Source organism: Myodes glareolus, chromosome 10 (assembly GCF_982192425.1).
Source record: "Myodes glareolus chromosome 10, mMyoGla1.1, whole genome shotgun sequence".
NCBI lineage: Eukaryota > Metazoa > Chordata > Mammalia > Rodentia > Cricetidae > Myodes > Myodes glareolus.
Window position 1 is genome coordinate 47438333 of NC_142035.1, and position 284725 is coordinate 47723057.

The following is a 284725-nucleotide window of genomic DNA, read 5'->3' on the forward strand; positions in this document are numbered from 1 at the left end:
CACTCCTGCAATCTGAGCTCTTGGGAGGTGGAGGCCAGGCTGGTCTACATAGTAATATTGTCTCAAAAAAAAAAATGAAGGAGTTGGAGAAAGAGACTTTGTCTCTCAGCTTTCCTTGTTGGTAGTTGTGGCGTTGTGACCAAGGCTGGAGAGCGAGATTTAAATACGTGTTCACGTTAACATCAGGATCCTTCATTGAAACAAATGGAATCTTGGTGGGAGGATTGGAGCTTTACCCTCCCAGTTTGGACTGTGAGTATTGCACACGATAGCAGAGTAATGACTTGAAAGGAAAATGAGCCCTGGGTCACTATCTGTCTTAGTTTGGGTTTCTGTTGCTGTGAAGAGACACCATGGCCACAGCAACTCTTATAAGGAAAATCTTTAATTGAGGGGGCTCACTCACAGTTTCAGAGGTTAAGTCCATTATTATGATGGCGGGTCATGGCGGTGTGCAGGCAGACATTTTCCTGGAGAAGGAACTGAGAGTTCTACATCTTGCTCTTCAGGCAGCAGAAGGAGCTGTGTTCTACACTGGGTGTAGATTGAACATAGGAGACCTCAAAACTTGTCTCCACAGTGACTCACTTCCTCCAACAATGCCACACTTATTCCAACAAAGCCATCCCTCCTGATAATGCCACTGCCTATGGGGACCATTTTCTTTCAAATCACCACATTTCAACCCTGGCCCCCAAAGGCTTGTAGCCATATCATAAAACAAAATGCATTTATTCCAACTTCAAAAGTCCCCACAATCTAAAATAGTTTCAAATTTGTTTAAAAGTTCAAAGTCTCTTCTGAGACTCATGCAGTCTCTTAATTGTAATTCCCTGTAAAATCGAAATGAAAATGCAGATCACATACTTCCAACATACAATGGCACAGAACATACATTACCATGCTAAAAGGGTGAGAGGGAGCATAGCGAGAAAAGACTGAAAACCAGTTGGGCGAACTCTGAACTCTGCATGTCCATGTCTGATGTCCAACTGCTCTTCAGATCTCCAACTTCTTTCAGCTTTGTTGACTGCAACACACTTCTTTCTCTTGGTTTGGTTCCATGTTCCTAGTAGTATGGCCCATCAAGCCCACCTTGAATCATTCTACTGCTTTCCTAATCCAAAGTCCCCCAATCCACATTCCTCCTAACAAAAGTATGGGCAGGCTTATCATAGTAGTGCCCTAGTCCCTGGCCTTAACTTCTGTCTTAGATTCAGCTTCTTTGCTGTAAAGCGACACCGTGACCACAAAAACTCTGATAAAGGAAAACATTTAACTGGGGCAGACTTATAATTTAGAGGCTTAGTCCATCATCAGCATGGCGGGAAGTAGGCAGACATGGTGCTGGACAAGGAGTTGAGAGTTCTACATCTTGATCTGCCGGTAGCAGAAGAAGTCTGTGTACTAGGCCTACTTTGAGCACATGAAGCCTCAAAGCCTGCTCACACAGTGACACACTTATTCCAACAAGGCCACACCTTATAATAGCTCCGCTCCCTATGGGTCTATCATTTTTATTCAAATCACCCACACTATTCCTAAGTCAGCTTTAGGCTAAGTATTTCTAGATTTGAAAACAATGTTTACATTTATCTTTATTTATTTGCGTGGATACATGCACACATGCACCCAGGCGAGCACATGCACCCCTATGCCACAGCATGCATGCAGAAGGCAAAGGACAACTTGTAGGACTAGCTTCTCTCCTTTAATCATTTTATCTCAGCTCTGCAGGCGCAGCAGCAGATACCTTAGTCTGCTGAGCTATCTTGCTGGCCCCAGATACTCTCCCATGGAAGAGTATGTAGCCGAGGATAATCTTAACTCCAGGTCCTCTTGCCTTCATGTTCCAAGTGCTGGGATTGCATGCATGTGCCACCACTGAGCATGCTGCCATACTCCCTGCCATGATGGGAACGGACCGAACCTCTGAAACTATGAGCAAACTACCCCAATTAAATGTCTTATTTCCTTATAAGGGTTGCCATGGTCATGGTGTTTCTTCACAGCAATAAAAACCTTAACTAATACACCCATTAAAGGAAAAATCCACCAACAAGATATTAAACAGTCCTAATCACAGGCATACTCAAATTCATACAAGTACTACTAATCTAAAGCCACAGATTAAACCCAGTACAGTGATAGTTGGTGATTTAATACCCCATACTGACCAATAGGACAGCCAAACAAAAATCAAAGAGAATTATGAGTTAAATGACATAAATCCAATGGACCTAACAGACATCTACAGAAGATTCCACTCAAGTACTAACTAATGCACATTCTCTTTGTAAACCTGTCGATTTTTTTCTAAAACTGATCACATATTAGGGCATAAAGCAAGTCTCAAAATATACAGAAAAATCAATAAACTTAATGATGCACCTGAAGGCCTTGGAGAACCATGAACAAACCAATACCAAACTCCAAAACAATAGATGGGAAAAGACAATTAAAATCAGGACTGCCATTAATTAAATAGAAACAACAATGACAAAAAGAATCGATGAAAGGAGGAGCCCATTCTTTGAAAAGATAAGCGAGATTGGCAAGCTCTTAGCCAAATAAACCAAAATAAACAGAGACCTAAGTTAATGCAATTAGAAGTGAAAAGAGAGATATTACAACAGATACCAATGAAATTCAGAAGATTATTTGGATATATTTAATTGAAAAATCTAATAGAAACAGACAAATTCCTAAGAAGCATACAACACACTGCAATTATCCCAAGATGAAATTATCTAAGCAGACCCATACACAGACATGAGATCGAAGCAGGCATAAAAAGTCTCCCAACTAAAATGGACACAGGACCAGATGGAGTCACTGCAGAATTCTACCAGAACTTGAAAGCACCAACATCAATACTTTTTTTTTTTTAACATCGATACTTTTTAAATGGTTTTCTAAAATACAAAAAGAAGAAGGGCTTCAAAACTCTTTTCTTGAAGCCAGCATTACCTAAGCTAGATAAAGATACAGCAAAAGAAAGAAAATTAAATGTTGATTTCTCAGTGAAATACTGGCAAGTCAAAACCAAGATCATTCTTCATGACCAAGTTGGCTTCATTCTAGATGCAAGAATGATTCTAATAAATGTTACCCACCACACAACGAGTCTCAAAAATCACATGATCATCTTATATTTGAAATGTTGTTTGAAAATATCTGACATTCCCTTATGATAAAATCATGAACAGGCTAGAGATGTCGGGAACATAATAAAGACCACATACTTCAAACCTATAGTCAACATCTTGTTAAGTGAAGAAAACCTCAAAGTGTTCCCACTAAGATCAGATACAAAACAAGGGTGTCCACTCTGTCCACTCTTATTCAATGTAGTGCTTGAAGTCTTAGCTAGAGCAATATGGCAAGAGAAAAAAGTTTAAGAGCCACATGCAGGGGAAAGCTGTCAGAGGGTCCTCTTTTGCAGACACTACAATCCTACCCATATGAGATCCCAAAGAGCCCACCAAAAACTTTGGAGTGACTAGAATATAAATATTTTCAGCAAAGTGGCAGGATACAATTTATCTTTTTAAAATAGTATTTTATTAATTTTTTGATAGCTACATATAATTATTTTGGTCATATTCCACCCACATACTGTCAGGATACAAAACTAACATAAAAATCAGTAGCCTTCTTCCATTCAATGCCAAATATACTGAAGAAGATTGGAGGAAACAATCCCACTCATAACAGTGACAAACACACACACACAACACCTGGGAATAAATCTCACAGAGGAGATGAAAGGCCTCTACAACGAAAACTTTTAAGATACTGAAGAAAGAAAATGAGGAAGACACCAGAAGGTGGAAAATTTTCCCATGCTCATGAATTAGCAGGATTAATATAGTGAAAAATGGCCATTCTACCAAAAGTAATCTCCAGGTTCAATACAGTACCAGCCAAATATCAGACTTTTCTTAACAGATCCAGGAAAAAAAATTCTTAAATTTTGTATGGAGGCACACAAGACAGGATAGCCCAGACAATCCTGCACAAAAGAACACTAATGTAGGTAATCATTCCTGATCTTGTATACTACAGAGCCACAGTAATACAAACAGCATGGCACAAACACAGATGCTTAGATCAGCGGGACAGGATAGAGGACTCAGACACAGCCCCACACCTACAGCTACTTTGACAAAGATGTCAAAAATACACATCAGAGAAAAAAACAGCATCTTCACAAATGGTTCTGGGATTTCAATGTGCAGAAAAAAAATGAAACTAGATTCTTACCTCCGACCTTGCACAAAACTCAACTCTAAATGACTGAAGGACCTCAACCTATGATCTGGTACCCTAAACTGCTGAGGTTAAAGGTAGGGAATACACTTTGAATTCAAGGCAAAGGTAAGAACTTTGTAAATAAATTCTAGTCACTCAGGAGGTAAGAGAAAGAGTTGATAAAGGGGATCTCATGGACTAAGGAAAATAGTCAATTGAGTGAAGAGGCAGGCCACAGAACAGGGACTGGGGGAATCTTAAAACAGAGTGTTAGTGTCTAGAATACACAAAGAACTCAAAAAACTAAATTCCAAAGGGGAAAAAACCTACCCAATTGAAAAATGAACAGTGGAACTGAACAGAAAGTTCTCAAAAGAAGAGATACAAACCTAGTCAACACTTGAACAAAAGCTTTGGACACCCGTAGCCACCAGGGAAACACTGATTAAGACTACATTAAGATCACACCTAAAGAGCTGTCAAGGTGGCTTAGAGGGTAAAGAAAGGCACCTGGTCCCAAGCCTGGTGACTTGAGTTCTAACCCCAGAACCACATAGTAAAGGGAGAGAATTAACTGCCGCAAGTCGTCCACATACATAATATAGTATTCATGCAACCCCGTCAAGAAATAAATAAATGCAAAGAAAGATTCTGTGGCAATGCATTATGGTAAACATATCATATAGTCTAAGAGATTGGAACTTTTGCTGGCCCTCACAGCCAGAGTTATACACTTTGAGGTCCCTTAGGACTTAAAACTGCTGTCCTGCTGTGTACTCAGCCTGTTTGTTTACCTGTGTTTAAGAGAATAACGTGACAACCAGCTTTATTTGTCTTAACTAGGGTTTCTATTGCTGCAACAAAACACCATGACCAAAAAAGCAAGTTGGGGAAGGAAGGGTTTATTTGGGTCACACTTCCACGTTGCTGTTCATTACTGAAGGGAGTCAGGACAAGAACTCAAACAGTACAGGATTCTGGAGGCCGGAGCTGACGCAAAGGCCATGGAGAGGTGCTGCTTACTGGCTTGCCTCCCCTAGCTTGCTCAGCCTGTTTTCTTATAGAACCCAGGACCAACAGCCCAGGAATGGCTGGGCTGAGCCCTCCCCCATTGATCACTAATTGAGAAAATGCTTTACAGCTGGATCTCATGGAGACATTTCCTCAACTGAGGCTCCTTCCTCTTTGATGGTTCTAGTTGTGTCAAGTAGACACAAAACCAGCCAGTACACTTGCTGAGGATTTCCCAGGTAATCAGCTTTTACAACCTAAGCTAATGCATAGCTGCAGTCTTAAATTAGGAGCTCTTCCACGACCCTAGCCAGAACAATACATGTGTATCTTTTGCAGAAAACAGCAAACACAGAGGTTGAAAGCAATCCTCTAAAATGAATATCCACCATAAACGTTGACTGCAGTGCTTAGAGATATTGGTTAATAGACAATGATGCTTGGAAAACTGTTTTCTGGTCAGCTGGGGTCAGTTGGAGTCAGAGATGTAATCACTTATAAGATTCTTTTTAAAGATTTCTATAAAGTATTCCTCATTCTCTCCCCATGTGATAATTTTTGTGCTGGTCAATAAAAAAGTTGTTAGTGACAGACACAGTCACACAACTGACAGACACACACAGGGGCAGATCCACAAGACAGCCTCCAGGCAAGCACAGACTCAGATTCATACAGTAGCCAGAGGATAAAAGGCCGGAGCATGAAGGAGAGAATTCATAACGGGTTTTGTTTTGGTTTAATGGAGCTCGTGAGAAATGCTTTTATTTCTTTCCTTAATGTGACAGAGATGCATTATTGGTGACTTGGAATTAATCACTAATGCATTTAATCCAGGCAAGAGTCCATCTTCCCCTGTCAGAATGGCAATCATCCGAAATATAGATAACAAATGCTGGCGTGGATATGGGGGAAGGGGAATCTTATATACTGCTGATGGGATTATGAACGAGGTGCAGCCAATGTGGAGATTCTCAAAAAACTAGAACCAGATCTGCCATGTGACCCTAATGTACCATTCCTGGACATATACCCCCCAAATTCTGTATTTGCTGTGGAGATATTTGCACATCTGTGCTCCTTGCCACTCTGCTCACAATAGCTAGGAAATATCATTAACTTAGATATTCATCAGCTGATTAGTGATTAATGAAATCATGCATGCAAAGGAATATTACTCAGCTGTAAACAAAAATGTTACATTGAAATTTGAGGTAAATGGATGGATCTGGAAGATTTAAATTGAATGAGATAGCTCAGGCCTAGAAAGACAAACTCTACCTGTTCTTTTTCATATGAGGTAATTTTGTTTTGTGTGTTTAACCTGGGGTACATGAGGAAGATAGGAAACTAGAAATGGGCTATTGGTGGGCAGAGGTGTATTTAGGGAGAGAGATGGTAGAATATGGGCAAAATGAAAGTAGAGAGTAATGCTGGGTGTGGAAGGAACCAAGCAAGATGTGGAGTGATGGGGATGGGGAAGTGAGGGGAGAGAGGAAGACTTAACAAAGGTGTGCATAAAGAAGCTATTTTGGAACTAATGGTTTTGCAATCCAAGTACAAATACATAATAAGAAGGAACAATAAAATGTGATATAAAAGAATGGGTATGTGGCACATGCCTTAAGTCCCAGTACTAAGGAGGCAGAGGTGGGAGAATCTCTGTGACTTTACATTTAAATCTGTGTGTGTCCCTTTAAATTTAATTAAATAATATGTTGTTGGGCCCGGAGGACACTGATGAGCACCTGCAATGGTGGCTCACAACTGTCTGCAACTCTGCCTGCAGGGGAGCCAATGCCCTCTCTGGCCTCTGTAGGTATCTGCACACATATCACACACACACACACACACACACACACACACACACACATTCACACACAGAAGTAAAAATACATCTCTAGAATTTTTTTTTTTTGAAGACAGGGTATCCCTGGGTATCCTGGAACTCACCATATAAATAAGGCTGGCATCCAACTCAGAGATCTGCCCACCTCAGCCTCCCAAGTGCTGGGAATAAAAGTGTGCATCACCATCCTTTAAGCATTTTTATTGTTGGGTGTGTGCAGGATGTATGTGAGGGAGTTCTTGTGCCACAGCATGCACGCACAGGTCAAAGAACAACTTTGGGGAGTTGGTTCTCTTTCTACTTTTACATGGGATCAAACTCAGGTTCCTAAGGTTGCATGGCGAGTGCTTTTATTTGATGAGCCGGCTCATAAGTCATGTTAGAAACTGGGCAGAGTGCCACCATGGCTGACAGCCAGCCAGAGTGTGCCACAGTGACTGACAGCCAGCCAAAGTGTGCCACCATGACTGACAGCCAGCCAGAGTGTGCCACAGTGACTGACAGCCAGCCAGAGTGTGCCACCGTGACTGACAGCCAGCCAGAGTGTGCCACGGTGACTGACAGCCAGCCAGCGTGTGCCACGGTGACTGACAGACAGCCAGCGTGTGCCACGGTGACTGACAGACACTCAGAGTGTGCCACGGTGACTGACAGACAGTCAGAGTGTGCCACGGTGACTGACAGACAGTCAGAGTGTGCCACGGTGACTAATGGACAGTCAAACTTTCACCAGTCTTCTTTTTTCCTTTTTGGTGTTTTGAGACAGGGTTTCTCTGTGTAGCTTTGGCTGTCCTGGAACTCACTCTGTAGACCAGGCTGGCCTCAAACTCAGAGATCCACCTGCCTCTGCCTCCAAAAGGCGTGTGCCACCATTGCCCAGCCTCACCGGTCTTTTAACTACACACATTTGGATCACTTTTACTTCCTGTACATCAGCTGCTGTGAGCTGCGGACTGTGCCTATAGTGTCTGGCACTGCCTGTTGCTCCCACCCCCTTCTTAGGCTTCTTCTCTTTCTAGTCAATGGTAAGACACCATGACCAGAGCTACTTATAAAAGAAAGCGTTTAACTGGGGTTTACAATTTCAGAGGGTTAGAACCCATGACCGTCATGGTGGGGAGTACGGCAGTGGGAAGGCAGGCATGGTGCTGGAGCAGGAGCTGAGAGCTCACATCTTGATCCACAGGCAAGAGGCAGAGAACTGATTGGGAGTGGTGTGGGCTTTGAAAGTTCAAAGCCTCCCCCAACCCAGTGACACACCTTCTTCAACAAGGCTATACCACCTAAGTATTCACTAAAAGTCCCAATATCTGGGAACCTAGTATTCAAATATATGAGCCTATGGGGGCATTATCATTCAACCTACTGCAGCGTGGCTAGGAAGTGTATTCATCCCTCTTTAGAAAAGGCAGAAGTCTGTTTTCCCAGCTTTCCTCAAGGGCAATGGTTCTCAACCTATGGGTCACAACCCCTTGCTGGTTAAGGAACCCTTCCACAGAGATTGCCTAAAACCACTGGAAAGCAGAGATATTTGCATTACAATTCAGAACAGTAACAAAATTACAGTTATGAAGTAATAAAAATAATTTTATGGCTGGGGGTCATTACAACATGAGGAACTGTATTAAAGGGTCGCAGTATTAGGAAGGTTAGGAACCACTGCCTTAGAGTTTGGTGCACGCTAAGCGAATTCCACCGACTGGATGCCCCACAAGACACTGCGTGGTGGTTTGCTAGGTAGGAAAAGGAAATGAGTCCTCTTGTTTGGAATTAAAAGCATTTCCCTGAAATAAGAACAGTTACGTGTATCTTTGCATCTTATGCAAACAAGTGCAAGATAAAATTCTCACAATGAAACAGCTAAATCTATCTCTGTGAGGATTATTTTCTCACTGTTGGCATGTCACAAATCAACCAAAACCTGCGTAGCTTGAAATAATGACCGTCTCTTTCTCTTGACATTATTGGGCAGAACTGAATTGCTTGACTAGGTGATTGTTCTTGCCTGGGGACGTCCAAAGAGGCTTCCTGGGGCAGTCTCATTCACAGGCCCAGGGGGAACCTCGATTCAGACAGCAGGGCTGGAAGGCTTGTGATGGTTTCTGGCTCTAACCTCTGCCAACAGCTGAGCTCAGGCGTGTGCTCCTGGGGGTCTCAGGTTCCAGGGGCAGCAAGGACAAACCCCACTGCTCGGAAGCAGCTGTTTGCGTCCAGCGCTTTTTTTTTTTTTTTTTTGAGAGAGAGAGAGAGAGAAATGGAGATTGTTCGTTTCCTGACTGCCCAGACCAGAATAATCACACAGAAACTATACTGATTACAACATTGCTTGGCTTATTAGACTTCTTATTAACTAACTCTTATATTTTAAATTAATCCATTTCTATTAATCTGTGTATCACCACGAGACTGTGACCTACCCAAAAGGTTCCAGGGCATCTTTCTCCTTCTGCAGCTACATGGCATCTCTGTGACTCTGACTACTGTCTCTCTCTATCTCTGTTCAGATTTCCCGCCCGGCTTTACTCTGCTAAGCCATTGACCGAAACATCTTCTTTATTAACCAATGGTAACAAAACATAGCCACAGCATACAGAGGGGAATCCCATATCAGAGAGGATTTCACTTAAATATCCCAGGCTGGCCTTGATCCTCCAACTTGATTGGTTGCCGAGGATGTCCTGATCTTCCTGCTTCTACCTCCACATCTGACTTAATGCAGTGCTAAGGTTTTGAGCATGCTAGGCAAGTAAACCAACCAAGCCACCCTCCTCAACTCCTTCAAGCAATGTAAATGTTCCATTGGCCAAAGGAGTCAGTCATATGGCCATGCCCAGATTTGAATGCTGGATTCAACACTAGTTCTTGATACTTTTGCTGTGGCCATATTTTTAATTTTTAATTTTGTTGGAACTGAGGGTAGGACTCAGGGCCTTGAATGCTAGGCAAGTAATCTGCCACTGAGATAAATCCCCAGCCCCCTTTGTGGCCATATTTTTAGTCTAACAAAGTCGGCTATGTAACAGGATTTTATTCTTGTTTTTTATTTCTGCACTTTGCCTCAACAAGTTAATTTTTTTGGATGGGGTAGTCGAAGCAGAGTCTGACTGTGCAGTCCTGGCTGGCCTAAAATCTGCAAAGACCTCTTTGACTCTGTCTCCCAAGTGCCTGTGCTACCATAATGAACTGCGCTTGTTTCCTTCCTTCCTTCCTTCCTTCCTTCCTTCCTTCCTTCCTTCCTTCCTTCCTTCCTTCCTTTCTTCCTCCTCTTCCTTCCTTCCTTCCTTCCTTCCTTCCTTCCTTCCTTCCTTCCTTCCTTCCTTCCTTCCTTAAGTGTTGGGAATGAACTTTTTACATGGTAAACATAAGCTCTATCACCAAGATACATTTACATGTGTGTGTGTGTGTGTGTGTGTGTGTGTGTGTGTTCTGGTTTCCTTTATGTTGCTTTGATAAAACATTGTAGGGAGCTGGAGGGGTGGCTCAGTATTTAAGAGCACATTCTGCTCTTCCAGAGGGCCTGAGGTCAAGTCCCAGGACTCACATAAGGTGGCTCACTGCCACTGGTAACTCCAGAGGATCTGACTTCTCTGGTCTCTGAAGTTACCTTTACTCACATACACAGACACATTTTTTTAAAAAAACAATAACAATAATATTTTAAAAACCCACTATAACCAAAAGCAGCTTTAGGAGGAAAGAGTTTATTTCATCTCCTAGACAGAAACCCTGGATGACGCTGATCGCTGGCTCACTGGCTCATGCTCAGCTCCTGTTCTTCATTGCTTTTTCAGTTCTCCCTTTTATTGAAAACAGTCTTTTCTCATACAATACATCCTGATTACAGTGTCCTCGCTACAGTTTCTACTCCTCCCAGTTCCCCCCATCTCCTCTCCCATCTGGATCCACTTCCTTTCTGTCTCTGGCTAAAAAGAACAGGTTTCTAAGGGATAACAACAAAACATGACAAAATAAAATATAAGATAAACCAAAACCCTTCACATCAAGGCTGGACAGGACAAACCAACAGAAGGAAAAGAGCCCAAAAGAAGGGACAAGAATTAGAGACCCACTCATTCACACACGTAGGCGTCTCATAAAAATACTAAATGAAAGCCATAAGATATACAAAGAGGACGTGGTGCAGATGAGCAGACCCTGCGCTTGCTGCTTCAGTCCCTGTGAGCTCAGATGAGCCTTGTTCAGCTGATTCAGAGGGTCTTGTTCTCCTGGTGTCCTTCATTCCCTCCGGCTCTTAGTGTCTTTCCACCTCCTCTTCTGCAGGGTTTCCTGAGCTCTGAGGGGAGGGATTTGATGGAGACCTGCAATTGAACTCTCTCTTAACATGATGTATGGCTGTCAGTCTCTGTATTTGTTCCCATTTGCTGCCAGAGGAAGCCTTTCTGATGGTGACTGGATAAGGTACTGATCTATGAGTATAGCAGGATATCATTAGGAGTCATTTTATTGATTTTTTTTTGACAAGTAGTGGTTGGTTTTACCTAGGTCTCTAGGGTAGTCTCTGGTTCTTGGTCACCTAAGCTAGTTTTGGATATGGGTTCCATCACACGGAGTGGGCCTTATCAGATACTGGTTGGCTCCCCCTGAAAGTTCAGTGCCCCTTCTGTCCTAGCATACCTTGCAGGCAGGACAGATTATAGGTCAAAGGCTTTGTGAGTAGGTTGTTGTATACGTTTTTCTTTTGGCAGCCTATAAAGTACCTTCCTGCACCAAAGACAGTAGAATGTAAGGGTGAAGGTTCCATCAGCTCAACTTCTCCATATTCAATTAATTTCATGGATGCTATCCTCAGCAATGGGGCCTTGCTGTCAGTTTGTGGAGAGCAGCCCATTCTCTTAGCAATAGCTTGGGTTGTTTGGTTATTTCCATGGGATCTCGTTGGCTCAACAACTCAATAGAATGCAACCCAGTCTCACTATTGAAAGCCTTTATTGGTGACAAGAGAGGGCCAGTTGGAATTCATATCCCCCATTGTTAGGAGACCTCATTACGATTGCCTTCATATAGTTTACGGTGTTTCTACTGCACTAAATTTCCACATCATCCTTAATGGCCCCTCAGTTCCTGGCTCCACCCCCAGCACTGGCAACAACTGTGTGCCAGCACACCTAACTTATCCGTAAGTGTGCTGGGGCTCTGCACTTAACCCTCGGAGAGTTTCCAGTTCCCGCACCTTTTCATTCATTCGTTTGTTTGTTTGTTTGTTTATTTATTTATTCCAGACAGATCTTTGTAACAGTCCTGTTGTCCTGGACTCACTCTGTAGACAAGGCTGGCCTTGAACTCACAGAGATCCGCCCGCCTCTGCCTCACAAGTGCCGGGTTTAAAGGTGTGTGCCACCACTGCTGGTTCACCTTTTCTTTTAAAATGGAATGGTTTGATTTTGTTTGATAGCCCTATTTTTTCTTTTTAAAGTATTGGTGATTAAACTGACAGTCTTGCACATTCTAAACAAGCATTTTGCCACTGAGCTATGTGGCCAGTTCCTTCTATTTTGAGTTAGGTTCTCCTTAAGTTTAAGTGTTGAATTCACTGTGTAGCCCAGACTGTAACTTGTGTTTATGATCTTGGTTCCTGTAATTCCCTTAGTCCATTCAACATGCCATGGACCAGTCTTTACTTTTTCAACAGAAAATTAGTAAATCACTATGGTAAATTACTCTCTGAAAGAAATTCAGAAACCTCTCATTAATATCTAAAAGATGAGCAAAATTAGCAACTTTTATTTGTTTACTTTAATATTTTTGATCTCCCAATCTGAAAAAAAATTGCTTACTAATATTTCATACTTCCTATTACTTACCTATTTCTGCTGTTTATTTTATTTATCTATATTTTAGTTATTTTGTGCGGGTGTGGTAGGAAGTATTGTGCCATGGCGATGGCACATGTGTTGGTCGGAGAACAACTTCAGGAGTAGGTTCTCTCTTCCACCATGTGGGCCCTGGGAACTGAACCCTTGTCGTCAAGCTTGGGTGACAAACCTTCGCCTATGAGCCATCTCAACTGTTCTTATCCTTTTTTTCCCCTCAAGACAAAATCTTTGTATTGAAAGCTGGTCTCAAACTTCATATTGAGGATGAACTTGAATTTCTGATCCTTCTGCCTCCACATCTTGAAGCATGTACCCCATGCTCAGATTTCTATGGTGCTGGGGACTGAACCCAGGGTTTCATGCATGCTGGATGGGCACTCTACCAATTAAGTCACATTCTTAGTCTTTATCTTTTTATACTCCATGATTATATTCATCAATTTAAGCCTTATTTCTATATTAAGTAGGTTGTATACTCATTTTCAGTCTTTTAATAACTTATTTATTAAATTATGTCTGTTTTATACATGTTGGAATACTAATTTATTGTTTTTCATTTTTTAAAATTATTCAGCTATTTTATTTTTGTTATTTATCTGTGTGCAGGTTTATGTGTCTCTATGAGGATATATGCACACAAGTATAGGTACCCAAGTAGGCCAGGGGCGTCGGATTTCCCTGGAGCTGGAGTTACAGGGCGTTGTGCGTTATTCTGATATAGGTTCTGGGATTCAAACTCAGGTTCTCTTCAAGAGCAATATAAAGTATCTCCAGTCCTTCACCCTCATTTATGTCTTTATTTTGTTTATTTTTGACAGGGAGCATTGGGATTACAGACCTTTGCTACCACACTCACTGTTATCAGGTGTTTCTACTCAGTGGTTTGGAAGGAACAGGGAGAGAGAGAGAGAGAGAGAGAGAGAGAGAGAGAGAGAGAGAGAGAGAGAGAGATCAATCTTCAGGCAAAGGGCTTATTAGTAAGCTGGTCAGAGTGGTGGATGTGAAGAAAAGGCTTCATCCTGCTTGTTTCTCTACATTGTGTTTTTGAGAAAGGGTTTTGCTATGTAGTCCTTGCTTGCTTGGCTGAGTTATGTTGCCATAACTCGCTATATAAAACCAGGCCTGTTTTGGACTCCCAGAAATTTGCTTTTCTCTGCCTCCCAAATGGTGATATTAAAAGAGTGTGTCACTGGACAGGGTTGGAATTATTTCTTTGTGAGACTGTTGTGGGATAACACTCTTGTATACCGTAAAGATTTGTCACTCGTATTGGTTTAATAAAACACCGAGTAGCCAGTAGCCTGGCAGGAAATATATTCAGGTGGGGCAACCAGACTAGGAGAACTCTGGGAAGAGAAAAGGTGGAGACGCAGTTGCTACCCAGATGCAGAGGAAGCAAGATGAGAAGGCTGCACTGAGAAAAGGTACCTAGTCACATGGCTAAAAATAAACAAGAATTATGGGTTATTTAAGTTATAAGAGCTAGTTAGTAATAAACCTGAAATAATAGGCCAAATAGTTTATAATTAATATAAAACTTCTGTGTTTCTTTGGGACTGAATGGCTGTGTGAGCAAGTGGGACAGAAACTCCCATTTACAAATGGTGATGAAACATTTGGCAAGAATTTTCACATAAAGCCTGAGAAAGATTAAAAAAAAAAGATACTAGACAGATGGGAACAGAGTCAAGTACATCTTTTTGGTAACTGTCTTTACTCTAGTAGTCTCTGCTGGCTGCAAGCTCCTTTAAGAGAGATTTCCTGATTCAGCATTAGCAGCAGAGAAACCCTGTCTTAAAAGACCAAAACTTAAAAAATAAAAATAAAACGAAAGGAGTAAAAATAAATAGTCATGTAAAGATGGAAAACACACAGGGAATCTGAATGCTGTATGCTATTGTGTTGTATTTGAGTTGTTTGACTGCTGAGGAGGGATCAGCAGCTGCCAAAGGACATTTGATTATAAATACTGCTGAAGTAATCTAGCCTATATATTTTGAAAATGCCTTGACTTCAAAATTTAAGTCAAAAGATATATTACTTTGGAGAAGAGGTTTTGCTTTTGTTTCCACAGAAAATGAGAGGCTGTAGATTCATTCTGGGTTAAGAAAAATAAAGTTTGATCAAGGAAGACCCCCCCTGAAAAATCTCCAATGGGAATGGATGTCCCAGATGATCCATGTTTTAGAGCATCTCTGCTGCAGTTTCCTCTGAGTTCTGCATCCAGAACTGCCTCAAGACTGCTGGCTGAGATGATCAAACTTCACAAAATACTCAGGTCAGGACTAAATTTTCTTTGATTTCCCACAGGATTATCAGTGCTCCCAATCAATAGCCTAGAAAACTATGCCCACATTCCCAAAAAAAATGAATTATGGATGTTTGTCTTTGTTTAGAGTGTTGGATGTAAGTTGTTATGGATAATGATCAGGAAAAAAGCTAAACAAAGGAGATTAGATTCAGAGTTCTTGTTTTGAATAGGAAAAAAGGGGAAATGCTGTGGGATAATACTCTTGTACACTGTAAAGATTTGTCACTTGTATTGGGTTAATAAAACACTGATTGACCAGTAGCCAGGCAGGAAGTATAAGTGGGGCAGCCAGACAAAGAAAATTCTGGAAAAAGGAAAGGCCAGATGCAGTCATTATCCAGAAGCAGAGGAAGCAAGACGAGAATGCTGCACTGAGAAAAGGTACCAAGCCATGTGGCTAAACATAGACAGAAATTACGGATTAAGTTGTAAGAGCTAGTTAATAATAAACCTGAGCTAATAGGCCAAGCAGTTTATAACTAGTATAATCCTCTGTGTGTTTCTTTGGGACTGAATGGCCATGGGACCAGACAGGACAGAAACTTTCCTTTACAGAGAGACAGCACAAGGGTGAGGATGGAGGTGGGAGTAGGGGTGGGTGGGGTGGTGGTAAGTGTTAATGACCTCACCCAATTAGACTCAGAGACATTCTATTTGCTTTTTTTCCCTCAAGATAGGGTCTCACTATGTCGCCCTGGGTGTCCTGGAACTCACTGTGTAGATCAGGCTGGCCATTGTCTACTGAGTGCTGGGACTAAAGGTGTGTACCATGTGCATAACTCCATTATATTTTCTAGTATTTCTGGCTGGAGTAGGTGTTTAAAAGGTCCCAAGGGCTTTTCTGGATATGGGGCATCTGGGAGAACAATAGACCTTGATAGGACTCAATGAGACAGCTCTGTCTTCTCTATTTTGAGTTTATTATCTGAAAATGCAGGTTCGGGGGGGGGGGGAGCATGAGGGCACTTGAGTCGCTAATAGCTGTGAAAGGAGGAAGCCTTTAGAAGCTTGCCTGGGTCTGAGGCTCTTCACAGTTGCCTTCCCCCCAACCTCACCTCTTTTCCTTCTCCTCTTTTCTTTGAAGTATTTGGGATTGAACCCAAGCATTGAAAAGATATGGACCCTATTCTCACAGAGTTGAATGAAGCCTGTCTTCCATAATCTACTTTATCTTGCTCCGTGCCCTTTTAGGAATTCATACAAATCAGAGTCATGGGGTACTTACTGTATACACCACAGGCTGATGTGTTCCACAAACCAAACCTGTGTAAAGCCTGTCTCAGTCTGGTGGGGAGGGAAATCACTACAGTTCACTTCCACACCACATCGTGGGCTGGAGGTGGTCTTACGTGTCTACCTGTGCTCCATGTAGCAGCTCAGGGGCTCCACACACACGGTGACAGCACCATTGGAGAAGTAGGACTTGACATTTGGGTCTGGGTGAGTCTGCAGGGCCTGGACAACATCAATGACATCTGTGTAACTAAAGGGAGAAAGCACATAGTTAGCTTCCTGGCTATGGATACAGACTAGGAGAAGAGGGGAGCGCTGAGTGCCTGACTGCCAAGGGCTGAAGACCCAAAGTAGAAGGCAGTCACAGAATTCCTTGGTGATACCCACTTTATGATCCACAACATGGTAGAATCCACAACATGCTGCTTCATTCCCAATTTCTCTCTCTCTCTCTCTCTCTCTCTCTCTCTCTCTCTCTTCTTTCTTTCTTTCTTTCTTTCTTTCTTTCTGTTTTTTTTGAGACAGGGTTTCTCTGTAACTTTGAAGCCTGTCCTGGAACTAGCTCTTGTAGACCAGGCTGGCCTCGAACTCACAGAGATCCGCCTGCCTCTGCTTCCCGAGTGCTGGGACTAAAGGTGTGAGCCACTACTGCCCGGTCTTCATTCCCAATTTCTTTTGATTCCTCTAAAGAGTGGGTGGAAGAGCCAGCTTAAGCTGGAGATAAGAAGCAAGCAACTGGGCTCTGCGGGTGGGACTGTGTTTTCTAGTCACAACTCTGGAGTCCTGCCAGACAGTGTTTTCTTTAGTTCCGTCCCCTCCCCTCATTTCATGAGGTCATCAGATCTGTCAAATACCATTTCTAGTCTCATCTTCTGCCTGGAACTCCCTCCAATCTGATGGCTTCACTTAGGAGCCAATGTTTGTAGTCCAAACTCTCAAGCTGGTTCCTCCCAGGTTCCTGTTATTCTAAGCCCAGGGGACTTTACTCTTTCAGATGCTTGGCCAAAAGATCTGTGCCCTCTTTGATTCCACATTTTATTAGTCTTCAGCATATACCCAGAGGAGATCACTGCTCACGCTCCCACTGGGTCCAGACTGCCACAGTATTTTACCTAGGCCACCCCAATGGCCTCCCAGCTGCCCCCTACTTTTGTCCTGCCTCACTGCAAATTTCTCAACACAGAAGCCAGAGGGATATGCTAGGCCCTTTGACAGATCACATCACTGCTCTGCTCAAAATCCTCGAGTAGTTTTCATCTCAGTGCAGAAGCCGAGCCCCTTACCCTGGGCCAGGCAGCCTGTGCCATCTGACCACTCGCAGCACAGGGGACGCCATTGCTTATCCCATCCCTTCCCCTAATCCAACCCTCTGGCCTCCTGGGTCTTCTGAGCACGCCAGGCATACTACATTTGTACGCTGCTCCCTCAGGCTGGAATGCTCTTTTCCTCTGGCATCTGCATGCCTGCCTGGCTTCCTTCAGGTCTCTGCTCAAGTGGTGCTCAGTTGGTTTTTGTGGTGCTGGGGATCGAACTTACAGAGTGTTGCATGTGCTAGCTGAATGCTCCACCACCGAGCTATGTCAAGTGGCACCTTATGGAGACATCTTGGGCCTTTGCACACTGCAATGATGGTAATGCTCCTTGGGGTGCCTTGTATGCCTCCTCCCCAGTTTTCCTGCAAAGCACTGACTGTCAGGTACAGTCCCCTTGTTACTCTGTTTTCCTACAAAGCACTGACTGTCAGCTACAGTCCCCTTGTTACTCAATTCTCTTTGTGCGCATCTTCGGTCCCACCTTCACTCATTTGTCTGCTCACTGTCTCTGCAGTAACGGAGCTGTTTGGTGTTACAGTCTCTGAAGCCTAAAGCACCACAGGTCAATAAACTGGACATTCGACCTCCTGCAGAACTTGGGCCTACTCTAAGGGGCCTCTTCACCTCACAGAGGACAGCATTGCTTCAAGGGACCTAGACTATTATCAAAGGTCTGAGTCTGTGAGGGAAGTCAGACCTGGTGACAGTCTGGCAGATCAGAGGGACCTGTGTCTGTGAGGGCCTTTGGGAGAACAGAGGGAGGTGGGGGAGTGGGCGCAGCCGCCAGGGCCATGTCCTGAGTTCCTAGTCACAGCTCACCAGCTAAAAGGAACTCGGCTTTATCCCAGATTAGAGCATCATCCTCGGTCCTGCCCAACCATCAGAGTCATGGGGATGTTAGGGTGTGGGTGCCAGGCTGCTCCAGGGGTGTTTACTTATTTTTCATTTTATATAGACTCTCACTTTGTATTTATAGGTATATTGGGACTTGCTATGTAGATCAAGTTGACCTCAAACTTGTGGGATCCTGCTTTAGACTCCCAAGTGCTAGGATTACACTCTGCCTGGCTCGCTTGAGAGACTGATGAGTGAGTCTTAGGCTCTGCTCCCTGGCTTCTCTCCCAGGCATGTGTGTGTGTCTATTTCCAGCACAGTGCTTGGGTGGGTCCCTGTGCAGGACAGTGCCACATACTTGCTAAGTGGCCTGATGCTCACACACTGTCCTGAAGCTCTCTGTGGAAACATTAATCAGATTTACCATTTCTGGGTAAATGCCCAGACTTGCTCCTCAGCACTAACATTTCCCCTCTCTGAGAAGAAGGGCTTATTGCACTGCTTCTGTGGCTCAGATGGCTGAGTGCTTGTCTAGCATGCCCAAAACCATGGGCTGGATCCCCAACACCGCATAAGCTGGGCACTATGTCACAAGAGCATCATCTCAGCATAATCATCGTGCCACTGTAAGGAGAGGAACTCATTCTTGGCATTCGGGAAAACATTTAAAATGCATGAAAATGACTTTTGGAGAGCTAGAATGGATCCCCGTCATCACTTTGTCACAATGCCTCTGATTCTGGTCCGCTTAGGGAATAGCTTTAGTAACTGTGATATAGCTTGTATGGACCCTCACCAGCCTAAGCCACGAAGACACAGGCGGGCACTATAGAGACCTGGGCAGGTGTTGTATTAGGACTCTGCGAATGTTTGGTTCCAGAAACCCGGCCTTGCAGCTGCCTGGACCTTCCCCTCTGCTCTCACTGCCTGCTGCATTCACCTGCTACTGCAGATTGCCTCCTTAACAGACACTTTAGTTTTTTTGATATTTATTCATTCATTTTGAGTCAGGTCTCACCATGTAGCTCTGCCTGGCCTGGGACTCACTATTTAGACTAGGCTGGCCTCAAACTTACAGAGGTCTGCCTGCCTCTGCCTCCCCAGTGCTGAGATTAAAGATCCATCACCCCTGGCTAGAAATACTTAATTTTCAAAACAGCTTTAAGTTTTTGAAGTTGCTGAGCAGCTAGGAGTTCCTTTATACCACCCCTGCCCACACAGTTTGTCCTATTAGTCATGTCTTATTAATATAACACATTTGTTAAAATTAATGAACCAATATTGGTATATTTATTAAAGTCTATAATTTACATTACAGTTCAATATTTTTCTTTTTGAGAGCAGGTCTCTTATAATTTAGTCTGGTTTTAACTCACTGTGTACCTAAAGGTGACCACAACACTGGATTTGAAGTGCTGAGGATCAAACCAAGAGTCTCTGCCATGCCAGGCAAGCATTCTTCCGCCTGAGCTACATCCCAGGCTGCCTCCCTGCCCCCACGGTTCTCACTATGCTGCACAGGTTGTCCTCAGACTTCTGGACTGAGACAAAACCTCTTTCCCAGCCCAAGTGTCTGGGTTTTAGTTGTGGGCCACTACGTCTCTGTGGCATTTTCTCGCTGTGTTATGTTTTCTATGATCCATAACGTTATGGACATCACAGCATCGTGTAGACTAGCTGATGGCCTTAGAGTCCCTCTGCTCCATCTGCCACCTTTCCCTGTCCGCCAGCTCTTGGTGACCACTGACCTCTTTATAGTCTTTATAGTTTTGCCTCTTCCCAGTGTCAGCTAGCTGTGATTAGACGCCTTTCACACCCGATACCCGTCTTCTTTCTCTCAGTGATATGCACAGGAGTCTGTGGGTCTGTAAAGAGACCAGAGCCTGTGAGTTCCAGGCTAGCCCAGGCTACAAAGAGAGAGTCTCTCTCAAAATCTCAAAAAAAAAAAGAAAGAAAGAAAGAAAAAAAAACCCAAGCAACCAGCCAAGCAAAACAAAACAAAATCATTTAAAAAATTCTTGTCAAACTGTTTTCCTAAGTGAGTCTCCTTTTACATCCCCTCCAGGACACGCTGCTTCCCTGTGCTCCACGTGATTGACAACCTGTGGTGCTGCCAGGTGCCAGGACTTGGCCTTTCTTGGTCAGTGCTCTACCACTCACGTGCCTCCCCACTCTAGACCCTGGGCATGCTAGTCGAGGCTTAGTGTTTCCCCATTAAACTTAGCAATTCTCTAAGTGACATAGGATGTCAACTGTCCCTCTTCCTTCTCTTCCTTCTCCTTTTCTTCTCTCTCCCTTCCCATCTTCCTTCTTCTGCTCTTCCATTTATCTTTATTTTTGATTTTTTTTTAAAAAAAATTACCTGAGTATATGTGTGTGCATGTGTGAGTGCATGTGTGTCTGCGTGTGGTTACGTGCAGGTGAGATCAGGCACCCACCGAGTCCAGAAGACATCAGATCCCCCAGAGTTGGAGTTACAGGCAGTAGTGAGCCACCTGGCATGGGTGCTAGGAACCAAACTCAGGTCCTCTACAAGAGCAGTGTGTGCTCCTCTTAGCTGCTAAGCCATCTTTCCTTCCTTTGTTTTTGTTTTTGTTTTTGTTTTTGTTTTTGTTTTTTTTTTACAGACCTGGTCTTGTCTTGAACTTGTGATAATTCTGCTTCATTCCTGAAGTGCTGGGATTATAGGCATGGAGTCTCTCTCTGCCACTTACCGGCTACATGAATCTCCTTGGTGAGATATCTGGCCATGTCTCTAGCCCACTTTTAATGGGATTTCCTTTTCTACTTATTGTTGTTGAGTTTAAGAGTTCTTTGTTTATTTTGAGTAACAGTTCTTTGTTTTGTAAATATATTTTTTAATATAATGTAAAGATACGTGTTTTGTAAATATATTCCAGACTGCAGTTTGACTTTTCAGTTTCTCTGTTTGTCTGTCTGCCTCTCTCTCTCTCTCTCTCTCTCTCTCTCTCTCTCTCTCTCTCACACACACACACACACACACACACACACACACACACACACACACACACAGTCTCGCTGTATGTCCCTAGCTGGTTTGAAATTCACAGAGATCTGCCTGCTTCTGCCTCTTTGGTGCTGGGATTAAAGTGTGAACATTTAGTTATGACTGGATGGTTTGTTGTCATGAGGTATCAAGAAGAAAGTCTGGAAAACAAGCCCACTTTTAGCCTCTGCAGTTTAGAAAAAAATACTAGGAGGTGTGGGAATAGTGCTGAGAACCAGCCCTACACATCAGCCCACAAGGAGAGCCTTTAGATAGGTGTGGTGATATTATATCCAATATATAAGTGTAAAAAAAAGTCCAACCAGTCCAAAATGGGATGAAATGCAAGTAGAGCTTCCTTCCTCCTCACTTGAGTGAAGGCAGTGGCCGAGGCCAGAGGAGTCAGATATCTCTGGACCTGGACATCATTCTTTCTGGTGCAATCAAACAGCAAGAAGCATAGGAGTGAGCCTGCAATCCCAGGGATGAGGTCGATGGGCTGTGCCTGACCCAAGGGTGGGCCATGGTGTATGCAAATGAGGGAAGCCCTGACTGGTTGGCATTAGGTTCTGGATGGGAGCTCTTCAGTATTGGTAGTGACTAATTTTGATTGGCAGTGCCATTTCAAGTTCTTCTGTTTGCAGTCTGAGTGCAGTAGGGGCTGGGCTTTTTGTTTGTTTGTTTGTGGAAGCCTTTTTTTTTCATTTCTTCTTTTGTTTGATTGTTTCAGACTCATTACGTAACTACGGCTGGCCTTGGACTCACAGAGATACACTGCACTTGCCTCCCAGATTAAAGGCTAGGGATGCTTTCCGAGCCAGGCTTGTAGTAGAGACTATTCCCTCTCTGGTCTTTTGGTCATTGCCTTCCCTCTACATTCCCCCAACAGAGCAAAGGGTCCAGTCTTGGGAAGATGGTTGGAAGTCCTCAAGTGGCTTCTTCAAGCTGATGGGGTTGTGCTGGCTCCTGTTGTCTGTAACATGGAGTCCCAGGGAAGTGCCATGGAAAGAGAGCCATAGTTAGGGGCGGCCTTGGTCGGGTCCTCTGTGTTGCCCGGTCCGGGGCTTGGGGCAGGGCTTCTGATGGGGTTCACAAATTGTTGAATCCCGTATGATGTCACAGGGAGGCTTTCAGATGAATGTGTCAGTCTCAGGAGGGCTGGGTAGAAGAGAGAAAGAAATCCACAAATACTGGGAGCAGGGGTTGAGCAGAGAAAGAGGCCAGGCAAATGATTGCACATGCCTTCAGTTCCAGCACTCACGAGGCAGAGGCAGGAAGATCTCTGTGAGTTCAAGGCCAGCCTGGCCTACATAGTGAGCTCCAAGATTGTAAATACTACAAAGAGAGATCCCGTCTCAATAAATAAATGAGTTAATAATAATAAAAAGAAACACCATCACAACAAAAAGATAACAGTGATTTCTCCTTCATTTGAGCTGAAGATGCTAGGTCTGTCACCCCTGGGGGCCATAGTAAGGAGCCCTTTAGATCTCACCAGAGAGCTGCTAGGCCAGACCCAGGGCAGACAGAGGAAATCCCTAGGATGGATCACTCATCACTCAGGGAACACTATGGCTAGAGAGAGCTGATCAGGGAGGCCTTGTGACCCCACAAGGGGCACCCCAATCAGAGACTTTCTGATGACTTCTGGCACACACAATGCAACTGTCCAGGGTCTCTAGTTGGAGAAAAGAAGAAAGGTGCAATTTGGTGGGTTGGTCAAGAATTTGTTCTTTGTACTAGAGTAGAAAGAGAACAAGTCGGGGTTTTTTTTTTTTTTGGTAACTTCAGAGAGAGTAGTGAGCATGACCATAGTTTCTATTTTCTTTCTTTCCTTCTGTCTCTCTCTCTCTCTCCTTCCTTCCTTCCTTCCTTCTTTCCTCTTTCTCTCTCTTTCTTTCTTTTTTATGACTTTTAAAAAAAATTATTTATTTATTTATTTATTTGTTTCAAGACAGGGTTTCTCTATAGTTTTGGTGCTTGTCCAGGAACTAGCTCTTGTAGACCAGGCTGGCCTTGAACTCACAGAGATCCGCCTGCCTCTGTGTCCCAAGTGCTGGGATTAAAGGCGTGCGTTACCATGCCTGGATTTGTTTCTAGCTTTCTTTTTTTTTTAATGTTTATTTATTATGTATACAATATTCTGTCTGTGTGTATGTCTGCAGGCCAGAAGAGGGCACCAGACCTCATGACAGATGGCTGTGAGCCACCTTGTGGTTGCTGGGAACTGAACTCAGGACCTTTGGAAGAGCAGGCAATGCTCTTAACCACTGAGCCATCTCTCCAGCCCGTTTCTAGTTTTCTGATTGTCTTTTTTTTTTTTTAAATTTCTTCCTGAGATAAAAAGCGGTCATCACGTCACACACCACCGGGGAGCCTGCTTGCTGTGTGCTCATTCTCCAGTCTGGGTCCACGTCAGTGAGAGGAGATGCACCGCTGCGAGGGGTTCACACGTCATTCCTCCCTCCCTCCTTGGTCTCCAGTCTCTCCCCACCCTTCTCCCTCCTTCCCGCCTTTGCTTTCTCTCCTTTTGGGGTCTGGGATGTAGCCAGGGTCTGTGGACATCAGCAGACACGCTAGCACTGGACTGCCCCCCACCCCCGTCCTGGCACCTTTCTTTGATGAACTGCTTTCCCCGAGGCAACTATGTGATCTCTGTTTAGGGAAATTTAGAAATTTCTGTGATTTCTCCTTAGAGATGAGATTGCAACCACATCCTGGCAGCTCCCCTCTATGGTGGCTCATCTGAGGGCTGACAGAAACAAAGATGACAATTGGATAATTAACAGGAGAGCTTGTAGCTTTCAGCTTTAGGTCAGGCTTGATCCAGGGGTCAAGGGATATATTTAAGGACCCAGGGTCATGGTGTCCCTCTTCTGTTCTCAGTCTTGTCTAGTGACCCAGGTTTATTGTACCCATCCACTAGGGAATACAGGAATTGGATTTTGTGTGTGTGTGTGTGTGTGTTTTGAAACAGGCTTTCCTGGAGCCTAGACTAACTTGGAACTTGGTATGAGAGGTTGATGGCTTTGAACTCCTGATCCTCCTGCCACGGGGCTTATAGTGGCACATCTGGCTTTAGTTGAAATCAAGGTATTCTGCCCCCGTACTCACATCAAAGAAAGAAGTGTGAAAGGCTGGTGACAGGGCTCATCGGTGAAGCCTTCGCTGCATGCGAGGGTGAACCCCTTAAAGACAGAAGGAGTGAACTGATTCCACAAAGATGTTAAGACGTTCTTGTAATTCACGGACACCCACACACGCATGCACGTAGACACACACACACACACACACACATGCACGTACACACTTGCGCACATGTGCTAATAATAAATTAAAATTAGAAAAAGGAAGAGTGGATTAATTTTGGAAACCCTAACCACAGAGTTTCATATTCATTTCTATTTAAATTTCCTCTTATTTTAGCTATGCTGTTTAGAAGTTCCACTTGTTTGTGCTCTTTCTTTCACGGCTGCTTTGTTGTTTATGAATATAATAACATTCAAACTTCCCTTTTTCATAAACTCCATTTGCAGTTTGCATTATCCGTCTGAGTCACACTGCTCACCTTTGTTTACACGTTCTTTCAGAAGGCAGTGTAGCTGGTCGTTCAGAGCTGGGTGCCGGAAGTGGCTGCCTGTGTCCACATTCCATCCCCGCCTGGCTGCTGCACAAACCTCCGGAGATGATAGTACAAGGCTCGTTGTCCTCCATGCACATTGCTTGAAATGCTGCCAGGACCACACCAGGCTCTATTCAGCCCCCGCCCCCTGCCGGTGTGTGTGTGTGTGTGTGTGTGTGTGTGTGTGTTTCTGGGGGTCAAACTTAGAACTTGTGCATTCTAAGTCCTGAATACACACCCCTAGCCCTTGATTCATTCTCTCTCTCTCTCTCTCTCTCTCTCTCTCTCTCTCTCTCCTTTCTCTCTCTTGTCTCGTAGAACAGGCTGGTCTCAAAATCTCAATTTTTCCTGCCTCAGCCTCCCAAGTGCGAGTATTTTAGGCAGGAACTATCATGCTTGCTTGTTTATTTTGAGATATGGTCTCATGTACGGTCCTGAACTCCCAATCCTCCTGTCTCCACCCTGAGTGTTGGCTGGGGTTACAGGCATGCACATCTACACCCAGCTCATCTTTCATTCACTTCAGAATCCTTCTCTCTCTGCTCTTTCTCCTTCACTGTCTAGTATTGATCTGGTGATCAGCACACCTTTCTGCAAAATAGTCAGGGCCAACCGCCCAAGGTGCCTGTCCTGCTCCAGGGTAGCTTTCTTTAAGGGCCTGTTTGGCTCTGGTTTTCTCTACTTCTGATTGTATGTCATTGTGTTGGCCTGAATGACATGACCCCCACAAGTCTCTGGTATTTGAATACTTGGTCCCCAGTTAAGGGTTGTTTGGAGAGGATTTGGCCTAACTGGAGAAGGTGTGCTATTGGGGGCTGGATTTGAGGTTCCTAAAGACTCATGTGGTTTTGAGTTAGTTTTATCTGTCTTCTGCTTTGGACCCAGATGTGAGAGAGAGCTCAGCTATCACTCCAGAGCTCAGCCTTCAACAAAAATCTAAACGACAAAGAACCCCACACCTCTTATGCACCCTCCCTCCCCACAAGAATCTGAAGGTTGAGGAAGCAGAGGGCTCTGGCACCCTCTGGAGGAGGTTGGAGGCTCTGCACAAACACTGGCAAATTGGTGCCCTCGCGGGAAGAAGCCCAGAATCTGGGTAGGGGAAATGAACCTGCTCAGTAATGAATCTCCAAGATTTCCCCGGGCACATTCTCTATTAGAACAATTGCATAAGACCTTGTGACTAACTTCTAGTTAGTTTGACATAAAAAAGCATGAAGCATGCAGTTTACGGAAATGTCACAAAGCTGGGCTTGGGTTGCACTGACCCTTCTTCTGTGAGTAGAGGCATTCCATTGAAGACAGCTGCCTGAAAACGAAGGGGTCCTGCTTCACAATGATCAAGTTGCCAGATGGACGTGGTAGCACACAGGCATTTAGAAGCTGCAGCAAGAAAATCACAAGTTCAAGGCCAACCATGACTACATAATAATAAGACCCTACTTCAACCCATTCACACACAGAAATAAATTGTATGCCAATGCTAGCTTGAGACAAGGGAGACATATCCTGTTTTATTTATACTATTGCTATTTGGAGGTTAGGTTTTTGTAACCAACTTTTCCCTTTTTTTGAAAACAGATTCTTTTCTCGTACAACATAGTTTTACTTCCCTCTTCCCATCCAGGTTCCTCCCTGCATCCCCTCTCATCCAGATCCGCTCCCTTTCTGTCTCTCATTAGAAAAGAATGAGTTATCTAAGAGACAACAACAAAATATAACAAAATAAAACAAGATTTAAAAAAATTCACACCGAGCCTGGACCAGGCAACCCAACAGAAGGAAAAGAAGCCAGGAGAAGGTACAAGAATCAGAGACCCACTTGTTCATATGCTCAGGAGTTCCATTAAAAAATACTAGACTGAAAGCCATAGTACACCTGTTGAGGACCCGGTGCAGACGCGAGGAGGCCCTGTGCTTGCTGCTTCAGTCTCTGAGTTCATATGATCCTAGCTCAGCTGATTCAGAGAGCCTTGTCCTCCTGGTGTCCTTCAATCCCTCTGTCCATCCTCTCTGACTCTTACTCTCTTTCCATCTCCTCTTCTTTGGGGTTCGCTGAGCTCTGAGGGGAGGGATTTGATGGAGACCTCCCATTTAGAGTTGAGTGTTCCAAGGTCTCTCTCTCTCTCTCTCTTTGCATAATGTCTGGCTGTCAGTCTCTGTATCTGCTGCAGGAGGAAGTTTCTCTGATGATGGCTGAGCAAGGCACTGATTTATGAGTACAGCAGAATATCATTAGGAGTCATTTTATTAATATATAAATATATACACACACACTATATGTATAGTGTGTGTGTGTGTGTGTGTGTGTGTGTGTGTATTTTAAGATGAGTAGTATTTGGTTTTACTCTAGGTCTCTGGGATATCTAGTCTCTGGTTCTAGTCACCCAAGCCCTGCTGGGTATGGGTTCCATCTTGTAGAGTAGGACTTAAGTCAAATCAGACATTGGTTGGTTACTCCCACAGCTTTGTGCCACTATTGTCCTAGCATATTTCGCAGGCAGGAAAGAGTGTAGATCAAAGGTTTTGTGGCTGAGTTGGTGTACATGTTTCTCTTTTGGTAGCCTGCAGAGTACCTTCCTGAAGCAAAGACTCTAGAATGTAGGGGGTGACAGTTCTACATAGACACCAGCTCGATCTTTCCATGTTCAATGAGCTGTGTGGGTTTTGTCTTCAGCAGTGGGGCCTTGCTGTCAGTTTATAGAGAGTCACCCACTGTCTTGGCAACCTGGGTTGTTTGGGGACTTCCATTGGACACTTTGGCCAATAACTCAATTGAATGTAACCCAGTCCCAGTCCTGGAAGCTTTGTTTGATGACAAGAGATGAGTTGGGACTCTGTGTCTCCCATTATTTGGAGATTCATTAGGATCACCTCATATTTTAGGAAGTCTTCACTACACTGTTTCCATACCACTGCAAATGTGCCTCAATCTTGCTATCTCTCCCCCTCCCCAATACCCCACCCTTCCCCATCTGATCCTTCTGCTCCAGTCCTCCTCCCTCCCATCTTTTTTTTTTTTTTAAATCCAAAAGAAAATTCTCTGGGAAATTCCAAAATATCTCCATAGCTTGATTCTTCTGTCTGAAATAAGACCAACTGGCCCCACCTCCCAAGGTGGGTCAGTTCACTTGCAGAATACAGGAGACTTAGAGAGGTCTCCATAGACCCAAGGATAGACCCAAGGATGCAGGAGACTTACTTACAGAGGTCTCCATAGACCAAGGATGCAGGAGACTTACAGAGATCTCCATAGACCCAAAGATGCAGGAGACTTACAGAGGTCTCCGTAGACCCAAGGATAGACCCAAGGATGCAGGAGACTTACAGATGTCTCTGTAGACCCAAGGAAAGGATGAAAAAGATGAGTTGGCTGACTGGGCCAGGTAAGACAGTCCTGACCTCTCTTACACTAAGAACAAGCATGTGGTGTTTCTGAGGACAAAGCCTCCAGGCCTTAGCCTGCCAAGGGAGCCGAATAAGCAAGCACCAAATCCCCATTGCCAGTCACCAATAAGCCCCCAGAGCTTCAAGAAAACTAGGGTGTGGCACCTATAATAACCCCATAGGGTATCAGGGCAACTGGGGTCTGGCTGGTACAGGTTCACAGTTAGACTTTGCTCCAGACTGTCCACATGGGTCTGTCTACCCGTGTGTCTCTTCTAATTGGGACGACATGCTGCCTGTTGCCTGTTCTTTGCAGGCTACGCTGCTAAGGACACTGGCAAGGACACACATGGGAAGGCCACCACAGAAGAACATGTCAAGGCCTTGTTTATGTCATGCCCATTCACATCTATTGGACAAAAAAGTCGCAAAGCCAAGACCTAAGTTAAAAGCTGGAAAATGTACTTCTCCTGTCACGGGGTGGATGAACGCGGTCTTTAAAGTATTGGAGAGCTGACTCCTAGGGACTCTCCCAACGCTAGGAGGCCGGGAGAGACAGGTTTGGTCTTGCTGGAGAATAAGAATACCAGCATCTCCCATTTGCTTGGGAGAAAGCTTCATTGTGGGACCTTCATTCTAGGTCCCACCCACTTAAGCTGCTCAAGTCTCCAGTCCTTGGCCCGGTGGGGGCTGTCCCCTGCTTAGGCCTTTCCTGACCTGAGATTGTGCAAGGCCTTCAGCTGCCCTCTGAGCACACTCTCAGATGGATACAAAGAGGGCTGAGGGTTCAGGAAAGAGGAAACAGCCCCCAGGACAGGATCCTCCTCTCCTGGGAAGCAGAAGCAGAGAACCAGCTGCACTGAGAGTTCTTTGGCCTTCCTTCCTGTTCTCTTCTCTGGCAGGCAGTTCAGCCGTCCCCGCAGCCATTTCCTCCATTCAACAGGCACTTCCATCTGTGGGCCTGCAGAGGAGGCCCGATCAGGGATCAGGGAGCGGGGAGCCAAGTGGGGCTGGGACTTTCTGGGGTAGGGTATGCAGGTGGGTGTGACTCCCGGACTTTCCAAACACGTGTAAACCCTAAGCATGAACTCTAAGCTATGCCCCCATGCTGGGTCCTCTCCAGCCCCGCCCCCTCACCCCAACTCCCACTATAACCCTACTCCCTGCTCCACAGCAGCGGCTCCCATCCCAGGCTCTCCTCACTCGAATGGCCGCTCTAACCACTAACTAAGAGCCTTTCTCCCATAATCCTAGCGCATCATCCCAAACCACTCCCCTCTTTCCTGCCCGGGCCCCATCTTATCCTCGCCTGCAAACATTTCCATCCTAAATTCCAATCTAGACCCCAGCCTACCACCCGACTGAACTGCGCCCATCCCAACCCTAACTTTCTCACTCCAAAGCACCCCTCTCGTTTTTATTCACACTGCTGTTTCACCTGTTGCGGGGTCTTCAGTCAGAGCTGGGCAAAACTAGGTTGTGGAATGAACTGTAGACTTTGTACTGCTTCAGTCAAAGTCAGTGGGTAGCTGCCGGGCCGGTGGCACAGGTTTGTAATCCCAGTTACTTGGTGGACTGGAGCAGGAGGATCATTGACGGAAGGTCAGCCTTGTTACAGAGCAAATTCAAGGGCAGAACATGAAAACCTATTGAAAAGAGGGTTGGTGGCTAGGGATGTAATGCACTGGCAGAGTCCTTGCCTGGCACACGGGAAGCTCTGGGTTCAGTGCCCTGACCACACAAACCAGGTATAGGGATGACATCTGTTACCCTAACATTTGGAAGGGAGAGGCAGGAAACTCAGAAGTTCAAGGTCGTTCTCAGCTACATAGGTGACCTGAGATACACGAGTCCCTGTCTAAAAAAAAAAAACAAAAAAAACCACCTTGGGTTCTGTGACTTACACAATTGGTGGTGCCTTTGTTTGGGGCTCTCCTCTCTTCTGAAAAGAATCTACTCCTAGAGTTGCCCATGACACTCTTACTTCTCCTTATGGGTGTCCTTCAGCTGGCTGCATCTGTATCTTTTTTCTCCAGCTGATAGGGAAGTTGAGGGAAGGCTCTGGGGTACAGGAAACAGAAACTGAATCTTACTCTGGGGAAAGCTACCCCTAGTGACCCTGCCCCTGTCCTTTCTGTGCCTGCTGATCTGGGCGTCTGAGATCAGAGATCGAGGAGTCGGAGCCTCAGCCTGTTTTCCCTAGATGTGCTGGGACACTTGGTCTCACGTGCAGTCAACACAGGGCCTCCCTAATGGCTCTGACATGGCACATGAGGATTGCAGGGTGGGCATCTAAGCCCATTTCTTCCATATGCCCTGCTTGGGCATTCAAGGGTGAACATCAGGAACCTCCATCGAGGACAATACTGTCCAAAAGTCATGTTCACAGGAGGCTTTCTCTCAGGACCACAGGCTTTCTGTGTATTCTTCCGTTTCCCAGGGCCAGAATTTATCTCCAGGGAGTGCTGTGTGCATGACTAGGTTGACCACCCCAATCCGAGCCCATGGCACCTCCTCATCTACACCAGGCTCTCATGCAGATACAGAACTCTTCCTTCTGGGGTTTCCCTCCTCTTTCTTTCTTTCTTTCTTTCTTTCTTTCTTTCTTTCTTTCTTTCTTTCTTTTTTTTTTTTAAGACTGTCCCCTTGGCTTTTGGGGTGAAACAGACTGAGTCAGTATGCTGGACCCCAGTGGGACTGGTCCCTGTGGTACTGGGCCTGGGCCAAATGAGGCAACACTGCCATATCTCACATGCTCCATTATGGTATTTGGATGTCTAAATCCCACCATTCTTCCGCAAGAGTCATCACTGCCATTTCTAGGACCTCAATTATAGGAGACAGGGAGCTGGAGACAGCAAAGACATGGCTTGCTAATGTTCTGGCTGCAGGGTAACTGGCCCTGGTACCACATATGTGGATCTAGGACCTAGGGCTACTACTATCCCAAATGTATTCAAGAGGGTGCCTTTTCTTTTCTTTATTATTGATTTTTATTGACTTCTACATTTTTTTCTGCTTCCCTCCCTGCTTCTCCCCTCGCCCCTTCAACCCTCACCCAAGGTCCCCATGCTCCCAATTTACTCAGGAGATCTTGTTTTTTTCTACTTCCCATGTAGATTAGATGTATGTAAGTCTCTCTTAGTGTCCTCATTGCTGTCTAAGTTCTCTGGGATAGTAGTTTGTAGTCTGGTTTTCTTGCTTTATGTTTAAAAGCCACCTATGAGTGAGTACATGTGATAATTGTCTTTCTGTGTCAAAATAATGTTTTCTAGCTCTATCCATTTTCCTGAAAAATTCAAGATGTCATCATTTTTTTCTGCTGTGTAGTACTCCATTGTGTAAATGTACCACATTTTTCTTATCTATTCTTCGGTCATGGGGTATTTAGATTGCTTCCAGGTTCTGGTTATGACAAACATAGCTGCTTTGAACATAGTTGAGCACATGTCCTTGTGTCACCATTGAGCACCCTTTGGATATATACCCAAAAGTGATATTACTGGGTCTTGAGGAAGGTTGTTTCCTAATTTTCTGAGAAATCGCCACACTGATATCCAAAGTGGTTGTACCAGCTTGCATTCCCATCAGCAATGCAGAAGTGTTCCCTTTTCCCCACAACCTCTCCAGGATAAGTTGTCATCAGTGTTTTTGATTTTGGCCATTCTTACAGGTGTAAGATGAATCTCAGAGTTGTTTTGATTTGCATTAATCTGATGACTAAGAATGTTGAACATTTCCTTAAGTGTCTCTCAGCCATTTTAGATTCCTCTGTTGAGAGTTCTCTGTTTAGGTCTGTACTCCATTTTTTTTTTAATTGGATTATGTGTTCTTTTGGTGACCAATTTCTTGAGTTCTTTGTATATTTTGGAGATCAGACTTCTGTCTGATGTGGGGTTAGTGAAAATCTTTTCCCATTTTGTAGGCTGCTGTTTTGTCTTGTTGACCATGTCCTTTGCTTTACAGAAGCTTTTCAGTTTCAGGAGGTCCCATTTATTGTTTCTCTCAGTGTCTGTACTGCTGGGGTTATATTTAGGAAGTGGTCTCCTGTGCCAATGTGTTCAAGTGTATTTCCCATTTCTCTTCTATAAGGTTCAGTGTGACTGGCTTTATATTGAGGTCTTTGATCAATTTGGACTTGAGTTTTGTGCATGGTGATAGATATGGGTCTATTTTCATTCTTCTACATGTTGATATCCAGTTATATCAACACCACTTGTTAAATATGCTTTCTTTTTTCATTTGATATTTTTTGCTTCTTTGTCAAAAATCAGGTGTTCGAAGATGTGTGGATTGATATCTGGGTCTTCTATTTGGTTCCATTGGTCCTCCTGTCTGTTCTTATGCCAATACCAGGCTGTTTTCAGTACTGTAGCTCTGTAGTAGAGTTTGAAGTCAGGAATTGTGATGCCTCCAGAAGTTCTTTTATTGTACAGGATTGTTTTGGCTATCCTGGGTTTTTTGCTTTTCCATATGAAGTTGAGTACCGTTCTTTCAAGGTCTGTGAAAATTTTGCTGGGATTTTAATGAGCATTGCGTAGAATCTGTAGATGACTTTTGGTAAGATTGTCATTTTTACTATGTTAATTCTGCCTACCCAAGAGCATGGGATATCTTTCCACTTTCTGGTGTCTTCTTCAGTTTCTTTCTTCAAAGATTTAAAGTTCTTGTCATACAAGTCTTCCACTTGTTTGGTTAGAGTTATTCCAAGAGATTTTATGCTATTTGTGGCTACTGTGTAGGGTGTTGTTTCTCTGATTTCTTCCCCAGCCCTTTTATCATCTGTGTAGAGGAGGGCTACTGATTTTTTTTAAGTTAATTTTGTATCCTGCTACATTACTGAAAGTGTTTATGAGTTGTAGAAGTTCCTTGATAGAATTTTTGGGATCGCTTATGTAAACTATCATATCATCAGCAAACAGTGAGAGTTTGACTTCTTCTTTTCCAATTTGTATCCCCTTGATCTCCTTTTGGTGTTTTATTGTTCTAGCTAGGACCTCAAGAACTATATTGAATAGATATGGAGAGAGTGGTGGACAACCTTGTTTTGTTCCTGATTTCAGTGAAATCGCTGGGAGTTTCTCTCCATTTAGTTTGATGTTGGCTGTTGACTTGCTGTATATTGCCTTGATTATGTTTAGGTATCTTTCTTGTATCCCTGCTCTCTCCAAAACTTTTATCATGAATGGATGTTGTATTTTGTCAAAAGCTTTTTCAGCATCTAATGAGATAATCATGTGGTTTTTATTTTTCAGCTTGTTTATATGGTGGATTATGTTGACAGATTTTCATATATTGAACCATCCCTGCATCTGTGGGATGAAGCCCATTTGATCCTGGTGGAAGATGGTTCTGATGTGTTCTTGGATTCAATTTGCCAGTATTTTATTTAGTATTTTTGCACCTATGTCCATGAGTGATATTGATCTGTAATTCTCTTTCTTAGTAATATCTTTCTGTGGTTTGGGTATCAGGGTAATTGTAGCCTCATAAAAAGAGTTTGGCAATGTTTCTTCTGTTTCTATTGTGTGGAATAATTTGAGGAGTATTGGTATTATTTCTTCTTTGAAAGTCTTATAGAATTCTGAGATGAAACCATCTGGTCCTGAACTTTTTTTGGTTGGGAAACTTTTGATGACTGTTTTTATTTCTTCAGCAGTTATAGGTCTGCTTAATTTGTTTATCTGGTCTTGGTAAGTGATATTTATCCAGAAAGTTGTTCATTTCCTTTAAATTTTCCAGTTTTGTGAAGTACAGGTTTTTGAAATATGACCTGATGATTCTCTGTATTCCCTCCGTGTCTGTTGTTATGTCCCCCTTTTCATTTCTGATTTTGTTAATTTGGATATTCTCTCTCTGCCTTTTGGTTAGTTTGGATAAAGGTTTGTCTGTTTTGTTGATTTTCTTGAAGAACCAACTCTTTGTCTCATTGATTCTTTGTATTTTTTCTTTGTTTCTATTTTGTTAATTTCATCTCTCACTTTGATTATTTCCTGCCATCTAGTTCTCTTAGGTGAATTTGCTTCTTTTTGTTGTAAAGTTTTCAAATGTTCTGTTAATTCGCTACTGTGGGATTTTTCCAGCTTCTTTATGTAGGCATTTAGAGCTATGAACTTTCCTCTTAACACTGCTTTTATTGTGTTCTATAAATTTGGGTATGTTGTATGGCATTTTCATTGAATTTTAGGAAGTCTTTAATTTCTCCCTTGACCTATTGATGATTCAGGTGAGCATTGTTTAATTTCCATGTATTTGTAGGTTTTCTGGAATTAGTATTGCTGTTGACTTCTAGTTTTAAACCATGGTGATCTGATAAGGTACATTGGGTTATTCCAAATTTTTTGTATTTGTTGAGGTTTGTTTTGTTACTGAGTATGTGGTCAATTTTTGAGAAGGTTCCATGAGGTGCAGAGAAGAAGGTATATTCTTTTCTGTTTGGATGGAATATTCTATAGATGTCTGTTAAGTCCATTTGAGTCATAACATCTGTTAGTTCTCTTATTTCTCTCTTCATTTTTTTGTCTGATTGACCTGTCCAGTGGTGAGAGGGGAGTGGTGAAGTCTCCCACTATTAGTGTGTGGGGTTTAAAGTATGATTTAAGCTTTAGAAGTGTTTCTTTCACATATGAGGGTGCCCTTGTATTTGGGGCATAGATGTTCAGTATTGAAATTTTCTCTTGATGGATTTTTCCTGTGACTAACATGAAATGACCTCTTTGTCTCTTTTGATTTTAGCTTGAAGCCTATTTTGTTAGCTATTAGGATAGCTACACACACTATTTCTTAGGTTCATTTGATTGGTATATTTTTTCCCCAACCTTTTACTCTGAGACGATATCTGTCTTTGGGGTTGAGATGTGTTTCTTGTATGCAGAAGTAGAATGGATTTGTTTTTGTACCCAATCTGTTAGCCTGTGCCTTTTTATAGGTAAGTTTGATTCCATTTACATTAAGGGATATTAATTACCAGTGATTGCTATCTCCTGTTAATTTAGTTTTCATTGTTGGTGATGTTAATTTGTGCATTTTTCCCTTCTTTGGAATTTGCTGTTATGAGACCATTAATTGTGTTTTTCTTGGTATAGCCAACTTCTTTGGGTTGGAGTTTTCCTTCTAGCATTTTGTGTAGGGCTGGGTTTGTGGGCTAGGTATTGGTGAAATCTAGATTTGTTATGGAATATCTTGTTTTGTCCTTCTATGGCTACTGAAAGTTTTGTTGGTTATAGTAGTCTGGGCTGGCATCCGTGGTCTCTTAATATCTGCATAATGATTGACCACGACCTTCTGGCTTTCATTGTCTCCAATGAGAAGTCAGGTGTAATTCTGATAGGTCTACCTTTATATGTTACCTGGCCTTTTTCCTTTGCACCTCTTAATATTCTTTCTTTACTCTGGATGTTTAGTGTTTTGATTATTACGTGGGGAGAGGACTTTTTATTTGGATCCAGTCTATTTCGTGTTCTGTGAGCTTTTTGTATCTTCATAGGCATATCTTTCTTTTAGGTAGGGAAAGTTTTCTTCTATGATTTTGTTGAATGTATTTTCTGTGCTTTTGAGTTGAACTTCTTCTCCTTCTATACCTATTATTCTTAGATTTGGCCCTTTCATGATGTCTCAAATTTTCTGGATATTTTGGGTTAAGCTTTTGTTAGACTTAATGTTTTCTTTAACTGGTGAGTCTATTTCCTCTATTCTATCTTCAGCGCTTGAGATTTTCTCTTCCATCTCTTGTATTCTGCTGTTCATGCTTGCGGTTATGGTTCCTGATCATTTTCTCATAATTTCTGTTTCTATAATTCCCTCGGCTTGTGTGTTTTTTTTATTGTCTCCGTTTCAGTTTTCAAGTCCTGAATAGTTTCTTTCATAAGTTTGATTTCTTTTTCTTGGTTTTCTTTAAGTGATTTGCTGATGTCTTTTAATTTTTTTGTTTGTCTTTTCCTCCATTTCTTTAAGGAAATTTCTCATTTCCTCTTTAAGAGTTTCAAATATTCTCTGAAGTTATTTTTTAGGTTGAGGTGCTTTTTCTTAAAGTGACAACCTGAGTCAGTTTCTAGAAGCCAAGTATGTCACTCAGATGGTACTGGCAGCGTGGGGCCCCTAGGGAGCAGAATTCTTTCTGGACTGCTTGGGCCTGTTGCCACTGTCCCTGTGAAGACATCTTTTCTGCTTTCTCCATCAGACTAAATGCTGCCTGGGCATCTTGGGAGGGTGCCCTTGCTCAGCCCTCTCCAATCTGGACCCTTGCTCAGCCGTCTCCAGGCTGGACCCTTGCTCAGCTCTCTCCAGGTAGCCAGTGCAGTCGTGGTGGATGGGCTGGGGACTGGGAAGTGTCATGAGTTTCCTGTCCTCACTTCCAGCCTCCCCAGGCCTGTTTGTCACCCTGCTGAGTCAGCAGGCAGCTGGGAGGATTGCAAAGTTGCAACACATGTGTGTGATAGGATATGCATAAGATAAATTTCACTCCTCTGTCTTCAGGAGTACACTTACATTGTTATGTAGCCATCATCACCGTCTATTTCCAGAACTTTCTCATCATCCACCTCAGTTTCTGTACATATTAGATAATAATTCCATGTTCTCGCCTCTCCCAGCCCCTGGCAACTTCATCCCATCTTTTGTCTCTAGAACATTCACTAACCTGAGCAATGTAGTATTTGTCCATTATGTTATAGAGCAAGTGTGTCAGCACTGTATCTGTCTGATTAACGTCCACTCCTCTGTTGATAGGCACAGGGGGCTCTTTCTATCCTCTGGTGACTGAACGCCACTGCTGTGGACGTGATTTAGAAGTGTCTGTTTGGAGCCTTCTTGCCTTCATCCCTATAGGTTATAAACCAGGAGAGGGATTACTGCCCTATTTCTTAGCCCTGCACTGGCTTCTTGAGGAATCCTCAGTCTCCTTCACGGCTCCATTTTATATCCCACTAATGATGCACAGGGCTTGCATCTCACGGGGCTCCCATTTCTGCACACCCTCCTCAACAGTTTTTTGTCCTGTTTTTTCATTAGTAGCCATCATAAAGGTGGGAGCTCAGTGATTGTTCCATGTGTATGCGGTATCGTCACATGTTTGTGGACGCATGTCCAAGAGCAGAACATGGGGACACTGTGTAGTCTCTTCCTTTTGCTTTCCACTTTATTCCCCTGAGACAGGATCCTTTGCAGCTAAACTGGCTGGGCAGCAAATGCCGCCAGTCCTCTGTCTGTCCTCCAGCCAGTGCTGGGACTGGGTGCATGCCCACACCTGGCTCAGGTGCTGTGGTTCCCACCATCTGAGCCATCTCCCCAGCCCTCACTCTGTTTTTTTTTTTTTTTTCCTCACTCTGGTTTTGACTTACATTTTACTAATGGCTTACCAGAGGTTTTTTTGTTTTGTTTTGTTTTTTCACTTGTTTATTGGTCACTAGCATGTCTTTAGTGAAATGTTTCTATTCAAGTCCTTTGCCCATTTTCCTTATTGGATTGTTTTCTTTTGGAGGAGACCATGCTGTTGCAGAATTCTCTACATGTTCTGGATATTAATCCTTTATAAGTGAGTCTCAAATATTTTCTCGCATTCCCTGGTGGTCTTTTCTTCATTTCTTTGCACAGTACTTTTTGGTGCTCACAAAATCAAGTCCATCTGTCTTAATTAGGGTTTCTATTGCTGCAACAAAACACCATGACCAAAAAGCAAGCTGGGGAGAAAGGGATTTATTTGGCTTACACTTTCATGTTGCTGTTCATCACCAAAGGAAGTTAGGATCAAAACTCAAACAGGGCAGGAACCTGGAGGCAAGAGCTGATGCAGAGGCCATGGATGGGTGCTGCTTACTGGCTTGTTCCCCTTGGCTTGCCCAGGACCACCAGCTCAGGGATGGACTACCCACCCTGGCTTGGGCCCTCCCTCATTGATCACTAATTGAGAAAACACCTTCTGCCTTGATCTCATGGAGGCATTTCCTCAGCTGAGGCTCCTTCCTCTCTGATGACTCTAGCTTGTGTCAAGTTGTCCAGTACAGCATCTTTCTATTTTCCCCATTTTCTTTCCGAGACAGGGTCTCACTATCTTGCCCACACTGGCCTCAAACTCGCCATCATACAGAGTGCACCACTGTGCCTAGCTTCTAGTTCAGGAAAGCGCTGCCTGAGGCACAGACATTGTCACCCAGGTCTTCTTCCAGGTCTGCGGCGTTCCTCCCCACTGTGGCACTCTTTGGCACAGGACTTGCTTCTTGTGCATGGTATACAATAGGCACTTAACTCATATTTGTGGGTGTGAACACCCTCAAGGGTGCAGGATCCTTGTGCCACTTAACACGTGAAAGTTTCCTTTCCTCTCTAGCCAGACTCTGAGCTCCAAGGACCACCCACTCCTGTCTCAGTCACTGAGAAGATCCCTTGGGTCTGGGGCTCTACACTGCTGTGGACACATGTCCTCAGGTCTAGGTCTGAAGAAATGGGTGAAGCTAAGAAGAAGGAAAACACAGGGGCATCTCTGCTGTGGCCTCAGGACTCGCTCCAGAGGGAAAGTTAGAGATTTGTGCAGCATCCTGAAGGTTGCGTCAGATTTCTGCAGGCAAAGATCATTTATGATGGGGGTTGAGTTGGGTAGCTAGGGCGCCAGTGAGGAGGCGAGCCTGGGCCCAGAGTCTGTGATGTGCAGGGAAAGGGGGAAGCATGTGTGTCTTTCAACTCTCATGAGTGATGAGGAGCCACAGAGGTCTTTGAGAGGAATGACTTTTCTTTTCTTTTCTCTTCTTTCTTTCTTTGTTTTTTGAGACAGGGTTTCTCTGTAGCTTTGGGGCCTGTCCTGGAACTAGCTCTTGTAGACCAGGCTGGCCTCGGACTCACAGAAATCCACCTTCCTCTGCCTCCTGAGTACTGGGATTAAAGGCGTGCACCACCACCGCCCGGCTTGAGAGGAATGACTTTTCAAAGCCAGTTATCAGGAGGCCAAAGGAGCATTCTGTGAGTCTGAGAGCATCCCGAGCTATGGAGTTGAGAACTTTGTCTACCAACAAGCAAGCAGCCTCAGCATTTTGGGAAGTTCAGGAAGATACATTCTGACCTGTAGCTGGTAAGACTGGAGGTGGGAGACAAATCTCAAGTAAGCCCACTGTGCTTTCTGGGTGCACTGGAATAGTCACTGGGTCTCTGAACTCTTGGTTTGGGTAATAGGGAGGGGCCAGGGAGAAGTAAGGAAAGAGACGCAACTGTTCTCCTGCCTTGAGGCTGAGTCCTCAGGGGTGGAGCCAAGGAACACAGATGACTTTCTGGGACACTCCCATCAAGTGAAGGCATTTCTAGCCACTCTCGGCACCAGGAACTCAGGCTTCTGGCTCCCTGCTGGTGGCTGCCCCAGCAGTCCTTAGGAACCCTGCCTTCCTTGTTGGGTTGGCCAACATAGCAGGTGAGATAAAACCTGCAGGCTCTGGGACCAAAGGGCCCCCAGGGTGTCCCGAAGAGGCTTCTGGGTGCCCGCCCAGCTGGTCACACTGCTCTCTTAGGCACCCGAGTTTAGCTGAGGACTGGTGATGTGTGTCCTGCTCCTACTGCTCCTGCTGGCCTCTGTCTTCTCAACAGGTAAGTTGCACAGACCTAGTGACTCGCACAAAGTCTGGCCTCTGGGGACCCGGCACAGCAGCCAGACTGTGCCTAGGTAAGATATGGCTGAGCACACCCCATTCCTGGGGGACTGAGAGGTCCTTGGTGAGGGTGCACTGTCTGGAGCACCCCTTCTTGGGAAGGTGACAGGGCTCTGAATGTGCTTCAGAGCCCTGTCTCCCCGTCTCTTCTGTCCTTCTCCTACCTGCCTCCAGGCCAGACCACTTGGGGTGTCTCCAGCCCCAAGGATATGCAGGGTCTGAAGGGGTCTTGCCTGCTCATCCCCTGCATCTTCAGCTTCCCGGCCAATGTAGAGGTGCCTGATGGCATCACAGCCATCTGGTACTACGACTACTCCGGCAAGCGGCAGGTGGTGAGCCACTCGAGGGACCCCACCCAGGTGGAGGAGCGCTTCAGGGGCCGCGCTGAGCTAATGGGGAACGTGGATCACAAGGTGTGCAACCTGTTACTCAAAAACCTTCAGCTTGAGGATTCCGGCAGCTACAACTTCCGCTTTGAGATCAGTGACGTCTACCGCTGGTCAGACGTCAGAGGCACCAAGGTCATCGTGACAAGTGAGGAGGCTGAGGACTGACCACTCTCGGGGACTCCCAGGCTACTGTGCCACCCTGGCCTTTGGCTTGGACCTTACCCAGGTCTTCAGCCTCAACTCCTGCTCTGGTCTTGGCCTAACGCTGTTTCCCTCTGTGACACGGGGCGGGGGGTGATCACCAAAAATTCTCCTTCCCTTGAGGTCCCCCTGACCAGGCTCACCCTTTGGTTGGGGTTCTGGGAACAGAGGTTTAAGGGGAGATGAAGCCTAGGCCTGAGAATTCTTGTCTTTGTCCTCAGAGGACCCCAGCGCTCCCACTATCACCGCCCCAAAGGAGCTGCGTGAGGGCAGGGAGGTGAACTTCAACTGTTCTACGCCCTACGTGTGCCTGCAGGAGAAGGCCAGCCTGCGGTGGGAAGGCCAGGACCCTTCTCGTTCCGTGACCTTCAGTCACCAGAGCCTTGAACCCACTGGCGTCAGTCACCGGGAGACCCTGCATATGCCCCTATCCTGGCAGGACCACGGCCGGGCCCTACGCTGTCGGTTCTCACTGGCCAGGCTCAGCAGTCAGAAAGAGGTCTACCTCCAAGTGCAGCGTGAGTGTGTCACAACCCTGTCACGGGACACTTTTTCTGTGGCTCCCTCTGAGTCCTGATAGCCCATGCTTATCATCCCCATACCAGGGAGGTAGAAATGCATGGATCTCTGGGGCTTGCTGGCCAGACAGCCTAGCCTACCTGGCAAGTTCTAGGTCAATGAAAAACTCTGCCTGAAGAAATAAGGTAGACAGCACCAGGAGGGCAGCATTCAAGGTTGATCTCTGGCCTCCATATGTGTGCATGTGTGTACCCCATATCTGTGACCACCCCACACACACACACACACACACACACACACACACACTCATGCACACATGATGGGGGTGGGAGGATTCTTAGCCCCTTGCTTATAAATTTTTCTGAGAACCAATGTTTGCTGTCTCTGACCCCTGAAATGAAGTGGCTCTTCCCTTTCCGATAGCTACTACAAGTCACCAAGGCAAGTAGAGCGCTTATGACCTGATCTATGTCAGTCATCCCCACACAGGATGTGGAGAAAGTTAGAACACATAGGCCATTGATAGCCACACATTGACAGCCATTGATGGCCTCACATAGGCCAAGTCCACTTTCTCAGAGTCTCATTAGAAAAGGAGGGAGGTAGGAATGCGTTAGGAATGGTGTGTGTGTGTGGGGGAACAGATGGCCCTAGGCTTCGGTCTTCCTTAGAGCAGGTATGTGAAAGAGGTGTGCCAAACACCCTGCCGTTCTCACGCACCACATCTGACATCCCATCATGCTTTGCAGATGCCCCCAAAGGTGTGGGGATCCTCCTCAGCTCCTCAGGAAAGAACATCCTTCCAGGGGATCTAGTTACACTTACCTGTCAGGTAAACAGCAGCTACCCTGACGTCAGTTCTGTGTTGTGGACCAAGGATGGAATGAGCCTCCCAGCCGGTGGCCGTGTGCTGCGGCTCCCCTCAGCAGCCTGGAATGATTCCGGGGTCTACACCTGCCAAGCAACAAATGATGTGGGCTCTATGGTTTCACCTCCAGTCAGCCTTCATGTTTTCAGTAAGTTCTGGCTGAGGCTGGATCTAGCGAGAGAGCTGAGGGGACCTGGTGATAGGATAGTATCAGAGGCTTGCATACCCATGACGATGCCTTCTCATAGTGGGCAAGTCAGGAGGGCCCTGGGAATGAGTGTCTCCAGGGGGCACCTCTTGTATGGGGTGGGGGTGGGTGTCAGTATAACCTGTAGAGATTGAAGCTGACTAATATCCAGAACTCTAAGGGTGTGTCCCATGCTGTTCTTGCAGTGGTTGAGGTCAAGATGAGCCCGACAGGGCCCATCTTGGAAAACGAGACAGTGACGTTGGTTTGTACCAGCCCCAAAGAGGCACCCCAGGAGCTCCGCTACAGCTGGTACAAGAACAATATTCTCCTGGAAGATGCCCACTCTCCCACCTTGCACCTGCCTGCCGTCACCAGGGCCAATACTGGCTTCTACTTCTGTGAGGTGCAGAACACCCAAGGCCGTGAGCGCTCCGGCCCCGTGAGTGTGGTGGTCAGATGTAAGTGGCCAACCTGTGAGGCAGCAGACATCATCAGAGGAGGTCCAAAGGGTGGATGGAGTTCCTGCAAGAAACCTGGGGTCCCTGACAGAGTATCATCACCCTTGGCCCAGATGTGGACTAGGCAGCCAAATGGGGATAAGCGTGTGCCCAGCTCTGCATCCCTACACACGGCTGACCTTCCCAGACTCGGTTTCCTCTTATGTTTACAAGTTTTTTATTTAGAAAAAAAGTTCAACCTCATGAAAAGTTGTAGGAAACATTCAAAAACATTCAACATATACCTTTATTCTAGAGTCTCTGCTGGTTGACATCATGTTGCAGGCACTGTAGCCTGTCTCTGCGTGTGCACTTGGGTTATACTGTTTATCCCATACACATACATGTGCACATGTGTGCATATATATAAAATTATCCCTCTGTATACATGCACACATGTTACTTACATACCTTCCTACAGGTGCACTTAGAATTAAGATAGGGTTACACCACAAAGAACTTTTCTTGCACCTTTAACCCCAGAACTCAGGATGCAGAGGCTAGTGGATATCTATGAGTTCTGGGCTAGCCAGGGCTACGTAGTGAGATCCTGTCACAAAAAGAAAAAAAAATCAAAGTTGAAGAGGTATCTGCTACATCCAGTTTCCGAATGCCTGAGTTTGGTTCAGTCAGCGGGAAACATGCGTGCATCAGCCTTATGCTAGCTACATTTGGGTCAAGCCAGTTAACACATGCCTGGCTCACAATTAAGTGCCAAGTAGCCTGTGAAGTCACCGAATTCCTGCATCCGAAGCCTGCTGATAGCACAATATACCAGATAGCCAGTGGCTCTCCTAGGCTTGGCACCGTATATGGCTGATCATCCAGTAGCATGAGAGAGGGTCACATGTAATCCACTAGCCTAGGCAAAGGACAACATTCAAAGCACAGTTTATACTGACATGCACACCATCATAGAGGTGAAAAATCCTGAGCAATAGTAAGTGGACAATCATCTGTATATATGTGCCTGGAGTTGCGTGTGTAAGGTTTGTTTATGCCACCCCTGGTCAGTGCACATTTCCCAAGATTCCCCTGAACATGACCCTCACTCCAGGATCACACCAGGAACTAGGATGCTGGTTCCAGATTTTATGGGCAGTCCTTGACTCTTCCCCGTCCTTCTTGGAGGTTACTTCTCAGTTTGCAATTGCCTGAGATGTGTTTGACTGGGAAGGCCACACATAGGTGTGACTCTGTGTCTGCCTTGGAGCATCTCACTGGGAGACACTCAGGGCCAGTTTGTACTGTGTTGCTGCTAATGGTCCCTTTGATCGCCTGGTGAGAATGCTACCCTCTGCCTGGACTGCTTCAGCTTTCTCATCTTTAAAATGAGACACTGGCCAGGCAGGATAGTACAACACTGTAATCTAGCGCTGGGGAGGCTGCTGAGGCAGAGGGATCACCAGTTTGGGACCAGCCTGGTTACAAAGTGAGAACCTAATTTGAAGCCCTGACCTCCATTTGTAGTGTGGGCATGAGGGTTAACCAGGCTAACAGACTTGCCCATCCAGAAGGTAAAGTATATTCAGAAGTGCTCAAGAGGATCTGAGACCATTCTGTTCCAGGTCTCTGTGGGGCAGAGGGAACGCATAGGCTACAACAGGGGATTCAGGAGGTGACCTGTCTGAGGATGACAAGCCACCTCTGGTTCCCACACAGATCCACCCCTTGCTCCAGTCTTGACTACTTTCCTGGAGACACAGGCTGGGCTTGTAGGCATCTTCCATTGCTCTGTGGTCAGTGAGCCCCTGGCCACGCTGGTGCTCTCACACGGAGGCCTCACGCTGGCCTCCAGCTCCGGAGAAAATGACTTCAATCCTCGCTTCAGCATTTCCTCCGCCCCCAACTCCCTGCGCCTAGAGATCCGAGACTTGCAGCCCGCTGACAGTGGGGACTACACATGTGCAGCCACCAACTCCCTTGGAAGCGCAACTTCCAGCCTGCACTTCCTTGCTAACGGTAATGTGGGCACACACTGAAGGGAGGACCAGTGGAGGGTGTTCAAGGAGGGACCAAACTCTCTGGCTAGGTCCCACGGAAGATCTGGTCTCATATAGTCACATGAGCCTTAGAGATTTCTGGAAGAGAAGGCAAAAAGGGAAACGTAGTTGATCAAATTTTCTCTCCCTTATCTCTGATTCTGTACTTGGAGGGTCTTTTACAGACATCCATTTATTTTTTATTTCTTTAGCTTTGGGGTCAGGATCTTTGTTAGGCATTAGATGTGGGAGACAGAGAAACAGAATCCTCCAGTAGTTGGAGCACACATTGTTGGTTCTTCCTTCCAAGGCCCTGGGAGGCATAGCTAATCCATCAAGCCAGATTTTTGCTGGGTTCTTTTTTTCCCAACCACATCTGGTGTCAGTGTTGGGGACTGAGCCCTGGCCTTCAGCCATGCTAGGCAAGCACTCTGTCACCTGAGATACAGTCCTAGCCCTCAGTTCAGGTGACATAAGCCTGGCTCGAGGTAACCCTGGCTTCAGTACATCTGAACTGATATCTGAGACCACAAAGCCCACCTCAGCATGTGGAGAGAGATGTCCAGAGGGCTTCCTGCAGAGCCGCACAGAGGGTCAGGGCTCTCACAGCTTACCCAAGCCTATTCTCTGCCCCCCTCCTCCAGTGGCCCGGCTCCTCATCAGTCCTTCAGCACAGGTGGTGGAAGGGCAGGCCGTGACTCTGAGCTGCAGGAGTGGCCTGAGCCCGGCATCTGACACTCGCTTCTCCTGGTACCTGAACGGAGCACTACTTCTCCAGGGATCCAGTAGCGACCTTCTGCTTCCTGCAGCCTCCAGCACTGATGCTGGCTCGTACTACTGTGTGGCACAGACTGGCCCCAGCACCAGCGGCCCCTCCCCGCCTGCCGTCCTCACTGTGCTTTGTGAGTGGGCCTGGCCACTGCCCACGATGTGGGATTATCCCATTGGGACCCCAACAGCCACCCCCTTTCATACCCCTTTCATATTCTCCTGACCCTAGGTCCACATCAGAGAGTGTTCATAGGCCATTCCACAATGGACCCTATCAACCTGGCTGGAAGCTGGGGGGGGTGGGACGAGGCAGATCTTAGATCCCTAAGTTCTGACATCCAGACCCAGCCTTAGCTCCTAAATTGTTCCATGGCTCTAGGTCCCAGCTTGTCCCACCATCAGGTATCAGATATCACGTTTTTCAAAAAGATGTGCATGTGTGCCACAGACTGACCAGCTCCTCTGTGCTCCCCAAGATTAATGCTCCATATGAACCCTAGGGTCACACTTGAGGGCCTTTCCCAGTGGGTGCATTCGTGGGTTTTCTAGTACCGGAGTGAGATTATGTGGGAGACTGGTCTGCTAGCTGTCCTTTGGCCAGGTGTTTTGAGAAATCTCTAGAATGGAACCTTTTTTTTTTTTTTTTTTTTTTCACTTGCTCAGCATGTACAAGGCCCTGTGTTCAACTCTAGAATCACTTAGTGACTCCTCTGGCTGCTGCACAAAACAATATGAGCAAGGGAGGGTTTCTTCTGACTTTCATCTTGACCATGGAGTCTAGGCCCTAGGAGGAGGCAGCCAGTCTGCAGTCAGGAAGCAGAGGGAGACAGAGGTTGACGCTCAGTTTACTTTCTCCTTTATTTATTTATTTATTTATTTATTTATTTATTATTTATTTATTTGGCTTTTCGAGACAGTATTTCTCTGTGGCTTTAGAGCCTGTCCTGGAACTAATTCTTGTAGACCAGGCTGGCCTCGAACTCACAGAGATCCGCCTGCCTTCCAAGTGCTGGGACTAAAGGCGTGCGCCACCACCACCCGGCTCACTTTCTCCTTTTTATTCGGGCTGGGACCCTGGATGCCACCCACCTTTAGGGTGGATCATAACACCTCAATTAATTCAACCTAGAAACCCCACAATGTGCCCATAGGTTCATCTTCTAGATGATTCTAGAGCCTTCAAGTTGGCACCTTTCAACATCAAAACTGCCGAAATAGCAGCGAAGCTAGAGAGGCCATCTTAAGTGTTATTTAGTATGTCGAGATCTAGACTGGGGAACAAATGGAGGTGAGATGAACTTTGAGGTATTGTTTAGCGACAGAAGGGGGTGTAGACAGCAGCACTCGTGGGGACTGCCCTGAGGGTATTCTGCTTCAGAGGTAGATGAGACATGCAGGGTGGCTGATAATACACAGATGAACGCCAATGTCGTCTGGGTACCCTTGTGCTGTGCCCACCCTACATAGCTGTTTGTGGCTGCTTGGTGTGCTTCCTGGGGTTCTCACATAGCCATGAAATGAGTGCCGACTGCTCTTCCTCTCCGTAGACCCCCCAAGAAAGCCCACATTCACCACCAGGCTGGATTTGGATACCTCTAGTGTTGGCGCTAGACGGCGTGGCCTCCTCTTGTGCCATGTAGACAGCGACCCTCCAGCGCACCTGCAGCTTCTCCACAAGGGCCATGTTGTGGCCACTTCTCTTCCTTCGAGGTGCAGGAGCTGCTCCTCGCGCACACAGGTCCGCAGAGCCTCCAACTCACTGCGTGTGGAGATCCAGAACCCAGTGTTAGAGGACGAGGGCATGTACCTGTGCGAGGCTAGCAACACACTGGGCAACTCCTCTGCCTCAGCCACCTTCAATGCTAAGGGTAAGGAGTAGAGGAGGAGTGAAAACCTGAGCTCACACTACCCCTGCATTGAGCAAACTGACCGGGCAAAACGACCTCTGTCTACAACGGGAGGAAACAGAGGGAGCCTCAATGTCCCTCCCTCTACATCCTGGGACTTCGAGGCTTGCCTCTGAGAAAGTACCGTGGGGCTGCCTCACCCTCCATCCCTTTTCCGTACCCCTCTACGCTCCCACATCTTACTGGCTTTCCTCTCCATCCTTCCCTACTTAAAGTTGGAAACCGAGCCTGGGTCAGGGTGGGCTTTAAGTGAGGCTAACCCGAGAGAGGCCTGTCTCCAGCGAGTCCCTGCTGCCTGTCCTCCAGCCACCGTCCTGGTCATCTCACCGTCGGACACACTGCGTGAGGGCTCAGAGGCCAACCTAACGTGCAATGTGAGCCTGGAAGTTTCTGTCAGCCCTGCCAACTTCTCCTGGTTCCGGAACGGGGCGCTGTGGACCGAGGGACCACTGGAGACTATAAGGCTGCAGCCCGTGGCCAGAACGGACGCTGCCATCTACGCCTGCCGCCTCCTCACCGAGGACGGGGCTCAGCTCTCAGCTCCTGTGGTCCTAAGTGTGCTGTGTGGGTGATAACTGAGGGCATCACAGCTTGGAGGGCAGTGGGGTCGGGCTGTGTGTTAAAGGGCAAGGACGGTGAAGGGGCCTGAAGGATGGAGGAGCCTAGAGGGCAAACACACCTGAGGGGTGGAAGGACCTGGGGGTTAGGGCTGGGCTTGGGGCCTGAGGAGATAAATGCCAGCTCGGAATGACCAGATGGGCTATGGAGTATGTGCAAGAGGAGGGGGCACAGAGTGGTAGCTAGAATGTAGTGAGATTGGCTGGGGTCACCTGAGTAGCTACCCCTATTCCTGTTCATGCAGACGCCCCAGACCCTCCAAAGCTGTCAGCTCTCCTGGATGTGAGTCAGGGTCACATGGCTGTGTTTATCTGCACTGTGGACAGCCATCCCCTGGCTCGCCTGTCTCTATTCCGTGGGGAGCATCTTCTGGCCACCAACTTGGAACCTCAGCGTCCCTCCCACGGCAGACTCCAGGCCAAGACCACAGCCAACTCCCTGCAGCTAGAGGTTCGAGAACTAGGTATTGAGGACTCTGGAAACTACTACTGCAAGGCCGCAAATGCTCTTGGATCAGCCAACAGCTCACTCTTCTTCCAGGTCAGAGGTGAGTGGCAGCCCTCTGACCTAGGGTGAACCCTGAGAGCCAGAACTGCTCCAGCCGGACACTGCACTGTGAGTTCCAGGCAGACGTGTGCAGGCTGAAGCCTTCACAAGGTCTCCATCGGTGTCCACTGTTCCCACCTGCACTAACTGCAGTGCCTGTAAGGTAACCACGCAGGTGGCTTGTTTCGGCTGGAGCCTGCCCTCCCTCCCTCCTTCCCTCCCTCTTTCCCTCCCTCCCTCCCTCTCTCCTTTTCTGATCTTCTGAGACAGGAAGTCTCTGAACTTACTATGTATCCATGCCAGCCTCAGACACCTGTCTCAGCTTCCTAGGGTCTAAGACTACAGAGGTGAGCTACCATGTCCAGCTGGCTAGAGAATTTTCTAATGCAGCTTATTTTGTAATATAATTTTGCTTCACTTAAAAATTTTCATATAAAATCCAGTACATGCATGTTATACATATGACTGTACATATCCATACAAATAATATATTTATCTTCTTCGTTCACATATGCATAAACACATATGCATATACCATTTATGCACATGTGTGTGATATATTCATTTTTGTTGCATAGATGTATGCACATATGCATATATATTCTCCATAGAAAGTCTCCGACAGTCTCCTAGAACAGGTATCCAAAGTAGCAAATACCTGTAAGTCAGACATTTCAGGAGGCAGAGGCAAGGAGAGAGCAAATTTAAAGTCAGCCTGGGGTGCATATGTCTCAAGAAAACAATACAAACAGTCCATGTAGGGAAATACAGCAGAAAAAAAGGAAAGGTGATAACCACAAGGCCAGGGCCAAGGAGGCACACATCCTTCTCTCAGAATGTGAAACAGTGGCAGTTTGGGACATTTGCTTTGATTCTACCTGTCTTTTCTTTTCTTTTCTCTTTTTTTTAAAGGTGTGTGTCACCGCTGCACAACCTTTTTCTTTTTAAGATTTTATTTATTTGCCATGTACAGTGTTCTGCCCACATGTATGCCTGCACATCAGAAGAGGGCACCGGATCTCATCATAGATGGTTGTGAGCCGCTATGTGGTTGCTGGGAATTGAACTCAGGACCTCTGGAAGGGCAGCCAGTGCTCTTGATCTCTGAGCTACCTCTCCAGCCCCCTAATTTATTCATTCATATGTTAGGCAGAGAGACTGAGGGCCATGGGAGCATCCTGAAATAGCAGCCCTGCTGACCGTGGGCTAGTTTAGTCCTGGCTTGGCTTCCATCTCGGCTCTAGTGTCTCTCCTCCTCCCTGTCTGACCCCTGATTCCTCTATGCCCACTCCCCACTCTCTGGGCTGTTATGGCCTACATCGTGGGTGAAGGACTTGGCCAGAGAAGGGTGGAAAAAACCAGCTCTTGTCAACCTTCCCTTCAAACGCTGGGCTACTCCTGGGGAATGCAGCGAACAGTCAGTTCAGTGGCCCCAGCATGAGCCAAGCCCTCCTCAGGCAGCGCTTTGTGGTCAAAGCATCCTTTCTTAGGGCTGACACATGTAAGGTGCTGGGCCAGGTACTGGTTGTAGAACATATCAACTCCATTCTGTCGAGGCTCACCTGCCACAGGTAAGAATGATCGACAGAACAAAACCCAAAATTCAAATGCGGCATACTGTTAATCCCTGCCCTCAGGAGGCTGAAGCAAAGGTCATCATAAATCCAAACCAGCCTGGGCTACACAGTGAGTTGTAAGTTAGCCTGGTGCTACAGAGAAAGACTCTGTCTAAAAAAACCCAAACCAAAAGACCAACCACTCATACCAAAGAAAAAAACCAAACCAAACCAGAAACCTGTACTTCAGGTGGTAAGAAGTAAGGGCACATTTCAGGCAAGGAGCAGGGAAGACGAAGATCCAGACCTGAGGGAGCCCTCAGCAGCTGTAGACACAGGTTTGGGGTGCTTCACTCTTCTGGAGACACAAACAGAACCAAACAATGGGAGGAGCCGTGGCAAGCCCTCATCTACCCCATTTTCTCCTTGCAGGAGCCTGGGTCCAGGTTTCACCATCACCTGAGCTCCAGGAGGGCCAGGCTGTGGTCCTGAGCTGCCAGGTGCCCACAGGGATCCCCGAGGGGACCTCCTACCAGTGGTATCAGGATGGCCGGCCTCTCCTAGGTTCAACCTCATCTACACTCCGCATTGCGGCCATAAATCTGAGGCAAGCCGGTGCCTACCACTGCCAAGCTCAGGCTCCGGACACAGCTACTGCCAGCCTGGCTGCCCCTGTCATCCTCCATGTATCCTGTAAGGCTGTTTTCCACTCACGTGGGGGAAGGGAGATGTTCCACAACAGACCTTGCATGAGGGGCAACCTAGACACATCCTGACCCTCCTCATCTGATGTAGACACTCCACGCCAGGCCACGCTCAGTGCCCTGCTCGGCACAGGCCCTACACGACTCGGCGTCCTGGTCTGCAATGTCCACAGCGACCCTCCAGCTCAGCTGCGGCTCTTTCACCGGAACCGCCTCGTGGCCTCCACCCAACAAGGCTCAGAGGAACTGGCGAGCAGTGATCCCCGGCTGCGTGTGACTGTGAGCACCAACGAACTACGCCTGGAGATCAACTTCACGGGGCTGGAGGATGATGGCCCCTACACCTGTGAGGCCACCAACACGCTGGGTCAGGCCTCCGCTACAGCCGACTTTGATGCCCAGGGTCAGTGTGGAGAGATGAGGGGATGCTGGAGGTTTTATCCTAGGAACATAAGCCCGAGCCCCAGCCCTGTGCTAATTAAGAGTATGGTTTCTGGACTTGGGGTACATGAAAGGCCTTGTTTAAAAACTGGGTGCCCGGTACATAAAGCTAACCAGAAAAGACATCTCAAGAGACACCATCGCTGTCCAGGGAGCCCTTTCCACCCATTCACCCTTAGCTAGAGACAGGGAGGGGCTTGGGACCGTCTGGACTTTGAAGAACTCTACTCAGGACCCCCAGGTTCAACCTATGGACCCCTTTAGCAGCAGTGTTCCTGGGGAGCCTGAAATGTCTCTCAGTAACAGAGCCGCCTGAGCCATGTGGAGATAATGTCTTGTTTCACACAGCTCTAAGACACTCACTTGTGACTTCCTCCTTCCCCCAGCTGTGCGTGTGCTGACGTGGCCCAATGCCACTGTGCAGGAGGGTCAGCAGGTCAACCTGACCTGCTTGGTGTGGACTGCCAAGCAGGCCCCGCTCAGCTACACATGGTACAAGGGTGGGCAACAACTCCCTGGTGCCCGTTCCATCTCCCTGCCCAATGTCACAGTCATAGATGCCACCTCCTACCGCTGTGGTGTGGGACTCCCTGGCCAGGCACCTCATCTCTCCAGACCTGTCACCCTGGATGTCCTCTGTGAGTCTGGCTGGGTGCGGGCAGTGGTGGAAAGACAGAAACTCAGGAGGCTCAGGGCATGGGAGAGCCCCCTAGTGTGCAGCCTGAGAACTCAGCTACTAGCTAGCTGTGGAGCACGGGACAAGGGACTTTAAGAGTTGTTTAAGGGTTGGGGAAGATGGGGACTGGTCCTCTCCCTAGAAAGGCAGACAGTAGGGAACTCTCCTACTGCTTCTAACTGGCCTTCTCAAGTCTGCTTTTGAACTCTGTACGCCTCCTGGATCTCTACAGATGCACCCCGAAGCCTGCGACTGACCTACCTCCTAGAGTCGCAGGACAGGCAGCTGGCCCTGGTGCTATGTACTGTGGATAGTCGCCCACCCGCCCAGCTAGCTCTCAGCCATGGTGGGCGCCTTCTAACCTCTTCATCTGAAGCCTCTGTCCCCAACACCCTGCGCCTAGAACTTCGGGACCCGAGGCCTAGCGATGAGGGTCTCTATAGCTGCTCTGCCCACAGCCCATTGGGCAAGGCCAACACCTCCCTGGAGCTTCGGCTAGAAGGTGAAACAGGGACCAAGGTTGCAGGGGAGGGAGATACCTGTAACGTCTACCTGGGCCAAACTGACTCTGGACTTCTTGGTTCAGGTGTCCGAGTGAGGATGGCGCCTGCTGCTACGGTGTCCGAGGGGGAGCCTGTCACAGTGACCTGCGAGGACCCTGCGGCCCTCCCACCCACCCTCTATGCCTGGTTTCACAATGGCCGTTGGCTTCAGGAAGGGCCAGCTCCCTCACTTCAGCTTCTGGCGACCACGCGGGCTCACGCCGGCGCCTACTTTTGCCAGGTGCATGACACTCAGGGCATACGTGGCTCCCGACCTGCCACCCTGCAAGTTCTCTGTAAGCAGGGGTTCCTTGGCTGGGACTTACAAGGATGAAGGTGGCAGAGAGTGCTCCCAGCACTGGCTTAGGGTGGGCATGGCACTACAGAGGGTCTAGAAATGGACACGTGGAGAAAAGAGGGCATTGACAGTGAAGACGGAGCTATCACGGCCCTAGGAACCCTGCAAAAAGGGCTCTGCCCACAGGCGTTTGATAAGGCATAGTTTTTAGGAGGGGGACATTTGTCTGGAAACTAGCTTCACCAACACTGGGCAGATGAGCAGGGCCCCCCTCTGTGTTCTGCCCTACCTCTAGATGCCCCTCGGGATGCTGTCCTGTCTTCCTTTCGGGACTCGAGGACCAGGCTCATGGTCGTGATACAGTGCACTGTGGACAGCGAACCACCTGCTGAGCTGGTCCTATCCCACAACGGCAAGGTGCTAGCTGCCAGCCATGAGCTTCCCAGCTCTGCATCAGGGACAGGCCACATCCAGGTGGCCCGAAATGCTCTTCGACTGCAGGTGCCAGGCGTGACCGGAGGCGATGACAGTGTCTATGTCTGTACAGCCCGAAATGCACTGGGCTCCATCAGTACCACACAGAAGGTCCCGGGGGAGACTGGTGAGTGGGACAGGGTGAGGAGGGGGCTAGGGTTTGGGATTCTGGTGTTGTGGGGCTGGATCCCATGTGAGGGCGTGCCACCCTGAAGGCGTATAAATGAACTATTTCCTCCCTGAGAAGTCTGATCTGCTGGAGGAGGCTTGGCCCTTGGGGAAGGGGTAGACCAGGCTGAGGGGATGATGCAGCCCTATCGTCGAAGTAAGGATGGGTATTAATGTCTTATGGAAGGAGTGGGAGGAGACATAGCCTGACCTCACATGCCCTTCACTGGGGAAGCCTGGGGTGGGAGCAAGACAGATGCCCACCTTTGAGAATTCCAGGCTGAGGGCAAGATGCAGCCTCCCACTTCAGATGGCCTTTTCTGATGCTGGAGGCTCAGCCCTGTCATGAGAACCTCAAAAAGAAGATGCGATCATGTTGTTTTTAGCCCCACCGTGGAGGGCCTTGAGCCCAAGATAAATTGAGATCACCCCACAATGTACAGGTCCCTGACCAGTTTACCTGTCCTTCTACCACAGACATACATGTGGCAGCTGAGCCAGGCTTGGACGTGCCAGAGGGCATAGCCCTAAACCTAAGCTGCAACCTCCCTGGTGGCGCCAAGCCCACGGATAACTCTACCATCACATGGTTCTGGAATCGCCATCCGCTCCGTACACAGCCTATGCCCACACTCTCCTTCAGCCATGTGTCCCGAACTCAGGCTGGGCTGTACCACTGCAGGGCTGAACTGCCCACCGGGGTCACTACCTCTGCTCCTGTCATGCTCCGTGTCCTCTGTGAGTATGAACCCATCTCTGCCTTGTCTCTCTACATCTCATCTGTGTCTATCAGGTCTTTCCCTCTGTACAGAGTAAGAGTTTTGAAGATAGGTATGGGATCTTAGAACACTGGCATTCCCGCTGACTGTGTATCTATGCTTTCGCCCCCCACCTTTGAAATAGAGGGCACATTCATCCTATCCTCTTGGGATGAATACAGAAGATAAAACAGATTGAATGCCTGGTGCACAGGAGACCATCATTAGCCTTGGGTTTCTCAGGCCATTCTTCATCTGAGCTCGAGCTGTATCAATCAGTCACTGCTTGGTAACGAGTTATCCCAAATTCACAATTCTGTGAGTTAGAAATCTGGACAGGGCTCAGCTTGGCAGTTCTGGTCTCCTGACTGCAGTTGACTAATGGCTCTGCTGAGACGGAACAGTCTAAGATGGCTTCACCTGTGACTGCAGGCTGGCCTGAGCTTTGCGAAACAAGGTTGTTTCAGGAAGCGGAAGAGAAGCTGTAAGACATCTTGAGATCCAGTTCCAAAGTCCCACCATGCCATTTAAAAATGTGTGTGCATATTCTCTGTGTATGTGCGCGTCCGTGAGCGTGTACCCGTTTGTGCACGCGTACATGGCGGGTAACAGCCACTATCTTTATTACTCTCCACCCCATCTTTTGAGACCAGGTCCCTCACAGAATCAATTCAGCACGTTTGGATGTCCACGGCGCTCCAGGGATCCTCCTATCTCTGATTGAAACCTCCTATCTCTGATTTCACAGCGCTAGGATTCTAGGTTTTTACATGAGCGCTAGGGATCAAACTCAGATCACCCTCATGCCTATGTAGCAACTACTTTACTGACCAAGACACCCTTTCTTTCCCTTAATGTCACTTTTGTCTCAGGAGTGAGGAAATGATCTTCACTGTCTCCTGGAAGGACAGCAAGGCCACAGCTGCGGGAGGGATTTTGGGCGGTGTCTACAGTCACTATATTCTTCTTCCCCACAGATCCTCCCAAGACGCCCACTCTGACAGTGTTTGAGGAGTCTCAGGGTGGCCTCCAGGGCATCCTCGACTGTCGAGTGGACAGTGAGCCCCCGGCCAGCCTCACCCTCCACCTGGGCAGTCAACTCATAGCCTCCAACCAGCCTCAGGGTGTTCTCACCAAACCCCACATTCATTTTGCCTCCCCGAATGCCTTGAGACTGGACATAGAGGAACTCGGAGCCAGCACTCAGGGGGAGTACGTGTGCACTGCCTCGAATGTCCTGGGCTCTGCCTCAGCCTCAGCCTCCTTTGGGACCAGAGGTGAGGAGAATGGCGCTACCAACTGCTGGAATCACTCTGCCCAAGATCCTCATGTCCTTCTCAGACTTCTGCCACTAGACAACTTGTCTGTCTAGTCTAAACAGATTGCGTGGGGGGCTCTCTTGCACAGGGCTTGGAGGTGCAGTGAAAGTTAAAGTCAGTTCTACTATGGTGGGGTCACCTCAGGAGGGAGTGATGGGGGCCTGGAGCCCAGAGCGCTCGTCAGCTTCCTCTTATATTGCAGCGCTGCACCGGCTGCAGCTGTTCCGGCGGCTGCTCTGGGTCCTGGGATTTCTGGCAGGCTTCCTGTGCCTGCTGCTGGGCCTGGGAGCCTGGCACACCTGGAGGTGGGTCCAGAGCTGGGTGGGGGACTGGGATACTTCTTCATTCTGCTCACCCCATTCTCTCCATTGTCCCCCAAACCTTTGAAGGGAAATTCTCAGCCCTCAAATTTCCCTTCCCACCCTCTCCAAATTTGGGGATCCCCTCCTAAATCACCTCTCCAGTTTATCTTGCAGTAGCTTTCCTTTGCTTGTGTCTACTCTGTGCTGAAGAAGGAGCTGGGGCGGGGGGAAGCAAATGAGGTGTCCCACACTGCGCAGTGCTATTGCCTTCTGCAGTGGGGGAGGCTGGCAAGCTGCGGGGAGGGACTCTGAGTCTGCTCTTGCCCATGCAGAAGGAGGCATTCTCATAAGATGAACGTGAATGAGAACTCAGCAGAGATGACCACCCATAAAGACACTCTGCAGGTATATCCATATGTGGGCATGCGTAGGTGTGGCAGTGCCCCTCTGGCATCTGGACAGCGTTCCCATTCCTAAGACAGCACTGGGACCAGGGGCGGTTGAGAGAGGCACACAGGAGCCTGGGTTTCTTTGGGGAAGGGGGAGAGCTTTTCTGACTGAGGCTCAGAGCAGCTATGTGTTTGCTGGGTGCATGACTCGGTGGCATGGGTAGCCTTATCAAGGCATTTCCTGTGCCTCCACCTCTGTTTTGAAGTCTTTCTTCCTCAAGTCTGATAGGTGATAGGCAGGAGAGAAAGGCCTTCTTCCCTCCCCTAGCATATTCCTCTTCTGCAGATGACCTTTTCCTAGGACCACAGTCAGTGTTGGACCTCCTGTGACTCAGGTTTTCTTTATGGGAAGCTCCTAGGACTGGACGCAGCCACACATGAGACATCATCTTGTGTCACGCCCCTGAGCTGATGGATGACTTACCTGCCCTCAGGAGGAGGTGGTTGATGCTGTCTGACAACTCAGGTGTTGTGATCAAGGTCCTGCCTACGTCTGCACCAGCTGCATGGTAGCATCTGACTTTCCCAGACCTGCTTCCAAGAAAAACTATCCAGAGGGGGAATGGAGGCCAACTGGCTGCCTCCAGGGCTCTGAGACTGTCAGCCATGTTGCCCACATCTTTCTGTGAAGCTTTCCTCTGTGTCTCTTGTCATCTTTCTTTTCAAAGGCCACCATGGACTTTCTTGATTGGTTAGAACAGCATCCGGTCACCTTGAACTTTCTTGATTGGTTAGAATGACACCTGGGTCCTCAGAGACTTTCTAAAATACTCTGTACCAGACAGAATATAAGTCAGGCTGTTTTAACAATCCAGTGACTTCTGCGTGACAGAATTTTATTTTTCTCTCCTGTACTGGTTATGCTATGGAAGAATAAGATATTGGGGCTTAGAATCCTTCTCTCTTGCTTTTTCTCCATCACCCAAATGTTGCCTTTGACTATGAGGTTCAGGTGACTGCAGTGAGCTTGGTCCTACAGTGAGAAGGAAGAGAGGAGCGAAGGGCACGCCTGTCCCCACGGTCTGTGGAACTGGAAAGTATGGTTGTCAATTCTCCCCACTCCTCAGCAGCTAGAACTTGGTCACACAGACACACGGTGCTGTGAGGGAGACTGGGAAATGTCCTCTTTATTCTGAATCTTGACTACATTTGGAACCTGTATTTCTGAAAGATCCCAACTGTGGACTCAGCCCTAGGACTTTTGATATTTAAGAGACTGCCTTCCTCACACTTGGCTCTGACTCAGTGTCCTTGGCCATTCTGGTTCTGGGCTTCCTGGAAGGCTCTCCCTCCTGTATGATAAAACAGAAGAAACCAAGACCGGGTGGTCCCTAGGTGTCTTAGTTACTGTTCTTTTGCTGCAAAGAGACACCATGACCAAGATAACGCTTATAAAAGAAAATACTTAGCTGGGACCTTGCTTACAGTTTTAGAGGGTTAACTCATGACCATCATGGTGGGAAGCAGACAGTTGTGGCACCAGAGTAATAGCTGAGAGATTTCTGTCCCAGGCAGCAGGGGAGAGAGAGAGAGAGAGAGAGAGAGAGAGAGAGAGAGAGAGAGAGAGAGACAGCCCCTGGCTGGTGTGGACTTTCGGAGCCCACCCCCAGAGACACTCCTACTCCAACAAGGCCACGCCTCCTAATCCTTCCCAAACAGCTCATCAACCAGGGACAAAGCGTTCAAACACCTGGGCTTATGGGGGCCATTCTCATTCAAGCCATCACACTCAGTAGGGCAAGGGCATGCCAGGCAGACATCTCCATACAGGGTGTTGTCCCTCCCAACTCTACAGCTGTACCAGCTCTTTCAAGAACAAGGAGCAGACAGGGGTGTTACCTGTTCAAATATGAACAAGCATCCCTCTCCATGGCAGAGTGAACAATTGTTCATTTCCTGGATGCCCATGCTCCAGAGTCTGTTAAAACAAATGATTATCACTAAGAAGGAATGAAGTGTCCTGGGAGGTCAGGGAATAGGAGGAACTGGGCCTGCAGTGGGTTGGCCACTCCTGCCGCAGCCTGGTAGTAGATGGTGCCAGGAACAAAGGGCCTGGAGCTGAGAACCTGGACAGTGGTGGGGCCAGAATAGGGCTAGAAGGTTGGGAATGAATCAGGAAAGGAGTAACTGTGTAGCCAAGATGGTGCTATTGCTTGTTCCTCCCCCGCCTCCAACAAGGTCTAGCGTAGCTCAAACTGACTTCAATCTCGTAAGTGGCTGAGAACGGATGACCTTGAACTTCCGATCCTCCTCAGGCCCCTTTTGTTTTTGTGCCTGAATACCATATTTTCTCCAGGAGCCTGTCTAGCGTGTTCCTCCAATAAACTTCCATTCCAAGATACAATCGGAGTCAGTTTTCTTCTTGCAACCAAAACGCCTAGGTGAGAATTCACAGAATTCAATTAGTAGTCCAGTGTCTCAGACGCCGTCTGTGGGCAGGTGGCCAGGGAGTGCAAATCACAGGATGCTCACCTCACACTGTCTGCTGGAGTCACCTGTGTCCCTTCCTACTCCTCATAGCTCCTGTGATGGGCTGCTCACTCCTAAGGACCAGTACAGGTTCGGCATATGTCTTGTGACATTGTTTCTTCGACAATTTTGTTGAGTAGGACAGAAAACCAGCCTTAACCCAGAGGCAGGGAAAGGAGAGAACAGACCTAGGGCAGCAAGATGTTCCAGGCTATCAGGGATGACCAAAGGGTGATGGGCACTGTGGGTTTGGGAACATGTGACTTGGGTCTTTGTTGACTCGCATGTCCTCCCAAGGGGGTGTGTTGAAGAATGTTCAGAGAGGCTAGTTGGCTCAGTCCTTAGTGGTCTGAAGCCCTTAGACTTCTGAAATAAACCTGAAATCCAAACATAATCACATGGTAAGTGTGTCAGCTCAATGGCGTTTCCAAATGGAACACATCCATGTAATCCACATCAGATCAAGAAGTAGAAACACCAACACCCCAGAATACTTCACACCGAACCCCCACAAAGTGTAGCTACTAGACTGACTTCTAATGCCATAGATTTGGTTTTCCCTGTGATCTTTATAAAATGGCATCATACTTTATTTTTTAATTTTTATTTTTGGCATCATACTTTAAACACGAGAACTTTGTGAAATGATTTGCCAATGTCCATTATGGGTAAAATATTCTTCCCTTGACCCTGACATTCTATTCTTGGGCATTTATTTACTCAGGAAAAGTAAGGGCTTATGTCACCCTGAGATCTGTACTAGAATGTTCATAACAATGTTATCTGTCATAGCCAGAAACTGAAATACTAAATACACAACATCAGTGGGATGGCTCAGCAGATTGTACCGCGTCCACACAGACATGAGATATGAGGGGCTGCACCTGCAGGTGACAGACTGTGCCACATCCACACAGACATGAGGAGCTGTGCCTGCTCTCAAATGTCCGTGGGCAGGGCTGGCAGCTAGGACCAGGCTGTCTAGAGCAGTTCCTTTTCTCACTGCTGCATCCAAGCATCAGACAAAAGCCACCTAAGGAAGGAAAGATTTTCTTTCTTGGTTCACAGGAAGTACAGTCTCACCTTCGTGGGGAAGGGGGCAGGAGCAAGGCTCTAGCTGTGGGGGGCAGGAGCAGGAGGCAGCTGGTCACAGTGTGTCAGGAAGGAAGGAGAGCGAGACCAGTGACGGTCCCATTGGCTCCCTACCCTGTCTAGGACACCAGCCCATCAGTTTCTGCTACCCACATTCGGGGTGGGTCTTCCGGTCTGGAAACATTCTGACTGACGTGCCCTGAGGTGTATCTCTTAGGTGACTCTAAACCTAATCAAGCTCACAACGAAGACAGAGAACAGGTAGAGCTAAGCAACGGGATAGAAGCCGATACAATGGCTACTGATAGGCGAAAGGGATTGGCAGGAGCCACCACGGAGCTTCTGGAGTAGGTTAAATGAGTGAGTTCATTTTTGTGAAGATTTGCTGAGCTGCTCATTTTCTGAATATATATTTGGGCAAGAAAGTTTATTTTTAAAAAAAATCTGCCACTATTCCTGGGTGTTGTGTTGTGAACCTGCAGCCTCAGCCTTTCTAGGCTGAGCTGGGAGGATCCCTTGAACCCATGAGACTGAGATCAGTGTGGGCAACACAGCAAGACCTCATCTCTTAAAAGCAGAACAGATCGGGTGTGGAGGTGCATGCCTTTAATCCCAGCACTCACCAGGCAGAGGCAGGCCAGACTGGTCTACATGAGACCTGTCTCAACATCAACAACAAAAATAATAAGTAAAGAATAGAAAGGAAGGAAAGAGAAAAAAAATCCCTCCTTTTATACTGAATATCTGGAACCCTGAGCTGCTTGTCCAAATTCTGACTCATTTCTTGGGTTTCTAAGCACTCGGTTCACCCTGCCAAAGAACAAATTCTTTTTGGGTGTTCTGGGCTGTCAGGGATGAAGCCTCGACCATGACTTTGAGGACTTCTATGCATTCCCATCACTGTTTCTGAAGTACCTGAGACACCATGCTCTGGGCTATCACAGGCTAAGACTCGTTTGGAGGTGGTGAGAGGTGCCCACTCTGAGCACTGTCACAGTTTTCAGGACACTCCCTGCTGCACTTTTGAGAACGATACCAACAAATATTTGATAAATTGTTTTTCCATGATGTTTCCAGGCATGATCCATGGTGTTCTGGGCTCCACCTCCCTCAGCTTTGATCCATTGTTCCCCTTCCAACTGCAACCGCAAAGTGTAAGTTTATGGTTGTTTAGAGAGTTTGGCACAAATGACCCTGGCATGTCTGGAAATTTCTCTGGGTTTAGGAGACACAGCGTTACAAGAATAAATGATCTCCGCATGGCTCAGAGGCTACAGCCCTCTTGTTTATTTTTGAGATAGGGCCTCGCTATGTAGCCCTAGCTAATCTGAAACTCTCTGTAGACCAAACTGACTTAAATTCACAGAGACCCATCTGCCTCTGCCTCCCAAGGGCTGGCATTAAAGGTGTGCACCACCACACATGGTCAGTTTTACTTCATATTTTTATTCTACTTTATTTTGAGTCTCTTTGACAATTTTACATGCACAACGTATCTTGATCATCCTCATTCCTAAGTGTCCCCTCCCAGCCCCCCACCAGATACCCTCCAATATATCCCCCTCCCATCTTCATGTCCGCTCAGTTATTTATTATTTACTTTTATAACCCGGAGTCCAGTTAGTGCTGCCTGTTGGAATGTGACTGCACTTGCTGGCTTGGTCTTGTGCAGCCAGCCACCGCTGCTATGCATTCCTGAATGCAATGGCCATGTCAAGTGCAGGACACAGCAGTTTATAGAAATCCTCCCCGTCCTCCAGCACCTATATTCCCCCTGCCCCCCTTCCCCGATGTCCCCTGAGCCTTTGGAGAATTGATACAGACGTCCTACTTTGGGCTGAGCACTCAACAGTCAGTTATTCTCAGCTCTTTGACCCTCTGCAGTAATGGCTGCCCACTGCAGCTCTCTGGCCAAGGATGAAAGCAGCACTGACCTATGGGTATAGACAAATGTTTCGAAAACTGTTCGACCTGTCCCATGTAGCAGAACAACAGTAATAAGCTCCCTTCCAGGGTCTATGACCTCCGGAGCCATGGGCTTTTGACCTGATTTACAGCACCAGACAGAGATTCTCTCCTGTGGAGCAGGCCTCAGAGCTAATCAGAAAGGGGTTGGTTCCTCCCATAACCTTCATATCACCTTTGGGCACATCTTACCTGTCAGCTCATTCTTGTAGCATTCATGGTTCACCACTGGGCAATACCATTGATGACCTTTCTTCCCCCCCTCCCCCCCCGGAACCTGCATAGCGCCTTCTGGCACTGTGAAAGTCAGCCATGAGGTCAGTTCCAGCTTGATTCATGAATGTGCTGTAACCAGTGTGTTGTCTATTCAGCAAAAGACTCTCACCATCTAGCTGTGAGGCAACCAAGAGCAATGTCAATAGCCTCCCTCGTCTTGTTAATTCCAACTGGGCCAGGTCCCATACCAGGATGTACAGTAAATGAATTCCCAGCCACCATGATGCTTTTGGTCTGGTGAAAGAGGAAACCGGCAACTAGGAAGCCATGTGAAACATGCCGCAGTAAGAGGTACCATGCAGGAATAATTACCTGGCTTTGGTAATCAGGGACAGCTTCCGAATGAGACAGCAAAGGCACACTCTGCAGTCCAAGTGGCTTTCCCTTTGATTGTAGGCGCCATAGTGCTCTTTGAAGGGCCTGCCTTCTTCTCGGCCCCTCTGCATTTGCTTACTTCAGGCTACGTGTAGAGGACTCTCCAAGGGTCTACACTGGGGCTTTGCTCCACTTCCCTACCCTCAGCTTGTTTTAGGCTGAAGCTACCGAAAAGTCATCAACCCACTCTGTCAGATGGCACCTGCCTAGGGAATGGTACCACCCACAGTGGACAGGTATTCTCACGTCAATCAAACAATCAAGATAATTCTCCACAGGCTAGCAAAGAAACTTCTCTCTCAGGTGACCCTAGATTCTGTCATTAACAACTAATGCTAACTTTCTCAAATCCTTCCAGCATGAGGGACGAGGCATCCGAGCGAATCTGGATATGACAGATGCCTCAATCGTATCCCCCCACCCCCGCCCCCACTCAACCTGCAGAAGGAACAGGGGATTCAGTGGAAGAACAGCCTCTGCCAGCATCAGTATTTCTGGTGACCCCTCTTACTCATTCACGGGGAAAGGATGTGCAGCCTCTCCACCTGGAGCCCTGGAGCTCCCAACATGACCAAAGCCATATTGTTACCCAAGGCGAGAATTCACAGACAAATGACTTCCTAAGGATGTGTTCCCAGGCAGACGGATAAGAACGGGAACTGGCCAGGGAGGATGCCAAGGACACGTGCACACAAACGCCCTTGTAATCTTTTTGTTACAGTCTCAAATTCAAACCTACGGACTGTCCGGTGGCAGCAGAATTCATGAAAATGTGATACAGTTGAAAGCTACTCGTCTCCAAGAATAAATGAAGTAAAGACATAGGTAATAAGCTGGGTAAAACTCATGGGCTGGGAAAATGCAATCCATACTCCAGGCAAAGGCGAATTCTCCATACATAGAGGTCTCTCAAATTGTTAAAAGGAGGACTAGCCATTCGCTAGAAAAATGGGCTGCAAATGTGAATGACTATGATGTCTGTCTGTCTAAAAGAATTTATGTAAGAAATCAGTACCAGTGGCTTCCTGTAGAAAATGAAAATTGAAAGGATGAAGACTGAAGAGATAGGAATTCTTTCCTAAGCATTTCATACTTTTGGGTTTGGTTTCTGAGGCAGGTCTTGCTGTGTAGCTCAAGCTGCCTCTGGAGTGTTGGCATTACAGGCGTGAATCATGGTTCGCTTATCTTTCAGTCTTCCCTCACCTTTATATGTCTGTGCATGTATTTGTGTAGGGGGTACATTAACCTGTGTGTGCATGTGTGGATGCTTACCTTTGTATGTAAGTGCATGTATCTCTGTAGGGGGTGCATTAACCTGTGCATGTGTGTGTGGACGCTCACCTTTGTATGTATGCGTATGTATCTGTGTAGGGGGTACAATCATCCTGTACGTGCATGTGTGGGTGACTTTGGGTATCTCCCTATGTTACTCTCCATCATAATTTTGAGATGGGGGTCTCTTACCGAACCTGGAGCTCAACGATTTGCCTGTCTCTGTCGTGTCCAGCACTTGTCTTAAAGGCATGTGCCCTGTTCTGGCTTTCTGCAGCTGGTGGAGACCTGAATTCAAATAGGAAAGCAGGGCCCTTTGCTCACTAAGCCATCTTCCTGGTGACAGAGCCCACCCTCTCCAGTTCAGGCTGATCTCACTCAGTTTTCTATAGCAGAGGGTGATTTTGAACTTGTCCTCTGCCTCCACCTGTTGGGATTACAGGTGTGTGCTGCCACGCCCAATTTATGTGGTGTTGGAGTCTTCCTCCCCCCTCCCTCTCTCCCTCCTTCTCTCTCTCTCCTCTCCCCCTTCCCTTTCTCTTCCAGGAGATCTCTATTGCCCAGGCTGGCAGTCTTGAGAGTCCTGTCTTGATCCAGGAGGGCCCCATTGCCTGATACTGTTTGATGTTTGAATCCTGCACATGTAGTTTTCTCTGTCGTCAGAACTTATACATTCCAAATTCTCACAGCCAAACCATTAACCAGTTTATTTCAAAGATAAATCTTTTGCTATCCAAATGCATCGCGAAGTGTACTTTACAACACGAAAGCAATGTCCCCTAAAATTTGGTGAAGGATTCCTCACGCCTGGGGATCTGTGGCACTGTACAATTCTGCTCTGGCCATCGCTGCCAGTCCCCTGCACCCACCACCATTGCCTTTTCCAGAGACCACAACCTCCAGCGCCGCGGCCTCCACAAGGCTCCTAGGTACTCACGTGCGCCTGGGCGGCAGGGGACAGCTACATCCGAATGATTCACTGCTGTGGCGACACTAAGAACGGGTAGACAGAACCCTGGAGGAATCCTCGCGCAGGGCAGGTAGAAAGGCAGGTCCAGAGGTCACTCGGGAGACCAGGACCGGAGACGCGCCCTGGGCGGACCTGACAGCTGCTGCGGGGGGGGGGGGGGGGGGGGGTTCTGCAGCCAGTGCCTCTGTTCAACACCCGGAGAGGTTCTCTAAGAACTTTCCGCGCTCCCTTCCCTCTGCAAGCCTAGGTACGAGTGTTACCGCTGCCGCCAGTGAGGGTCGTCCGGGCTCCCACAGCTCGAGCTCAAGTCCCGTGGACCACGGTAGCGACTGGGTCCTGCGAGGTGGCGCGAGGCAGGCTGAGAACGGGAGGAGGCGGGCCCCCCTGCAGCCGGGGTGGAGCCAACAGCCGAGCCAGAGAGGGAGGCAAAGGCACTCACAGCCATGGGCCCGGAGTGCGGGAGGTCCGGGGGGTCTCCCGTGCTGCTGTTGTTGCAGCTGTTGCTTCCAGCGTGTACCCTGAGGAGCGCCTTGATGTTTCCAGGTGAGGGTGAGGGCCGGGAGCGCCTCTAGGGCAGGTGAAGTGGTGGTGGTCATGGGTTCCAGAGCAACTAGTGGAACAGAGAGTTCGAGACCCTGTGCTACCTGGCCAGGAAAGGACATGGGAAGGGGATTCTGGACTGGCCCTATCCCCCCACCCCCCATTCATTGCTGCCCAGCTCCTAGCTCTGCTCCGAGGCTTCAGCATCTCCAGACTATTTTAGGTCAGAGAGTCTTCCTCTTCCAGAAAGGACTGATCCTCTGGGGTCCTCGGCGTTGTGCCCTATCCATGGACTTAGCTGTTCATCAGGCTCATTCTCCCCTCGTCTTGGGTTTAGGCAACTGTATGGTGTTTTTGCCCGTGCCTTATGTGGCTGCTCTTCAAACGGGGTGTGTGCCTAGCCGTGCCTGGGGACTGCCGCTCTCTCTTCCTACTGTAACCTCTCCTCACTCTGATATGGCAAGGCTCTTAGTCTCCAAACTCCACACAACAAGCACATGACTGACCCGAAGGCGGAGGAGGCATCAGGAAGGAGCTGGGAAGGACTGTGAACTGGTTGATGGGCAACCTGGAGGCAACCCTATACCTAGGGACTCCTGCTCCGTTACAGTTCTGAAAGGGATGAATGAGAGCTTACTGCCTTTAGCCAGGGGATAGGTAATGATGGAACTCACACGGGGAAACAGCCTCTGTGTTCCCCAACCCAGACTGGCGTCCTCAGATTCCACTTTAATCCACTCAGACTCCTAACTCCGTCCTTGCCTGCTTCCTGAAGGTGTCCCTGCAGGACTGCACAGAGAACCCATCTTCTGCACCCTTGGTGACCTGAGCCAGCAGGACGTGGTTCTCCATACCCAGTTGAGCCTTCTCTCGACTAAGAGCTCTTTTACCTCCAAGAAGGCATCTCTGTCCTTCCCTCTCCTCCCCTCCCTTCTTCAGCCTCCATTCCAAAGCCACACCCTCTTCCCCATGATGGCTCATTAATTAAGAAGCACATGTGGCTTCAAGGAGGGGGTTCCTGGAGCTGCTGCTATTCCAGAGTTTTTAAATGTGTACACGTATTTTCCCTGCATGTGCATCTATTTGTGTACCATGGAGGTACCAGGTATACCTGGGGGCTGGGAGAGAAGGACAGAGTGCTGGACCTGGAGTTGCAGGTGGTCCGTTGTGAGCAGCTGCTGGGTGCTGAGAACTGAAGCCTGTTCTCTGGAAAGGCAGCCTTAACCACCGAACCACCTCTCCAGCTCTGTTCCAGACTTTTCAGAGGAGATGGGAGAGGAAAAAGAGTTGGGATAATTCAGGAAGAGCAGAGTCAATCTCAGAGATAGTTCTCAGCCTGGGCAGGGCAGGGGTCAGAGCTGGTGGTGGGTGGGGTTCTTTTGGGCTTTGTTTTTCTGTGAGCTGGGCTTGCCAAGGGAAGAGTAGGCTCCCTGCTGGCTCTGGCTGCCTGAGCCTGGCTCTGCAGGATAGGCCCTGTGAGAGTGTCTGGGACCAGATAGGAGAGGGGAGGTAGGAACATTCCTGAAGAACATTCCAGCACCCTCTGAGTAATGCTTGGCTCTGGTAATCCTCCTGGAGCCCCCTTGGAAAAGCCTGGCCTAGGAGCACTGAGGCTCTGAACTCCAACTCCTCCCTTTCCCCTCATAAAAGCAGGGGATTCTGGGCCAGGTCCCTCAGAATCCTGCCATCAGCATCAACCCCAACAGGAGCACTGAGCAAGACATCTGGTGGTTTCTTACTCAGATGGCAGAGGAGACAGACAGCCTCTGGCTACACATCCTTCACCCTGAAGGCATCTGCTGTCCATTCTAAAAATACCCGAGGCTGCCGCCTCCTTCCCACCCCTTCTTCGCTGGGCTCTGGGCTTCTTCTCATGCTCTCTGACTCCGAGCCAGCTCCCCAAGGTCTGACCACTCTCAAATCCCCCACTGGGGATGTTTCTTGGTGCCTTAGTTTCTCTTTTGCCACCTCCTTGGCTGCTGCTCCATTCTAGAAATGCCCTATGAACGCCAAGCCCGGGAGTGCTGCAAATGGAGCCTGAATTTCAGGGCTTCACCTTCCCTGCTAGCTTCCTGCTCCTACCTGCTCTGATTCTAGTCTCTGTCTTCACACCAGGAAATGTCCCGGGAGAGCCAGTTACTCCCCACTGGATCCTGGATGGAGGACTCTGGCTCAAAGTCACCCTGGAGGAGCCGGTCAGTATCTATAACCCCGGGTCTCAGTCCCTTTGTCTTTCTCCAAAATGCAGTGTGACAGTTTTTCTGGGATTCTCAGAACCAAACCACTATACCCTTAAGCCACTCCCTGTCAGGGTGGGTGGGACAGGGAGATATCTAGATAGCGTGAGCCTGCACACATGGAAGTCATTTTAGGCTTCCTCCCTCCTACCCCTTCTATTCCTGGCCCTAACCCTCTCCTCCACTGGGGAACATCCAAGCTCTCCCCACTCAACTAGGCAGACATGAGTTCAGAGTTTGGGGCCAGAAGCCTTTCAGGAGCTGCTTTGTGTGTGTGTTCTGTTCTATTCTGTTTTGCTTGGTTTGAGACAGGGTCTCACTGCGTAGCTCTGGTGGGCTTCAAGTTGTGAGAGCCATCATGGCAACTTCAGAAGCTTTTAAAGGAAGGACACAAAATATCCTCCTTTGGCCACGTCTGTGGGGAACGTGTGGCTCTGGGAACACATTGCTGTCCTATAAGCTCAGCTTCCGTGGCTGGAATCCACCTGTGGCAAAGAAGCAGTGGTCCATTTTCCTGGTATCTCCAGATGAAAGCCCACTCCATTTTGCTTTTCCAGGACACTGCCCAGCCTCCTCTCTACTCCTGCCCATCACATTCTCCCCGGTATAGTCACGCCCCAGCTGTGTGCGCCATTGCAGCTACCTGCAAACTGAGAGGCCAGGACTAGTGTTCCTGCCTTACAGAGAGGCACACTGAGCTCCAGACGGCTTGTGAAATTGCTCATGTTCTAATAGCTCATTGGCTCCAGAAGTCTGAGGCCTCCTACGATCTAAACGACTTCAGACAATTGGCTACCTTCCCCTTCCTCCCTACAACTACTTAAGCTAGGGAGTTTGATTCTGTATTTCTAGGCAAGAGAGGCCAACCCCACTGTCCAAACCCACAAGAGTATTGCTACAATGTCTATGGGTTCCCAGAAGTTCAAACCTTCCAACTTAGGGCCTTCCCTGGGATCTCCCAGACCTCTGGGATTTCTCTCAAGTAGCCAAACAAAGCTGACTTGTGGAAGAGAGGACTGCATGCACACCAGAGTCACCCTGACTGTGGCCTCTCTTCTTGCCTGGCTTGGTCTGTGACTGAGTGGAGAATCCCAGAGGGCTCTGCTTTGCATTAGGAAGCCTGTGAGGGCAGGAGGAATGCCAGCAGTGTGTCTGCTTCACAAACAGGATCACACTGCAGGGGGGGACTGGGGCGCAGAAGAGGGGGTGGACACTGGAACAGAACTGAAGGCGGCAAGGGCTGCCGAGGGACAGGGACCTCCCATCTGGGCTACTCCCTTTCTCCCAGAGCAAATGTTTGCTTATAAATCAAGAGGCATTCCAACCATATAAGCTTATGTTTGGACCCTTGAGGGGCCTATGACCGGGGAAGTGAGGGCCATGCACTCTACACCTGCTGGGGAAAGGCTCCCCTGCATGACTCTTGGCCAGGGTCCCAGCCCAGTGCATTTTGGGATAGAAGGGGAGAGCCAACAAGGGTGGAGAAGACATTTTTAAAAAAGTACAGCAGCCTCTTCCCTGGAATCTCCTGGGCTAGTTCCAGTTCTGGCTTCTAGCCTGGCTGAGTGGACAGCAGGAAAGAGGCAAAGTCAGAGAGAGAGGAGAGGTGGCTTAGAGGGCCAAGGCCAGCTCTTCTGACACCTAGCTGAGAGAGTCAACACTTTTGAGGGGGCCTAAGTTGGGGTTCATATTTACTTTCTGAGCTTAGTTGTGAGACCAGCCTGGAGTCCACATGGAATTTTAGAGAACCAGGCAGTGTGCCTGAATTGGAGGTGGAGAAAAAAAGTCTGGGTTCTATCAGGAAGGAGGGGAAGGCAGCAAGATAAATAACAAGGGAGCTGGAAACAAAGCTCAGAGCTTGGCTCTTGTGTAGCATACGCAAGACCCTGGGTTTGAACTGCAGCCCCCAAAGCAAACCGGCAAGCAAACAGAGCAAGCCCTCAGGCAGGCAGTACCTGGCATGGCTGAAGCCGCAGCCCACCCAGTCATGATACCTTTAGAGCTCACTGTTTTTCAAACCCTTTCCAGGAACAAAAGAAGAGAGCCCACCAAGGGAAAGGCCCAGGAGCCCCTGGCAGGCTGTTCCTGCATCTGTAAGGGGCCATTGTCACAACCACAAGCGCTGGGAACATCTTTGAGTTACCACCCCCACACCGGCTCACTCTTTACAAAGCAGGGACCTGTCTGTTCCTATGAGCTTCCTCTCTCGCCAGCTCTAGAACATCCTTCCTGTTCCCTGGCAGGCAGGTGGCCTAGAGGCCTAGTGTGTCACTGCATTCCTTCTTGGTCAGATCTTGAAGCCAGATGTGGTGCTGGTGGCTTTAGAAGCTGAAGGCCAGGATCTCCTGCTTGAACTGGAGAAGAACCAGTGAGTATCAGCCTGGGGTTTGGCTGAAGCCCAGAACAGACCCTCTCTGGTGAGGATCAATGCTTTCTGAGGGAGGCTTGGTGGGCAGAGGCGTTAGCCACAGGGACAGTGGCTAATGAGGTTAAAGTGGGCTGAACCCAGCTGTAGGTACGTACACACCATCTCAAGTCCTGGAGCAGCTTGGTGGCTCCCTGCTGCAGATCAGCGAGTACCATCTAGTGGACATTTCTTGATACGTTCATTCAAAAAGGAATCCTAGACAGACTTCCACAGATGAGATGGCAGGGACAGAAGGGTGTAGCTCCAAAGGTCAGTATCCAATGATGACAGTTCAGTTCGTCTGGCTGACTTGGAATGTTTCCATTTGGAAGAGAGAAGGGAGGGAAGGACTTAGGGAGTCCCAAGTCCCAGTAGGACCAGATTGCAGAAGGCATTTTAGTGCTAAATATCCTGGATTGAAGAGTCAGAGATTTTGAAGTGGTAAATGAGAAACGCGTCTCTTAGGCTGGTGCCCTGGGTGTATGGGTGAACAAGATGGAATGGAGATTATAGACTCTGTCACCAACAGTATCGGTTGCTCTGCGTCTCTTTTCCTGTGACACTGCAGAAAGTACGCTATCCACTTTCTCTTTCCCCATGGAGTCGGACAAACTGGGAACAAACTGTAACCCCATTCCAAACCAGAGCTCCTGGGAGTTCCACATCCTTACCCACTAAACTGTCTTGTGTGTTTGTGCACACATTGAGTATTTTCACATACGAGCACAGCCAGCAAAGAAGCAAAATAGAAGTGGGTGTAAGGACGACGGGATGTACAACACAGGATGTTGGCGGGTAATCTGGAGGACAAGGTGAAGATGCAGTCGGGTTTTCTGTAAGAAGAACAACTGAAGCCAGGCCTGTGATTTCTGCTCTGTAGGAAACTGGGCAGGAGGAGCACAGGGTCAAATTAAGGCCTGCCTGGGTTATAGAGTGAGTTCAAGACTGGCCGGCAATTTAGCAAAACCCTGTCTCAAAATATAGAGAAGAGAGGGAGGAGGGGGAGGGGGGAGAGAAAGAGGAGGAAAAGAACATGGAGGAAGAGGGGAAGGAGAAGAAGAAGGAGGAAGAGAAGGGGAAGGAGAAAAAGGAGAGAGAAGAGAAGGAGGAGGAGGAGGAGAGGAAGAGAAAGAGGAGGATGAGGAAGAAGAAGGAGGAGGAGGAGAAGAAGGAGGAGGAAGAAGTTGTTATTTGGTGGGGTCAGGGAAGGGAAGGAGCCTGAAGATGGAGTCTTTATTAAGTAGAGTCGAGCTCCAAGTAAAGGGACCCTTGCCCAGGTGGGCACAACAGGAGAAGATGCAGGCAGGTAGGACTTTGTTTTTTCTGGAAGTTGGGGATAAACACCAGTGAGGGTCAGATGGACACATGGGATCCAGCAGTCTGAGAAGAACTGAAGGGCCCGGGATCTCCCCAACAGATGCCCAGCAGGGCAAGAGTGTGCAGAGCTCATGGCCCTGGCCCCACGGGGCATCTCTGCAATAGTGTCCTCTGACTCCTTCCTCATCTACCTGCTGCAGGCTCCACAGCACCAAAGGTCCCTGCCTGCTCCTCCCAGGGGTTTCCCATATTCCCATCCCCATGTCTAAGCAGCCCAGAGCTCACCCAAAGCCTTTAACTTCTTTTATTCTGAGGGTTTCCTTCTAGAAACAGTGCACAGCCTTTCCAGTCCTTTCTTTCAGACACACTGCAGGTGTCATTCAAAGCAGTTCAGTTGGCCTGAAGGCAAGCTGCTGGAGACAGGTTTAAATTCAGTGACTCCTAAAACATACCTGCTTTCCTGCAGGCTCCTGGCCCCAGGATACACAGAAACCCACTACAGCCCAGATGGGCAGCCCGTGGTACTGTTCCCCAACCACACGGTGAGATTCTTTCATGAACTCTGAGGACAGCCTGAGGGATGCTGGGAATGCACCCCCTAAATGCCTACCCTATCCCTTTTTGCATTCCTAAGGAGACTGCAGCCAGCCTGCAGGCCTGCCTTCCTCCTTATCCCTCCAACTTGAGACCCCACTGAGACTGGGGTTTGAGTTCTTTTCTCTCTAGGATCATTGCCACTATCGTGGGCATGTGAGGGGCTTCCTGGAATCCTGGGTAGTCCTCAGCACCTGCTCTGGGATGAGGTAAGGAGTTAGGTGAAAGGGCCTGACCCTGGTGCAGAGGTGAGAGCTCGTTCTCACGCGCCCCTGCATTTTTCTGCATTCTAGTGGCCTGATTGTTCTCAACCGCAATATCAGCTACTATCTGCACCCCTGGGCTTCTGGAGAGGACAGGGACTTCTCAACCCACAAGATCTTCCGAATGGAGCAGTTGTTCACCCGGAGAGAGAACTCCAAATACAATACAGGAATGGGCAGCCTTCCTCATGTCCTCCAGAACAGGGTAAGGGGCACAGACTAGAGTGGGCATGGTCCTTCAGACAAGAAGAGACAGGAATGCAGATCCTGGCTGGGGTCTCCCCGTTTTGAATTCGGAGGCTGAAGAATAAAGTTTGAACAAAAGTTTTAACTGTTCTTTCTGAGAAATGTGGGTGGCGGCCAGGACTCAAGGCAAGCAGCCTGACCCTCCCCATTTGCCCTTCCCAGGAGAGGCGAGAGGTCCGCAGGAGCCCCAGGTACCTGGAACTCTACATAGTGGCTGACCACGCCCTGGTGAGAAGAGAGAGACCTGAGAGGTCTGACTAGGCTGAGTCAGAGCCGGCTCAGCCCCTTATGACCCAGGGATGTCTGCCTTCGTAGTTCTTAGTGCAGCACCAGAACCTGAATCACACAAGACAGCGCCTCCTGGAAGTTGCCAATTGCGTGGACCAGGTAGGGTGGTTAGGCTGATGGGAGTGAGATGAGGTAATTGAGAAGCTCTGGCTCGGCACAGTGGGTGGCTAATTCTGGCCTCAAATGGTCCCTTCCTCAGATTCTCAGGTCTTTGGAAATTCAGGTGGTACTGACCGGCCTGGAAGTGTGGACGGAACACGATCGCAGCCGCATCACGCAGGACGCCAACGCAACCCTCTGGGCTTTCCTGCAGTGGCGTCGTGGGCTGTGGTCTAGGCGTCCACACGACTCCACGCAATTGCTCACGTGGGTGTCCTTTTGACACACGCGGGTTGCGGGGTGGTCCTTACTCCCAGCTCCACCCAGTCATGTCCTGCTCTGCCACCCCCAGGGGCCGCACCTTCCAGGGCACCACAGTGGGCCTGGCGCCTGTGGAGGGCATGTGCAGCGCAGAGAGCTCCGGGGGTGTGAGCACAGTAAGCTCCGCGGGGGACCTTGGAGGGGAGGGGCTTGGGCAGGGCTTGTGGTCATCAGCGAAGCCCGGCTCTTCAGGACCATTCGGAACTCCCCATCGGCACAGCAGCCACCATGGCCCACGAGATAGGCCACAGCCTGGGCCTCCGCCATGACCCCGACGGCTGCTGCATGGAGGCAGATGCAGAGCAGGGAGGCTGCGTCATGGAGGCAGCCACAGGGTACGTACAGAATGTCGTGCCCCCGGACCTGGATGCGTCACCTGCGTTTCTCTGGTTACCCCTCAGTTCCCTCTTCTGTAAAGTGAGGGTGATAACAGCCTGTTTATGGGGCCTCAGCGGGAGAAATGCTAAGAAGTCTCAGCATGACTTTCGGACTAGGATTAGGGTACTCCACTCCTGACTTTTGGTCCCCTTAGGGCTTGGGCTGCCAAATCTTGACACACAACCTCCTGAGTGTCAACCTCCCGTGTCATAGGTTTCTTGTGTGATTACGCGAGACCTTTCCTTTCTCTAGACCTCTCATCTCTGGACCTCTCCTCTCTAGACCACTCGCTTAGCTCAGAAGGTAACCGCACATCTTGTCCGCTGTGTGGCTAAGCCCAGCGCCCAGAGTGCAATAGCAGCCAGAGCTTAGGAGGTGGGTCCCACAGGCCAGATGGTCCCCACACCGTCGATGTCCGCTTCCTCCCACAGGCACCCATTCCCGCGCGTCTTCAGCGCCTGCAGCCGTCGCCAGCTGCGCACCTTCTTCCGCAAAGGGGGTGGCGCGTGCCTCTCCAACACCCCGGGCCCGGGGCTCCTGGTGCTGCCCACCCGCTGCGGCAATGGCTTCGTGGAAGCAGGAGAAGAGTGTGACTGCAGTTCTGACCAGGTTAGGTTAGCATCTCGGTCCCTGGGGTCCAAAGTTGACCCCTGCTCCCAGCCTCTCCCAGGTCTGTCTTGTTGCGCCATCACATGTTCTGTTCTCTCCTTTCTGACTCCAGTGCCCAGACTCCTGCTGCGTTGCCCACAACTGCTCCCTGCGTGCAGGGGCGCAATGCGCCCACGGCGATTGCTGTGCACAGTGCCTGGTGAGAGACAGGGACACTGGGGAGCGACCTGTTGGTACCTGAGCTGGTACCTTCTAGTTCTTCTAGTCCTCCTGAGCTTGACCCTGTGGGTGGGTCCACTTGATGCTCCCTCAGGCTCTGGCAAAGATGTCAGTCTCTCCATTGTCTCTTTGCCCTTCCCGATGGTCACTGGTGTAGCTAAAGCCCGCAGGAACGCCTTGTCGTCCCGCTGCCAGTGACTGCGACCTCCCTGAGTTCTGCACGGGTGCCTCCCCGCATTGTCCCGCAGACATTTACCTACTGGATGGCTCGCCCTGCGCCAAGGGCCGTGGCTATTGCTTAGACGGTTGGTGTCCTACGCTGGAGCAGCAGTGCCAGCAGCTCTGGGGGCCTGGTAAGACCACATGATCGCCCTGATGCCCTGACCGCTTCTGGGACCTTCTGTTTTCTGCTGTAGGCAAGCTCCACCCGTGGAACCCGAGCTGCCCAGCTTCTTCTATTCTCATTCTTCCACCAGGATCCCAGCCTGCTCCTGAGCCCTGTTTCCAGGAGATGAACTCCATGGGGAATTCGCAGGGGAACTGTGGCCAGGACAGCAAGGGCAGCTTCCTTCCTTGTGCACAGAGGTGAGGTGTGCAGCTGAAGAGCTACCCTTAAGGAATAGGGCAGGGCACGTGGATCACGTTACCACCTTCCATTTCCTCCCCAGGGATGCTCAGTGTGGGAAGCTACTGTGCCAGGGCGGGGAGCAAATCCCATTTGTGCTGCGGCGTGTAGTAACTACGGATCCCACAGCTCTCCTCGAGGGTCATGGGGTGGCTTGCCGGGGAGTATTTATCCTCCCTGATACTCAACTGGACCAGCCTGACTTGGGCCTGGTGGAGCCAGGTACCCGCTGTGGACCTAAAATGGTGAGCCTTGCCTACCCAACCCCTCCTGGTCATTGAATCTGCCATGCCAAAGTGTCCTCCTCATTGCCCAGTGGGCACAATGCCCATAGGTGTGCCAGGATAGGCACTGCCAGAATGCTACCTCCCAGGAGTTGGAACGTTGTTTGACTGCCTGCAATAACCGTGGGGTGAGTGTCCTAAGGGGTCAGGGTAACCCTGGAGGTCCTTGATCCTGTGTGACTGACTTTCCTATCCTCTTTTTAGGTTTGCAATAGCAATCATAACTGCCACTGTGCTCCAGGCTGGGACCCACCCTTCTGTGACAAGCCAGGCTTCGGCGGTAGCTTGGATAGTGGCCCTGCACAGCCTGCAAGTATGCCAGCGGTGTGGGATCAGGCAGACACCACCGAGGTGCCTGCTCGGGACTCAGCAGCCCTGTCCTCCACAGACCGAGACGCCTTCCCACTGCCCATGCTCCTCAGCTTCCTGCTGCCTCTGCTCCCTGGGGCGGGCCTCGCCTGGTGCTACTACCGGCTGCCAACACTCTGCCAGCGACCCTGGAAGTGTTGCAGGAGAGACTCTGTTTGCAACAGGTAGGCTCAGTGCCAACCTCTGAGGGCTCAGGTCTCTCTTTCTGAGTCTGCCCCTGTGGTTCCTGCTTTTCAGAACTCATCAGGGCATTTGGGAGTGGGAGCTACAGGGAGCTGGGGCTGTAGGAAGTGGCTGGAATTTGGTCTCCGCTCTAGGTATAGTGCAGCCCATAGGCATTAGGAAGAAGTCCACGCGTGTGTTGTGTCGCGGCCCTGACCAGCACTCATTGCTGCTGCTCTTTGCTCCTTCCCACACGGCAGCTCCCCTGGCTTTCTTCTGTGTCTCCCAAGGGTCTATGGCCTCACCTTCATTTCACTGTTTTTGTTTGTTTCATTTTAAAGAAATTCTAAATGGTCTGTGCTCTGCTGTGTCCCCGGGCTCCCTTCCACTGGCCAGCTATGGTGCTGACTGCTCTTGTGCTGGGACTCAGTGCCCCTGCCCTCCATAGACCATGATGCTGCAAACCCAGTTCTCTGACTGGCAGGCATGCTACATGATAACAAGCATGGCCCACCTCGGGCTGCCCTTCACTGGACCCCTGGCAAGTCCCGCGCACTATGTCCAAGTCTGGCAGTCCGAATCTGGAAGTGTTCCAGGCCCACTGAGGGAAAGGGGAGAGTTTGGGCTGGAGTTGTGTACAGAGCATTACAGGCAGGGAATGGCACCAGCAGGCCCCAGGAGCCAGGGAGGAGACCTCAAAAGGGCCAGGTGATGATTGGGGGTCTGCAGGCAGAGAAACAAGGTGGCATGGCAGCTGGCAAGGGCACTGCAGGGGAGTAGCAGCTGCACACCACCTTTAGGATGGGGTCTAGAGGGCAGCGGGGACTATCTGAACGAAACAACAAAACAGCAAGGCCTTGTGGGAAAGGCACTGGCAGCCAAGGATGGCTCCGAGTACCCAGCTGAAAGGAGACAGCACAACTCCCACCCCCAGGGTGCAGCTCCCTACTCAGCTCTAGATGGGACCTAAGCAAGCCCTACATCTAGAGTGAGTGGAGGATGGAGTGGAGTCAGCCTGGGAGAAACAGTAGGTTTGGAGAGAGAAGATGGCCACAGCCTTGGAGGTTCTAGGTCTTGAGTGGCGTCTGGACACTTCAAGAATGGAACAGGAAGGTGGGATCTGAAGCCTGAGTGTGGAAAAATCAGTCATTACAGCGCTGGGACTGTGTGCCATGCTTTGGGGAAGCAATTTCCTTTGCCTTGCTTAAGTCAATTTCTGACCTCCTGAACTCTTCTCTGCTGCATAGGACCAGCAATGGGCCCTGCAGGGACCACCCGCTGGGCATTGTTCACTCCATGGAGTTTGGCTCCATCACCACTGGAGAGTCCTCACTCCTGGGTGAGTGTGGCACTTGGGACAGAGAAAGACATGAGGGGTGGAACTTGCTGTCTGCCTTGTTCCTTTTTTTTTTTCTTTCCATTGAGTCAGAGTTTCTCTGTGTAACAGCCCTAACTGTCCTGGAGACCAGCTTGGTCTCGAACTCACAAAGATCCGCCTGTTGGGGCTGGAGAGATGGCTCAGTGGTTAAGAGCATTGCCTGCTCTTCCAAAGGTTCTGAGTTCAACTCCCAGCAACCACATGGTGGCTCACAACCATCTGTAGTGAGGTCTGGTGCCCTCTTCTGGCCTTCAAGCATACACGCAGACAGAACATTGTATACATAATAAATAAAAATAAATAAATAAATATTAAAACAAACAAACAAAAAAACCAAAGATCCGCTGCCTCTGCCTCCCGAGTGGTGATATTAAAATCATGTGCCACCACCACCAGGCTTGCCATCTGCCTTCTTCCAGACTCCCCCACCTTCACACCTTGGCTCAGCCCCAGGCACCTCTTGCCAACAGTGTTTGTACCCTTCATTGTTGCTGTTGTTTTCAGAGCCAGAGAACTCTGTACTTACCTAAGAACTACCCTAAGAAGCTTGCGCCACGCATACCTGCCTGATTCCCAGGTAGGTGAGGGATCCTGATACCTCCCCCTCCCCCCTCTGCCCAGTCACCAACCTCTTTCTCAGCTTGTTGCTTACTACTCAGATTCATGGGTTTATATCAATAAGAAAATGAGATGCAACCTTCTAGGGAAGCTTTGTCAAGGAGACCTGGATGCTGGAAGCCCCTAGGGGCGGGGAAGGGAGAGCCATGTTTTTTTCTCAGGCCCTAGCCCTTAGTGAATGACCCCTCTTTCTACTATTTCATTCTTAGCACAAGTCCAGAAGCTAAGATCCTGTCTCTGGAAAAGGGGGCTTCCTGAGGTGAGGAGACAGACAGGTGACCACTGCCACTCCAGGAGCCTGGGCCCCAAGGGCATGGCCAGCAACTGAATTCTTGTACTACTGATGGGCTGATGTGAAGCCCGGGATCCCCAGAGCTACCCCAGGCCTGAGAGCTGTGCTAGTCTGAAATGCCAGAATGTTTCTAAGCAATAAATTCACGAGCTCTATCAGTGCTGTTGGCTGCCATTTGCTGAAAGAGTTTGAGGGGTTTTCTAAAGAGACACTGAGGTATCCACTGTGAAATAAAAACCTAAGTAACCACCTCTGGGTGTTGTGGTACACACCTTTATCTCAGCCCTCAGGAGGCAGAGGTAGACAGATCTCTGAATTCAAGTCAGCTTGGTGTATGAGTCAAGTTCAAGAACAACCAAGGCTACAAAGAGAAATTCTGACTTGAAAATAAACAAACAAACAAAACCAAAGCAAAATTAGTAAAGCCATGTTATAGACAAGGAAAACAACGTGCTGGGGGCTCCTAGGAGAGTTTGGGGTCCAGCCAGAGACAATATGGCAGAGCCTCAAACCCAATGTGGCAGAAGTGGGGCTATTACTCTTTTCTGAAGATAGGGAAGGTTTTATGACATAAACCCGAAGCAGGTGTGGGACAAGCAGGGGAATCCCTCAGTCTGATGAGGGATCTTAGCTCCAGGATGTCTTAGCTGGGGACTCAGTAGGTGTCTGTCAGCATCTGCGAGCGAGAGAAGGCTGCTGTAGACATTATGGCCTGGGCAGCATCTGGATTCGAACTCATTTTAGCGCCAGGCTCTCTCCCCTGTGTAGGGGACTTGCTGTTGCCTTTCCAGCAGCTATGAGACTGCTGCAAGTGAGTATGGCCTAAACAGCCCACTACCCCAAATATAGCACCAGGCCATCTTGATTTCCCTTGATATCTAGCCATTGGCAAACATAGGTTCTTTATTTATTTTAACTACTAATATTAGCTAATAATGTGTATATAATACACATCATATACTAATGTATGCATGTATGTATGTAGGTTACAGAATGACAACAAAATGGTTAAAGACATCGAAGCATGAGGAAATGGAGAGATGGCTGTTAAGAGCACATATTACTCTTCCAGAGGACCAGGGTTCAACTCCTAGCAAACATGTCAGATGGCTCACAATCACTTGTAACTCCAGCTTCAGGAGGTCCAATACCTCCACAGGCACCCACACACATGTGGAGTGCACAGTTAAAAACAAAATAAATTTAAAATAGCAGAAGTTGAAGCATGAGCTGAATTGGGAATGTGCTTGCCAAGTGTACACAAAGTCAAAGTCCTGGGTTTGGTCCCTAGCCTGTTAGAAATATTCTCAGTATCACACAAAGGACACCCAAACGAGTTCCTCAGTGAGATAAAACTGCACCCCTGGATCAAGAGGGTGTACTCCGAAGAGCAAGCATACCAGTGGGAAGTGTACACTTGAATCTTTTCTAATGAAGGTGGTAACTGTTCTTTTCAACATTGGTGGTCCGACCTCACGCTCATTGAAAGACTCAGCACAGCCAGACGGCGGTGGTGCATGCCTTTGATCACAGCACTCTGGAGGCAGAAGCAGAATGATCTCTGTGAGTTTGAGGATAGCCTGGTCTACAAAGCAAGTTCCAGGATGGCCAGGATTGCTACACAGAGAAACCCAGTCTTGAAAAACCAACCAAACAAAGATGACTCAGTGTGAAGGGAATGAAGGAACGTGAGCAGGTGCAGGAAAGCAGGTTAGGTCCTAAGTGGTCTCACGGTATGTTGGCCTGACTGTGAGGTCCAGCAAAAGCTCAGTCTCTCTTGAACAAAGGAGATGTTTTTATAAAATTCCATCATGGCACACAATAGCTAAAGGCCTGCATGGAAAAGAACCAACCGTGGTGAGCGGGCTAAGCCCAGCCTACTCGCTGCCTTTGCCCAGGAGAGCCGGCTGCAGTGGAGAGACCAAATCCAGGCTACTTGCTTTTTCTAGGCCTCTTCTTTAAGAATTGTATTTACATTTTAAATAGCTTTAAAAACAGAAAACCACGAATGTGAAAATTAGCATAAACTTTAGTGTTGGTAAATAGAATTTTGCTGGAACCCAGTCGTGCTTTTTCTTGCGTTGTGTGTGGGTGGTCTGTGCTATAGGAACTAGCTTGGGAAGCTGCAAACACAAACTTCTAGCCCTTTCTGTAAACAGTGTGTCCCACAGTGCACTGCAGCATCTCTGGGGCAGTTTTTTTTTTCTGCTCAGCAAGCTCATGTGGAACACTGTCACCCTGCATTGGCTCATAATGATGTCACTGTGCCCAGTGTTGGAAGGAAAATCATCCTTAGGCTCAATGCTATATAACAAAGCAAACGGCTATTTTAGGTTTTATTGGGTAGAATAAAACACGTGGTGAACATTTTCTTCTAACCCCAATCCGTCTCTACCTGGCAGGACTCCAACATATTCTGGTCTGCTTGCACTGACTCCAGACTGGGCTGGCTGACTGTTAGCTCAGCATATGCCGCCCTCCTTGACTGGGTGCACTGCCAGCCCCAAGCCTGGTCCCAGGTCAGTGCATGGAGGCAATCCTACCCTGGGCTTTCCAGCAGCTGTCAAGTTCTGCCCTGCCCTGCCCTGCTCTGCCCCGGCCCCTCCGCACCTGCAGAGTTCTTCCAGAGGCCCAGATTTCAGATCCCAGCAACCAAGTCAGCTGCCCAGTGTTCGGATCCCAGCAGCCAGGGGTCTGACCATATGTCAAAGAATGACTCTACAAAAGTCCAACTTGGCAAATACATGAGTTTATTGGGATTACTTAAAATCCTATGGCGATGGACTACTTACAGGGGCACGGGTGCCACCCAAACACCCACCAGTACATGGGTGATGACTTTTGAAGCTGCCAGCCTAGAGCTCTCTGCATGGCTGGCAGGTAGCCCTGCCTGTCAGGGGTGTCTCCCTTCCACAGGAGCTTCTACAACCTCCAGAAGGGGCGCAGGTATCAAGCCTAGACTTGGGAGGGGTGGCCCCGCTGAACCTAAAGCGGGGGTTCCAGGCATTGCACAGCAGGGGCAGAGTGTTAGGGGCCCCTGGCCACAAAGCACAAGCCATGTTTGAACATCCTTCCCAGCTTTCCCATTAATCACCCACCGTCTTGTCCTCACATATTCCAGCTTTCCCGGACCTGTGAGATTTCAATCTTTAACTTTATAGAGTTTCACGAAGACTCCCCTCTCCCAGGAGCGACTGCTCCTACTAGGAGCCAACTACTTGTGTACAACAGGCAATCCAGTGGTCTGGGGCCATTCAGGCAATTTCAGGTCCCAGTTTAGCGACTTTGGATCCGCCTGAAGTGGCCTGGGGGTGGGGACAAAGGGAGAAGAGCAGGTGTGGCTTCCTCTCAAAAGCCCGGGGCACTACTGTGGGTCCAGACGCCAGGGTACCCGCTGCCCTCCAGGATTAGGAGGTTCTAGAAAGGTGGCACCACCTGTCCAGCCGGGGCTCTGCCAATCATTATGGCCTGCTGCTTGGAGTCTGCCCTGCTGCTACTGCTGCTGCACCTGCTGGGTGAGAGTCTGTCCCTTCCTTGGTCTTGGCCCCTGCCCTCCCTGGCACCGATCCTCAGGGACAAGGTGGGATTGCATGAGGGTGACTAACGAGAGAGCTGGAACGCTGGAAGGGACGTTCAAAAATGGCTTGTGCTCTGTGGCCAGGGACCCCTAACACTCTGCCCCTGCTGCGCAATGACTGAAACCTCCACTTTAGGTTCCGCTGAGCCACCCATCCCAAGTCTAGCCTCGATACCTGTGCCCCAGGAACTTTCTCCCCCCACCCCATGTGGTCGTCAGAGCTCTTGCTCGGGGGAGTTTCACAGTAATTTTCAGTTTATTCTTCTGTGCCTCCTAGTTGATGTTCCGCCTTCCAGGGCTGCCCCTTCTCCACCGAGGGCATCATGGGAAGGGACTGCTTTCTGAGGTGTGCAGAAGCTGGTAAGCTTTAAGGCAGAGGAGACCTTAGAGTTGAGGATGTGCCATGTGGAGTGGAGCACCTTTAAGGGTGATGGATGAGAGACCAGGCTGGACAGTTTTAGAGCCTGGGGTGCCAGAGAGGCCAGTCTTAGCAAGAGGATGGGGAAAGGAAGTGCTATAAGCCTGAGTTTGGCGACTCAGTTCTTAGAAAGTGTTTGGCAGACCTCCTGGTTTGTCTGTATTTAGATGTGTTCAGTGCTAAGTCTGGACACAGCTGCCAGGTCTACCAACTTCCGATGTGAAGGGTTAGGTGTTCTCTTTTCCCCGAATGGGTTGGCATCTGTCACTTAGCTGTAACTTCGCTGAAACTACTGACGAATGTCCAGGTCTGTTCTTAGGAAGAAGCACTACAGCCTGCCACCTGTCTGAATCCACATCTGGACGCCAGGGCCTGAATGTGCTCAACCCGCAGTACCCTTCCAGTGAATCCGATGCCCAGAACCCCCTTTTGCTGGTCCAGAACCAGAGTTCAGTGGAGCAGGATAGGTTAGACTCAGACCCACGAAGAAGCACCTGGCACAGGGGCCAGGAGGTACAGGTCAGGATAGGAGGAGCAGAAATCTATAGATTCACCCAAGGGGTTTCCATGTGTCAGAGAAGGGAACGTTAGTGTGCTAAAAGGAGGATGAGGGGTGCCATTTCCAGTCTCCAGTAGCTGAATCAGTTGGCCTCAGTGTCCTGCCCCGTGGAGCTGGGGAGGATGGAAGGAGCCCAATAGATCCTCTGTGGAAGCATGAGGCAGTTCTGGAGATGGTGGAGGATGCTGGACCTCAGATTCTGGGGAAAGGTCAGGCCCAGCCTCCTAGTGCTGCATCCACTCACGACATGGGTAGATATCCCTAGGAACCGCTCGGACCCCTTTCTCAGGATGAAGCCCAGTCACACCTGTGGTGCTCTTGGGTTTGGGCACCCCCAAATTCCGTAGTGCGGAATGGGGGAGAACCAAGCACAGAGGACTGCAGCCTGCCTGTCCCTCACCAGGGTCTGCGAGCTCCACCGGCGGGAATCGCTGCGTGGCCGCGGCCGAGGCGTGCACAGCAGACGCGCAGTGCCAGCAGCTGCGCTCCGAGTATGTGGCACGATGCCTGGGCCGGGCGGCGCCCGAGGACTGGAGCGGACCCGGGGGCTGCGTGCGCTCCCGCTGCCGCCGCGCCCTGCGCCGCTTCTTCGCCCGCGGGCCTCTGGCACTCACGCATGCGCTGCTCTTTTGCCGGTGCGAGAGCCCGGCGTGCGGCGAACGCCGGCGCCAAACCTTCGCTCCGGCCTGCGCGTTCGCGGGCCCCGGGCCGGCGCCGCCCTCGTGCCTGCAGGCCCGGGACCGCTGCGAGCGTAGCCGCCTGTGCAGGTGCGTGCTGGACGGGCTGGGCCGCTCATGGCCGTCCGGGCGCGCGCAGGCCTCGCCTCCTTGCCTTCCAGGCTTCGTGCGCTCCCGCGCCCGGCTCCCGCGACAGCTGCCCGGAGGAGCGGGGTCCGCGTTGTCGCCTCGCCTATGCGGGCCTCATAGGTAGGGCCTGGCGGGCCCGGGCGGGGGGAGGCAGCGGCGGACGCGGGGGGCCCATCACCGCTCCCTGGGGTCCCTGCAGGCACGGCGGTCACCCCCAACTACCTGGACAACGTGAGCGCGCGCGTTGCACCCTGGTGCGGCTGTGAGGACAGCGGGAACCGGCTGGAAGAGTGCGAAGCCTTCCGCAAGCTCTTCACAAGGAACCCCTGCTTGGGTGAGGGGCTGGAGAGCCGGGAGCCATGGATGTGGACGGCGCAGTCCGAGCCGCCTGGCCCGTGGGGAACCCTTAAGATATTTACGTTGCTTTATTTATTTGAGTTGGGCTAGGGGCCCAACTGTGCACATTCTATTGCATATTCTATTATGGACGGGAATCAGATGACAACTTGTGAGACTCTGTTCTTCCACTGTGTGGGTCCCCCAGGGTAGAACTAGGGTCGTCAGTTTTGGTGACAAATGCCTCTACCTGCTTGTTGAGCCATCTTGCTGGCTATTGTGAGCCCATTTTTGATGGAAGGAAACAGAAACTGACAATTTTTGAGTAGCTGCTTTTTCCAGATCGTTGATCGCAAGAGAATTTTAGGTGTCAAGGGGTGGCTAGGGGCCGGAAGGGATGAGTTAAAACGAGCCCACTGGCCTGGAGTTGCCTGAGCCTCCCACTCTGGTACCAATGAGGAGGTTCTTTCCTCAATCTGGTCTTCACTTGCGCTGCTGTTCATGCCTCGGGGTGGAACGGCTTAATTCCAGCGTTCTGGGAGCCTGTTTGAAGTTGCTCTCTGTCACTTAGTAGCTGAGAGTTAAATTCTTACCAATCGTGGTTGTGTTCACCTGTAAAGAGGGGTGACATTTGTCAACCTCTCCTGTGAGGATGAAGGCTAGCATTTTGTGGGGCACAGGCATCCTGTAGCATGCGCCTCCCATTCTCTGGCCATGCCTCGCAGATCCCAGGGAGTGTCTCAATTTGTCCCAAAGGAGGGGAGCCCTTTTCTAGGGCTTCCCGGCCAAGCCTTCTCTGGATGTCTCCACTCCCATAGATGGTGCCATGCAAGCCTTTAACCCTTTGTGGCCCTCAATTCTGCAGGACTGGATGAAGCCCTACCAGAATACTGGGCATTGTTTCCCACAGGTAGGTTCGGGGAGAGGATGGGGAGTTTGGCGTTTCTGCACTGTCCGCACCCGACAGGCCAAGGTGGGGCATGAGTGGCTGGAGAGGTGATGGAGGAAGCAGCAGCCCCATTTTGTCCTCCCCCCTAGGTGTCCTCGATGTCTGTCCTCACTGCTTTGGCTCTCCAGGCCCTGCTCTGATTAGGAAGGTGGCCCGTGGACAGCACAGCCCACTGCGCCCAGAAGTGAAACTTCCTTGTCCTCACATCTCATACACCTGTGTGCCTGCCCCTGAATTGCGGGCTGGAGGCCAGGGTCCGACTGGGAAGCCTCTGGTTCCCCTGTCAGTAGGTGTCTTGGCTATTTTCTTCCCCATCCTTGAGATGGTCACCTCACCGGGCCCCCAGGGCTTATAGAGCAGGGCAGAGACTACCCCGACTCCTAGAATTCAGAACTGCCCTCTTCCAAGCAGATGAAGCACTAAGGAGATTATACGGAGTTAGCACCGCAGCCTGAATACCCTCGCAGTCAGCATTGCTCACCATTAAGCCCTGCCCGTGCCCCAGGACGACCAGCGGCATTGCTTGTCACCTACCTATGACAAGCTACTGTATAGCCATTGAAGACTCAGCCCCGCCTCCATCGGCATCCTATTGGCTGCACAGCCTCTTCCCTTATGGTTTCCCTAGAACAGCAGCTCAATAAACCCATGTGCACCGAGACCAACCTTGTGTTTCTGTCTTCTGTCGCGGCGGAAACGTGGAGACCTGTGTGGCCTTGGATGCCCCCAGAACTACTCTTGAGCCTGAATACCCGTCTCTGGAAGAGCAGCTGCCCACTGGACTGAGGGCATGTGTTGCAGCTCCACTGCACACTCTAGCTGGTGTTTGCTGGTGCTCGCAGCCAGCTCCTTCCCATAACTGCAGACAGGTCAGACTGGGGTGAGCAAGTCACATCTGTCTCCAGAGTTAAAAAAGTCTTGAGATTGCTCGTCTTCACACAGCTGCTCAGTAGCTAGGAGAGGCCCCACTGAGGGGTGGGTTCGGATGCCTGGGCTTTAGGCTCTCTTAGCATCTTGGCAGAGAAAAGGCATCGATCCCTGATGGCCCAGGGTGATCATGGGCCTTTTCCTGAAGAGAGTCACAGCCAGCTGGTCACCAAGTGTAAGAGGGATGGTTTCCCAAAGAAGGAGTTGGGCAGAGTGTCACAAAAAGGAGAGAATACCCTTTCCCACCTGCACGGAAGTGGACAACTACAGTGTGGGTGGGGAGAAACAGGCTATGCTAGGGCTAGCGAGGCAGGAAAGCACCACTTGGCCCAGCTTGCTACAGCCACAAGGTGGCTTTGACACAGAACGGAATGTCTGTTAGGTGACTTCCTTATCTGAGTGTGCTCAACTCCACTACTTGTTTGACTTGAGTATTTAGAATAAAATGTAGACATCAAAATTTTGTGTGTGTGCCTGAGTGTACATATGTGCACCATGTGCAGGCAGTGCCTATGGAGCCCAGCAGAGGGCGTTAGAGGGCCTGAAACTACACTTCCAGGAGGCTGTGAGGTACTTGATGTGGGTGCTAGGAATTGAACCCAGGTCCTCTGCAGTGCTCTTAACCAATGAGAAATCTGTAGGTATTTTTAAAAAGTGGAAATGTGGCTGGGTAGCATACACCTTTAATCCCAGCATCCGGGAGGCAGAGGTTGGCAGAGGGTTTGAGGCCAGCCTGGTTTACAGAGGACAGTCAGAGTGACGCAGAGAAACCCTGTCTTGACCCTCCCGCTAAAAGTGGGAATGATTCTAAATAAAAATACAATTCTGGGTAGCAGGTGCAGATATGAGTCTTCCGAACTAACAGGAACTAAGTGAAAATACTGGACTTCCACAGCAGCTGCTGTCCCTGTCCTAAGGCCAAGCACCTGCAGAGTATCACACAGTGGGGCCAAAGAGTCCACTTCATATAGTACAGGTGTGATTGCCTTCTAGCTCTTGAGGAGGGCTACCCGAGCAGGCCTGACACACACCTTATGTCTCCTTTATACAACCAGTGCAGAGGGAGGTAGTTCAAGGACAGGCAGAGCCCAGAGTGATGCAGTCTTAGGGAAGGGAGGTGAGACCCAGAGCCACTGGACTTAAAGGACACAGAGCCCGGATCTCCAGAGGCCCCAGACGGGTACAACTCTGCCAGAATGGTGAGAATAAACTATTTTTTTTTTTTAACTACGAAGACTGGTAAATGTTACAGAAATCCCAGGAAACTAGTAGAATTGCCTGTTTGCTTGTTGGGTTTCATTTACTTTTACCTCAAGGTCCTGGTTTATGTAGGGTGCCGTTTGGCCAGGTGCCGTAAGGCTGAGTCCAGCCTCATCCTTCCTATCTCCCCCCCATCACAACTGTTAGCCTCCGTGCTCTGCCAGGAAGTGGTCGTGTGTACACATTCTAGGGCTGTGGTCCTGGCCCCGTGCCTGGGTCTCTGTCACCTGCTGTCAGCATTGATTTGGCAGCTGGCAGGTGGCATAGGCGAGGCCGAGGTAGAAAGACAGGTGCTAGAAGCATCCGTGGATTTATTGGTGGAAACTTCACGGCTCATGTGTGCTCCTCTGGCATGGGTCCCAGCAACCAGGTGCAAAGTTGATGTGGAAATCACTGCTCACCCTTCCCCCACACTCCCTAAATGAGTTAGGGATAGCTAGCTAAGTTCATTAAACCAGCTCACTTTTGCAGGAAAATGTAGGCTCTGGCCAATGAAACTGATAGGGGACAGAGACCATACGCAGAAGTGGGAGGGGGAGCAGGCGGGATGGTAACGAGAACCATAGCTATCACAGCTCTCAGAAACGGGACTGACCACCAGACCCTGAGCAAACCTGAGCCCCATAATGATTGACTGCTCTTGTTCCCTTACCCCTCCTTACATATAATCTGCCAATTGGCCGTGAGCTGCAGGGAAACCCTCTAGATGTTAACCTACTGTCTTCTCAGATTACGAGGTCTGAGTAAGTTATCTCTGCCTACTGGTTTTTCTAACTGGAGAAATTATGAATTCTGTTGATAAAATTCTAGAAAGCTAGGACAACAGCAGCACAGTTTCTGGGTGGTTCCTAACACAACAGTGACTTGGTCAGTGAACTTCGCATGCCTAGCAAAGGTGGCAGGGACATGGTTGTGGGGCTGCAGACCTACTTAGGTCAGGTTCTCTGCGAGGTCCACGATGTAGGGTAAAAGGTCAAAGCCTACTTCCGGATTTGAAACCCGCCAAACCCCACAAATCCCTGAGCCTGAAAATCCACCAATGCCTGGGCTGGGCTTGAAATCACAGCAATCCCCGCCCTGGAAATCTCCACCCTGGCAAGCTCCTCCCCTAAGAAATCCTATATAAGTCTGTCCCCTGTTCGGTTCCCTGCTGCCTTTCACCCAAGCAGAGGTAGCACTCCCAGTAAATGTCTTGTACGATGTTTGTTGTGTAGTGTGACTTCCCACTGCCAGGATACCTCTCCCTGTAGAGCTATCTAACTTGCTTTGGGGAAACCTTTCCTCTTAAGAGCTGCCAACACCTCCGTTAGGAACCCCCATCCCCCGCCAGAGCGGTAATACACACATTCCCTTACACTTCAGCGAGTCAGATGGTAAGTTCCACTGACGATCTCAGTATTCAGGAGGCTAAGGCAAACAGATGAGTTTCAGGAAGACTGATTGTGTAGTGAAACCTTTTCTCATAACGCCATGATAATGAACCAAATGAGTTCCCAGACCAAGGAAGGGTGTAGAGAAAAATTAAGATGATAAAATACAAAACTTTAAGGGCAGGAATTGAGCAACCTAGAAACCTTAACTCAGATGGGTGCTGGGGTGTTTTGTAGCCGTTTGCTCTGAGGTGAAAATCTCCTGGCTTGGAGGCAAACTTCTCAAGATGTCAGAGAGAAGTCCAACAACAGGATATTTTAGGACAGGATGTTTATAAGGAGGAGAGACTCTCCATCCTACAGGGAAACTTAAAGTAAACTCAAAACAGCTTCAGAAAGTCCCTGAAATTGACCAAATCACTAGCCACCCCTCCTTTCCTAAGCCTACAGAGCGGCTGTGAAGGCTGCTGAGTTGCTGTCAGGCAAGCCCAGCTGCAAAGACAGTCACCCTCCTCCCCCCAGACTCAACTTCTTGGAAACGGCTCAAACTGAGCAATCTAGCAGCAGCCTGGAAGAAACAAAAACTGACCCAGCAGCTCAGACCCTTAGCCACTAGGAAAGGTCCACCCTCACCTGCAGAGCTTTTCAGGCCATTTCATACCAGCCACAGCGAGACCCACCTGCTTCTCCTTTGGCAGGCTCAGCTCCAAGATACCCACATGCCTGTTCCCTCCAGGAAGCTGCATCCTCAGCTGTCACATGACCAGAATGGTCTTTCCCATCCTCACTAGAAATGTTCGCTTCCGTTCCCTTCCCTCCCTTTCCCCTCCCAGGGCCTTGTGTATGCTGGACAAGTGTTCAACCACTGATCTACTCCTACAGCGCAAACTACCTTTCTGTATTTGTTTCTAAGCAGAGAGTGTGCATAGCTATTTCCCGACAGTCTTCATTCACGCTTGGTTCTTTGCTTCTTTCTCCACAATTTTTTGAAGGTGGTGGCTGAGGTTACCAGTTTCAAGTGGGAACTCATGCTTACCGTGATTTTTACCATGAGGTGCAGTCACAGGTGTCTTTGCTGCTTCTAGCACTTCCTGTTTGGAGACTAAAAGCGGGGATTTTCCTACACAATAAGCCCCTGAATTTCAGGACTCCCCTCCCATCTTTACTTTCTGCTCACAAACTCACCGATTTCAGAATTCAAGGTCTCCTTTAAAAGGTATTTTCTTCTAAAATTATGTGTGAATTTGTATATCTGTGCACATGTGTGCAGGCACCCTTGGAGGCCAGAAGGAGGCTTAGGATCCTCTGGAGCTAGAGTAACAGGCAATATGAGCTGCCCAGCAAGGGTGCTGTGAACAACATGTGCTTGTCACTGCTGAGCCAGCTCTCCACTTCCTTTTCTAGACAGGGTCCCAGTCTGTAGCTGAGACTGGCCCTGGCCTTGAACTCATTATGTAACACAAGATGACCTCAAACTTGGCATAATCTCCCTGCCTCAGTCTCCAAAATGTTGGGATTGGGGATAGAGAGATGGCTCAGCAATCAAAAGCATCTACTACTCTTGCAGAGAAACTGGGTTCGGTTCCCAGAACTTGCATGGTGCCTCATAACTGTAACTCCCATCCCAGGGTATCATGTACTCTCTTTTGGATTCTGTAGGCACTGCACACACACGATGCTCCTACATACATGCAAACATACACATACGAATAAAAGCAAACCTGTAAAAAGACGAAGTCCTAGGGTTCTAGGCGTGAGCTACTGTACCTGGCGTAGAACTCAATGCCTGGCTTGCTCAAGGCAGCACAGTGGGGACAGAAGGATCAAAGTTCAAGGCTATTTCTTGGCTACAAAGCAAAACTGAGGCCAGCCTGAACTACATGAGGTCCTGTTAGGGCTAGAGAGACTGGCTCAGGCGTACTGGCTGCTCTTCCAGAGGACCTGGGTTCAGTTTCCAGCACCTAAACAGTGAGTAACAACCATCTGTAATTAGTTCCAGGGGATCAGACTACTTCCTCTGGCCTTTGTGGTCACTGCACACATGTGCACAGACATACATGCGGGCAAAATACCCATACATACAAAATAAAAATGTATATTTTTCAAAAAAACATCAATCAAGTATAGTTATCTTCAACTTTTCTCCCTCTAGCTCAGTGGGTCCTAATGCTGTGACCCTTTAATATAGTTCCTCATGTTATGACCCCAACCATAAAATTATTTCATCAATATTATATAACTGTAATTTTGTTTCTGTTATGAATTGTAATGTTAATATCTGATATGCAAGGTATCTGATATGTGACCCCCACAGGTTGAGAATTACTTCTCCAGCTAAAAATTGTTAGTTTGCTTTCCAAGTTGTTAACCTAACAACCTCCCACCTGCCAGGGCCTTGCAGCTGTCTGCTTGTTGCCATTTCCTTTCCCCACTGCCAGCATCTGCATGGCTCTCCAAGGTACAGATCTGGAAAATGGAGTCCCTCATTTCAGTCAGCATTTGCCTTTCACTGATACAAAGCTGTAGTGAGTGTCCTCTGAACCAACCACCCTACTGGGGCATTCAGCTGTGTCCCCTTGCAAAAGATTATCCCATTTGAGTTTGTTGACAACTTATATCCCAGCAGAGAGAGGTGGACTAGGGCCTGAGATTCTCATCTGAGTTTCCCTCCAGTGGTGGTTTGAAAAAAAACAAAATGGTCCCCAAAGGGAGTGGCACTACTAGGAGGTGTGGCCTTGCTGGAGTAGGTGCGGCCTTAATGGAGGAAGTGTGTCACTGTGGAAGCAGCCTTTGAGCTCTCATATATGCTCAAGCCACACCCAGTGTCTCAGACCACTTCCTTTGGCCTGCTTGTCAAGATGTAAGAATTCCCGGTACCTTTTCCAGCACCCTGTCTGCTTGCACACCACGCCACTCCCAGCTGCCATGCTCCCCACCAAGATGATGGACTAAACTTCTGAAACTGTAAGCTGCTTCCTCCGTTAAATGGTTTGCTCTATAAGAGTTGCTATGGTCATGGTGTCTCTTCACAGCAACAGAAACCCTAAGACACCTACCACCTGTTGTATGCAACTCTGCCTTAATTGCATGCAGCCTGGTGGAAGGGGCTATCACACACACTACATCCATCCATCCGTCTGTCTGCCAGGGAAAACTAGAGTGGAAGCTCCATCTATGTGGCTATGGGGAAGCCCTCATCCTGCTGGCTAAGGCTTTTCCAGGTATGGGTTGTTAAGGGGAGGACCACCCACACTTCTGTAAGTAACCCCTCATCTATGTTTTTGTAAGAAAGCCCAATAAACTCATTGGTTTTTCTAGTGAACTTCGGTGGAATCATTCTCGTTTGTTTGTTGGGACTCTTGAAGGGACAGGCGCTGTTTACATATCTCCCTGGGAAGAAATATTTAGTAACAAAACCCAAAATAGCTCTTGCTGACCAGGTGGTTTGCATGTAAGTAAATGGTGGCTCAAGAACCCTGTTCCTTCCAAGTCTTTAATCCATGAATTCCAGGGAAAATCCCAAATAAAAACATTTAATGTGTAAAAGTTGGGTGTTAGCACTTTCCCAACGTCTCATCAGCCAGTGTGGCCCCAACCTAGTTTTCAGAGCCTGGGTAATGAAGAACAATAGTTCTACCAGCAAAACTGGTTACACCAACAGCAGTGTCTCCGCTAGGTTTTGTTCTTTCGTGACAGGGTCCCACCATGTAGCCCAGGCTGGCCTTGAGCCACCAACACTCCTCTGCCTCAGTCTACCAAGTTACTGGTCCACTAGGGGATTACCCTGCTGGTGGCCCCCAACTTTCAAAGTCCTTCTCAAGCTGGTTGCTGCCACATGCCCACTCCAGGTGCCCACCCCTTCTCAAGCACCCTGGCTTTTGAACACTGGCTTTATCCTCCCTATGAGTGACCACCCACTTGTGACTTCCCATTTTCAATGACCTCATTCTGCAACTCCTAGCACTGGCAGGGTGTACTGTGTGCTAGAGCACTAACACGGACAACTTTTACCCAAATACAGTGAAGCTGGGCACCCAGGAGGCCTTCAGACAAGGCTGTGTGAACAGAAGTAGACACACACACACACACACACACACACACACACACACACACACACACACTAAACATTAGGCAGTAGCCAGAGGATGGCATCCACGTACTAGGGATGGAGCCTGGAGGAAGTCTACCCACTAGACCTTTGGGTGGCTAGAACAAGGCTGAGAATGAGGCAAAACAGAGACAGGAATTATGGGGAAATAGGCAGGAAAAGGACCCTGGAGTCTGACTAACCCTCTCATCAGCTGAAAAAACCAGAATTCAAGGACAATTTTAAATACTTGCTTGTATTTAAATACTGACAGAGTCAATATTCTTCTCTCATACATATTTTTATGTTAAAGTAACAAAGAATAAGGCTTAAGGTCTGAATGGACATGATTTTGCGTCTGTCGTACCATATTCTTTTACACTGTGTGAAGATGTATCACTATGATTGGTTTAATAAAAAGCTAAATGGCCAATAGCTAGGCAGGAGGGCTAGCAGGGACCTCTGGGAAGAGAGGCGGGGTTGTGAGCCAGGTGCAGAGGAAGGATGGGCAGTACAGAATAAAGGTAACCGAGCCATGTAAAAGAACATGAATTAAGAGACACGGGTTGATTTAAGTTATAAAAGCTAGCTGACAAGCCTAAGCTATAGACCGATCTTTCATAACTAATAAAAAGTCTCTGTCAATTTTTAGGAGCTGGTGGCCCAAAGACAACTCCACCTACATGGGTCCCTGCATCCTGAGGCCCTTATCAACTGGAATCCCTGTCAGCCACCTCCCAGGACCTACCTGTTGACCTCACATATGTTTTTTCACCCTTAGAAGTTGTAACACTTCAAACCTCATCAAAATTCAATTACAAGTCTGCACCCACATATTGCCTTTCCAGAGCTTTTCTTTGAGAAGCCAACACTGAGTCTCTCCAGCCTGTCTCACTCTCTTTTAAGCACCTCTCTCTTAATCCCTGTACTTATTTGGGGGTGGGGTAGGGACAGGGAACCATGATCTCATCTATATAACGTTAACTGTCCTGGAACTTGCTATGTAGACCAGGCTGGTTTGAACCTCACAGAGATCTGATTGCTTCTGCCTCACAAGTGCTGCGATTAAAGGCGTGTAATACCATGCCCAGCACCCCTGTGCTTAATTAGGCCTATTATTAAAATATCCTCATCAGATCAATGAGATGGCTCAGTGGCTAGATGCTAAGTCTGACCTAAGGTTTATTTCTAGGTCCTACAAGGTAGGAGAGAACTGATTCCTAAGAGTTGTCCTCTGACCTCCCCTGTGTGCTATGGCACACACGTCCCTTCCCCCCATTAAGTAATATCCTGGGCTGGTGAGATGGCTCATCAGGTAAAGGTGCCTGCCACCAAGGCTGAAGACATCAGTTTGCTTTTCAGGCCCCAGAGGGAGGACAATTTCCGTAATTGTTGTCTTTGCATGCTGTGGCATATGTGTACTCATTCACATACATAGACACAAATGTTCCATTAATTACTAAATGCTGCTTCATAGACTGCCGAGTCCTGAAACTCTCTTCAGGACTGAAGCCAATAATCTTGAGTTGTGCTCCCTAATCTAGGGGACTCCTCAGGCTGCTGAGGGTGGTAACTGTAGTTGTCTCTGTCCCCTCACTGCTAATATAATGAATGAAATGTAAATATAGAATAAAATCAGCATTATCATTAAATATTCAGAAAAAGTCCACACTTTTACCAGATCTACTTTTATTTCAGAAGGAATTTTGTATTATAGTATTTACTTTTGTTTATATACAAGTGCTTCACATTTGCATTTAAAATGCAGACCCCCCCTTAAATCTCGTTCCTGATTAAATTAGCTGTTATTTTACAATACAAAAAATACCAAAAATTGCAGTCTTAAATGTAGGTATAACACCAACAATCCCAGCAATGAAATAGTTTACAATACTTACTCCATATTTACACAAGTGCAGCAGATGCTAATTACACATATGGACAAACTAAGCTTGATGAAAGCAAACAGCGAACTGTAAATAACCATATAACGTTTGGAGAGGCCGAACTGGTCCAGCAGGCTTTACTAGTGTTTTGCGCAGAGTCCGGGTCTGAGAGCAGCTGCTGTGTTTTGCCTTCAGCAGAGAAGGTGCCAGTTTCTCTGCACTTGGGAGGGCACCCTGAGGGTTCCCTGCAGGCAGGCGCCTGCTCCAGAGGCTCTGCTCAGTCAGAGGCCATGCTGACATCTCGGTCCAAAGCTGTGCTGGGGGCTGTGTGATCAGGGTCAACACTTGAGATTCGTCAGGGAGCCATGGCTCACCCCAGGAGCTCCCCTAGGGTGATGGCTGCATCCAAAGAGCTGGATTTCCACCCCAGTCACTGCTCTTAGGTTAGCTTAGAAGTGTTTAGTAAATATTTGTTCAATTAAAGGACACCAAGGATCAAAGGTGTTCATAAAAACAGCACCATCCCCCAAGGAAGTAAGTCACTCCACTGCACTGAAGGAGGATGGGCACTGGCAGGCTGTGGCACCTCCTACCCAGGGTGTTCTGTTCTTGTTTCTCCAATTCCCTAACGAGATCCCATCTTACACTTCAAGCCTTCTAGATATTCTGGTACTTTCCTTTTGCTGACGGTCTTCTTACAGGCTAGCTCAGGAGGTAATGGAGTTGCTTTCTTGCCACATCTCCTTTGACCTTTCAGACCCTTCTCCAGACTGTGTAGGGAAGACCAAGAGGGGGACAGGAGGCTGAGGTGTAGGGAAACGGCGCTACTTATTGACAAATGAGCTCCCATCCCCAGTTTTTAGTATAAAAAGAACATGGTTCTCAGAAACGTCATTAAAATTTTAGACAAAGCTACAACAGAATGTGGCCTAGAGAGCCCCTTTGCAAAGTCTGATGTTCACAGGTAACAGTCTTTGACTTCAAAGAGTAACAGAATACCTCAGGACTAGACTGGTCACCCCACAGAGATGCCAGAAGTCACAAGGAGCATTTGAAATGCACAACAGTATGGACACTCTTGCTTCCTGAGATCTCTTGTGTACTGCCATGTAAACAGACTCACTGCCTGGCTCTCCATAGGTTTGTTTGTTTTGAGACAGGCTCTTGCTATGTAGCCCAGGCTCTTCTTGAATTCTTTATTTTCGTTTTGTTTTATGTGTATTGGGTGTTTTGCCTGCATATTTGCTGTGCACCACATGCATGCAGTACCCAAGAGGGCCAATGGAGGGCATCAGATCATCTGGAATTGGAGTTAAACAGAGGGTTGTGAGCTACTGTGTGGGTGCTGGAAACTGAACCAGAGTCCTCTGCAAGAGCAGCCAGTGTTTTTAACCACTGAGCCACCTCTCCAGCTCTCACTTTTGGATTCTTGCTCTTCCTGCCTCTATCTTCTAAATGCTAGGATCACAGCAGTGTGTCACCATGCTTGCTCTTCTTAGGTATTCTGAGAGCTGAATCATTACTTAGAGTTACCTAATGGGCACAAGGCTACTGAACACACCACCATGGTGGTACAATGTGTGGCCTTACCAAAGGATCAGGGCCTGGTAAGTTGACTTCTCAGAGCTTTGATACCCAGTATATGGCACAGAAACAGATTAGGTGAAACTCAGATGTTAATGTTTAATAAAAATACATGATACTTTTCTGTTTTATGTACACCCTGAATGTCTGAACATTCTGGACACTACTGTATAGTTATGTACAAGTGCAAGGTCAGTGTCTTCATGACTATTTTATGTACATGCTCCCCCATGCCACACAGTTCCTGGGTCACAACCCCACGTCCTCTCGGTAACTGGCTCTGAGCTGAGCTCCTTGTCCCTGCCGCTCCCTTCTGCTGCAAGCCTAGGGAGATGCAGGTGGAGTTGGCTGTTTCTCCACTACTGGAGCAGAATCAAATGCCATTTGCTTCTTCCTTCTCAAAGAACAAACAGTATCTCTAAGGGGAAAAAATGTAAGCAGGTAGGTGGGAACCATGGTACATATTATCTCAAGGTGTGGAGCTAACATAAAAGCAATTTCTTTGGCCAAAGAAATTTGGTCCTTTGAGCAAAGCGGGAAATTTCCTTGTAGGACAAACCCCAGTGGGACTTCTCTCTCTCTCTCCTTTTCTGGCCAAGAATCCCTTTGGTGATTATGGAAATGAAGGGTTAGACCACTGCAGATGCTTATAGGTGCTGGGCTTTGGTAGGGATGTGGGGCACTCTTAACTGCACAGGGAATGAGACTGGGATCTTTTCTGGAACTTTCTGTCCTTTAATAATGTTGTGAAAAAGCAGTGTTTTGAGAGGTGAGTCTTCCAGCAGAGCTTTGTGCATTAGTGTTTATGGTTCAGCTTGAAACTCTCTCCAGGAGTGTCTTGGCGGGAATGGGGTCAGTGCTGGCCTTAGAGAAATGCCCCCTCTCTTGGCACTGCATTTTAAGGTGAAATGCTGCGGCTTTTGTTCTTTTGAGTGTTAACTTCTCCAAATCCCTAACTTTAAGCATGGTTGCCTAGAGGTCTGTTCTAGTCAGGTAATAGCAGAATCACAGGACATGCAGCAGGCAAAGGAAGGTGAGGCTGCTGTAACGCCAGAAACTGAGCACCATAAGTGGGGAGATGCAATGTCCAGGCAGGATCCCGGGGCACAGAGCAGAGGGCCATTCACCCCTCCTAATGCTGTCATTTTCTGTTTAGAAGAGGGTCTTGTCCCTCCCATTCTCCCCATGTGCTTTTCATCCTCATTAGCATCCACTTCCTCCTCACACCACCAGCTGGGTCTGGGAGGAGACTGGGCCAACCCACACTTGGGAGAGATGGAACCAGGGCCCTTTCCTAGCTCTGAGCAGATGCTGCCCCAGTGCAAGGCATCATCCCTCTTCTAGTGTCTGCGCTATCCAATCTAGGGATGGTCCACAGGCTCAGAGAGAGCGGGCTGCAGGAAGACAGGGCCAAGTGTCCCACACATTCAGTGCTCTTACCGGCGCAGAGGCACACGACATGAGTGAGGACACTTCTGCGGTGCCCTGGCCCAGCATCAGGCTTAGAGTGATACTAGGCTGGGGCTGGTGGTCACTCAGTCCCTATTGCTAGTCCCTATTAAATGTTTCTTGGGATGAGAAGTCTCTGCTGGCTGCAAACCAGACTTTAGAAAAAGAACAGATTGCAATGGTAGTTACTTAAATTCTATAAGAATGGAGAAACAGAATCATGTAAAAACTTAGGCTTACTAACTTTCCAGATGCTAGATCTATTTAAAGTCTAGGCACTTAGTGTGTGTGTGTGTGTGTGTGTGTGTGTGTGTGTGTGTGTGTGTGTGTATGACAGCGTGAGATAAAGAATGGATTAAAATTAAATTAATCAAGTTGCTATAGAGAATTATCTATTACATTTGTTTATATTCTAACACAATTGACCTTGATATTTAAAATAGCCCCCTTTGCTGGACCTGGTGGTGCACGCTTTTTATCCCAGCACTTGTGAGGCAGAGGCAGAAAGATCCCTGTGAGTTCAGTCCAGCCTGATCTACATAGTGAGTTCCAGGCCAGCTAGGGCTACACAGTGAGACCCTGTCTCCAAAAAACAAAACAAGGCCCCATTGATTATACTTTGATATGACTTCCAAAGAGACAGACCGTTATTAGTTCTCAGCTAGAAAAAAGCTACTTCCTGGAAGAGAGTAAAAAGACAACAGGCTTCAAATAAAAACAGTCCACCTGAGGAGTGTGGAAGACCCTGCTGGAGAGCTGCTGGCAAGGTCATCACTTTTGCAGTTGAGACTCCAAGAGGACTTTCCACACGGGACCTCAGCATCACTTTCAGCTCTTACTGGTTCTATGCTGGGTTCCTCCACCCATGAGTAGAGCAGCTTATTCTTGGACTTGTAATTAAATTATTTCCTATGCAAAAGTAAAAGGTTAGATGCTGGACACAGAAGGGATGAACCATCAAAACAGCTTGTATGATCATGCACATGAGGTGGATGCTTCAAGGGTTTCCAGTCTTCTGTTCTGCACCTGTTTCCTGCCTGCACCCTCCCCTGCAATAGCTTGGTGTACCATATGCCCTCTTTGAGGGAGAGTCCCTGGCACAGTATCAGATGCAGGTTCCAGGCTGTGCAGGGGGCTGCTGCTTCCGGTTTCTTACTGCTCCTGATTTCTCTTTGTACACTATTGGCATCTGTTGAGAAATGTCCACCAGAGCACTGGCCACAGCAAGACCTTGGAAGAATCCATAAGAGAGGACACATGTCATGATGAGCTTACTTTAAAAAAGATAATTTCTAGTTTCCTTTTACATTTCCATGGTGAAAGATAAAGGAAGGTATTCATGGTGGTCCTTCCGTCTCACCCTCCCTTTTCCATCTGGTGATGGGTCAGCTCCATGCTCTTGCAGAGTTTATTTGTGCACACCTAATACTCACTTTTCTCTCCTCCACAGCACATCCCAGAAGCAGTGTGCTCTGCCTCAGGGTGGAAGCAAGGGAATGAGAATGCAGCCACACTCTGAATGTGCACCTCATCCTCTATCACTGGCTCAGCACAAGCTACTAAAATTTTAGTTATTCATCTCTGTGTGTGTAAACAATGCTGCACATGTGAACCAGAGGGCAACCTTTAGAAGTTAACTCTTTCCTTCCACCTTGTGAATCCTGGGGATCTAGTTCAGGCTTGGGAAGCCTGGAGGCGAGTGCCTTTATGGGCTGAGCCCCCTCCCCATTCTGCATGACCTGTCTTATATATCTACCATGGGCAGTGCTCAATAGTGTCGTGGGCTGAGTTTTAGAATGAGCAGGGTTCTTTAACCTCCCATAGGGCAGTCTCCTTATGTGTGAGATGCGGCTGGGATAAGAACATTGCAAAGCTTGTGCTGGAGTCAAAGAGTGACTGAGGTAATGTTTCAGAGTACACAGCAATTATCAGAACCTTTACCATTTATTCTCTCAGACACTCTCTCAGTGACTGGCTTGTCCTTTCTGCATTGATATAATAAACCTGGCATTTGTCAGGGAAATCACCATTCCAGGTGTGGTGCTTTGAAAGAAAATGCCCCTCAAAGGGAGTGACACTATTAGGAAGCGTGACCTTGCTGGAGTAGGTGTGGACTTGTTGGAGGAAGTGTGTCACTGTGGAGGTGGGCTTTGACAGCTCATATATGCTCAACATACCATCCAGTGTCTCAGACCATTTCCGGTTGCCTGCAAGATGTAGGACTCTCAGCTACTTCTCCAGCACCATGTCTGCCTGCATGCCACCATGTCCCACCATGATAATAATGGACTGAACCTCTGAACTGAAAGGGAGCCACCCCAATTAAATGTTTTTCTTTTTAAGAGTTGCCATGGTCATGGTGTCTCTCACAGCAATAGAAACCTTGATTAAGACAGCAGAGAAGTTGGAATTCTAACACTGGAGGAAGTGGTCAGCCCATACTTAGCATTTTGCCAAGGCTGCTTTAATGAGCAGAGGAGTAAGTTTGTTAGTCCACTCTATTTGGTCTGTAAAGGGAAGAGGAGGAGGAAAGGGCCAGGGCCAGCGTCTGATACACAGAGAGGAGCCCACACTAGTGACGACTGTCGTTCAAGCAAAGGCATATCCAGGAAAGGGACCATTAAAAAGAAGTGGGTAGTGGTAGAACACTGGCTCAGGCCCTGGATTTGATCCCCAGAAAAGATTTTAAAAAGGAACGGGCACAAGAGTTTGGCATAATGACACGTGTCTACAATCTTCAGCACTGGAGAGACTGAGGCAAGAGGATTAAGTCTGGGGCTAACTTGTACTACCTCATAAAGAAAAAGTATGGGAGGGTTGGCATGGATAGCCCTCCCTGGATGGGGTGGGCCTCAAGAACTGAGTGGGGCTTTGAGAAGTTTTAGAGGGTGGAAGCATTACATAAAGGATGAAAAAAGAAAGGCTACAGACCTGTTATGTCTCTATGCCCACTGGAGACCTTGCCTTCATGAAGCACCTGGCAGTGTTTGCTGAGCTGGGTGGTAGCTGGAGACACTGCCCAGATCGCCAGATCATAGAGTGACTTTGTCCTTAGTAAGGCTAACTTAGGGGCTCAGTGTCTGGGGATGCCAAGGGAAGATGAAGGCTAAGTCCTGGCCTCACCATCCCTAAGGCTTTCATTCTGAGGACACCATAGAGTCCTTCTGGCCTGCCAGGTAACTGGAGACCCTTCTGGACGGTTGATGAAGGGGACATGAAGTTCAGGGCTGGACAAGGATAAAAGAATACTTGTCCACTAAACTGTTCTGGCCAAGCCAATCCCGAGCCCCCAGCACCACTGCAACTGAACTGGTCTAAAATGTCCACATTGTTTGAGGTATTCCTAGGCAAAACTTCATAATCAAGATACTCTGAAACTACATTCCATACTGCCTTTGCCTTTGTGTTAAAAGTAAGAACTTTCCTTTTGGGAGGGGGGTTCCACTATGTAACCCTGGTTGGTCTGGGCCTCACTATGTGGCAATCTTCCTATCTCTGCCTCCAGCTTGAAGACAAGGTTTATATAAATTAATGGCTTACATGTTTGATGGAAAGGATAAAAGACATTGGTAAAATATGCAGTAAACTGTAAAAATGTAAATGATTGTAATGAAGAAAGAATAAATGATATATTTAGATTTGAGCCTCAGCAAAAAGGAAGAAAAATCTCAAAGTATAAAATAGTATACAATAGGGGGCTGGAGAGATGGCTCAGAGGGTAAGAGCACTGACTGCTCTTCCTGGTGGCTCACAACCATCTGTAATGAGGTCTGGTGCCCTCTTCTGGCCTTCAGGCATACACACAGACAGAATATTGTATACATAATAAATAAATATTTAAAAAAATAGTATACAGTAAATAGGAATCCTTCCTATTCCTGCCCAAATCACCACTGATACCTGTTTCCTGTAGAGATGCTATTTTAGGGAAAAAATGCCGAGGAATAATTGTTTGTAATAAAAATGCCTATCTAGCTATGGGTGTAGCTTGGTTAGTAGAGTGTTTGCCTGGCACGCATGAGGCCTTAGCGTTCGCTGATCCTCAGTGCCTCATGAACCAGGAGTGGTGGTACATCTCAGCCCTGGGAAGATGGAGACAGGACGGTCAGAAGTCCAAAGTCATCCTTGGCTACAAACTGAGCTTAAAAGCTGTTCCGGGTTCTCCCACTCCCAAAGCCTATATAATTATTTAAATTAAATTTCTAGAGAGGGTTGGGAAAAAGAATAAAAATTGGTCTCTATTAGCCTAATAAAACTATAATTTTCAAAAATCTTCTTTATGTTGTTATAATACTTCTTTATGCTCCACATTTAATACAGAGTAAAAAGCTGGGCATGGTGGGTAGTACTCTGGAAACTGAGACAGGAGGATGACTATGAGTTTGAGGGCATTCTGGGCTATGTAATGAGTTCTAGTTCATCTTGAGCTGCATAGCAAGATCTTAAACAAGACACAGAGCATGGCTAGAAATATTTACTAGGGGAACACAAACTCTGAGGACATGGCTGGATGCCAGGAGCATGGAGACGGTTAGCAGCATATGGAGGAGGAGAAAGTCGAAATTTAAGGTAAGAACAAGGGGTTTAAAAAAAAGGCAAGGAGCAGCAGAGCCAAGACATCAGGAGGTGTGTGTGACTGAGGAAGCTGTGCAGTGAGAAGGTCCTGGACTTCCACCCCAGGACAGAAATGTCAGTGCTCAGAACGCAGTTTAGGGACTACGGAATTACCTCACGAAAGCTCTGTGCCAGAGATGGCACTACAGTACAGTGCCCCATACCCACGTTCTTGGCCAGGGAGAAATGTCCGCGGTGTAGCTCTTCATAGACCCGTGTTTGTCACTGCTCCGTCTACTCACCTGACTGACCAGGAGGAGGGATTCCGCCCAGTCCTCGAGGGAGCCTCACAAATACGGAGAGGACTGCAGCTTTGTTACCAAAGCAGGGCTCCAGGGCAATGGGCTTGGGAACAGTCTGGAGGAAGAAAACAGACAAGTGCCTTCACCAACCCCACACTTCAGAGTCAGGTGCTTATAAGGCCAACAATTTTGGCTATGAGTTGTTTCCACAGCACTTTTCTAAAAAGCCACATGAGTGTCAAGGAAGGGCCCATGTCAACAGGTTCTCTCTAGGTTGCTGGGTTGGCACTGTGTGTTTAGTGATCTGTAAGATAGTCCTGTACACTTGGCACAAACAGAGACCCTGGAGACAGTTGTCTGTTTTATATTCAAGCTTATCCATGCATCTTTCATCCACTAAGTCATAGCCTGTTGGGTTTAAGAACTTGTGAAAGATAGACAGCTCACCAAATGGATTCCTCATCTGCTTATTGGATGCTTTGACTCTGGAGAATTTATTCATTTTCTGTTGCAGACTTTATTTTTTAAAAAGAATTTTACAGGCTTGAGAGATAGCTTTGTTATTACTAATGAGTCTCTCTCTCTCTCCCCCCCTCTGCTTTATGCACGCTGCATGATCAGTCCTTCATAAAATAAAGGAAAATGGAAGTGTGTTTTAGCTACTTTTTCCATCTTCAGACTGTTTTTTTTAATGTTGCAAAACGAAAAACTGAAATTCTATACTACTCATTAAACAACAGCTCCTTCATCTCCTCTTCCAAGCTTTTGGCAGTTACTACTTTATTTTGTCTCAGTGTATTTGATTAGTCTTAATACTTTGCTTATGTGGAGTGATGCAGCATCTTTCATATTACACAATTTCTTAAGGTTTATCCATGTTGTAAGCATATAGTAGACTCCTCTTCTTTTAAAGGATAAATAATTTCTAGTAGCTAAACATCACACTCTGCGTATCTACTCACCACTGACAGGCACGTGACTGCGTTTCCTTTCTGGCAATTATGAATGTGCTGTTATGAACACTGACATACAAATAATCCCCTGTATTACATTTTGTATTGCTTTTGTTTTCTTGAGACAAAATACTGTTTGGTGATTCTCCTGCATCTGCATTCTAAGTGCTGGAATTATAGGCCTGCACCACCATACCCAGTCTACCGTTTTCTAGTGACTGCATAACTTTGTAGTCTACCAACAGTGCACAAAGATTCCAACTTCTAAACATGATGTATGGTGTGTGTGTGTGCATATGTATGTGTTCACAAGTGCATGTGCAGGTATGTGTGCACAAGGAGGTCTTCCTCAGTTCTTTGCTTTACTTACTGAGGAGGACATCTCGCTGAACCTGAAGTTCGCCAATTCCAGCTAGTCTAGTCAGCCGTTTGCCCTGGGAATCCCATCTCTGCCTCTGAGTACTGTCACCATATCTGCCTGGTTTACCTGAGTTCTAGGGCTCTGAACTCCACTCCTCATATTTATCCACTGAGCCATTTCTTCAGCCCTATAAGTGTTTTTTGTTGTTGTTGTTGTTTTTAACTCTGGGGTTTGCTGGGTGTAGAGCATATACCTTTAATTCCTACACTCAGAAGGCAGATGAATCTCTGAATTCATGGTCAGCATAGTCTACATAGTGAGTTCTAGGACAGCCAGAGCTACATAGTGAGACCCTGTCTTGAAAAACAATCAAATAACCCCCCCAAACCAAACAACAACAACAACAACAACAACAACAAAACCAAACCCAAAGTCTCTCTGTGTGTGGGAGGGGAGTAATTAATAGTAAATTGAGCTGTCCCCACCACCCCTTTAAGACAGGCTCCCTCTCACTCTCTAGCTGTGGCTGTTCTGAAACTCAATATACAGACCAGGCTGGTCCAGAACTCACAGAGATTTGCCTGCCTCTGCCTCCTAAGTGCTGGGATTAAATATGCGTGCCACCACACCTTGCCCAGTTTAGATATTTTCATATAAAAACTTTTAAATATTTGGCACAAAACACTGAGAGAATAACAACTATGATTTCCACGTTAAACACTCCTGACTGTGACTGACTGATGTCATGGGCCAGCAACTGGGAAAGGAGAGCAAGAGTGCCTCACAGTCTTGGTGTTTCAGCGGAGCGGTAGAGAGAAGGAAGACAGGACTAATGCATCACAACACTTGCTTCCTCTGGAGCGCCAGACTCAGACCTGAGTTTTTGAAAGCTGTTATATGAACTTTTGAACCACTTCTCACCTTTATACTTCCCCCAATAAGATCAGGAGGCTCTTCATCTGTTTCCAAGGCAACATTTACAGAAGCAAAGGGGCGGCTGGCCATCTGTTGCATCTCCCGGAGAAGTTGCTAATGAATAATATAGTATGTATTAATATGCTGAGTACTGGGATTTTATTAGTGAATACTGGATATTAAAGATGCTGCATTCTCCCAAGTTCAAACTGATCAGATGAAAATTGTTTCTGTGGCAGCTACGGAAAACTGAAGGTGACCAGGCACTAGACGATACAGGTATTAATTTCTGTTAGATGGAGTAACACTACTGTATTTTACAAAAAGTCTTTGCCAGTAAGAGACATAAGCTAAAATTGTGGTAGATATATAATGCTATGGTATCTGCTGGCTGAATATATAAAAGGACAGAAACTTACCTCTTCACATTTCTGTTACTAGATCAAAGTCAGTCTACCCTGCTTTATGTTAAAACCTGAACCAGTATTCCCTGAGCAATGACAATAAAGAAAGATGTGCCCCCTACATGGCCAAAAGGACACGAGACTACTCTCCCTCAATAGAGATATAAGACGAAAACACATATAAATGTGGAATCACAGACTAGAACAAGAAAGGCTCTGGATTTAGGGAGGGGTGGATATGTTAGGACAGGTGTTCAAAGTATCAAGGCTTCCATTTCTTCTTTAAATGTGCTTTGTGTGTTTTTTTTTTAAGACAAGGTCTCATGCTGGCCTCAAACTCATTGGATAACCTAGAACTTCTTATAGTCCTACCTCATTCAACCACACAAGGCTTGAAATGTGTTTTTGTGTTGGGTGTGATACTACAGCATATGCCTCAAATTTGGAATGTGGGCATCCCTATATCATTAATAATATGAGAGATCTTCTGAGGTAATGCCATAGAAGACAAATGGACCTTGCTTTAAACCACCTTCTAGAAGGCAGAATTTTGAGGCTCATAAGCCACTGTTCTGTTCTAGAAGGACTGCTCTTGTGAAGAGGATCAGCCATGCCTTATGTTATAATACCTTCACTAATCTGCTGACTCCTCCCTTATAACGTCCATAAATGTAAGGAACTTCCTTCGCTCTAAGTTGTTGCTAGGTAACCTATCCCAGCCTCCTAGAGTTACAAAAAGGCCTGACTGATGACCTAAACGATCTCAGTACATCTCTTTACTGAACCTAGAAAAAATCTCCATTTACTCAGCAAACATACAGCAAAGTTGTGTGGGTTCTGTAATACTCTAAGTGAAGAATCATAGGAAGACAGCTTCTACCCTACTACAACTCCCATTCTGAAACCTTTGCCAAAAGTCCAGGAGGTAAGGTGGGTGAAAGAACTTCCATCAGGGCCTGGGATGCAGCAAGAACGCAAACTAGCATCCTAACTGGGATCAAGTCATGACTGACTTGGTATATTTAGAATGGCCAGGTTCAGAGCTATAGTGAAACTCCAAACCAAGGGTAAACGATTAGCATATTAGCTGATTGAATACAACTTAAGGATATCAAAAAAAAACTTTCTTGAAAGGGTGTTCATCTTCTATATTCTCTCTTATGATGTTGTAAATATTTTCTAGTTAATTGTTACTTTCTGTATTATCCATTTATTTAGTTTCATATACTTAAGTGTTATTTTGTATACAGACAAATCTCAACTGTATTGTCTCAATAACTTATATGAAAATAATTTTGTTTTGCTTTCAACAATAACAAGCGGCTTTCTTGCTCTTACTTTTAGTGTACAGTCTCATGTGGGTTGCCTGGCTTATTCAGTCAGCAGAACATGATATTCTTAAGGGTACAGTCTAGAACATGCAGAACAAAGCCAAGTGTTTGTGGAAACCGTGTTTAGGAACATGGGCTGTGAAAGCAGAGGCCTCTCAGTAGCTACAAGGTATGGGCAAGTTACTTGACCTCCCTGAGCCTCATGGAGGGTTGAGATGAAGATTAGAGTAGCTAGTCTAACTAAAACTACCTAAAACAGTGTCTGGGATTTAGAGGTGCTCGGCTATCTAGATAATGTGTTTGTTGGCACCAGCTCTAGTACTTCATCATAATCAATGATACCGTCTATAGCTATAGTTTCGTTTTGGATCCTCCTCCTGCCCCCAAGTTAAAAGCTTTGTTCCTACCTTTGTGCAATTAGAGGGTGCTGAGACCAGAACCAAGGATCTCAGGTTCATGCTAGGCAAGGACTCCATCACTGAGGCAAACCTGTCCCTTTACTCAAATTCTTATGAACGGCTCTTACAAGATTGCTAAATCAGTAAGTGGTTGTGGCTGTGGCAGAATTAATGATATTTATGGAACAATAATTGAAATCTACTGACACAGCATACAGCAGACTCATACAATGCAGACGAAGCCGTATGCTTTCCTAAGAATGTTAGTCATCACTGAACAGGGAAAAGTGGTGCCTGGAAAGAAGGAGAAGAAATGAGTTTTCAAGGGGATTTATTACTTTTATCTGCATGGGCTTACCTCTCTCCGCCTGGATGCCCAACAGCTCTGCTTGATCTTCCAGACCACTGCAGCCACCAGAAGCAGAGAGAGGAAACAGCTGCAGGGAAAGAACACACAGTGAGTCCGCGCCACGCTGCCATGCCTGGCTCCCACACTGAGCAATCCGCAACATCCCAACTCCCAAGCTCCTGATGCTGTATGTGACAGACTGGCTCACAGGAAGTGGAATGTGAGAAAACCCTGGCTAGCTGACCCAAGCTTCCAATCCTGACTTCTGGAAGGTGTTACCAAGCCCTGACTTCTCACTAAGCCCCCCAGAAGGGTCAATAATGACTTACCACAAGTAAGAAAATAAGAAAAGCAATTTTGTTAGAATGTTATACATGATAATAGATAATTTAATTTAAGCAAGCAAATTAATCAATGTGGTAAACTTCATTGATAAGCTCAAACAGAATGAGAAAAAATAAATTTCAATTAATAATCAACCTTTCATAAAAGGTAGGCCAAAGAAATTTATGTACAACGATTAATATATTTCTGTAACTATATATACATACATGGTGATAAACACTGATTGTCACATAAGAGACAAAGCTCTGGTATGTCTATGAGAGAGTTTCTATACTGAACTAACTGAGTATCGATAATTCACCCTAAGTGTGGGCAGCACCATTTACGGGCTGGGATCCCAGACTGAACAAAAAGAAGAAAGTGAGCTGAATAGCAACATTCATCTTTCTTGCTTGATGACTGAGGATGCAGTGTGACAGCCACCCCATGAGCCTGTGGTCATGACTCCTGGGCTATGAGGGGCTGGATCCCCTAGATTACTCTGAGCCCAAACAAACACTTTCTACCTTAAGCAGCTTCTTATCAAGGACTTGGTTGCACTACTGAAATGAAAGTAATAATAACTCTGTTGCAAGTGTGGGTATGTGTGTACTAATTATTTTTCTTTTCAAAGATTGTGTCTTGCTATGTATTCCAGCTAGCTTGAAATCTGTGATCTCTCAAATCAGATTCTTGAATGCTAGGATGTGCCACCACGCCCAGCAATATATGCATTTACCAATAAAATAAACTTAAAATGATCAAATTTAAGCCAACAACTTTCTTAATATTAGGAGGAAAAACTTCTAGTTGTCTAATGATTGTAAAGAGTTTCAGCTTTCTTTCTTCTGTAAACCATGTATTGAATGGGAAAAGCTACTATAATTCCAGAGGCAATGTTTGGTCCCTAGTTGGTGCAACTGTTTGGGAACGATAAGGAGGTGTGGCCTTGTTGAGGGAGGTGTGTTATTAGGGGTGGGCTTTGAGGTTTCAAAAGCCCATGTCATTCCCAGTTAGCTCTCTCTCTGCCTTATGCTTGCGGATCAGAGTTAAGTTCTAGCTACTGCTCCAATGTTATGCCTGCCTGTCTGCCTTTGCTATGCTCTCTGCCATGATGGTCATGGATTCTACCCTTCTGGAACTGTGATCTCCTGATTAAACTTTTCAAGTTGTCTTATCATAGTGCTTTGTCATGGCAATAGAAAAGTAACTCAGACCATGACAATTACACAGCAGGCCTTAGAGACTAGTACATTTAAGTACAGGAGGCTGGAGCATTCTAGGGTGGGGAGCCCCAAGAGAGACTAAAGGCAAGAGACAACCATCATGAAAGATCTTTGTTTGGTCAGATTACAGGTATAACTCTGGAGTAGACTCATAGGGGGAAAAACAATAGTAAATAAAAGTATTACATGTAGGATAAGCAAAAAGTGACCTTTTTCATCTAAAAAACTAGCAAGTAGAATCATAAGTCAATTCATGATTTTATGGTTGGTCAAAGCATTGTGATTATAACTATTAAATGAATGGAACGGAGTTTTGTGTGTTCCTGTTATATGTGTGCATGTGTGTGTGTGTGTGTGTGTGTGTGTGTGTGTGTGTGTGTGTGTTTGTATGTGATGGAGTAAGGTAGTGTAGAGAACACCAAAAAATAACTGAATTGGCTGGTGGCACACACCTTAATCCCAGTACTTGGGAGACAGAGGCAGAAGAAACTCTGTGATTTCAAGGCCAGCCTCTTCTACATAGAGTTTCAGGAAATTAGGAATACTATAGAGAGACCCTCAAAAAAAAAAGTAACTAAGTTGAAAAATCAAGATTTAGTGTTAAATGTAAAAAAGTAAATCACTAAAGCAATTTCTGTTTGGGGGGAGGATATAGGAAAGTGAGGTCAGTTCTTGCTGCTTCTCTTATGGGCACTGCAATAACTTATTAGTCTCAGAAAATAAACTATTACCAAGAAAACTATAAAAGCACAGGGGTTTAGAAATAAGATTTACCTTACTTCCTATGGATGCTCACCAGAATCATCTCTCAAATAAGACGGAGCACATATGTAGCTCACACAGCAGTGACTATTACTAAAACTATTTCAGTCCAAGCTTTTCCTCATATAGAGAGCCAAATTACACACACACACACACACACACACACACACCACAAAATTCCCTTCCATTCATTTAATAGTCATATTGTAATGTTTAAACAGGTCAGATTAAAGTTACATTATTGTGTGTACATGCAGCTTTGCAAGAATACCTACAAACTAAGCTGGAATTAAGGGGCTGTTTCAAAGGAACAGTACAGTCAGTATGAGAGGAATTACCTGAAGAAAGTCACGAAGAATTGTACCAGGTCCATAAAATTGCTGTGCTGGGAGAAGGCAATCTGTGGCAGAAAACAGCAGTGGTTACACGGGCTACAAAACGGCTCCACTGACTCAGCTTCTGCTGCTTTTTGTTTTGTTTTGTTTTGAACAAAATGATCTCAGCTACAGGCTACAACCTGAAACCAATAGGTTATAATTTCTAACTTAGTAACTTTACTATAAATGAACAGGTTTTAGTACCAAGAATACAAAAAAATTCTTAAGGTATTTCAATACTAAGAATCAAAAGGGGTAACATTATTTTATGTAGAAGAAAAACACTGCAAATTAAACTTTGGCATAATGCTTTTTATAGCACTGTTGTATTGGGGGCAGGTATCATCTATCGTGTATCTCAGAATTGATTAAGTATGGAAACTGTAACCTTATTATCACACACTAACACCTACTACTGGTCTGATGCCACCAGGTTCACGGGACCGGGGCTTTATTGGAAGATAATGGTACAGCTGAGATCCTTTATCTAAAATGTCTGGGACTGCCAGGAAGTGGTGGCACACACTTTTAATTCCAGCACCCAAGAGACCCTATCTCAAATAAAATAAAATAAAATAAAATAAAATAAAATAAAATAAATCCTTGGGACTAATAAGTTTCAGATTTCAGGGTTCTTTTGGGATATTTGGCTAGACTGTTCCAGTAACTGAAAATTCCTATTCTGATATTTTGAGATCCATATAATTTAATTTCATCAGAGACAGGATCTCAAAAGCTTGGAGTGCCCCTGAGCTCACAATTCGACCTCAAGCCTCCCAACGCTGAAATTATAGGCCTGCATCACTATCACCTGCCTGGCAAATCTGAAACCTTTTAAGTATTAGTTTTAGATTTCAGGATTTCAGACTAGATGTGTTCAGTGTACGTTCAAATGAAACAATTACTAAGATGATAACCGTTTCACTGACGATAGTAAGTAGGATAGCAATCGGGAAGCTGAACCATCAAGATGCTTGGTTCAACAGGTAAAATCGAACTGTGGTGGAGAACTGTGATCCAGTGGCCCTTGTTCCTCCAACACACACACATCAGAAACACACATAAATATAAAATAGTAACAAATTAAATAAAAATTAAAAAATAAAGTCAAGGGAGCTGGAGAGATGGCTCAGTGGTTAAGAGCATTGCCTGCTCTTCCAAAGGTCCTGAGTTCAATTCCCAGCAACCACATGGTGGCTCACAACCATCTGTAATGAGGTCTGGTGCCCTCTTCTGGCCTTCAGGCCCACACAGAATATTGTATACATAATAAATAAATAAAAAAAATAAAGTCAATTGTGGAATATTTGTTTAACTAGGCAAAGATGTATTACTTTTGTCTATGCTGTATTTGTTTAATTATGTAAAGATGTGTTGTTGTTTTATCTTGCCTGCCTAAGATACCTGACTGGTATAATAAAAATGTGAATGGCCAATGCAAGGCAGTATAGGGATAGGAGGGGCTGGTGGGTAGAGAGAATAAGTAGGAGAGAGAAAAGAGAAGAGAACAAGAAGAGAGAACGAGGGAGAAAGAGAGGCAGCTGCAAGCTAGCCAGACATGGAGAAAGACATACAGAATAAAAGAAAGGTAAAAAGCCTGTGGCAAAATCTAGAGAGAAATGGGTTAAATAAGTTATAAGAGCTAGTGGGACAAGCATAAGGTTGAACATTTGTAACTAATAATAAGTCTCTGTGTCATGATTTGGGAGCTTGTTGGTGCCCCCCCCAAAAAAAAAGTCTGCTACATTTGGTACCCAACATGGGGCCCAAATTTCCACATAGGGCCTGAAAAATCTGAAAAACAAAACAAGCAATAACAACCAAAAATGGATACACCTCCTTGAGAGGCTCTGTCTTACAGTGAACACCTGAGCAGCTGGCATGTTAAGTAAAAACAATAAGCTAAGTAAAGGTGCCTGACACAGTGTGGGTACTAGCTTCCTAGAGCTGGGGTGGGTGAATACAGCTCCCAGTTGGACTCAGCTGCCAGTTGCACACAACCCTCAACCAAGCCCGTAGGGGATAAAGCTTGGCTCTTATGGACTGAGCAGGACAGGGCCAGCATCCAACACAAACACTTAGCAGTTTAAGGTTTGGCTCACACAGTCAAAAAAGGCTAGAGAAAGGTCCAGATTGGAAAAAACCTCTAAACAGGTCACACTATGTTTAAAAATGTGCATAGGTTTAAGAAAAAAAGAAAATAGGTACAGACAGTTATAGAAAAAGTAAATAGTTTAAAAATAAAGTCTTTAAAGAGAAGTAAAGTAATTTAAAGGAAAAACAATCCATGAAAAGATGGGAAATACACAGGGAGTCTGGATCCTGTATGGTGCTGTGTTAACTCTGCATTCTTTGAATGTTGATGAGTGAAGTGAATGACAGCTGCCGAGAGAGATGGCATATAAAAGAGTCTGCTGAATTAAACCAGCCTAGATACTTCAGGGATGTCTTAACTTTAAAATGGAATTCAAAAAAATACACTGTGTTGAGGGAAGAGGTTATGCTTTTGTTTTCAGAGGAAACAAAAAGCTGTAGATTCCTTCAGGGTTGATAGAGATCAGATTTGATCGGGGAGACCTCCTGGAAACCCTGGCTACAGACATAAAGAGATAAACCAGGAAAACTACAAGGCAGGTCATGTATATACTGAGCCCTCTGCATGGGAACAGTCATGAGACTGACAACAATGTTACAAATAGTTTTCCCAGGACTTGACCATTATTTAAAATTTTTATCAGGGTTCCCTAAGATTCTGTTGCCCTCAGACAACAGAAAGAAATCTATAAAACACAACACCCAGATTCCCAAGAGATGGGGTAGGTGATTTTTGGTCATTTGGTGGGTTATGGATGTTTGTCATCATTTGGGGGGGGGGATAGGAATACAGGATAAAAAGACAACTATTAACCTCACCTATTTTACATTGGTATGGATTTAGGTATAGTGATACAAATTTAAAGTTATTTTTGTTATACTGTATGTATGTTTTTACTCTTATTTGGGGTATTGTGCTTATGCAGCTCATTTAAAAATGTAAATTAAAATGTAGGTTAGTAGTTAGTCATCTATAACAATTAAACTTGTAGCTATGTTAAATATGTTTTTAAGATCATACAGAGATATATTTTTAGATGTAGATGTAGATGGTCTTCAAACACTTCAAAGACCTATAGAATATGGCATTTAAAATGATTTGTTAACATGGGGATTTTTATGACACCGAGACATTATCTGCTACTGGCAGCACCAATCTACTTCATAAAAGAACTTTTGAGTTTGCTTTCAGTGTGGTAAAACTAGCCATTTGGGGAAGAAACTGCCCTTGCCTTGACTGCTGACAATACATCATCCAAACCAGACATGCAGGACACAAAGGAAAACTACTGCTGAACTTTACCAAGACAAAGTGGGACAGTCCTTCAAAATTCCTGCTTCACAGAAAAGTCTGCCAGATATTCATAGGCTGAATATGGATGCCCCAATGTTGAAGAGGACCTTGGGTGATGGTCCAGGCAGACAGGTGTCTCTGTTATTTCTATAGTTTTGGAAGCTGCTTGCTGCTGTGGGATAATGTCATGTACCTTGTAAAGATTTGTCACGTCTATTGGCTTACTAAAACACTGATTGGCCAGTAGACAGGCAGGACAACCAGAGTAGGAGAATTCTGGGAAGAGAAAAAGCTCAGTCTGCGGTCACCAGTCAGATGCAGAGGAGGCAAGATGAGAATGTCTCACTGATAAAAGATACCAAGCCAAATGGCTAATATAGAATTATGAGTTAATTTAAGTTGTAAGAGTTAGTTAATAATAAGTCTGAACTAATAGGCCAAACAGTTTATAATTAATATAAACCTCTGTTTCTTTGGGACTGAATGGCTGTGGAACAGGGCAGGACAGAAACTTCCATCTACAGCTTGTACTGTACTTTCTGTTAACTCAATTAATACGTCCTTCTGGGATCTTTGATGGAGTTGAAGAGCAGATAGTTATGGTTTTCCTTATGAAAACTTAATGAAAGAAGGTAAATTAGGTTCTGAGCTTTAGATTCATCAAGATAGGATAGATAATAGAATGATTCCTCCAAATTTGCCAAATGCAAAGGGATTGCATATTGTAAACGTAATTCTTACTAGATAACTGTCCTTATTGTATGCAGTTTTATTATGTTAAAGTTAAAACCTTTACTTTTTATTTAGACAAAAGGGGGAAATGTTGTGGAATATTTGTTTAACTAGGCAAAGATATGTTATATTTGCTTATGCTTCATTTGTTTAACTATGTAAAGATGTGTTGTATTTGTGCTAATCAAATAAAAGTAACCTGGGTCAGAGAGGTGAGGTTAGCAACTAGTTGGTAGAAAGTACCAGGGAAGAGTATAGCGTGGGGCAGTGTGGAAGGAGACAGGCTTCCTGGGATGTCAGCTAAGAGAGAAAGTTAGCTGCTACTCTAACTCTCTGAGCTTGCGGGTTTTCACCCTAGACTTTTGAGTTTTATTAGAATGATAGAGATTTAATTAAGGCTACCTTTATCCACAGCAACAGAGTCATTGCCTGCAGGAACAGAATTACCCCCAGGCTTGGTAGCCTGGCTAGCAGTTTAAAGGGCAGCCACTGTGATGAAGGTAAAAAAGCAGTAAATGATTAACATCTTATTTTTCTTAATTTATCTGCTCCACCCTTTCATCTGTGGTGCTGAGGATCACTCAATTCCACACAAGCTCCATGAGTAAACCAGGTTCCAATGGTATCATAGAAGCCATAATATGAGTTTCTGTGTCTTTATCACTTATACTCAGAAATGCAAGGTAAACAATTTTGGGTTTTGTTTTCTCACTATATAAACTAGACTGGCTTGACTGAACAGAGATCCACTTGCTTCTGCCTCCCAAGTACTAGGATTAAAGGTGTACACCATCACTATGCATGGCTTAGATTTGACTTTTTTTTCTTGTTTTTTTTTTTTTTTTTTCAAGACAGAGTTTCTCTGTGTATATCTGCTGTCCTGAAACTCATTCCATAGATGAGGCTGGCCTCAAACCCACACAGATCTGCCTGCCTCTGCCTTCCTCAGTGTTGGGACATATGGCACTGTTGCCTGTTTTAGATTTGACTTTTAAGAGTAGCTTTTATGTGCCTGGAGAGCTGGCTCAATGGTTAATAGCACTTCTTGCTCTTGCAAAGGACTTGGGTTCAATTTCTAGCACCTACACGGAAGCTCATAACTGTCTGTAATTCCAGTTCCAAGATCAATGCCCTCTTCTGACCTTTCTGCACACATGTGGTACACATGCATACACATAGGCAAAACACTCATAAAATAAAATAAATAACTCCAGTAAATAAAAAAAAATTACTTTCCCTTAGCGTTTACACTTAAAGGAATCCATGAGATACTTTTACTAATTACTGGATGCTAAAACCCATGGATGCTAATATCTCATTCTGAGGACCCATTAGGTCCTGGTCTGTGGTATAATGCTTCCTAGGTATTCTCTCTTAATGCGGAGATCTCAACCATGGCCCGATTTCTTGGCAAAGTAGAACCATATCAGTTAATGTTCTGTGTATACTCACAAAGAGCCCGAATAAATTAGGGTAGTTGGCTGGGATACCCAAGACTCTAAAGGTCTTCTGTTCAGCACTGATCATCTAAAGTCTCCATAATCACAGTTGTAAGGAAAGAAACAGCCACACATGTTTAGGAATATACTGACAACCTACCCAGAAACACCTACCCACTGTGTCAGTCTTTGTTGGCCAATCTTGAACTTAATGCTCAAGCTGAGAACTTCTGAGAATGAGAGGGGTGTTATTAAAATATAGACTGGTTATTTCCTTTTTCTTACTCCTCTCCTCTCCCTCCCTGCTTTCCTGTCTTCCCCCACTTCTCTTCTCTCTCTTCCTTTTCTCCTCTATCCTCTCTCTTCCCTCTTCTTTTCTATCTCCTTCTTTTCTCACATTCTCTTCTTGGTTGAGAATTAAACCCAGGGCTTGTACACACTATGGAAGCATGCAAGTACTCCATCACTGTGGTGGTTTGAATGAGATGTTTCCTATAGCCTCAGGCATTTGAATACTTGTTCCCCAATTGGTGGTGCTGTTTGGGGGAGGTTTAGGAGGCGTGGGATTGTGAGGAAGTACATCACTATGGTAGTGATCTTAACATTAAAAAGAATCCCACCATCTAGTTTGCTTTCTCTGCTTTGTGCCTGAGCCCTTAGCTTCCTGTTCCTGCACCTCTGCCTGTCACTAACTGCCATGCCTCCCTTGCCATGACAAACACTTGTCTCTCTGGAACCATGAGCTCAAATAAACTTTTTATAAGATGCCTTGGTCGTGGTGTTTTATCACAGCAGTAGAAAAGTAGCTAACACAAACACCAAGCTTCATCCTTATAAATTTGGTTTCAAACATAAAGTAGGTGGCCCTTATTCAGACAATGTCAGACAACACAAACTAAATGAAAAATTAATTTTACAAAGGTAAGATTTTAGGCTGTGTGTCGTGATGCAGAGGGTAAAGTGTTTGCCACACAAGATCAATGACCTGACTTCAATTCCAGAGCCATGTGAAGGTGGGAAGAGAGAAGTGACGCCACAAAGTTGTCCTTTGACCTCACGTGAGGGCTACGGTACACCCATGCTTTCTCTCCTCACGTGTAATAACATAATAAAAAATTAAATATAGCTGATCATGGTTTTGAAAGCTTTTTGGAGGCAGGGTCCATGGGCGCCTACCCCTCTGAGGAGCTTTTGGCAGTTAACGATGGGGAAGAGAGACTTTCTCCGTTGGTGTCACTCCTGGTAAACTGCCCACTCTGGTACAGCTCTCCTACCTACACTCATGGAGGCAACCCCAGTGAGACTCAGTGGGTCACTAAGGTAAAAAATAAACAAATGCAGAAGGGGGCTTGGCTGGGAGGAAGAAAAAAAAGGTAATAAGAAATAAATGTGACCAAAGTATACATCATGTACATGTATGAAATTGTCAAATAATTAGTTTTAAAACATGTTTTGAATTTGGGTTTTTTTTCTGATAGTGAAGATAATAAGAACTTTCTAAACTAAAAAAATTTTGATAGGGATTTAGAGCCCAGGCTGGCTTTGAATTCACTCTTCTCTCTTCCCCTCTTCCTATTCTTCTTCTTTCCTCTCTTCATTTCCCTCCTTCCCTTTTCCCTGATGTGTTACTGCACTCACTTTCTAAAATCTACTTATTACAAAGAAAATCTCATTATACTCTAGTAATAAAACTTTCAGGTGCTGGGGAGATAGTTGTCTATAAAGTGCTTGCCATGTTGCAAGAGGACCTAAGCAGGATCCCCAGAACTCACACAGAGAGCTGGGATAGTGGCACAGTAATCCCAGCGCTGAGGAGGTAGAGACATGAGGATCCCTGGGGTTTGTTGTCCATCCAGTCTAGCCAAATCAGCAAGCCTCAAGGTCCAGAGAGAGACTCAAAAAATAAGGTGGATGGTTCCTGAGGAATGGTATCTGAAGGAGACTGTGGCCTCCACATGTATACACATGTACATCTCCACCTTCTCCTGTACACACACACACACACACACACACACACACCCCTGTACAAAAAATTTAAAAAGACAAACTTACAATCTCATTTCCTATTCAACAGAAGATAGCTATTTATACATATTCCCAGAAAACTAAAATTCATGCCTCCACATTTCTACAACCTGATTCCAACTCACTTCCGTCAATTGTTTCATTAAGAAATATTTGTCCTGGGAGCCCTCTGGATGAGGCAGATAAATGCTAAGAAACTTGGCAAGCCCCAGGCTTGGGGTAAGAGATCATAGATCTGCAATTCCGGAGCACTAAGTCTATCCTTCATTCAAACAAGTATTTTTAAGTGATTGCACTACTGTCCTTAATACTACAGAGACAGCCCAGAGTGACCCTGCTTTCCTGTAGTCAGGGTCTCTTTACCTTTCATGGTCCAACACAGTTGCTCCTCCCCTATTTAGCTGGCTCTGGGGATGATTCTTCCTACTCTCTACTCTCAGACATCTAGGGCTGATGCCTATGCCCAAAGCTAAAGCCTTCCAGGAGGTTCTGATGTTTCTGTTTATAGGCCTCAGAAATCAGAGATCAGGAAATGATTCCCTTGCCTGAACCTTTCCTGAATGATGTCTATAGCAGTTGGAACTGCACTGAAAACCAAAATCTTCATTGTGAAATGGAAGCTCTGGAGGGTAGGCAGTGAGTTGGAAGGAAGTGGTAGGGAAAAGGCACTATTCTGAAGCAAACTGAGAGCCAGGGCCCATGCCTGGTGACTAGGAGATGGAATATAGAGTGGAGACTTTATTCAAAGAACCTGGGAATATGGGATGTTGGCACTGTGGATTTGTGGAGGAGGTTGGAGCTAAGCTTGTCACATACTAGTGAGGATGGCTGTTCTCCAGAGGGTGAGAGAGAGCCCAGGGCTCAAAGAGAAACAGTGCCTGAAGAGCAGGCAGTGGGCTCTCGCCATGTCTGGATTTTCTATATGTCCTTGAGTTAAGAGAAATAGTCTCTGTGAAAATACGCTTTGAATGAATTTCTCTTCAAGCATGGAGTAAGTATCACCAAAAGAATAAAGAAAGACATTTATGTAAATGACCACAGATGTTTTCTTTTCTTTTAAAAACAGTATACTTTGCATTTACTAAGTTATATACAAAGTACTCAAAAAACCGAGTAGACATTTATGACTAGGGAAAGGGCAATCAAAATTTGGAGAAAGAAGAAAGGACCTATATCTGTCCTTCCCACCAAGACCATTATATGAACATGCAAATAGGAGTTAGCTGCACTGTGAGGCAAAGCCTATGGCTTCAGGGAGACACCTGTGAATGAAAGAAGATCCCAGAGTTCATTCACCTGGCTGGCTTTCTGAACACCATTCCTGCAGCTGAGAGCCTTCCTGGACCAACACTCATATACTCCAGAATCTTCTGAAGGCTCTGGAGACCTCAGAAGTATCTACCCTTCACATCAGGTCCAGAGAGAAGAGTCAGAATGCCTGCCATTCAGAGTCTTGGTATGACCATGGTAAGGCTGAAAACTAGGAGAGGACTGGGTCCTTCCATAGGTCTCAGCTTTGTCAAAAATGGTAGCGTCTGTGTATACTAGCGGAGTATCTTGTAAACTAGGATTGGGTTATCACCTCTTAAGAATTTTCCTATGAAACAAAAGTACTTCTTTTCCCTTTTATAATGCTAAACATTTTATTTTTATTATGTTTAACTGTGGGTTTGTATATGGGGAGGGAGTGTGCTCATGTGAAACGAGACCAGATAAACCCTGGGACTGGAATTACAAGCAGTTGTGAGCTGCCTGACTGACATCGACGCCCCTCTTTTATTTTTCAAAACCCAAATTCCATATGGATCTGTGTTGTGACCACAGCCCTGCACTGATTTCCCGTGACAACCGCCTGACCTTATATGACATCTGCCTTAATGCTGGTTTGTGTTGGAACCAAAACCGTATGACTCAGCTCTGGTCAGAACTGCCAAACCAGCTGATGCCAATGAACACCTGCCAAACACACTAACGTCTATTTACTTTTAGCCCCTACTACTGCTTTGAACTACTTTCCAGAATTTCCACACCATTTTATCACACATATTACTAATTTAAAATTTTTGGCGGTTTAAATGAGAATGGCCCCAGAGGCTCATAGGTTTGAATACTTGGTTCCCAGTTGGTGGAAGTGTTTGGGAAGGAAGTGTGTGGCTGGGGGTGAGACTTGAGCTTTGAAAAGCCTACGCCATTCCCAGTTAGTTCTCTCTGCCTCCTATTTATGGATAAATGCTGTGTGATATTTTGATCACATTCTGATGCTCCTGATACTGACAATAACATTTGCTTTGAATCTGAGGGTGGGGCAAGCTACTAGCTGAGCAAAATTACCCATAGAGGTTTGGGAGGACTAAGGACAGAAAAAAAGGAAGTAGCAGGGTGGGGCTTAGACCTCTTTTGGATGGAGGAATGACACAGAGAGAGAGAGAGAGATCCGTGTGTGTGTGTGTGTGTGTGTGTGTGTGTGAGAGAGAGAGAGAGAGAGAGAGAGAGAGAGAGAGAGAGAGAGAGAGAGAGAGGAGGTCACTTCTCTGCCATTTCTCTGTTCATGGTCTTACTCCAATATCTGACTCCTGAGTTTTTACTGACAAAGAATAATTAGATAAATGCTTTTCTGGTGTCCAACTCAGGGCATGAGATCACAAGGGAGCCACTTCCTCCTTGCTTTGCAGCCCCCTAAGCTGCTGCCATTGCTGGCTTTTCTTCCTCCTCCCCAGGGCCTCTGAGCAAGTCTGGGATTTTCCTGTTGCAGCCTCTCTACAACAGCCTCCAGCTGCCGCCCATCCCTAGCCTCAAACTCCACAGGTGCCTGGGCTCCAAATGCCACTAGAGTTAGCTGCTCACCAGCAGCTGGCACTGTCCTGTGTCCTCACTTCCTCAGCCAGGCCATGAACCACATAGTCTCTGCCAGTTGTGCTGTGTGGTGACAGCCGCCTCACACTTTCCTGTCATCATCAGCAGATCTGGCGAGACGCCTCCTGCGTATTTTTTTTAATTTAATGTCTTTATTGTTTCACGGGGAGTTTCACACCATGGACCCCAATTCTGCTCTGCTCATCTGGGAATTCTTAAGGGGAAAATTAGTTTTTTTTAAAAAGTTTTTCCCCATGTTAAGAATGGGGAACAATATTACAATGCAGGGAGTTAGATCTCTGTATAGTTCTACAAAAGACAGTTTGAAAATGGAACATTGAGATGAAAGAATAATCAGCATATCTGGGATTAACATAAAGAAATGTTAGATTTAAGGAGATTTAAGGAAGCAATAGTTTCATATGGTATGCATTCACCTTTTGTGAAGCAGATGTTAAATTCATGTCTTTCCAGGAGAATGAAGGCATCCAACTAAGGAATCTGAAGACCACTGAACAAATGAGACATCTGAAGAAAAAGGATGAATCATCCAGAGGAAACATCCCAAGAAAAAGAGTAAAATGGTCTAACAGTATATCACATTTCCAACAGGATAAAATTTCATAAATCTTCCCAAACATTTGTTTCTGCTGTTCTCTACAAACATGTAATGCAAATGGTCTTTTTGCAGTCCCAGTTCAATTAAAAATTAAAGCTGGCTTTGGAGTTGGAGCATGGCTCTCTCCTTCTCTAAGTCCAAGCATGCTTGTTAAAGGAAAATCCAAAATCTCTGTCCCACTGTCACAACAGCCACCTGGTATGGGATAGAAGAAAAACCAAAATTAAGGGGCTAGTCTATTGACACTAACTTTATAATCCTTTGGTTTTATTTTAACTCTTTAAAGCTTTTCTTAAGGTATAAATATTATCTCAAAATTTACAAGATTAATATGTATATATGTATTCAAACTTTCTGTCATGATGTTAATGAGCACAGAAAGTACTAATTCTAGAAAAAGGCTTCATCTAGCTTCCTGTACATGATTTCAGGTTTTAGTCTCTATCAGGCAACTAGGAATTAAGTTTGTATATTCCAGATGTTCTTAATAAATTGTGGCCCTTTAACCTCTCTGAGATCTGCTGCATATGACATTTAAAATGTTTAATTTTTTTGCAGTAAATGTGACCATTCCTAACAATGACCTTTGAGTCTCCAAACTGAAGATGGGGGCCCCACAACAACAATTCCACCTGGATTGTGGTAAGGTCACTAAGCTGACAAATACCACCCAAAGATCACCTTTGGACTACTAACTGCTCCTAGGTGAGATGGTCCAACTTCATGCACCACTCCAGCCAGGACTTCAGATAAGCCCTATACTTTCCCATTACATGGAAACTGGCAACAGATGATATAGCTAGCCCTCCCAGGACCTGACCATTATCTCAATTTTCTCAGGGTCCCTAGAGATGCCGTTGTCCCCCAGACAACTGGAAGCTGTCTAGAGAACACAACACCCACATTCCCAAGAGGAGGGGTGGGTGGTTTTTGATCATTCAATGAGTTATGGATATTTGTCATTATTTAGGGGGTTGTTATTGGTAATGATCGGGAAAAAAGCTGAACAAAAAAGGTTAGATTCAAGAATCTCATTCTGAAAACAAAAATGGAAATATAGAAATGATAGGATAAAAGGGGGTAGACTATTGAATCTACTTTTAAGCTAAAAAACAATTACTAGTTTTAAATATTTTACATTGACATGGATTTTTTTATACTGATTCAAATTTAAGGCTATTTTTATTATACTGTATATATGTTTCTACTTTTGTTTAAGGTATTTTTGTATATTGATACAAATTTAAGGTTATTTTTGTTAGAATATTCTGTGTATATGTTTCTACTCTTGTTTAAGGTATTATATCTGTGCAGCTCATTTAACAATTTAATATAAATTTCTAGTTCTTGAAAATTATTATTACAAGCTTTATTATTTAGGGTATTTATTATTTAAGATAATAAAGAAATGCAGGTTAGTAGTTAGTCACCTATAACAAGCAAACCTGCAGTCATGTTAGGTGAGTTTTCAAGGTCAGCAGTTATATTTTAGATAGGTGATCTTCAAACACTTCAGAGATCTACAGAATATGGCATGTAAGATGTTTTAACACCATAAGGCTTTTTATGACAATGAGACACATCTGCTCATGGCAGCATCAATTTACTTCAAAAGGGGATGATGGGCACTGAAGAATCTCCATATGGAGTTGCTTCCTTTGTAGCCAAAGTTAGTAACTAGGCAAAGAAACTGCCCTTGCCTCAACTGCTGACAGTGTGCTGACCAAGATGGACATGCAGGAGACAAAGACTGCTGGACTTTGCCAAGACAAGTTGGGACAGTCCTTCAAAATCCTTGTTTCACAGAAAAGTCTGTCAGATATTCTAGTCCTAAAGGTCAAAGACGGATGCCTCAATGTTACAGAAAAACCTTTGGTGACTGTCCAGGCAGTCAGCTGTTTCTGTCATTTCTATAATTTTGGAAGTTGTTTGCTCTGCACTTTCTGTTCACTCAAATAATATTTTATCTTTTTTGGGTCACTGTTGGAGATCGAAGACTAGGTAGTCATAGTTTTACAGTTTTCCTTGTTACCAAATTCAAAAGAAGAAACTCACAAAAGAGGTATAGAGCGTATAAGGTTGACAGACATAAAAGTTTAAATTGTTTATCTAAAAAAATGTTTTGAGGTCTGAAAAATTAGTTTTAGGTTGGTAATACAAGTTAGGATAGAAAGTGAATTAGATACAAAACTTTGACCTAACTAAGATAGGATAGATAATGAAGTATTCTCTCTAAATTTGCCAAGAGCAAATGGACTGAGCACTGTGGCTGTAGTTCTTACCGGATAATTGTTCTTACTCTATAGTTTTTCTGTGTCAGAGTTAAAACTTTTTCTTTATTTAGACAAAAGGGGGAAATATTGTGTGATATTTTGATCATATTCTGATGCTCTCAAGACTGTCAATAAAATTTGTTCTGAATCAGAGGGCAAATCAGCTATTGAATCAGCTACTAGCTGACCAAAATTAACTACAGAGGTTTTGGAGAACCGAGAACAGAGAGACACAAGAGTAGTAGGGCAGGACTTTGAGAGGGTCTGGATAAAGAAACGAGAGAGAGAGAGAGAGAGAGAGAGAGAGAGAGAGAGAGAGAGAGAGAGAGAGAGGAGGGTGAGGGTGACTGGTTGCTTCTGCACTACTTCTCTGATCATTCGGGTTCTTACCCTGATATCTGACTCCCGAGTTTTTACTGATAAAGAATAATTAGATAAACACTTCAGACAAGGATGTGAGCTCTCAGCTACTCCTCTCTATAATGCATGTTTGCCCGCTGCCACGTTTCCTGCCATGATAGCTATTGATTATAATCCTTTGAAACTGTAGGTCCTAATAAATGCTTTCTTTTATAAGTTGCCTTGGTTATGACATGTGCAGAGTAAGAGAAAAGTAACCAAGACAGAAGTTGTCCCAGGAAGTAGGCTATTACTGTGATAGATAGAGCTAAGCAAGCTACTTTCGGGTGAATGTGAAAGACTTTGAGACTTTGGAGTAGAAAAGCAGTTAAATGCTGTAAGTGGAGTTTACTGGATCATCCTCACATCCTCATAGGAGCTTGGAAGAGAGCGGTGCTGACAGCCATGAGGCACAAGAGATTTCAGAGGGGAGCAATATTACTAACTGGACTAGATAGCATTCTTAGAATATCTTGGCAATAATGTGGGTGCTTTTTACCCCTGTCTTATGAATTTATCTGAGGCTAAGTTGAAAACACTGCCCAGCTAAGCTTCCAAGTTGTAAAAAGAAAAGTCTTGAGGAAATTTCCTGCTCGAAAAAGCAAAAAAGGTCACTGTAAAGCTGTGAACATGAAGCTTGGATTGCACTGGAGATCCCAAGATGTTGGAGATGCCAGATCCATGAGATATCTACTAAGGAGAGCTGCAGACAGTGACTAGAACCAGAGAGAAGAGAGAGAAGCATGCTGCTGTCAGCAAAACTGGAAGGTGGGAATGAAAATTCCTGAAAAGAAGCTGGTTTTGCCTGTGAACCAGGAAACAAACAACCAAACAAACAAAAACCCAAAAACTCCTGGAAGAAGTCTGTGTCTGTAGAGACTGGGACTGAGTAGAATCTCAGAACTGTGAGAGACTGGAATTTTGTAGCTTCAGAGGCTAATTACTGCGAGCTAGTTCCAGCCTTCTGGAACAGCCATTCTTGCCCTACTCTGTATCTGAACTAACACCTGGTGATAATAAATAAAAACCTCTTAGAAGCTACTAACTTAGCAAAACACTTGCTTCCACAAATCTAAGTTAATGTCATCAGATTGGGCCTACGAAGTAGACAGACACCTCCCCCCATCTTGCTGTACTCGCCTCTCTGATGCACCCACCAATGTATCTTAAACCTGCTTTATTTATAATTTTATTTGTTCTGTAAAACTGTACCCTCCCCCCCCCCCAAAAAAAAAAAACCTTCTATGTTGGAACCTGAAATTTGGGGTAACCTAAATCTGTATTCTTGGGTCATGGTCTCTTAAATGACTGCAGAATAAAATATCTCTTGTTCCCTTTAAGATGAGAGCGTGGTTTTTATGTCACCAAAGGAAAGAATTGCCCTGCTAGATTTTGGTCTTGCTTTGGTTCAATATTTCCTCCCTTTGCTGCAATTCCTCTCTTTTGGAATGGTATTGTCTTGTGCCATCGTATGCTGGAAATACATTTGTTAAGAGATTACCTTGAGTCTCAGAAGACACTTTGGACTTTTAAACAGTTGAGACTGAAGTTGGACTAAATACATTTTGCATTATAATATGACCCCAAGCCTATGGAGCTCAGGTAATGGAATGTAGTAATTTGAATGAAAACGATCCCACAGGTTCCTCTGTTTGAATATTTGGTCCCCAGCTTGATAGAAGAAATGTGTGGGAATGACTAGGAGCTATGGCCTTGTTGGAGGAAGTACGTCACTGCCTTGAAGGTTTCAAAAGCCAAACAACATTCACAGTTAGCTCTGTCTCATAGTTGTGTCTCAAGATGTGAGCTCTCAACTACTACTCCAGGGCCATTCCTGCCTATCTATTGCCATGTTTTCTGCCATGGTGGTCATGGGCTTTAACTGTCCCAAACTGTGAGGCCCAAATAAATACTTTCTTCTATAAGTTGCAATAGAAAAGTAACCAAAACAAACTAACAAACAAATCAAATTATATATATATATATATAACTATATATATATATTTATATTATATATATATAATTATATATATAATATATATAACTATATATATTTATATTATATATATAATTATATATATATATATATATATATATATATATATATATATATATATATATATATATATACTTGGTTAAAGTATCAAAGAGTACGGTGCTGGAGGAATGGCTCTGAGATGGTTAAGAGCACTGGCTGCTCTTCTAGAGAACTCAGGTTCAATTCCCACAACCAACTATCTGTAATATGACTCCAGCTCAAGGGATCTGACAACTTCTTCTAGCCTCTGCAGGCACCAGGCATGCATCTGGCCCACACATACATGCAGGAATAATGCCCATATACAGGAAATAAAAATAAATATTTTCTTTTAAAAGTGCTATTAAAAAAAGGTATAACCAGGCCTATTGGCATAGTCCTCTAATTCCAGCTAGAGAGGATGTTGTAGTAGTATGGCAATTCAAGGCTAGCTGGGCTATAGGGTGCATTCAAAGGCAGTCTGGGCAACTTAAGAGACCCTGTCTCAAGATAAAATGTAAAAGAGGGCTTGGTGATGGAGGAGGGTCATCTGTCTATGTGTTACTTTCATTGGTTAATAAAGAAACTACCTTGGCCCTTTGACAGAACAGGAAATTAGGTAGGCAGAGTAAACAGAACAGAATGCTGGGAGGAAGAAGGCAGTGAGGCAGTTGCCATGACTCTCCTCTCCGAGACAGATGCAGGTTAGGATCTTTCCTGGTAAGCCACCACCTTGTGGTGCTACACAGGTTACTAAATATGGGTTAAAGCAAGATGTGAGAATTAGCCAAATAAGGGGCTGAAGACAATGGGCCAGGCAGTGTTTAAATGAATACAGTTTCCATGTAATTATTTCAGGTAAAGCTAGCTGGGCGAGTGGCAGGATGCAGCCCACCATTCTTTCTACAGCTTGGAAAATATTCTGAGGTGGAGCACCATGCTTACCCTTAAATTAAGCCCTAGTACCAAAATAAAAACAAACAAAAAAGAACCAAAAGGCGAACTGTGAGAAAAACAAGCGCCTCTTTGTGGGCCTTGAGGTTTCAAAAGCCTTCATCAGGCTCAGTCTTTCTCTCTCTGAGGGCACTGAATCTTCTGGAAGTGGAGTTACAGATGGTTGCTAGCTGCCACATGGGTCCTGGGAACTGAGCCCAGGTCCTCTAGAAGAGGAGCAGCCAGTGCTCTTAACTGTTGAGCCATCTAAGCAGCCCCATGTTTTCATTATTTCCTGGTCTATTGACTTTCAGCATCTTCCAATCCCTTCCTGTAATAGAATTAGGCTCAGTCTCCCTTCTTCCCAGCAGGGTGCATCACTGCTCCTGTCAGTTGTCTTTTCTATGGCCACTCTGATGATGATGCTGATAGAAAGATGATGACAGACAGAATGTTCATATAGCACGCTTGGATATGGAAGAGTGTGTGACTATTATCTGACAGATGCAAGAGCAGGAGACAGTGCAGCTGTGCCCACTGGAGGCATCTTCAAGGGCCTCACACTCCTATCTGAGAGCTGTAGACAGGAAGCCCCTGTGCTGGCTAGTTTTGTGACAAGTTGGCAGAAACTAAAGTCATCTGAGAAGAGGGAACCTCAATTGAGAAAATGCATCTATAAGAGCTGTAGGCAAGCATGTAGATCATTGTCTTAATAGTTGAGGGAGAAGGAGCTCTAATCCTGAGTTCTGATATTTCTAGAGTTTGCTCTGAGCATAAAACTCTAGGAAATGCCATGTCTCACAGAGGAAGAGGACAGTACAGTTTTGGGATACACTGGTCTCAGAGGCAGGCCCAGGAGAGGTATACTGATATCACAGCCTTATTTCTTGTTCCATCCCATTTGACTTTTCTTTTTAGCTAAAAGAAATTATAAATCATAAAAAAGCACAGAGAATAATCACCCCAATGTGTTCATCATGCAGCTTTAATAATTATCAGCTCATGATAAATGTGTTGTGTGTATATGTGATGTAAGCACTCTATCACTGATCCATCAGCCGGCTAATGCCCAGTCTTGTTTCTCTCTATCTAATATGGTTTCTCACAATGTAGCCCTGGCTAGCCCTAAACTCACAGAGCTCCATCTGCCTCTACCTCCTTCTTAAGATGTACCCATCACAGTGGGCCTTGTTTCACCTATACTTTATCACTATTGTCATTTGTCAGCACTACCAACATCACCCAGACAGGGTCCTACTCTGCACCTTAGCCTGGCCTGAAACTTGCTATTTATCTGGCTGGCCTTGAACTTTTGGTGATGTTCCTGTCCCATTCCTTCTGACCTCCACAGGCATGCAATCCTCCCCAGAAAACATACACACAAATAAATAAACAAGCCCTACACCACTGTAAGCACTTATAGTTAAACACAGGGGCCACAAAGAAAGATTTGAAAGTAAGAAGGGGGCTTATTGGGAAGAAAGGATCGAGAATAAGAGGACAATAAGGGGACAGGATCAAAGTACATATTGTGAAACAAAGAATTAGTGGTTTAAGAACACTTTAGTGTTTATTTTTTTCTTCATTTGTTTGAGACAGGGTCTGTGGTGGTTTGACTAATCCTCTGAAACTGTAATCAAGCCCCCAATTAATGCTTTCTTGTATAAGTTTTCTTGACCATGGTGTCTCTTCACAGCAATAGAAAAGTAACTAAGACAGGGTCTCATCTAGCCTAGGGTGGCCCTTGAATTCCTGATTCTCCAGTCTCCATTTCCCAAGTGCTAGGTTCCTGGGTATACCACCATACCCAGATTATTTATTTTTATTTATAAGATTTTTAAACATTAATTTTAACCACGTGTATGGGTGTGTAAGTATGCACGTATAAACAGGTGCCCAAGGAAGTCAAAGGTGGTAGACATCCCTGGAGCTGAGTTACAGGTAGCTGGGAATTGAACTCTGGTCTTCTGGAGGGTAGTGCATACTCTTAAGCACTGGGCCATTTCCCAAACCCATTTTCCAGCCAGGGTCTTATTCTGTAGGCCAGGTAGACCCGGGACTCAATATGCAGCTCAGGCCTACTGTAGACTCCTATCAATCCTTCTGTCCTGGCTTCCCAAGCTCTGAGATTATAAACTACCACAACAGGCACTACAATTTTGTTTTTAGAGTATTATGACTTTATAATTCTTAAAATTCCTGAGGTATAGATAATTTAACAGGTAGTGTATATGTGCCTTACTGGTACACAATAAACATAAAAGTGTATATTGGGGCTAGGGTATAGCTCATGGAAGAGTGCATAGCGAGCAAGAGCTGGGTTTAATCATCAGTACTGCAAACACGAGTAAATAAATAAATGTGCTATATCTGACTATTCATGACAGCTGAAAGCTGAAAACACCAAAACCCCCAGAAGATAAATGGGTAAACAAAAGATAGTATAACACCTATGGAATGGTCTTCTATTTTAATAAAATACTGAAACAGACTAAACATGAATATTGAAGCCAATCATAAGTGACAGGTATGTACGATATTTAATAGTTGACATGGGAAAGAAATAATGGCTACTAGTGGGCTTCATTTGGGAATGAAAATTTCTAAAATTTATTGTGCAGATAGCTATAGAACTCTATGAATATAATAAAAACCAATGAGCTTTTTTTTTTTACTTTAAATGGGATGAGCTGTATGGTATGTGAATCATATTTTAATAAGCAAAACATACTGAACGAATAATTTTCACATATCCTCTCTTGGATACAATAATTCTTTTAGCACTTATAAACATCACTATAAAATCCAAATGAGTGCCCTGTTTGCAAGGCCAATTCTGTACTGCCTTCCCTTGTGAACACTGGTCTCTTACATGGAACACCTAGTATAGAGGAGGCTTTAATGTTAGTTCCATGTTAGAATAACAACTTCTGTTGTTAAGTCAGCAGCAAGCCAGGGCCTTGCCTTTAAGCTGTGGGCATGAGAGAGTCATCTGAGTCCCTGCTTCTGGGGGAGAAGAGTGAAGACAGCCTTTGGAAAGCCGGAGCTGAGGGAGAGCCCTCATCCACAACCCACCAGGAAATAGGTGTTGCTGCCCACAAAATGCCAATCACCCTCCTCACAGAACCTTTTCAGGCTGGGTGTTTATTTTTACTTTTTAAATTGCATCTACAAAGATTTTTATAGTTACTTTCAAATTCCTTCAGCAGCTATCGATTTTGATCTGCTCCTGCCGAAGAAAGGAGCCCTGAGATGAGCCACTGGAGGAAAAGGAGTTTACAGCAACCACTTGGAAAGCACTACTGTTGGTAAGAACTTCCGGGTAGGGAATTAAGATTCCCTCCGTTACTGTGCTTTAAAAAATGATGCTCAAGGTAAAAAGCTTTGCTTGCACAGAAGGTATTTTCTACTGTCTGCATTCAAAATATCTTTGTTTTTATTACTAGTACAGCTGCTAAGTGTAGGTGTGTGCCTATTTAGGAGCCATAGGAAAACTCAAAGAGAAACTCTAAAAAGCTCCCCTTGTTGAGAACATGATACATTCACCCCAAAACGCTCCCTCAGGCTCCACCCACCACACAGTCATTGTCAGAAGTGAAAGAACGGGTGTGTTAATGATGGAGAGCACCCGGTTTCCTTGCATGCATCTTCCAAACACTGAAAACATAGCAGTTATTTGTACTAGAGAGGAAGGCACACTCAGAAGAGAACTTACCTGTGCTTCTCAAGGAAAGCTTGGCTAATTCAATGCTCAGTACGCCATAGTTACTTTCCAAGAACCCCTGAATGCAGCTCACAAGGGGGTCTTTACCAAGTCACTGATCCAGCCCAGATAAGGAACACCAAAAAGTCAGGGGAAAATTAACACCTCATTCAATCTTCACTGTAAAATGATTACTTTTTAAAGTAAGTGTGGGCAAGAGCTCCCCCTAGAAGGCCAGCTCTAAACCATGCCAGCAACTTTCAGAAGGTGGAGCAAGAGGGCACTGGAAGGAAAAGACTAGAACTCAGCACTGGCAAAACCAAGATGGGCTCTACACAAAGCCACATTCGAGGAGGCCTCTTTCCAACTGGGGACGACGGCAGCAGCAGAAGTCAAAATGCTCACTAACCATCTGAAAACTACTGTTTCCTGGCTCTGAGCAACAGCTTGGCACTCAACTGTACTGTCCCCATGATGAGATCAGTACGAAAACCATCTAAACTCCAATTATTCAGTGAGTTTAAAAGAACCAAGTCCAGTGGTTCACAGAGCAATCTCACAGTGGGTGGAGACGCGGCCCAGCCATTAAGAGTATTTACTGCTCTTGCAGAGGACTGGCATTTTGTTTCCAGTACACACATTCTGTGGCTCAGAACCACCTGTTAACTCCGGTTCCAGAAAATTCGACACATCTGGCCTCCTCAAGCACCCACACACATATGTACATACCCACACACATACCCATAATTCCAAATAAAATAAAGCCTTAAAAATTATAGCAAACGTCTATGACACCCAACTGAAAAGGGTAAGTAGGGAGAGGGAGGTTAATTGTGCTGACTGGAGCCTAGGCCCAACCTTCCTGGGATTTTGGACATCATCTAAAGCCCTGCTTATCTCATTCTAAATAATCGATGGCAGAATGCCTATATAACTCCCACTCCTGAGATGCATACCCTGTATATTTCCCTTTTCCTCTATAGGTGAGCATAGACACTCCTAAACCAGGGAGGGCTTAGAATTTCAGACTCAGAAATGGTTAGGGAAACTTGAAGCTTTGGTATGTGTATCCATTTTATGTGTGTATAATATATATAATGCTATAGCATTTTCAAATGTGTTATATAAATTGAACTATGAAGTATGCAAACTTCTAAAATTTCTTCAATAGCAAAATTTCCACAGAATTTACCAGTTGTATGATCAACAGCGCCTCCCTTTCCCTTCCCATTTTCCCCTCTCTGTGTCTGTCTGATTTATTTTTTCCAATGTTTTAAGACAGGGGCTTCTGTAGCTCAGGCTGGATCCAAGACTTGAACACACTACATGGCCCCAACTACCATGAACTTGCAATCTTTTTGCCTTATTTTCTGAATGCCAGAACTGTAGATAGATGTGCAAGCACAATGTCCTGAATGCCAGGACTGTAGGTGTGCAATCACAAGGTCCTGAATGCCAGGACTGTAGGTGTGCAACCATAATATTCTGCAGCTCATTTCTTTTCACCACTGCCAATTATTCCATATAGTACAAGTATCAGAGTTTATTTATTTATTAAGGAATTGCATATTATTTACATTATTATTATTAAGGAATTATTTATTATGGAATATTTGGGTTTCCTCTAGTTTTTGGTTATTACAAATAAAGTTGCTATATGTTGTTATAAAATGCTAAAAATATTTGTATATCAGATATTTATGTGACCCTTGGTTTTCATTTCTCTTTGTGAGGAATACAATTGCTAGGTGGTATAACCAGTACAGATTTAGTTTTGTAAGAAAGTACCAAACTATTTCCCAGAGTAGCTAAATCATCTTATATAGTCAGCAGCAACACCAGAATACCGGGGTTTCATCTCTTCTCCAGTGATTATTAGCTCTAAACATCTTTTCATGTGTTACCTAATATATGCAAATTATCTTTGGTGAAATGTCTATTTGAGTCATTTGACTATTTTCTAATTGAACTACTTATCAATGCCTCTATAGTTAAGTTTTGAGAGTTCTTAAATTTTGTTTTGTTTTTCTTTTTTTCTTTCTCTCTTTTTTTTGAGACAGCATTTCTATGTGTAGCCCTGAATAATTCACTCTGTAGACCAGGCTGATCTTGAACTCACAGATTTGACTGCCCCTACCTCCGAAGTGCTGGGATTAAAAGTGTGTGTGTGTGTGTGTGTGTGTGTGTGTGCGTGTGCGTGTGCGTGTGTGTGTGTGTGTGTGCACACACACATGCGCACGCGCCAGGACTACCTGGTGCTTGTAAATAATTTTATGCATTTCCAGTGTGTAGCTTGCCTTTTTATCCTTTTCTTTAAAGATAAAATCTATGTAGTCCTGGCCTTGCCTGGAACAGGGTGGCCTTGAATTCAAGAGATTCACCTGCAATACACATAGGCAAAACACTCAAACACATGAAATAAATAAATCTTAAAGAAGACAAAAAATGGTACTGATATTGTCCACTTTATTAATTTTTCTTTTCATGAATTTTATTTTTAATATCAAGTCTAAAAACCTTTGTTGAACCCTTGGAGATAGATTCTTCTACTTTTTTTCTAAAAATTTTATACTTTTATTTATTTTTAGTTAAAAAAATTTTCATGTGTATGGGTGTTTTATACCATGTGTGCCTAATGTCTGAGGAGTCCAGAAGAGGGCATCAGATCTCCTGGAACTGGAGCTACATCCGATTGTGAGCTGCCACATGGGTGCTGGGAATCAAACCAGGTCCTCCGCAAGAGCAGTCACTGCTCCTTACAGCTGAGCCGTTTCTACAGTACCTAGTTTGTATCTTACATTTAGATCTGTGATCCACACTGAGGTGAATTTTGTATGCCATGTAAAGTTCAGACTGAAGTTTGTTTATTTACCTATGGCTGGCCATGTATGTCAGAACTACTTGTTAGAAAGGCCACACTTCTTTTACTGAATTGTCTTCGCATACTTGTTAAAAATCAGATTTATATGCTTTGATTTCTGGGTTCTAAAGCTACAGTCCTAGCCACTTCACTATTCAGGCCTCCAGCAGAACACGTGAGTGCCATACTGAAATAGCAAGCCTAACACTGGGCACAGTGCTTCCTCCCATTACAGAACATCTGTTCTGTAATTTTTGTCTCTTATAAATTCCATAACATCTTTATATGTATGTATGTATGTGTGTGTGTGAAATTATTTTACAAATAATAGTGTTCATAGCAGTATTATTTATAATAGTCAGAACCTAGAAACAACCTAGATGCCTCTCAACTGAAGAATGAATAAAGAAAATGTGGTACACTTACACAATGGAGTACTACTCAGTGGTTAAAAAAAAATGACTTCTTGAAATTTGCAGACAAATGGATGGAACTAGAAAAAAATCATCCTGAGTGAGGTGACCCAGACCCAGAAAGACAAACTTGATGTAGTCACTCATAAGTAGATATTAGACATAAAGCAAAGGATAACCAGTCAGTCTACAGTCCACAACCCCTGAGAAGCTAGGTTACAAGAAGAACCCTAAGAGAGACATACATGGATCCCTGAGATGGGGAAATAGACAAGATCTTCTAAGAAAACTGGGAGTGTGTTGAGGGTGGTGGTGGAGGGGGGGGGGAGGGGAGGAGGTAGAAGAATATAAGGGAACGGGATTGTCGAGATGGGGGAAGGACAGAGAAGAAGAGCAAGGGAAGAGATATCTTGATTGAGGGAGCCATTATGGGGCTTGCAAGAAACCTAACACTAGGGAAATTATCAGGGATCCATAAGAATGACCCCAGCTAAGACCTTAACCAACAATGGAGAGGGTTCCTGAGCTGGCCTTCCCCTGTAATCAGATTGAATACTACCTTAAGTGTGACCATAGAACCTTCATTCAGTAACTGATGGGAGCAGATGCAGAGATCCACAGCTAAGCACTGGGCTGAGCTCCCAGAGTCCAGTCGAAGAGAGAGAGGAGCAATAATATGAAAAAAGTGGATAAGACCATGATGGGGAAACCCACAGAAACAGCAGACCTGAGCTAGTGGGAACTTACCAACTCTGGACTGATAGCAGGGAAACCTGATAGGACCAAACTAGGCCCTTTGAATGTGACAGATGTGTGGCTGGGGCAGTCTGTGGGGCCAATGGCATTGGGACTAGGATTTATCCTTAGTTCTTGAACTGGCTTTTTGGAGCCCATTCTCTTTGGAGGGATGCCTTTTTCAGTCTACATATAGGGCAGAGGGCCTTGGTCCTGCCTCAAATGGATATGTCACACTTTGTTGACTCCCCATGGGAAGATTTATCCTCTCTGAGGAGTGGATGGGGGTGGGGTGAGGGGAAGGTGGAGTGGGGAGCAGGAGGAAGGGAGGGAGTGGTAGGTAAAATGAGAAAAGATTGTTTTAAAATAAAAAAGATACATATAATATAAAATTTACCATTTTAACCTTTCTTGCTTTTTTTTGATTATCTTTCTGTGTTTCCAGAGAAGTCTTGAACTCTTGAACTAAGATTCTTATGCCCCAGCCTCCCAAGGAGGTAGGAATACAGGTGAGAGTCACTGTGCTTGGTTCCCCTCTAATCACTAAAAAGATTTTAAAATATTTATTTTATTTTGTATGTATGAGTGTTTTGTCTACATTTAGTATGAACACCATGTGCAAAGGTCGGAAGAAGTTGTTGGATTCCCTGAAATTGGAGTTACAGATGGTTCTGAGCTACCATGTCAGTACCAGGAACTAAACCCAGGCCTTCTGTAAGAGCAACAAGTGCTTTTAATTGCTGAGCCATCTCTCTAGCTTCCATTTAAACTATTTTTAAAGCACACAATTCAGCAAAAGCAATTGTATTGACATTTGCATATAATACAAATATCTACATTTCCAAACCTTCCTTGTCACACAAAAACTTTCTAATAATCTGGAGACAGTAACTCTATGTTCTGCTCTCCAAGTCATTATTAATCTTTATTTCCTGACTCTATGAACCTACATAGTCTATATATTTCATGTAAGTGGGATAATACTAGTATTTGTCCTTTTGTGACTTTATTATTATCTTGCCAACAATGCTTCCAGGGGAGCTCTCTCTTTCCGCTGTTTTGTGACTACCTAAGGCTAATTGCCCCTATGAACCTCCAGCCAGTCCTCCTGTCTCTGCATCTCAATTTGCTGCAGAGTGCTGGCTGGAGTCAAAGACACCACCACTGTACTCATACCTTGTTTTTCACAGGTTCTGGGAACTCAACTTGGGCCATCAAGCTTGCAAGCAAAGCATTTTTTTATTGCCAAGCTCTTCCCCCAGCCCATGTCAGAGCATGTGTCAAAATCTCACCACGTATCAGCTTCACTCCTAGTCCCTTCATTTCTTCATTTAAATACTACATCACTATACATATATGCCATGTTTTATTTATCTGCTCATTTGCTTACTGGCGCTTATTTGTACCTTTGGACTATTGGGAATGATGCTGCTGTGGACACTGGTTTACAAAAATGGTTTATACAAGAACACATGCTGCAATAATTAGGTATAAAGAATGAGTGGACAAGTTTATATCAATACATTTAAGACAAGTAAACTACTATGTAAAAAAATACCAAAATGACTCATTTAAAAGAAAAAAATAGAAAATATCTTAAAAAGTTAATTCAGTAGATTAAAAAAATCTCCACAAATAAAACACTAGAATCAATGACTTAGCAAGTACAGAAATTCATATAATTCTAACCTCTTCAGAAGATGAAAGGAGCTGGGTGTGGATGCATAAACCTTTAATCCCAGCAGAAGCAGGTGGATTTCCGTGAGTAAAACACGGGAGAACAGTCCTCACACTCACTGAGGAGGGAAGCTGCAGGATGTTGGGTTTAAGCTAATATGAATGACTATGCACTGAACACAGGAAGTTTGTGAATATCTAGGGAGAGATGTCAAAGCAGCAACAAAGAATACTGACGTGACATCTCCATGGGGCCAGGCTGGAGGCAGCACTAAGAAGCACCACCAAACTCCAGTATGATTAAGTCACCCAGGAACCTCTGTGGAATGAAGCAAGAAGACAACCAAGGCCAGACTGTAGGCTACCCTAGTATTTAATGAAGTCAATTCTCCAAATGAATGATCAGAAAATAAAGGAAAGGAGAAACACAAAATATTGACTCAAGTGGGTGGTATGTGACAGGGGTGGGAAGAAAAAAAGCTATACTGTGGGCTGATGCATGAGCAGATAAAAAGAAATGCAAAATACATGTGCACATGCGTACAGAGGCAAGAGATCACTGGGTGTGCCTTCCTCAATCACCCTCTACCTTATTTTTTGAAACAGGATCTCTCACTGAATCTAGAGCTCACAATCTCAGCTTGGACTGTCTAGCCAGCAAGCCATACAGATTTTCCTGTCTCTTGCTACCCAGTTCTGGAGTGACAGGCACACTTTTCTTTTCTTTTCCTTTTTCCCTGACAGAGAAAAAGACAGAGTTTCTCTGTAGCTTTAGAGCCTGTCCTGGAACTAGCTCTTGTAGACCAGGCTGGCCTCAAACTCACAGAGATCCTCCTGCCTCTAGCTCCCAAAGGCTGGGATTAAAGGTGTGTGTCACCACCGCCTGGCACGCACGTCCCACTTTTTACGTGAGTGCCAAGGATGCAAATCCAGGTCCCCATGTCCAGGTCCCATGTTTGTGCAACAAGCCCTGCACTCACTGAGTGTCTCTCCAACCCCTATAACAACATTCACGTGCTACTAAGTCTTATGCCAAGAATTCTCAAAGGCAAGGCATCATGGTACCATTCAGTTGCCACTGACTCCAAAAGAGTGAATTTGGTCTTCACTAAATTCATACAGTGAAGTTCAAAAGCAGTTCTTACCTGAATTTTGATGGGCCAGGTGAAATTACTGACATAAACAAAGAAAGTAATGTTTGGATGGTTACGAAAATCAAATTTCTCATTAGAGAAGCTATCTTTGTATTCCTTGATGTTGGTTTTTGAAACAACGGGCATCTCTTCTCCAGTCTGGGTTCCAGCTAGAAGGAAGCAAAGAATGAAAATAAAGACTCTTTTTTGGAAGGGGGGGGCATGACAGTAGACAGAGTATTCCCTCTTTAGTAACGAGGGCAATAGTTTACTGACCACTTACCATGGCAAAAGAATAGCCTTTTGAGCTCGGTCTCTACTCCACACAACACATTCTATCCCTCATCTAGAGAGTAGAAAAACTGAAGTTCCAAGAAATCATTAACTAGCTTCAGGGTTGACAGCCTACAGGAAATGGATCTGAGATTTGAACCTAAGAAAACTGACACATTAACTTGTATCCAAACTGTCCACACTGATAATGGCACATGTGGCCATGAAATTATCACCAGAGTCCTTCCTATCAGAGGCACTGGTGGGAACTGGAGAGATGGCCCAAGAGTTAAGAGCATCAACAGCTCTTCCAGATTAGAATCCCAGCACCCACACACCAGCTCACAGTCACCTGTAATTTCAGTTCTAGGGCACCCAACACCCTCTTCTGAGCTCCATGGGCACCAGACACAGTGATGCACAGACATACATGCAAACAAACATTCATACACAGAAAATAGGCACTGACATTCACTCTGCAGTTAACACTTCATGTTCTTTGTATTTCTTCTTCACACTGTTACAGGTGACAGTGCTTCAGACCTCTGTTCCAGGGACATTTATTCATCCATCACTAAGCAGGAATGTCCTCAAGTCTTAACAGGGAAGAACTGCTCAAGGAGTCACTTAGTCCTTCTCTCTGTTACCAGCCAACACTGCACTCGGGACCCTATCTAGTATAACACTGTTTCTACACGGTCCTGACAGTGGATATACTTCATTGGCCAAGAACATGAGTATGTGCAGATTCTAATTAATTAATTAATTAATTAGGGCATGAATTAAATTTCAAGCACCACAACAAGTACTTCCTTTTTTTCCACTTACTCCTTGTAACACTCTATATTTCAGGCATAGCTGTGAATATGGCCCAACACATTTGTAGATAAGTTGCAACATAAAAAGGTTGGATATACTAATACATAACAAGGTATTTTTACCATATCATTTCATAAGAAGGAAACAATCAGAAAATTTAGGTAACTTGGGGCTGGAGAGATGGGGCAACAGTTAAGAGTACTGGTTGTTCTTTCAGAGGACCTAAGTTCAATTATCAGGACGTATGTGGTAGCTCAAAATTGTCTGTAACTCGTTGGGAGGGGGAAGGGCACCGGATGCCCTCTTCTGGCCTTCTCAAACACTGCACATACATGGTATATTTATATACACACAGGCAATGGCAAACATAGAATTAAATAAAACAAACTTAAAAACCAATTTAAAAAGAAAAGAAAATTTTGATAAACTTGTTCAACACCACAGCGCAGGTAAATTCAAACCAAAGTCTATCTACAGAGTTATCAAGTTATGGAGTGGTTTTCTATCTTAACTGCCATACCAGGACCATCAGAATTGTAATGAATCTCCATAAGATAAATAAGAAATGAAAAGCTGTGCTTTTAAGACTTAATATAATTCCCAAAAATACGGTTATCTATACATATTAAAATCCCTTTTCATTGAAAGAGTTTTCATTTCTTAAAACTATGAGTTATTTTAGTTGTTCACCTATGAAGAACAGACAGAGATTATCATAGCGTTAGAAGGTGGCACAGGAAGGACATAAGAGGTGGCAGCAAAGCAGGGAGTGACTGCCTACCAAACCCATACCTACGACGTTGGAGGCGAAGACTGAGATTATTCATTCTGATTAATCCTAAGGTTAGATAGGAGTCTTAATTGCTCGTTCAAGGTGTCATGGCTACCAAGTGGCAAAGGTGGACTATGAACTCATTCATTTAGCTCCAGGGGCTACTTCCCCAACTCCCATACTACATTTACTAATCCATCATTCCTCTAGGTGTGTCTTTTACCTGAGAAGCTGGTAGCCCAGGTGATGTTGAGGTTGAAGTTTTTGGAGGCGTTGATAAACATGTCCAAGTCCCTGTTTTGCTGATGAGAAATGCACACGATTAGGAAATTGTTAACACTTTTCAGATTTTAAGACACAGCAACAAGCAGGTCATAGTGCTCTCAACCATCTTATCACTGACTATTTTACATCTCAAGAGGAGCTCTTAGATAAAGAGGTGGCAACATTTCTTGTCAGTTTTTCTCAACACAAGTAATAAAATGAAGATAAAATTTCATTTAGCTCCCACAGAAGTGTGAAATCCAGCACTTTATGAGATGTCAGTCCCATGAAAAAAGGACCCTCGCCTTGTGCCATCTGTCAGAGAAACTTATGTTCAGCATTTCTGAGTAGCTGTTCCCAAATGCCCAAGATACCTACTTACCAGGAAAAAATCTGACTTAGAGGTCCAATTTCTACTTATTTATTATAACTGAAATCCATATGATTAATCCATATGTTCTAAACTGTCTCTCAAATAGGAATTGGTTTCTAAAACTATTACAACAGGTCAAATGTACTAAATTTAAAATATAATTTATATTCATTCTTGAATTAAAAAATATTTCTCTTACCAAAATTACTATAAGAAAACTATGTCTGAGTACAGTTTCTTAGCTTTGAAAACGTTGCTTTCCATTTACTGCAGTTCAAAGTGCCAGCTCCATTTTGATTCTTGGTTTTAATAACTGAAGTTTTTGTGGAGCTGGACAGAAGTCACTGTTGATTAATTCTAATGATGTTTTTAGTTTTCACTGAAATTTCACTAACAAATCTTCTTGGGGGCCTACAGTGATTTGAATGTGAATGGCTTCCACAGACTCATGTGTTTGAAAGCTTGGTCCTCAGTTGGTAGAACTGTTTGGGAAGGGTTAGGTGTGTGGCCGTGTTGGAAGTGAGTCATTAGAGGTGGGCTTTGAGGTTTGAAAAGCCTATGCCATTCCCAGTTAGTTCTTCCTTGCTCTGTCTTCTACTTGAGGATAAGATGTAAACTCTCAGCTACTGCTCAGAACCATGCCTGCATGCCTGCCTACTGCCATACTTCCTGCTTTGATGCTCACAGAATCTAACCCACTGGAACTGTGAGCCTCAAATTAAATGCTTTCTTTATAAGTTTCCTTAGACATGCTGTTTTGTCATACAAATAGAAAAGTAATTAAGACAGGATGAAATAATTGCTTTACAAACCAATCAGATGCTATATTCTTTTTTGAAAAAATGTTATTTTATATGTATTGATTGTTTTGCCTGCATATATGTCTGTGTACCATGTGCATGCCTCGTGTTGGAGAAAAGTCAGAAAAAGGAATCAGATGCCCTGGAACTCTACACACAGACAGCTGTGAGCTGTCACGAGGGTGTTGAGAACGGAACCTGCTCTTCGGCAGGAGCAGCCAGTGCTCTTAACCACTGAGCCATCTCTTCAGCCTTAGATGCTGCATTCTTGTTTTATAAATTAATCCAACCATGCTAGAGATGCCCATTTTAAAAAGATATTTAAAACAGGTTAGAAAATTAAGATTTTTCTTTCTTTCTTTTCTTTTTTTTTTAAAAAAAGCATTGTTTGATAGTTATACCAGAAAACAACAATGGAAACATTTGCAATACCATTTTCAAAATTGTGATTTCTAAATGAGAGGTTTCTCTCACAGAGCAAGGATTGCATTCAAGAAAATTTTATCTTCTTTTGCAAGGGGAGATGTGTGCTTATTTATTCATATTAACAAGTATCTGCTGACAGCACACAGTTAACAGCTACTTCTTCCCATGAGAAGGACTAAAATCCTTGTCGTTTTGTAAAAGATACAATACACGTGTTTAGATAAACCTAGTAAGATATCTGTCATAAAACACACCAACCATCTTGGTAACAGGTATTATAAAATTCTACAATGTTTATTTGTTTTGACAGAGTATAGCTCAGGCTGATATTTACTCACTATGTAGCTGAGGCTGGCCTTGAGTTGCTGATTTTCCTTCCTCCAGCTCCCAAGTACTGAGACTATAGGTAGAGTTACCATAACTATTTGTTTACTTTGAAAAGTAAAATGAACACTATCAAGTACACCCTGAAAGACTGACCCTTTGATATCTGCTTATGACTAAGGAAGTAATAAATTTCACTTGTGGCACTTTGCTATAAGTCATGCTAAAAATCTTTAAAAAAAATCCAGTCAAGATGCTAAGAATATGATTCATGGCATAGACATGGGCGCACATATATATGTGTACATACACCTCCCTCATATACAGTTCACACAGCCATTCAGATAGTACACCTATCTGAATGTTTGTAGGTGCTACAAACATGGGTCTATGCTGAAGAGCACTCGCTGCTGTAACAGAGAACCGGGGTTCAATTCCCAGAACCCACATGGCTACTCATAACCATCTATAACCCCATGTGGCATAACGTCCTGCCCTGGCACCAGAGAGGTAAAAGCAACTCCACTAGCCATGAAACCCCACTGGGCCATACCTGGCCTAGCTTCAGAATTAGCACCCAGCCTTAATCCATCCTTTGCGTTACAGATACCTATGTGAATCTTGTCTGAGAGTTTCCCATGGACACAATGCAAAACTTGGTTTAGAGGGAACCCGGAAAACCATGGTACCTCTTTGGAAGCTTCATTCAATTTGTTCTGAGATACGGAAATCTACTAGCTAAAGCGTAAACATAGGGAAAAATAAAAATGCCAAAGAGCCAGGGAAATGGCTTTAGTCCACAGGGGCTGAGCCCCCTGCGGCTGAAAGGCTAAATTTATTCTCAAGGTGTCTCTGAGTCTTCATTTCATCGACTGGCATGAATCCACACACCCATGCTGTGATACCCATGACGTGATACCCATGACAACTCCAGTTGCAGGGGATAAGATGCCCTCTTCTTGCCTCTACAGGCACCAGGAAAACATACATGTGGGCAAAACACCCATAAACATAAAACAAAATAATTTTTAAAAATTAAGGTGCATCTGCAAAACTTTTCCATATAGTAACTTAAGATTGCTTACATTTACTTAAAGAGCTGTTCACCTTTAGGAACTAGAGAAACAGCCTAGCAGTTAAGAGTACTAACTACTCTTGCAGAGGAACCTCGGTTGGTTCCTAATTGCTCACAATGGTCTGTAACTCCAGTTCCAGGGAATCCAACCCCTACTTCTGACCTTCACAGGCACTGTACACATGATGTACAGATATACAAGTAGGTGAAGCATTCATTACATATTAAATAAATTTTAAAAAACTGTTCACTCAATAATTTGTCTTCTTAACACACCATCATGAACATTATTCTACTACTACTTTAAAAACTCAGTGATGTTCACCTTCTGAGTAGAAAGAAGATAAAATGTGGACTCTAGACATTACCTTGTTCCCTGAGGGACTACTGGCAGTTAAAGGCTACCTGAGAAGAGGGAGTCATTTTCCTCAGGGCTGTAGTCACTGGCAAGGTGCCCATGCGCCAGTAAATAACCTCCCACCCATGCTCTTGCAATCTGCAATAAACTAATTAAATTGAGGGGGACACACATCACACACTGCACACGCGTAAGGGGAAAGGTGACTTGTTGGTAGTACAACACTGTCAAGTAAATTAAAAAGATATGTAAAAGATTACCGTGTATATTCATTCTCACCCTGATACTATTCTGCTACTATGCAGTACTTCTGTCCAGGATGACCAAGATAAAAGACTCGTACAAAATTCAACACAAAATAAGACAACTTGAAAGAAATTCTTACTTCATCAGGAGTAGCCACAAAATTGATGGCTGTATAATAGCGATCGTCTTCCTGGGATAGACTAAAAGTGAACTGATAGTCAATGAGAAGGGTATCTATGGGAAGAAAGAATACATACTTAAAAATGATACAGGCAAATCATATATACCACACATATACAATAAGAATTAAAAAATAAGAACTGATACAAAATAAAACAGGTCTCTGAAGGCATGGCTTGTGTTACTCACAAAATCAGCAGCAATGAAAGGATACTAACTATCCCCAGGATTTTGAGACTGGGTCTCATGTTGCCTAAGCTGGCCTTGAATTCCTGATCCTCCTGCCCTGTACACAAGTACAGCTGTGTGCCATTATGGACAGTTCACACAGGTTTTTTCGAACCTGTGAAACCAAATCTCTGCAGTATCCTTTGAATTACCCAGCAAGCCTTACTTACTAAGACCCTGATTGAGGTTTTGGCTCAAATTTAATTCATCTATGAATATTAACTAAATACCTATCTATACATGCTATGCTTTACTTAAGGATACAAAGGTATAAATTAATGACATAACAGAAACCAGGTCTTTGTGGGAAAAGGGAGGATTTGAAGTTGGGACAAAGAATATAACCTTAGTAATATGGAAAGGAATAAAATAGTTATATATACACCAATGTGCTACAGCTTCAATGCATGCTCACTACCACAGACTATACAATTTTAAAGCCTGTTGTACAAAACAATAAAGACCTGCCTTAGAAAAGGGCAGGACTGCCAGGTGTAGTGACATATGCCTTTAATCTCAGTAACAGGGGTGGGGGACATAGATAGGTGGGAAATTGAGTCGAGCCTGGTCTACACAAGAAGTGATAAGTCAGCCAAGGCTACATAATGAGACTCTTGAAGAGGTTTATTTTTTCCTAAATAAGATATAATAATGGCCAATATGAATATAAAAAGATAACCAACCACACCAAGCATTAGTGAAATAAAAAAAAATCAAAACTGCAATGATCTACTTTTTCATATCCATTATTCTGGTTACTACTGAAAAACAGAAACAAAAATAAGCCCCCAAAATAAGTGAAAATTGGTACCAACAAGGATATAGAAAAATAAAAATGTGTGTTCATTGCTTTTGGAAATGTAATGAACTGTAAGGTGTTATAGAAAACAATAATAGCAGTCCCACAAAAGACAAAACCACACATATATTACCACACAGTCCAATTGTACTTCCAGGTGTATATTCACTCATGTGACATTACTGACAATAACCAGAAGGCAGAGCAACACAAGTGACTCCTGACAGAAGAACGGACAAGCAGAACACGCTAGGAACAATGCAGTATCAGTTCACTTGGAAAAACAAGCCTTTTTTTTTTTTTTTTGCTTTTCTTTTGTATCTTTTTTTATGCTGGAGACTGAATCTTTGTGCATGCTAGGGTAGCACTGTATGCTCAACTGCATGTTCAGCCCCAAAGAAAGGTGATTCTGAAGTGTGCTACATCAGGGATGAGTGTCACAGGCACCACACCAAATAGTACGAGACACGAAAGATGAACACTATGGCTCCATTCAGATGTCACACCCAGGCGATTCACAGAAACAGAAAACAGAATGGGTGACTACTAGGAGCTGGAATGCATGGGACAAGGAAATCACAGGTTTTATTTTACATTATTATCATACTACTATTCTAGCCCAAGGTTGGCTTCTTTTTAATACTTTAGCAATATTGTAAAATTCTAATTGAAATTGGGAGTGACAAAAACTAGAGGAAAACATGAAGAAATAATTTTTTTATTTTTTATTTTTATTTTTTTTTTACAGAATTAGATTATTACATCTGTAAGTCACTTGGGCGTGGTCTCAAACTTCTGGGCTTTGTGCTGCTCTCACCCCAGTTCTGGGCTTGTGTGCTGCCATGTTCAGTTTATGTGGTGCTGGGAGTTGGACCTAGAACTAACTGAACAGTAGCTCCAGCTGATAAATCCGTGTATCAAATGGTTTTTCAAAGTGACTATACCATTTTCAATTTTTCTTGTTTCCAGATTTTAATCTTTAATAAGTGACCAGTTTCTCTGGTCATTATGATACTAAGAATATTATCAATAACTATCTAAATTGGCTATTAAAACACTCTATCCTTTTCCAGTTTGGTAAGGTCAGTTTTCTTTTTCAACACGATTAACTAAAGAAGGTTTATTACAACGGACTGAATGCAAAGACAGATTATATTTGTCTTCTATTAAACCAGAGAATTCACTTTTTTGTGTACGCAAGTTTGCTGGTCAAAGACGTCCTGGGGTGTCATTCCTCAGGTGTTATCCACCTTGTTTTTTTGAGACAGGTAGACACCTAGCAGTGAGCGCCACTCTCTCGTGCTGGGATTCGAAGCACTCGCCACCCCACTTGGCTTTTTGTATGGGTTCTGGGTATCAAACTCAGGTTCTCAGGCTTGCACAGCAAGAACTTCACCAACTGAGCCACCGCCCCAGCCCAGTGTGAACGTCTGATTACAGTCATTTCAGGCCTGTATCTCACTGTGTGGTTCTAAATATATAATCTATCTATGACAACATAATAATGCTTAGTATTTTCTGAAGTATTTGTTGATTTTTAATTATTCTTCAATCACATTTTCTTTAGTGAATCTTTGCCTGTTTTCTAAAATTTGCTTTTTCTTCAGTGCTAGAGTTTTTGTTTTTTGCTTTTAACTGTAACTATTTTCTTATTCAGTTCTAAAAGTTCTCTCTATATCTTAGTCGTCAGATTTTTATCAAATGTAGGAATTATAGGGGCAGGTGTGGTGGTGTACTACTTTAATCCCAATACTCCCAGGCCAGAGGCAGGCAGATGTTTTGTGAGTTCAAGGTCAGCCATTCTACAAATCGAGTTTTAGGCCAGCTGAGGCTACATACTGAGGCCTTTGTCTAAAATTTATAAAGAGGGGCTGAGAGCAGCAGAGACATCTCAGTGGTTAAGAGGACTGGCTGCTCTTCCAGAGGACTCAGGTTCTATTACCAGTACTCAAATCCAAGTTCTGTTGGTAACTTCAAATTCAGGGAGTCAGACACCCTCTTCTGGCCTCCAACGGCACCAGACACGCACATGTTACACAGACATAGATGTTGTAATAACATGCATCCACATAAAATAACAACAAAAAGTGTTTCAAAGAAAAAAATGCAAGTATTATTTGAGAAAGGTTTATATTAGCCCAGACAGGCCTCAGTCTCATGTTCTCTCGAGTGCTGGGATTACGAGCACGTGGCCCTACACTCAGCTTGTTTTTAATTTTTAAAAAATGTTTTTTGTTTTGTGGTGCTGGGGACTGAACACAGGACCTTGCTAGGTAAGCACTCTATTACTGAACTACATTTGCACACCCAATTTTTACAATGTAATTTTTAAATTTTGAAAAAGTACACATTGACATTTTCTTTGACGAATCAGTTTTAGAAACATAACTAAGAATTCTGTAGGACCAATGGTCCCAGCTACTTGGGAAGCTGAGGCAGGAGAACACAACTTGAGACCTGCCCTAAAGCTACAGAAGAGCACTTTTCCTACCTAACACAGACGCGTGCTTTCTTCTACAGCTTGTATTTACCACTATACTGCAGATGTCAAACATTAATTCCTTTATCTCTTGTTCTAAATTCTGGAACCTACTATACAGATTCTCATACATTCAGAAAATATATTTATAATAATCCTGGCTACCTTACCAGACTCAATTTTCACTCCAAGTTAAGAATTTGGTGTTTTGCTTCATTTGTTCCTAAATATGTGGTGAATACAATTCAGCTCCACCTGAATTCCAATGGTGAAACTTCACCTGTATCTCACAAACTCTTTCATCATATTCCATCTTGAAATGTGCTGTGATAGACTACACCAGGCGGTGGCAAATGAGGTGAGCCTTTGAGCAATCCAGGAAAGCCAGGAAGGCATATTCCTGCTAACGGCTATGGACAGACTAACAGAAACTATGCCCACAATTAAAACAGTGCTCACCAAGTCAGGCACATGTCTATGAGTATTTGCTATAGCCCTCAAGCATTTCATTCTTAAACCATGTAAAAGAAAGCAGTGTAGTTTTGCTCAATTACTATGTTTCTAGAAACAAGAATTATAAAAACTTACAATAACATGTTCCTTTGAGAGGGTTTCCCTGGTATCGGTTTTCTACCTCACATCTAGAGAAAAAAAAATATTTTCTGTTGATATTTAAAACGCAGAATCTACATTCATTTTTAAAACAAGCGGATCATTTTACATAAACTATACCATTATTTAGGTCAGATGGACTAATCTATTTGCATCAATTTTTCTGCTAACTACTCAGCAGTTCACACCAGCAATAGTCTAAACGCAAGTCCATGAGTAATGATGCTAGATCCTTCTTATAAGGAAAACCACATTTTCAGTTTTGTGTGGATTATGTATTCTTCTCAAAGTGAAGCTAAAATATTTTTAAACATTTGTTTCTCAATTCTACCCTGTTATTCCTATGTAAACCAATTATATTCCTTTATTTCCTTTTTTAAATTTTTTATATTTATTTATTCATTTATTTGTTTGTTTAGACAGGGTCTCATACATAGCCCTAGCTGGCCTGGAACTCAATATAGAGAGATTCTAACTCTCTGAAGCCATAAGCCAAATTAAAGGCTTTCTTTTATAAGTTACCTTGGTCATGGTGTTTTATTAGAGCAATAGAAAGTAACTAAGGCAACCTATCTGAAGCAAAAAAAGGCAAACGAACAAATTAATCCACTCAAAGACCCCAGGAAGCCAGGGCAATAATAGGCGAGCAGGTGCTCTCAGGCTTCAGGCAGCTTCACCCCGTGGCCCTCACCGGTGATACAAAGCGTGTGGTACTCACAGCTGGCACTCATCCCCCTTGACACCCTTGGTGGTGCAGAAGCACTTGCCAGTGTTGGTGTTGCACAGTGATGCATGACCGTTGCACTTGCATGCTGGAGAAAAGGAAAGGAACACAGGTCACAACTGGTTTGACAGTTTATTACCACAGACTTTGATTAAGACAAATAATTTTGCCTGAAATGGGTTTGTAGTAAAGATAGACTGAAGCAAGAGAAAGCATTGAGTAAGATTCATTATTTTTCAGCTAATGATTTATTTCTAATAATACTAAGATGGCATTAAAGGAATCACCATTCAAGGCAGGAGGACAGACAAAGCTATTTTCTGCTGCCACCTGAAGTAATTGCTATTTCCATCTCTGTGACAGACTCTTCCAGCACTATGCTTTTTTGTTCAATAAATATTTAAGAGCATTTGTAGTATGTCATGTGCTGGGTCCTTGTCCTGTGGAGATGACCTGTTCTATTGAGCTTTTTCTTGGCCTGAGAACTCCTTTCTTAATTTGAGCTTAAGGGGTCTTTCAACTATAGAATTCACAATATTTTCGATTGTAAACTGAAACAAATAAAAAAATGAGTTCATAAATGTAACTTACTTATTAAAAAGACATTAACTTACGATCTAACAATAAAGCAGCCTATGGCTTTCAGACTTCAGACTTGAATATGAAAATGTGGAACTATTCAAATCTCAAAACTATCTGAGAAGTTCTAACGAGAGGCCATGTGAAGCTGGGCATTTGAGAGGTGTAGGCAGGAGGATAAGGAGTTCAAGTTCATCTTCAACTCCCTACATCCTGTCTAAAACCAACCAAACCAGACCAAACCCAGGTCACTGCAAAGACTTTATCGGGGGTCCTCAGGTCAGTGGCCCTCCCACCACAGACTGGCAGAGCCAAGTGTGGCACAGTCTCTGACAGATGTTAGTTCAGAAGGGGGCTCCCCTGGAAGCCACAGGTTGTCAAGTGTACATCACTCCCATGTCTCTCTCTGAGGTTTCCAGCAGAAGACTTATTTGGATGTCTCTGCAGTACCTTGTTATGAAAGAGAGAAACTGAAGAGACTGTCTTCATTCTGACTCAGTGCCCAGGACTTCTCATTCCCAGCTTTTCTCTCTCTCCCCTCACATGGCTGCCGAACTGGCTCCCCCACAGTGAGAAGATGGCCACGGATCCAGCGATGTTCTGCTTCCCCTGAGCTAATGCACTTCCAGGGGAGCAAAGATGGAACAGAGGCAGTTGGTGCCTTTCCTAATGTTAGCCTCTTGTTTTTACTTCTGCTCAGTGTACACAGGGGCTTAACTCCTGCGTTGCTAGTTTGCTGCTTTAACTAGCTGCCCCCAAACCTGAAAGTTCAGCTCTTTCCTCTTCCAGATCAGTTGAACTCTTAACAATAGATAAGAAAGGCAGTATCCAAAACCAAGAGGTCTTTTCCCTTTAAGATATTTAAGTCAAATGCAAGTCCTGTACTATTCCACCTGACTTGTGACCACACACAAAGCTGATCAGTGTGACTTACGCTGACATTTGCCTCCGTTAGTCGGGTCACCATAGAAGCCAGATATGCAGGTCTCGCAGTGCTTGCCGGTGGTCAGGTTCTCACACTTCTCACAGACACTCTGGTTGACACATTTGCTGTGGCCATTGCACTGGCAAGCTGAAAGGCAAAGAATTTTAAGGGTTCTGTCTGTCCCACAGGAGGACTGGGTAAGTAAATTCCACAGATTTATTTGCATATACTCTAAATGTTAATCATCAAGTTAGTGCGGCATGGTTGTCGGCACCTACAGTTTCAACTACTAGGAAGAAAGAGGCAGGCAGCATCCCTATTCTGTGGCCCTACCTTGCTTAAGCCCAGAGGCTGGAGGTCAGCCTAGCAAACATAGTGAGAGTCCATCTAAAAAAGGTTGTTTTTTTTTTTTCAGTAAAAAAAGAAAGGAAGGAAGGAAAAAGAGCTGAATAGCTGAATGTGGAATTCAAGGCTATCCTTGGCTACATAGCAAGTTTGACACCAGCACAATACACACAAAACAAAACAAGGTTCACTAAAAACCAATCTGAGAAAATAAAAATACCAAAAACAAATTAGTCTTGAAAAACCAAAAACATATTATCAAAGCAAGGTGAAAGACTACAGCAATATAAAAATAATTTTTGTTATTATTCATTATAAAAAACTCATGCTTATGATAGTGTACTTGAAAAACAAATAAAAAGAGGAATAAAACAAAAAATAATCTCAGTACCCAAAAAACATGGTTCATATTTGATATCTTTCCTTTCAGGATTTTTAAAATTATTTTTCTTTCTTTTCTTCTCTTTTTTAAAAAAATGAGTAATAGTACATGACTTTAACAAGCTACTTTCGCCAATAAATAAGTCATCTGGACAAAAATAAATAAGTAAGCAGAGAAACCTCAGAATTAAATGACTTTTTACATAAAATGAATCTAACAGATATTCATAGACTATCCCACCTAAATGACAAAGAATATACATTCTACTCAGCAGCACAGGGAAGTACATGCTTAGACACAAAGAAAACCTTAACAAATACAAAAAAATCTATGTAAACTATCTGTCCGTTATGAAATGAAACTTAAAATCAACAGTCAACAAAACTCTAGTAAGTATATAAATTCATTACTAAATGATGAAAAATTCAAAGAAGAAATCAATGAAACTAGAACAACAACAACAACAACAACAACAACAACAACAACACAAAAACTCAAGGACTCTGAGTCGGTTCTTTAAGAAGGTGAGAAGAGTGAGAGGCCCTTGGCCCAGCGAACCACAAGGAAGAAGAGATCCACAGAATCATAAATGAACAGGGAAACATCACAAACAGACACCAAAGAAATACAGAATGTTATAAGGAAATACTTTAAAACCCCATATTCCGTTAAGTTGGAAATCTAAAAGAAATGGAAGAGTTTCTTGATTCATCCAAACTACCAAAGTTAAATCATGTGGCAATTAGCAATCTAAACAGACCATAGCCAATAAAGAGATGAGATAGTGATAAAAAGCCTTATAAGGAAACAGAGTCCAGAACCAGACAGATTCATAGCAGAATTCTACCAGATGTTCAAAAATGAACAAAAATCAATAATTCTTAAATTATATAAAAAAGAACAGAAGGATCACTCCCAAATTCAATCCCAAAGCCAGAATGACACTAATACCTAACAAAATACCCAAACTATAGATCAGTATGCCTGACAAACACAGATGCAGAAGTCTTCAATAAAATACTAGTGAACACACTACAAGCACATATCAAGAAGATCATCCATCACAAGTAACTGGGCTTTATCCAAGAATTTCAGGTAGGCTCAATATACCTAAGTCAGTAAATACAAAAAAATCATATAAGTAGACTTAACAATGAAATCACATGACCATCTAAGTAGATGAAAAAAGAGCTTGGGAAAAAAATCCAATATGCCTTCATGATAAAAGTCCTAGAGAAAACAATACTGGAGTGAACATACTTCAACATAATAAAGGCTGGGTACGACAAACTCACAGCCAACATTATCTTAAATGAGGAAAAACTCAAAGCCATTCCATTAAAATAAAAAATAAGACAAGGTTTTCCACAGTCCCCACTCCTTTTAAATACAGTGCTGGAAGCATTAGACGGAACAATAAGGCAGGAGAAAGAAATTAAAGGGATACAAATAGGAAAAGAAGTCAAATTATCCCTATTTATATATGACATGATAGTATACATAAGAAATCTCAAAAAGTCCATCATTAAATTTCTAGAAACAATCAACAATTTGAATAAAGTGTGGCAGGGTACAAAATTAGCTTTCAAATATCAGTAGCTCTTGGGCTGGAGAGAAGGCTCAGTAGACAAGCTGTTCTTGCAGGGGGACCTGGGTTCAATTGCCAGCACCTACATGACAGCTCATAACTGTCTGTAAATCCAGTTCCAGAGGATACAATGCCATCTTCTGGTACACAGATGTAAGTTCCAACAAACATTCATATGCATGAATTTTTTAAAAAAATAAACTTATCAAAGAATGGATAAGAAAAACGTGGTACATTTACACAATGGAGTACTACACAGCAGAAAAAAAATAACGACAGCTTGAATTTTGCAGGAAAATTGATGGGAGCTAGAAAACATTATTTTGAGTGAGGTAACCCAGACACAGAAAGACAATTATCACATGTACTCACTCATAGGTAGTTTTTCAACATAAAGCAAAGAAAGCCAGCCTAAAGACCACAATCCCAGAGAACTTAGACAACAATGAGGAACTAAGAGAGACTTACATAGATATAATCTACATGGGAAGTAGAAAGTAGAAAAAGACAAGTAAATTGGAAGCATGGGAACCTTAGGGGAGGGTTGAAGGTGGAAGGGGAGAGGTGGGGGGAGGAGCAGAGAGAAATGTAGAGCTCAATAAATATCAATAAAATAAAAAAAATAAACTTAAAAACACCGAGAAAGAGCGCATGGACACACTCCCATTTAAAATACCAAAGACAATACAATATCTAGGAATAATCCTAACCAAGGAGGTGAAAAACTCCTACAATGAAAACTCAAAATCTCTAAGACAGAGATCAAGGGAGGCACTAGGAAATGGAGTCATCCTGTGTCCATGGATCATTAGAATTATTATTGTGAAAATCACCGTCCTACCAAAAAGCAATTTATAGATTTAATGCAATCCTAATCAAAATACTGACAACATTCTTCACAGAAATAGGGAGAAAATCATTAAATTCAATGGAACCCAAAAAGAGTCTAAATAATAAAAACAATGTTGAGCAAAAGGAATAAAACTGCAGGGATTGCCATCACAAATTTCAAGGTATATCACTGAACTATCGCAATAAAATTTGGCGTGAGCATAAAACAGACATGCAGACCAACAGAATAAAACAGAAGAGCCAAACATAAATGTTCATAACTACAGCCATCTGATATTTCACAAAGAGGCAAAAACATAGGAAAGACAACAAATGATGTTGGGAGAACCGGATATTCACATGCAGAAGAATGAAAATAGATCTGTATCCATCGCCTTTCACAATAACTAACTCCAAGTGGATCAAAGACATAACCCAAAACACTGAAACTTAAGAAGAAAACATAGGCAGTGCCCTACATGATATACGTGCAGGAAAGGACTTTCTATTGAGGACTCCATGTGTCCAGGAATTGAGGACAACAACTGGAAAATGGGACTTCATAAAGCTAAAAAGCTTCTGTGCAGCTAAGGGAAAAAAAAAATCAAGTGAAGAATGGGGAGAATCTTTGAGAGCTATACATCGGACAGAGAATTAACATCAGGAACATAGCAAGAATTCAAAAGTCAGAGTCAAGGAAGCAAATGACTCAATTTAAAAATGGGCTAGAGATCTGAGCTGGCCAGTTTTATGTCAAGGTTGATTCTTTACAAACAGGTAGTAAGACATCTGGATTAGAATATACAAGCATCTTACCTGGACACTGAATGAAAGACCAGTTGTATCTGCTGTCCTCTAGACACATGCTGGAGTTCAGGAGAGGCTGTGGATACACATTTCCTGTAGAGGCCAGTGAAGGCATCCTCACAGGTCCTTTATAGCTGCCCTCGATACATTTCCCTTTCCCAGTATTGCTAGGGTCAGTACACCAGCCACAGCCTGGCTGCTCCAAGCAATGGCTACAGGTACAGTAGCCAGAGCAATTTTCAGCTATTAAAAAAAAATAAACTTGTAATTCATTATCACAAGTAGATGTGAATTCACTGTTGTTACTTTGTCTTTGACAGGTGATTTACTTCCTTGAATTAATACCAGTACCTTATAGTGACTACTGAAATGAAATAATTTAAAGATCCCACTATTTTACAGAACATACAACAGAGACTTTTCCCATCTTTTCAATACCAGGAAGTTGAAGTAGAAGGAACCTGTGTGGTCCTCTACCAGAAAGCACTTTGCAAACAGGCAGATTAAGATAAGGAGACATTCTAGAGACTGAACTATATGACCCTGAAGAAGAGAAGTTATTCTGTACCATGCAACCTACCCTAGATTTATCTGATTTACTGCATGGATCATTGTATTCAATTCCATACACACATTTTAATCTGGAAAGACCAGCTAACCATCTTCTGAACAGACTTAAGCAGAAGGTCAAGTCCAACCTGCCGGTAAATGTCCCAGGCTCTTTTCACTTACGTGGGCAGCTGCTCATTGTATACCACTCCATACACTGGCCAAAAGGGAAGGAGGCCACATAGGCATTGGAGTCTACACACTGCTTCATGTTACTGCACCACATGCACTCGGAGCTGCTGCTAGTGCACTCGCTACACGCTGTCCGCAGGGCACATGGTGTCCGGCACTGCTTGGCACTGTGGTTTGCTGGGAATTAAGCCCAAAAGGGACACTGGTCAGCTTAGATCAAAGACTTTGCAAATCCAAGAAACTTGGGAGTCATAGGTTCTGTTTATTCAAGTGTACTTAAGCATTTAGGGGAATACGGACTTTCTTTTCAAAAAGCACCGAAGACAAAGGTGGGGAAACAAAAGAATCATGGACTCATGTTGGCTCATGGTGAACTGTAGGCGTCTTAGGACTAACCAGCGTTTGTTAAAATTCTACATTTAAATTTTTGAGGGATGAAAGCATTAAATTCACCAAAGCATTGAAAAGCTTTGTTGTAAGAAATTTAGAAACCCAGGTGGCTGAAGAGATGACTCAGTGGTTAGGAGCAGGCACTGCTTTTCCAGAGGACCCAATCTCACTTCCCAGCACTCCTGCCAGATGGCTCATAACCAGTGGTAACTCTGGCTCCAAGGGGTCTGACACCTCTGTCCTCCAAGGGCACCTCTTCTCTCTCTCTCTCTCTCTCTCTCTCTCTCTCTCTCTCTCTCTCTCTTTCCCTCTCCCTCTTCCTCCCCCACACCCCACCACCACCTCACACAGCACACTACACCACACACACACATAAATCCCACATGATTAAAAAATAGTATTTTTTAAGTACTTTAGAAACCTTTTCCTAAGGCAGATACCATGCTGTGACTCTCTGCCATACCTCAGTATTACTCAGGACCTGCTGGGAATGGAACTCCGCCTCCCAAAATAACCTGCACTTGCCCTTCTTGCTTCTGAGTTCTCATCTGTGTGTGGCTGCACTGGGCCTGCCGTCATGGAGTCCGGCCTCAGCCTCAGCACAGCCCCCCCACAGCAGCTCTCTGAGTGCTGTCCTGATGCGCTGCTTTTCTAAAGCTTTTTGGTTTCTGTGTTGTTCTTTCTTCCATAGCCTTTCTCTTCCAACACAAAGGAAATCACCTTTCAGAACGATTCTCAGCACTTTTGTGGTCAACAAAGCAGTCTAGCTCAATATTAAATTAGATTCTTTCAGTAATTTTATTTTTGGTTTTGAGCATGACTCAAACCAGTCAGAAAAAAGACTATTTCCTTCTACATTGAGATTTTGCATTCTATTTAAAAATAAATATTCCTGAATCAGTGTTGACTATCTGCTGTCACATGTATTTTATTTATCTCAGTACTCAATCAACTATGCCTCCTCTGCTTTCCTGGTAAACCTCTTAGAGCACTGTATTCACTCATGTCCTTACCGGGCCTTTCACAAACACTGCCATTGAGTGGGTTGATGCAGGTTGCAGCCTTTAATCCCCGAGTACTAGGCTCTGACAAGATCCCACAGAAGCCAGCATCGCTGGGCTCAGATGGCATCCACTGCAGCAAACTGTTTGTAAATGGAGACATATCCTCCCAGCACCAGTAAGAAACATTGATCTTACGAAGACCAACCCATGGAGTCAGAGTGAGCTTGGACTACAGGCAAAAAAAAGAAAGAAAGAAAAGAAAAGAAAAGAAAAAAGACAGTTATGAATACAAACAGTGTCTTTACCAAAACAGGCTTTGACATAAAGAAACACTAGTTTGGGCATACCCCCAGACATGTGAAAAGCTCCTTATTCTCCAAACTCAGGCAAAGTAGATTAAGATAAGTGATCATTTCAATATGAACACTTTGCAGAGGATAAAATGGCTCAAAGAAGATAACACAGCAAGACTTCCAGAGATCAGTAGTAAATAAATAATCAAGTTTCAAACTACTTGTGTTCTATGATAAGTGCTATAAAGAAATAATCATCCACAAATATGGTTCATAAATGAAGTCACCTTACTAATACTTTTAAGATATAGGTTATATGCCTAACCTGAGCCTCTACGACCAGTTCAGTGATTTAAAATTTGTTCCATTAGCCACGGGGCACAGCCTAACACATACAGTTTCTTTTCCAGTTTTCCTGCTATGTAACTGCCAAAACTCAGGCTCATTTATGTTGTTCAAGGTAATAATTTCCTTCTTTTTTTTAAAGGTGAGATCACAGTCTACTGTGTACGTATATGTTGTAGCATGAATAATAAAAATCCAGAAGTAGATATTGGGGTTCAAGTCGAAGATCAGAAAAGCAAAACAGCCAAGCCACGAGAGAAGTCTTACCTCTACCAAGGTTGGGTGACTGCAGACAGAGATGAACCTCTGTCTCTTCCCATCTTATGTTCCCCTCTAGTGCTGGGATTAAAGGTGTGACTCCCTAGTACTGGGATTAAAGATGTGAAGCACCACCACCTGGATCTATTTCTGCATTGATCTTGTGTAGCCCAGGGTGGCCTTGAACGCAAAGAGACCCATTTGCCTCTGTCTCCCAAATCCTGGGAAAAGGTGTGTGACACTACTGTCTGGAATCTAGTGGCTTAGTTTTACTTTCTGGTCTTAAGGCAAGCTTTATTTATTACAACATAAATATCACTATATTTCCCCCTTTTTGTCTAAAATAAAAAAGGCTATAACTAATATAAATAACTATATACAATAAGTATAGTAACTATGCATTATATCTACAGGCATTAAATACATCAACAATGTCTAGTCCATTTGCATTTGAAGAATTCAGAGAAAATGCTCCATGTATATTCTGATCTTCGTGCGTCCGAAGTCTTGTACCTATCTTACTTTCTGTCATAACTTGCTTTCTGGTAAATGAGGAAAACTGTAACTATCTAGTCTTCAACTCCCTCAGAGACACAAGAAGGAAATAATATTAACTGGGTAAGTAGGAAGTGAGAGCAAGTGACTTCTGGAAACTGTGAGAAATGACAGAAACAGATGTCTGCCTAGACAGTCACCCAAAGTTCCTCTGCAACGCTGGTGCACCATCTTTGGCCTACAGTCCTAGAATATCTGACAGACTTTTCTATGAAGCAGGGTTTTTTGAAGGACTTCCCTGGCTTGTCTGTTAAAGGTTTGGCAGTCACTCTCTTTTGTGTCCTGCTTGTCCCATTAGGACAGCAAACTGTCAGCCATTTGAGGCAAGGGTACTTTTTTGCCCAGTGGTTTACTTTTGCCACAAGGGAAGTAAACTCCATGTGGAGTTTCTTCAAAGCCCATCTTCTCTGAAGTAGATTGGTGCTGCCAGGAGCAGACAAGTCTCATTGTCACAAAAAAAAAAAAAAAAAAGAAAAGAAAAAGAAAGAAAGAAAGAAAGAATCTGTTATTAAAACATCTTAAATGCCATACTCTATAGAATTCTGAAGTATTTGAAAATGATCTGTTCTACCTAAAATATACCTCTGTTTGACCTTGAAAATATACCTAATGTAACTACAAGTTCGACTGTAATAGGTGACTGAAACTAAACTACATTTCCTTATTACCCTAAACAGTTGGTAATAATAATTTTCAAGGACTAGAAATTTGCATTACATTGTTAAATGAGTTGTACAGGTACAATACCTTGAACAAGAGTAGAAATATATGTACAGTATGTTCTAACAAAATTAATCTCAAATTTGCATAAACATACATTTGTATACAATATACAAAAGTCCAATCCAATGTAAGACATTTAAAACTAGTAGCTGTTTTTTAAAAGTAGACTCAATCTATCTTTTTATCTTATTATAGCTATATCCTCCTTTTTTTCTTTTCAGAGTAGATTCAATAATCTACCCTTTTATCCTATTGTATCTATAGCCCCTTTTTTCTTTTCAAAATAAAAACCTTGAATCTAATTTCCTTTATGTAGCTTTTTTCCTGTCCATTACCAATAACAACTTATAATCAATCTCCCTAAACAATGACAGATATCCATAATCACATTTTCTATTTATCTGAGTATGTGTCACATTTTATCTAACTCCATGCTACATTTTATTTTTAAAAAATCACGAACCTGTAGAAAAATTTCTGCCTTCTCTGTTTTTGCTGTAAGGAGTAAGATCCAGGGTCTCCCGGGCATGTACTCTACTACTGAGCTCCAGTCTTGGGTAGCCCTGAAATTTCTTTCTCATTTCAACTTTGTTACTTTGGGTTTTTTGTTTGTTTGTTTTTGGTTTTTTTGTTTGTTTGTTTTTGAGGCAAGGTGTCCCTATATACCCCTGGCTTGTCTGGAATTCCCTATACAAACCAGGGTGCCCTTGAACTCACAGATATGTCCGTCTTTGTCTCCTGAGTGCTGGGATTAAAGGCATGATGTACAGTGTCTGGCTCCCCGTTGCAATTTAAAAACAAAACAAAACAACAACAACAAATCTTTATAGGAGCTGGAGGGATGGCTCAGCAGATAATGCTGCTCTTCCAGAGGACCAGAGTTTGGATCCCAGCCCCCACATCAAGCAGCTTACAACTGTAACTCTTAACTCCAGGGGCTCCAATACCCTCTTCTGGCCTCTGTGAGCAACCCCTTCCCTCCAAGCTCCCTAGTATCACAAGTACCTGTTATACATTTCAGAATCCATGCTAGTCTCCTGGCCCGTCTTCCCGCAAATACCTGTCCTCCTTATAATCCACATGATCTGTTCACCCCACACACTCTCTCATCTCGTTAGCCTCTTGCTACCTCTCTATCTCTACCTCCACTACTCTCTGCTATCAAATATTTTATTAGTTATGTGACTGGGAAAAGAAAAGGACTGGATATGGCCAGGGCCAGGGGAATGGGATAGTGGGAAAGAACAGTGGAGATCGCAAGAGATAGAGAATGTGTGAGGTGGACGCATTGTGTGGATTATAAGGAAGAGTAGCTGAGGGAGGGAAGGGCTAGGAGACTAGCCTGGACTTTGAGGTGCACAAAGGCACTTGTGATACTGAGAGGCCTGGTGGCCAATATGTGCCTTGATATGCTAACAGGTGCCACAGTGATAAGGAAATGACTCCCTCTGACAGATGGGGACCAGTTTCACAAGTTTCTGAGGAATGCTAGCTTTTATCTACTGCCAGAAATCCTTCTATAGTCCAGTTTGGGCTCATTTCAGGATATATGGACTTCCTGGGACTTAACAGCCAGGATCCATACTATACTCGCACTGTTATGAGAAGGTGGTGCCCAATGAGAAATGCGATGCCACACTCTCTTTTCTCCCGGCTAGACAAAAACATATACCCCATAGCTTTCTGTACCACAGGCAGCACAGATAGAAAACCTGCTCTGTGAATATCTACCTAATGAACTTTAGCATCACAATTCTTGGATTTTGCATGAAAAAAATGCCAAATGGAATCATATAACATCAACTACATGCTGTTCAAGAACTTAGCTACACAGTAAGAGAATTTGGACCTTTCTGAATTCAGAAGCTTTAGCAAGAAAGTGCCCTCTTCTGGGCTAGTCGGGTTTTACACTTCTTATTGGGGATCATAGTACATGCTATAACACCTTAAGGGATGTAAATGGCTTAATAACACTTAGATAGCTAGCTTTGTCCCCTCCCTTCTCCCAAGAAGAATCTAGATATAAAACCAGTATGAAATAATCTAATGTCACCAGATGTGGTGGTTTGAATAAGTATGGCCTTCATAGACTCATGGCCTATATATAAGGAGTGGCACTATTAGGAGGTGAGGTTTTGTAGGTGTGGCCTTGCTGGAGGAAGTGTGTCGCTGTGGAGGTGGGTTTTGAGGTCTCATATGTTCAAGCCACTCCCAATGCTGGACATGGTTCACTGCCTGTTGCCTGAAGATCAAAATGCAGAACTCTCAGCTCTTTCTCCAACATGTCTGCCTACACATTGTCTTGTTTCCCACCATGATGATAATGGACTGAACCTCTGAAACTGTAAGCTATCCCCAATTAAATATTTGTATTAAGAATTGCCATGGCCACGGTGTCTCTTCACAGTAATAGAAACCCTGACTAAGACATCAAAAAAATGTGTACATATTACTATTCATTCCATATATTCCTATCTCATACTTAATAAATATGACTAATAAAATATTCAAAGTACTGAACTCTTTAATACACGAAGAAAGGCATTAAAACAAAAGATTCTGAAGTACAGGTATACACAGTCTATTATTAATCATTTACTGGAATTCTTTCTCTTATCAGGTACATGATATGCAACTATGGCCTTCTACACATAGACTGCTGTTGTGCCCTCAGAAGAAAGGTGGTACTAGAAACCAAAGTTCAGAAAATGTTAACTTACCATGCTCTGAGATGACTGCATTAATCGAAGATGTTTAAGGACAAATTCCACCTTTTTCTGGGATGTAAGGGAAGCCAAAAAAGCATTGTGGTTCCTACAGGACAACTTAGCATTGTCATAATTTTCCTTAGCAGTAGTGATTTTCAGACATGAGTTTCCAACCAAATGCCAGCCAATACCACAGATATTTTCTTTTATAAAGGAGGAAAAGGAAAGAAAACAAACTTTTAGAAATTATATAGGAGTAGTATATTACTAGTTCAATTACTGAAATCTAAGCTCATTCTTCTGATTTGAATTCCAGGTGCTTCATTACGATATGGTGAGAGTATCAGATGCAATATTAACTTCCATATACAAAAACCTTTTGAAATAAATTATTTCTTTTTTAAATTATATGTATAAGTGCAACTTGAGTGTGGGTTTGTACATGTGACTGTAGTGCTCACAGAGGCCATGAGAGGGCAAACTAATATTACAAGAGGTTGTGAACCGCCCAGCATGGACACTGAGACCAACTTTGGGTCCTCTGGAAGAACAGTACGCACTCTTAACTGTGGAGTCTTCTCTCCAGCCCCAGAATAAAAGACCTTTTAAAAAAGGTTCGTCAGTCACATTTCCCGACTCTCAGAAAGCATACACTTGTCAATGTTCCCACATTCTGAAGGCCAAATTCTTTGGTGCCATGGTTAGAGATTGGTGCAACTCTGTTTGAAGAAAAATGGAGAAGTAAACTAAAATCTTGAATGAAAAACATATAAATAAATATGTATATGGAAAGATGAGGCAGAAAACTGCAAATGGGGCTTAGGAAATGGTTCAGTGGGTAAAATACTTGTACCAAGTCTAAGGACCTAGTTCAGATCCCCAGGACCGACATAAAAAGTCAAGCATGATTTTGCTTGCTTGTAATCTCAGCTGAGGGCTAAAGGTAGGAGGCTCCTGAGGCTTTCGAGTCAGCCTTCTAGATAATCAGTGAGTTCCACACTTAGTTAAGGACCCTGTCTCAAAACAACTGAATGTGGACAAGTGACAGAGGAATATACTGGAAGTTAACCTCTGGCCTCCAATGCTCATACATGTGTATACTTATCTGCGTGAAGATGTACATATGCAGGAAAAAGTAAACTATAAATGGAATTGAATTGGGAATGGATGAATTTAAGTTTTCAAATGCTACCCTATTTTCATGTCATGAGACAGAAGATATAAGCAATTGCACCAGCATATCAAAAATAAAGTGAAGAGGGAGATTGGTTTAGGAAAACTTCAAAGTAATATGGCACACAAAGGAAGACTGCAGTCTCCTCTGTGATTGTGCTGAACTCACATAAAGTGTAGCATGAAAGCATGGTTGCTCCTGAACACTTGCATAAAAGTAAACAAGCAAGAGCTTTCCTCAGAGCACACTGCTCGAGACACCAGCAATGCTCATTAACCAGAACAGCTACTGGGATCTGGAGAGGCCTGTGGAAAAGTATCATTTAAGAGCGGATAAACTTGCTCCTAAGAATGTGGTACCAGGGGCTAGAGAGATGGCTTGGAAGTTAAGAGCACTGGCTGCTCTTCCAGATGACCTGGGCTCAATTCCTAGCTCCAACATAGCAGCTCACAGCTGCCTATAACTCCAAGATCTGACACCCTCAAACTGACACCCTCACAAAGACAGATATATATGCAGGCAAAACACCAATGCACATAAAATAAAAATAAATAAACTAGTTAAATGTTTGGGAGTGCCTTACCCTCTCTGAAGAGTGAATTTGGGGGAGGGATGGAAGGAATGGGAGGAAGGAAGGCAGTGGGAACTGGGATTGGTATGTAAAATGAAAAAGACAGTTTGATTTCTTTTTAAAAAATAAAAAAAAAGTGGAAAAAAAAGAATATGGTACCAGTAGTGAGACAAAAATTACAGGCTTCCGAGGACTGTATTAGACTATGCCTTTTAACAGGTACCTAAGTATTCTATTGCACATTAAAGTGTGACACACAGAACAAAATGGACAAAAAGCCTGTAGTGGCTTGAATAAGAATGAGCCCCTTAGGCTCGTGCATGGGGTGCTTACAGCAGGGAACGGCACTGTTAGAGAAGGCTGGGAGGTATAGCCTTGCTGGAGTAGCTGTGGGCTTGTTAGAGGAGGCATCTCACTGGGGGTAGACTCTGAACTGTCAAAAGCCCACGCCAGGTCCCATCTCTATCACTCTCCCTCTGCTCCTCTGCTCATGGATCAGGATGTAGCTCTCTGCTATTCACTCCAGCACCCGTCTGTGTGCTGCCATGCTTCTGCCATGATAATTGCTCTGAAACTATAGCCCCCAATTTAATGTTTCCTTTCATAAGAGTTGCCTTGGTAATGCTGTCTCTTCACAGCAACAGAACATGGACTAAAATGAAGCCCATTCGGTAAACTAAATAAAATTCTTTCAAAGAGTCCAGATCCACAGCTCTAATCAAGTCTCAGATGTTGGAGAGCCATAGGAGCCCCCCTTCCAGGGTATCCTGATGAATCAAATACATCACAGAGGTTTAGTCAGGGCTAGCTGCTCTTAGTACCTAAAAATGTCACCCTGAATCTCAGCTGAAACAGTCAGGAATGAAGGTCACATCAGGAGAGGAGACTGATACAGAAATCTCTCCTCGCTGAGCTGTCAGGAAGTGATTCCTTATAGGACCCTGACTGGTGCTGAGTTATCACAGCAGAAGGAGGACAGTGGGGCACGGGGTGTGATACTGATCTCAGCTATCATCCAATTCTCGAACAGATGATGCTTCCACTTATTTCAAAGGCCAGAAGAATAAATATGAGAGAACCGTGTTTAAGTTAAAAACAAATACAACATAATTCTTCTAAACAGTGAGAGAGCTAAATAGACAGAATATGCCTCTCTTTCCTAGGTTCACCCTAACCCCTCACAGAGGGTATCCCAGTGTAAGGCCTACCTACCAGGCAGGGCGATGCACTCCTGATTCCGGGGCTCCCACTGGCAGTTCTGGTCTAGGGCACAGCTCCTGCAGCTTGTTTTCTTATTGCAGTAGTACATGGGGTTGTCCTTGGGGCAACTGTCATACTTGGAAATGGAGATCTAGAAGACAGTGGAGAAGCGCTTTCGTTTATAGTCACACAGAGAACTTGGTGAGAACTAATAGGGTCCTGAAGACAGTAACATAACCGAGGACGGTAACTGAGGATAGGAAGGGAGGGAGGAAGGGAGGGAGGGAGGGAGACAGACAGGCAGGCAGGCAGATTTAGGTAGAATGAACAAGAAGCGGTACTGTATTCTCACACAGTGCATTCTAACTACCATGCCTTTAGCTGGCAAGGTAGCCCACTTTCACCACCTTCACCACCACACCTCATTCAACATTTACCTGTAAAATGTGCAAGCTTTCCCAGTGCTCCCCCAACCCACCCCCCCACAGCAGCAATTCAAGTTTATATCTTATGAACTGCACTAAACTGGGAGAAAAACATGTCATGAATCATCAAAGACAATAAAAGCTGGGTCACTTATCTTCTTTAGCCTATTATCACCTAAATTCAAAGTCACAGATGGTGAGCACAGACGTAATGTTGAGTCAAGATATAAGACAAAGACATTTTGTAAAACCCTTTTTCTGAAATAGTACACACAAACCTCAGTAGCTGGAGAGACCTTGGAATCAGGATGTATAGAGCATCCCTTCCTAAAAGGAAACCTGAGCAATAGTAAAATTCAAATCTATATCCCATTTTAAAAATAAATCTGCTCATTATTTACATTATACCCAAACTCAACAAGTACTTCTTTTCTGTCCTCTAAAATCCTTGAAAAACAGCTTCTGACCTGGCCTTCTGTGCAGCTGTGGTTCACAGGGACACAGTGATCATTGCACCAGTGGCAGTCATTGGTGTTGGCTGTGCAGCTGTAACAATCTGTGTGCTGGTCACATCTGTCATGGTCAAGGGCTATGAAGAAAAGAAAAACTCGTCAACTATGTGACAGCCTCTGTTAAGCAGAATCTGAGACAGAAAAGCTCCTAACAATGATTGGAAAGCAAATGCAGGGTCAAACTGGAAGGAAAAAACATTGCCATGTTCAGGTTAAAATAAAACAGATATAAGCAGACAATCTGAAAAGTACTGTTTTTTTAACTATCCACCTGAAAAGTACACAGAAAGTAAAAAGCAAAGATCTGTTAATTACTTTTGTAGCAATTCTAAGACATAATGGAAGATCTGGGTTTTTGGATGCTCTTCTTCTCAGGACAAATATTAACTAGCAATAGAATTAATACCACAAGCTGTCCAGAAGCCAAAGAAAGTAATACAAGAGACCAAGACATTCCTCCTAGCTACAAATGCAAGGCATATCTGGGTGCAGGCATATCTAGTGACCAAGAAGCCCACAGGAAGCACTTGCTAACTGTACTCTATACACACGTGAATTCAAGACTGTGGGTTTCAGAACTTCCACCTTTATAGACCTGACATAATTCCCACTAATCCCCAAATGAGAAACTACAAAGCTATGCTGCCCCACGTGTTAAACCATCTCACAGACATGACACCAACAAGCAGGAAGAGAGCCCACTAATGTCAGAGAAACTCTCCTGTTTTTCCTGCCGATATCATTACAACAAGATTAGGTATACTCAGAAAGTGAGACATAACTAATGGGCTCATATGAACAGCCTAACACTAACATTTAAGCTGAATTTTTAAAATTGGTTATTCTACTGATTCTGTTTTGGGAGAGTTAGAAATCCTAACAGGTTCTGGTAATCTGTCATCTATCAATGAACCAAAATTCTAATCAACACAATGGCCTCATACTGCTGCACAGCTTTATTTAGCACATACCAGGAAAATAATGGCAGTCTATCCAATGTAACCCTCATACTAGCTCCAGCACCTGCCTGTGTCTTACTAGATAAGTAATATAGTCTCATACTTTAAATTGATTGATATGAACAAACTATCTTGGAGGCATTCTTTCTGTTTTCCAAAGAATTTTTTTTTACATGTTACTTCACTGATTTGGTGAAGTAGTGCTTGAGGAAACCACTAAGCAAGTAGATAAGAGACAAAAATAACAAGACCAGTGCAGGGGCTCGAGAAGCATGGACCTTAGTGCATCTGTCATGCTGTATTGCTGTACCCAGCTAAAGGGGCTGGAAGTACCTGGTGAGGACAGCAGCTCTATCACTGTTCTACCAGAACAATTTGCTGTATGTGATCCCCATTCTTATCCTTAACATTAGACCTTCATCATCAATACAGCAGCCAATAGACACAGTTTTGGCTTTTGTCTCAGGCTCTTGAGTATTTGGATTATTGGCATGTACTACTATACCTGGCTCATTACAAGTACTTTTAAAGTAAACCAACTAACCAAACAAACAAATAAATAGAACAATCAGTCCCTTAGTTAGACTAGCAACATTTCAAGTATCTGATAGCAGCAGATTGCTAGTGGCTACTACACTGAACAAAGATGTAACATTTCTATCATCAAAAATTTTCACAGGTAGGGCTGGTGGTGCATGCCTATTATCCCAGCATTCAGAAAGCTGAGGAAAGAAGATCACAAGAAGTTTGAGGCTAGTTTGAGCTATGGAGCAAGACACTGTTTCAAAAACCCAAAACCAAATCAAAATTCCACCAGACAGCAGGAACTCCGACCTGGAATTGTTACACAAAGCCTGTGAACTTCCAATATCCAGGAGGATAACTATATGTTTTTCCTTAGGTTCACCTTCTTATTTAGCTTCTCTAGGATCACGAATTATAGGCTCAATGTCCTTTATAAATAAGAAAGTGAACCTAAAGAAAAACATATAGTTATCCTCCTGGATACTGGAAGTTGACAAAATTGTCAGGCAGGGGTTGGGGGTGAGGTGGGAATAAGGGGAGATGGGTGGAGAGAAAGGAGAAGGGGAGAATGGGGAGAGCTTGAGGGAATGGGATGGTTGGGATGAAGGAGGGGTGGATGTGGGAGTAGGGAAGTATATATCTTAATTAAGGGAGCCATTTTAGGGTTGGCAAGAGACTTGACTCTAGAGGAGTTCCCAGGTGTCCAAGGAGATGTCCCCAGCTTGTTCCTTGAGCAGTAGAGGAAAGGGTGTCTGAACTGGTCTTGTCCTATAGCCACACTGATGAATATGCATATTACCATAGAACCTTCATCTGGTGATGGATGGAGATAGAGACAGAGACCCACACTGGAGCACTGGACTGAGCTCCAAAGGTCCTAATGAGGAGCAGAAGGAGGGAGAACATGAGCAAGGAAGTCAGGACCGTGAGGGGTGCGTTCATCCACTGAGAAGGTGGGACTGATCTAATGGGAGATCACCAAGGCCAGTTGGAACGGGACTGATAGAGCATGTGATCAAACTGGACTCTCTGAATGTGGCTGACGGTGGAGGCTGACTGAGAAGCCAAGGACAATGGCGCTGGGCTTTGATTCTACTGCATGGACAGGCTTTGTGGGAGCCTTGTCTGTTTGGATACTCACCTTCCTGGACCTGGGGGGAGCGGGGAGGACCTTGGACTTCCCATAGGGTAGGGAACCCTGACTGCTCTTTGGCCTGGAGAAGGAGGGGGTGGGGGAGGGGGAGGAGGAAAGGGGTAGGGAAAGAGGAGGGGAGGGAAGTGGGAGGAGGTGGAAATTTTTAATAAAAAAAAAAAGTAAAATAAAAAATAAAGCCTGTGTAATGTTGGAAAGCTTTATCGCCTGCTAATAGCTTCCAGGAGTCGCAAGACTCATTAATAAGAAATAACCAGAGAATAAGGTGAACATAAAAGTGCATGGAAATTGTTCCTTCACAATTCAGATAAAATTAGATCTTTAAATTCTAAGTAGAAAAAAAACATACTTCTTTTGGAAAAACATTCTGATTTTAACTTTTCTGCTTGTTCTTCAGTTGCCAACTCCCAGGAGGTACATCGAGACGACTGTGTGTCCCACAGACACCGGATACCAGGTCCTGCTGCTACACAAGCTGCCTCACTGCGGTGGGCGTCACACTGCTCCGAGGTAAAGACTAAGATGTCACTGAGGAGGAGGCTGTTGAAGCCACCGAACACGTACATGGTACTGAGAGGAAAGAAAGAAGGAATTTACTGAAAACACACACAACACATATATGACATAGGACTGCTTTTGGTTGTTGGCTTTGAAATTTTTGAGACAGGTTCCACTGTGTAGTCCTTGCTGGTCTAGAACTTTTGTAGTCTCAACTGACCCCTACGCTGGGACCATCTTCCTGCTTCTGCCTCCCACATGCTAGGATTTTTATAAACCTGTCTTAAATTTTTGACTGTCAGTCTTTAGAAAACTTGTAAGTATTAAAAGTCCTCTGAGAAGGTCAGTGAAATGGTTCAGCAGGTTAAGTACTTGCCACACAATTGGACAATCTGAGTTCAATCCCTGAAACCATATAAAGGTGGGAGGAAGGAAGTGACTTCACAAAGTTGACCTCTGACTTCCATATGTGTGCTACACCACTCATGTGCTACCACTCACATTATAAATAAAATTAATTTTAGGTGCTCTAAGAAATTATTTCAAAGCGTCAAAAACCATTACTATCATCATTCTCTCAAATTTCATCTTCCATCCTGGTTTGTGATCACTCAGAATAGTTTCAATAATCTACCTGTCAATGTGCTGCACATGGAAAATTAGTACACAGGAAAAGTAGCATTTTAAAAATATTTATTTTAATTATATGTATATGTGTATGTCTCCATGCAGATGGATGTCCACTGGGGTCAGAAGAAGATGTTATAATCCCTGGAGCTGGAATGGCATCTTCTATTAGTAGGAAAAGATAAGATTCTGGGGGCTGGAGCTGACTCAGCAGTCAAGAGCTTGCTGCTCTTCCCAAGGACAGAGTTTGGTTCCCAGCACCCACAACAGGCAGCTCACAAACATCTACAACTCTAGTTTCAGGAGACCTACCTCCTCGTTCTTTCCCCTGTGGGGACCCACATGCACACATGATTACACACATACACAGAAAATAAAGAGAATAGAGAGTGAGAGAAAATTGTAGATAGGAAAAGTAGTTCTGAAAGACTTTAGCCAACTGAGAAAGCAAAAATTCTAAGCCAATCAATAACTGCTTAAGGTCTTTCCCTATTCCTTGATATAAGCACAGCATTTCCTAGGAATCTTACAAGAAACCCTATTTAAAGAAAAAAAAAATGTCCTAAACTTCTAACAGTGACTGGTTTTATCTTGCCAGTCTGCAATGCCATCTAATGCATCTCCAGTGCCACTTCTAAGCTCAGTTATAAAGAGAACAGATGAAGGGTCCCATAGACACAAGCTGCACAATAAGATCCTGAAGCCTATATGCAGTCTGGAGTGTGGCTCTTCGCCTAGAAACTGCACTCAGCTTTATTCTTGCCCTGAGCACTTTCCTTTTAAATCTCTGAATAGTCCGACTGTGCAACATACTGGTCCTGAGATTCCTTTTGTATGGAAGCCATGAATCCTGGGGTTGCCTGAGTCAAGGTCCATAAAAAACTAAAGGAACTCTGTGGGTTAGATACTTCAATCGGTATGCAAGGAAAATTAATGCAGATGTCATTGTGCATATGAATTAAAAATTGATTTTAGTCACAGAGAATGCAAATTAGAAGCACATTGTTGGGCTATTTGTTACCTATCAAACTGGCAAAGAAAAAAGTAACAAATATTACATAATATTTGAACTGATGAGACTTCAGGGCAATAGGCTAACTCATACACTGCTGCTGGGCATGTAAGATTGTAGAAATCCAAATAAGGGATTCTGGCAACTTGAAAACAAAACTACACATTTATGCTTTTAAGCCTTAAGTCATTTTTCTAGAAAACACATAGATACAATGCCACAGAGTGATCTTCAGTATATATTGTTGGGTGTATGAATGGTGGAGGAGTGAGCAACGCAGAGAAAAATATATAGATTATGTAGCCATTTATCTTTTTGGAGAAAAAAGGGTCTGACACACACATAATCTATTCCCCTTTACAAAAACATGACACACCTTTCTTTAACTTGCTTTTGCTTGATGGAGATAAGGTCTCACCTAGAACTCTAACCTGAGTGCTAGGATTACAGGCATAAGCTACCCTGCTTGACCAACCTGTATTCTTAAAAGACCAATTTAGTGACAATGGAAAAAGACTAGGCCTTAGATTGTGTGTTTAAAACTTACTCTTAGAAAAACAGAATATGTCTGAATTAGATGTTCTTCCCCAAGCTAAACAAACAAAACAAAACAATGCCCTGCCATTTCCCTACTCCCTTTCATTCCTTCCCAAACTAGACCTTCCTAGAGAAAAATCTAATTTTGTGTCTAGGTCAAGAAATGCTTACAATGCATTTGCAACATGTACAGTAGAGACATACCAGGGTTGTCAGACTCAAGTGCTACTACGAAAAGATGCTCATTAGCTAGGGTTAAGAACTACAGTAGAATGAAATGAAATACACCAAATATCTTTAAATCCAAGTTCATAATGACATCTGCCCTTCAAAAGAAACCTCCTCTGTTACCTCTGGACTGTGATAAGCAAGGATCTCTCCCATCCTAGCTCTCCAAGCAAGTTTAATACTAATCCACAATCTGGTAACTCACCTGCACTGGTCTTCAACTTTTCTCTCCAAATCAGCAAAGGACTAAACAAAGCATGGTGATTGTGTGGCTCTGTATTCATTACAATATCAAAAACCAGACGATAACCAAAAAGAAAAACTCTAGTATTCATTTTTGACCTTGTTACTGGCTCCTGAGTCTGACATAAATCAGGTGGATTCAGTTAATAAGCCAGCAACTTAACCTGAGCACAGCTGGTTTCCTCTGCAGTTCTGAACACCTCAGGTCACATGACATCTCTGGGAGGGTGGGAGAGCCTTCCAAGAGGCTTGGAGAAGGCAACTAAGATAAATGCTGCCTCTCCATCTAGAAGCCTCACAGTCTCACAGCCTTCTCTCCTTCGACCTCTCTTAAAACACAATTAGAACAATTAAGTCAGACATGAATGATCAAGTGTTGCTTGCTAAATGATAACAAGAGATCAAAGTTTCTCCTTCAACAAATTATTTTATACAGTTAAACTGCATAACCTTCTACCATTCCCCACCTCTTCCAACCCTGCCTAAAATTCAAAATACCACAAGAATTACACAAAATAAAACACTGTGATCCAGAGAGCTAGTCCTGATTTTGATTCATGGTTAAACTATACTTTATGACCAACTGTCAACTTCCCCGAGTTTGTGTAAAGCTTACAACTGTTTTAACAGAAGCTTCATTCGATATTATTAATTAGATATATATTAGTATACTTGCACCTAGCAAATGCCCACAATGTGCCTAACCCTGTGCTAGGAGAGCACACCAAGAACACACATATGAAGAGAGATGGCACAGCCAGCTACCAGCAAGGCCAGATGGCCTGATGCTTGCCAGGTAAAAACCTCAAGAGACACTTAGGACCTTTTCTGAGGAAAACAATCAGATTGCAATTCAAGATAACACTCAAGTTAACAAAATAGTAATTTAAAAATACTCCCACTTTAGTATCTATACATAGAATGGTCTTGTCACAAAACCCTATATATTTATAAGACATTAACTAACCATGTGACTAAAGATATCACCTTTTCCCAATATCTAGCTTCTAAATGGTTAATTCTTCCCATTTCCAGAATGTCATTTTTATATTTTTCCTAATACAAGTAATTTAACCAAAAATTTGAAAACCTAAGCTAATATATAAACATTACAGTATTTAAATAGTTTTAGGATTAATATAACTTTGAATTTTTAGGGATTTTGCTTTGTTTTCGAGACAGAGTTTCTCTGTGTAACCACCCTAGCTGTCCTGGAACTCACTTTGTAGAGCAGGCTGACCTCAAATTCACAGAAATCCACCTGCCTCTGCTTCCCAGAGTGCTGGGATTAAAAGCATGTGTCACCACCACCTGGCAGGATTTATAAAACTTTGAACTTTAAAGGGGGGAGCAGAAAGCAATAATAATTCATGGGGTCTGCAAGATTATGCAGTAGATCAGCTGGCCTTTAGAAGGCCAACCCACCAGAGATTTGCATATCTTGTGGAGGTTAAATACACAGTGCCTTGACTGGCTGGTTGTCTCTAACTGCAGATTCTCCTGTGTGGTAGCATGCTCCCCTGCAGTGTGTTCCTCACATCGGCACAGTTTTCCCATGTTCTGTTAGTAGGATGACTTTTCCCCAAACTGTGTATTCTGGCATATAAAAAAAGACAGTCAAACCTTTTGTCCCACACTGCAATTAAAAATAAAAAACCTTAGAAGCCTGTTCTCTATAACTAACCCCCTGACAGGATGATTTGGCCAGACGCAAGTCCTTGTGAAGAGAACACAGGAGGAACTTTCACAGAGCAGAACTGCAGGTGTCTGGCTTTGCTATTTCTAAGTCCTTCAAAGATTCATGATGAATTAGGGCAGTATGGCAGGTGTCTGTCCTTGTTATATCACAGTCCTTCAAGAGACCAATAGGACCTGACTAACGATGTCTAGGTATTATTAATCACATTTAAGAAACATAAAATAATATACATATTCTTTTCCTTTTTCTTAGCTCTCACAAAGTGGCCGGAACCTCCCCAACTAGCCGATTAGGTCTGCTATGTATCTTCAAAGAGTGCCTGTGTCCATGAGAATTTTCCTTGTAATTTTTTATTACTAACAAGCTGTTAATGAAAGGATGTGTACATATATACATATTACAAATTCCTTGGAAATTTGTAACAGTGGAAGAAATAAGATTGGAAGAGTAAAGAATGTAGACGGGAGGCAATGGAGAGATGGCTAGAAGCTAAGAGCACTGGCTGCTCTTTCAGAGGTCCTGAGTTCAATTCCCAGCAGCCACAGGATGGTTCACAGTCATCTATGATGAGATATGGTGCCCCCTTCTGGTGTGCAGGCATACACTGAGGCAGAATGCTATATATACAATAAATTTTTTTAAAAAAAAAGAATGTAGAAGAATAAAGGATGTAGGAAAATGAAGAAGAAAAAGAAGAGTAAAGAATGTAGAGTAATTAGAACATGAATGAATTGAACAAAGATGTGTAACAGAGAATTGGAATTGGAATTAGAATTGAGACAGAGAATTAAGAGCTAAGAAATTATAGACAATTAGGGCAAGAAAATTAGAATTAAAGCAGAACACTAGAGAGACATGACTGGAACTGCAAACATGTGAACCTTTCCCTCAAATTAGAATCATCCTAAGATCCCTTTTGCTATGCCGAAGCAACCTAACCGAACCCTGGAAGAAAGTCAGCAGAGCTGGTCTCGCTGGCTTCCAATAAATAATAGCAGCAAAATGAGAAAAGTTAACACATCAGCAGGTTACTTAGTTTCTCAACCTTTAAAGCTCACTTTAAAGTGACCAAGTAAAGTGATCATTCTGTGTGTCCTTTATAATAAAGGCTGCATCTGAGGAAGGCACAGTGCTGGGATTGGAACTCAGGATCTTGTGCATGCCAGGTAAGAAATATACTGCTGGGCTACGGCCCCAGTCCTCTGACTAGACTAAGCTTCCCTGGGGCAGATGGACAAAGAGCTCTCTGCTGGTCAGAAAGGTATTCCTTTGACGCAGAGCAGACTTGAAACTTGTTATGTTTCCACAATCTCCCTGGCCCTGTTCCTTTTACCTTATCCTGTACTTAAACTTATCTCTCTCCTTTATTCTCCCCAAACCTCTTACCATTCAGATTCAACTTTTAGAAAATTGATATAAAAAAGAATATAAGATGTAAGGCAGTAACACAACCTTAGCTTTCCAGTTACCTGTTGTGCAAGACTGCTGAGTGGCCAAATCTGTTGACATCATGGTGGAGATCAGGTCTGGGAAGCACTGACCATCGGTCACAAGCTAAGGGCAAGAAAAACACATTTCAGAAAAGATTGTCATTTGTAGTCAACAGGAATTGAAGTCTTCAGAAAAAAGAATGCAGGCCAGGTGTGGTGGCATAACCTTTGATCCCAGCACTCAGGAGGCAGAGGCAGGAGGACCTCTGTGAGTTCAAGCCAGCCTGTCTGCACAGTAAGCTCCAGACAGTCAGGACTACAAAAAGAAACCCTTGTCTCAAAAAAAAAAAAAAGACAGAAAAAAAAAAGAAACAAAGAATGCAGCAAACAGCCTTATAAAATATGCTTTTCTTCCTTTTTAGTTATACTATTTTGTGTAAAGGACAACAACAGTAGTAGCAGCACTTCATGGTATAAAATAAAAGCACTGCACAGAGACACTTCAATGAATGTATGTAACTCCCACAGCAACCCTATGATTGTCACTACTCTACTGTCTGCCTTTTTACCCACCAGAGTGTCTGCTTTAGTCTTGAATTTTTTCTTCTTTGTGGTGCTAGGGATCAGACCCAGGGCCATGTGTATGGCAAATAAGTACCCTACTGCTGAGGTGCATCTTCAGCCCGCCAAAATATTTCCTAATTTAAAAATTTTAATGCTGTGGGCAATGGTAACTCACAGCGTTAATCCCAGCACTTGAGAGACACAGGCAGGTGATCTCTGTGAGTTTGAGGCCAGCCTGGTATATAGAGCAGATTCTAGGACAGCCAGGGCAACACAGAGAAACTTGTCTTGAAAAATCAAAAATAAATAAGCAAATAAATGAAGTTTAATGCTAGATATGAAGTACACACCTCTAATATCAGCACTTGGGGAGGTGGAGACAGGAGGATAAGAAGCTCAAGGTGAGCCTCAACTACAACTACACAGCAAATCTGAGACTTCCAACAGTAAAATCTGTCTCAACACACACACACACACACACACACACACACACACACACACACACACAAAGAAAAGGGGGAAAAAGCAATTTTATAGTCTATGAAGCTTAAGTTGGCAAAACACAAAGGTTCCACAAATTTTTTATTTTTGTTTGTTTTTGAAGACACGATTTCTCTGTGTAGCTCTAGCTGTCCTGGAATTTGCTCTGTTGACCATGCTGGCCTCCAACTCAGAAATCCACCTGCCTCTGCCTCCCAAGTGCTGGAATTAGAAGCGTGCACCACCATGCCAGGTTCATAACTGTTTTCTATTTGTCTCTATACTGAATTGTTTAATCTTAACAATGGGAAAATATAGGAGGAAAATAAAAACAATTCTATTAAACCCTATGTGATGTCTCATTTTTTCCCAGATCTCCTGATTTTTTTTCCTCTACATGGCTCTTGCTCCAGTTTCTCTGGTGGAGGCCACTGCAGAGCCTGTTCATGCTCTGTGTCTCACTCTGAAGACAGCAAATGCAGGCTCTCAATTCAGCCACACCTTCATTCAGCTTCAACAGCAGCAGCCTTCCTGCTAAGCCTCAACCCTATCTTCCTCACAGGAAGAACAGACCCGACCTAGTCAACCTTGCCTCTTTCTCTGGGACCACAGTATAGCAAGATCCCTGGACCTCTTATCTCCTCCCCAGAGATCCTTCCTCTAACTCATTAGTTTTTGCCCCCTGTCCTTACAGCCTCCAACCACCTGCAGCTTTCACCACAGCATGCCAAAGGCTATTATTTCTGTCTTCCCAGCACCTTCTCATTTCTCTGCTTCCTCAATTTGAAGAAAAACTGACTTAATGTATCCATCATTCTCAACTTAAAAGCTCAGTGACGGGCTAGAGAAATGACTCAGAGGTTAAGATCACTGACTGTTCTTCCAGAGGTCCTAATTAAATTCTCAGCAACATTGCGGCTCACAATCATCTATAACGAGATCTGATGAGTTCTTCTGGCATGCAGGCATACATACAGACAGAACACGATATATATTAAATGAATCTTTAAAAAAAAAAAGCTCAGGGTCTAGCACAGCCATATCTGTTAAAGAAGAAAGACCTGGGGCTAGCCAGATGGCTCAGCAATTAAGAACACTCACTGTGCAGCTCCAGAGGATTTGGGTGTAGTTCCAGCACCCACATCTCAGCTCACAACTATCTGTAATTCCAGTTCCAAGGAACCCAATGCCTACTTTTGGCCTCCATGGACACTGAACACATACAGTGCTTAACATACATGTAGGCAAAATACTCATACATATAAAATAAAAATAAACAAGATTTTTAAAAATGAACACCTGACCTAGATTAGTCAAAATCACAGAGACAATGAGAAGAATGAGATTTCAAGAGGCTGGAGTGAGGATGAAGAGAGGGACTGTTAGTTAAGGGCACGCAGATGGATGGTGATACAGCATGAATATACTTAGCTCTCTTAAACCACGTATGACGCTAAGGTGGTGAGTGTTAGTATGTGCATTTTGCCACAGTAAGAATAATTTTTAAAATGAACATCTAGCCAGGTATGGTGGTACACACCTTTAATCTTAACTCTCAGGAAGCAGGGGCAGGAGTGTCTCTCTGAGTTCAAGGTCAGCTTGAATACATAATAAGCTCCAGGCCAAAGCAAAAACAAAAACAAAAGAATATCTGATGGTATTTATATAAACGAACATTAGATGTCTATTTTCCAGGAATAAATCAACACTGCCATCTTATGGTCACACATACATTCACATCAAAAGCATGTGTGAAGACAGGATTCTAGAAAATGGCACATAGTTAATGTATACCTCATCAAACTTAACATGACGCTTGTGGTTACAACTACACACCACTTCTATGGAAGGCAGTTATAAGAAAGGAGATACCAATTAAATCAGTCTTAAAAGAAAGAATCCAAGCACTTAACAAGAATGATTTTAAAAAGAATTTAATGCAGTTTAATGTAAAGTAATGCTTTTCAAAAAATGTGTAACCTTACTCAAATAAATATAAATTCTACTACTTGGGACTTCTTTATTTTTTAATTTTATTTACTCATTTTTTTCATTCAGGTTTTTCAGGACATGGTTTCTCTGTGTAGCTATAGCTGTCATGGAATTTGATCTGTTGATCAGACTGGCCTCCAACTTAGAGATCCACCTGCATCCCAAGTGCTGGGATTAAAGGTGTGCACCACTACTACCTGACTGGACTTCTTTCAAATTATTATTATTTTAACATCAATCCTTAATGCCGCTCCAAGGCAAAGAAAATACTCCTGAAGCTAAAACATCTTTGGAAAACTTACCAATGTCATAGGCCATGAAGTCTGAGGAGAAGCATTTGGCGCCGTGGCTCATGGATGTGTCGTTGTGTGTGTTCCCTCCAAACACCAGCATGGTTCCACTCACTATCACAGCTGTATGCAAGTAACGGAAAAATCGGCTGTCCTTAAGAATGGTCCTTTTGAGTTTATTTAAAAATAATAAATACAAGGTTAGTTTTAGAAAAATACTTATCTATCTGCCAATTTACATGTATAACTTTATAACTTCAGCATCAAATGTGCAAAACTCCTATATATAAGTCATTTACTTCAAAAATTAATAAAAGTCTGTAAGAATTTTGGGAAACTACAAGAGACCTAAAATGTTCACACCCTATGGCTCTATAATTCCAGTTTCCAGGTAAAAATATTATAAAATTACAGATCAAAATTTATGCTTAATATTTTATTAGTAAGGCAAAAGCTAGAGATCAGACCTTCCAATTGTATAGGCTGAGTGGTGCAAAGCCACTGAGGACAGTGATCTCCATGACAATGAAAATTACACCCACAGCATGGTCTCTGGTGCATGTTGAGAGACAGTAAGGGGGGGAGACAGAGGTGGAGACCATGTTTTATAATTATTTCACAACTCAAATTTATTTACATTTGCTAAAAGTACAGGCTGAGCTACAGCTCAGAGTGAGGAAAATTATCAGGTATGAGTGCATGCTGTTTTAAAGGATAAAACCAACAAAGGAGCCCAACAATGGCACTTTGGTCATCAAGACAAAAGTTAAACAGTATATTGACTGATGATGGTGCAGACCATTCATGTGTAAAGCCCTGGGTTTGATTCCCCAACACCAAAAAGAAAAAAAGAAAGGACATGCTTGACGGGTGGTGGTGGCGCACACCTTTAATCCCAGCACTTGGGACGCAGAGGCAGACGGATCTCTGTGAGTTCGAAGCCAGCCTGGTCTACAAGAGCTATTTCCAGGACAGGCTCCAAAGTCACAGAGAAACCCTGTCTCAAAAAACAAACAAACAAACAAAAAACAAAAACAAAAACAAAGGACATGATTTTTAAGTCTGTATAAAATCAGCACAACTCTACTCCTCAGGATTCTGGAGAGAGGAATCTATAGTAGAGTTCAGTGGATGAGAACTGGAATTGGTCCACAACGCTAAGCACTTTCTAACTATCCTAACAACAGAGAAGCTGACAGATAGGAACAAAATAAATACTACCCACTTTTTACTGTATTTATTTCCTAACTCTGTTACACACAATGCTGAACAGAAAACAAACCATAGCACAGTATTTTTCAACCAATTGCCTGAACAGAATCTAGACCATCAACAGAAAGCTCTAGGAAAAGCACCCACCACATCTGGGTATCCACATCATATCTGTAGAGGTCATCTGCAAGCCGGTATTTATTGGCACTGAAAGCCTTGTAGCCACCATGAACATACAGGGCCTTGGTCCTGTGATCATAAACACTGCTATGGCCATAGCCCCCTTGTACAAGAGCTCCCTGAGTATGTAGTATACTCCATGTGTTCTTTTCTGGAAAAGAAAAGAAAAAAACAGTTAAAGTCAATGTTGCAGGCTCCTCTTCTTATTAAACATTAAATAATCTAAACTATTTAAACATTAGTTTAAAGTCTAAACAGATTAGAGCAAAAGAAAGAAGTTCAGGAACACTTTCATCTTATTTATAACGAAGGACAGCTAGCCAGGCCTAGCCAGTGGAGGCCTAAAGTCCCAGGTACTAGGTAAATGAGGCAGGTGGATGACAAGTTCAAGGTCTGCCACAACACCTTAGTGAGACCTCATCTCAAAAGAAAAGGTTCTGGGGACATACCTTAATGGCAGTGTTGGTCTAACATGCACAAGGAACCTTGGATTCAATACCCAGTACAATTAAAAAAAGAGGAGGAGGAAAAAGGATTATTATTAAAGGGCAAAGTAAAGCACAATGATATGAAAGAAGTGGTGTTGGGGGTAAGACAAATGTTTAAATAGTAGAAAATGGGGTGTGGGGAAAAGGAGGAACAAGAGCTGGATTAATGAAAACTAAGGATACATGAAGAAACCTTATAAAAGCCTGCAAGGTTGTACGCTAACTCAAACTCTCAGTGCCAATCACAGGCTACCTTCCTACAGGTTACTAGTCTGAGAGGTATCTGAAAATATAGGCTATTGCCATGCCTTTATTTTTGCTCACTTGGTTGCTCACTATAACTAGATGGTAGAATATTACTGCTGAAGACACTGCATATTTTGGTTGAAGGATATGGCGAACCAATCTTGAACAGACCAGGAAATGCCATCCTTGCTGGCGAGCTGTCACAGTAAGGCATGCAAGCTACTGATGGAAAGAAGCTATTTATGGTCTTACTCAATCCTGAACCCTGAATTCTACTATACTGACTTGAAAAGCAAAGATGTACCCCCTGGTGCAATAGTGACAAGACCATCAAAGGTGGGTAATCACTAGTCTCTTAAATTAGACTCGAGGGCTACTCCACAGAAGGGAATTCATGCCTGACACAGTAAGCATGATAAAAACTCAAGGCTAATGAAGTCATAGACTAAAGAGAACCTATAGATTTGGTTTTTCTAAAGTCATATTGTCAAACTGCTCTCTGAATAATTGTGTTTATGCAGGGGAATCTGTGCTACCCTGAGCTATGGTCAAAGAAGCTTCCTAATGCCGGGCGGTGGTGGCACACGCCTTTAATCCCAGCACTTGGGAGGCAGAGGCAGGCGAATCTCTGTCAGTTCATTAGTTCAAAGTGCTGAGAATCAGTGGTGGAGTGCTCAGGCACAAGGGTGTGTATCAACCTCTGCCCAAGACTCAGGGAACATCTTGGAAAGAAGGTAAGAGCCTGAGGATGAAGGAAACATCTGTGCAATGCTGTCCTTCGAGCATGACATGGCTGTTGCACACATAAACTCACAGCAGCTGTGGTTACCTGCACGGAAACCACACAACACCAAGCAAGTTAAAAACTCCAGAATCTAGCAGGGAGCAGTTGCCAAAACCCCTCCTACAGCTGAGAAGCTCCTGGAGTAGAAGGCTGCTCTGACCTTAAGCAGGAAGAGCCACTTTCTTTAGGGATACTATTATATGATCCGTGTCCCAGTGGATGACCCCACAACTATGCATATGGGCTGCATTAACTGGACTCAGTACATTAGCCCTCAAAAGGAGGATAACGTCTGGAAAGGAGGTGTGTTGGGAAGAAGCCTAGGGTAGATGGATGTAAAAATCCAACATACATTGGATACATGTAAGAAACTTTCAAAGAACAAATTTTTAAAGATTCAGATTTCTCTCAAATCGACATTTAATTCCCTATGATCTTCAGTGATTCCTTATAATTTTCAGATATATTTTAATGATCTTTAGATGTACTTTATAGGACTACTTTATTTAAATTTCAATTCTGACACTTCTATATACAACGAAAAACAATACAATTAAACCCAAGGAAAGATTATACTCTAAGGTGAAAAAACACTAAAGAACTATCCAAAAAATTATTTTAGCATGCTTATTATTGTTCTGCATTATGCTTATTTTGGTAACTAAAGCATTTAGTGCTATCTCTGGCTATCTTTGGCAAACTGACAGTAACAAATATTTGTTACACAGGAACATCAACAACCTGAATCTTACCAGTTACATATTGATATTAACTACTACAAGGCAAAGTACTGGATCAAGGTTAGGTTGAATTTTTAAACTGTCCAAATAATAAGGGTAGGGTTTTTGATCTGATATTCAAGGTGCAACTACTAGAAAAAAAATGTACATACCTAAGTCATACTCCTGCACAACACTTATATATCCATAAAGTGGGCAATGACCAAAGATGACCAACATGACCACACGGCCAGTTGCCAGTGTAACAATGTGTGCAGAGTGCCCAACTACTGCATACTGCTCCTTGGCTTTGGGTGTTAGCAATACCCATGATTCATTATGAATATGAAATACTCTCAACTCATTGGTCACGTTCCCCGTTGAGTCGATTTTTCCTCCATACATGTAGATTTTATCCTACAAGAAAGATGTAAACAAGATTTTAAAAAAATCATTAAAAATTTAAATCTAGGGCTGGAGAAATGATGTAGCAATTAAGAGCAGTTGCTGCTCTTAGAGAAGACCAGGGTTCGGTTCCTAGAACCCACACGGTAACTGACAACCAGATGTATATAACTCCACTTCCTGGGGTTCTTATGCCCTCCTCTTCTGGCCTCTGGTGGAACAGCATGCACAGACACATAAGCAGACAAAATACCCACACACATAAAATAGAAATAAATCTTTAAAAAAAACAATACCTGAGAACAGAAAAAGATTGGTTTACAACCTCATTATTATTCTTAGCTTAAGAAGTATGGGAAAAATGTATTTTTCAGTGAATTACTAGGAATAGGATAGAGAAAGAACAAAATAAATCATATATATGCCATATATATAAATCATAATATATATGATTTACTTTTTCATATATACGATACAGTTTTCATATGGTTTCATATATACGATATATATATATATATATAGTTTTTTTGTGTAACAGACCTGGCTGTCCTGGAACTAGTTTTGTAGACCAGGCTCACCTCAAACTCACAGAGATCTACCTGCCTCTGCTTCCTCCCAGTGCTGGGACTAAAAGTGTGTGCCACCAAAGCTTGGCAAAATTACATTCTTTATCTCTCCAAAACACCTTCTTCACATGAATTGTATTACAGAATAAAATTACTTGAAAAATAAAGTTGACTTATCCTACAACATATGCACAGAAACAAGGAAATAAAAAAGATGACACAGTCATATTGCAATGTGGCTAAACTTGCTAATAGGCACGGGGTTCACTGACACTTTTTAACCTTCATTCTTAACCACTTGGCACTGTAATCATAGTATCCCAGTATAATACCACAGATTAAAATAGTTCCAACTCCAATTTCCAATTACCTCCACCACACCAAAGTTTATACCAATTAAAACCAAAGCTGAAGAGCTATTCAACGACATAAAGGAACAGCAAGAGTTGAATTTCTTGCTTGGTAAAGAGTTGAAATAGTTTACCTTATGTAATGCCAAAGAATGACCATATCTTACAACCACACTGTTCACAGAATGGTTGAGTGGAAGCCATTCCCTAGAAGTCAGGTCATACCTACAAAACAAACAGACCATATTTTCACCCAAATGACAAAACAGAACATCTTGTATTCTTCTATTTATGATACAATCCAGTTCAGAGATTTTCAATAAACAACCAGGGATATAGGGAAGTAGGTACAAGCTATTCCCACAAACATACTTTACATCTGGGCCCACTGAGCATGGAGAACTCACAACGGGGAGGCCAGCTACACAACTCTGGGATACAGACATCTATCTACTGGGAGCTTCTGTAGCCTCCTGCCAACCTCTTCTACATAACAATCTAAGCCATGGGAGTTTCTGCTATGAAGGGACTTAATAGCTCACAGTAACTTCTACTCACTTAATGATAAACTGAAGGCAAGTACTGACAAGGGGATAATAACTAAAAGAAAATAACTGAGCAGGTATGGCTTAGTGAGTAAAAGTGTTTGCTGCATGAGCCTGGCCACCTGAATTCTATCACTGGGACCCACACAGTGGAAGAAGAGAACTTGTGTACGCATAAGCATGCACACACACTGGGGAGACCTGGAGGGAGTGAAGGGAGAATTTGGGATAGACATCAACAAGATTATATGTGTGTGTATGAAATTTTCAAAGAATAAATATTTTAATATCAGTATTTCTTTTGACTTTAAATTGCTCAAGAAAGCTAAAATATAATTATAAACATTTTAATCATACTATAATTTCACTTCAAGAATTCTAAAATACAAAATCAACAAAATAAAAATACTTTTAGAGCTGGAGTGATGATGGCTCAGTGGGAAAAATACCTGCTGAGCAATCATGAGAATCTAACCTCAGATCCTTAGCACCCTATAAAAGTCAGGTGTGGAGTCACCTCTCTGTAACTCCAATCGCAGTGGTGGAAGGGTGCGGGCAGGTTCCATGGGGCTGGCCAATCAGTCTATCCAAAACTATGAGTTCTAAGTTAAGTGATAGATCCTGTCTCAAACCAGAAAAGTGCCAAACAACAGACACAGACACCTGATGTTGGTCTCTGGCCTCCATTAATATGCACATGCAAAAGGGCACAGACTCAATATAGTTGTGTGCCCCCAACGGAAAATAAGTTAAAGTCCTGCCTGCAGCTCATACTTATTCATATACTACTGAGTGATCATAATCAATTAAAATAGTAATTTAAAAAAAAGAAAAGAAAAGAAAAGAAAAAACCCACTGTGGTAGTTTGAGAATGGCCCCCATGAATACTTCGTCTCCAACTGGTGGACCTGTTTCGGAAGAATTAGAATGTATGGCCTTATTGGAGGAGGTGTCACTCAGAGCACGTTTTGAGGTTAAGACTTTCCCAGTGGGCTCTTTTTTCTCCCTTCTTTTGGATCAAAATGTGAGCTCTCAGTTTTTCTTGCCACCATGCCTTTATTCTGCATCACAAACTCTAATCCTCTAAAAGTTCAATTAAGTGTTTTAACAAGCCACCTTGGTTATGGTATTTTAACCATAGCAATAGAAGAGTAACTAAGACAATTACCCTACTGCTATTATAAAATGCATAAATGCTCATTAAAAATACAACCAGTAAAATAAAATAAGCTAAAATTTTTAAGGATGACATGACACTCCATCACCCAGAAATAAATACTAACAGTAAGGAAATTTTATTACAAACATCTTACTATACATTTACAGACAGAAGACTGACAAAATACATATATACAAAGGGGCAAAAGCTTAAATTAAATTTTAAAAAGTTTTAATGCTATAAAATTTTAAAGAAATCAAAGCACAGAGAGAAACCAACGCCATTGTTTCTTTGTTACCTTAAGTAAATGTTTCTTATGTTTCTTTTCTCTAAGTTTACCCATATAAACTAAGTTTAAGGAAAAAAAATGGGAATGGAGAGATGGTTTGGGGGCTAAGAGTGCTTGCTCCAAAGGAGCAAGGCTTGGTTCTCAGGTACTGGGCAGGTTGTAATGGCCTGTAACTATAGCTCCAAAGGATCTGACACCTTCTCTGGCTCCAACGGCAACTACATTCAGGTTTCATACACACAGTGACTAGACACATAAATAAAAATAAAAGAATATAAGACTAGATTTACTGTTGGGCACTGTGCTGTGCCTGTAATCCCAGTACCAGAAGGCTGAAGCAGAAGAGTGCAGTGAGTTCTTAGCCCATACAGGCTACAAAGTGAATTGCAGGTCAGCTTGAAAAAATAGTGTGAGCCCCTGCTTCAAAAACCAAACAGATCTGGGAGGCAGTATAGTGCCAGAGTGTTAGTTGCCTAACCCTGGGTTCAAATATTAGCACCACCAACGAAAAAAAAACAAAAAACAAGGGCTGGCATGGTGGCAAATGCCTTTAATACTAGCACTCAGGAGGCAGATGCAGATGTATCTCCGTGATTCTATATAATTCCAGACCAGTCAGGGCAGTAGGGAGATCCTGTCTGTGTGGGGAGGAGGGGGACCAACCAACCTACCACCACTAACATAACCCAAAACAAGGGCTGGTAAGAAGGCTCAGTAGTGTAAAGGCACTTGCTGCCAAACATGAAAACCTGAGTTCAATCCCTGGAACCCACACAGTGGAAAGAGAAACCCAACTCCCAAACACTGTCCTCTGCATGCCAGCACATAAAAGTAACAAAAATAGGAAAAAGGTTTATCAAAATATGCTAGTAAAAAGGAAACAAATGTCTACTGAAATCGATTAATAAATCATAGTTGTATAGAATAACAATAACATCAAAAATACTCAAGAAACACCTCAAAATAAATCTCTAAAAAAAAACCGCTAAGCTAAAGAAGCAATATGCAGAGCATCTTTAATATCAGCACTCAGGAGGCAGAGGCAGGTGCCAGCCTGGTCTACAGAGCATGTTCCAGGACAGACAGGGCCATATAGACACTGTCTAAAACACAAAGGAAGCAATGCACTGAATATAATTTTTATAAAGACTAAACATGATGTCTGTTGATGAAGCTTTGTGTTAGAGAATATCACAAGACAGGCAAACAGATACATAAAAGTATGAATTACTAGGACTACCACATTTTTACATCTATTTAAAGCAAGTGACACTAACATCAGGTCCATGATTGTCTCTGTGACTCTGGAGCAGAACATAAGGACCTTCCTCTGCACTTGGGAACTTTTAGTTCCTGACATGGACAGAGGAGAATGAACTGGCATTTGTTAGCTTTTTTTCCTCTGAACTTTTCCTTCTTAGTATATACCATCTGAAGCAAACTCATAATTAATTTAAATGGAAACATCTATTAAGTGTGACTAACACATAAATTGGTATTTAACTTGCATATTTTGGAATATTTATTTTAAAAGAAGATGAAAATTATTTCAGTTTGCTCTAATAATTAGTTACTAATAATTACTATTCACTGCTTTTATCAAACTATTTAATTAACATAATCACTCACTAAAGTTTCAGTAGTACATACTATGTAGTTTAGGCTCTATTAGCTCTCTGCTTTGAAGCTGAAACCTCTAGTACTCACATTCTCAATCCCATTTCTTCTCCTAGTTTTGTTCTACAACTTGCAGTGTCCATGTTCTTAACATGCACATCCCATTTTGAAACTTTAATCCCACAGTGATTCCGGACCGAGTCTGTGGACAAGCTGAAACCTCATCACAATCCTCCTACTATGACTTCTTCAGCTTTTCCACTCTTTATTGGTTGGATTTCACTGTCAAGTGGTGTTTTGGTTTTGAGACACCACCAGCACCCAGTGATTCTACGACAGCAAGATCTGAACATTCCAACACAGCTGAAGCACAAGAAAATGACCTTACATTAACTTGTGAAGATGAGAGAGGCCCTTACAGAGGAAATGAAAAAATTCTCTCAGAGAAATCAAGGAAAAGACAAACAAAAGAAATGAAAAAAAATCAATAAATTCCTCCAAGAACCCTCCCCTCCCAAAATAATCAAACATGTGAAGAAAATGGTTCAAGACTTGAAAATTTGAAACAGAAACAATGAAGAAAACACAAACCAAGGGAATTATGGAAAATCTGGGTAAACAAATAGGAACTACAGATGCAAGCATCACCAACAGAATGTAAGAGATGGAAGAGAGAGTATCAGGTGCTGAAGATACAATAAAAGAAATAGATTTATCAGTCAAATAAAATATTAAATCCAAAAAAATTCCTAACACAAAACATATAGGAAATCTGGGAGACCATGAAAAGACTAAACTTAAGAATAATAGGAATAGACGGAGAAGAGTCTAGCTCAAAGGTACAGAAAAAAAATAATCAACAAAATTATAGAAGAAAACTTTCCCAACCTAAAGAAGGACATGTCTATAAAAATACAAGAAATTTACCTAACACCAAATATCCTAGACCAGCAAAAAGAAGTCCCCTCACCAAATAATAATCAAAACACCGAATATGCAAAATAAAGAAAGAATATTAAGAGATGTAAAGGAAAAAAGTCAAGTAACATATAAAAACAGACTTATCAGAATTAGACCAGACTTCTCAATGGAGACTCTAAAAGCCAGAAGGACCTGGACAGATGCTTTGCAGACACTAAAAGACCACGGATGCCAACCCAAACTTATGGGGCACTATGAAAACAGAGCTAAAAGAAAAGTCCATAGCACTAAGTTCCTACATAAAAAAATTTGGAGAGATTTCACACCTGAAACTCTAGAACAACACCACAATAATAATAACAATAATAATAATAATAATAAATAAAAAAGCAAACACACCAAGATGGAGAAGATAGCAGGAAATAATCAAACTCAGAACTGAAATCAATAAAATAGAAACAAAGAGAACACAAAGAATCAATGGAACAGAGCTGATTCTTTGAGAAAATCAACAAGATAGACAAACCCTTATGCAAACCAACTAAAAGGCAGAGAGAGAATATCTCAATTAACAAAATCAGAAACCAAAAGGGGGGCATAACGATAGACACTGAGGAAATACAGAGAATCTTTAGGTCATATTTCAAAAACCTGTACTCCGCACATTGGGAAATCTAGAAGAAATCGACAATTTTCTTGATACCAAAATTAAATAAACAACTAAACAGACCTATAACTCCTAAGGAAATAAGTCATTAAAAGTCTCTAATCCCCTCCCCCCCAAAAGAAATCCCAAGGCCAGATGGTTTTAACGTAAAATTCTACCAGAATTTCGAGGAGCAAATACCAATACTCCTCAGACTGCCCCACACATTAAAAGCAGAAGGAACATTGCCAAATTCTTTTTATAAGGCTAAAGTTATCCTGATACCCAAACCACACAAAGACTTAACAAAGAAAGAGAATTACAGACCAATTTCCCTCATGAACATTGATGCGAAAATACAACAGAATCTAAGAACACATCAAAAAGATCATCCACCATGATCAAGTTGGCTTCATCCCAGAGATACAGGGATAATTCAACATATGAAAATCTATTAATGTAAATTTATATTCATATAAATAAACTGAAAGAAAAAACTATATAATCATCTCATGAGATGCTGAAAAAGCTTTTGACAAAATCCAACACAACTTCATGATAAAGGTCTTGGAGAGACAAGGAACATACTTAAGCATTAAAAAAAAAAAGCAATATACAACAAGCCAACAGTCAACATCAAATTAAATGGAGAGAGACTCAAAGTAATTTCATTAATATTAGGAAGACAAGGCTGTCCACTCTCCATAGCTACTCAACAAAGTATTCGAAGTTCTAGAATATAACAAAAGGAGATCAAGAGGATATGAATTGGAAAGGAAGAAACGAAACTTTCACTATTTACAGATATGATAGTATATATAAGTGATCCCAAAAATTCTACCAGGGAGCTCCTGGTAAAATTCTACAGCAGTAAAGATCTTCAGTAATGTGGCTGGATACAAGAATTGTCTGGTATTCCTCCTATATACAAATGATAAATGGGCTAAGAAAGAAATCAGGGAAACAACACCCTTTACAAAAGTCACAAGTAACAAGTGAAACACCTGTATGACAAAAACTTTAAGTCTTTGAAGAAAGAAATTAGAGAAAATATCAGAAGATGGAAAGATCTCCCATGCTCATCGTCGATAGGTAGGATTAACATAATAAAAATGGCAACCTTACCAAAAGCAATCTACAGATTCAATGCAATCTCCATCAAAATTCCAAAACAATTCACAGACCTCAAAAGAACAATACTCAACTTTATATGGAAAAAAAAACCAATATAGCTAAAACAATCATGAACAATAAAGGAATTTTTGGAGGAATCACCATCCCTAAATTTCAAGCTCTACTACAGAGCAATAGTAATAAAAAACTTATGGTACTGGCATAAAAAAGACAGGTGGATCAATGGAATAGAATTGAAAACCCTGATGTAAATCCACACACCTATGAACACCTAATTTTTTACAAAGAAGCCAAAATTATACAATAGAAAAAGCATCTGCAACAAATGGTGTTGGTATAACTGGATGTCAACATGTAGAAGAATGCAAATAGATCCGTATCTATCACCTTGCACAAAACTCAAATCCAAGAGGACCAAGGATCTAAACATAAGTCCAATTAACTGAATCTAATAGAAGAGGAAGTGGGAAGTACCCATGAACACATTGGCACAGTAGACAACTTTATGAATAGAACACCAGTTGTACAAATACTGAGAGCAACAATTAATAAATAGGACTTCATTAAACTGAAAAGCTTCTATAAAGCAAAAGACACAGTCAAAAGGACAAAACAGCAGCCTAGAGAATGGGGAAATATCTTCCTTCTCCAATCCCACATCTGACAAAGGGCTGACCTCCAAATTATATAAAGAACTCAAGAAACTAGACATCAAAATACCAAATAATCCTATTTAAAAATGGATTCCTCAACAAAAGAATCTAACATGGTGAAGATACACTCAAGAATTGTTCAACATCCTTAGTCACCATGGAAATGTAAATCAAAATAACTCTGAGATATCATCTTATACCTGCCAGAAGAGATAAGATCAAAAACACTGATGACAGCTTATGTTGGAGAGGATGTGGAGTAATTGAACACTACTCCACTGCTGGTGGGAATACAAACCTATACGGCCACTTTGGAAATCGATATGGCAGTTTTTCAAAAAATTGTTAGTCAATCTACGTCAAGAACCAGCTATACCAATACTGGGCATATACCCAAAAGATGCTCAACCATATCACAAGAGCATTTGCTCAGCTATGTTCATAGCAGCATTACTTGTAACAGTCAGAACCTGGAAACAACCCAGATGCCCTTCAGCCAAAGAAAGGATAAAGAAAACATGGTACATTTACACAATGGAATATTACTTATATGTAAAAAAAATGAAATTTGCAGGCAAACGGATAAAATTTGAAAAAAATCATCCTGAGTGAGGTAACCCAGACCCAGAGAGACAAACATGGTATGTACTCACTCACAAATGGATATTAGCTGTAAAGTAAAGGATAACCATGCTACAATCCACAACCCCAGAGAGACTAGGTAACAAAGAAGGCCCAAACAGGGATGCATGGATTTCCTAGGGAAAGGTAAAAAAAAGAGATACCCTGCCGAGTGGTGGTGACTACACCTTTAATCCCAGCACTTGGGAGGCAGAGGCAGGCAGATCTCTGTGAGTTTAAGGTCAGCTTAGGCTACAAGAGCTAGTTTCAGGGCAGGCTCTAAAGCTACAGAGAAACCATCTCAAAAGCAAATTAGATAGATAGATAGATAGAGAGAGCGAGAGCGAGAGAGATCAGACAGACAGACAGGAGAGAGAGAGAGAGAGAGAGAGAGAGAGAGAGAGAGAGAGATCTCCTGGGTAAACTGGAGGCGGGGCATGAGGGATGAGATCGGGCACGTCGGAGTGAGACAGACAAGAGTAATGAACGAGGTACCTTGATGGGGAGAAATTTGGTGCCAGGGGAACTCCCAGGAATCCACAAGAATGGCCCCAGCTAAGTCTTATGGCATCCTAGCTGTCTAAGACTCCATTAGGAGTCCCCTAGCAATACTGGCCGTCTCCTGTAATCAGATTGGTGACTACCCTAACTGTCATCAGAGAGCCTTCATCCAGTAACTGATGGAAACAAATGCAGAGACCCACAGCCAAGCACTAGGTGGAGTTTCGGGAAATGTGTTGTATGAGCTAGGGATGCGCAGGGTGGAGGGGTGGGAGGTGGTGTTAAGGTCATCACAAGAGAACCCACAGAAACAACTAACCTGGGCTCATAGGAGCTCACAGACTCTGGACCAATAGCTAGGGAGTCTACATGGAATTGACCTAGGTCCTCTACATATGTGTGACATTGTGCAGCTTTGTCTATTTGTGGGACTCTTAGCAGTGGAATCAGGGCCTGACCCTAAAGCTTGAGCTGGCTTTGGGAACCTATTCCTCATATTGGGTTGCCCTGCCCAGCCTTAATGCAAAGGGAGGAGCTTATTCTTACCTCAACTTGCTATACAATGCTTTGTTGACACCTATGGGAGGCTGGCCCCTTTCTGAACAGAAACAGGAGTGGATGTGGGGAGGGAGCAGAAAAAAAGAATGGGAGGAGAGGGGGGAGGAGAAACTGTGGTTGGGATATAAAATAAATGAAAAAAATTAATTAATAAAAAAGGGAAGACTAAGATTGTTTCAATCCATCAATTTAATAAGCACAAAAAAATGTCTTGAGATGTGAAATCTCTTTGCCCAGTGACCTCATATAGCATGCCAGACATATTTGAACATAAGGACAGGAGAAGCGCATTGAAAAGCATTGTAACACTTTAGTAGAATTCTTAGTGGATGGTATTTTTGAGAACTTGCTAGGTTTGAAACCACAGGCCTACACCTTGAGAGGGCAGAAAGACATAGAGGAAATACAGAAGTTTCCAAACGTGTCCCATGACATGGAGGTTCTTAACCTGTAACTTAATGTATTTTGTTCCTACTTTGTCAACATGTCAGTGGATGGCCTGTCAGACACTTCAGTGCTGGCACGTCTCCAGCATCTAGGGAAGGTGAACTTCCAAAAGATACTTGGAAAACAGGCTACTTTTTTTTTCACAGCACAAATGAAGCGTAAATGAAGAACAGTATTAATGAAACAGCACATGGAATTCTAAGGACCATAAATTGTTCTTCAGAATATTAAACAATTAGTTCTTGGATCTGGACAAGCACATATGTGGGGATACCAGCAAGTGTCCCAGCTGGCAAGGAAAAAACTCAGTTCAGCATGACTTAGTAGGGCTGGTTACTTCTGGAATCTGACACTGAGTGTTTTTTTTACTATTAAAACACAGTAAAACTTTGGGGAAAAGCTCCCTTGTGACATTTACCACAACTAAGTTTACAGGATGACTATATCAAACTCCCTTACAAGGTGTTTATCTTTTGCAGAGCACCTGTGACTTCTACAAGAATGGATTCTACTGACTGGGAAACAATGTTCAGGATAAGGATCTAGGGAGCAAGGGTTTGTAAGGAGCCTAACAGCAAACTCTTTTTGCAAAGTACATGGGACTTCCTTCATGAGGACGGGTTATATTGACTGAGAAAGAATGCACAGGAAGGAATCTGGGCTATTTGAGTGAGGACTGGCTCGGTAGAATAGCAAAAGATCACCAGGGTATTAAACAGCTTCCACTCCAGCCTTCTGGGTGATCAGGTGTCAATTTCTTCCACTGAAGAGAAAAGTCCATGTGTTTAACAGTTCTATTTTCTCTAAGTGCTAGCTATAAGCCTGTGCACTGTGTCCTTCTAAATACATTTGCACAGGAATGCAGGAATCAGAAACAGGTGTTTTTCACAGCTCAGCCATCTTCCTCACAAGTCTCCCCAGATGGCTGGCAATACAGTGACCATCTGTGGGGTCCAAGATCTGAAGCTAAGGAAGCAGAGTCTCAGGAAGCCAGAAGGCTGAAGAAAATCTGAGCAGCCACAAAGAGATAATGACATACTTTATGCACTCTGGGAAAAAGGCCACTTGCCTTTGATCTCAAGGGAATATTTATACAAAATTCACACAAAAGTAGCATTTGGCCAGAAACAGCTATGTAACAGATTCTATCACTGTTCACTCTGAATTCCCAATATTCAGTGTCAGCCATCTTTAGCTGACTCATGGTTCCTCGGATGTCTTTGGCCCATTCAGATATCCATATTGACACCACAGGACCTACACCTTAAATGGTCTGCCATTCCCCTCACCACCAGACTAGTGGGCACATACTCTACCCTCCTACAATGTCCGGGCAACCCACTAACAGAATGTTACCACTACCAAATCCAAGCAAAGGTTCTTCAGAAACTGGATGTACCACAGGTAGCGGAAAATACCGAACCACCTAGGGCTTCTCACACAATGTGTCCTTTATCCTACAAGTTCAAGAACTTCATCAAATTAGGTCTACTCACTGAGAAAATGCTGTAAACCTTCCTGAAACACTTGTGCTATTTCACCCACTTATTATTTGTAGTTCTTTCTCTCGTGGACAGTAATTTTGTGTGTGACACTCCTGTCTTTATGTATTTTTGCCTTTCTCTAACTTTCCAACCATTTTCTCTGAGTTAACTGGAATCATCTCAATCCATCAATCATTCAATTTCTAGATTTTGCTCAATGATTTATTCTCGTTTCTTTAGATCTAAAAACCTCTCACTTCATCTCAAAGATTTTCAGTTTATGCAGAATTTAAATCTAAGTTATATACAAAAGAAGCGGTGGGAAAGGCATCCACGCAGCTTCACGTGGCAGGTTGGTGCTACTCACTTCTGTGTCCTCCTCACTTCTCGGTAGTCGGATAAAATGCAGGGACCTGGATGAAGGATGTGTAGTCTTTTCGAATAAAACACCCAGATGTCCTTTACTCGGGTTTAAGTGTCCTTTTGTAGTCCACTGTGTCACCACTGCAACAGAAGCTGTGGCTTCAAGGGAGTCAGCCACATGCTCCATTTCTCGACTTTTCACCTGGTCCTTCCTAGCAGCTACTTCTACAACTGAAATAGCTTTAAAAATATCCAATCAGCTTGTATATTCTAGATTTGGGACTTGTATTAGTTACTTTTCTCACCAGTGTCAGCCTGACACAAACCGGAATCACCTGGGGAAAAGAAACTTCATTTGAGGGACTGCCTCGATCAGACTGACCTATGGGCATACCTGTGAGGCATTTCTTGATGGTAATAGATCTAGGAGGGCCAGCCTACCATGGACAGTAAGTACATCACTAGGCAGGTGGGTATGGGCTATATAACACAAGAAAGCTAACTAGCTGAGCATGAGCCAGTGCGAGGGCCAGCAAGCTAGTGAGCAAGCTGGTAACATTTTCCATAATTCCTGGCTCTTCTCCAGCTTAAGTTCCTGACTTGATTTCCCTCAGTGATGGACAGTTACCCAGAAGTGTAAGATAAAATAAACATTTTCCTCCCCAAGCTGGTTTTGCTAAGTGTTTTATCACAGCAACAGAATAAAAATAAAATAAACAAAAAACAAGACTACCTTTTTTTTTTCTGCCCAGAGGAAGAAGGAAATTCAATTATAAAGTTTCAGTGGTAATCTTTTTATTTTATTATTATCTTTTGAGTCTCACCATGCATAGACCAAGTTGGCCTTAAACTCACAGAGATCCACCTGCTTCTGCCCCCACGAGTATTGAGATATTGTACACCATGTACCATGTACAGCTCAACTGGAATATTTCTTTTCTTCTTTTGGTAGGGAGAGGTGGAGATGGGGTTTCTTGGCATAGCTCTGGCTGTTCTGGAACTAGTTCTGTAGTCCAGGCTGACCTCAAACTCATAGCAATCTGCTTGCCTCTGCTGGGATTAAAGGTGATCACGACCACCTGGCTCAACTGAAATCTTAATGTAGGAGGCCAAGACCATTTATTTTGTAAGAGGATCACTAGTGACAAACAGAAACTATTTTTATTGTGTTTTATATTCTTGAGACAGGGTCATACTCTGTTGTAAGGATGGTCTGGAACTCAGCTAATTTCAAAAACTGTGACAACTCTCCTGCATTAGTCTCTCAATTGCTAGGATTACGTGTATGAACTACTACTCCCAGCTTAGGAACTGTATTTTAATACAACTTCAAACTGTGGGTTAGTAGGGTTGCGGAAGAAAGAATACAAAAGTAACTCCTGAAATATACTTGATAAGAATGAATATATATAAATGGTTATACAATTTAAAACTGAAATTCAATATACAACTTTGCTTTTTGATTTTGAGACAGGATTTCATGTAGCCCAGGCTGGTCTCAAACTTGTTATATAGCCACGGATGACCTTCAACTTCTGATTCTCTTTTCTCTACCTCCAGAGTGTTGAGATGGCAGCATATGCCATGATGTTCCGTTTTTGAGGTGCTGGGGACGAACCCAGGCTTCCTGCATGCCAGAGAGGCACTCTACCAGCAGAGCTACAGTTTGAGACAGGGTCTTCTTGTCCAAAATACTACTTTTAAAAAGACCTCTATATTCCCTGAAATTCCATGAAAACTAGTAAAGCAAGAATTGTGGCTATACCAATATTTGTATGAAATATACAAAGCCCTAAAACTCATGCTTTGATTGAGTACACAAAGAAAAGATGCTCTAGTATTTTAAAAAAAAAAGGCTTAGAGACAAAACATATCATTAATACATACACCTAGAATACGTGTGAAGTAAATGAAGAATTCACCTGCTCCCCGCGTGGCTATAAGTACTCACCTGAGCACCTTCTATGAACTACGTCCTGAGCTGACAGAGTGAATCAAGCCCAACAACGAGCATGGACAATAATGGGCACACATACACATAATTTAAGATAATTTAAGATAAGTGGCAGTGCTTGAAAGGAATTTAGAACTATGAAAAACAACCACAGGAAGAACCTGTCTGAACCAGATGGTCAGGAAAGATCTCTTCGTGAGACAATGAGATTGACCTATAAGAGTGAGAAGAAACCAGCCTTCAGGCACAGCAACAGAAAATCTAGACAGAAGGAACATTGGTGCAATAGCCCTGGAGTCAGGATGCACATGGTGCTTCATGGGCAAAGAAAGAAGACTGTTAGGGCAGCATAAGGGCAAGAGAGAAACAAATAGAACGTGGGGTGGCAAACAGTGGTTAAATGGTGATACAGGGCCATTATATTTAACTGAATGGTATTAATGGGAGGCTTTTTCTATGTGTGTAGTTTTTGTATTTGTTTTTGTTTTTTGCTATATAGAGCAGGTTGGCTCCTAACTCACTATCCTTCTGACTAAACTTACAGAATTCTGGGAGTATAGGCATGCACAACCTGTAAGTCCCTTGAGGTTCTTGAGTGGCCAGGTCCTGATCCTGAGGACCTCCAACAGCCAGGCTCCACCCTGGCAGTAATGACTAGGCACAGCCCCTACAGATGCAGGCAGCCAAACTCCATCCTACAGAGTAAAAAGTCCAAACTCAGGACTTGAAGACCCACAAATCCCTGAGCTTGAAATCCTAACAATCCTTGGGCTCACCCCAAGATCAGAACTTGAAATCCCACCAATCCCCACCCTGGAAAGCTTCACCCCCCCCCAAGAAATGCTATATAAACCATTTTCTGCTCAGTTCTCTGTAACTTCTCTCCTAAGCAGAGGCAGCCACCCTCCTAGGTTTTTCTCTGCCAATAAATCTATTGTGTGAGGTTTGTTGTGCAGTGTGACTTTGTGGTATTCCTTGGCTCCTAGCTGCCAGGATATCTTTCCCTACAGATTTGTAACACCTGCATTGGAGAAATTCCCCAATTTATAAATGTTTATAAATGTTCCTTTACATTTAAAGGAGGATATGATATAGATATGAATAGTTTGCATTGGTATGGATTTTGCTTTATTGATATAAATTTAAGGTCAATTTTGTTATATACATATTTCTGATCTTGATTAAGGTATTGTGATTGTGTAGTTCATTTAAAAATGTAATGTATAATTAGGAAATACAGGTTGTTAATGGATAATCATCAATAATAGTCAAGTTTGTAGTCATGTTAGATTTTCTAGATATATAGAGATATATTTCAGTTAGATAGACATTCTTCATATCTTTCAAAGACTACAGAATATGGCATTTAAAATGTTTTAATAACTTAGAGTTTTGCATGACAATGAGACACGTCTGCTCCTGGCAGCACCAGCTACTTCACGAGGAAGATGGGCATCAAAGAGACTCTTTATGGAGTTTAATAGCCATTTGGGCAAGAAACTGCTTTTGCCTGGATTGATGCATAAACTGGACATGCAGTACCCAGAGAGATGACTGCTGAACTTGCCTAAAGGTGAGATGGTTCTTCGAGGCTCCTGCTTCATGAAAGAGCCTGCCAGACATTCAGTAGGATACAAAAGAAAGTGACTGAACTGTCTTTAAAATTTCCTGCTTCATGGAAATGTCTGCTGGATATTATGGGTCTGTAGGCTGAAGATGGATGCTCCAACGGTACAGAAAAACTTTTGGTGACTGTCCAGGAAGCAACTGTCATTTCTAGAGTTTTGGAAGTTGCTTATAATGTACTTCCTGTTTACTTAAGCAATATTATCTCCTTCTGGAGTCTTTAATGCAGTTTAAGAATTTATAGATATAGTTTTCCTTTGTTATGATAAAAGATAAAGTGGATATAAATATTGTAACTGTAATTCTTGTTTGATAACTGTTTTGTTATATAGAATTTTACTATGTTAAAGTTAAAGTCTTCCTTTTTGTTTAAACAGAAAAAGGGGAAATGGTGTAGGAGGTTCTTTTGTCTATGTGTTGCTTTCATTGGCTGAATAAAGAAACTGTCTTGGCCTTTCGATTGGGCAGCACTTAGGTAGGCAGAGTAGACAGAACTGAATGCTGGAAAGAAGGGCAGACAGAGAACCACCATGCAGCTGCCAGAGTCAGACATGCTGAATCTTTCCCAGTAAGCCATGACCTTGTGGTGCCATATAGGTTATTAGAAATGGGTTAAATCAAGATGTGAGAGTTAGCCAATAAGAGGCTAGAGATAATGGGCCAAGCAGTAATTTAATTAATACAGTTTCTATGTGATTATTTGAGGTATAAGCTAGTCAGGCAGGATGAACAAAGGGTCTCAGCTCACCGTACAACAAAGAAAACCTCTAAATGGTTTACAGTGCGTTTAAAAATATATGCAGCCTTGGGAGAAAAAAGAAAAAAAGTTAAAGTCCTTAAAGTAAAAAGGAAGAAAGAAAGAAAGAGAGAGAGAGAGAAAGAAAGAGAGTAGTTGGGTGTGGTGGCACATGCCTTGAATCCCAACACTTGGAACATAGAGGCAGGCAGACCTCTATGAGGCAGGCAGACCTCTGTGAATTCAAGGTGTGGTCGCACGCACCTTTAATACCAGCACTTGGGAAGCAGAAACAGGCAGATCTCATGAGTTCAAAGATAGCATGGTCTACAGAGTGAGTTCCAGGACAAAGATACACAGAAAGAAACCCTGTCTCAAAAAGGCAAAAATTAAAAATAAAAGAAATAGAGGTTAAAATAAAGTTACATAAAGATAGAAAACACACAGAGAATCTGGATACTGTATGTTATTATGTTCTTTTTGAACTGTTTGAATGCTAAGAAAGGAGCAAGAGCTGCTAAAAGATATTTGTTTATAAATGCTGCTGAATTAAATCCAAGATAGGTATTTTGAAAATATCCTGACTTCACAATTGAAGTCAAAAGGTATGTTACTTTGGAGAAGTTTTGTTTTTTGTTTCTACAGAAAATGAGAGGCTATGGATTCATTCTGAGTTAAGAAACATCACGTTTGATCAAGGAAGACCACCTGAGAAATCTCCAGAAGGAACAGATGACCCAGATGTCTGAGTTCTACATCCAGAACATATTCAAGACTGCTGCCTGAGATGATCAAGCCTCACAGGTTACTCCAGTCAGGACTTGATCATAATTCCAAATTTTCTTTAGGTTCCCATAAGATTATCAGTGCCCCCAGCCAGCAGTAAGTAGCCTGGAAAACTATGCCCACATTCCCAAAAAATGGACAATGGATACTTTCCTTTGTTTAGAATGTTGGTTACAAGTTGTTATGGATAATGGTCAGGAGAAAAGCTAAACAAAGGAGATTAGATTTAGAGTTCTTGTTTGTTTGTCTGTTTTAAAAAGGGGGGAGTGCTGTGGGACAATGGTCTGTACCATGTCAATTGTATTTTAATAAAACGCTGATCAGCCAGTAGTCAGGCAGGAAGTATAGGCAGGACAACCAGGCAGGAAGTAGAGGCAGGGCGATGAGAACAAGAGAATTCTGGGAAGAGGAAAGCCCGGTTCTGCAGTCCTGACCCAGACACAGAGGAAGCAAGATGTGACTGCCTCGCTGAAAAAGGTACCCAGTCACATAGCTAACATAGACAAGAATAATGGGCTAATATAAGCTATGAGAGTTAACAAGAAGCCTAAGCTAGTGGGCCAATCAGTTTATAACTAATGTTAAAAAAAAAGAATATAGTAAATGATGGGATTTGTCATTTTTAAATATAATCCCATTCACTTTTACAAATGGATTAAGAGCAACAGAAACATAAATCTGACAGAATTCTATTGCTAGAGACTAAGAAGAAACCAATAGCAGGCTATACCTAAAAATAAATAAACACAACAAGTATTTGTTGACAGTTGGTGAAAATTTGATACGAAGTTATGAAGAAAGGTTGGAAAGGAAGGGAAGTATCAAAATAATTTTTGCTTCAAGACAGGAACACATGGCCTAACGAGATGGATCACAGTTAAGAGCTCTTGCTGATCTTTCAGAGGACCTGGATTCAGTTCCCAACACCCACATGAAAGGCTCATAGCTCTCTGGAACTCCAGTTTCATGGGATCCAACACCCTCTTCTGGCATTGCTTGCATGTAGTGAGCACACACACACACACACACACACACACACACACACGTGAGACACTCATAAACAAATAAATAAACTTAAAAAAAGAAAGAAAAAGAAAAGGAAAGGTAATGAGGAGCTGAAGACATGGTTCAGTTAGTCAAGTGCTTGTCACACAAGTTTGGGTTGTGCTTGAAACACTGTGGAGGCAGAGACAGGAAGAGTCCCCAGGTTTTGCTGAGTATGCACTAGATTTAGTTCGAAATCCTGTCTCAAAAAACAAAGTGGAGAGCAATTAAGAAAGACAATCAACAGTGACTTCTGGCTTCCACACTGGAACACGCATACACACATAAGGAAGGAAAATGATGGCAAGGCAAGCATAAAACCACACAAATGACACACATGGCTCTTAAAAATATCTAGTATTAACCACAGAAAGAAAAATAATTTTTACAAGTTTAATTTTTCCCTTTCTATTCATGGAAGCAGCACTAGGGGTAAGAGTGAGTAGTCAGATTTTTATTTGTATGTTTGTTTATTTTTGAGATAGGATCTCTGTATTGCCTATAGCAGCCTCAAAAATCACAATCTTCCTGCCTCTGCACCCTAGGTTCTGGGACTGATGACAAGCACATGCCACCACACTCAGGTCTAGATTTAGGGCAGATTTTAATGATAGTGTCAATAAGACCTGATGAGGGCTGGAGAGATGGCTCAGTGGTTAAGAGCATTGCCTGCTCTTCCAAAGGTCCTGAGTTCCATTCCCAGTAACCATATGGTGGCTCACAACCATCTGTAATGAGATCTAGTGCCCTCTCTGGCCTGCAGGCACACATGTAGGCAGATATTGTATGCATAACAAATGAATAAATATTTAAAAAAAAATAGTAAGACCTGATGATATACCATAACAGTCAGATACTTGAGTACCCATGATAACTCCTCACCTCTGCTTCATGGTATAATGCCCTCCCTTGAGTATAAGCAGAATCATTGACTCGCTTCTAACCAGTGGAAAGCAAAGATGACAGGGTGTCATTTCTGGCTTCATGACATAAACATAGGCATGGATGAGAACCAGTGACAACTGGGCATAGAAAGATTTGAGAAGATAAAAGCAACCTCTGTGAAGGCAGCATCCAGCACGAATTGGAGAGATATCTTGGGGATTAAGAGTTCTTACTGCACTCTTAACAGGACCAAGTTTGGTTCCCAGCACCTATGTTGCAATTTCTGGTAACTGTCCAGGTGGATCCCAATACCCTCTACTGGCCTCTTAAAGGTACTTGCACACACACAGCATTCACTTACAGAAACACATACACATAAAATAAATCCTAAAAGAAATACATGGCAGGAAGATTTAGGATTATTACTTTCAAAGTGATAGTCATTTAGGGAAAGCTTGTTTTATTCTAAAATATATGTATGGATTTACCAATGAGAGTATATATAGGAAACAGAAAATAGGTTTGCAAATTCTTTTGCAAGGAGAATATAAAACAAAGGTAGTACAAGTTTCTTCTAATAGTCACACTTTTGGAGGGTGGGGTTGTTTCATATTTTGGGTATAAGGCTGTTAAGATCAAGTGAGAAAAGGAACTCTATGTATTATTCCTTATCTTACCATTCTCCACTTTACAGATAAGAGACAATCCCAAATACTTGCCCAAGTAGAGAAAAACTCTCATTAAAACAAGAAGACCTGTCACAGACACACATGCAGGCAGACACCCTCACACAGAATTATAAAAACAAGTCTTTACAATAGCAAGAACAAGAAGAGATGTGGCTGAGCTGAGGTACACAGTTCGGAGATAAATCTCCATGCTGCAGCAGTAAACCCCTCAAAATTTCAGTTTTAAAAAATGACACCCCCCCAAAATAAATACACTACAAAACCTGGGAAAGAAACAGAATAGAAAGACTTGAAAGGCTGAAGAGGCAGGGTCTGGATTAAGTGCAATAATGGGAAGGCGGGGTTTTTCCTGAAGACAAGGAGATTTATAGATGTCAACCATACTTGGAAACCTGAAGGAGTCCAGAGTTCACTAAAGCATTACTTAATTTTCAAAAATCTGGCAAAGAATAAAGGATGGTACAAAGGGAAGTCTTTATGTGACAGTGACCCTGATGGTAGCAAACTAAAGGAGAAAAGAGATGCTGTTGACAAACTAAGAAGCTTTGCCCCAGGTCTTGATCCTCAACCAATACTTGGAGTCACAGAGAGCAATGGAGAATTGGTGCTTCTCATGAAATGGAAGAATTTCAAAGATGTTGTAGAATATTACTTTAAGATGTGTTACATTTGTTTATGCTGTGGAACATTTGTCTAATGATGCAAAGATGTGTTGCATTCTTTTATGTTGCATTTGTTTAACCCTGTGAAGCTGTGTTACTCTATCTGTCTAAAACACCTGATTAGTCTAATAAAAAGATGAACAGCCAATAGTTGGGCAGAGAAAACACAGGCAGGACTGCTGGGCAGAGAGAATAAATAGAAGGGGAAAAAAGGAGGAAGGAGCAAGAAAAGAAAGGACCAGCCATCCAGTCACCCAGCCAGACACAGAATAAGAAGGGAAGAAAAGATATACAGAAATAGAGAAAGGTAAAAGTCCAGAAGCAAATGGTAGTCGGGATAATTTAAGAAAAGCTGGCTAGAAACAAGCCAAGCTAAGGCTGGCATTCATAAGAATAAGCCTCCATGTTGTATGATTTATTTGAGAGCTGGCTGATAGGATCCCAAAGAACAAAGAGCCAAAAGAGTAAAGAGTTTAAAAAAATAACCAACAACACAAAGAAGCTGATTTGGTGCTGGCAAAATGAAGTGTCCTCAAGTTATAATTGTTTTCTTTTAACCTTCATTTTTATGCTATGTATACATGGCTGTGTACTACACATCCATGCAATACCTGCAGAGGCCATAAGAGGGTGTCAGATGCTCTAGAACTGAAGTCCCAAGTAGCTGTTACCAGGATTAAGTGGTCTTAATAGCTCAGCCATCTTTCCATCCCCTCCACTTAATACTACTACTACTACTATTATTATTATCATTATTACACTTATTTATTTGGGGCAAGAGTGTATATTTGCCAAGGCACCAAGATGAATGTGCCTTGACAAGTTTCATGAGTCCGTTCTTTCTTCCATCCATGTGAGTCTTGGGTTATCAGGCCCGTGAGTCAAATACCTTAACCTGGCCTCTGATATTCTCTATGTTCTCTAATTTTTTGGTGATATTTTCTACTCTTTCATTTGTTTTTTATATGTGCAGCTGCTAATTGTAGTATTTTTAAGGTTTGCCTTTAAATTCCTTGTCAGATAATTCTAAAGTGTGTCACCCCAATGTCATTGTCTCTCTAACGTCTTTTTTCCTCATTCAAATTGAGACTGTATCGGCTCTTGGCTGAGCAAATTTTATATATCATGCTGTGAGACTCTGTATCTTCTATTATAGCAGACCTACCTTCTCTGAGACCACTCCAGTGGGATAGAGACGGTCAACTATTACTGCCATTACAGCCAGTGGAGGGTAAAAGTCCAAGTTCCCTACATGGCCTCTCCTGGCATCGCAGGGTGGAGGTTTTATTCTTGCCTGGTAGAGCTAAAAGTCCTATCTCCCTATTCGGTGTCTCTGGTACTGATAGCTAGGGTGCCTCACTATATTTTGGCAAGGACATCCAGGCTCTTTACTTTACGGGCACAGATGAGGCCAGGACTAGATTTTTGTGGTATCTGGCTGGCATACAGACATTACTATTAAAATTTTGTCTTTCTAAATCCTTGGACTAAAGAGAAAGCACAAGCTTTTCTGGAAGAGTTTGCTTTAAAATAACTTTTTATTCTTTGGAGATGGTAGATATATAATCTAGGTCTTGTATGTACAAGGCAAGAGCCCTACCTCCAGGCTACAACCTAAATTGTTTCCTTAGAGCTTTTTTCCTCCTTGTACCTATCATTATTTTCAAATTGCCAATGTCCTCAACAGTAAGTTTAAGATACACAGGCAAAAAGAAAAACCTTAGGACTCACTGCAATGTTGTTCATGGTGCTCAGGAGTACGTAGTCATAATGGGTTTTTGGTTTGTTTGTTTTTGCTGTTTAGTTTCTCTTGTTGGTTTTACATACCGTGTTTTTAACTATAGTTAGCATTTAAAAAAATTTCTTAGGCCAGAAAGATGGCACAGAGGGAAAAAGCACTTTGCCGCCAAGTCTGATGACCTGGGTGTGGCTCTGAGAGAGTGGGACCTACAGGGTGGAAGCAGAGAATGGACCCCCCTGTCATTCTCTGACTGCCACACAAATGCTACGGTACATGAGTTCTCACACACAAAATTAATACATAAATGTAAAAAAAATGTAGTGATATTTCATTATATTTTAATAAATAAAGCTTGCTTGAAGATCAGAACACAAACAGCCACACTAGTCGGCCATACAGGCCAGGCAGTGGTGGCATACACCTTTAATCCCAGAAGCCACACTAGTTAACCATAGAGGCTGGGCGGTGGTGGTGCATACCTTTAATCCAGCTCTAGAGAGAAATGTAAAATGGGATGAGACAGGAACTCACTCTCTTTAAGTCTCAAGACTTCATAGAGGTTGAGAGTTTTCTAGGAGCTTTGCTGCTTTGCTTTTCTGATCCTCAGATTGAACCCCAATATCTGTCTCTGGGTTTTCTTACTTGTGCTACAAAAAGATGTTTAAATTTTTTCTATATGATTTACAAGATTCCTGTTTCAATATTCCTTTTCCAAGGCAGTATCCATTGTGTTTATATATGTATCTCCTTTCACATTTGTCTTCAATTCTGAAATTATTTTTAGAATTGTTAACTTTAATCATTTCGTTTCTAAGTTTGTCTAGTAGACTGTTCTTTCATGATGCACATCACTTTCTTATCATTAAACTTGTTTCAGAATATTAAAGCTTTCATCAATTTTATAAGGTTTTATTTCACTGTCCTAAATTACTTTGTGTATTTTAATGACTATATCTAGGGTGATTCCAAAACTATATGTGATAGTTTGACTGAGAATGGCTCCAATAGGTTCATATATTTGAACATTTGGCCCTTAATTGATGGAAATGTTCTGGGAAGGATTAGGAGGTATGTATGGCCTTATCGGATAATGTCACTTTGAGGTTTCAAAAGCCCATGCAAGGCCCAGTTCCTGCCTCCCCCCCCACCACACACACCCCATGCTTGCTTGGATCAGGTGTATGAGTTCAGCTACTGCTACAGTGCTATGACTGCCTGCTGCCATGCTCCCTGCCATGATGGTCCCACAGTAGCTCTCTGAAACTGTAAGCAAGTCCTTAATTTAATGCTTTCTTCTGCCTTGGTCATGGTGTTCAAAGCAATAGAACAGCAACAAAGACACTATACCACACTGCCATAGTCCCACTCATTTTAAGACGATTGCTATTGCTTTATAATCACTAATAAAAAATGCATAGAAAATTTTCCAGACTATAAAGTACAGCATTTATAAATTAAGTATTTATAAACCTCTTCTTGAAATCTAACACTCCAAAGCTAACTCTAATATGATAATGTACATTCTACTTTCAAATAAGCACAGACTTCAAACTCTGGGAATTATTAGACAAAGGCAATTTATGGAAAAAAAACTATAAATTGAAATCATCTGACATATGAAAATTATTAAAATATTGAGTAACTTCTATTTATGTAACCCACTATATATCTAAAGCAAAATATCAGAGATAGTATCTTAAAAAGAAAAATTGTTATCATGACAATGAATTCTTTGGAACTCTCAATTTTAAATCATCAACTGTGGTGGTTTAAATGAAAATGTCACCAGAAGCTCTTAAGGAGTGGCACTATTGGAAGATGTGGCCTTGTTGGAGTAGGTGTGGCCTTGTTGGAGTAGGTGTGGCCTTGTTGGAGTAGGTGTGGCCTTGTTGGAGGAAATGTGAGATTGGGGACAGGCTTTGAGGTATCAGATGCTCAAGTAATGCCAACTGTAGCATTTTCTTCCTGCTGCCTTTGGATTCAAATGTAGAACTCACAGCTAGCACCTTGTCTGCCTGCAGGTAGTCAAACTTCCCGCCATGATGATAATGGACTAGACCTCTGAAACTGTAAGCCAGCCCCAATGTAAAGTGCTGTTTGTTTTTTTTTAATGTTCTCCTTTTTAAAATTGCCATGGTCATGGTTTCTCCTCACAGCAACAGAAACCCTAAGACACAAACACACACACACACACACACACACACATATATATGCATATGTATATACATATATACATATACACACAACATATATATATACATACATACATATACATACATATATATATGACTACTAGCAGAGTTTAAACAGAGATTTTTTTCTCAGTAATTACTTAAGATTTCTTGTCTTTTTATTATTTTTATGCCATAGTTTTTCAAAGTGTAAACCTAAGTTTTTTACAAAAGTGTTTAAAACCATTTACAGAGCTGGTGAGATGCTGAGAGAGTAAACATTACAAACCTGGTAACCTGCAGTAAATACCCCAAACTCACATAAAGACGAAGGAGAAAACCAGCTCCACAAAGTCGTCTTTTGATCACCACTTACACACTATGGCAATACCACTTACACACCATGGCATGCACATACCACTTACACACCATGGCACGCACATACCACTTACACACCATGGCACACACATACCACTTACACACTATGGCACACACACTTTCACCACCGCCCCCATCATATATACACACAGTAATAATATATAAAAATTTTTAAATTATAAAGCCACTTACGCTAGAACCATGCTATAATCGGAGTGGTTGAACATATATCCGCCAACAACCCACATTATATTCCCATTGACCACAGCTTTATGAGAGGCTCTGGGGAGCTTTAAATCAGAATATTCCTCTCGAATCCAGAAAGACTGGTTAGCTGGCACAGGTACTGAACACCCAGGACCTAATTAAAACAAACAACAAAAAAAATAATTTCACAAAATGCAGCATGAAAGTTTATAGTTTTCCAAATTCTAATCTAAATGCAAAGAATATTCAAAGAATAGAGGTCCCTTTAGCATTTAAGCATCCAACATCTTTAACTTGTGGGGTTTTAAACTTTTTTACATGTATGAGTGTTTTGCTTGCATGTATACCTATGTACCACTTGCCTTACTGGTGCCCACTGAGGCAAGAAAAAGGCATTGGATCCCTGGGAACTGGAGTTACAGATGTTGTGAGCTGCTATGTGGGTGCTGGGAATTGAACACAGGTCCTCTCGAAGAGCAGCCAGTGTTCTTAACCAATAAGCCATCCCTTTAGCATGTAACTGGTGTTTTTAATTTCTTCAAGATACCAAAATCAATCACTCCCTAACAAAATTTAGTATTATACACTTCCTGATGACTTGGCAATATTCAGATTAAATTTTCAGTAAAAATCTTGCTTAAGCAGTTCTTAGGGGAAAGGGCCGACCAAGGGGTTATCAATTCAAGTGGGAAAGACCATACGATTAAAATATAATGACAGATCTAAATTTATCTTCTGGTAAACTCAGGAGCTGAGCAGATGGAGGAGATTAGCTCTCACCTATCTCTCAGCTTCATTCTCTGCCCTTTAATATGAGACCATGGTCTGTAACTTTCATGAATGAGTTACAAACAACATGTCAAACCTTTCCACAGTTCTAAGGATATCAATTAACAACCACACAGGTGTAAATTTTAAAGAATCTGGATAAAGGGAGGTGAATGTTTGAATGCCATCTGATACATGAGTAACATAAAACACACAGCTGCTAAAATAAACTCCCTTATGGTTCCCTAAATTACAGCCTTCTGAGATGAAAAGGATAGCGCCTACCCTGCCAGTGTGGGGAGCAGGAGCACCCTCTGACATCACTTGCATTACAGAAGCCTCGGTGAGGAAAGCCACAGTTGTCTGTACAATGAGGAATGTCACACGACTCCCCTTTCCAGTTCTCAGAGCATTCACATTCAACAGTATTGCTGCTGTTGCTGTTCTTGCATTCTCCTCGGCCTGAGCAATTATTCGGACACATGTCAAAACTACAGAGAGGAGAAAACTAAGTCAATAAAAGCAATACTTCAATTGTAATCAGAACCTCCTCCTACACAGCTTCAGGGTCTGATTGTCTTCAGTTCAGCCACAAGCATAACCACAGGACTTACCATTTAGCCCATGTGTGCTCACTGAGCTCTGTGTAGCTAAAGCCCGAGGTTCAAGTAATGAAATCACATCAACATTATTAGATTCACATATGAAGAAGGTAAGAATAATTAACTCAAAAAATTAAAGTAATTACAAAACAAAAGAGATTTGTGCAAAACCACTCAGACTTGGCTCTAGATTGGGAACCAGGATCCTATTCTTCCTGGTAGCTCATTACTAACGAGTTCTACGAAAGTGCCAAGTTCATGTTGGGAAATGGCAGAAGGAAAGGAATCCAACGAACTGCCAATATATTCATGGTACACAGTTCTCTGTAAAGGCTCTGAGAATTAGTAGAATTTAAGATTACTGTCCAGTGATATAGTTAAAGATCTTTAGTAACTTTATTAACTCATGTCAGACGGAGAAGAGCAATAAGCTTCATGATCAGTTTAACTATGTCTCATAACATGACTTAAGATAACAGTATTGATAACTTTGAGATGACATAATTCAAACTTTTTAACGGGCTGCATTAGTGGTCTATTATAACAGTTTAAGAATAAAGACTTCTCCTACTACTGATTATTGCTGAGACACTACCAGTCTTTGTTAAATGCACAAAGCAAATGGTTGACACTTTCTTCCAGCAGCAAGAAGAATGCCCCTCTCTTCCAGGAGATGCTCAGAGACAAGATCTAGAAACTATGGCCCTAACCACTGGGGCTGACATTTGTTTAACTTTTTAGCTCCAGTTTCTTCAATTATACAATGACAAAAACAGTGAATACTTAAAAGAATATTAGTTAACAAAGTCCATATTAATTTTTAGCAAGATACCTGACTTGCTGTAAGCCCCAACACACTAGTATCATTAAAACAGTCTTTTGAATATTATTAAAAATATTAAATCTAAAAATCTTACTTGTAAGTGATATTAAATCCAGTCAGATTATAAGCAGCATCACTGAAAAAATGAAGCAGTGCATAACCTGAAGTGACAGTGACCTCCGGGGCCGTCTCATTGCCATCTCTTTCAGGAACAATGAGACCACTGAAATGCAAATACAAACCAAATTACAGTAATTTTAACAGAATTCATCTCTACAATTTTCAATCTAAGTCTAGTAAGTCGTGGATCTGCTGAGAAGGAGCCCTGAGTCTGCTGGGCTTCCTCTAGTCTGCTGTTGCCACTGCTGTTTGTTTGATCTTGCTGTTCCTGCTGTTCTGACAGAGTCTGAACTTACCTCTAGCTGGCCTCAAACTCATAGACACCCCCCACCTTCCCTCCTGAGTGCTGGGATTATAAGCATGCACTACTAATGCCCAGCTTCTAAAACAATTTGAAACCAATGACTTTGGGTTTTTTGTTGTCGTTATAAAACTTTTTATGATACTCTTAAGCAAGACTCTACAATCACATAAATAACAAAATATGAACTGATAATTACCAAATATGTACTGTTGAAAGAGAAAATATTTTATATATGTTTATTTCATAATATGTATATGTAATATGATACACCTACTATCATACATATTACTATATATGCAAATAAATACTAGATAAATTATAATATGTATCACTTTTCAATTTATATTTTTATATAAACCATTTATAAAAGTTTTATGTCTCAGTAAGTATTTTATAAATGATTTATATAAAAATATAAATAGAAAAGTGAACTGAATCTATAATCTTTATACTATTAGCTTTCAGATGCATGTTCTTTGCTCAACTGGTAACAAACATTTTATGTCCCACTTTACAAACAATACACAAGAAGCATTTCTGTCTCTGAAGGCTCCAAAAGCTCTCCCTGGGATCTTAGTAAAAGCCCAGTAAATAATATTCAGAGTATTCGGCGGGTGCCAGTAAATTCATGTGAAGTAGAAAATTACTGAATCAGAAACTACCATTTTAAGATATTTGGACCATAATACCATACCAACTTGTTTTCCAAAAGATATATGTTAACTTGAAGGCTGGGAATGGTGGCACACGCCTTTAACTCCTGTACTCAGGAGGCAGATACAGAGATCTCTGTGAGTTTGAGACTAGCATGGTCTACATAGTGAGTTCCAAGTAAATATGTATGATAACTTGAAATCTCAATACAAAATGAAAGTATCCACACCCACCTCACATTACCAACATCAAGGAAGATGTTGGCATTGCTAGTTTAATATATGATAACTCCCAAGGTTAATCGTTTTTCACGTTTACTTGCTCCTACCTTTGCCCCAGTATAAATTCACTACAATCACTGCCACCAATCAATCAATACCAAATGCCATGTAATATGCTCTACATATATAACTCTACAATGAATAAACAACTTATCCTCTATTACCCTCTCCCTTTCACTCACTCAACCCCTACTACCCTCACTTTTCTTAAGGTTACACCAGGTAAATTCTTATTTCAGGGCTATGACCATCTTAAAGTTCATTGACTGGCCTAGAAATTCTCTTTGTAAAAGAGATACTTTCTCATATTCACAGAAAAACAATGAATCTTACTACAGCACTATTCGTATGACAACAGGTTAAAAAAAAATCACCTAATTGGTCATTTATAGGAGTTGATTAAATGAGTCAATACAAACCTAGGTCTGCAAGACTAACAAAAGGCTTGTGAAGACAATATATAGGTAGAGCAGGAGACACACAGCAAACAACTGGCCTAGTGCACCTGCATATTTATGTGAACTTAGGCAAATGCACATTAAAGTGACTGGAAGAGTACATAAATGTGAACATGAGAAGAGGATGGGGTTTTTCATTTAATCTGTGTGTGAACACATGTGTATGCATGTTATCTGTACCTGTTAAAGGGTACATATGAGTATGCATGTAGAAGTCAGAAGTCGCTATCAGGTATCTTCAATCACTCCCCGCTTTTTTCTTTTAGAGACAAAGTTTTGCTTTGTGGTACTGGCTGGCCTGGAAGTTATAATGCAAACCAGGCTAGTCAGAATTCTCAAAGAGCTACCTGCCCTGCCTCTTGAGCGCTGGAATTACAGGCATTTGCCACCAGATGGCCCACCTCATTTTTTGAGGTAGGATCTTACTGAGCTCACTGATCGGCTAGACTGGCTGGCCAGAAAGTCCCTGGAATTCTCTGCCTCCTCAACACTGCAATCAACATGCTCACAAACCACACCTGGTTTTTATGTAAGATCTAAATTCAGATCTTCATGTTTGTGTGATAAGCAATGTAACAACTGAGCCACCTCTCCAGTCCTCATTAAAATTTTAGTCTGAAGATAAAACAGGAACGCTAGGATTCTGACAGTACACAAGGGCTTACAGAACTTAAGGCACACTTTCTACTGTGTATCAGTTAATAAACACTAAGTGCTTGGGCTGGAGAGAAGGCTCATTAGTTAGGAACACTTGCAGAGCATCTGGGTTCGGTTCCCAGCATCTACTGCCTGTAACTCCAATTCTAGGGAATTTGCCCTCTTCTTGGCCTCTGCAGGAACAAAGCAATAATGTGGTGCACATACATGTATACATGCAAACAAAACATTTGTAAAATAAAAAAAAACAGTTTTTAAAAAATATTTACTACTAAATATTTAACACACTTGAGGCATTGTTCTAGGTACCAGGAATACAACAATGAACGACAATGTCTTTGTCCTCATGGAATTCAGAGAAACCAGCTTATTACAGAGTACCACACAAGAGTGTGTATACACACAATACCACTCAGAGGTAACTCAATTCAGGCAACAACATAGGAAATGAATAGAAAGTGCTGCTTTGGAAAGAGAGAGGAGGGCTGCAAAGAGGTGAAGTGACTTTTGATCAGACATTTAGGTGAAACTATTAGCCACTGAAATGTCACCCATAGTGTCAGGCATTTGAACACTTGGTCCCTAGGTTGGTGGTGCTGTTGGAAACAGTTAGGAGCCCGTCAAATGGGACGGGCTTTTGGCATAAAAAGCCTCACGTATTCCAGCTAGCACTCTGCTCTGTGCTTATGATAAAGTCCGTGAGCTCCAGCTGCCATACTTGCTGCTTACTGCCACACCTCCCTGCCAGGAAGGACTTTTCCTCTGGAGCCATAAGCCTAAATAAACTCTTTCTTCTGTAAGTTGCCTTTGTCATGGTGTTTAATCACAGCAAGAAAAAGCAAACCAATACAATCTCTTCATTGTGTTTTCATTGGTTTCATGAACAGAAGATGAATATCCTTTATTTAAAAGTATTAGAACAGGCATGTTGCAAATTTCAGAGTTTTCATATTTGGGAATATGTATATACACAGAATAAAATACCTTTGGGATATTTCTAAGTCTAAACAAAAAACTTACATATTGTATTCCTCATACACATAGTCTAAAAGTAATTTTATATAGTATCTTTAATAATTTTAAGAAATAAGGTTACATAGTGCAGCATCTTCCATTCGTGGCATCATGTAAACACACAAAAGCTATGGATTTGAGGACATTTCAGATTTTTGGATTGAGGATATTCCAATTGTAGCAAACTCCCTTGAAACAATGAAGGGCTTTGCATTAATAAGGTTAGGCAGTCAGCACTCTTAACCACTGAGTCATTTCTCCAGCTCCATTTTTTTATTTTTTTGAGACAGGGAGTCTCAAGTCTGAAGTTCATCAATTCAGGAACTACTTGTTCATCTACTCCCTCCAAGTGCTGAGGATATAGGCAGGTACTACCAGGTTCATGAGTCTTCATGCTTTGCCAACTGAGCCATCTCTCTAGCCCTGGAACCAGTTTTGAAAAATCACAGTACTAAAGGTATTTTCCTCATAAACCAGAAACTCAGCATAGCTGTCCCAAGCTAACATGGGATCTCAACTGCATCTGAAGCACAAGCCGACCTCACCAACTGTGCTGTGTGCATGTTCTAGAGCATCAGCCAGGTTTATCACTATGACAAAACACCTGAGAAAAACAATCCAAGAGCCAACAGGCTTGGAGGCACATGCCTACAATCCTAGCACTTGGGAAGTAGATGCAAGGTAATCACTGGCTTTGTTAAGTACAGCTGAGGTTACATGAAATCCCACCTCAAAAAATAAGCAACAAAACTTAGGAGAAAAAGATTTATTTTGGCTTCAAGAATTTCAGCCCATCAGCAATGGAGGGTATAGCAGGGAAGTTCCTCAGCTCACAGCAGTCAGCAAGCATTTGGGCAAATTTACTCATTTTCTCCCATTTCCCCTTTAATTCATCCAAGTCTATGAAAACCCAATCCATACTCATGGTGGGTCCCTCTGGTGGTTTGAATGAGATGTCACCCATAATAAGTCTCGGCATAATACATGGCCCCCACTTGGTGGCTATCTGGAAGGATTAGGAGGTGCGGCCTTGTTGGAGAAAGAGTGTCACGGGGGTTGAAACTGAGGTTTCAAAGCCTCCCGCCATTCCCAATATGCCATTCTCTGCCTCTTACTTGCAGTTCAAGATATGAGCTCTTAGTTGCTGCTCCAGCCATCTACCACCTGAAACAAGTTCAGTATGGTGGTACAAGCCTGCACTTGTAGCACTTGAGAGGTGGAGACAGGAGGTTCAAGGTTTACCTTGGCGACATTGTAGCATACACAGAAAATGACCCAGTACATAAAAAACAAGTGAAGAGACCAAGCCAGGGACAGAACTAATACTTTTTCCATGAGATAAATGTTATGGAATGATAAAAGTAAATTCAGGGTGGAGTCAATCCTGGAGACACATTTAAATTCAGAGATCAGATAATGGATGAGCTTACCTAAAGGCAGCAATCAGAGGTGCATAAATTGAGTCCCCATCATAAACATATAAATGGTCCCAGCTACATTCTGTAGCAAAATGATTGAAACGAAGTCTCATTATTCTATTTGGCCTAGAAAAATAATTAAGTAATTTATAATAATCATAACATTACTTTTAACATTTTAATTAAATGTTAATTTAATCATTAACAGACTTTTAAAGAATTTATAATAAGAAAAATATATAATATAAACATATAGATATAAATAGCATTCCCGCATTTGTTGAAGATCTATTTAGTATTTGCTATGTATAAGAGGACATTAAACAAAAGAGGCATTGGCTCAGACTTCAGGGGCCTAATAAGAATATTTACAGTCTTGTTTTTAACATTCAACAACACAAGTCCTTCAATTTTTACATTTCTTTCCTTACTCATCTTACTTAAGATTTCATAACACATCACTTTACAATACACATTTTCTAAATTTACCGGTGTCTCTGCCTTTTCACGGCACTGTACCAAAAAGCCCTGTCTTAAGGGAACTGTTTATCAACTCTGACTTAGACTGACTCAAAGGAAAACTAAGATGTCTTGCAGAAAGTCACAGTAATGGGCAGACTGGTTCAAGTCCTGGTCTCCCTCATCACTGCACATGACACTCTGATAATTTCAGCAACCATATGAGTGACATTCTCCCTGCTCTCCACATTCCCCACTCTCCACAATTGCTAACTTTCAATGATTACCTCAAACCTTCCAGCCCCACCTTTGTATTTTACTATGCTCAGCATCTCAACAAAAATCCCTGAAATTTTCCAAAATAGATAAACCTATCAATTTTTCTCTCCAATATTTAACTTTTCCTCCTATCTGGAACTATCTCATTCATATTTAAGTTTGCTTACATATCATATTTAAAAATAAAAAAACAAAAAAAATGATCTGTTCTGACTAGAAAGAGATTTGTGAAATCTAAAAACAATGCTACTTTTTAAATTTTCTTTAAATATAAGGAATCTTTCTCCTCAATAAAAATGATATTTAGGGCCAGGGCCGTAGCACAGGTGGTAAAAGCTTGCCTAGAATGCATTCAGCCTGGGTTTGATCCCAATACCACATAAGAAACTGGGTGTGGTGGTACATACTTACAATCCCAGTATTCAGAAGTCAGAGACAGGGAGACTGTCATAGTGCAAAGCCAGCTGGTCTACACAGTGAGCACCATGCCAGGCAGTGCTTACCAGTGTGATCCGTCTCAATAAAAATAAAACGACACATTTTTGCTAATATGTAGCAGTTCGTAATTGTTGCTTTTAAATGAACTAACAAACAGTTATTTCTTGGTTTGAATATCTAAAATGGTAAAAAGTACAGAGACACAACAAATAAACAAGAATTATTTGGAATCTTTAAAGTTTTGTCCAGAGACTATAATGCTTTGACAAAGCTGCCTTAAACGACAGGTACAAAGAAGGAGAAAAGAATTGGGCAGTGGTGGTACACGCCTTTAATCCCAGCACTTGGGAGGCAGAGACAGGCAGATCTCTGTGAGTTGAGGCCAGTCTAGTTTACAGAGCAAGTTCCAGGACAGGCTCCAAAGCTACAGAGAAACCTTGTCTGGGGGGAAGAGGGGTCGGGAGGAGACAAGGGAGGAGACAGACAGCTGGAAGGACAAGAGGGATAGGGAACAGGCAACAGTAGTTATTCTGATGGTTGACTTACCATTTTGCCTGTAATAAAAATCAATACTCAGAAAAAAAGTCACATTAGCATTATTGTATAAAGATTTAAACAAACCATTAAAAAGATTTTAACTGATTTTTTAAGCTAATAGAACTAAAATATGTAAACTTCTGGTATATATAATTCACTGTAACATTAAGTCAACTTGAAACTTAAAAAAACATAAATTAAGAGCCACTTAATAATAAAGCACTTGCTTAGTGAGGTCTAGGTTCAGTCCCTGGACCCCAAAAAAGAAATTTTTAATTTCTTATTTTATTATTTGCATGTATGTGTGTGCATGTTCACATGTCAGAGGACAACTGTCAGGAGTCAGCCTTCCACTGTGGGATCCAGGGATTAAATTCACAACACCAGACTTGCTCAGCAAGCACTTTACCCACTGAACCATCTCCTTGGCCCCCAAAAAGTAAATTTTAAAAAGTAAAACCACTTGCCAAATGAAAAGCTATTAATGAAAGGTATTTCAGCACCTACAAACCTAGCACAAGGGAGGCTGAGGCAGCAATATCAAAATTCAAGGTCAGCCTGAGTTACACAGTCTCAAGAAACAAACAGCAACACATGCTTAAGTACTTTATGCTAGAATGTGCTCTCATAATAAATAAATTAAAAGAAAGTCAGCCATTATTACTTACTGTCCTTCAATGAGCCATGTGCACTTCGTTTTGTATTTATAATTCCCAGGTCCATCTGTTACAAATCCAGAAGATCCAGTTAGTCTGTAATTTAAATAAAAAATATCAGTCAAAAATTCATACAGCATTATCTTTCTTGGTTATAAACACAAAATAAATTAAATAGATTTATACAATGTGCATGGTACCACTAGAAGAAAATGACTTGAGAGTTATATTCAAACCGGATGAAATAAGTAACTCTCACACATATGACAGGATATGAACATTCAAAGCCACAGAAGTAAACACTAACTGAATACCTAAATAATTCTAGCCATGAAAGGAAGTTATCCTTCATACCATAAAAATGCCTACAAAAGCCAGAAGTGCTGGGAGCATGCCTGCAATCCAAACACTTAGAAGGCTGTGGCGAAAGGACCACCAGCCTGAGCTACCTGGACAGTTCCAGGTCAGCCGCAAATAGGGTGAGACTATGCCTCAGAAACAAATAAATAATTTGAAAGTCATAAATACTTTACAAAGTTTTTAAACTCTTAGTTGAAAAGCTAAAACTACATAAACATAGGTCCAAGCAAAATACAGGTAAAACAACACAGAAGACAGCAGATTATGGTGACGCACAGCACACAGAAGACCATCCAGACTCACTGCTTCTGACGTGACTGGTCATCTACCACCTTGCCACAGAAGTATGCATCAGAACCTATATTTCCAACTTGATAGAGTTCCTGGATTTTCATACTTTTAGAACTTGTTCATGTTAGACATATCTGTAATCTCCTTAATGTTTAGACACCACTAATTCTAATGCCTGGGTATCTTCTCATGTTTTTATCATTTATGTTTTCTTCTTTGTAAATTAATGAGAATTTTACACAAAGGAACCAGCACAATAGTTAAGAGCGCTGGCTGCTCTTCCAGAGGACCCGAGTTTGATTCTCCGCACCCACATGGCAGCTCACAGCCATCTCTAACTCCAGTTCCAGAGGAATCTGACACCCTCCTCTGACTTCCACAGGCACCAGGCACACACACAGTGCAAACATATACATGCAAGCAGAGCATCCATATACAGAAGACAAAATAAAATGAAATTTTACTATATCCATTAACCAAAGCCCAATTTGACAGCTTTTCTTCCAGGTTAGGGTAAACAGCTCTTTTATAGAACAAATACCTTTTCATGTGTCTATTTTCTATAAAATATATATTCTGAGTTTGCTTTTCTCTGTTTTGTGTCAAGTATCTTTAGCTATATAGAAAATAGTATGCAATAAATATGCCATTTATTTCCTCATTTCCATCCAAGATCATTTCTCTCCTCCTCTTGCACCAGCTGTCGGGCTCTCTAAAATGCGTTTTTCATTTGCTATGCCCCTTACTGTGGAAGCAAGCTGCTGACACTGCAGCTACCCTTCCTCAGACACTGAGGGCATTAGCAGACCACCCACAGTCTTTCCTTTATTCACATTAACTTCTGACAGATTTATCCTAAACCCAGCTTCTCTCCTTTGGGGAAATTTGTTTTTGAGGAAAGGTATTGTGTGGTCCAGGTTGGCCTCAAATTCACTAAGTGACAGAGAGTGGCCTTGAACTCTGGCTTCTACCTCTCTATTGCCGCACGCACTTAAAGTCACCCTGCCTAATGGCCTCTCCATTCCTTACCCTTACCATCTTTTCCTTTGCCCCACTTTAACCACCCATTCTCTGACCCTACTATTATTATTATTATTAACAGTACTACCAACAAGACTTAAATTCTAAGCTTCCTCCCCTGAACACTGTCTCTTATCTTCCAGAGGCTAATTCAGTGAGTCTTCCTCCCACAGACTACCAAGCTACTGAACCATCAACACCCACATATTCCCAGCCCACTAGTTAGGATCTCATGTATAGACCATGATAAAACCAACCTCCCAATTCCCTCAACGTTCCTTCCTTTCTTTTCTACTGCACCTGTATGACATAGATATCTATGTACTCTGTCAACACCTACTACATCCCAAAAATGTTAGTCTAAACAACCGGTTCCCTTGTATTCCTTGCCAGTAAATTTTGTTGTTATTGCTGTTGTTTGTTTTTTGAGATAAGGTTTCTCTGTGCAACCCTGGCTGTCCTGGAACTTGCTCTGTAAACCAGTCTGGCCTCGAACTCAAGAGATTCACTTGTCTCAGTTTACCAAATGCTGGGATCAAAGGTGTGCACCATCACCACTTGGCTCCTTGCCAATAACCAGAAATACATACTCATTTAAGGTTAAGTTTTAATATACTTAGCCCCCCCAAAAAAAAATACCTAAAAAGTATTGGCTGAGCTAAAACATGAAATCCAAAACTGCACACCCCGAAACACCTAAGCAATCTCATAATTATCAGTGACCTGAACGTTCTATAACCTTCTTCCATCAACACCAACACTTGGCTTCTACCTAAAAACTCAGAATTAAACAGACCCACTCTAATCAGCACAAAGAGGAAAAGGAAACAAAGGGCACACCCTGTCCTAAGTCCAACATGAAAGTTCTATACTTATATTCACTAGCCACAAGTGACAAGCATCTATCTACATGTACAGGAAAGCAGAGAAATTTAGACACTATGCTAACAGATGCCTCCAAACCCAGGATTCTCTTTCCCAGAAAAGCTAACAATGGCTATAAAAGGTAATTACTAATCTTTGTTGTTGTGTGTAATCTAATGCTAAGATATGAGACAAGTCTGGTGGACGACACCTAGGAAGTATTTTCTCATTCTTAAGAAACACAGAAAGATATGCTAACTAAAGTCCCTGTTCAAGGAAGGCCTTGGGGCTAGCTATAGCAGTGCACATCAGTATGTCTTCCAGGGACCGCACCACCATAGGCCACGAGTTTACCAGGACAGCCCAAATTTTTGAAGGTTTAAAGGTTCAGGCACTTCAATCCAACATGAGACACCTCTGATATGGGACACCTCTGACAGGCAATCCTTGTTCAAGGTGGTCCCTGGCCAGTGAGCCCCTGGTACCCACCTATCTTTGCAGCCCCTCTCAAGCACTGGCTACAGGTGTGCACCATCACACCCAGCTTGTCTGTTGGTTCTGGGTCCGAACTCAGGCAGTTGTGGTTACGCAACAGGTACTTTACTGATTGAGCCATCTCCTGAGCCACCTCCCCAGATCTAGTTTTGGGGAAGCATTTGCTAAGTCAGAGTTTGGGACCCAGGTTTGTTGTAACAGCATGAGAGGAAGGTGTAATAAGAAACCAGCAGGATTGGGTAAAGGAGGCAGTTGAGCTTTGGCAGCAGGGAAGCTCTTGCGTAAGGATCGCTGTCAGAGGTGTCCCGTGTTGGACACCACACGGGGACCCCAGAACCTGAAGGGCAGAGAATCTGCAGTTCAGAAGTCTAAGTCAGCAGACGGCACACTCAATTTCAGAAGAAAAATTAAATTCTCCTTTCACAGGTGAAAGCAACATTGCCGTATTCTCACCACTGATTCTGAGTTTCTCCAAACGTCTCACCAGCATGTCCAGGAATAATAATTAACCAACTACTCATGCCCAAGTCTCTACCTCTGGGGCCTGTCTCAAGGTCAGGTAGTTGGTCTGTCTCTCTGTCTCCGTCTCTCGTTTTTAAATTGCTTTAGAGAAGGAGTTTGGGGAATGTTCTTTCTGTTTCTGTCTTTTTTTTTTTTTTTTAATAGTTTCAGAACACTGACTGCAAACCTTCTCTGAATGTCTGGTAGAATTCTGCTGGGAATCCATCTGGTCCTGAACTTTATTTTTTTATCTAATAGACTTTTTAATTATAATTTCAATCTCCTCATTTGCTCAGGTTGTTGACTAATTCTTGGTTTAATTTTGGTAGTTTGGCTGAGTCTAGAAGTTCATCCACTTCTTTGAGGTTTTCCAACTTTAATGGACTAGAGATTTTTAAAGTATTACATTACAAAATTCTGAAGTTTTTGGTGTCTGATGTAATGTTTCCCAGTTCATTTCAGATTATGTTACTTGGATACTCTGTTATTTTGGTTAGTTGGACCAAAGGTCTGTTGATCTTATCTTCTCAAAAGATCAAATTCAGAATCTCTTTGCATTTTTTCTTTGTTTCTATTTCATTAATTTCTGCTCTCATTACTATTTCTTGCCATCAACTAGGTTTAGTTATGTTTGTTCTTGTTTTTTCAAAGTTTTTAGTTGTCACATTAAGTCATTTATTTATGCTATTTCTGATTTTTTTAAATACAGGCACTTAGAACTACAAATTTCTTTCCTGAGTAGAATGTGTATTCTTTGGAGTTTTGGTGGAATATTTTGTAGATATCTGTTAAGTACATTTGATGTGTGATATCAATTAACTCTCACATTTATTTTTTATTCAGATGGTATTAGAGATATTAGATGATATTAGAGATAGTGGAATAGTAACATTATCTACTACTATAGGATTGATGTTAATCTGTATATTTAAACCTAGTAGTATAATTTTTATAAAATTGAGTGCACTAGAGTTTGGTGCCTAAACATTTAAAATTTAAAAAATCCAAAGTCTCTAAAATGTTCATAGTCTCTCTAAAATATCCAAAATTTCTCTGAAACTCCAAAATCTCTTTTAAATTTCTTAACTGCAGAATCCTGCAAAATAGGTTACATACTTTCTTATTCCAAGAGGAAAAAAAACCAGGGCACAGTGACAACCAGATCAAAGCAAACCAAAGTCCACCAGTGTAAATAAAGTTCAGGTCAGACTTCCGAGAATCATGGTCTTCTAGGCTCCAAAGGGCTTGTCTCCTAGGCTCAAGCAGGCTCCATTTCATACCCACTGTTGTCCCAAACCCACGGTATTGGCATCTCTAAAATGCTGGGGGTATCTGCAACCTGCCTGCACCTTCACCAATACCTCTCACAGGCTCTCTTCAGAACTGACCCTACCACATGGTGTACCAAAGCCTTAACTTCTCTCCATGACCCATTCAATCCCAGGGCTTCAACATCAACAGAGACTACAATTCACCAATGGCCTCTCACTGTGCCAGGAAAGCATCAGCTTCTTTCCACGACCTTAATGCCTTCAAAACCAATGCCACCTGGGAGACTCTTATACAAATACCAAGTCTGGCTGCCTGCACAAGGTACAACCATGCTGTACTACAAGACTACTGAACCAGAAGACTATAGCCTCTGTGGGCAGACTCTGAGGGACACTTCTCAGAAGATTCTGTCTCAGCAATGCTGTTCTCTTCTTACCCTAAGCTGATTCTCCAGCCTCAGCTGACCAGTATCAACCATCTAAGAAAGAAAAGGTTTCATTTCTGTAGTTGCTAATTCAAAATATCTAATGCCCCTGACAGCATCTTTAAGTGACTCTCAAACTTCCCTCTGAAACTTCATAGGCCAGGCCTCCATCGCCTGTGTTGTTCTTGTTATCTTCCAACTGTCCACAGAGCAGCTAGCTCACTAAGCTCTGAGCATCCAACTGCTTTTCTAGCTCAAAGTTACAATGTCCTTGCACAATCCTCCCAAAACAACCTTGCCAGGTCTGTGAGAGCAATGCAGCTGGGATAAACACCATGACATAATCTACTGGGGAGGAAAGGGTTTATTTCATCTTACAGCTTGGAGCCCATCATTCAGGGCAATCAGGGCAGAGAGTCAGGACAGGACCAAGTGCTGCTTACAGGCTTGCTCTCCAAGGCTTGCTCAGCCTGCTCTGATTACACCTCAGGACCACCAGCGCAGGGATGACTACCCACAATGGATGGGGCCCTCCCCTATCAAACACTAATTAAGAAAATACTCCATAGGCTTACAGACAGGCCAGTCTGGTGGGGGCATTTTCTCAACTGAGATCCCCACTTCTAAAATGACCCTAGCTGTGTCAAACTGATATAAAACTAGACAGAACAGTTGTACTCAATGTGATTCCAATGCTGGGAGACAGACAGGAGAATCTCTGGGGTAGACGGTCAGCCAGTCTAACCTAATCAGCAAGCCCGGTCAGAACCTAGTGACAGACTCTGTCTCAGAACACAGAGTGGATGGCTCCTAGGACACTACGCCTAAGTGGTTAACTTTTGAGCAAATTATTCCCAGATCCCCAAATTTCACCTTTGAAAGTGATGATGGTAGCTGGGTGGTGGCGATGCGTGCTTTTAATTCCAGTACCCAAGGAGGCAGAGGCAAACAGTGCTCTGTGAGTTCGAGACCAACCTGGTCTACAGAGTGAATTCCAGGGCAGTCAAAAATACTCAGAGAAATGCTGTCTCAAAAAAAAGAAAGAAGGAAGGAAGGAAGGAAGGAAGGAAGGAAGGAAGGAAGGAAGGAAGGAAGGAAGGAAGGAAGAGGTGATGGTGATTGAACCCAAATTCTTGTGAATGCTAACCCCATGTACTACCATTGAGGAGTTGGTTGCCTTTGATTAAAAAAATTTTTAAATAATTCTTTATAAAATGTACTTATTTATCATGAGTATGCACATGTTTGTGTGTGAGAATGCTCAAATACTCATACATGTGCTCAACGGTGCTCATGCCTTGATGTGCAGAGTTCAACTTTGGGGAAACAGTTCTCTGTGCTCATGCCTTGATGTGTGTGTATGTGGAGGTCAGAGGGCAACTTTGGGGGAACAGTTCTCTGTAGTGATATTTCATTTATATTTTAATAAATAAATAAAGTTTGCCTGAAGATCAGAACGCAAAACAGCCACACTAGTCAGCCAACAGGCCAAGCAGTGTGGCACACACCTTTGATCCCAGCAGCCACACTAGTTAGCCACAGAAGCCAGGTAGTGGTGGTGCAAACTTTTAATCCAGCACTAAAGAGGAATATAAGGTAGGATGAGACAGGAACTTGCTCTCTTTCAATCTGAAGATTTCAAAGGGGTAAGAACTCTCTAGTGGCTTGGCTGTTTTGTTTTTCTGATCTTCAGGCAATCTTTATTTATTAAAATACAAATGAAATATCACCACAGTTCTCTCCTTCCACCAAACTTTCAGGTATAGAACTCAGGTCATCAAGTTTACATGGCAAGCAGTTTCTTACCTACAGAGCCATTTCATTGGCCCTTGATATAATCCTTTACAACAAATACATATATTTTTACTGAAATGTGGTAGTGACTCAGTCTTTAATCCCAGCACTCAGGAGGCAGAGGCAGGTGGATTTCTGAGTTCAAGACCAGCGTGGTCTACAAAGTGAGTCCCACGACAGCCAGAACTGCACAGAGAAACCCTATCTAAGAAAGGAAGAAGGAAGGGGGGTGAGAGAGAGGAAAAGAAAAAGGTTCATCATGAAAATGTACTCAGGCTAATGGTCCTAAAATGTAACAGATTAAGTATGCCATAATCATTAAAAACTAGTAACAATAAACTTAAATTACAGTACTATACTAGTATTACAAGTGATAAAACATTACAAATATGTACCATGAGCTTTAGTGTTTAAGACATTCTTCTATACTCATCCGAAAGTACAAGACCACAGTTACATAGCTCCTTCAACTTAAAAATAATCATCTACCTCAAGAGGTAAAAGGCAAAAGTATTAAATTCCTTCCCTGAAGTACTGTACTCTCTTCTTGCAGCCCCTATAGGTAATCCCATTGCCTCTATGTTTCATCTACTCCTCCTGTTATTAACAGTTCAAGTCCCAACTCCAATCTAAATTCCGTGTTTCAGATTCATAGCTCCTACTCCAAAGTCACTCGAGTCATCAAAGCCTTCTTTTCCTTTCCCTTCTCCTCACAGTACTGGAGATCAAGCCTCAGTCTTGCTTAGGCTAGACAAACACAATCACAAAGCTACATCATCAGTCCTGCAGGGGTTTCTTTTAGCCATTTTGTCATCCTCTCCCTGTATTGTGAAACTTACAAACTCATCCTTTACTTCACCCCCATCTATTTTACTACACACTACTTTCATTCTTATCCCTCCTCTTCACCCACTGCAAATGCCAGCGCCCTAATTTAAATTCTCCCATCCTCACCAAGTCTCTAGCAAAGACCTCTTAACTGATGGCTCAGTGTAACTCCCTAACTCAGGTATTTCAGGGGTACCTGCCATCTTCTTCAAATCAACCTAACCCTGCCAAAACGCCTGGAAATTTCTGCTCGCCTTAGTACAGCACACAAAGTTCATCAAAACCCAACTCCAACTGGCTTTACCTTTCCATCTCTGTCCCAGATCCCCAGACTGAGCCATATCTCAATAATACTGACCATGAATTCCTTAACTTATCACATCCTGACATCGGCCTAAAACAACTTCCCTGCTGGGCATGGTGGTGCACATTTGTAATACCAGCACTTAAGGTAACATGGTCTATATCAGAGAGTTTGTTGAGAGAGAGAGAGAGAGAGAGAGAGAGAGAGAGAGAGAGAGAGAAGAGGGGAACCCCTCCCATGTGGGAGAACTCTGTAGTCCAGGGTGACCACAGAAGGGAGAAAGAGAGAGACAGAGAGCAGATCAATGAACCGAACTGAACTGAATTACACTGGTAACAGTTAGAATTGAAAATGAAATTTTAGGCTCAATGGGTTAAGGCATTTGTTGCCAAGTTCGAAAACCTGAGTTCAATCCTAAGGACCCACATGGTGAAAGGAGAGATGACTTCCAAAATCTCTGACTTCCACACACCCACCCAATACACATACATATAAATAAGACTTTTAAATTTAAAAAGAAAACAAGAATTTAAAAGACATGGCTTACAACCATACCAAAAAAAATGTCAAATACTTTGAGATATATAACACCTCAGCACAGAAAATTCTAAAATCTGATTAGACAAATTAAGACCGAATTTTTTTTAAAAATTGGGGATGGAAATGTAGCTTAATCCTTGAGGGCCTGTCTAGTCTGCACAGGACTTGGGTTCTATCCTCAGCACAAAAGGGAAGGGCTGCGCTCATGGTTTGGAAGAGCTGGCATTATAGGTTCCCAATTCTCTTCAAACTGAACTGCAGGTTAGGTGTACTGCCCTAACCACATTCTCAATATTCCTGATCACAAATGGCCAAGTTGTTTCTAAAATCTATATGGAAACACCATGAGACAATAAAAAACAAAACATGACTGAAGAAGAATAATAAAGTGGTAGCTGGAGAGATGGCTCAGTGTTAAGAGTACTTGCTTCACGATCATAAGGACCAAAGTTCTGATCCCAACCCCACATAACAAGCCAGGCATGCTCACAAAGCTGCAACCTCAGCTCCAAAGGGGCACTCCATGCCTTCTTCTGACCTCCACCCATGTACATAAGCACTCATACTCACACACAAATGTACACACTCACACACACAAATCCATATATTCTTCCACACATACATACATACATACTTACAAAGGGGTATAGCAGTAAACGTCTACAGGCTACATGGAACAATCCAGTCCCAAAAATAAATAAGTAATGGCTGGTTAGATGATTCATCATGTAAAGACACTTCCCTCCAAGCCTGACAATTCCCAGGACCCAAATGGTGGAAGCAGAAAAGGCAACTCTGGGAAGCTATCCTCTGACACCACAGCACATGCATGCCCTCATGCACACACATTCACATACATACAAATAAATGGCTGAACTGCACAGCAGCACTAGTCTATAATTCAACATAGTGGAAAGACTGAGCTAGGAAGACTCTGTAGGTTCAAGAACTGAAGATTATCCTAGACAGCACAAGAATTCATCTAAAAATAATCAAAATTAATAATAAAGTTCAAATCCTATATGCTACACTTATCAGATTATTGTAAAGACAACAAAACTACATACCCAGGGATAAAACAACAAATATCATACAATTTTGAAATATATATTGATTTCAATATATATGTATATATGAAATATGTATATATATTGAAATACATGAGATCTAAATAAATGAACACATAAAATATCCTTCTAAAAGGCTTTTTAAACATCTTTTTTAAAGAAGACAGGGGATAAAAAGATGGTTCAATGGTTAAGAGTGCATGAAAGTCCAAGCACTCATATAGAATGGCTCACAATTGTCTCTAACTCCAGATCCATTAATTGCCTCTGGTCTCCATGGCACCTGCATATACATGCAAATACCCACACACACATAATTAAAAATAATAAAACTTATCAGGTGGTGGTGGTGCACGCCTTTAATCCCAACACTCAAGAGGCAGAGACTGGAGGATCTATCCAGGGATACACACAGAAACCCTGTCTTAATAATAACAATAATAATTAAAGCTTAAATAAAGACAACAAATTTCCCTGGGTTAATCTCAGTATAAGTTATTGAAATTAGGAGACAAGAGGGCTAAGAACAAGCAAGACAAATTTAAAGTGTCTATTTCAGAACTTTGAGGAGAAAAGCATACTAATATACAAATAGAACTGAGACAAATGCTTATCTTTTATAAGATTCTTTATTATGACTAAGTAAGGGCATCAAAACAATCAACTCATAGAAATACATTACAAGTAGACAATCAGAATGTGAAAAAGCAAAGATCTCTACAAGGTTAATACAAAAACAGAACTCCAAAATATGAAACAAAAAGCATAAGCCATATAGGAAAATGAACTGAAAACTGAACACAGTTAAAATCTGAACTTTCCGTCTGTGCACTGAGCTGTTACAGACCATTTTCTTAGTGTGCATGATGCTCTAGGTTCAATTCCTAGTATCACAAAAAAGCAAAAGATGCCATAATATGTAAGACAAACTAGGGAAATTTGTGCTGGGTATGATCTCCAAATTATATAAATTTATAATTATCTTTTAAAAACACATTTAAGAAATTATGAGGAGATTTGAAAACATGCTACAATGATACCAGTAATTAAAGCAGTGTGATGACATGAAAGAAATAAAAATTGATTAAATATAACTGATAAACAAAACTAAACCTATTTATCTACAGTAAATTGTTTTGATAAACATTGACAAAAACTGCAACATCATTCAATGACAGGAAAACAATCTCATCGACGAATGAGCTCCAACTGTCTACTCACATAGCAAGAAAATAAAGTTGGACCTCATATTATATACAAAAATTAAGTCAAAATGGATCAAGGCCCTAAATCAAAGAGTAAATTCTATAAAACTCTTGAAAAGGAAATATAAGTGTCAATCTTCATAATCCTGGATTGAAAACTGAAATAATGTGAAATGACTTCTAATGGACACAGGGCTTCTTTTGCACACAATGAAATGTTCTAGTATTAAATAATAAGGACAGCTGCATGACCTATGAGTACACTCGATATCATAGACTTAAACACTTTCAAATAATGAATTATATAGTATGTGACACTCAAATCAATGAGGCAGAACTGATGATCAGATTATATCAGGAAAACAGATTATGGGGCTGGAGAGATGGCTCAGCAGTTTAAGAAAGCGTACAGCTCTTTCAGAGGACATGGGTTTGGTTCCCAGAACCCACAGGTGGCTCTATAACTCTAGCTCCTTCTCAGGAATCCAAATCCTCTTCTGATCTCTGCAGACTCTTGCAAGCATGTGGTACACACACACATACATACACATATAATTAAATAAGTATTTTAATGAAGAACCATTATTTTAAAACGAATTACATAAGAGAGTTTAGATGAAATCAATAATTTAAGGGAAAAAAATCAAGATTTTTGGCCCCAAACAATATATTTAAAAAGTAATATAACAAACTCTTCTCAGAAACTATAATGGACCAGAAATTCTATCTTTGCAAATATATAAATATATTTTTAAGAAATGATAAGTGCCAACTACACATCAATCTAAAATTAAGCAAGGAAATAAGTTAAAAATTATTTGGAAGGAGTTTTAAAAGTTTGATAATCACTTCCCAGTCCCTCAAAAATAACACACAGTTGCAAATTACACACAAGTGCATTAAGCTATGTTAAGGTTAATTAGGAGGCTGGAGAGATGGTTCAGTGGTTAAGAGCCCTGGCTGCTCTTACAGAGGACCTACGTTTCCCAGCACACATAAGGCAGCTCAGAACTGTCTCTAACTCCAGTTCCAGGGGATCCAATGCCCTCTTCTGGTCTCCACAGACACCAGTTACACACACAGTGCACAGACACACATGCAGACAAATCACCTATACATATAAAGTAACTATTTTAAAGGTTAAAAGAATATCTTTAATCCTAGCACCCTGAAGTCAGCAGTAAGTAGAATCTCTGTGAGTTTGAGGCTAGCGAGCCTGGTCTATATATCAAATACAGGCTAACGAGGACTATACAATGAGACCATGTCTCAAAAACATATAAATAATAAAATAAATATAAAAATATGATCTTGTTTTTAGAAACAAGGCATTGTATATTAATGTAATAAGTATATATTTTTATTATATGCATGTACACACAGAAAAGTGGAAACATACAAGGGAAATAAGCATAGTGTCACATACTAGCTACCTCAGGAAGATGGTAAGAATAGTTATGGAAGTATAACACCAGGTCTTTGATATCTGTAATATTTACTACTTAGAATAATAATATGAAAGAAATTCAGCAATACCTGGAAGTTCACAGATGTTCATTTTGTTAATCTTTTCATCTCTTCTATAGGTTTGAAATACAGGATTGAGGATGTAGCTTTTGGTTGAGTGCTTGCCTAGCATGTCTTGCACTAAATAAAAAGCCAGGCATGATGTCTCTCTTAGTTACTTTTCTATTGCTGTGGTTTAAAACACCATTGCCTATGGCAACTTATGGAAGAAAGGAATGATTTGGGGCTTATGGTTCCAGAGGGATAACAGTTCACGATGCAGAGCAGAGGCCGCAGGTAACAGGCAGTTGGAGCAGCAGAGTTCACATCTCCATTCAAAATCAGGAAGTAGAGAAAGCTAACCTGAAATGGTATGAGTCCTTTGAAACCTCAAAGTCAGCTCCCAGTGATGTGACTTCCTCCAGCAAGAACATACTTCCTAATACTCGCAAATAGTCATCAAGGACCAAGATTTATGAGGGACATCTTGTTCAAAACACCACAGTGACACATCCCTATAATCCCAGCACTCAGAAGGTAGAAGCCAAAAAGTCAGAATTCAAAATCCTTGGCTACATGAGACCCTGTCTCAAAACAAAACAAAACTCCAACAACTGACCCAGCATCAAACATCTGATTACTTTTAAGCAACCAAATACTTATTGCCAATGTTGGTCAGTGTTTCTCGACCAGCGGTCTAAATGCCAATCCAACTAAAGGGCTGTAATGAGAAGTATGATGACATTCAAGCAAAAGCTATAGAAGACTATTATAAATCAGTCTAATTCAAGAAATTTGCCCCATAATCAACTTTGCTAATCTTTCTGACCACAATCTTTCATAACTTTGTAAACTAGTATTAAACAAACCAAAAAAAAAAGATAAAAAATAAGAACTCCACAAAGTTGTCCTCTGACCTCATGGCATGTGCACATCAATACATACATATCATACACACAATAATAAATGAAATAAAGTAATTTTTAAACAAGAGAAAAATCAAGTGACAATTACAGTCGGCTTGGTCTTTTCACTTATAGGGAAAGGGAGAACAAACTAAATAGGAAATATGCTATTCTGCAGAAAAAAATGTTTACAAATACTTGGAAACTATCATGTAAGTTAAAGCAAAAAAAATTCTATTAGGTAATTTTTAAAGTCACTAGAATAGAAAAATTACCTATTTTTAACAGGAGAAAGAGAGTCAAATTTGTTTTTCGAGACAAGTCTAAACTCAACATTTTTAGACTAATATTACATTATTTTAAACATAGTATAAATATTAATATATATTCAATCTCAAAAAATACTTGTGGCACTGGGGATCAAACCCAGGGAAGGCACATGCTATGCGAAAAACATGACCACTGAGCTCCAGCCCCTTTCCATCTCAAGCTTAAGAGAGAATCTTGTGCGCTCACCCACATATCACACACACACACTCATGATCCTCTTGAAGACATTTAGACCTGCCTTGAACTCTTCTGTAGACAGGAAGCCCTTGAACTTGTAACATTTCTAATTAGGACCCACATAGTTGGGATTATAGATAGGCCTATGCCACCAGGTCAAATTTGATCTTAAATTAAATGTCATTTTAAATTATCTATATCTTGTTTTTCTTTACATAATTGAAAGTACATTAAACATGAAAAACATATTTTAAAAGCTAAAAATCAATTTTCTTTTATACTATTACAAGCTTTAAAATGTACACTGTAGGCTGGGGATGTACTTCAGTGACAGAGTACTTGTCTAAGCATGTATAAGGCCCTAGGTTAAATTTTCAGTACTCCTCCTCACCAAAAAACAAGCCCCAAACTCTACAGTATTGCCTTAGGGTCTCTATTGCTGTGATAAAATACTATGACTAAAAGCAACTTGGGGAGGACAGGGATGATTTCAGCGTACAGTTCCACAGAACAGTCCATGACTAAGTGAAGGTAGGGCAAGAACCTTGAGGCGGGAGTGCATACAGAGGCCATGGAGAAGTGCTGCTTGCTGGCTTGCTCCTCATGGCTTGCTCAGCCTTCAATCTTTTAGCACTGTCCAAAGAAAACTGGGCTCTCCCACGCCAATCATCAGTCAAGAAAATGCACCACATGCTTGCCCCTAAGCCAATCTGGTTGGGGACTGTGGTGGTTTGAATAAAAATGGTCCCCCTAAGTTCAGTCATTTGAAAGTTTAGTTCCCAGTTAGTGGAACTGTTTGGAAAGAATTAAGAAATGTGGCCTTGTTGGAGGAGGTATGGCACTGAGGGTAGGTTGTGAGGTTTTAAAAGCCCATGCCAGTCCCAGTCTTTCTCTCGGCCTCCCCTGTGTGAATCAGAGGCAAGCTCTCAGATAATGCTCCAGTGCTGTGCCTACCTGCATGCTGCCATCACACTTCCTGCCACGATGGTCATGGACTCACCCCCTCATGCTATAAGCAGGCCCCCAATTAGATGTTTCCTTTTATAAGGTTCATTTTATCTTAATTATGGTGTCTCTTCACAGGAATAGAAAAGTAACTAAGACAGGAACATTTTCTCTTATATTTTTGCTTGTGAGCCTAGCCTTTAACAGCTACGTCATCTCTCCAGCTTTAGGAGCATTTTCTCAATTAAGGTTTTTCTCTTCCCAGATAACTCTAGTTTGTGTCAAAGTGACACAAATCTAGTCAGCACAATTATAATCCTTATTAACAAATTACAAGATTTTTGGTGCATGTCTGTTATTATAGTACTACAGGCTGGTCTAAGCTATACACGGAGTTCAAGAGCAAGCCTGAGCTACAGAGTAAGGCCATTTCAATTGGGGGGAGGGCATGGTAGGCAGGTATGTGGTGATGGGCGGGGGCGCTGTGGCACACCTTTAATCCCAGCACTCAGAAGGCAGAGGCAGGAGATTTCTGTGAGTTCAAATAGAGCCTGGTCTACATATCAAGGTACAGGTCAACCAGAACTACATAGTAAGATCCTGTCTCAAAATAACAAAAACACAAAACACGATTACAAAACAGGGGCTGGAGGGATGACACTACAAGATGGCTCTTGCCAACAGTTTAAACCCAGCACCCACGTAAGATAGTGCAAAACTACCTGCAACTCCAGCTTTAAGGGACCCAACCTCTTCTGACTTCCTTGGGCACCCATGCAGATGTGCACATACTCTTAAACACACAGTGGTAAAAATAATAATAATTATTATTATTATATTATTTTTTTAATAAAGCTCAAGGATAAGTTTATTTGAGTTTAAAAGAAAAACCACTCAGAGTACAAATCTCAGCAACTTCCCAGAGGAGGACAATGGAGGGAGGAGGAGAAAAGCCTGGCAGAAAAGCCAGGATGTGTGTTGAGGAGTGGGGGATGACAAGACACACAATGGCAGGGAGAGAGGGAGGGAGGGAGGCTTTAAAGGAAGAGTAAGGAAGCCCAAAATGTGGGCAAGCCCAAAGTGTGAGGGAGAGCATGCCTAGAAAAGAGGATGATTTAGAAAAGCTGCGGCTGGGTAGACTACTGCCAAAAATAAAATCTTCTTTAAAAAGAATACAAAAAAGACCAAGAGGAATTAAATGAAAATTTCATTCACTTAATAACTACCATATGGCATTCATTTCAAATTTTAAAATAAAATATGCAATTCAGCCATGACTAAAATTAATTTCTGTAAATGAAAAATAAAGAATTTTAAACAAGTAAATATGCAGATACAGTCAGACCTAATGTTCACTCAAATTGTAACTTGAAGAAGAGGAAAAAATCTGAAAACTTGAAGAATTAAAAACTGGAAGGTTAAAATCAAACTATGATCTCAAGTGATAAAAGAAAAGCAGCTACTGCCCCAGTATGGAAGAGTGTGACACCGGCCTCAGAAGGCTGGCCCACACAGAAAGAGGAGCGTTCAGGGACAGCCTGAGCTACACAAATCTAAGTCTCAGAAAAAGTGAAAGGGGGGGGGGTGGAGAAATGGAAAAAGGAAAAAAGGAAAGTAATTAAAGAGATATGGCGTTAATAAAATAAGAAAGAAAGCCCAAGAAAGCAATCTTAAGGAGAAAAAAAAAAGCTATAAAATGTCAAGTCAATATTCTTGTAAATTTAGGACTAGTCTGAAAGTGTGAGGAAGGGAAAGGGAAAAGTTACAGTGCAAAAAGACTGAACAGTAGAAAAGCTACAAACAGAAGTTACTTTTGTCAAACTGCACTTGAAATAAATCATATAAAATAGTAAAACTCTATAAGTGGAACCCAGGTACATCTCAGAGACTGCGGACTATTCAGACCCAAACACTTTACACAGTCCATCTGCAGCCTCACTACTGCTGGAGACACGTTCACGCTGAAACCAAATTAACGTGAAATTTCTGTTCAACTACAGCCACTTCTGTATTTAAATAAAAACTGTTTTGATCATAAATGTACTCTGATTTTCCTATGTATATTTATATCCATGCCTCCATACGTGAGTAAATAAAACTATGTGGCTGTCTTGGGGATCTTTAACAGAAGCTGTCTATGGTAATGTGCTACAGGATTGGGAGTTGAGTAACCCTACTTGGCTAGCCCTCCCTCCCAATCAAACTTTCCACAGCAAAACTTTCCTTTTCTTTTTTTCCCCCAAAGACATTGTTTCTCTGTAGCTTTGGAGCTCTTGCAGACCAGGCTGGCCTCGAACTCACAGAGATCCACTTGTCTTTGCTTTCCGAGAGCTGGGATTAAAGGCGTGTGCCACCAACTCCCGGCAAGCAAAGATTTTCAATTGTAAGTGACAAGACATCAACTCTAAAGTGTGGTTCCTCAGGAACTTGAAAGTTGGCTTCAAGAGAGGCCTGACGCAAATGCAGCAAGTCCTCTGCCGTCCTCCCCCTTCTGGAATTCACCTGATCTGAGGTGAATTCCTCTCCAAACAGCGGTAGCTGTAAAACTCAATAGCTGGTCACCACCAAAAGAAGACAAAGTCTCTCCTTCAGACACACCCACAGAGAAGTCCCCAGCTGTCCTGAGAGTCCCTTTGATTAGACAGCTTAAATCACATGCCTGTGTCAGTCACTACAGCCAAAAACTGCCCTGCCTTGATGGTGGGTATATCCTCAGTCAAGAACACAACCTAAAGCTGTGGGCTGTTAATAAAAGGCCACGGCAGGGTCACCTTGCATTCTCCCTTCCTTCCAGTACAACCCCACCCCCACCCTCCGCACACACAAACACTGGCTTTATCAACAACATCCATTTATGTTTCAGTGCCATTAACTGCTGTGGGCTGAACTGTGTCCTACAAGAATGTGTGCTGAATCCCCAACCCTGGTCATCATGAATGTGACTGTTGGGATTTTGCAGATACAATCAGATTTGGAAAAGGTCAAACGTGTACATCCAATGTGACTATGTCCATAAGGGAAGAGACTCTATGTAACAGTACCATGTAGATTGCCAAGGAATGGCAAAGACTGCTGATACTCCGGAAGCTAAGACAAAGGCATGGAACATATTCTCCCTGGTCTTTAGAGGCAGGCGGCAGGCGTGCACTATTTTTACCTCATTTCAGACATGTAACCTCCAGAACTATGAGGAAATCCGTTGTGATAAGCCAGCAGTGTGCGGTACAAATAACACACTAGGAAATCAAGGCACTCAGTGTGATAATCCATGCTTCTGCCTACGCAAAAACTCTTAATTCCTTCTCTGAGGTCTTTCTTCCTCAGAGGGTCTAACCACACTCAACCTCTTGGATTTCCCCAAAGTCCTGTCCTCTGGGATGCCTTCCATGAGAGCCCTGAGAAGACCGAGTCTTTCCAACACAACTAGTCCAGTATCACATACTGCCTGGATTTCTGTCTTGACATTCCAAGGGCCACATCTATCTCCCACTAAGAATTCTGGACTCTCTGAGGGAAGAGCAAGGCCTAATTCTCACCCTCTTATTCCCAAGGTAGGGCACAATATCTAACACCTAATAATCATTGATAAAAATAATCTATGAATTGAACAGGTTGATGGTGTATCTCAAAAGAAGGTAATGCTGTAAGAACTGACTCCTTTTATAAAGGACAAAAATATACCAGGCATGGTGACAGACAGCTTCAAACTCAGCACAACCTATGACCTCAAAACCAGCCTGATCTACACAGTGATACCCTGTCTCAAAAACTAAAAAAAAAAACTTTTAAAATGTTAAGGAACTGAAAATAAGGTCTGGCATACCCCTATAATCCCAGTACTTGGGAGGTGCAGACAGGACCAGCAGTTTAAGGCCATCCTAGGCTACACAGGAAGTATAAAGACAGCCTGGAAAAGCCATTTAAAAAATTGGGTTAGAGTTTTAACTCGGTAGCAGAGAGTTTGTCTACCAAGGACAGTAGTGTGTGTGTTGGGAGGAGTAATAAAGGGAGGGAGTAAACATAGAATTCAACAGAGACCAAAAACAAACCAAAAACCTAAAAGTAGAAAGATCTGAGTGAGAAAGGGGAAGTTTATATAGGACTGGGAGCCTGATGCTCAAGGCCATTCTGCAGATAAGAAGAGTCTTGCTTGGTTTTTTGTGATCTGATTCATTTACCAGGGAAAGAGGTACACATGTATGCCACACTGTCCCTGTGTAGGTCAAAGAAAAACTTTCCAGCACTGGTCCTCTCCTCCACTGCGTGGGTATTGTGGATCAAATTCAGATTGTCCGGCTTGGCTACATGTCTTTTACTTCCAAAAGAAGGGCTTTGAAAGAATTATTCTGTCAGCCATGGTGGCTAATGCCTAGAATCTTGACACTTGGGAAGTTAAGGCAGGAGGATGACAGTTCAGAACTACTCTGAACTATAGAATGAGACTGTGCAAAAAGAAGATGGTTTTCTGAGCATAACAATGACACATTTTTAGGAGATTTGTATGAGAACACGTGGGATGGTTTCAGGTCTGAGGGACCAGTTATTTAGGCTGCAGCAGACAGGTCAGTAATAAGGTGAAAAAGGGTCGGGTGCTCTAGAGAGCAGACAGTCAGAGAGGAGCAACTAATAAAATTTTAGACAGGTGCGAAGAGCCACAAGTCTACTTTTTGGGCTTTCCTTGGCTAAAACAGGACTTGCAACTGAAAGGGAGGGAGGGAAGGAGGAAAAGAGGGTGAGAAAAAAGGACAGAAGGAGGGAGAGAGGAAGAGAAGGAGGGAAGGAAAGAGAGAAAGAGAGAAAAAAATTTCAATGAGGATATGAAGTTTGTTTGGTGTTAGGCTCAGTTCAGAGGCTGACAGCAAAACATCCCAATAAAGATGCCAGGAAATGACAGAAGGTAGAGAGGCTCAGGAGAAACAGAAGACAAAAGATAGTATCAGTCATGGGACTGATCCTACGAAATATGTTATAAAGAAGCTAGACAATCTCAGCATCTGAGAGGTCAAACCAGGAGGATTGGTGCAAGTCTGAGACCAGCCTAGACTACATAGCAAGCTGAGCCAGCCAATACCAGACTCACCCCAAAAGTAATGCACAGGAGAATTTCAGCCCGCAAGCACTCTTCCAAACTCTGGAAACAAGGCATTAAACAAGACAAATAAAAAACTAAGTTGGGTCCATGAGCATAAAGTTAGGGCTTCAGGTTACTACCAAGAATTACCTAGCACATATTACGAAAACACCAAACTTGCCATTTTCTTCAAATTTTATTTTCAGAATTCTCTCTCTCTTGTTAGAAGGGCATTTGTGTCCTCAGACCAGCAGCCAAGGATTTTGGCAGATAAGATGCTTTTATGCTATCTTTTCTATTATAAAAATCTACTTTGTTTCCTTTATTTTTCAAAGACTTTGCTGGAATCAAGGCAGTCCTTCCAAAGAATGATCAAAAAGGTAACTGAACTCAGACAAAAACGAAAGGCCAAATGCTATCACAGACAGCAGGATTTCAGAATCACACAAGGCCTAAGTTCAAATTCCAATTTCACACAAGTTCTGTGGCCTTGGGCAAGTTATTCAATAAATTTGCAAGTTTTGTACTTTGGTGTAGCTCAGTGATAACACACCTGACGTGTAAAAAGCCTTGAGTTTCATCCACAGCATAGAAAGAGGGAAAAAACAAAACAAAAAACCAAGAAAGAGCACAGTAAGTGAAAGTACTGGCCACCTAGCCTGATACCCAATTTGACCGACAGAGCCCATGTGAAAAGAGAATCAATTCCATAAAATTGCCTTCTGACCTCTAGACAGGCATGTGCACTCATATATAAATATTCTGCACTAATACACAAGCAATGCTCTTTTTAAACGCCCACTTCAAACTCAGTTTACCTACCTTTGAAATGGGAATATTAAGAATTAAAAGAGTAATTTCTAAAAGGACATTTTAAAGGCACAATGCTGGTGGGGGAGTAACTGAAATGAAGGAAGATGCTGCTATGACCATCACTACTGTTACAGTATACAATGACACAAAATAAATGCCAATAAATTCTCTAACTCGGCGATAACGTTAGTAAAATTTAACACTTCATTAGTCTACCTTTCAAGTAACAAAAAAGACCTACACAATGTTCTAACGCGGGAGTTACATAAATAAGTCTTAAAACCCAGGCCAGCAGGATGGTTCAGTGGGTAAGGCACTGGTCACACAAGCCTGACAGCTTGAGAGCACTCCCCAGAACCAAAGCTACCTTCTGACCTCCACACAGGGATCTTCTCGTGTAAACTGAGTGCGCGTGCACGCATGCGCGCGCATACACACACACACACACACACACACACACACACACACACGTCCACTGGCACACAAAATTAAAACAGACACCTTGACTTGATGCCATTCTAAACCAGAACGGGAGTAGTGGGAATGTAGCTCAGTAGTAAAGTGCTTACCCAGCCCATATGAGACTCTTGATTCAAGACCCAGCACTACACTGAAAATCAGAATCAAGTCAAAAATGTATCCAAGAAAGGAAGGAACAAAAGAAGGAAGAAGTAAGCTAAACCAGTATACACATTACTGTAATCAAAAGCAACATTTAACTCTTTTCCCAGCCTCAAAGATGAATTATTTAACTAAAAGACTGTAACTTCCTCCTCCTTTATGAGTATCTATTTATTTTTAATTTCTGAGAATCTCAAGTAACCCCATGTTACTCTTAAACTGCTATGTAGCTGAAGTTGGCCTTAAACTGTTCCTCCTGCCTCCGCTCCCAAGAGCTGTGATTATAGGTGTGAGACAGACTACTCTGTCAGAAAACATATACGCATATATTTTAAAAGTAGTCTTAGTTTTATTTCATGTGTACCATGCACCAGGCAGTGCCTAGTACCCATGGAGGTAAGAAGAGGGCATCAGCCAGGACTTCCAACCACTCAGGCAACTCTCTAGCCCTATTTTTTTTTTTAAATCAGATTCATAAAGGCCAGACTGACCTCAAACTTGCTATGTAGCCCAGATAGCCCAGGCCGACTTTGAATTTCTGATCTTTCTGCTTCTGCTGCCAAAGTTCTGGGTTTACAGGTGTGTGACACCACTCTTTTCATTCTTTTAAAACTTCCAGAAGCCATTTAATAGAATGGTATTGTTAGAGGCAGTTATAATTGTTTGCCCAGCAAAGAGCACTGACAGCAATTAGAACAAGCTCAAAGGGAATGTCTGTAACAGTCACTTACATCTCAAGAGTACCTGAGACATTATCAGGAGTGCCTGCTCTCTGTTTAAAAGGCTCATCTCTGAACTGTTCATGTAGACACTCACAGCCTTTTCTCTCCCTGCCAATCCCTTTTAAAGGTAGATGACCCCGACCAACACTTCTATGCCAAGCACATGCCTTGAAAGCACCCCAAACTCAGTGTGTATAAAACTAAGCTTATCTCAGCCTTACTGTGGCCCTGTGTCTTGTAAGTGGTATCACTCAACCGCACAAAATAAGATCTACTACTTTCCTCTCTCTACCATCACTCTCTTCCAAGAACAAATCAGTCTAAAAGAAAGACCTAATCATTTTATCGCTCCAACACCACACAATATTTACCACATCTCCATTACCACTGCCTCTGACCTACACCAACAGTCTCTATCAGCTGTTCGTGACTTCTCACGGCCAGGGTAAACCCGCCTACTCCAAACAATACAGACGAGCCCACTCGGTACCTAACAGAGTATCCAGATTTTCAGAATTTGAAGATCTCTCCATCCATTGATGTTGGAAGCACTAAAGCCGACTGGCCTTCAAGGCTAACACTGTTCTGGTTCCAATCAATAACTCAATAATAAAAACAGAGTGACCTGTTGCATTCCATCACTCTCGGGTGAATGTTCAAAATTCTAAATCCACTCCCTACCTCTACTTGGCACGGCACAGACCTCCCTGGTCTCTGGTCACTCTAACCTGTCATGATGCCACTCATTCCCCATCTTGGCCTTTCAACATCAGCCCTCAGGAACATCTCGACAGAAAGATGAATCTTAGTCTCGCTTTGAAACAAGTTAGCTTCTGTTGCTATCGTTCACCTCCACACTCATGCAAAACTACAACAGACTGATAACTGGACTTCAAATACAGTTAAAGAACTTTTAAGAGTGATTTATTTCAGCCAGGCGGTGGTGATGCACATCTTTAATCCCAAAGCTCGGGAGGCGGAGGCAGGTGGATCTAGACTTCAAGGTTAGCCAGGTCTACACAGCTAGTTCCAAGACAGCCCCACAGCTACACAGAGAAACCCTGTCTCGGTAGGGGGGGGGCGGGGGTAATTTATTTTTATTCTGTGTATAAGTGTTTTGCCTCCAGGTGTGCCTGGTGCCCTTGGAGGTCAGAAGAAGGTGTACAATCCCCTGAAACTAGAGTTACAAACAGCCATGAGCCACCATGTGGGTGCTGGGAATCAAATCCAGGTCCTCTGCAAGAACAATAAGTGCTCTTAACCACTGAGCCATCTCTCCAGCTACATTGTGGTATTTTTATTCCCAAACTAAAAGATAAGTTCTGCAAGAACAAAATAGATCTGTCTTGTCTATCATTGTATCTCACAGCCTAAAAGAGAAGCACTTACTTAAGAGGTCATCTTGTCACTGTTCTCTGAGTCCCCTAGAAGACCTGACATTATCAACCAACAACTTAACATTCCCAAGTTCTGCCTCACAAATGTCTTCTGCAGGGGCACCAGCAAAACTCCACCCTCTGGTCTCTACCACTCTGTCTGCAGCTTTCTTTCTATCTGGATTCTTTTCCCCAGTAGCATATTTGCAAATCCTACTGAACCTCAAATGCCCAAGTTCAAAGTCACTTCCTCCTCCAAATCTTCTCTACTTACTCCTAGCCAGGCACACACTCTCTGCCCCTTCATTTCCAGAGGTGCTCCTGTGCCCCTTTCAGGTCTCAGACCAGACAGCACTCACATGAGTGGCTTCTAACCAGGTGGTCAGAATCCTGTTGAGACCACCTGCTTGTATTCTGTTGATAGCTACTATCTAAAATTATCTCGCTCATTCCTTCTGCCTATCACCCTTCTGTAGAACATACGATCAATGGGAGCAAGAGCCCTATTTGTCATGTTCACATTTCCTCGTTCTCCCATGTCAGATGGAGAACGGAGTCAACAAATATCTGTCAAAGATACAGATGACTTTAGTTCTTCTAACTTGGGATTCTGTGCACATAAACTCCCCTTGCTGTATTCCTAACTTCTTATGAACCACACCAATATCTGGCTAATCTACTTGTGTGTATTATCAAGAACTCCTTTCACAACAGAAGCAAGTAAGAGATAAATGCTAATTAATTAATAAGTGATCTCTCCAAGAGGTTCTGCCAGACCAACTCAGAAATGTATGTGAAGGGGAACCCTGGGCTAATAGGAATCTCCTCTCTGGACAGTCCGTTCCAATATGCCACCAACAGTGAGGACCCAAAAACTAGTTTCTTAGTTTCTTCACTTCCCTTTGAACGTCAAACACTGGTACGTCTATCCTAAAATCTCACAACCCAGCCCTACCCTTCTGTTTCTACCCAACATGTCACTTCCACTACTGTGTTTCTAGGTACTTACATCTCCAGTCTCTTGGGATGATCAGAGGTAGTACTGAAGAACTGGCTCACTCATCTTTTCCTTGATACCTCGTTTATCCTAAATAGACCAGTTTTCAGGGCCGGCTTTTATACTTTTCAGGATCCAAATCTAACTCACAGCAACAAATGCCTCCAGAGTGTTTCCATTCTTCTCAGTCTTCCACCACAGTAAGACCCCAAGGCGACAAATGAGCGTCCCTCCCAAGAGACAAGCGACCATCAAACACAGCGGGGCAACCCCTACCCTACCGAGTTCATGCCCCGCACCTGCCTCGGGCCTGGAACGTCGTGCTGGGCCTGCACCCCTCACCCCCCCCCCCCCGTACTCACCTGAAGCGGCCCCCGCAGTGCTGGCATTGCTCGCCCACCCAGCCCGCGGGGCAGACGCACTGGCCAGTGCCAGGGTTGCAGCGGCCGCCGTTGACACACGGCCGGTCACATTCCTTGGCCTCGGCTGCGGCCGAGCCTGACACCGCCGCCGCCACCGCCGCGGCCTCGGCCTCCCGGGGCAGCGGCAGCAGCAGTAGCGAAAAGAGCAGCGGCAGTAGCAGCGGCGGGGGCAGCGCCCGCGACAGCACCCACGGGAGACACAACCCGGCGCGCGGCCCCGGCCTCCAGGCCCCAGTCGCGGCGCAGAGTCGGTGCTGCTCGACCTTCCTGCCCGCGGGCGCTGCTGTCGCCTCCGTGCTCCCCTTCAGCAGCGCCTCAGTCGCCGCCGCCGCCGCCGCCACCATCTTCCTGGGGCTGAGCCGGCGCCCAGCGAACACATACACACCCCGCACGCCGGCTCTGCTTCGCCTGGCCGTGCTGGGCGGGGCCGAGCGACGGTGGCCCGGCCAGTCCATACCCAGGGCGGGGCTCGGGCTACGCCGCGGGCGGGGGCGGAGCTGGCGTGCGCGGTGGGCGGGGTCAGCGCCGCGGTCCTCGGACTTGCGAGGTGTCCGAATTGGCTCAGTCCCAGGGTCTTGGCGAGGCTGAACGCCTCTAGGGCGGCAGAGGCCTTTTTCTTTTCACGTCGCGCCACACCGCGAGATAGCCAGTGCCTCCCTACGGCGGCTGTCTGGCTCTGCTACACAAGGTGACTGCGGTGTTACCCTTGGGATGCTTCCCGCCAATCAGCCGGTGGCCCCAACAACATCTTGGTGAGAGACGGGGCCGAAAAGGCTGCCTAAAGGTGTGGTATGCTGCTAGCTGCGACCCTGTAGAAGTAGCACTGCATCCGAGTTTATAAAATAGGGATAACGAAATGGCGCGTGTGTTAAGAACCTGGCATTTGAATAACTGTGTAACAAATCAAATGCACACACATCCAGGCCTCCCCTACCAGACCTATCAATGTACACCTTTAATGATAGAAGAGAAGTGTGAGGTTGTCTTGTACCCCCACGACCTACCCATATTCTCTGAAGAAAGAACAGCTCAGAATTACCTGGAGCATTGTCAGCTTGCACATCAGCTCCAGAGAGAGCCCTTCTTACTAACTTCAGTGCCTCCCCCTCTTCTCCCAACAGTATAACCTTGTGTGGTCCTCTACCCTCGAATCCACACTGGACCCTTGACTTCACTGAGCCAGCAGAAGAATGTAGTGAAGAGATAATGGGTCAGTTCCAGCTCTGACCTTAACTTTTTGCTGTTTGGTTTGGGTTTTGTTTTTTGTTTTCTGGAGATGCTCCTGCTCTTCCAGCTGGGAAAGATTCACATAGAGGACAAGGTGGAGAGGAAATGCCCCAGGCATTTGAACCTTGTGAGCCCTTCCTAACTGGAAGGTCAGCCATTGCGTGAAGAAGCCATCTGGGTTGTTTTAGCCATCTGTATTAGTCAGGATTCTCTAAAGGAACAGAATGGATAGAATGAATATATATGTACATGTTATATTATATTATATATTAGGTTTATTAGGTTGGCTTAAAGGATGCAGTCCTAGGATTCAATAGTGGTTGTCTCACACTAGAGAAGATGAGAGTCTAGTAGTTGTTCGATCCACAAGCCTGGATCCACAGCAGTCCCAATTTGGTGCTGGGGTCCTAGGGGATTCTTTGAGAGCTGCTGGTCTTCAGTCTACACTGGAATTCTAAAGAAGTCGGTTCTAATATTGGTGAGTTAATGCCTCAGGAACAGGGTAGATGAACTTGCCGCCAAAAGTAAGGGCAAGCAGGCAAAAGCAAAGTTTCCCTCTTCTGTGTCCTGTTATCTCAGCTGCCATGAGAGGCGCTGCCCAGATTTAGGGTGAGTCTTTTTGCTTCCGATAATCTGATTAAGACAGTTCTTCACGGCTGGGTGGTGGTAGCACATACCTTTAATCCCAGCACTAAGGGAGGCAAAGGCAGATGGATCTCTGTGAGTGTAAGTCCAGCATGGTCTAAAGAGTGAGTTTCTGGACAGTAAGGGCTACACAGAGAAATCTTGTCTTTAAAAAAAAAAAAAAAAGTTCTAGTTGATTCCAGATGCAGTCCAGTTGACAAGATTATTCATCGTGTCTACATTATCTAAAATAGGCCAGGCAGTGGTGGTGCATGTCTTTAATCCCAGATATATCTCTGTGAATTCAAGGCCAGCCTGGTCTACAGAGCAAGTTCCAGGATAGATAGATACATAGATGGATAAAATAGGAACAAATCTCTCCTACTATGCCTAATTCAGTGATAAACTCATTGCTATTTCAAGCCTGCTTTACAGAGGTTAATCAGAACTTTGCCTCATAACTCTTGAACTTGCAGAATATACCTGTGCAGATACTTCAGAGTTTAGACATCTGTTTCTGGGAAGGAAAGAAAACCTCAAATGCACCTATGGGAGCTTTCTGATTATCCTGAGGGTACAGTATTCTAAGACCATCTTCCCAGACTTGCCCCAGTGTCAGGCTCAGGTCCTGACTTTCCCCCTCTGGTGGAGCTGAAGCACACAGCAGCACCAGCTCCAAACACTGGGTGAGCACTGGGTGAGCACTGGGTGAGCACTGGGTGAGCACTGGGTTCTAGTCTTCACATTTATTCGTCTCCTCTTCCCACCACCACCCCCTGCAGTGTCCTAGGTAAGGCTGTTTGGAAAGCGTTAGAAGGTGTGGCCTTGTTGGATGATGTGTGTCACTGGGAGGCTGGACGCTAAAGTTCCAAAAGCCCATGCCAGGCCCGGTCTCATGCTCTCTTGCCTCCTCTCTCAGCTTCTGCCTGTGGACCGGGATATAAGTGCTTAGCTTCTGCTCCAGTGCCACGTCTGCCTGCCTGCCACCACACTTCCTGCCATGATCACGGATTCACCCTCTGAAACTGTAATTAAACCCCAATTAAATGCTTGCTTCTATAAGCTGCCTTGGTCATGATGTTTTTACACAGCAGTGGAACGGTAACTAAGACAGGGCCCATTTTCATTCAAACCACCACATGACCTGTGAGCAGTGCTTACACAGATGGGTTAATTAATGCCTCTGCCACCTGGGTTCTTACTCTCCTGACACTAGTTCAGCTACCTTGGGTTTCTCTTGCTTCTCTCTGTATATACTCCCTTGCCTGCTTCTTTCTAATGTAAGTTGACACACAAGGCTCTTAGTACATCATAATCAACCTTTTCCTTATCATTTTCCAACTTCAGATACTGTGTTTTGTTTTGGGTTTTTTTGTTTGTTTACTTGCTTTTTGGGGTTTTTTTTTTGGTGGTTTTTTGTTTGTTTGGTTTTGTTTTGTTTTTGTTTTTCAAGACAGGATTTTCTGTTTAGCCTTGGCTGTCCTGGAACTCACTCTGTAGACCAGGCTGGCCTTGAACTCACAGAGATCCACCTGTCTCTGCCTCCCAAGTGCTGGGATTAAAGGCATGTGCCACCAGTGTCCAGCCAGATATTGTTAATAACAACAGAAAATGGACTAAGACAATTAATTCCTCTAAAACTGGAGCTTGAAACATCATTTGAAGAAATGATTTATTAGGAGAATGCTATCATAAGAAGCACAGTGCAAAGTCAGAAAAGGTAGCCAAGCAAAGTTGTGGTCTTTCTTATTGGAGCTGAAATTCAGCCTGATCCCGAGGAGAACCTTGGAATGTGAGTTGTACCAGAGTTAAATCTACTTTGAAGTAATGGAGGGACACCCTGCCCCTATCTCATTAAGCAGACAATACTAACAATAAGAAGGAACCATATAAGAAAATTTGATCGGAGTGCTAATAATATAGTTGTTGTATGTCTACTGTGTACAACACCTACAGTGAAGCAAGGCTTAATTGTTGCCCTATTAAGAGCTATCTGATTGGCAACCTGACTTTTCCCAAGCATCACTAAACCTCTTTAGGCACTATTTAAAACATCAGTATATTTTAGTATTCCAAATGTTGCCTTATATTTTAATTTATGTGAGGTTAGCTGGTTCTCTGACTGTAAATGTCATGATTTCACCCAACAAGCTAACCTTGTGACCCATGTGACCTCGGAAAAAAGCTGATCCTGAAAGCTTAGAAAATGTCCACTGGGAAGGCCCTATACAGAAAGAGTAATGAGGCTCTATTGGAAGCCCCACTTGGTATCCCGTGTGAGGAATGAGTCAACTTAGAGATGTAAGGTCCCAGCTAGTCCTTAGCAGACTCTAAAGAAATATTTTCAGAAGACCTTGATCTGCAAACATAGGGTCAGTCTCTGAGCTGTTGGCAGAGTTCCCTCTGGACTCCACAAGTAAGCCCTATAAGTACAAGAAATGACCTTTAGATATACTCAAGGGCTCACCAGGTCTAAAGATCCATCAGTTTAAAGTCAGAGGACTTGGAATTTCCTCCTCTCTGTAGTCCTTTGTTTTCTGGTGCTAGGGGCTAAACCCAGGACCTTGAGTGTGTTGCACAAACACTCTGCCTTTAAGGTACAGCCCAAGCCTAGAGTTGAAGTTTCTATTGGATGAGCTGGACTCGTGCCCCTCCTCCAAATTTCTACAACAGAGAACAAGAGGCTTTTCCTGCATACAGAAGAGATATCACAAAAATGGCAATATTGTTAAAAGAGACAGAAATTTTTTTCTACGTGTGTCTGTAAAGTAGAACACAATATTAGAAGTGCCCAGTGTTTCCATCATCTTGGTTCCCTGTGGATGTCCAGGCAGGGAAGTGAACTGTGAAAAAATGAAAATGAAAACTCAGCTCAGACTGACTTCATCAAATTGGATCAAGACTTCAGGGAGTCTGATGGCAGACAGTTTATTCCCAACAAATTAAACACAGATAATTTGGAGAAATGTTTCCTGGTGTAATACAAACCCCTGGTGCACAAAGAGGCATAATTACATCAAAACTCAACTCGGAGTACATATCATTTCCTTCTTGGTTGGTTTCTCGAGGTGGGCTACCTGTACTAACTTAAGGGCCAAGGGAAAGCCCTGACCTGGTTTTAGTCATGCAGATAGGGTAGAGGTCATTTGGGCTATAAGCCATCTCTGGTCCTGGTTACAGGAGCTTGGTATGGCCTGACTCAACAGATAACGCAGATCACCAGGCTATTAATCTCTTCCAGTTCCCAGCTTTCTGGAAGGAAGAACAGGTTTTTAAATCTTTCCCACTGGAAAGGCAATCCTGGTTTCTCTGAAGATCTGTGGAGCAAGGACCTTCTTGCTGTGCTCCCAACACCTGTGGAGGCCTTGCTGGTTCTAAGAGAGGTCTTCAGAAGCAAAGAGAAAATATGGCCCTTCTTAAAATGAAGTTTACGCTCAAGATGAACCTGAATCCTACTTAGGTGAGATGGGCATGTGTATAAAGCAAAGAAAGAGGAGGAGGAGCAGGGGAAGAGGAGGGAAGGGGAGGACGGGAAAGGGGAAGAAGAAAAGAAAAGACGAAAGAGGAAGAAAGATGAGGAAGGAAGGAAATAGAACAGGTGTCAGGTTTCTTGGGTAATTCAGTAGAAAAGAGAGGGGCTCAAGAGGAAGGCACTGGATTTCTTCCTAGTAAGGACAAATAAGTTTCCCTATCCCTAATGAAAGAAAGAGGAGTTGGTGCTATGGGCTGTGTTGCCTAACCAGGCTATGTTCTGAGAAATGTGCTGTTGATGTGATTCCATCACTGTGCAAACATCATGGTCAGTACTTAACCAACCGAAATGGCAGCACCATCGCTGAGGTGATAAGATCTGTGGGTTCACTGTGGTATATATGATAGGTATGTCTATTATGTGGTGTGTGACCAATATAGCCCGCCAGTGGTTTCTATCTTATTATATAAGAAGAGAATAGAAAACTCAAGCAAGTTGGTCAGGAATAGAAGCTGGGATCACTTCTCAGCCTTTTCATTAGCATCAGCTACAGAAACAGAAGCTCGAAAAGATCACATGATCCGAGTTACAGCTAGCTATCAATCTAAATATTGTGCTTTTTCAAAAAAAGCAGTCTGTAAATTCTTTGGCATTCCCTTTAAAAATTAAAGAGCTGTGCACCTTAGGCTGCAGTGAAGGTAGGAGCCCCGTGGTTGGGAAGCTGTGCACATTAGCAGTGGTCTTGCACGCCCACATGCCCTTCACAGGGCCCAGGCCATGTTCCTGAAATCAGAAATCTTGTTTATAGCCCTGTTTCTCCCAGGGTTCCCTATGCAAATGTTGTTGCTATCTAGCAGGTTCCCTGTGGGTTATGCAGCAGCTCCCTGGAGCAAACCCTACTTTCCAGCCCAGCTCCACACTTGGCACTTGAATAGCATCTAGTTCCCCAACCAGGGGGTCCCCATTGTCCTCCACTCACACTCTTACCACAATGCAATGCCTCAAGAATGTAGTAGTGCAGGCATTTAATCCCACCACTCAGGGGGCAGAAAAAGGCAGACCTCTGTGATCTATATAAAAAAATTCAAGGTCAGCCAGGGCTACACAGGGAGACCCTGGGGAAGGAGGAGAAGGCTAGGGATTGGATAGAATTCAGCTATGAACCCAGGCAAGTCAAGGCTAAAGGTGTTTGGAGGGAGGAAAGGGAAGGAGTAAATGATATAATTGCATTACAATCTCAAAAAAGTAAAAATTAAAAGGCTGAAAGTGCCAATTGTAAACAAGGTTCAATGAGGGCTGAAAGAAGAGACATCTGGAAGGTCTATAAGCAGAGTGTAGGCTTGGGCAGCTTTGCAATTCGTGCCTGTAGTCTGGTCTGTCTTTGTATGCCCATTTTTCTCTTGTGGAAAGTTCTCACAGTCATCGGGGTTCGGGTTTTACCCATGCTGGCATAGAAGCCAGGTAGATTTGATATTAGTATAAGGTCTCCTAGAAAGGAGTCCAGAGGCAAGGATTCAAGTACAGCATGCACTGTGTGATTCCAGGGAGCAGTCAGTGTGATAAGGAAATGAGATGGGAGGGAAAGGCAATTGCTACACTGTATACTGTCATGTGCCCACAAGTATTACACAGTAAACGCACAGCTGGTGGATCCATTGGACTATCCACGAGAAGTGTACACATACACTCCACCTGGAGAACCCAGTTTTTCAGAGCTACAGGCACACTTGTCCTTTTGGATAAGTCGCTATCCATTCTGTGAAATGTTGTGAAATCATGGCATTTCTCCCTTCTGTAGTACCCCAGCAATGTATAAACCTGAATTTTTCTGTAGGGCAACCTGATACCTCCCCCTACACCATGAAGTCTTGGTGTGAAAAGGATTCTGTCAAGCCCTTGTTCTCACAGCCAAAATCTACATAAAAATAGTCCCCCACAGACTTTCTTTATTGACAATGGTCACTAATAAGAAAGGAGCCTCATACAGGAGGTAATACGTCTGTTCTAACAGCAGACTCAGGAAGGTATAATCTACTGGTCTTCTGCTCTGACTTTACAGGCTACTAATAGTCTGTATTACCTTTGCTTGGTTTCAGCTAACAAGGATCATTGTAGTGAGAGGCTGCTCATTCGTTTCCAGCCACTCAGACCCAAAATAATCACACAGAAAATATATTATTTAAAACACTGCTTGGCCAATTTCTTAAGTGTATTGCTAGCTAGCTCTTATATCTTAAATTAACCCATTTCTATTAGTTTATATTTTACCACAAGTGTCATGGTTTACCGATAAAGTTCTTGAGGCACGTCTGTCTCCTTCAGAGGGTACATGGCGTCTCACCGACTCTACCTACGTTCTCCCAACATTCAGTTTAGTTTTCCTGCCTAACTCTATTCAGCCCTATCAAAGGCCAAAGCAGCTTCTTTATTCATTAACCAATAAAAGTAACATATATACAGAAGGACTTCCCACATCAGATCATAGCCCAGGAAATTAATTGTTTATACAGGAAAAAGGCCTGAGTCACTAAAACTAGCTTCAGAGAGAAAAATTCTCACCTGGGCACCCTGCTGGAGTCAAAAGCAAACTCCCCAGAAGAGATTCCTTTTAACCCAACCAGCTAGATGCTAATGCAAATCAAGCCCACAGGTTAGTATAGCTACCAATGCTGAGTTCCCAGCCACAGGGGAACTTTATAGCCACGCCTGCTCTGAGATAGAAGGTGTCTCCTTGCCAGATCCACAGGTTTCTTGTGACTCTGAAAATGCATGTTTGGTACTATTATTACTGCCTATGGGATTGTTAACTTGTCTGTATGTCTATATAAACCGAAAGCTTTGTGTAGATCACCCCCTTTTTTTTCTTACCTTTGCCCTTATGCCCCAATGGTGCTGTTTCTTTTTCTCCCTTCTTTCATCTTTCCCCAAAGAATAAAGAAACATGCAGGTAAAACATGCCTGAGTCAGTCCGTTTGTTTCACCCCTCAGATCCTGTTCCCAAGCCGGTCTTCGTTTTTTGTAGAAGTTCAGAGAGCGCTGAGGCTGGTGCTCAGTAGCTCTCGATATAATATCAAACCATTTACTCTTGAAAACAATTAGGACTTAAATCCAGGAGAGAATCTCTGGGAAATGGTGTGGGAACCAGAAAGGAGAGGGAGCTGGAGTTTTGGGGGGGTGGGGGGGCGGGGTATATGTGTGATTAGTTCAAGGATATGCCCTCAAACACAAAATCTTTGGATTCACAAATCTCCCATATAAAATGACGTGGTCGCACATGACCAGCACTCAGAAGACTAAACCAGGGTGGTCACTGAGCTCAGGAGTTCAAGGCCAGCCTGGGCAAAAAAAAGCAAGATCCCAATGCAAAAGAATATAAAATAAACAAGTGTCAAAGAAGACTAATGATTTAAAATCTGCATAAGTGCGATACACACGCCATTTTTGTTGTGAATCATTTTGATTGAGGTTGAGTCTGCAGGTGCTGTGGGCTATATTTATATGTCAACTCCAGTTAGTCATTGTTGAAGCCACTAAAGACTAGGATGCTGATCGCTGTGGGGCCTAACTCGGAGAGATTCAGATTCTGTGTGATGATTTTTTTTCTTTTAATTCTTCTATAAAATTATTGGGTCTTAGGGGTTGCAGATATAGCTCAGTTGGTATAGCATTTACCTAGCATACAACCCCAAGTTCAGTATCCAACACAAGGAAGCTGGGTGTGGTGGTGTATCCTGAGTGACTCGCCTCCAAGCCAAGCAACCACAATCTTGAAAACAATTATCCCAACTGGGCTTGTGTTTACATCCTCTCATGGAGGGGTGGGTAAGGTCATGAGAACCTCCCTTGAGCATAACCCACCAGTTATATGCAACTATGCCCTAATTGCATGTGGCCTCTGAGAAGGACAAGGGTATATAGGCCTGGGAAGACTAGGGGAGGAGGCTCTCTATATATAGTCACAGGAAGACCCTCATCCATTCTAAAGATTTTCAGGTGCAACCTACTGGGGGAGGAACACGCATCCCTTGTAACTAACCCCCAACCTTACTCTGTAAGGTTGTCCAATAAATTTAGTGTTTCCTAGAGCGAATTTGGTGGAATCATGCCTCCATTTGTTGTTGGGACCTTAGGAAAAGGTGTCAATGTTGATTACCTCTCCTGGGAAAGAATTTAACAACACGGTGAATGCCTCTTATCCCAGTATTCCAGGGTCAGAAGTTCAAGGTCATCTTCCACTATGAGTTAGGTTGGAAGCTAGCCTGGACTACATGAAACCCTGTCTCAAAATTTAAAAAAAAAATGAGGCTGGAGAGATAGATGCTCAGTGGTCAAGAATAGTAGATGCTCTTGTAGAGGTCCCAAGTGTGTTTCCCAACACCCACATGGAGCTCACAACCATCTGCAGCTGGAGTTACTTGGGATCTAATGCTATTTCCTGGCTCCATGGGCACAAGACTTACAAATGGTGCAAAGTCATAAATGTAGATAAAACACCAAAACACATACACCAACAAGCAAATTGACTCTTGTACTATTGCCTGGTCTAGCCCTGAAACCCTAAGCTCATTTGCCTTCCTGCCTCAGCAACTTGAGTGGCAGAAACTACAGGAGTGTGGCACCATGCCCTGCTTCTGGTTAATCAATCTTGTATTGGTTTATTGCTTATTTCAATCTCCTCCTCTGTGTATTGTACACTCATATTACTGACTCATTTTGCTATTGGGTTATGTTTCCTTGTTGATTTTAGTATATATTATTGATATATTCAGGTACTATTTTTTCTTCATTATATGTGTAAACAATATAACTTTTCAAATTGAGGTTCATCATGTAATAAAATGAAGTTATTTACAATCTCTGGTTTTTTTATTCCTTGTTTAAGAATTCCTTTCTTGATGGGTGTAGTGGCGCATGCCTATAATCCCAGCTCTCTGAAGGCGGTGGCAAGAGGATCTCTATTAGAGACTAGCACATTTTACATAGCAAATTTCAGCCAGAGCTGCCTAGCAAGATCAAATTCCAAGGAACAGGCAGAAAAGAGAGAGTGAACAATTGATCAGATAATCTCAGATACTCAGAAACCTATATAAGAGGATCAACTGCAATTTCAAGACTAGCCTGGGTTATATAGTGAGATCCTGTCTCAAGAAAGGTGGTGGGGAGGGGCTAGGCAGAGGACTTAGGGGCTAAAAGTATGTACTGTCTTGTAGAGGACCCAAACTTGATTCTCTGAATCCATGCCCAACAACTCACAACTGCCTGTAACTCCAGCTCCAAGGGATCTAATGCCCTTGCAGGACTCCACAGACTTCCACACTCACGTGCACATACACACAAACACAGACTTGATATACATAATTTAAAAAATAAATAAATCTTTTAAATGGGGGTATGTGATTCAGTGGTAGCATGGGTAAGGACCAAATCCAATCCCTAGCACTGCAAAAGCCAGGGTCCAGAATGAGAATTCCTTTCCTGGAGTGAGATACAAAATATGCTAATTTATTAGGGATTCTAAACTTTAACCTACCTAGAAATTATTGAGGTAATTATGCATTATAGGAATCCAATATTCAACTTGGGTTTTTTAGATGTATTTATTTATTGTACATTGGGGTTTTGCCTGCATGTATGTCTGTATGAAGGTATCGGATCCGCTGGAACTGGAGTTAGAGACAGTTGTGAACTGCCATATGGGTGCTGGGAATTGAACCCAGGTCCTTTGGAAGAGCAGCCCGTGCTTGCTTTTAACCACTGAGCCAATATTCAACTTGTATCATAGAAATTTTCAAAAATATACAACAGCAGACAAAGGAAGAATGAAATACAGAGAAAACTTGCAGTTCACCGATATAGCACTATACAGGGTATACAGGAGACCCCATGTTCTGTCTCTAGCTCTGAAAAAAAAAAAAAGAGAAAAAGGAAGAAGAAAGGAAAAAAAGAACAAGCTCTGTAACAGGACCCTAGACCTTAGCACAACTGACTCCATGATGACCATAGAACTCAGTATTGTAGACAGCACTACCTACTAAAGAGATCCTGTCTCATGAACAAACAAACAAACAAATAGAACAGAAAAGTTAGTGGACATTTACAAACAGGACATGGCCATGACCCGGTTCAGGTTCACTTCCATCTTTTCTTTACAAATTGTAGTGTCTAAGACTCTTCAGCCTGATTTGGGCCCTTTTGCTCTGGCCAGGTAAAAATTATGAGTCAGCAAAGAGAACCTGTTCCGGTGCTGTGCCTCATGGACCCTTGAGTGTCACATTCTAGGGGATGGATTGTCAGACCCCGAAGCTTACAGCTGCAAGTGTGAGAGCCAGAGGCCCATTACTCCAAGCCTCAGAAGCCAGAGATTTAGTGTTCCAGGCCCTCAGGTGGGAGGTTTACTGTCTGGGCTTTGAGCGCCTGGTGGTCCCAGCACCTGGCAGTTATTACAGTCCTCCCTCCCAGCAGAGGAAGCGGACAGCAGCTAGGTATCAGCTAGGTAGCAGATGGTGCCTTCTGTTGTTACAGTCCTCACACAGACACCAGCTAAAAGCACCCTGAGCCCACAGGGGCAGGTATTAGAGTTCTCAAATATAGGGTATCAGAGTTCCCAGCCCTTGGCAGTGGCTGCCTTTCTAACCGTCAGGCCCAGTGGATTCCAGGCACTTGGCTCACACAGTTTATCAGATAGACCCTTGGACTTCAGAGATCAGAACTACTCAGCTTTTTGTTTTCTGTACGTAAATATTTTTTTTTTTAAGAAAAAAAACAAATGACAGCAAACGCACTGCTGGTGGGAGTGTAAATTGGTGCAACCAGTGTGGGAACCACCCTAGTGCTATCTTAAGAACTGCTCATGAGCATATACCCAAATCACTCTGGCCAGAGAAGAAGCAGGCACTCATGGAGAATCCACAGGCCACTCCTGCTAGGGAAGCTGGTAGGTTGAATGGAGATCCTCGCCTCTCCCTACACTCCTCCAAATCCACCCTCCAGTCTCACCCCCAGCTCTGTAGCAGGCCTTCTGCTGTGCCTTCTCCTCACTCTCTGCTCCCATTTCCAGGACACTGACTAAACAGATCCTGGTGGGAAACCCTGCTCCCTCGCTCTTACAAAGCCCCTCCACTGCCCACAGTCCATCCCCGTTTCTAAGTCTCAGGTCCCAGGAACACATTTACCTGGAACCTTCAAGTGGCTACCCCTCTCAAGGTTCCCAAAGATTTTCCTCCAAGCAACCGTACACAGCCACCATACTTTCCTACAAACTAGAGGAAACCAAGGGACGAAGCACCCATCCAACAGATAAAAACAGGTAGCAGCACCTAGATTCGCAGTTTTCCCAATTCTAGGAGCCTGGATGCCAGAAACAGCCAGGACAATACGTCTGGGATGTGTCTGAATCCAGCAACCCTATCACAGAAGGTCCTGAATGTGCCAACATATTTGAAGCATAAATAAAAGTCCTTAAGACAGCCTTTATGAGTATAATAAAGGGCCTTTATGATGACTATTCTTGGTTGTCAACTTGACTGTATCTGGAGTGAACAACAATTCAGAAATGGGGGGCACACCTGTGACTTATTGTCTGCTTGGTTTGAAGTAGGTGAGTCCACTTCTAGTCCAGACCTTTGAGGTACGAAGACACACCTTTAATCTGAGCCACACTTTGTGCTGGAAACCTATATAAGGACTATATATTCCTTTTGCCTGCTTGTCCTCACCTTGCTAGTACATCCATTCATTCCTTCACAGGCTTTAGGGCCTATTTCTTTGGGATTCCATCATATACAGAAGACCATCTGGTTTGGACAACTACTAGATTCTCAGGCTTTCCATTCACAGTTAGTCATTCTTGGATTAGCTAGACTGCAGCCTGTAAGTCATTCCAATAAATTCATGTGTGCGCAGGTCTCTCTCTCTCTCTCTCTCTCTCTCTCTCTCTCTGTGTGTGTGTGTGTGTGTGTGTGTGTGTGGAGAGAGAGAGAGAGAGAGAGAGAGAGAGAGAGAGAGAGAGATTCGTTCCATAAATTCTGTGACCCTAGAGAACCTTAATACATCCTTACAGAGGAAATGAATAAATCACTTAAAGAAATCCATAAGAACACAAACAGTGGAAGGAAATGAATAGAACATTTCAAGATCTGAAAGTGGAAATAAAATCAATAAAGAAAACCAAAACTGAGGGAAATCTGGAAATGAAAACTTTAGAAACTTGGAATGGGAACTACAGAGACAGAATACAAGAGATGGAAGAGAGAATGTCAGGCAATAGAAGAAATAAATAAATACATTGGTCAAAAATTATTAAATCTAAAGAACTCCAGGAACAAAATATGAAATCTGGGGCACTATGAAAAGACCAAATCTAAGAATAGTAGGAATAGAGGAAGAGGCGAAAACACAGGTCAAAGGCACAAAAATACTGTTAACAATATTTTCAGAAGAAATTATAGAATTTTCTTAACCTAAAGGAGGAGATGTCTATCAAGGTACAAAAAGCATACAGAACACCAAGCAGACTGGACCAGAAAAGGAAGTCCCTTGGCACATAATAATCAAAACACTAAACATTACAGAACAAAGAAAGAGGCCTTGGAACACTCAGTCCTAAAAGGGATGTCTCCATCAAATCCCTCCCCTCAGAGCTCAGGAAACCCTGTGGGAGAGGAAGTGGAAAGAATGTAAGAGCCATAGGGGATGGGGGACACCAAGAAAACAAGGCCCTCCAAATCAACATGAGCAAAGCTCATAAGAACTCACAGAGACTGAAGCAGCATGCAAAGGTCGTGCACAGCTGTGCACCAGCTCCTCTGTGCTTATTAGTTATAGCTTCCCGTTTAGTGTTACTATTGGATTACTAAGCTTGCAAATGAGTGGTCTCTAATACTTGTGCCTTCTCTTGGGCTCTTTTCCTTCTATTGGTTTGTCTTGTCCAACTTCAATGTGATATTTTTGTGTTATTATATTTTACTTTATTATATTTTAAAAATGAATGAATGAGTAAATGTAAGTCTAGCCACTAGTGTAAAGGTTAAAAAATATTTTCAATAAAAGAAAATTAGAGGAAAAATTTTTTCATGTTGATCTCCTTAGTGAGAGTAGAATAATACATGAGTCATTAAGAAAAGCTTTTAAATTAGATTATAAAGTAAAAGAGATGACTTTTCTACAGAGAAACCCCGTCTCAAAAAACAAACAACAAAAAAAGAGATGACTCTCTAAATTCTACCATAGAAATGCTTGTGTATATCCAAGTTTATTACAGGACTGTTCACAATATGAAGGAAATGGAACCAGTTTAGATGTTCATTAAGAGATGAATGGAAGATGAAAATGTGGTACATATACACAATAGAATTTTTAAAAAAAATTTCACTGGGTTGTGTTGCACACCACCAGCACCCAGGATGCAGCACAGGTGGATCTCTGTGAGTTCAAGGCCAGCCTGGTCTACAGAGCGAGTCCAGGACAGGCTCTAAAGCTACAGAGAAGCCCTGTCTCAGAAACCCCTCGCCCCCAAAAATTCAGGAAATAGTATGAATTCAGTCTTCCACTACCACAAATTATGTATTCAAGTTTCCCATTTGAGGAAGTCACAGGGCTGTCACATCTGGAGTGCAATGGAGGAGCCTCCCATGAGAAAACCACCTTCATGTGTTGGTGGAGATTGCTTGTTTGTTTCCTGGCCGACCAGGCCTGAAATAATCACATAGAAACTATATTAATTACAACACTATTTGGCCAATAACTTATGCATATTTCTAGCTAACTCTTACATCTTAAATTAACCCATTTCTATTCATCTGTGAATCATCACAAGGGTGTGGCCTACTGGTAAGGTTCTGGCTGGTGACTGGCGTCTTTTTCCATGGCATCTCCTTGACTCCACCTACTTTCTCTCTATATCTCTGTTCAGATTTCCCTCCTGGCTTTACTCTAATAAGCTACTGGCCGAAACAGCTTCCTTAATAATCATTGGTATTATTGACTAATAATCAATAATAAAACATTGATAGCATACAGAGGGGAATCCTACATCATTCATGAATCATGGGTTCTCCCCTACCAGGTAAGTATACACAATAGAATTTTATTCAGCCACAGAGAGAAACAAAGCCATAATTTTTTCAAGAAAATTTATGGATTTTGAGATTATTATATTAAATAATCCAAACTCAGAAAAGAAATCACCATGAGTCTCTATAATATACATGCCATAGATTTTAATTTTTATGTTTGTGTACACATGGAATTTATAGGTCATAAAACTAATTAGAAAGGAGACCATGAGAAAAGTGGAAGATGTCTTAGGAATGGAAAATAACAATTAAAAAAATCACTGGAGGTGAGAATGAGCAATAGAATACATGTGATATGAAAGTAGAAACCCCCTGGAGGGAGGCCGTAGAAAAAGAGGTCAACAAAAATTGTTTATAAATGTGGAGGATGGGCGACGGTGGCACATGCCTTTAATCCAAGCACTCAGGAGGCAAAGGCAAGTGACTCTCTGGGTCTATAGAATGAGTTCCAGAACAGCCAGGTCTACACAGAGAAACCTTGTCTCAATCAATCGATCAATAAATGATAGGTAGATAGATAAATAAAAAATGCCATAATGAAACCCATTGCTTTGTGTACTAATTATAAAACTAAATAAATTTTAAAAGTAGCCCTCCCTCTCAAGCCTGGATGAAGCCTCTTGCCAACTCAGAAAAAGTTCCGACACAGTTAAGAACATTTGTGGCCTTGTTTGGTATTGCAGAAATGATTTCCCAGTGAGAAGTCACTCTGTCCACTTAGATTAATAAAGGAAAAGCCATTCCTTGTGGAACCTTAATGGCTCTTGATTTTACTTGCTCAGGCTATAAACCCATCTAGGGAACCGCCAATGCTGCCCTATCATCCCAACAGTTGCTTACTTAGCATCTTTACGATCTGTCTTGAGCACCACTACAATGGTACACCTGGATCCTGGGAAGACTTTTCTCTGAGTCGCCACTGTTAGCCACATTCATGCTCTCAGGTGTAGTGCACCCACGCCTGTCTGTGCTCTATGCGCTACCATAGAGTTCATGAACTAGGCAAGGGGCTGGAGATTGAAACACACAAAGATTCACAGACGAGAGAGACACGGGTCATCCTTGAAACAAGAAAGCCCCAAGAATGCCCCCTTTATTGTGTTCAGGGGCAGCTTATATAGGGATCCTTAACTAATAGCCATGCCCCAGCCAAACGTACCAAAAACCATTCCCCTGCCTTCAGGAACTCCTGAGGGTCTCATGCTCAAAGCAGCTTGCAGGCTGTCTCAGAGCAGAGGAAGTCAAGTGGTTTACAAGAAATTCAGGATCTGGGGGTTCACTGCTCCCAACCCTCATGGGTGCCTAACTCTTTTCCTAAGCGCCTTTCTTCAGTGAACTCTGCTCCATACTGGCTCATCCTGAAATTCCCATGTGGAAGTCAAGGATCCCTCAAAGTGCTGCAGGTGACATAGAGCTGTGACACCACCTGTTGTTGGACACAGGTGGCCCCTTGGCTTTGCCTGTTCTGTCCCTCACTTCTTTATATGTTCCCAAGAGCACTCTAATAGCTAAGGGCTGCCAAAATTCCATTTTAGTTTCTGCTTCTAAGATATACAATACAATGATGACTTTGACTTACGGGAAGACAGAAGAGCCTGGTGTAGCTAGTCTTTTAAGGTATTGACATGGACTCCAGGGAAAAAACCATGCCTATCTCCAATGTAAAGAAATTCACCTCAGGAGGTGAGGTAGGTGGATCTTTTGTTGTTGTTGTTGTTTTAGTTTTGGTTTTTCAAGACAGGTTTTCTCTGAGTAGCTTTGGAGCCTGTCCTAGAACTCACTCTGTAGACCAGGCTGGCGTCGAACTCACAGAGATCCACCTACCCCTATCTCTGCCTCCCGAGTGCTGAGATTAAAAGCGTGTGCCACCACTGCCCAGCAGAATTTTAAAATCTTAATCATCAAACAGACCAACCTTAAGTCCTATTTTTCACTAACTTAGTATAACTTTCTTAGACCTTTTGTGACTTTGCTTTAAGCTTTCATGGTTTTATTTTTATCTGTCATTGACTTATTGTAAACTGTTTAAACAAAGGGAAGTGTTTGTATATGCTGTCAAAGTTAAGCCTAAAGGAAGTAACTCAAAATAAGTTTAAAGTAAACTTAAAAGATATTTTTATGTAAAATCATATTCAAATTAGGTATATTAAGAAAAAAACAAGTTATGGAAATTTGAATGCTTGAGTAAAATGGGTTAAATTTACAATGCAATTGCAAAGCAGGACAGCTCCAGACTCATGTCGTTCCTTTTCTGTGAGATCAAGGCTAGCCTACTCCACAAGAGCTAGTTCCAGAACAGCTAGGACTGTTACACAAAGAAACCCTGTCTTGAAAAACCAAAAAGAAGAAGAGGGGGAAGAGGAGAAGGAGGAGGAGGAGAAGAAGAAGAGGAAGAGGAGAAAGAAGAGGAAGGAAGCCTAAGACATTGGCCAGACAATTGCAACTGAGTGGTTATTTCATAAGTGGCTGCAGGAACTAGTGAGCAGGACCTGGTGGGTGGAGAGAAACCAGTCCAGGGGGGACCAGCGGAATGGAGAATACTGACAGTGTCATCTGGCACCCAAATGTTTGGGGCTAACCCGTGAGGCCCACCACCCACTTCAAGTCTGGGTGCTTGTACAGCTGCTCGGGGTCAGGAGAAAAGTAACTGAGAACACTTCCTACGCAGGAAGGCAGGCAGATCGGGTCTGCTAGATGTTCACAGACAGGAGAGCATGGCGGATTCCCACCACCGTACACAGAGACATTTCCAGGCCACGCAGCACGCTGCATGGCAGATTTAGTTTTTACTCAGAAAAAAAAGGGTTTGTGTGTTGCACACTTCTTCCCAGAGTTGAGGTAGTGAGCTCGGATCCCACCCAGAAGTCCCAGAGCTGGAAATGAACGTACCTCCACCATGTTTGTGGGAGACTTACTGCTCCCTGGATCAGTTTCGCCCACTCTGTTGCGCTTGGCTTCTCCTGCTGTTCTGATCTGTCAAACACTAACTCTGTCAGGAGTTATTGCTCTATTGTTCCTGTGTTCTGAACATTCTGACTTTTCTGCATGTTGCAACTAAGGACTTTCTGCCTGACCATTAGACCGTGGTTAGGTTGCCTAGTAAGTTGCCTAGTTACCCATATACACACGAAGAGCTTTCTCATTTCTCTTACCCTATATTCACCTTGATTATTCCCTTAAATAAACGGGACTTTATCAGAATCCTGTCTTGCTCCATCTCTTGTGTCTCTTGTCCCTTTCTATTCTCACTCCCCCTCTAGGGTCTTCGTTGACTTACCCACGGGTTGGGGCACATGTTAAAAGGCTGAGAGAGGCAAAACCAACATCCAGGGCCTCAACAATCAAGCTGCTTACTATTTAAAAAAAAAAAAAAAGGCCAGGTTTTTTTGTTTTTGTTTTTTTTTTAAGGTCAGAAAAGGAATTTCAGATACACAATAGGAAAGATTTAGATATAAAAGACCTCTAAATGAGTCACAGTGTGCTTTAAAAATGTATGTAGGCTTGGGAGAGAGGGGAAAAGAAGTATAGACAGTTATAAAAAGAAATACTTTTTAAAATAAGACAAGGTCTTTAAGGGACAGTAAAAATAATGTAAAACAAAAAAAGCCACATAAAGATGGAAAATATACAGAGTCTGGATTATGTATATTATTGTGTTTTCTTTAAAATTTTCTGACTGTTAATGAGTTAACTGCTGAAAAACATTTGATTCTGGGGTTTGCTAAGCTAAACCAACATATATATTTTAAAGATATCTTCACCTTTAAAAATTTAAACTCAAATCAAAATTTCAGTCTAAGGATATGTTACTTTGGAAAAGAGGTCCTTCTTTTGTTTACACAGAAGATGGGAACCTGTGGATTCCTTCCAGGCTAATGTGGTTTGATGGAACAAGACCCCACCATCCAGTAAGAAGCCTAAGACATTGGTCAGACAATTGTAACTAATAATAAATCTCAGAATGGCTATTTCATAAGTGACTGCCGGAGCTAGTGAGCAGGACCTGGTGGGTGGAGAGAAACCGGTTCAGGGGGACCAACGGGACAGAAAATACTGAGAGTTACACTCTAGGTCTAACCCCAATGACTCCCCATAACTGAACTCGGACAAAATTTTACTAGTTCTGCTGGATCCTACCATCACTGGTGTGATTGAAATTCATGGTTGACCACCTTACTCAGAGGCTGTAGACATCATCCCATCATTCTCCAAATAGATCTAATGATTGAGTCCTACTCAACTAACTGACTGTTATCCAGTACTTGACCTTTCATTAAAAAAAATCAAAGACTTAATCATAAAAATCAAAAGACCTTTAAAGTTAGTTATCCTTCCCTATATTCCCTCCTTTATCCTGCCTTCCATTCTCCTGCTCATGAATCACCCTGTTCTAGTTTTCCCTTTACAACACTGTGGCAGTTGGAAAGAAAATGGCCCTAAAGGGAATCACACTATTAGGAGGTATGGCCTTGCTGGAGTGGGTGTGGCCTTGTTGGAGTAGGCATGGCCTTGTTGGAGGAAGTGTCACTGTGGAGGCAGGATTTGAGGTCTCACATATGCTCAAGCCACACTCAGTGAGACAGACTGCTTTCTACTGCCTGCAAGCCAAGGTGTAGGACTCCCAGCTACTTTTCCAGCGCCATGTCTGCCTGCACACCACCACGTTACACCATGATGATAATGGACTAAACCTCTGAAAATGTGAGCCACCTCAATCAAATGTTTTTCCTTTATAAGAGTTGTCAGGGTCATGGTGTCTCTTCACAGCAGTAGAAACCCTAACAGAATAGGTGACAAGGACTGTGGACTCTGCCCTAAAGAGTGAAATACGTATCTCAGGTTGGCTTCCAGTTGCCACTAAGTCAAAGTGAGCTTAAAGAACAGATCAGCCCTCCTGACCTCAAGACAGACAGACAAAGAAGACAAAACAGGATAGACACACCAACTATAGAAATAATATTCTCCAGGCAGAACCTGTCCAGAATTCATCCTGTCATTCATACAATTTGGCCAGCTGTCTAATCAAAACATAATCTCTTGGACTGGAGAGATGGCACAGGGGTTAAGGGCATTGACTGCTCTTTCAGAGGTCCTGAGTTCAATTCCCGGCATCCACATGGCAGCTAACAACTGTCTGCGACTCCAAGATCTGACAGTCTCAAACAAACATATGTTTAGGCAAAATATTAAAAAAAAGAAAAGAGAAAAACATAATCTCTCATATATTCAAGGGAGGTAGAATCAGAAAACCAGGTCTTCCTTTATTGGCATCCCAAAAAAGAGCAATCAGAGAAGGGAAGATTCTGCATGTGTTTCCTTTCCAACCTTTCATGAGTTTCCTCAAAGAGACTGTCTCCCTTAACCCTAAAGAGGATTCCCCAAGACGGATCTTCACATGGCCTATCTATTTTATCCAGAACTGGTACACAAATCTAACCTCCTAGGTGTCAGAAGGACTCAATTTGTTTTGGTGTCTGGGAACACAGTATGCATTCCCAACCAGTCAGGACTAAGCGAGAGCCATGGAGCCCTGGCATGTCTTCAAGGGACACTGGCTATGGAGGTCCTGACTGAAACTAAGTCCCAAGGTAGGGTAAACTGATTGGGGCCTCCAAAAACCAAATAATCCACATGAGAAACACAGGCCATCACAGTGATTAGGACAATTAAGAGCAATTAGTGACAATTAAATCACTAATTTTTTTCAGTGACCAAGCCAGATGATGCCTCAGAAGCTGCCTTAATGTCCAAGCTCAGTGGCACAGCATTTTAAAGGCAAAAACCACAATTACATCAGTGTTAATCAAGAGTTAGAATAACCCTGCAAAATTTGTTTCAACAGAACATAGTTATTTCAGACACAAGACAATTAACTTTTATTTATACTATTTCAGTTATAGCAGTTTATGTCTCATTTGTATAAGCAGTAATTATTCTGATCAATGCATCTGGCCAATGGCCAACGTCATAGAAATCCCAAATGTGTTTAATCGGTTTTCTTTATTTTGTTTCTTTTTCTTTTCTTTTCTTTTCTTTTTTCTTTTTCTTTTTTTTTTTTTTTTTTGGTTTGGTTTGGTTTATCTCTCTATTTATTTATGTTTTTTTTCAAGACAGGGTTTCTCTGTAAATCAGTCTTGGCCATCCTGGAACTCACTCTGTAGACCAGACTGGCCTCAAACTCAGAGATCTGCCTGCCTCTGCCTCCCAGGTACTGGGATTAAAGACATGCACTACCACTGTAATGGTCTGCTCTGTCCCTTTAAGAGACAAGCCACACCCACTCCCTCCCCCATTCTCCAAGGCAAGCTGATCTTCAGCTTCCAGCCTGAGTCCCTTTCTTTTCTGTCTCCCTCTTGAAGAGGCAGCTTCTGTGTCCCCACTTCTGTTTCTCTCTCTCCCTCCCTCTCTGCCTCTCTCTCTGCTCTTCTTCCCTTTTCCCTCCATAACCCACTAAATAAATATCCAACCTCACTCTGCGTGGTGTGCCTGTCTGTCTCTCACCTGCCACCGTGTGGCTCCCTGCTTTGGCCTTCAGAGACCTGCAGCATGGTCTCTTGGCATGCCCATCCATCTGTCTCTCCTCGTAGGACTGGCTGCCCAGTCGAGGTCTCTCACCTACCATGCGGCTCCCTGCCTGGGAGTCGCTGCCTCTCTTGGTCCCCTGCAGCCACTTGGGTAACTGCACCATCCCTTCCTAGGGCTGGCTGCTCTCAGACCTGCTGCGCGCCGCCATTTTAGCGATCTGCTGCGTGGTCTCAGGACCGGCTGCCCGCTGCAGCCACTTGGGGACCTGCAGTATTTTACTTAGGGAGTACCTCAATAAAGATTGTGGGACTTGGTCACCTGACCTGGCTCTCAGTTAAGGTGGCGGTGAAGTCACCTGGCCTCAGTCAAATGCTTCTACCATCACACCTAGCTTCTATCTCTAAGTAGCCGTATTTGTGTCTACGCCTGTTTCTAAATCTGTAGCACATCTATATATGTTGACAACAGGAAATGGGAACTGGACCCTGAAATCATAAAGCTATCAGGAATGTTACTGGTTTTTTTCCCAGTCAAGAATGCCAAAAGGGAGCACTGTTCCTTATCTCCTCCTGAATGAGCTAGGTGCTTGAAGGCATGTGTGAGGGTGCAGCAGAAACACCAACCCAGACACTATTCCCTCCTGATGAACAGCTTTAGAGCTGGATCTCTAAATTTTCATCATGGGAAGACACCGGGTTTTTTTGTTTGTTTGTTTTTTGTTTTTGTTTGTTTTTTTTTTTCTGAATTCCAGCTCATCTCTTAAATGATGTGTTAGGGTTACCTTGTCAGACTGGGAGATGTTGCAGTAACTTTGATCAGGGCTCTTTTGAGGCCCATAAAGGGAAAGCTATTTCCTCCTGGTGGAAAGAATGGAATTTACCTCTGACTTGGGTGGTGACCTAACATTCCAAGCTACCCAAAACAGAAGAGTCACAGAAGCCCTGCCCACAGTGCAGTTGTTCACGGAGCGGCTGCCGTGCACTGGACTAAACCTGCCTACTGTAACTTTCTCCTTTTCTTTGAGTGCTGGCTTTATCTTGGGTAAGGCTTCCCAGCACTGGGCATTCTCACTCCTTTTCTCTGTTGCTATCCCCACACCTGCTGTCATGAGGCTGCTTTTCAAAGGGACCAGTTGTCCTCCTCTCCAAACAGTTTCAGATTTACAGTTTGCCTGCCCTGGGGTTTTCTTTTAAACTCTAATAAAATTGTCCTCAAGGTTCCTTCTGAGACCATTCTTAAGTTCCTTTATTAGTGAGACCAAGAATCCTGAGTGGGGTCCCCAATTTCCCTGGTAATGTGGCAGCATCCCAGTTGGTGCTTCCCAAAATTTCTGGTAACATACCTATGACATATCTCCCATAAACATACCATTTTGTGTAGCGCAAATTCTAATTGGTTTTTATTGTAAAAACCCAGAGTCAGATATTGGGGTCAATGCTGAAAGATCAGAGAAGTAAAAGAGCAATCACTAGAGGGACCTTTTACCTCTACCGAATCCTCAGACTAAAGGGGGCAAGATTCTGTCTCTATGAATCCTCAGACTAAATGTAACACATGCCTATCTCCTCCTGCCTTATATTCCTCTCTCCACCCAGCCACATCCCTGCCTGTCTCCAACTCCCTAGTGCTGAAATTAAAGGTGTGTGACTTCCAAGTACTGGGATTAAAGGTGTGAGCCACCACTACTTGGCCTCTATGACTAACTAGTGACTTAGCTCCGCATTCTGGTCTTCAGGCAAGCTTTATTTGTTAGATCACAAACAAAATATCACCACAATTCTGCTCTTGTTTCATAGATGCAAATCTCTGTAGGAAATAATTGCAGAGATTCTAAAAAGGCTCCAGGAATCCACAGAGGCTTAATATTAATTACTAATGCTCATTCAATAGCTCAGGCTTATTACTACCTAACTCTTCACATTTAAATTAACCCATATTTCTTATCTATGCTTTGTCACATGGTTTGGCAACTTCTCTCAGCACAGCATACCGACCTTGCTCTGTCTGCATTTGATGGCCACTCTCTCCCTCTGCCCTTTTTCATCCCAGTATCCTGAGTTTGATTGGCCTACCTAATTTTATCCTGTCTTGCTATGGGCCAATCAACTTCCTTATTAACCAATGAGAGAAATATATATTCACAGTGTACAAAAGGATTGTTCCACAGCAGGCTCCTTTTTTTCTCATCATTGTTCATTCCCCTGGGTTCCTTTATTATGTATTAGGGTTTTATTGCTGTGAAGAGACACTATGACCATGGCAACGCTTATAAAAGAAGATATTTAATTTGGGCTGGTTTACAGTTCAGAGATTTAGTCTATTATTGCCATGGCAGGAGTCACAGAGGCACACGGGCAGACATGGTGCTGAACTGGCAGCTGAGATCTATATAGATCCCCAGGCCACAGAAAGAGACATTAAGACACTAGGCCTTGCTTGAGCTTCCGAAACCTCAGAGACCAACCCTAGAGATGTATACTTTCTCTAATAAGACCTCACCTACTCCAACAAGGACACACCTCCCAACAGTGCCCATCCCTATGAGCCTGTGGAACCATTTTTATCCAAACTACCACATTAAGTTTGCTTGAGTCTCTTATTTTCCTGTTGCCAGCCTTGCTCAGCCGTTTGATAACCTCTGTTCATGTGCCTGTGAGCTGGAGCCTTGTATCTCTGGGTGGAGTTTATTGATCGTGCTCTTGTGAGGTGGATAAGGAAGAGGCAATTTGTTGAGTGGACTACCTCCAAATATTAGTTTCTACTTTAAAAAAATTCTGTGGGGGTATAAGGCACAGGTGCCTCAGTGTACCCGTGGGCACCAAGAGGACAGCTGGCAACAGTCGGTTCTGCCCTTCTGCTATGTTGTTCCCAGGGATTGAACTCAGGTCATCAGGCTTGGTGGAAATACCTTTACCAGTGAGCCATCTCACAACCTAGAAATGTTAGTTTCTGCATCTATCCTGATCAAATTCTCTAAATAAGTCATAACTTTTGCCTGATGAGAGGGGTTATAAGTACAAGGGAGTCGGAACTAGATAAGGATGCATTTTACTAACTCTGAGCTGAGATCTAATACCAAGGTTTCTGTTCAAAACGTAAATTCACTCAGTTTCTCAGTATCTACTACAGCAGCCCTGTTCTTGGCTGCTCCCTAAGCCTAGAGTTTGGGGCTCAAATCTCCTTGGAGAGAAAACTCTAGTTTTCTGCCCAGGGTGAGGAGGACCAAACAGTTCAACGATGTCTTCCAGTTGCCTAGCCAGGCTGTATCTCCGACAGCACAGCTGTGTAGTATTTATGAGAATACCCTAATAGCATAAGTCCCTTGGTTTCCCTTTTATTGACATCCTCATCGCTTTGGTAAAACTCAGAAAATTGAAATCCATGCTGGAACCAGAGTTCTGGTGGCTGGGGAATGTAGCATGAGGGCCGGCTTGTTGGGGTTTCCGTCCCACCCGGTACCCCAACAGCTGGCAAATCCCAAAGAGAAATTACACACAGGACTCCATAAGGTTATAAACTGATTGGCTCATTAGGTCAGGCTACTTATTAGTTCTTATAACTTATCTTAACCCATTATTCTGATCTATGTTAGCCACAATGGCTCCATACCTTTTTCAGCTGGGCAGGTTACATGCTGTCTCTTCAGTGATCTGCGCAGGAGTGGCTGAGGGCTTCCTGTGTCCCAGAATACTCCCAGTCTCTTTGCTCCACCCCTACGTCCTGTCTGGCTTTCCCGCCTATACTGCCTGCCTGACCAATCAGCGTTTTATTAAAATATGATTGACAGAATACAGACAATTCTCCCACATCATTTCCCTCTTTTTTTTTTTTTTTACAAAGGAAAATACCCATAGTCCATTTGTTGGGAATGTGGGCGTAGTATTTCAGGCTACTTCCTGCTGGTTGGGGGTGCTGATAATCTTATGGGGAATCTAAAGAAAATTTAAAATTATCATCAAGTCCTGAGTGGAGTATCCTGTGAGTCTTAATCATCTCAGGCAGCAGTCTTGAACCTGTTCTGGATGAAGAACTCAGACATCTGGGCCATCTGTTCCTGTCGGAGATTTCTCAGGTGGCCTTCCTTGATCATACTGGATTTTTCTTAACTCAGAATAAATCCAAAGCCTCTCGTTTTCTGTGGAAACAAAAACAAAATCTCTTCTCCAAAGTAACATACCTTTTGACTTCAGTTTTGAAGCCAAGGTATTTTCAAAATATCTATATTGGATTAATTCAGCAGCATTTATAAACAAAAGTCTTTTAGCAGCTGTTGCTCCTTCATCAGCATTCAAACAATTCAAAGAGAGCATAATAACATACGGTATCAAGATTCTCTGTGTATTTTCCATCTTTATTTTAACTTCTATTTCTTTTATTTTTACTTTTACTTTTTGAGACAGGTTCTCTGTATATCTTTGTCCTGGAATAACTCTGTAGACCAGGCTGTCTTTGAACTCACAGAGATCCTCCTGTCTCTGCCTCCCCAGTGCTGGGATTAAAGGTGTATGCTACCACACCTTGAACTCACAGAGATCTGTCTTTGCCTCCCAGGCATTGGGATTAAAGGCGTGTACTACCACACCTTGAGGTCACAGAGGTCAATCTACCTCTACCCCTTGAAGTCACAGAGGTCAATATGCCTCTGCCTCCCAGGCATTGGGATTAAAGGTGTGTACCACCACACCCAACTACTCTCTTTCTTTCCTTTTAACTTTAAGAACTTTAACTTTTAGCCTGCATATACACACTGTAAACCATTTAGAGGTTTTCTTCATCTTTGAATCTCTCTTTACTGTTTATCTCTCTTTTTCTGACCACATGAGCCTTTAATTTACAAAGCAATATGGGAAGCCGTGGCTTTGACAGCTAGATCCAGCTCATTCCTTAGCTTTCCAGACTCATAGCTGAGATACCAGCCACAGCTGTGTTCACTGCCACAACTTGTCGTGTTTCAAGGTCCTTGCTAGCAAGCAAGCTGCATCATTCTGCTCACAGACCACACTCAGTCGGACTGCCTGCCTGCAAGAGTCAGAGTTTGTCCTGGCAGGACAGCCCAGAAAGCCGGCACTTCAAAACAGCACAGCTTTTTTCCTGCTACGACCGAAAAGCATGCGCTCAGCTCTCCACCAACAGCATCCAAGTGTTTCGTGGCAGGACCTCCCAATGAGCTGCAAGGTTTTGCAGTCAAGGCTGAGTCAAGAAGCCTCTCCTAGATGAGAGCACTTGCCCGCCTCTAGCAAGCAGAGCAGAACCGAAAAACTGCTGCCACCAAGAAAACATACCCCACTCTACTCTTTCCCAAACTCTCCCAGGCCTTCCGTGGACTCACCTATCCACGTCTGGGCGCCATATGTAGCATGAGGGCCGGCTTGTTGGGGTTTCCGTCCCGCCCGGTACCCCAACAGCCGGCAAATCCCAAAGAGAAATTACACACAGGACTCCATAAGGTTATAAACTGATTGGCTCATTAGGTCAGGCTACTTATTAGTTCTTATAACTTATCTTAACCCATTATTCTGATCTATGTTAGCCACAATGGCTCCATACCTTTTTCAGCTGGGCAGGTTACATGCTGTCTCTTCAGTGATCTGCGCAGGAGTGGCTGAGGGCTTCCTGTGTCCCAGAATACTCCCAGTCTCTTTGCTCCACCCCTACGTCCTGTCTGGCTTTCCCGCCTATACTGCCTGCCTGACCAATCAGCGTTTTATTAAAATATGATTGACAGAATACAGACAATTCTCCCACATCAGGGGAAATCACGTATTGGTTCAGAACTGCTTTTCAGAAGTTCTATTCCCAGGACTCCCACTGTGGCTCACAACTGTTTGTAACTTAAGTTCCAAGGGATTGGATGTCCTCTTCTAGCCTCCAAGGTCACCAGGTATGCAAGTGGCAAAGAGACTTACAGGAAGGCAAAACATCCATGCACATAAAATAAAAATTGTTTTTAATTAAATTACTAATATTTTCTAAAGATAAATCAAAACTATCAGGTGAGATTATGAATATTTATGAAAGTGTATGTAACTCTTACAGAAAAAAGCAATCAGAGTCAAAAACGCTGGTTGGTTTAAGCTGAGAAAACAACCTGAGCTCAGAGCTGTGCAAACAAATGTACACTGGAGTTAATGAAGGAATTCCAAGGGCATTTTCTAGGTGTGACTCAAGACTAGATAAACTTCAATGGGACAATAAAACCCTGTCCTTTCACTATACCATAAGACTATAAAATTATAGGGTCTTTAATTTCTAGAGCTGAACTGTAACTTTATAGAGCCATAAAAGTGTCACTCCAGTCATTGTGCATTAATTAAATAGATCATGGCCTGGAATTTCATTCCTCTTCAGTGTGTAGCCTGGGTCAATTCCATTGTACAAGCTTCCACTTTTATTCAGAGTTCAAGAACTCTGGAATCGGGCAATCATAATTTTGCCTTTTTTTTCAGTTAGGAATACTTTTCTATTTTTTTCCTGTGTCAGAAAAGAAATCAAACATATTTGATTATTTATTTACTTATTTATTGTTTTTTGTTACCTATAACTCACTGTTTAGCCCCACCTGGTCAATGTATAAGAATACATACCTGGCCTCAAATTCATGATCCTCCTGCCTCAGCACCTTGAATGCTGAGATCATAAGTGTGTACCATCAGAGCCAAGTTTAAAATATTTATTCTTTATGTTTCTTGTCTTGTCTTCCTGCCTGTTCTGTTTATCCTTGTGGCTTTGACCATTCCTTGCCATTTAATGCTTGTTTGTTACTTTAAAATCCAACCACCCACCCAGCCAGATCCTACATAACCTGGTTCAGGGTCCAGCCAGACACAGCACTAACAAAAGAAGTCTACATGCTCAAATCTCATTGCAGAAATACAAACAGTATGACAAATCAAGCCAGTATCTTCTCTCCAAACCTTACAAATCGTATAGAAATGTTTGTCAATGAGAATGCATATATGAACCTTAGCACACAGAATTTAAACAATCGTGACCTCCTTAAAGAAGCCAAAGGTTTAAAGAAGACCCAAAGAAACGGTTCAATTAGATTACAGAGACAGAGTTGAAGGGAATAAACACCTGAATAGTGTCCAAGAAAACACAAACATGAGGCTGATGGAAATGATGGAGAACATCCAGGACCTGAGGATGGAATTTAATCGGGAGATGCAAACCTTGAAGAGAACTCTTTCTGAAATGAAAATGGGATTGAAATAGACAACAACCTGTTGGGGTCCCTGCAGGCATCACAAGAATAAACTAGGGTCAGCACCACTTTAGTTGGTGCTGGGTCAAAAACTTCTGGAGTCTGACCAAGCAGGGTATTTTCTTTACAGGCTTAAGCACAGTAAAACATTGGGAAAGGTTTCCATATGACAATTATCACAACAAAACCCCCAGTCTTCTGGGTGAGCAGGCAGCTATTTCCTTTCCTTGAAGAAAAATGCCTGCATGTTTAACAAGTCTAGATTTTCTCATGCTTTCTGTGAGTTGTGTTTCTACACCTCCCCATTTTTAATTTTCAAAAGAAAAATAGCAGCTGTAATAGAGGCAATGGTTGAATGCATTGTCACCATGGCTAGTCTAATTGATATGGCAGGCATAAGAGAATTATCAGAATAACAAACAGAGGACAAAGGAAATGGGAAATCCATCAGAACCATGATGACTAGTCAAAGATCACTTAAGAGATTTTTGTCTATCTCTTTATGCAAATCATTAATTTGTCTATCAATAGTATGGGGAAATGTGACACAGTAAAGCAATACATGTCAGAAAATTGTTGACAATCAAGATTATGCTGAAGCAACAAATAATCTATGGCAGCTCTATATGATAAAACCATGGTCTTCAGTTCTCCTATCTCTTGGTTGATTTCTGATAATATCTTTGTTGTAATATTAGTAGTAATAATACTAGTCAAACAGGACATTTTTGAGACCGCTGTTGTATTCCAGTAACTATTCCTGGGAGAGGCAATAAAAAGAGCCGTTGTGACTGCAACTATTACAGGATCCAATGGATGCAAATAATCATCCTTGTTCTCGGGAAGTGCTCTCTTATTTCTATTGATTGCAAAAATCTGATGAGCAAAATAGGTGCAATATGGCCTGTCCCACAAAAACCTTTATAACCTGCAGGAAGGGCAGTATAGGTGGCATTACCACAAATAATAAATAAATAGTAAAAATGGTCTATCCCAAAGGTAGTTATTTGCCAGAGGGAAAGGTGTGATTAGATGTATAATTGCGATCAGGGCACATGTAAGTAGGTTTAAAGCTTAGACAATGGTAGAAAACCGCCATTGACAGGCGTATCAGAGGAAGCACAATAAATATGGGTGTGAAGGGTTCTATATTGTCCCCTGTTATTTGTACACAGTGTTTGTAAATTATTCTTGTGCCACATAAATTTCATTTGAAGAGCCTAAGAATAGACAGGTCATCTCTGATACAAAATGATCATTCTTGTTGACTGCCATGTGCCAAATGAAGCGAGAGGTTTTTCTTCTAAACCACTGGAAACGGTATTATTCTAGATGCAATAATGTCAACTTTGGTAGTCAATCCATCAGGTATTCCCTTTTTTATCTTCATAGAGCTATAGTTTTCACTATCAAAACTAGCCTGTCCTGGAACTTGCTTTGTAGACCATGCTGGCATCAAACTCACAGAGATCCACCTGCCCATGCTCCCCAAATACTGGGATTAAAGGCATGTGCCACCATTGCCTGGCTATCAGAACTGTAGAGAGTACTTTCATATTATTGCATTTGGACTGATCAGTTAGATTATCAAAATATCCCCCATTCATGTGACTAGTTATATACCTTCTTTTGTCCAGACAAATGGGTCTAAAGGATAATAACAATTCTTGGCAAACAATACCATGCTGTATCCCATAACAGCTGTGTTTTTTAATCCCATGTCCTCACAAAAGGCATTTACAGTACTGCATTGACAGGCTGAGAGTTAACACGTAATACAGTCAGTAAGCATACCAACATTGTTTTGGGTCAGTAATATTGTAGCCTTGCTGTTTCCCCAAAGTCTCAGCTTGATGAGGTAGAACAGTGGTTCTTAACCCTCTAATGCTATGATCCTTTAACACAGATAGATCCTCATTTTGTGGTAACCCCAACCATAAAATTATTTTGTTGCTACTTTATAACTGTATTTTGCTGCTGTTATGAATCATAATTGAGATAAGGGTTTCCCACGGGGGTTGCGATCCACAACTTGAGAACCACTGAGTTAGAATCTTGCTACCTCCCCAAGTTATCAGCTTGCTATCCCTCTTGGGGTATCTCTTGGTGAGCTGGCTTGTCATCTACCTTTTCATTGGTCTGGTGGTCAGGGGCCATATGAGACTTTGTTCATTTTCTGCAAAGACATAAGCATTACCTTGCTCCAAAGTTCACATCAGTTTTTTCCATTGATTAGTTTTTAGATCTTTTCATTTAGCATATATTTTATATGTCTGCTCTAGGGAAGAATGCTTTGGGGCAACAGAAAAAGCACTATCCTTTAAAGTGGAAAAAAAGTTTGGGTTTTATTTTGTTTATTTGTTTGTTTTATTTTTTTGTTTGTTTTTTTTTGTGTTTCAAGACAGGGTTTCTATGTGTAACATTCCTAGCTGTCTTAGAACTTGCTTTGTAGACCAAACTGGCCATGAATTAACTGGGATCCACCTGCCTCTGCTGCCCAAGTGCTTGGATTAAAGGCGTGTGTCCACCACCCGGAAGGAAAAAAAAATTTAATTTAAAATTAGCATAACTAAGTGTAGCACAGTATGAGAGGATATGGGTGAGAGTATATACTCCCTTTTTACTTTTAAAATTGTCAATTAAGTATTTGATAGTGTTTTATAATAGTTTGATCCTGTGGCTAGTCAGGGATTCCAGAAATATAATTAATATTTTATAAATTTCAAAAATTTAAAAAATGTCTGTTAGGATTAGCAATACAATCACTAGTATTTAGTTGTAATAAGTCCTAGAAAGGACATGCAGAAGAGTTATATGACAAAGTCAAGTGTCAGATAAGACACATTTGTTTGGCTGCTGTCTCATATCAACAGAATCCTAAGTTATTTAAGTGCCATGTTCTACAGATCTTTGAAGTGGTTAAAGGTTACCTATCTATGCAGAATACAATCTCTATCTATCTAAAGAACCTAATTAGTCTGACTAAAAGTATAAAAACATGAATGACTATTGACCTAAAGTACTTACTACTTATATAACTTAAAGATTGAGACTTCATATCAGAATATTAAACAATCTTTAAACAACTGTGCAGTAAAGGAGGACAATGACCTCAAAATGTAAACAATGTAAAAAAAAATGTAAACAATGTAGAACTATCTTAATCGGAGGTAGAAATATGTAATGCAATATGATAAATATATCCTAAAGTGTGTCAATATGCAAATTGTCTTAAAGAGAGGTAGAAACATGCATGTATACAATATGACAAAATAACTTTGCATAGGTGTACAAATATTGTAAACAGAAATAACAAATATAATTTCATCAGCAGTAAAAGGGACTATAATCTCTGCTGGGTCTATACCTGCTGATTGATGAAGTCTCAATTTTCCTTTTATAATTATAATTTTATAATTAATAGTTCAGAGACTTTTTCCACATAAGTTTTGAATTTTTTACTTGGTTTATGTGGTAAAAAGATCCATTCTAAGATAATATCTTCCCTCTGCATTAAAATTCCTGTAGGGTAAATTCTGGAAGGCAATATGGCTAGAATACAGTTAAAATTTGGATACACTCTATCTACATGTGCCTCCTGTAATTTCTCTTCAATGACCATCAATTTTTTTTTCCATTTCAGCTGTTAATTCTCTGGGACTATTTAAGTTTTTGTCACCATCTAAGATTTTGTTTACATGAACTATTAGGTCAGGTGTTATCCTAACAGCTGGTCATAGACTGGAAATATCTCCTAACAATCTTTAAAAGTCATTAAGAGTTTACAGTCTCTCCTAATTTGTGCCTTTTGTGTTCTAATTTTCTGTAAACCTATGTTGTAACGCAGATAGTTGACAGAATCTCCTCTTTATATTTTTTTCAGGAGAAATTTGTAATCCCCATTACTTCTTCAAACATTCTTTCTAAAGTATCTGCATTTGAGGCAGATAACAAAATGTCACCCATGAAATGGTAAATTATAGACTTAGGAAATTGCTTGCATATTATTTCCATTGGCTGATTTACAAGGTATTGGCACAGGGTTGGACTATTGAGCATTCCCTGTGGGAGGATAATCCACTGGCATCTAGTAGGCTGAGAATTATTATAAGTAGGCACTGTGAAAGTAAATTTTTCTCAATCCTTTTCCTGTAAAGATATACTGTAGAAACAATCCTTTGAATCAATAAGTATAAGAGGCCATCCTGCCGGGCAGTGGTGGCACATGTCTTTAATCCCAGCATTTGGGAGGCAGAGGCAGGTGGATCTCTCTGAGTTTGAGACCAGCCTGGTCTACAAGAGCTAGTTACAGGACAGGCTCCAAAAAAATCAAAAAAGGGGAGGATCCTTTTGGTAATAGAGAAGACAGAGGAATTCTAGACTGTAGAGGGCCCATAGGTTGGATAAACTTGTTGACATCTCTTAGATCTGTCACCATTCTCCATTTTCCACATTTCTTTTTAACAACAAATATAGGAGAATTCAGAGGGCTGGTTGATTCTTCGATATGGCAAGCATCTACTTGCTCCTGTACCAGCTGTTCTAAAGCCTGCAGTTTGTCTTCCATTAAAGGCCATTGTTTAACTCATATGGGTTTCTCAGTTAACCATTTTAAATGAGCCATAAAGGGCCTGGAGATTAAAAGAACATACAGGAGACGAGGGTCATTCATGAGGAGATAATGCCGAATGCCCATTTATTCAAGCTTAGGAAAAATCTTATATACCTAGCTGCTGAACAATGGAATTCCCCCCAGGCAGGTGGGAAATTACTAAACCCAAAATCAAGTAAACAATGGCCTTATAGCTAACTGCCAGGGGGAACGGAGGGAGCACAGGAACAAACAGGATGTTTAGATGGAAATTGCAACAAGATGTCTGGCCAGAAACTGTTCTCAAGATAAACTCAGAGAGGAAGGATAGACCTGTGGGCCCTACAGGCCTTAACTTAGACTTTCTTCCAGCTAGCGCTTATAACTTAATTAACCTATAATCTATGTTCTGCCATGTGGCTCAGTTACCTCTTCTTAGTACAGTCCATCTGACTTGGTCTAGGACTGCTGGCAAGCATTCAGATTCAGAAACATCTAGATTCTTCCTCTTCTTCCTCTCTCTCCCCAGAAATCCTGTCTATACTCTCCTGCCATTCTATTGGCCACTCGGCTTTTTTAAAAAATGGACTTTTATTTTGATGAAAAACTCGAGTTTACAATCATTTAGTAAATGAAGAGCAAACAGTTCATTTTCCTATCCCATAACTCTTAAGGAAAAAAAGCATTAGTAAATAAATATCTGAGCTGATTAAGGGTAAGGCAGACTGGACAGTAAACCATCTCCTGACAGTCACCCTTCCTGCACATGACTCACTGTAAAGGGCTTTAGGGCTCTGGTGATGAGTAAATCAACATTACGAGCATCAGATCTCTACTCATCACCCAAACAAAGTCAAGATAAATATGTTTTTGCTTCTTGTGGGCCAACTACCCATACTGTACCGAGGAATACTCTGATAGAAGCGCTTGTGTTCTGCTGTGCACCACCACTCTAACATGGCTTCAGCAGCTCCATTTAACCACCATCTATAAAGTGCAACTCTTCACATTCTGCATTTTATCTGGGGCATGATGAGTATCAATCTACACTGAAAGTACCCCAACTGTCAATTCCCATGACTTCTGTGTGAAAAAGGACTGTTTCAGTACAAAAAACCCATTTCACAAATCTACTGGTAAACAAACACATTTATAAAACTGGAACCAGGATGCTAAGGTTGTACTCATTAAAAAACCATTCAGCTACCTTTGGTCTTTAAAAAAGCCTGTGCTGCAGTATCCTAAACACGTGCATCTCACAATGAAGAGAAGTGCCCTCGCAGTGCAGAATGAGGGGTGCGTCGTCACTGCAAGAGTAGCTTGCTATGGCTTCAGAAACAGCAGCATCACAGCACTGGATTCTGCGAGTCAGGATCGAGGTCATTATTGCCCGAGGCAGGCTGGCTGCAGAGGCTATCCAGCTCATCCACCTGTGGAGGAGGGTGCATGGCTACCAGCTGGTCCTGGGAATGTCTGCAGCAGCCGCTGCCAGGTTGGTGATAGATTTATTTACTCTTTACACACTGAAAGTCTACATGCCGACTCTTTCCTTCCTCCTTCTCCCAGGACATTCGAATAAAGGGTCTTTGGACATAGTTGTAAATGACTTCTGGGCGACCTGCTGGCCTTTTCTTTACTTTTTCTTTGTAGGTAGGATAGCCTTCTATTCCCAATCTAATCTTCTTAAGACCCCTCTCCTTCAAAACTGATTTGGCCACATCTCTGTTTTCAATGTACTTGAAAAATCTATATAATTTTGTGCTATAAATAATCTGTGAATATTCCTCTCCCATCTGTGGTGGATACTCCTCATCCCAATCAACCACATCATCTGCGAGCACCACTATATGGCACTCTCGTTCCCCACGCTGGGCACTTGCTATCATGAGAGGGAGGATCATTTCTTCCAGATAAAATTCAAATTGTCTACGAGCACCATCATTTGATAACTCATGCATGAGGGCACTGAGATCTCTACATTTAATTGTACTGTATTCAAAAGAGACACAAAGGTAATCGCATGCTTCTCTCAGCTCAGGAACAGATACGCCCTCAGGACAGCGGATGATTCCTGTCTTATAGTAATCCAAAATAGCTCGAAACACAGTAGAACCGATTCCTTCTGCCACCACATACTCTCCCTTTTCATTGGGACGTGTGAAATTATGTTCTCGGCCAGATCTAAACATCCTGCCCAACATTGTGTTTGGCTGTGCAGTGAAAATGGCCGGGTCCACGACAAATCTGGTGGTATCTACTATCAGTGTCACTCGCTCAGACGTCCGCACGCTCCGCGCGCCTTCTATTGCGTTCTCACACACAAGCACCATCTCCCCAGACGTCGTACAGCTACCATCTGAGCGCGACTGACTGCTGTTTCTGCTGCTTCTCCCAGCACTGCTCATGGAGCCGTTCGGGGACGCTCTTTGAGGACGAGGACTGCTTGGACGAGATGAACTATGATCTTTTTCTCGTTCAACATGGTGCTGTCGTGTTGGTGAAGTCACATTTCGAATACAAGGAATAAGCTGTGACTCTGCTCGCTCATGAGATGAATCTCGTGATCTGTCACTTGACCTTCCTCTATCTCTTGATCTCTCGTGGCCCCCACTAGCACCGTGCAGACTCATTTTAGTCTGGTCGACTCCTCCCTTAGCAACACGTGCCCGTTAGATGTGTAGGTGTTCCATTTCCTTCTCCCTCATAGAGGTCCAGCCTGCTCAGATAAACCGCCCTATTGTGATGCTCCCTCTTCGGATTGTTGCTGCATGGCCCAAAGATGACAGGAAAGGGACGGGGCACGGGGTTACTCTGTCCTGCGGGCCCCTGAGACTGCGGGGGGGGGGGGGCAACGCCTCGCCGCCCCCCCCCCCACTCAACAGGATCCCTCCAGTGCTACATTTGAGGCAACTGCTCCAACCAGCTGTGCCTACCAGAGCGGCCCCAGCAGGTTGCAGGGCTCCTCAGCTGGCCACTCAGCTTTTTATTACACCAATCACAGCAGCACATCTTCCCACAGTGAACAAATATCCAAAACACTCAAAGGAAAGGATTGTGGAGAAGAGAGAATATCAGGACTTAAAGTAGAAGATCTAGGCAAAGTAGGCAAAGAATATGAGAAACCCACAGGAAAGGACCAGACAAGAAATGTGGGACACCGTGAAAAGATCAAACCTTCACTATTATGCATAGTGAGAGAGAAGAATTCCAAGTCAGTTGCATAGACCAGATCTTCAACAAAATTATAGGATAAAATTCCCCCCAAACTAAGAAAAGACACACCCATACAGTTATAAGAAGTATGCAGAACTCCAAAAAGACAAGTTTTCACACCATCTCACATTTAAAACACTAAGTATATATAACAAAGAAAGTGCATTGGAAGCTGCAAGAGAAGACTTAAGTCACATATAAAGGAAAACACATCAGAACAACAGCTGGTTTCTTTCTTTCTTTCTTTTTGTTTTTTTGAGACAGGATTTCTCACTGTAGCTTTGGAGCCTGTCCTGGAACTATCTCTCGTAGACCAGGCTGGCCTCGAACTCACAAAGATCTGCCTGCCTCTGCCTCACGAGTGCTGGTATTAAAGGCGTGCACCACCACTGCCCGACTAACATCTGGTTTCTTATTGGAAACTGTGAAAGCCAGAATATCTTGGAGCAATGCATTCCAAGTACTAAAAGACCATGCTGGCTAACCTAGACCAAATATCATGAAAGGTGAGATTATAAAACTGGGTAATGTATTGAAATTGCTTTATGAAAGAGGTAGAATTAGACATACAGGACCCCAGTTTTTGTTCTATATGGGAGAGTTCTGAGAGGGAGAAGGGGATGTGTACCCTAACCAATCCATCTACACTGGCCATGTCTTGCAACAAAAGAGCTGCAGCACGCTTGTCTTGGACAGGGTTGGGTTCCATAGCAGCACGTGAGCGTGTGAGAGGAGGGGTAAAGGTGGGTGCTAGAGCCAGGCGGTTGTTGCAGCCTGGCACCAGAGAGGAGAAATGATCCAGTGTGGTTTATGGAGTAATTCGTTGGTGGGGAGAGCTGAAGGGGGCAGCAGAACCGGTGCAAGTGAGAGGGGAGAGAGGTGGCGAGGCAGGTGGCAAGCTGGTGGAAGGTGAAGAAGTGGGTGTGTCTGTCTGCTGAGGTTGGAAAGGTGTGAGTTCTTTGGGGGGGGGGTCCAGAGCGGGAGCTGAAGAAGCAGAAGTAGCTACCTGCTGAGGTTGGGAAGGTGGGGGGTTGTAAACTGGGTCCAGAGCAGAAGTGGAAAGTTCTTCCGGCCCAGATGGCATAGCCAGGAACATGTGAGCAGGTGAACAGCTTGCGAGGACAGAGGGCTTAGACTTAGAGCTTAGTTAGTAAATGGCTTGGATAGAAGGAAACTCCTTCCATCTAACTGTGCGCTGACAGTAGTTAGAAAGCTCCCCTAGACTATTAGGATCAAAGATGCTGTTAGGCGGGCACTTTAAATTGTTATCTAATCGGTAACAAAGCCATTTTTTTTTCGAGCAAAGATGGACAAGAGTGGGAATCTGTAAGTAGGGCATTAAGGCCTGGAGTTTCAGGGCCTCTGAAAGGTATCCCAGGGGAGAGGTTGGATTGACGGTCTTCAATGGCTTGTTACCCATAGCTGAAACCGTGAAAACCCGCGAACGGTGACACCACAAGGCTTACTGGAGGATGTCTCCGCTCTATAGGTGGGGTGTGGAAGCCTGACTGGCTCTGGTCAGGTGACTCGGAAGCCAGAGAGGCTAGAGGCCGCTCTGAGCGGTCTCTCATGGTGGGGACCACTTATGAGTGGTCCAAAAGAAAAGAAAAAGAAAAATCCGAGGGACCCTAGGCCCCAAGGCGAATGCGCTGCTCAGCGTATGCAATGCTAGCATGGGTGGGCTACCCTGGGTTGTCTGATCAGGTTTTTAGCTATGGGAAAAAAAGCAGAGATGAATGTCAGTGAAGGGCTCAACCGTAGCCATGAAGGCCATGGTTGGGAGCTTTCCCTCCATTTCTAGGAACACTAGAAGATTTCAGGAGCTCAATGGTCAGTTCCTCGGGTTCAGAGAAATGGTTAAGCTGACCAGAATCGGGAAAATCACCAATTGAAGTCAGTGGAGTGGGTAGAGATTGCACTCAGGCAGATAGAACAGGTGGTTATTGTAGAAAAAAAAATACCTGGTTCTGGTTCCCAACCCTGGGAGAGGGGCAGAAGAGCCTACCGAGTCTCATGACACCAATGAAATTACCTGGTACGAGTGAGAAGTAAGCACGAAACATGCAACAAACCCGCTTAGGAGTTTATTAGAGGAGACATGTACAGGCCTGGTGACATCAGTGTGCAGAGAGGGCTGAAGACGGCACATCCAGCTTTTAAAGGCTGCCTAGCTCATATGCACAGGGAGATGAGGTAGCTACATCATACACAGATGACAAAGCTCACGCATGCGCTCAAGGGTTTACATAGCTACGTCATACGTAGGTGATGCTACCATTCCACATGGGGGTCATGCAGGACCTTTTAAGGTCCCTGGGGTGGCTTGGTATTTTTGCTTGAGGGTTTATCCGCATGTGCGTGGTCTGGAACCCAGAAGTACCAGCCATACTGGTTGGCTAAAATCATAGTATAAACAACCTAAGAAAATTATATCCAATAAACCAAACCTAAGAAAATACAAGAAGCAATATTTTGGACTAATGACAGAAATGAGCATAGCCAAGAAAGTCATAATTACTGACATAAAATACCTCTGAGAACACAACAACACACAAAATCAACACAATTACTATAGTTAACACACACATTTCTGTAGCACTAATTCTAATTTTTCTTAAATAATAAAAATCCAGAGTTAGATATAGGGGATAATGCTGAAAGATCAGAGAAGCAGAGCAGCCAACTACTAGAGAGTTCTTATCGCTACCAATGCTCAGATGAAAGGGGAATCCTGTCTCTGTGAATCTTCAGACTGAATGCTGTCTCTACAAAACCACAGACTGCATGCTCAGACTAAATTCTCAGACTGCATCTGAGCTCCTGTCTCCTCCCACCTTATATTTCTCTCTCTGTCCAGCCATATCACTGCTGTCTCTACCTCCCTAGTGCTGGGATTAAAGGCATGTGATCCCAAGTGCTGGGATTAAATGTGTGTGCCACTGCTTGCCTGGTCTGTATGACTAACTAGTGGCTTAGCTCTGTACTCTGATCTTCAGGCAAGCTTTATTTCTTAGCTTACAAGCAAAATATCACTGCCCATTTCAATAATAACTTTAAATATTAATGGCCTCAATTTCCCAATTAAAAGACACAGGCTGACTGAACTAACCAATAAACAAAATTCATCTGTCTGTTGTTTAGAAGCAGCACATATTAACTTTAAAGATATGCACTGCCTTAGAATACAAGGATGGACAGAAGTACTCCAACCAAATAGGACTAGGAAACAAACAGGCATTGTTATCCTAATATCTGACAAAGGAGACTTCAAACTAAAACTTATCAAAAGAGATGAAGAGGGACACTTTTATTCTAATTAAGGGAACAGTTAACCAAGAAGATATTACTATCCTAAGTGTATAGGGCACCCAATTTCATGTTAAAATGTACTACTAGATTTAAAGATTAACATCAACCATTAATAGTAGGTGAATTTGGTATCTCCAATAAACATTTGCACAAAAAAATAAACAGAGAAACATCAGAATTAAATGACATCAACTGCAGAAACCAGGAAAGTCACAAGGGACCATGGCCATGGTTGGGAACAGGGGAGCACTAGAGAGGAGAATAGCAGGGTACCAGTGATCTGATGGGGGAAATGGAGGAAGGGGAGGGAAGGAGGGCTCTAATTGGGGATGGTAAGGGAGATAAATACAGATGAGGAGTGGAGGACAAAGTAACTGTAACGGTGTCTGGAAAAAGTCATAAGGAATCATACTATTAACGATTTACCTAGAAAGAATTATAGCACAATATGTCTGTGTATAAATATAGCGTAATGAAATTCTTTTATGCGCTGACAATGCTCCATCTATGAGTGAAAGACCAGCTAGCAAAAATCCCAAAACCAAGTGTGAGAAGCCCTCTTTTAAGTTGTTGGCCAGGACTATTCAAGAGGCTCTCCAAATTTAGAGCCTATTGATGTTGCCCTTGGTTGCCCCCAAGAGGTGGAAGTCACTACTGCTAAGACACATTGCATTTCAGACACAGGACTCAGAGGCCCTAAGCTGTAACTGGGTGCCTCCTCCTTAAGGACTAGTTTTACATTACCAGAAGACTCCAGGCAATATTCCATAGGGAGGAAGAAACCAACAGTCCCACCCAGCTATGCTGCCTATGAACTACAGCAACAACCAACATGACCCAAAAACTCTAGGGTCCAGTAGTGGCATGCATATCTTAGCAGTAGCTAATATTTAATTGGACTTATGATTCCATTCAACAAGAGAAAAATCATGTATTGGGAAATCTAGACAATTACCTAGCACTAATAAATTCACAGACCTTGGGGGAGAACCTAGAACTACCACTTTATTAAACTAGCATAATCCCTAACTACATTCTAAATATATGTCCGTATGCTCATTGGTAATATAGTCCTAAGTCCTCTTCTAGCAAACCTCTCCTTGCAACAGAGAACATCACAGAAAACTCTTATGCCCAAATCCGAGAAGTCCCTGCAAAAGTCAACAAGGAGACCGAGTCCTGTATGTAAAAGCAGAGAGCCTTTATTTATTTGTTTGTTTGGTTGGTTGGTTGGTTGGTTGGTTTTTCAAGACATCAAGTTTGCAAACTCAGTCTCTCTGCATGTCCAACGTATTGGAATAAACGGAGAGTCCCAAGCTCAGCTAGAATTGGTTTTTTTAAAGTAGTAAAGGTGGGAGTGAGGGGTTTTTGAGGTTTAGGACCCCTGATTGGCTGACATTTGTCTAGGGGTGTCCTGGTGAGTGTGTTCTGGCAGGTGGTCCCATCGACAGCTGTTGGAATGTTAGGCATTTCCTTTGAGTGGTCTGTTTCTGTTCTTGGTTGGTGGTTGGGTAATCCCAGCTTGTGGTTCTTTCTGCAGCCAGGTTAAACTACTGAGACTCAGGCCTCTTATTAAATTTGTCAATGGCCGAGTTCTACTCTGGCAGATGATAATGGTTGGAAGTAAAGAACGTCCTTTGGGTGACCTGCCATACTTAGCTTATCATGGCTGGCTCCCACAAAACCCACAGCCACTCAAAAGGCAGAGCTGTGGAGCCAGTCCCAATAGATACATCTCCCATACCTAAACGACTCCCATACCTAAGGCTCAGGGAACATTGCAGAGAGTTATCAGAAAGACTGTTAAGACCAGATAGGTAGTTTGCTATGCAGTTATGTATCCTAGTCAGAAACTGCACCCATAAAATCTCACAAACATGACTGCCTAAACATGAACAAGGACAAAAGGAGATATGCCAACATGAATGACAGAAAAGCCATAAGGCCTCAACACTACACAAAGAACTACAGCACTGAGCACTGGAGGAATACTGAGAGAGGGAGAAATAGTCTTCCCCTGGGAAGAGCACATCCAAATCAATGGTCAGCCCTAAAAACAGCAGCATTATACAGACTGAGTCGGTTATACGTAATACTATATATGTATATGCATATATGCATATAACCAATTAATGGAAAAAGAGGCCATGAACTTGAAAGAGAGCGAGGAGCGGGTATATGGGAGAGCTTAGAGGGAGGAAAGGGAAGGGAAAACTGATGTAATTATATTACAGTCTCAAAAATAGTAGAATAAAAGGGGAAAATGACATCATATATTAAATGGATGTAACAGATATCTACAGAATATCTACCCAAACACCAAAGAATACACATTCTAATCAGAAGCACACAAAAGCTATTCTAAAATAAAACGCATCCTAGGACACAAAATAATCTTTACAAATTCAAAAAGATTGAAATAACTCTTTGCAAACTATGTGACCACAATGCAATAAAACTTAAAATTCACAACAAACCTTAGTAAATACATAAACTCATAAATATTAAGTAACTCGTTACTGAATGATGAATAGATCAAGAAAAAAATCAAGAAATAAAAAATTTCCTAGAACTCCATGAAAATGAAAACACAACAAAATTTCTGCGACAAATTGAAAGTTGTCCTACAAGGTAAATTTGTAGCTCTAAGCGCCATAGTAAGCAAGCAAAAAAATTTTAAAAATCAGAAAAAATAGAGATAAATGACTTACTAATATAACTCAAAAATTTTGAAAAACAAGAACAAACCAAACCAAAATTCAGTTGACAAGAAATAATAAAAATCAGAGCATAAATTAATGAAACATAAGCAAACTACAAAAAAAAAATCAGTGAATCTAAAAACTGTTTCTTCAAGAAGATAAACAAGATTGACAGACCCTTGACCTAAACCAAAGAGAGAAACAAATCCAGGTCCTAAAAGCCCCCAGCGCACTTAACCTCCTCTCCAGGCCACTGGTGTTGTGTCTTCCACCTCAGAGTAGACTTCCAGTTTCTGCTGGCTGCACTTATCTGATGGATATGGATGTTTGGGGTTTTTTTAAATATGCTTATCTTATTAGATAGTGTTTTATGCAATACAGGCTGACCTTAAATCCACTACGTGTCTAGAATGATCTTAAACTACCTCTGCCTCCCAGGCACTGGGATTGCAGATGTGAATCACCATGCAGGTCTTGGGATCATTCCTCGTGTTAACCCTTTAGATGGTCCTCAAATTGTTTTCAAATTTTAGCAGTTGTAAGTAGCACTAGGGAGAGCTAGTGAGTATATATATATGCACGTGTGCATGCATATGTATGTATACAAACATAAACACACATACATACAATATATATCTCCAAATTCCACTCTCAGAATCGGGAGGAGGCGCCTAGGCATCTACATTTCATAAAGGGCTCCATGTGAAATGTGGGAAATGTCATTGTCAAGTGAATGAAACAGGAATTAGTTACAAGTGTAGCATGAATAATAAAAACCCAGAGACAAATATTGGGGTTCAAGCTGAAAGATCAGAGAAGCAAAGCAGTCAGTCACACAGAATGTCTGCTAAAGAAGAGGGAGATGATGGGACTTGGGGTTAATGTCTTCCTCACCCTCACTTCCTGTTTGTTCCTCCAGCAGAGTCCTCTCCTTCCTGGAGGTTTGAGAAATTGACCTTTGAGACTCCAGCTTCCCTCCGCCATCTAAACTGTCCCTCTCAGCCTTTCACTTGTTCCAGTGTGGCTCATTTAGTGACAGGGGTACAATCTGAGAATGTGTCACTAGAGGGTTGCATCACTGTGCCAATGTCATAATGTGCACTTACACAAGCCTGCATGGTCTCACCTTTACAACTGTGCTTATGTAATAGAATTAGCTTTGCTCCTGGGGCTGTGAGGAGCAAGAGAAAACACAATCAAAAGAATCAGCAAAGGTCCCGTTACTTCAGGACTACTGTTTTCTATATGTATTTCTGAATATCTATGTATTCTATAGGAATAAACCTTTTCTTTCATCCTTCCTTCCTTCTTCCTCTCTTCCTTCTTCCTCCCTTCCTTCTTCCCTTTCTTCTTTCTTTCTTTTTTTTCTTTCTTTCTTTTTTTTTTTAGATGGGGTCTCACTGTGTGGTCCTGGCTAGCCTGGAACTCACAGAAATCCACCATCCTTTGCCTCCAGAGTGCTGGGAATAAAGGCATTGCACCACCATACCCAGCCTAAATTTGTTTTCTTAAGAAGACAAAGCCAGTTGAGTAAGGCTGATGCTAATACATCATTATGGGTTAGTCAGGATTCTCTAGTGGGTCAGAACCAATAGCACATATATGTCAGAGACAACATTTATATCAGTGTGCATGACAGCTGGTCCATCCAACAATGACTGTCTTCACTCTAGAGAGACTAAAAATGGTGTAACTTATCTGTTCGCAAGGCTGAGGCCTCAATAGTGTGAACAGAGGGAAATTCTTATGTATTCTTGACTGGTTCTAGGCCAGTTTAAAACAGAGATCTGCCTGCCTCTGCCCCTTGAATACTGGGATTACAGGAAGGTGACTGTAGGACCCAGCCATTCTAAGAAAGACCACAAATGCACCACCCAAGAATAGAACATCCAAAGGAAATTCGTAATGTTCTAGCCATTGTAGATAGGATCACCTGCAAACACCCACCCACCGCTTTTCACCAGTGAAATTACCTGGACACGAGTGAAAAGGAAACACAGAACACGCAATAAACTCGCTTAGGAGTTTATTAGAGGGAGTGCATACAGGCCTGGGAATCGGTGTGCAGAGAGAGAGAGAGAGAGAGAGAGAGAGAGAGAGAGAAAGAGAGAGAGAGAAGGGAGAGACAAAATGGGGGAAGGGGAGAAGTGGGGAGAGGTAGAAGCTGCCTCTTTAATAGGAAAATGGAAAAGGAAGAGACTAAGGCTGGAAGCTGAAGAACAGCTTGCCTAAACAGATCTGGGAGGGAGTGGGCATGGCTTGTCTCTTAAAGAGACAGAACATATCATTACATTCCCATCTCTTTTTTATAATAAAAAGGCAGGAGGTTAGGCACCGCAGGTTAAAGGAATTGGGGCAGATGATTCTCAAGACTGATTCCTGCTTATTTGTGGGCATCATCTTTGGGGAGAACCTGAGAAGGCTGGGTGCTGGTCACATCCTGGGGTAACTGGTCTCTTTGTTCCTGTCCAGTGTTTGTGGTATGGAAATATCTGGTGTCTCTTACACCTGGTTAAGGTATTGGCAGAACAGAGTACAAAGTTAAGAAAAAAATTTTAGGACCAGGGAATTGA

The 284725-nt window shown here is 43.2% G+C and overlaps 4 protein-coding genes, 2 long non-coding RNA genes and 1 pseudogene across 11 annotated transcripts; 4 read left to right on the forward strand and 3 right to left on the reverse strand.

Moving 5' to 3' along the window:
* Positions 1 to 20947: 20947 nt before the first annotated feature.
* Positions 20948 to 27511, reverse strand: LOC125416847 (uncharacterized). 2 transcript variants are annotated; one of them, XR_015739145.1, is made up of 4 exons: positions 27145 to 27511; positions 26534 to 26648; positions 24758 to 24831; positions 20948 to 22801 (listed from the first exon to the last, which is right to left on the reverse strand). It is a non-coding gene; the product is annotated as an uncharacterized LOC125416847 (long non-coding RNA). The 2 variants fall into 2 exon arrangements; XR_015739144.1 differs by having other exon boundaries at positions 27088 to 27511.
* Positions 27512 to 39742: 12231 nt separating this feature from the next.
* Siglec1 (sialic acid binding Ig like lectin 1) lies at positions 39743 to 58798 on the forward strand. Of its 3 annotated transcripts, none has more exons than XM_048460098.3 (22): positions 39743 to 40044; positions 40142 to 40217; positions 40454 to 40813; positions 41091 to 41387; positions 42138 to 42404; positions 42650 to 42904; positions 44606 to 44905; positions 45570 to 45827; positions 47244 to 47564; positions 47910 to 48167; positions 48466 to 48768; positions 50756 to 51016; positions 51119 to 51430; positions 51855 to 52106; positions 52377 to 52646; positions 52731 to 52982; positions 53280 to 53585; positions 54104 to 54364; positions 55362 to 55661; positions 55906 to 56008; positions 56338 to 56410; positions 56741 to 56874. In XM_048460098.3, exons 2-22 carry the CDS (start codon positions 40169 to 40171, stop codon positions 56753 to 56755), a joined length of 5073 nt encoding a protein of 1690 aa, XP_048316055.3. In that variant the 5' UTR covers positions 39743 to 40044; positions 40142 to 40168; the 3' UTR covers positions 56756 to 56874. The 3 variants fall into 3 exon arrangements, with proteins under 3 accessions (XP_048316055.3, XP_048316054.3, XP_048316056.3); XM_048460097.3 differs by having other exon boundaries at positions 39747 to 40044; positions 56807 to 58798; XM_048460099.3 differs by lacking the exons at positions 39743 to 40044; positions 40142 to 40217 and having other exon boundaries at positions 40788 to 40894; positions 56807 to 58798.
* Positions 58799 to 65178: 6380 nt separating this feature from the next.
* On the forward strand, positions 65179 to 78274 carry Adam33 (ADAM metallopeptidase domain 33). 2 transcript variants are annotated; one of them, XM_085696290.2, is made up of 22 exons: positions 65179 to 65416; positions 67529 to 67608; positions 69942 to 70018; positions 71841 to 71916; positions 72101 to 72177; positions 72262 to 72436; positions 72640 to 72705; positions 72793 to 72864; positions 72965 to 73131; positions 73217 to 73301; positions 73378 to 73520; positions 73995 to 74172; positions 74285 to 74371; positions 74549 to 74696; positions 74808 to 74976; positions 75060 to 75261; positions 75351 to 75428; positions 75505 to 75613; positions 75689 to 75833; positions 77079 to 77170; positions 77714 to 77786; positions 78037 to 78274. In XM_085696290.2, exons 1-21 carry the CDS (start codon positions 65317 to 65319, stop codon positions 77737 to 77739), a joined length of 2352 nt encoding a protein of 783 aa, XP_085552416.2. In that variant the 5' UTR covers positions 65179 to 65316; the 3' UTR covers positions 77740 to 77786; positions 78037 to 78274. The 2 variants fall into 2 exon arrangements, with proteins under 2 accessions (XP_085552416.2, XP_048315915.3); XM_048459958.3 differs by having other exon boundaries at positions 65183 to 65416; positions 74549 to 74744; positions 74868 to 74976.
* Positions 78275 to 81313: 3039 nt separating this feature from the next.
* On the forward strand, positions 81314 to 85425 carry Gfra4 (GDNF family receptor alpha 4). Its single transcript, XM_085696289.2, has 7 exons — positions 81314 to 81634; positions 83077 to 83440; positions 83490 to 83599; positions 83679 to 83813; positions 84634 to 84725; positions 84854 to 85050; positions 85176 to 85425. The coding sequence occupies exons 1-6, from the start codon at positions 81583 to 81585 to the stop codon at positions 84902 to 84904; spliced, it is 804 nt and encodes a 267-aa protein (XP_085552415.1). The 5' UTR covers positions 81314 to 81582; the 3' UTR covers positions 84905 to 85050; positions 85176 to 85425.
* An 8655-nt stretch (positions 85426 to 94080) lies between these two features.
* Atrn (attractin) lies at positions 94081 to 239608 on the reverse strand. Of its 2 annotated transcripts, XM_087911192.1 has the most exons (29): positions 239153 to 239607; positions 214375 to 214458; positions 212006 to 212119; positions 207182 to 207310; positions 205948 to 206153; positions 204880 to 205048; positions 181212 to 181302; positions 179930 to 180173; positions 177487 to 177670; positions 176140 to 176294; positions 172841 to 172925; positions 166877 to 167097; positions 163846 to 163967; positions 162966 to 163104; positions 160021 to 160211; positions 155136 to 155355; positions 153724 to 153909; positions 153001 to 153234; positions 149048 to 149185; positions 147529 to 147622; positions 146787 to 146839; positions 142652 to 142746; positions 138870 to 138948; positions 136795 to 136952; positions 109545 to 109606; positions 106904 to 106982; positions 104419 to 104526; positions 102184 to 102298; positions 94081 to 98557 (listed from the first exon to the last, which is right to left on the reverse strand). In XM_087911192.1, exons 1-29 carry the CDS (start codon positions 239554 to 239556, stop codon positions 98433 to 98435), a joined length of 4284 nt encoding a protein of 1427 aa, XP_087767318.1. In that variant the 5' UTR covers positions 239557 to 239607; the 3' UTR covers positions 94081 to 98432. The 2 variants fall into 2 exon arrangements, 1 of the variants encoding a protein (XP_087767318.1); XR_015739073.1 differs by lacking the exons at positions 94081 to 98557; positions 102184 to 102298; positions 104419 to 104526 and adding an exon at positions 120458 to 120834 and having other exon boundaries at positions 106918 to 106982; positions 239153 to 239608.
* On the forward strand, positions 217683 to 220792 carry LOC148120630 (uncharacterized). The gene is made up of 2 exons (XR_015739146.1): positions 217683 to 217818; positions 219338 to 220792. It is a non-coding gene; the product is annotated as an uncharacterized LOC148120630 (long non-coding RNA).
* Positions 239609 to 274274: 34666 nt separating the features above from the next.
* Positions 274275 to 275558, reverse strand: LOC148120631 (BTB/POZ domain-containing protein 10 pseudogene; annotated as a pseudogene).
* Positions 275559 to 284725: the final 9167 nt, after the last annotated feature.

What these genes read in the sequence shown, in the direction of transcription:
- Atrn (XM_087911192.1), bottom strand. Translation starts at nt 239,556, where the DNA reads ATGGTGGCGGCGGCGGCGGCGGCGACTGAGGCGCTGCTGAAGGGGAGC. An exon ending in ATTCTTTGGCATTACATAAG is followed by an intron (nt 180,174 to 181,211) that starts GTAAACTATTTC and finishes TCTTTCTTGTAG; the next exon opens with GATAAAATCTACATGTATGG. An exon ending in TGCAGTCATCTCAGAGCATG is followed by an intron (nt 155,356 to 160,020) that starts GTAAGTTAACAT and finishes TTTTGCCTGTAG; the next exon opens with TCCAAGCTCACTCTGACTCC.
- Gfra4 (XM_085696289.2), top strand. Translation starts at nt 81,583, where the DNA reads ATGGCCTGCTGCTTGGAGTCTGCCCTGCTGCTACTGCTGCTGCACCTG. An exon ending in GAGCGTAGCCGCCTGTGCAG is followed by an intron (nt 83,441 to 83,489) that starts GTGCGTGCTGGA and finishes GGGCGCGCGCAG; the next exon opens with GCCTCGCCTCCTTGCCTTCC. An exon ending in CGCCTATGCGGGCCTCATAG is followed by an intron (nt 83,600 to 83,678) that starts GTAGGGCCTGGC and finishes GGGTCCCTGCAG; the next exon opens with GCACGGCGGTCACCCCCAAC.
- Siglec1 (XM_048460097.3), top strand. Translation starts at nt 40,169, where the DNA reads ATGTGTGTCCTGCTCCTACTGCTCCTGCTGGCCTCTGTCTTCTCAACA. An exon ending in GGTCTACCTCCAAGTGCAGC is followed by an intron (nt 41,388 to 42,137) that starts GTGAGTGTGTCA and finishes CATGCTTTGCAG; the next exon opens with ATGCCCCCAAAGGTGTGGGG. An exon ending in CCCATAAAGACACTCTGCAG is followed by an intron (nt 56,411 to 56,806) that starts GTATATCCATAT and finishes CTTTATGGGAAG; the next exon opens with CTCCTAGGACTGGACGCAGC.
- Adam33 (XM_085696290.2), top strand. Translation starts at nt 65,317, where the DNA reads ATGGGCCCGGAGTGCGGGAGGTCCGGGGGGTCTCCCGTGCTGCTGTTG. An exon ending in CTTGAACTGGAGAAGAACCA is followed by an intron (nt 70,019 to 71,840) that starts GTGAGTATCAGC and finishes GCTTTCCTGCAG; the next exon opens with GCTCCTGGCCCCAGGATACA. An exon ending in TGGAGAGTCCTCACTCCTGG is followed by an intron (nt 77,171 to 77,713) that starts GTGAGTGTGGCA and finishes TGTTGTTTTCAG; the next exon opens with AGCCAGAGAACTCTGTACTT.